The 281,964-nt window shown below is 43.6% G+C and overlaps 1 protein-coding gene and 1 long non-coding RNA gene across 2 annotated transcripts; one reads left to right on the forward strand and one right to left on the reverse strand.

Moving 5' to 3' along the window:
- Positions 1-93,602: 93,602 nt before the first annotated feature.
- On the reverse strand, positions 93,603-220,041 carry LOC103531539 (transcription factor RFX3). Its single transcript, XM_030468367.1, has 16 exons — positions 219,925-220,041; positions 211,293-211,390; positions 174,810-175,065; positions 148,115-148,189; positions 139,065-139,246; positions 138,194-138,313; positions 120,054-120,175; positions 118,695-118,807; positions 117,761-117,876; positions 117,112-117,266; positions 101,500-101,597; positions 101,034-101,183; positions 99,243-99,451; positions 98,150-98,303; positions 94,676-94,718; positions 93,603-93,844 (listed from the first exon to the last, which is right to left on the reverse strand). Exons 1-16 carry the CDS (start codon positions 220,039-220,041, stop codon positions 93,603-93,605), a joined length of 2,250 nt encoding a protein of 749 aa, XP_030324227.1.
- LOC115600137 lies at positions 120,845-127,324 on the forward strand. The gene is made up of 3 exons (XR_003988821.1): positions 120,845-120,876; positions 121,034-121,215; positions 127,223-127,324. It is a non-coding gene; the product is annotated as an uncharacterized LOC115600137 (long non-coding RNA).
- Positions 220,042-281,964: the final 61,923 nt, after the last annotated feature.

Consider the following 281,964-nt stretch of genomic DNA (forward strand, 5'->3'; position numbering starts at 1 on the left):
GGCCCAAACCAGGACAGTCGACAAAGAGGCAGAGTCAGGAGACGAGGTAGAGTTAATGGAAGAGGTAGACGTAGAGGTAGAGGAAGAGGAAGAGGTAGAAGTAGAGTCAGGTGACAAGGTAGAGAAAGAGAAAGAGGTAGAGTTAGAGGTAGTGGTAGAGATAGAGGCAGAGATAGAGTCAGGTGAAAAAGGTAGAGGTAGAGGTAGTGACAGAAGATGAGGTAGAGGTAGAGGAATAGGTAGAGGAAGAAGTAGTGGTAGAGGAAGAGGTAGAGGTAGAGATAGAGGAAGAGGTAGATGTAGAGTCAGGAGACAAGGTAGAGTAAGAGAAAGACGTAGAGGTAGAGGAAGACGAAGAGGTAGAGTAAGAGCTAGAGTCAGGAGAAAAGGTAGAGATAGAGGTACAGTCAGGAGACGAGGAAGACGTAGACGCAGAGGTGAAGGTAGAGGTAAAAGTACAGGTAGAGGAAGAGGTAGAGGAAGATGTAAAGTCAGGAGACGAGGTAGAGCTAGAGGTAGAGGGAGAGGTAGAGGTAGAGTCAGGAGACAAGTTAGAGGTAGAGGCAGAGTCAGGAGACGAGGTAGAGGTAGTGGAAGAGGTAGAGGTAGAGGAAGAGGAAGAGGTAGAGTCAGGTGACAAGGTAGAGAAAGAGGTAGAGTTAGAGGTAGAGGTTGAGATAGAGTTAGAGGGAGAAATAGAGGTAGAGGTAGAGGAAGAGATAGAGGCAGAGGTAGAGGAAGAGGTAGCGGAAGAGGAAGAGGTATAGATAGAGGTACAGTCAGGAGACGAGGTAGATTCAGGAGACAAGGTAGAGGTAGATGTAGATGTAGAGGTAGAGGTAGAGTCAGGAGATGAGGAAGAGGTAGAGGTATAGGCAGAGGTAGAGGTACAAGTAGAGGCAGAGTCAGAAGACGAGGTAGAGGTAGAAGTAGAAGTAGACGTAGAGGTAGAGGCAGAGGTTGAGGTAGAGTCAGGAGACGAGCAAGAGGTAGAGATAGAGTCAAGAGGAATGGTAAAGGTAGAGGTAGAGGTCGAGGAATAGGTAGAGTCAAGAGACAAATTAGAGGAAGAGGAAGAGGAAGAGGTAGAGGTAGAGTGAGAAGACGAAGTAGAGGTAGAGGTAGAGTCAGGAGACAAGGTATGGTCAAAAGACAAGGTAGAGGTAGAGGAATGGTTAAAGGTAGAGCCAGGACACAAGGTAAAGGTAGAGGAAGAGTCAGGAGATGAGGAAGAGGTAGAAGAAGAGGTAGAGAGAGGTAGAGGTAGAGTCAGGAGACGAGGCAGATGTAGAGGTAGAGGTTGAGGAAGATCTAGAAGAAGAGGTAAAGTCAGAAGATGAGATATAGTTAGAGGGAGAGTCAGGAGATGAGGTAGAGGTAGAAGAAGAGGTAGAGGTAGAGTCAGGAAACAAGGAAGAGGAAGAGTCAGGAGATGAGGTAGAAGTAGAGGAAGAGACAGCAGACAAGGTAGAGGTAGAGTCAGGAGACGAGGTAAAGGTAGAGGCAGAGTAAGGAGATGAGGTAGTGGTAGAGGAAGGGGTAGAGGTAGAGGTAGAGGTAGAGTCAGGAGATGACGTAGAGGTAGAGTCAGGAGACGAGGAAGAGGTAGAAGAAGAGGTAGAGAGAGGTAGAGGTAGAGGTAGAGTCAGGAGACGAGGAAGAGGTAGAAGAAGAGGTAGAGAGAGGTAGAGGTAGAGGTAGAGGTAGAGTCAGGAGACGAGGCAGACAGAGGTACAGGTTGAGGAAGATCTAGAAGCAGAGGTAGAGTCAGGAGATGATGCAGAGTTAGTGGGAGAGTCAGGAGACGAGGTAGAGGTAGAAAAAGAGGTAGAGGTAGAGTCAGGAGACGAGTTAGAGGTAGAGGAAGAGGTAGAGGTAGACGCAGGGTCAGGAGACGAGGTAGAAGAAGAGGTAGAGGTAGATGTAGAGGTAGAGGAAAAGGTAGAAGTAGAGGTAGAGTCAGGAGACGAGGTAGAGGTAGAGTCAGGAGACGAGTTAGAGGTAGAGGAAGAGGTAGAGGTAGACGCAGGGTCAGGAGACGAGGTAGAAGAAGAGGTAGAGGTAGAGGAAAAGGCAGAAGTAGAGGTAGAGTCAGGAGACGAGGTAAAGGTAGAGGGAGGGTCAGGAGACGAGGTAGAGATAGAAGAATAGGTATAGGTAGAGGTAGAGTCAGGAGACGAGGAAGAGGAAGAAGAAGAGGAAGAGGTAGATGTAGAGTCAAGCAAAAAGGTAGGGACAGAGGTAGAGGTAGATATAGAGGCAGAAGCAGATCTAGAGGTAGAGAGAGAGGTAGAGGTAGAGTTAGGTGAAAGAGGTAGTGGTAGAGGTAGAGTCAGGAGACGAGGTAGAAGTAGACATAGAGGTAGAGGTAGAGGAAGAGGAAGAGTCAGGAGACAAGGTAGAGGTAGAGAAAGAGGTAGAGGACAAGGAAGAGGAACAGGTAGAGGTACAGTCAGGAGACGAGTTATCAGTAAAGGTAGAGGTAGAGGTAGAGGTAGAGTCAGGAGACGAGGTAGAGTCAGGAGGTGAGGTAGAGTCAGGAGACGAGGAACGGGTAGAAGAAGAGGTAGAGAGAGGCAGAGGTAGACGTAGAGTCAGGAGACGAGGCAGAGGTAAAGGTAGAGGCTGAGGAAGATGTAGAAGCAGAGGTAGAGTCAGGAGATGAGGTAGAGGTAGAGGAAGAGACAGGAGACGAGGTAGAGGTAGAAGAAGAGGTAGAGGTAGAGTCAGGAGTCAAGGTAGAGGAAGAGGCAGAGTCAGCAGATGAGGTAGAGGAAGAGGTAGAGGTAGATAGAGGTAGAGGTAGTGGTAGAGGAAGAGGAAGAGGAAGAGATAGAGGTACAGTCAAGAGATGAAGTAGATTCAGGAGACAAGGTAGAGGTAGATGTAGAGATAGAGGTAGAGGTAGAGTCAGGAGATGAGGAAGAGGAAGAGGTAGAGGTATAGGCAGAGGTAGAGGTACAAGGAGAGGTAGAGTCAGAAGACGAGGTAGAGGTAGAAGTAGACATAGAGGTAGAGGCAGAGGTTGAGGTAGAGTCAGGAGACGAGCAAGAGGTAGAGATAGAGTCAAGAGGAATGGTAGAGGTAGAGGTCGAGGAATAGGTAGAGTCAGGAGACGAATTAAAGGTAGAGGTAGAGGTAGAGGTAGAGGTAGAGGTAGAGGAAGAGGAAGAGTCAGAGGTAGAGGTAGAGGTAGAGGAAGAGGTAGAAGTAGAGGTAGAGTGAGGAGACGAAGTAGAAGTAGAGGTAGAGTCAGGAGACAAGGTATGGTCAAAAGAGGAGGTAGAGGTAGAGGAATAGGTTAAGGTAGAGCTAGGAGACGAGGTAAAGGTAGAGGTAGAGTCAGGAGATGAGGTAGTGGTAGAGGAAGGGGTAGAGAGAGGTAGAGGTAGAGGTAGAGTCAGGAGACGAGGCAGAGGTAGAGGTAGAGGTTGAGGAAGATCTAGAAGCAGAGGTAGAGTCAGGAGATGAGGTAGAGGTAGAAGAAGAGGTAGAGTTAGGAAACAAGGTAGAGGAAGAGGCAGAGTCAGGAGACGAGGTAGAAGTAGAGGTAGAGACAGGAGACGAGGTAGAGGTAGAAGAAGAGGTAGAGGTAGAGTTAGGAAACAAGGTAGAGGAAGAGGCAGAGTCAGGAGACGAGGTAGAAGTAGAGGTAGAGACAGGAGACGAGGTAGAGGTAGAGTCAGGAGACGAGTTAGAGGAAGAGGAAGAGGTAGAGGTAGACGCAGGGTCAGGAGACAAGGTAGAAGAAGAGGTAGAGGTAGATGTAGAGGTAGAGATAGAGGAAAAGGTAGAAGTAGAGGTAGAGTCAGGAGACGAGGTAAAGGTAGAGGGAGAATCAGGAGACGAGGTAGAGATAGAAGAATAGGTATAGGTAGAGGTAGCGTCAGGAGACGAGGTAGAGGAAGAGGAAGAGTTAGATGTAGAGTCAAGCGAAAAGGTAGGGACAGAGGTAGCGGTAGATATAGAGGCAGAAACAGATCGAGAGTTAGAGGGAGAGGTAGAGGTAGAGTTAGGTGAAAGAGGGAGAGGTAGAGGTAGAGTCAGGAGACGACGTAGAGTAAGAGGTATAGGCAGAGGTAGAGGAAGAGTCAGGAGATGAGGTAGAAGTAGACATAGAGGTAGAGGTAGAGTCAGGAGACAAGGTAGAGGTAGAGGAAGAGGTAGAGGTAGAGAAAGAGGTAGAGGACAAGGAAGAGGAACAGGCACAGGTAGAGGTACAGTCAGGAGACGAGTTATCAGTAAAGGTAGAGGTAGAGGTAGAGGAAGAGGTAGAGGTAGAGTCAGGAGACGAGTTAAAGGTAGAGGATTAGGTAGAGGTAGAGTCAGGAGACGAGGTAGCAGTAGAGGTAGAGGTAGAGTCAGGAGACGAGGTAGAGTGAGGAGACGAGGTAGATGTAGAGGTAGAGGTAGAGTCAGGAGACGAGGTAGAGTCAGGAGACAAGGCAGATGTAGAAGGAGAGGTAGAGTCAGGAGACGAGGTAGATATACAGGTAGAGTTAGAGTCAGGATACGAGGTAGAGTCAGGAGACGAGCTAGAGTCAGGAGACGATGTAGATGTAGAGGTAGAGGTAGAGTCAGGAGACGAGGTAGTCAGGAGACGAGGTAGAGCCAGGAGACAAGGCAGATGTAGAGGTAGAGGTAGAGTCAGGAGACAAGGTAAATGTAAAGGTAGAAGAAGAGCCAGGAGACGAGGTAGATGTAGAGGTAGAGGTAGAGTCAGGAGACGAGGTAGAGTCAGGAGACGAGGTATAGTCAGGAGACGAGGTAGAGGTAGAGGTAGAGGTAGAGTCAGGAGACGAGGTAGAGTCAGGAGACGAGGTAGATGTAGGGGTAGAGGTAGAGTAAGGAGACGAGGTAGATGTAAAGGTAGAGGTAGAGTCAGGAAACGAGGTAGATGTAGAGGTAGAGGTAGAGTCAGGAGACGAGGTAGAGTCAGGAGACGAGGTAGATGTAGAGGTAGAGGTAGAGTCAGGAGACGAGGTAGAGTCAGGAGACGAGGTAGATGTAGAGGTAGAGGTAGAGTCAGGAGACGAGGTAGAGTCAGGAGACGAGGAACGGGTAGAAGAAGATGTAGAGAGAGGCAGAGGTAGACGTAGAGCCAGGAGACGAGGTAGAGGTAGAAGAAGAGGTAGAGGTAGAGTCAGAAACAAGGTAGAGGAAGAGGCAGAGTCAGGAGACGAGGTAGAAGTAGAGGTAGAGACAGGAGACGAGGTAGAGGTAGAGTCAGGAGACGAGTTAGAGGTAGAGGAAGAGGTAGAGGTAGATGTAGAGGTAGAGGTAGAGGAAAAGGTAGAAGTAGAGGTAGAGTCAGGAGACGAGGTAAAGGTAGAGGGAGAGTCAGGAGACGAGGTATAGATAGAAGAATAGGTATAGGTAGAGGTAGCGTTAGGAGACGAGTTAGAGGAAGAGGAAGAGTTAGATGTAGAGTCAAGCGAAAAGGTAGGGACAGAGGTAGCGGTAGATATAGAGGCAGAAACAGATCGAGAGTTAGAGGGAGAGGTAGAGGTAGAGTTAGGTGAAAGAGGGAGAGGTAGAGGTAGAGGTAGAGTCAGGAGACGACGTAGAGTAAGAGGTATAGGCAGAGGTAGAGGAAGAGTCAGGAGATGAGGTAGAAGTAGACATAGAGGTAGAGGTAGAGTCAGGAGACAAGGTAGAGGTAGAGGAAGAGGTAGAGGTAGAGGACAAGGAAGAGGAACAGGCACAGGTAGAGGTACAGTCAGGAGACGAGTTATCAGTAAAGGTAGAGGTAGAGGTAGAGGTAGAGGTAGAGGTAGAGTCAGGAGACGAGTTAAAGGTAGAGGATTAGGTAGAGGTAGAGTCAGGAGACGAGGTAGCAGTAGAGGTCGAGGTAGAGTCAGGAGACGAGGTAGAGTCAGGAGACGAGGAACGGGTAGAAGAAGAGGTAGAGAGAGGTAGAGGTAGACGTAGAGTCAGGAGACGAGGCAGAGGTAAAGGTAGAGGCTGAGGAAGATGTAGAAGCAGAGGTAGAGTCAGGAGATGAGGTAGAGGTAGAGGGAGAGCCAGGAGACGTGGTAGAGGTAGAAGAAGAGGTAGAGAGAGGTAGAGGTAGACGTAGAGTCAGGAGACGAGGCAGAGGTAAAGGTAGAGGCTGAGGAAGATGTAGAAGCAGAGGTAGAGTCAGGAGATGAGGTAGAGGTAGAGGGAGAGCCAGGAGACGTGGTAGAGGTAGAAGAAGAGGTAGAGGTAGAGTCAGGAGACGAGGTAGAGGAAGAGGTAGAGGTAGGTAGAGGTAGAGGTAGAGGTAGAGGAAGAGGAAGAGGAAGAGGAAGAGGTAGAGGTAGAGTCAAGTGAAAAGGTAGGGAGAGAGGTAGAGGTAGAGACAGAGGTAGAAGTTGAACTAGAGGGAGAGGGAGAGGTAGAGTCAGGTGAAAGAGGTAGCGGTAGAGGTAGATTCAGAAGATGACGTAGAATACTAGAGGCAGAGGGAGAGGTAGAGGTAGAGTTAGGTGAAAGAGGTAATAGAGGTAGAGTCAGGAGACGACGTAGAGTAAGAGGTATAGGCAGAGGTAGAGGTAGAGTCAGGAGACAAGGTAGAGGTAGAGGTACAGGTAGAGGTAGAGAAAGAGGTAGAGTACAAGGAAGAGGAACAGGTAGAGGTAGAGGTACAGTCAGGAGACGAGTTAGCAGTAAAGGTAGAGGTATAGGTAGAGGTAGAGTCAGGAGACGAGTTAGAGGTAGTGGAAGAGGTAGAGGTAGAGTCAGGAGACAAGGTAGAGGTAAGGAAGAGGTAGATGTTGAGGTAGAGGAAAAGGTAGAGGTAGCGGAAAAGGTGGAGGGAGAGTCAGGAGACGAGGTAGCAGTAGAGGTACTGGTAGAGGTAGAGTCAGGAGACAAGGCAGAGGTAGAGGTAGAGGTAGAGGTAGAGGTAGAGTCAGGAGATGCGGTAGTGGTTGAGTGTTTCGATCCGAGTCATTATATATATTTTGATTGCGAGGACAATTCAGCTACTACTTATATATGACGCGTGAATTTTACAAAAATGACAAGACTTTAGGATTTAAACGAGTTACAAAAATTTATTTTAAACAGGGAAAACCAGTTTCCAGGCTAGCAGAAAGCCTTTGGATAAATTATTCACCTTTGGAAAGAGAGTCGTTAAGGTACAACGGAAAAACAAAGAGATTTTTTTCACCATCCGCCTCGGGCTGGAATTGCTTCTGGGTTCTCCGCCTTTCGGTCCTCTTCTGTGTCTGCCTCGTGGATGGAAACCGAAGTGCCGCGAGAAGGGGCGTCTAGGAAAAACTGTTGCCTTTTTCCTTTTTTCCTAGGGTTTTTTATACCCAAAAAGAAAGAGGGGTCCCTTTTTTGCATAAGTCCTTATACATACAGATTTCCAGACTTCCTGGAGATGAGTCATCCTTATCTTTTTGTCTTTTAGTGTTTTGCTACTTTCATTGTTTTTGGTCTCCACCATGTACCAGGACGCGACCTGATAAGTAATCTTATCTTTTAGGTGTCTGTCAGGCATACAGTGAGGTAAACATATGTTAATTGCAAGCAGGAAGAGAGAGAAAAAAAAAAGTGATTCAAGAGACATATTTTGTATTTTCAATTCCACGTGTATATATAATTTCACCCCGTGGCTCTTGAGTCAGTATTTTTTTTTATATATATAATAATTTTTTATATGTCTATATATATATACACACATCCCATTTGGCTCAGGTATGTCGAGTGGCTGTTTTTATTGTCTGTGCCGTTATAGCAGGCAAATTCCATCTCCGAGGTTTCCACTAAGGAGCAACCAAGAATTTCACCTTGCCTGACACAGTTCTTCCCACCGCACGTTCACCTAGCTCAAAAGCCAGAATATTGTTAACGTGTGTTTGTGGGGGAGGGGAATTGTGGTAAACTGTCTGTAGTACCACACATTTTCCACATCATACATACCTCACCATATCACGTCACCTCACCCCGTGGGATTTGAGGCTAGGGGAGTGTGTTTTCAGGATAAACACATTGATATATATATATATATATATATATTTTAATAGCAGAGAGCATACATTAAAGGTTACAAAAAATCAACTTAATACAAGTAAGGTATGTGCGTGTACAAAGCAATAGTGTCAGGTAGGGACATGTACAAAATGTATAGAAAAAAAGGTATAATGTTGACGGTTACAGGATCTTAGCAATTAAATGAGAAGTAGAAGATGTTGATAATATATGAGATCTAATAAATACCAATAGCAATGTTGGGAAACGGCGAGGAAAACTCGTGCAACCAATATGGTTGATAAACAAGCTGCTTCTTTATTGCGCAGTAACTTTTTCTTATATAGTGTTTCTGTGACCACACCCCCGTCACCAAACATCAAGATAGCGTTTTATTGGACACCCGGTGTGATTGCCTGTAGTACAGTGAATCCCTGGTACAGGTAGCACAGGATTGTGGGCCTATAGAATTGGCCCCTCAAACATGGGGTTGGGCATGGCAAAGGGTTCACACCCCCTACCTTTCGGGAACATTCGAGAGCATTCTACGACATATCCCCCCTTTTCTTTTTGCACAAGCCCATGTTTGGTTAAAAACTTTTGCAGTGCTAATTCTCAAACAAACATAATGCAAACAACAAAACGTGCAGAACCTAAGAATACACTCAATATCATAATGCCCTTTTGAAACAGTCTAAAACTACTCGGTTAACGAATCAGAACAAATTGGTTAACAGGTTATCAATCGGATTTTGTTTCCCATAATCAAGTGTAAACCGACTTCGCATTCATGGCATGCCTCCGTTTCACATAACCACTCATACACACACACTCTCAAACAGAGCTCTGTTTAATATTGGGAAGGTCTGGCATCCACTAGTGCAGAGAGCCAAAGGAGGGATAGGAGAGGCTTATCTGACTGAATCTTGTCGGGGTGCCCCTATAATCGTCTCCAAGTCCCAACTCATAGCACGATTTTTTTTGTTTTGTTTTTTTTTGGTGATATATCTCAGAGTCTCTGTGGGTCTCATGACTTCTTAATATACTTCTTGTGTAACCGTTCACAATCTTTGATGCTTAGTATAGGACCATGTCCTTGCTACTCAAGCCATTTTCCAACAAACCCTTTATCTTTTTGTACAATCATGATATTAGCAACTTTGGCAAATAGCTTCTTAAGTATTACTAACATACAGCTAAGGCACACAAAAATTATCAATATAATACAAAGTACAAGCACACCAGTCTTACATAAACTTTGAAGCCATCCAGTGAGGCCAAACCAATAGACTAATTCATCTATACCAAAGAATCCTGCATCTTGCTTGATATTTTGAGTATGTTCTAATAACTGCTGTATCTCCTTATGTATTGATTTAGAATGATCACTCAAATTCATACAGCACATACCGCCGAAATCTTCACAACCATGGCCATGAACTAAAAGCAGAAAATCAATGGCAGCTCTATTTTCTAATACTGCATGTTGTACAGAAGATAAATCATCAGCTAGTTCAGATAGTACCTTGCTGGTATCACTAGCATGCTTTACCACCCAACAACTCAGTTTCTCCAAGTTTCGATGTGCACGAGCAGCAGCTGCTCCTGGCAAGAAGGCAGAAGTAACAATCACCTGCCATTTGGACCAGAGGTTAACATCATCATCACATTCTTGGGTTAATGTTTGAGCCAGGCTTCACTTCCACCGCACATGATGTGTACTGTTCGGATGTGCGTGAGGCATGGCTAAACTCAATTGACCAATGGTGCAAGGCCCTCCAATGGGATGGGAATGTATACCTGACCATGCCCAATATCCACAAATTAAAAAATACCCTGCTGGTAATTTCCTGGGGAGCTGCGTCCCAGGCAATGGGTTAGTAGCACCACGGAGGGTGCAGTTGCACCATTGACTAAAATTGCCAATTGGGAAAACGTTGGTAGTAGTACATTGTCTTCCTGTACCTCCTGCGCAATCAACGGATGAGCTACTCATCCAGAAACAATAAGTGGCATTTAGAGAGTCTATAAGGTTTAATTCTTGGGGATTGGGCCCAACAGGCAAAAGATCATCCCAAGTGTCATAATCACTTAAACACGCAACTAAACTGGTCTTGGTAGGACATAAACTGTTAGTGTGAAATTGCGCTTGTGTGCAATTCATAGCTGCTTGAAAAGTTGGCCAAGTTTCTTCAGAGGTTGGTACACCAACTAAACACGTAATAAAAGGCGATTGGGGGGTCGCTAGACTGGCACAAAAGGAAGTAGTGTTAAGCTGATGCGCAAGGGTAACCCAGACATTCTGTCGAGGGTCGAAGTTTGGGAAAGCAAAGCAATCAAAACTTAAAAGGACAGTTAAACCTATGATGAAGCCAACACGGCAGTTTTTGTTTTCAAACATGTTGAGCACTTAATATGGCCGTCTTTGCTCTTGAGCTTATGCTTTCGAATTGGGCGGGGTGGGTGCCGGCCAAGTCCACTTGCTGGGAACCCACAAGGTACCTGTAGAGGTAGAAACACACATGTGACCTCTGCCTAAATATTAAAGATAATTCAAAACAGATAGAGTCTTTGCTATTCGCTCCTGCGGGTCTTGCAAATCTGTAAATTTCATCAGATAATCCTTTAATGTTTGATTTGCCCTCTCTACTATATCTTGACCTGTTGGCGAATGGGGAATGCCTGTGATATGCTTAATTCCCCACTGTTGAAAAAACTGAGCTAGCTTGCCACTAATATATGACGGTTCATTATCTGTCTTTATCTGCTCCAGGACACCCATGGCAGCGAAAAAAAGGGTTAGATGCCGTATCACTTGTCATAGGGTTGATCTCTGTTGGATGGCAGCCCGCAACTGGAGAAATAAGTCATTTAGTCGCCGGTTTGCAACGTCTTTGAGATGAGCATCTTCAATTCGCTGTACAACTCCTACAGCATATAAGGAATCTGAGACAACATTGAGACGTAAATTCATTCAGCTTGAGAAGGTGTAAATGATGGCTGCCAACTCTAGAGTCTGTAGTGTATCACCCTCTTAAGCAGACAGGAGTTCATGGCACCATTGCTCTTTGTCTTGCCACGTCACTGCGGCTCGTTGTGAGCATTTTCCTGCATTGGTAAAGACCGTTAGTGCATCTTGAAGGGATTCCTCAGATCGTTTTGGAACAGGAATCCATTCACGCAAGGACATCCACTTTAACGCAGTAGACCACAACGGGGAAAGATCAATGGTTTGTGCAGCTTCTAGGAGGCTTGACTGTAGGGCTGGAGAGTGCAGCAAATACCAGTCCAACTCTCCTTGTTTCATTGGGAGGTAGGTTGTGCTAGGTTCATCTCAAATAATTTGTATAATACAGGTTCGGCCTTTATAAATTAGAAGGGCCAATACCTCAATCTTTGTCTGGATTGTAGTTTTTGGCTGTAGTGGTCCGAAGATCCATTCTAACACACGAATATCAGCAGGCCCAGTCTCCCCCTTTTTCTTTTTGGACTGCATGAGAGCTTCAAGTAAATGTTGCTTACCCGTAAGAACAGTTAAGTCTATGGATAAGTTCACGTCACGGCGATCCACGGATCGCTGAAGAATTGCCAGGCCAATTTCAGGTACTATAACGTCAGGATTTGTCACATTCTCTTCCAAAAAACCTTATTGTTTTTGAACAATCCAGACTTGCTTCATCACGCGAGATAATATGCTAATGATACATTGACATAAACAGCATAGTAATAATACAAAAGCAATAATAACATACTAATAATCAAAACCAATACTAACAAATATAATTGATAAACCTTGTCTGATTAAATCTCTAAATTATCCCCATATCCTTAAGCGATTTAAGCATTTATTTAACCCAGTATATATGACATTTAATTTTTTCATGTTATCTTAAACAATTGCTTTTGGTTGTGAATTGACTCTAAATGATCAGATAAATTAATGTAATACACATCATCAAAATCTTCACAAACATATCCTAAAAGCTAACAATAAAAAGTCAGTGGCAACACGATATTTCAAAGCTGCATGTCTGATACTATCAACATCTTTTTAGCATCTGTGTTAAAATACCAGAAGTTAAGTTCATCTGCTTAGCAATACAACAAAATAGCACAATCAACAATCAACATATAGACAAGGGATCCCATAATCAACATATAAACGATCACATGAATTACAACATTAACAAAAGCCTGTTATCAATACAATACAATACAATACGAAAGGAAAGGCATCATAAAACTGTTTAGAGACACAATTCCAAGCCTATAAACAGCAAAGGCACCGGACACAATTGAGGTAGCAGGCTAGTGACGAGGCCACAGTTGCTCGTCCACAATAGTGATGTCCGCTCCTGTGTCCAGTAATGCTGTAAGGCGACACTGGTCCTGTTGATGCTCTAATAAAATCGGTGCTTTGGGACGTTGATCCATTGGGAGGCATAGTAAAGCCATTTCTCCTGTAGAGCCAAACCCTGTTGTTCAGTGGGGAACTGTCGAAGATGCGGCTGCTGCATCAGTTAATTGTTGTGTTGGAACTAATTGGGCAATTCGAGTTCCTTTTGGGATCATCATAGGAGGTGTCCAAGTCATAGTACAATACAAATTTCTCCAGTATAGTCAGTGTCTATTACTCCTGGCAAGACAAACAAACCCTTAAGTCCGGCAGACGAGCGTTCTAATAAGAGAGTTCCACATGGTTTTCCCTCATATTTCACTGGGCCGGTGATACCTGTAGGGATCTTTTGAGGCTTGCTGTCAATAAAAGTCAAATCTACTGCGCTTGTCAGGTCCAGCCCAAGGCTTCCACTGGTTGCTGGTTGGAGGGGCGTGGCTGGTTGGAGTTCTGTCCTGCTTTGGGCCAGGATAAAGGTGATTCTCTGTCTTGTACTTTTGCTTTCAGCTGAGCCTCTTTAAGTAGTTGCTGAAATTAACAGCAAGTCCCTCAGACAGTGTCTGCTTTTAGAACTGATAACACTTGATGTTTATAGGTATTGCCAGGGACTGGTATGCAGAGCCAAGGACACTGCTCAGCTCTGAGGAAAGCATTTTACCATCCAGGAGCCCTCCTTTGGGGAGGAACAGACAAGATAGATGCTAGAATTGACCAAACAGAGTATTCCATCCCATATACGTCACACTCAGTATAAATTTGAGGGATTTTCCAGATTTCCCTCTCTTCCTGCTTCTCTTCCTGCCTCTCTTCCTGCTTCTCTTCCTGCCTCCCTAGCTGCCTCTCTTCCTGTTTCTCTTCCTTCACCCAGCATCCTGGAAGGCTTCCATCTGTTCCTCTGCCTGTGCTCCTGATCTGTGCCAGCCCATATCCGTGTGTTCCTGCCTCCAGCTCCCGACTGCTACCAACTCCAGGAGTCCAGCCTGGACTTTCCCAGGGCTGCCCTGCAGCCTCGGCTGACGTGAGAGTTATTGGGGGAAAAGGGGGAAGGAATGTGGTTCTCATTTTCCTGTATATCTGTATATATTTACTAATTTGTCTTATCATTACTGTTTCATTAAAGTTCTGTAGTTTAGTCTCCAACCTATAAGTCTCTCCCCCTTATTCTCTCTCCTTTCTTCATCAAGGAGGAGAGAGAGAGAGATTAATAGAGACCGTCTGTTTCGGTTTAATTGCTGGGCCAGTGTTATACCGTGACAGATTTATTGGCGCCCAACGTGGGGCCCGAGCTACTTGGCTCGAGTCCAGTTTAACTTTTGACTAATTGTCCTGAATAGTTTGAATTCCAACTCCAGTGAAAGAATGGCTTTCCTGAACTGGAATCAGACCTTGTTCTTTGGAAATTTCATAGGGTTGGAGATTAAACCAATCATGCCGTACCTTTGGTATTTAGGGTATGTGATGTGTATTTTTGCAGCTGGAATGAGTGCTACTATGTGGGTTTTCTTACGTAAGAGCTGCTTAAGAACAATCATTGCAATATGGTCCTCAATACTGATGTTTATCATGGTGCATGGTGCAGTAGTGTTTCATACAGAGATAAGAAACTTGGTTGGTAATTACACTCCCAGTTTTAATTTGGGAAATTATACCGTTCCATCGTATTTTGGGCTGACTCCACCAGATTTTGGTGGCAATAGCATTTCATTTCTCAATCTTCTGGTAGGTGTTGGTAATTTTTCTCATATATTGGTGAGGAGTAACACAAAAACAACAGTAATGAGACTGAGTATGCCTTCTCGGAGGCCAAGAGTTGCTGTTCGGAGAGTGAGAGCTGCTCCTTGTACAGAGAGCACCCCCACTCCTGCCTCCACAGATGCTTCTCGCCCGCCCTCAAGCAAGGGCACAACTCAGATAAGGCCGGCCAGCATCGCCAGTGTTTCTGCTACAGCTCCAGTTGCTGTCTCTACTCCCACAGACACTGCTCCTGCTCAGAAAGCAAGCCCTGCTGCTGCTACAGCTGCAGACGCCTCAGCCTCTCCCCCTCAGCCCACACAGTTACTTGTTAACCCTGTAACTAGGAAAAAAGGAAAACAATGGAAATCAGAAACGAGCCTTAACCCTTCCAAGTCTGAATGAGATGACCAGGTGATAGAGGAAACAGAGGATACTGCCTCTCCTCATAGAGCATACTCTAGAGCAGAGCCAGATGAGGACTCAGACTCAGAATCTGCTCAGTCCTATTCCATGAGAGACTTGCGTACTCTGAGAAAAGTCTACAGCCGTTTTGCAGGTGAACCACACCTCTCTTGGTTACTCCGATGCTGGAATGATGGGGCTACTACCATAACATTAACTCAGAAGGAAGCCAGGCAGTTGGGATCCCTGGCCAAAGATGCAGGTATTGATCGGGCATTTGGGGAAAAGGCTGGAACTACCAGTCTATGGAAACGACTCTTGTCAGCTGTAAGGGAGAGATATCCCTATAAAGAGAAAATAGACTGCCCACAGATCAAAGCAGCCAAACTTGGAAAAGCTATCAGGTATCTGGAAGAATTGGCTGTACGAGAAGTGATCTATAATGATGATGACATTGAAGATCCTTATGATGTACCGTGCCCTAAGCCTATGATGCAAATGTTTGTGCATGCTGCACCACCACCTTTTAACCATACACTATCAGTAATGCTATGGGTTCCTGCAGACGTGGATGCAACTGTGGGTGAAGTGATTAAAACTGTACGAGAGTGTGAAGATGCTGTCATAGCCCTTTGTCGGGCCTGGGTTTCAGCTATCAAGAGAGCATCTGAGAAACTGCATTCACCCTTTTCTCCTCAGACAGAAGGAGGACACCCCATTGCAGCCACTAAGAGGAGACGCCCTCCTATGAGACAGAATCGAGAGAAACAGAATTCAGCAAGAGGAATCCTATGGGCACTCCTGTGTGAGTATGGAGACGACATGAAAAAAGTGGGATCAGAAACCTACTGCTGCCCTAGAGGACCGAGTGTTTGAGTTGATGAGTAAGTCGAAGGCAAAAGGAGGTCCTTCGAAAAAGATGGCTGCTCAAGTCTCCAGTGTGGAGTTACCCAATCCAAATATGCTGGTGACTCAAGATCCCTGTACATCAGGTGTGCGTACTGGGGATGCAAACTCCAGGAATGCACATGCTGACAATGCTGTATGTGCTTAAGCTTAGAGGTGCCCTGCCTCCAGGCAGGTAGAGGAGAGGGACAACCGAATCTATTGTATTGTGTGGATTCGATGGCCTGGCACACTAGAGCCACAAAAGTATAAAGCCTTGGTGGACACCGGTGCACAGTGCACCCTAATGCCATCGAATCAGAAAGGGACAGACTCCGTCACTATTTCTGGAGTGACGGGGGGATCTAAAGAACTGACTATTGTGAAGGCTGATGTGAGCCTCACTGGAATAAAGTGGCATAAACACTTGATAGTGACTGGTCCAGATGCTCCGTGCATCCTTGGCATAGACTACCTCAAGGGAGGCGATTTCGAGGACCCGAAAGGGTACCGGTGGTCCTTTGGTACTGCAGCTATTAAGACTGACAATGCAGAGTGGCTGCATGCTTTGTTTGGCCTTTCAGATAAATCTTTTTTAGTGGGATTGCTGAGGACTATAAACCAGCGGCTGCCAACTGCTACTTCAGTAGTGGATCGAAAACAATATCGCATCAACAGAGATGCTGTGATCCCCATTCACAAGCTGATCTGGTAACTAGAGAGCCAGGGAGTGATCAGCAAGACTCACTCACCCTTCAACAGTCCTGTATGGCCAGTGAAAAAGCCTAACGGAGAGTGGAGGCTGACAGTGGACTATTGTGCCTTGAATGAGGTTACACCACCACTAAGTGCTGCTGTGCCGGACATACTAGAACTTCAGTATGAGCTGGAGTCAAAGGCAGCCAGGTGGTATGCGACTATTGACATTGCTAATGTATTTTTTTGCTATTCCTATAGCACCAGAATGCAGAGCACAGTTTGCCTTCACCTGGAGAGGTGTCCAATACACTTGGAATCGACTGCCCCAGGGGTGGAAACATAGTCCTACCATCTGCCATGGACTGATCCATGATGCCTTGGAAAGGGGTGGAGCTCCAGAGCACCTGCAGTACATCGATGGCATCATTGTGTGGGGTGACACAGCAAAGGAAGTCTACGAGAAAGGTAAGAAGATAATTGAAATCGTTCTAGAGGCTGGTTTTTCTATTAAAAGGAGCAAGGTCAAGGGACCTGCACAAGACATACAGTTTCTGCGAGTTAAGTGGCAAGATGGACGTCGCCACAGCCCAATGGACGTGATTAACAAAATAACAGCTATGGCCCCACCAACTACCAAAAAGGAAAGTCAGTCCTTCTTAGGAACTGTTGGTTTCTGGAGGATGCATATTCCTTTTTATAATCAGATTGTGAAACCTCTCTACGAGGTTACCCGGAAGAAGAAGGACTTTAAATGGGGCTCAGAACAACAAGCTGCTTTTGAGGGTATTAAACAGGAGATTGTGCACGCAATGGCCCTTGGACCAATTCGAACAGGGCCAGACATCAAAAATGTTCTTTACACCGGAGATGGAGGTGATGGTCCTACATGGAGCCTCTGGCAGAAAGCTCCAGGAGAGACTCAAGGCCGATCTCTAGGATTTTGAGGTCGAAACTACAAAGGCTCCGAAGCCAACTACACAGCCACTGAAAAAGAGATACTGGCCGCATACGAAGGAGTTAGAGCTGCTTCAGAAGTGATTGGTACTGAAGCACAGCTCCTCATAGTGCCACGATTACCTGTACTGGGTTTTATGTATACAGGTAGAGAATCTTCCCATCATGCTACCGATGCTACCTGGAGTAAATGGATTACTTTAATCTCACAGAGAGCTAGGATAGGAAGACTCAATCGTCCAGGAATTGTAGAAGCAATAACACATTGGCCAGAAGGCAAACACTTTGGAATGCCACCAGGAAAATTGGTGAAACGGGCTGAAGAAGCCCCACCGTACGACCAACTACCAGAGAGTGAGAAACAATATGGTCTTTTCACTGATGGATCCTGTCGTCTGGTAGGAGGCCATCGAAGGTGGAAAGCTGCCGTATGGAATCCTACACGACTAGTTGCAAAAACAGATGAAGGAGATGGTGAATCAAGTCAATTTGCAGAGGTAAAAGCCATCCAATTGGCTTTGGACATTGCTGAACAAGAAAAGTGGCCGAGACTTTATCTCTATACTGACTCATGGATGGTAGCAAATGCCTTATGGGGTTGGTTAAAGCAGTGGAAACAAAACAACTGGCAACGTAGAGATAAACCTATCTGGGCTGCTGAACTGTGGAAAGACATTGCTGCTAAGTTAGAGAAACTTGATGTAAAAGTGCGTCACGTAGATGCCCATGTACCTTTGTATCGAGCTACTGAGGAACATCAAAACAACCAACGAGCAGATGAGGCTGCTCAAGTGTTCCAAATAGATCTGGACTGGGACCATAAAGGTGAACTGTTTTTGGCCAAATGGGCTCACAATGCTTCAGGTCATCAAGGCAGGGATGGTACATATCGATGGGCTCATGACTGAGGGGTGGATTTATCTTTGGACTCTATTGCGCAGGTTATCCATGACTGTGACATATGTGCTGCAATTAAGCAAGCTAAAAGGTTGAAACCTCTGTGGTATGAGGGGAGGTGGTCAAAATATAGGTATGGGGAGGCCTGGCAAGTCGACTACATCACACTGCCTCAAACCCGCCAGGGTAAGCGCTATGTGCTTACAATGGTGGAGGCAAGTACAGGATGGCTGGAAACATATCCTGTGCCTCATGCCACAGCCCGGAACACTATCCTGGGCCTAGAGAAACAAGTCTTGTGGAGACATGGTACACCAGAAAGAATTGAGTCAGATAATGGAACTCATTTCAAAAATAGTCTTATAAATAACTGGGCCAAGGAACATGGCATTGAGTGGATATACCATATCCCCTATCATGCACCAGCCTCAGGTAAAATTGAAAGGTACAATGGACTGTTAAAAACTACCTTAAAGGCAATGGGTGGTGGAACCTTTAAAAACTGGGACAAGCACTTGGCAAAAGCTACCTGGTTAGTTAATACCAGGGGTTCCATCAATTGAGCTGGTCTTGCTCAGTCAGATCTTCTACACACAGTAGATGGGGACAAAGTGCCTGTGGTGCATGAAAAGAATCTGCTAGGGAAAACAGTTTGGGTTTATCCTGCCTCGGGCACAGGCAAACCCATTCGTGGGGTTGGTTTCGCTCAAGGGCCTGGACACACTTGGTGGGTGATGATGAAAGATGGAGAAGTACAATGTGTACCACAAGGGAATCTAACACTAAGTGAGAATTCCTAATTTCTGCTTGTCCAGCTTAATCAGTAATGCATGGACTCTTTGGGAGTGATGAACTTGTATCCCACCTTAACTACTGTTATGTGAATTGCATAAACTAACAGTGTTCCATAAGTGTTTTTCAGGATGATTTTGTGATGATGAAGATTGTTCAGATGGCAGTGATGAAAGTGCTTGTGTGAAGAAAACATGTGCTGAATCTGATTTTGTGTGCCTCAGCGGCCAATTTGTGCCTAACAGATGGCAGTGTGAAGGGAACCCAGACTGCAAGGATGGAAGTGATGAAACTAGCTGCCCTTTCCGGACCTGCAGACCAGACCAGTTCAGACGTGAAGATGGGAACTGCATCCATGGGAGTAGGCAGTGTAATGTTGTGAGAGACTGTTTGGATGGCACTGATGAAGCAAATTGTAACAATGTAATCCAGTGCTTTGGACCTGGCAAATTCAACTGCAGGAGTGGTGAATGCATAGATATCAATAAAGTGTGTAACCAGCAGAGAGATAGCAATAATTTGTGTATAGATATGTTTAAGGATAAGAGATAGTAATGATTGGAGTGTGACGCAAATGGTATGGAATAAGGGGTGGAATGTCCTGGTTTGGGCCAGGATAAAGGTGATTCTCTGTCTTGTACTTCTGCTTTCAGCTGAGCTTCTTTAAGTAGTTGCTGAAATTAACAGCAAGTCCCTCAGACAGTGTCTGCTTTTAGAACTGATAACACTTGATGTTTATACCTGGTATGCAGAGCCAAGGACACTGCTCAGCTCTGAGGAAAGCATTTTACCATCCAGGAGCCCTCCTTTGGGGAGGAACAGACAAGATAGATGCTAGAATTGACCAAACAGAGTATTCCATCCCATATACGTCACACTCAGTATAAATTTGAGGGATTTTCCGGATTTCCCTCTCTTCCTGCTTCTCTTCCTGCCTCTCTAGCTGCCTCTCTTCCTGCTTCTCTTCCTTCACCCAGCATCCTGGAAGGCTTCCATCTGTTCCTCTGCCTGTGCTCCTGATCTGTGCCAGCCCATATCCGTGTGTTCCTGCCTCCAGCTCCTGACTGCTACCGACTCCAGGAGTCCAGCCTGGACTTTCCCAGGGCTGCCCTGCAGCCTCGGCTGACGTGAGAGTTATTGGGGGAAAAGGGGGAAGGAATGTGGTTCTCATTTTCCTGTATATCTGTATATATTTACTAATTTGTCCTATCATTACTGTTTCATTAAAGTTCTGTAGTTTAGTCTCCAACCTATAAGTCTCTCTCCCTTATTCTCTCTCCTTTCTTCATCAAGGAGGAGAGAGAGAGAGATTAATAGAGACCGTCTGTTTCGGTTTAATTGCCGGGCCAGTGTTAAACCGTGACAAGTTGTTTGGAAGGGACCATACTGGAGCCACAGTTGGGGTCTTTGCACCGTGGCTTCTCGCCTTCCTCAGTTCGTTTCCCTGGTGTCTGCAGGCTTCAGTAGCATGACCATCCATATTGCAATGCTGACACCAGACTCTGGATTTACGACACTGGCTTCGAAAGTGTCCATTGTGTCCACAGCGAAAACATTTGCTGGTTGATCGTTGCAGCTGATTGGTGTCGGTAGGACGTAGCGGGACTAGGGCCGACAAGGCTTGCTGCTGGATTGCAAAAACTTGCTGTTGGGCTGCAAGAGCTTGCTGGTGGGCGTGCTGTTGAGCTATAAAAGCTTGCTGCTGGGCTTGCACCATACCTTTCCCTACATCCTGTATTGCCTCAGTTAACATTGCCTGAGTCCCTACTGGCATTTGAGCTAACCGTTCCAGCATGTCCTCAATTGATGCTTCCGATGGCATAGAGGAAATTACATTTTTTGTGGAAGTGTTGCTGTTCTCTAAGATACACTGATGGAACAATGTAGCTTTCATCTGCTCTGGTACACAAGCCTGGTTAGTAGCATCAGTGAGTTTATCTACAAACTGTGAGAATGGCTCATCTCTGCCTTGTTTAATTGACATATAAGATGGAACAGCTGGTGTGGTTCTAACTTTATTCATAGCTTCCCTCGCAAATCTCATGGACTCTCTTATTATATGTGGGCCTAATCTTGCTTGTGCCTCAAAATTAGCATACTGTCCACAACCCATAACCTGATTCACTGTTACCCCATACAGGGGGTCATTTTGTTCTCTAGGAATGTCTGCAAATCTGTGACATAATGTTTGCCAATGGGCTTGCCATAACAGTAAGGCTGATTGAGTCATAATCATTCTCATAATTCCCTTTATATCCTCTGGAAGCAACAATCCTGACCCCCAGATATAATTTATCATTTGCTTGACTGGTTCACCATGCAACCCGCATTCATTTACGGTGGCTCTTAGTTGTGTTAGCAATTTCCAATTTAAAGAGTGATACTCTGCCTCCACATTTCCCGATTATCTGTTGTATGTATGATCGGGAAGGCTTGGAGGAGGGTATCTATTAGTGAGGATAAATCATAATCTTTATTATCAAGAGCCTCCTCATGCATTTGCGACCAATTAATCCTTAAGATGCGGCAAAGCCGTGCAACAGGCTTTTGTTTCTGAGAAGCAGCTGCTTGCGGTGGTAGGGGGGGAGCCGGCTGGTCGGAGGAGGGGGGGGGGGAGAGGAGGGGTGCTGCGGGCTGGGAACGTCCCCGTCGGATGACGTAGGTCGTTGGGCTGGGGCCGTCCCCGGCGGAAGACGCGTGACGTAGCGTTTCCGGATTCTGGTTCAGTTCGCTTCCGGCGCTCGAAGCGGTTACTTCCGTCCCGTCCTCAGCTCCCGAAACGCGTGGCTCAAGATGGCCGGCGCAAGCCACATCAGAAAGAGGTGGGGGGGAGGGCAGCGGGTTGCATCGGAACTTCACTGGAATTTTGAGCAAGCTGTACAATTATCTTTTCTCCCGTGGGGGGGGCACGGATCGTAATCAATCCCTAACTGATATAAACCTAGTAGCGGTTGGCCTTCTAAGTTTACAGTGGCTACCGCAGCAATTTTTTTCTCTGCCTAGTAATGCTGCAAGCAAGTAATTACTGTAAGCCATGGCTTTGCTAACTTACGAGCTGTTTTATCCTCATTTATTACCTTATGCCATAAAATATCCTCGAAATTTTTCAATTCTTTCTCATCAAACAACTTAGCAGGGTCAGTAAAAGACTGGTATGTGCGGGCATATTCTACAAGCGTCGCCGGGTCTTTTTTAAGGTCTAAGTCTTTTACGGCACATTTCTTTAAGAAGCTAATTAATTGGTCTAGGCCTACTTTGTTCTCCGTTTTTGCGTACTAAACTATCCTTTTATTATTTTGGTGCAGCCTTAATCCGAGCTTTTTACGAGCTTTTTGTACGAGCCTTTTGCGGGCTTTTTTCCGAGCCTTTCCCGGGCTTTTGCAACTTTTTACGACTGAAAACCGGCAGCCCTTCTCCAGCGGCAAACGAAACTCGTTAGTTTTTTGCTCAGGCACGATTCGCCTCCCTACGTGTGCGCCGAGATGAATTTATTGCCCTCCATTCCCAGCCAAATTATTTGGTCTCAGTGGTTTTACCTGCCAAACTGTGCTTGCCACTTATCGACGGTTTGGTCCTCCACAAGGCTTCCCTGGCAAAAATCGGTCTTCTGCGGTGTGTGTGTCGATTTCCGAACTTTTCAAACTATTTTTCAAAACTCTTCTTGTTCAGGGCCTTTTCACCTTTCGGGCTCCACTTGTTGGAAAACAGTGAGGGAAAACTAATGCAACCAATATGGTTGATAAACAAGCTTGAACTTTATTGTGCAGTAACTTTTACTTATATAGTGTTTCTGTGACCACACCCCCGCCACCAAACATCAACATAACGTTTTATTGGACACCCGGTGTGTTTACCTGTAGCACAGCGAATCCCTGGTGCAGGTAGCACAGGATTGTGGGCCGATCTAATTGGCCCCTCAAACATGGGGTTGGGCACGGCAAAGGGGTTACACCCCCTACCTTTTGGGAACATTCGAGAGCATTCTACGACAAGAAATTACCACCCTGATGGCATGAGCAGAAGCATCTGCCTCCAACACAAAAGGATGACTGGTATCCAGGTGGGCCTAAACCAGGATGGTTGTAAACGCCTGTGTTTTGGGTTAGCGTGGCAGGGTTTTGGCAGGGTTCAGGGGATGCACAAGGGTGGCTCCTGTGAGAAGCTACTGGAAGCTCCCCTGGCTCCAATTCTGGCCCTGCCTCTGGCCAAGGCTGAGGAGATTAGGGAAGCTGGAGGCACCTCTGAAAGTAACATATTCAAGAAAGGTGAAACGAACCTGCAAAATAAAGACCCGCAAAGCAGAGGAGTGGAGAAGGTGGGAGTGATGCTGGAGCAGAGATACTAAGGTTGATGAGAAAGGAGGGGAAGAGGTGTCTGAGCAGAGATTTCCCCACAGCCCATGGTGAAATGGCAGGCTGTCCCCCTGCAGCCGATAGAGGAGCATGATGGAGCAGTCCATGAAGGATCATAGTGGGGCAGATGGGAATCTGCAGCCATGGAGGACCATGTTGGGGCAGACATGGATCTTCAGCCATGGAGGACCCCATACCAGGGAAGATGACTAATCCTGAAGCAGGCCATGACTGTTGGCAGCCCATACTGGAGCAGTCTGTTCTTGGGGGACTGCACCTCGTGGGAGGGACTCATGTCAGAGGAGTTTGTGAAGGACTCTCTCCCATGAGAGGGACCCTGTATTGGAATGGGGTAAGGCTGTGAGGAGCCTTTCCCCTGAGGAGGAAGGAGCAGCAGAATCAACGTGTTGAACTGATCTTAAACCCCCACCCCTCATCCACCTGTGTCACTGAGGGAGAGGCAGGAATGAATCACAGAATTGTAGGGACCTCTGGAGATCATCTAGTCCAATCCCACTGCTAGAGCAGGATCTCCTAGAGTAGATTACACAGGAACATGTCCAGGCAGGTTTTGAATGTCTCCAGGGATGAACACTCCACAACATCCCTGGGCAATTTGTTCCAGTGCTCTGTTACCCTCACAGTAAAAAAGTATTTTCTCATAGTGAGGTTGAATCTCCAGAGTGAAGTAATTTGGGCCTGATAAGAAGGGAAGAATGGGGGAAAGCTATTTTAAGATTTGGTTCTGGTTTTTTCTTTCTCCTGTTATGATAGATTAAATTATTTTTTTCTCCCCAATTCTGTTTTCCCCGTTCCATAATTGGGGAGTGAAAATCTCCCTGTCCTTGTCTTGATTAATGAGCCTTTAGGTGGATTTTCTCCTCCTTGTCCCACAGTGGGGCATGGGAGGTTGAATGAGTTGAGGTCTGGTTGTTACTGTCTGGGCCTAAACCATGACAGCTTGTTTCAAGTCATCAAAGGATCCCTGAACATCATGTGTCCACTGAAAAGGGACACCCTTATGAATAAGTGCTGTGAGAAGAGTAAGTAAACCTTATGAGAAAAATTCCAAATAAAATGCTAATAAAAATTAGAAAAGGCAAAAAAAGCACTATGCACCACACACCATCAAGAGAGTCTACCAACAAAGAAAGGCATCAATCTTTTTCATGCCCATGTTCATGCTCTTGGGGACAATCGAGTAACTCAGGAATGCTATACACTGTTGGAGGAAGGCATACTTCTCTAGCTCTGCATAAAGGCAATGATGCCAAAGGCGGGAGAGAACCTCTCAAGCACGAACAACAAGTTCCTCCCACATCCTCAAGTAAACTAAAATGTCATCTATAGGAGAAGAGCAGAGGAGCAGGCCTGCGTGGGATAGAAGAGTGTTGTGAATTCCCTGGCACGCACTGACTCTGAGAAGAACAAAGGTAGAAAATCCGCGGAGGCTTAAGGACAACACATAGTCACCAATATGGTTAAAGTGAAGTTGTCTATTAACAATTCACACTCGCTTTATATAGAGCCCTTGTTTATATAACGATATCTTGCAGGTGGCTATATCTTGGCCACAAATCCTGTTCTCACAGAACTTCTGCTGGCTACATCATTATCCTGTTATTCTTCTTTTCTGCTGCCAGCTCCCTTATCTTTTGCCCATAGCTCATCTTTCAGTAACCTCGCAACTGGACCTCAAGGCCCTTAGCTCACTCTAGCTAAAGCTAAATAGTCAGGAATGCTCACATGTCTGTTTTCTTCCAGACAGTTTCCCAACATATCCCCCTTTTTGTTTTTGAGCAATCCTGACTTACTTCATTATGCGAGATAACATGCTAATGATACATTGCCATAAACAACATACTAATAATACAAAAGCAATAATAACATACTAATAACCAAAACCAATAATAACAAATATAATTGATAAACCTTGCCTAATTAAATCTCTAAGCTATCCCCATATCCTTAAGCGATTTAACCATTCATTTAACCCAGTATATACAACAGTTAATTTTTTCATGTTATCTTAATCGCTTTTGGTTGTGAATTGACTCTGAATGATCAGATAAATTCATGCAAATACACTCCATCCAAGTCTTCACAAACATAATCTAAAAGATAACAATAAAAAGTCAGTGGCAGCATGATATTGTAAAACTGCATGTCTGACACTATCAACATCTTTTAGCATCTGTGTCAAAATACCAAAAGTTAAGTTCATCTGCTTAGCAGTGCAACAAAATAGCACAATCAACAATCAACATATAGACAAGGGATCCCATAATCAACATATAAATGATCACATGAATTACAGCATTAACAAAAGCCTGTTATCAATGCAACACAATACAAAAAGCACATTTCACACTGCAGTGGAAGGACTTTAATACCTTTTTATTATGAGGAAGGTCTGGTGTCCACCAGTGCGTAGAGCCAAGGGGGTAGAGGAGGCTTATCAGACAAAAATTCATCGTGGGGCCCCAAAAGCATCCCCAGACCCCTCCCGGGTCACGGAACAGTGGAGTCCTAGTTTCCTCCATGATCCCAAATTGAAGCTCAAAAAAGCCTGATAAAATTGTTTAGAGACAAAATTTTAAGCCTATAAACAGCAAAGGCACACCCACACCCCCCCCTTTTTGTTGTTTTTGGTTTTGTTTTTTCTCTGCTGTGGTGTCTGCAGCAGGGCTCATTTTCTGAGCAACAGCAGTGTCTGTGGGGGTAGAGACAGCAGCTGCAGCTGTAACAGATACGCTGGCAATGCTCACCGGCCGTATCTGAGTTGTGCCCTTGTGTGCGGGGGGGCGAGAAGCGGCTGCGGAGGCAGGAGTGGGGGTGCTCTCTGTATCAGGAGCAGCTCCCACTCTCCACAGCAATCAAGTCTTGGCCTCCAAAAAGGCATACTCATTTTCATAACTGTGGGGGTTTTTTTGTTTGGTTTTTTTTTTGTTTTTTTTTTTTGTCTTACTCCTCACCAATATATGAGAAAAATTAACAACAACCACTAGAAGATTCAAAAATGAAATGACATTGCTACTAAAACCTGGTGGCATCAGCCCGAAATAAGATGGAGTGGTACAATCTCCCAAACCAAAACTGCAAGTATAATTACCAACCAAGTTGTTTTTTTTTTTATCTCTGTATGAAACACCAGTGCACCATGCACCACAATATACATCAGTATTGAGAACCATATTGCAATGATGGTCCTTAAGCAGCTTTATCTGCTTCCAGCATTCGCTCAGAAACTTCTAACAATTGGGCTGCTGTAGCACCTTTTGGGAGTAGTCCTAATGCACGTTTAGTTTTTTCATTAGCATTGTCATATGCTGACATATCAAAAAAATTTTTTTTTCATCTCTTCTGACAAATCCAGGTGTGATGTTATCGCTGAACATAAGCAATCCACAAATTTTGAATATGGCTCTGCTCCCCCCTGTTTAATATTTGTAAAAGAGGGGGTTGCTTGTGCAGGATCATGCACAGTTTGCAAAGCTTTATACACCAATTCTTGTGAAAGTTGTAACACTTCAGTTTGAAACCATGCCTGCAAATCTGCACATACAAAAGGAGCAGCACCGAGTAACATTTGTGCTTGCACTCCGTGTAATGCATCGGTGTTCTGTCTAGGAATCACAGCTGCATTTTCACACAGCATTTGCCATTTATGATGAAATTGCAATTGTTGAGAAGTAGTTAACAGAGTATCAATGAGCATTTTTGTGTCATATGGCATCAACTATTGAGCAGTAAAAAGATTTTGCAAAAGAGATTGAGTAAATGACGATTTCAAACCATACTGCGCAATGGCAGCTTTGGCTTCTTTTATCATTTTCCAATCTAATGCAACCCATTGACCTCCTCCTCCTGGTCGCACAATCACTGTAAAAGCCATCGGACCCATATTGGGAACCATTTGTCCTTCAACTATAGCATTTTGAATAATTCCCTTCCATCTAGTTACCGGATCCATACTCCCACCCCCCCTGCCACCCTTCCCACCACCCTCAGCTGGGCCTCAAGGCCCTTAGCTTACTCTAGCTAAAGCTAAATAGTCAGGATTGCTCACATCTGTTTTCTTCCAGACAGTTTCCCAACAAAGGAAGACCTGTAAATAACTTAAGGAATTTGCCATCTGGACAATGTTATGTCCTGGTACCAGGTGCCTCCACCAGGAACAGTTAGATAAGGTTTTATGTTACTAGAAAGAGCACTTTGAGGCGCAAATTGTAGATCAATCAATAGATATTGGGATACTATATAAGTGTAGTGATCCACACAATAAATGATTCTGATTGTGCAGCAATCATTATCCTTGCCTTCATGTCTTCTGTCATATGGTGCTCGGTATGAGGCTTTCAAGAGGAAAGTGAAGGACTTAGAAGAATTCTATTCAATTCCGGGAAGACACCCCCCAGTGAGCCAAATGGGAAGGTGAGCAAAGATGCAGTCATCCAGATATGTGATCACATAATCGTCCAAAACCACAGAAAAGATCATTGACTAAGTTAAGGTCACTGCTCACTTTTGCTCAAAAATGTACAAAAAAATCCCTAAAAGAAACCCCAACAGGCCAGCAGGTGGCTCAGGGGAGTTGGTGCCAGCAAAGGGCACCCCTCAGGTACTAGGGCCTGCTGAGAACCCTGGCAAGTGACAGCCACCAGTCCTGGGAGAGAGCACTGTAAACCCGCAGACTGCAACTGGAGGGGGGAAGCAGAAACTCCTCCCCCATTTATCCCGTAGGAAGGTAAATTAGTCTCTGTGTCAAATGGACCACTGGATCATTGCTAGAGTAACCAAGGCGTGCCTAGGATTATTTGAAAAAAAAGGCATAGAGAGGACAGAAAAAGAAATAAGCTGCCAAAATCTTGGTGTGACAAAGAGCTTCATGAGGGGAATTTGGGACCACTGCTGGCAGGTTTCTCTTCATTGGCAAAAATACAGCAAGGGACACACTGTCACTTTATTGGCTCACAAGCCTTTTTTTACAGACTCGACATAAATCATGTTCCTACAAGAGCCAGAGTCCACCAGGGCCTCAGCACCAACTGCTCTGCTGTCCAGGAGTGGAAGTGAGAGAAACATTGTGAGGAGAGGGGCACTTGGACTCACATCATCTATTGCCAGCAGCAGACCTCCCTTCCCGAACTAGCTGGAGCCATTTCTTGACCTCACAGTACCAGGCACTGAAAGGTATAATTCAGAAAACTGGAAAATCCCAACTGTTTCCAAAGGCAGACACATCAACATCTCCTCAGAGTCCTCAGCAGGAGGGCAGGGGAACTAGACAACCCCTATCCCGATCTGCAATTGGTTCCACCCCTCCTGAGCATCAGGGTGGAGTCGGGCAGGGTGGACTTAGGGAGGAGCCACCTCAGTCCGAACTCTGGTCCCTGCCATTCAGGCCCCACCCTCAGCACTGCTATCATGGCACCAAGTCAAGCAGGGAGGATGCTGGGAGATAGAGGAGCCCCAAACTGGAGCAGAACCAGGAAAGTGCAAAAGCTGCTGCCATTCAGAAGCACGTTTAGTGGCAACCTGCAAAATCTGCCAGTGCCAGCCTTCGGGCTACCTCTGTACCAACATCACTGGCCAGGACATAACTATAGAGGGGTAACAAAGGACTCCTCCCCAATTCAACTCCAACAACATGCACGGGAAATCTGCAGCATACTCTGCTACATACTGCCCCCTCTGGCGCAGGCTGAGCAGGGGGTTAAACCTGAAGGAACAAAAGAAAACTGGCCTACCATTGATCATCAGGAAAAGCACTATCCCAACCCTCAATGAAAACTTCCATAAGAAATGCAAAAACAGAGGGATCCATATCCCCAGTAAAAGGAGGAGAGAGGGAAAAAGCAGACACAGGGGAACCCCCCCACCACATGAAAGAATAGTAGTAGGAGAGGAACGGAGAGGTGAAGCAGAGCCTACCCTTTCTGGAACCTCCACACTTCAGAACTGCTCTATCAAGGCTTGAGTCTTCTCCCATATCTCACCCAGTAATGATCCCAGTTCCTGTGAATATTGTGACTTGAGCTGTTGTATCTACTCCATACACTGCAAAGCTTCCACACCATCCTTTGCAGATGCACCTGCAGAAGCTTGGGACCAGACATCTTCACCCAGTATTCCTGGTGAGGAATATCTCTCCAAGCTAGCTGTCAGGGCAGGCCCAAGACTAGAGTCAAAAGAATAAGATTCAAAGGCTTTAGTAGACAACAGCTCTTCTCAGTTCTGGTGGGGAATGCCTCCGGCCAGCCTGAAAAGGTATCTGTCATCACTAATAAATGTTTATAGCCTCCTTTCTTTGGCAATCCTGTGAAATCAATCTGCCACTGTTGTCCAGGTCCATTTCCCCTCCCAATTTTGACCTGGCCGGAGAGGTTTTTCAAATTTTGTTGAGCTGTCAATTGGTGGTTGTGATATTGATGCAAATGCTTATTTATCTCTTATTAGGAGCATTGTCAAGTACACCAATATTAGTAATTGTTGAGTATGTGGGCAGGCTGCTGATTTTGGCATCTTGTTTCGGTGTTTTAATAGAGCAATGAATGACTATGAGCAGTGGAAGAAACATCAACTCCATCAAAAGGTAGAATCAGGCAAATATTTCAAAATGAAGAGCAAAGCCTAAACAGAGAAAGTATTCTTCGGGTTTAGTAAAATAATTTACTAACTGAAGAGAGGGGGGAATTGATGTAAGGATTAATATAAAATGCTTGCTAGTAATTGTCTAGGGGTCACATTGACCTGATAAAAGCTAACAAAAAATGCTTGTTTAATAGAAGCGAAGAAATTGTTTAGGTAGTCATCACCTTATAAGGGAAATTTATGTGCTAAACTGATAACTATAGCAACCTTGAGATAAGAAACAGAACATGTTGTCGTCTTGGCTGAAGACTGAAGAAATGCACATTCCTGGAGAAGAAGAGGTGAAAAGTTTACCCAGTGAAAGACCTTTGCTTCTTTTTTACTTCATCCCCACAACCCCCACGACCACCACCAGGAGACACTACACAAACGCAGGAGGGAGGAGATAATGAAAATGACCTCTTGGGACTAATTTTAATACGAAGTGGGAGTAGGTGATGCATATTGTCACGGTTTAACACTGGCCCGGCGATTAAACCGAATAACAGACGCTCTCTATTAATCTCTCTCTCTCCTTGATAGAGAAAGGAGAGAGAATAAGGGAGAGAGACTTATGGGTTGGAAACTAAACTACACAACTTTAATGAAACAGTAATGATAAATAGGTAAAATTACTAAATATATACAAATATACAGGAAAATGGAAACCACATTCCTCCCCCCTCTCCCCCAATAACTCTCACGTCACCACCGAGGCTGTAGGGCAGCCCTGGGAAAGTCCAGGCTGGACTCCTGGAGTCGGCAGCAGTCGGGAACCGGAGGCAGGAACACACAGATATGGGCTGGCACGGATCAGGACCAACAGGCAGACGAACGGACAGGATCCTTCCAGGATGCCGGGTGAAGGAAGGGAAGCAGGAAATCAGGAAAAGATCTGGCTCGGCCCTCGTGATGCCTCAAATTTATACTGAGTGTGACGTATATGGGATGGAATACTCTGTTTGGTCAATTCTGGCATCTATCTTGTCTGTTCCTCCCCAAAAGAGGGCTCAGGTGGGACTTCTGTATCCTCCTGGATGGTAAAATGTTTTCCTCAGAGCTGAGCAGTGTCCTTGGCTCTGCATACCAGTCTCTAGCAGTAACTATAAACATCAAGTGTTATCAATCCTAGAAGCACACACTGTCTGAGAAACTTACTGTTAATTTCAGCAAGTGCAACTACTTACAAGAGACTTAGCTAAAAGCAAAAGTACAAGACAGAAAATCACCTTTATCCTGGCCCAAACCAGGACACATATGTATTGGCGTATTGCAAAATCTAATGAATATGTAAAACTTCAGTGTATATAACAAAAGCCTAATTGAGAGATTGGTGTGTTGGGGAAACAGTTCAGAAATATACAGGTTGTGAGCAATCCTGAAAATAATTATGTGAAAAGAATCTTTCCGTGAGAATGGAATGTGTAATTGGAATACAAAGCCACCTGCATGATATGATGGTGTAAACAAGGCTTCTCTATATAAGTGAGTGCAAGTTGTTAATAAACGATTTCACACAATCATATTGATGTGTACATGGAATCCTTAAGCCTCCGCAGACTGTTTTCCCACAAATGGTGCCCGAACAGGGACTAAGGATGGCCCAGACCAGGGACGAAGGGTGGCCCGGACTAGGGACTCTCATGCTGTTGCTTCCAGGAGCAATGAAGACAGCTGGAATGAGAGAGGAGCGGAGAAGCCAGTCGAAAGGAGATTGCTGCCCTGGCAGTCTATGTAGCTGGTGCCCGGCTACGGAATAAATGAGCTCGGAATTGAAGAATCTTGCCCTGATCAGGTGAGCAGCTGGGGAGGAGATGGGGTCTACACTCTCTAAAGAAGAAGAGGCAGTAGTTAAGCTCCTCCAATCTATTCTCTCTAAGAGAGGTTTATCATACAAAGGCAGGACCTTACGTGAATTGCTGAAATGGGCACGGGATAGAGACTTGATCCCCTTGATGGGTACTGTTTTTGAGTTACCTACTTGGGAAGCCATAGGTATTGCCCTATGGGATAAAAGTAGCAATGGAGATAAGGAGGCACAACGCTTAGCGTTACTTTGGAAGTTGATTAAAGAAACCTTAAAAGAAATGAAAAGTGAGAGGGCAGCAGCAGCCTCAGCGTTTGCTGACTTAACGCTTGATCTGCCAGTACCGATTAATGGTCAAAATATGGGCTTGACCTCTAAACAGTTATTTGAGACACCTAAAATACCCTTACCAGCACCTGAAGGGACTGTACTGATTCAAGCTCAGCCAACTGTGCCATTTGACCCTGGGGGTCGGATGAAAAGTAAAAATGGGACCGAGAAGCAAAACCAAAAGCAACCAAAAACACTACCAGAATCATCGGAGGACCCAGAGGGATAGAAGCCGGAGAACACAGGCGAGGAATCTTGGAATGCAGACTCCCTCCCTCGCGCCTGCCTACCACGGCTCCCGGCTGCTCTGCCACCTTTCCACCTCCGAAGCTTGATTTATCTTCTTGACCACAGTTGCCATCAATTAATCCTCTGCTTCACCTGTCAACACCATCAGTGCCTGCTATAGAGCAACAACCAAGGAAAGAACTGGGACTCGGAGATGAGCAACTAAGGAAACTGTTGAAGAAACTGACAGAACTGGAGACCAAGGATGAGTATACCCCTGAAAAAACCCCTAGTTTTCGCTCCGGGGAATATCCCGAACAGTGGGGCACTAATCCATTTTTAATCCCTGATCCATTCCCTATTCTTGCTCATATTTCCCTTAACCCTTTAACACCCGCTGCTCTACCTCTTCCAGATCCGACATGGGGAGGGGAGGGTAGTGGGGTGGTGGTAATGTGTATCCAGTAACTAGATGGAAGGGAATTATTCAAAATGCTATAGTTGAACGAGAAATGGTTCCCAATATGGGTTTGATGGCTTTTCCAGTGATTGTGGGACCAGGAGGAGGAGGTCAATGGGTTGCATTAGATTGGAAAATGATAAAAGAAGCCAAAGATGCCATTGCGCAGTACGGTTTGAAATCGGTTTGAGTCATTTACTCAATCTCTTTTGCAAAATCTTTTTACTGCTCAATAGTTGATGCCATACGACACAAAAATGCTCATTAATACTCTGTTAACTCCTTCTCAACAATTGCAATTTCATCATAAATAGTAAATGCTACGTGAAAATGCAGCTGTGATTCCTAGACAGAACACCAATGCATTGCACGGAGTGCAAGCACACATGTTACTGGGTGCTTGTCCTTTTGTACGTGCAGATTTCCAGGCATGGTTTTAAACTGAAGTGTTACAACTTTCACAAGAATTGGCGTATAAAGCTTTGCAAACTGTTCATGATCCTGCGCAAGCAACCCCTTCCTTTACAAACATTAAACAGGAGTAAGTAGAGCCATATTCAAAGCTTGTGGATCACTTATATTCAGTGGTAATGTCACATCTGGATTTGTCAGAAGAGATGAAAAAAAAAAAAATTTTTTTATATATGTCGGCATATGACAATGCTAATGAAAAAGATAAACCTGCATTAGGACTACTCCCAAAAAGGTGCTACAGCAGCCCAATTCTTAGAAGCTGCTTGAGGTAAAGATGCTTAAGATAAAGATGCTTAAGAACCATCATTGCAATACAGTTCTCAATATTGATGTATATTGTGGTGCATGGCACACTGGTGTTTCATAAAGAGATAAAAAACTTGGTTGGTAATTATACTTGCAGTTTTGGTTTGAGAGATTGTACCACTTCATTTTGTTTCAGGGTGACTTTACGAGATTTTAGTAGCAATATCATTTCATTTTTGAATTTTCTAGTGGTTGTTGTTAGTTTTTCTTGTATATTGGTGAGGAGTAAGAAAAGGAAAAGAAACAAACAAACAAACAAAGCAGGGAACACAGTTATGAGAATGAGTATGCCTTTTCGGAGGCTGAGAGTTGCTGCGGAGAGCAAGAGTTGCTCCTGGTACGAAGCGCACCCCCACTCCTGCCTCTGCAGCCACTTCTCGCCCCCCCCGCACACACTGCTGTTGCTCAGAAATGATCCCTGCTGCAGACACCACAGCAGAGAAAAAAAAAGTGTGTGTGTGTGTGCCTTTGCTGTTTACAGGCTTAAAATTTTGTCTCTAAACAATTTTATCAGGCTTTTTTGAGCTTCAATTTGGGACCATGGAGGAAACTAGGACTCCACCGTTCCGTGACCCGGGAGGGGTCTGGGGACGCTTTTGGGGCCCCCCGACGAATTTTTGTCGGATAAGCCTCCTCTACCCCCTTGGCTCTATGTGCCAGTGGACACCTAACCTTCCTCATACTAAAAAGTTGTTTAAGTCCTTCCACTGCAGTGTGAAATGTGCTTTTTGTATTGTGTTGTATTGATAACAGGCTTTTGTTAATGTTGTAATTCATGTGATCGTTTATATGTTGATTATGGGATCTCTTGTCTATATGTTGATTGTTGATTGTGCTATTTTGTTGCACTGCTAAGCAGATGAACTTAATTTCTGGTATTTTAACACAGATGCTAAAAGATGTTGATAGTGTCAGACATGCAGTTTTACAATATCATGCTGCCACTGACTTTTTATTGTTAGCTTTTAGGTTATGTTTGTGAAGACTTGGATAGAGTGTATTTGCATAAATTTAGCTGATCATTCAGAGTCAATTCACAACCAAAAACGATTGATTAAGATAACATGAAAAAATTAACTGTTGCATATACTGGATTAAATGAATGGTTAAATTGTTTAAGGATATGGGGATATCTTAGAGATTTAATTAGACAAGGTTTATCAATTATATTTGTTAGTATTGGTTTTGATAAAAAAAAAAAAAAAAAAGGCATAGCGCAATGTCAAGACATCGCTGGAGTGGACCCGAGACAGATCATTTTGCCTCTTATGCATACTGCCCCTATTTGGTTTGGCTACTGCGAACTTCAACGGACCTGCAAATAGCCTTAGCATGGTTTAGCGGGGAAATAACGGATTCTTACCCCTCATATCGCTTGTTACCACTTTTATCTAACATGCAGTGGGAGTCATGTAGGTTTTTTTGTCTGACAGTCCAGTGGATGGCATAACGGTCTTTATGGATGCTGGAAAAAAATTCTGTAAAGCTTTTGTTACCTGGAAGGAGACGCTTGGGCAATAGAAAGAACATTTAATTCAAGGGAAGTCATTTGACTCTTTGCAAACCCTTGAACTTACCGTGGTTATTTGGGTTTTTGAAACATGGAATAATACTGCTGTAAATATAGTCTCTGATTCACTTTATGTAGTAGGTATTGTTTTGAGAATGTATCATGCCATTTTGAAGGAAATTTCGAATAAGCATTTGTATTTCTTATTGCAGAAGTTAGAAAGACTCTTAGCAGAAAGAGAACATCCTTATTTTATCACTCATATCCAGAGTCATCTTAGTGACCAAGGTTTGGCTATCGGTAATAACCAAGCTGACTATTGAGTTTCACCAGCGTGGACTGGTCCTTCTGTTGATGTTTTTTTCACAAGCTCAACAATCTCATGCATTTTTTCCTCAATCTGCTGAAGTGCTAGCGAAGCAATTTCATTTACCTCTGGGGGATGCCCAGGGAATTGTGAAAACTTGTCCTGATTGCCAAAAGGTTGATCTTGGTATTGGAAGTAAATCCTAAAGGTTTAACATCCTTGGAACTGTGGCAAATGGATGTCACTCATGTACAACAGTTTGGACGCTTAAAATATGTGTATGTTGTTATAGATACTTTTTCTAGGGCCGTTTGGGCCTCTGCTCAGACTGGTGAGGCAAGGAAACGTTATCAGACATCTATATGTATCCTTTGCTGTTCTTGGAGTACCTCAGTCTATTAAGACAGATAATGGCCCCGCTTATTCTTCTGCTCATTTTTGGCAGTTTTGTGGACAATGGGGTATTCGGCATGTTACTGGTATTCCTCATAACCCTGCGAGTCAAGCAATAGTGGAACATTGCCATTCGGTACTAAAGACACTCCTTGAAAGACAAAAAAGGGAGGAGGAAGGGAGTCCTCCTCAGGACCGGTTAAGTAAGGCTGTATATGTCATGAACTATTTACGCCTTACAGGAGAACGTACAGAACCTCCGATACTGATTCACCAAAAAGCTTTAGCAGACTTTGCTTTGTGTAGAGAAACAAGATAAATAGGTGCCTCAAGTTGCCAAAGAGTGGGTGTGAGTCCACCTGTGCCTGGTTAGGGCAGGCCCCCTATTACCAGGGGGCCAATAAAGGTGGGACACACACCCACAGAGGCAGCTCACTCTGGTGTGAGGCATGGAGAGGTCAGCAGCTTGTCGAGCCTCTGGAGCAAGAAGGGCTCTTCCCGCTACACTTCTACCCTGGAAGCGCTGTGTGGTGGCTGGAGTCCTGGAAGAGACCAGCAGCTCGTTGAGCTTCAGGAGCAAAAATGGCTCCTCCCGCTACAGCTTTGAAACCTTCCCACAAAATTTTGGTGGAATTCAAGAATTCCACCACTGAACAATTGGAAGGGCCGGCAGAGATGAAACTGACTGGTCGGGGTTATATGTGCTTACTTACAGGTACTGGAGTGCGCTGGGTACCGAGCAGATGGGTTCGACCATGGAGATAAATGCCTTTAAATGTGGATTCACAGTGATAATATTTCTGATACAAGTATTTGGTTTGGGAGATTGTACTGATTTATTTTATTTCAGGCTGATTCCACCAGATTTTAGTAGTAATAGTGTTTTGGTTTTTAAAGTTTTTGGTAGGTGTTGTTAAATTTTTCTCATATATTGGTAAGGAGTACGATAAAGTCATGAGAATGTTTTTTCAGAGGCCGAGAATTGCTGTGGAGAGAAAGAAACTTTCCCCCCCCGCCTCTTTCCCCCGCGTCTGCTTTTCAACCCCCCTTCGTGTGGCTGGTGATGCTGCCAGCAAGCTTGCTACAGCTGCAGGTGCTGCCTCTGCCCCCGCAGATACCGTAGCTGTGAGCCCTGCTGGGAGGGGGGGAAAGGACACCACATAGCCTCATTTAAAAAAAAAAGTTTCTTTAATGCCTTCTGAAAGGTATGAAGCAGAAGTGGGAAATATTTTTACATAGTTCTGGGCATCAAATGTCCAGGCCTGAATCTTGGTAGGTAATAACTTGAGGGTTACCTGCTACTCATGAAAGATAGTGATATTTTCTTTTCTTTGAAAGGAGATTTTAGCTATCCATGAAATAGAATCTTTTTGGTGTGTTAAGCCATATGAAAAGATGAAGACATTTACATATAAAAAAAATAATTTGACTTTAATTTGGTAGTGTCACTACTCTGCTTTTATGCAAACTCCAGTTTTTAAAACAACCTACTTTGATGGGCACATTGATTATAATTTTATCTAATATTTAAAAGAAGAGTTTTAAAGATGCTCAAAGCTGCACTGCAAAATACTGGATACTGTGCAGAGGAGTGGTGTGATAGAAATTTCTTCAAGTTTAGTTTGAAACCATTAGAAAATGTGATTCGATAATAAAGCTTTTTTCATTTAATAAAAAAAAAAAAAAAAGAGGGAAAAGACAAGGGAAGGACATATACCCTCATGAGAAGAAAAAAGAGCATGACCTCCTGAGAGCACTAATGAGTTATCAATAACATTTGCGATCAAACTGGTCAATGCAACAATTGGGCCTAGAATATAAGGGAGAATTTGAAGTTTGGGTTTCTTGCTGTTTCATTTGTATCACACATAGCAAGAGGAAAAGCCTTTGGTAAGAATTGATAAAAATCATAAAATATACCAGTTAGCTTGTTGGCTTACAGATTTAATTAGGCAAGGCTTATCAGTTATTTATGTTATTATTGCTTTTATATTACTAGTATGTTATTATTGCTTTTGCATCAGTATATATGTTGTTATTGCTTTTGCATTATTAGTATGGTGTTTATGACAATATATCATTAGCATGTTATCTTACGTAATGAAATAAGTCAGAATTGCTCAAAAAACAAAAAGGGGAATATGTTGGGGAAATAGTTCAGAAATATACAGGTTGTGAGCAATCCTGACTTACTTCAATTTAGGCCACATTGGGTTAATGGTTATTGAGGCCTAGTTAGAGGCTTTCTAAAAATGAGCTAATGGGAAAGAGATAACTTAATTGGCAACAGAAGAAGAAAATAATTATGTGAGAACAGTGTTTCCATGAGAATGGAATGTGTAATTGGAATACAAAGCCACCTGCATGATATGATGGTGTAAACAAGGCTTCTCTATGTAAGTGAGTGCAAGCGACTGTTTTCCCACATTGGTGCGCGTGGATTCCAGAGAAATTATTCCCTCGTGCGCCCAGTGCTGAATAAACATACCCCTCTATAACTTTAAAAGTTGTTGAGTTGTTTTCTGCAAGTCAATGTATTGTTTCTGCTTTCTAAAATCCAAAATATGGTTAGTTATGGTTGCTCATTAATTGTGTTTTGTCTTCTGAATGAGTATAACTCAAAATGATGGAATTATAGACTGGCTTGGGTTGAAAGGGACCTTTAAAGGTCATCTAGTCGAACCCTCCTGCAATTATCATGGACACGATTAATCTAATTTAGAAGAAATTCTTTGCTTTGAGGGTGGTGAGACCCTGGAAGAGGTTGCCCAGGGAAGTTGTGGCTGCGCCCGCCCTGAAGTGTTCAAGGCCAGATTAGATGTGGCTTTGTGCAACCTGGTCTAGTGAAAGGTGTCTTTGCTGTATTGGTTTTGGCCTGGATGGAGATAATTTTCTGTCTTGTAATTTTGCTTTCATCTAAGTCTCTTGTAAGTAGCTGTACTTACTAAAATTAACAGCAAGTTTCTCAGTCAGTGTCTGTTTCTAGGACTGATAATGCTCGATGTTTATAGTTATGGTTAGAGAATGGTATGCAGAACCAAGGCCACTGCTCAGGTCCAAGGAACATCTTGTGCTCCAGAAAGAGAAAAGGAGTAAGGAGGTCACACCTGCAACCCTCCTTTATTGGAGGAACAGAAGAGACAAATGACCAAAATTGATCAGAGTATTCCATCCCATATATGTCATTTGCCCATTGTAGCAGCTGTTTCAGACTGTCACCCTTATTAAGTATCTCTCTCTTGGAGAGGATATGTTGGAGGACCTTAACTACTGCCTCTTCTTCTTTACTGAGTGTAGATCCCATCTCCTCCCTGACCGCTCACCTGATCAGGATGAGATTCCTCCAGCAAGCACGCTTTTTTGATGATCTAGATGAGGAGATTGAGTCTATCATCAGCAAATTCGCAGATGACACTAAGCTGGGGGGAAGTGTCGATCAACTGGAAGGCAGGAGGGCTCTGCAGAGGGACCTGGAAAGACTGGAGAGTTGGGCTGATTCCAATGGGATGAGGTTTAACACGGCCAAGTGCCGGGTCCTGCACTTTGGCCACAACAACCCCATGCAGCGCTACAGGCTGGGGACAGAATGGCTGGAGAGCAGCCAGGCAGAAAGGGACCTGGGAGTCTGGATTGACAGGAAGCTGAACATGAGCCAGCAGTGTGCCCAGGTGGCCAAGAAGGCCAATGGCATCCTGGCTTGTATCCGGAACAACGTCGCCAGCAGGTCCAAGGAAGTGATTCTGCCCCTGTACTCAGCACTGGTGAGGCCACACCTCGAGTACTGTGTCCAGTTCTGGGCCCCCCAGTTCAGGAAGGATATTGCGGTCCTGGAGCAGGTCCAAAGGAGGGCAACCAGGCTGGTGAAGGGACTCGAGCACAGACCCTATGAGGAGAGGCTGAGAGAGCTGGGGTTGTTCAGCCTGGAGAAGAGGAGGCTCAGGGGAGACCTCATCGCTGTCTACAACTACCTGAAAGGAGGTTTTAACTGGGTGGATGTTGGTCTCTTTTGCCAGGCAACTTTCAACAAGACAAGAGGGCATGGTCTTAAGTTGTGCCAGGGGAAATTTAGGTTAGATATTAGAAAGAATTTCTTTACGGAGAGAGTGATCCGGCATTGGAATGGACTGCCCAGGGAAGTAGTGGATTCTCCATCCCTGGAGCTATTTAAAAAGAGACTGGATGTGGCACTCAGTACCATAGTCTAGCAACCGCAACAGTGGTAAAAGGGTTGGACTCGATGATCTCTGAGGTCCCTTCCAACCCAGCCAATTCTATGATTCTACCAGCCGTCAGGGCAATGAGCTGTTCAGTCAGCTCTCCTTCCAGCTGTCTTCATTGATCCTGGGAAGCAACAGCAAGAGGGTTCCTGTTCCGGGTGCCAGTTGTGGGATATCAGTGGACAACACACAGATTAATATAATCGAAGTATTGCTGTTTGTTGAGAGTAGTGGTAGCCTTTTTATACACAGTCAGGCTGATAACATAATATAAGCATATTGCTGATTGGTACAAGACATTTTTCATATGCCACAGGGCGCTATCTAACTGGTTAAATACAACTGTTTATGCACTGTCTATGTGATGCTTTCCCAGCCTGTTATTCTTCTTTTCTGCTGCCAACTTCCTTATCTTTTACATGTAGCTGATCTTTTAATAACCTTGCAGCTGAGCCTCAAAGCCCTTAGCTCACTCTGGCTAATGCTAAGTTGTCAGGATTGCTCTCATGTCCATTTTCTTCCAAAAATTGCTCCACAGCCAATCACTTTATTCTATAAAAGGGTAGTCCCATCTTGTGATCAGAGAGAATCCTGTACACTTTCCTTCGAAGGTGTGCTGGACCATCTCCCTCCAGTGGGGACACCTGCTCAAGAAATTGCTTCTGATGAGGAGGAAAAGGGATGCCTGGCCATAGCCATTGAAGGGTAAGAAGTATCAAATCCCCACATACAAATACTTTAAGTCTTTAGGTTCCTTACAAAACTGCAGTAATGGTATTATCATATTCCCTATAGGTATTATTTTAATCATCATGCTGGAATTAGTATAAGACCTACTGATAAGTAATTTACTAGCACTCAAACAATTAGTTTTGTGTAACAGTTATCCAGATATTTGATTACTTGCATATTTTATTCTTAAGGTATCTTCTTGTTTGTTATCCTAACACCTTATTCTGCTACCCTAATATCCTAACACCCATATAATCCAATTTATAGTTTTTTAGTCTAGCTTTTAAGATCCTTTGTTATTTACAGTAAAATTCTGCTTTAGACAAATGCATCTCATCTGCTATCTTGTCCCATTTGGGACAATTGAAGCAGTCGGCTGGATGACTCCAGATCCTGTCAGGATCATGATAGTTTTGAAACACAAATAAGTTTAATAGAATATCTGAAAAGGCATCATGCACACCTTGAACCTGATGATTTTTGGTCAGGAGCCAATTGGTATAATTGGAAAAAAATTTAAGATAAACTAGATACAAACAGAGGAACGTTAAAAGATAAAAAAGAAAAAGGCATAATTTGTCATGTGTTAGGACTGTGTTAAAAGCTGTGTGGCAATGGGAAAAACAAGCTCCGCAAATGACACAAATCAGAGAGAAATGACTAATTTTGCAAAATGAGCAATTAAAATGAGAACTGAAAGAATGCAAAGCAAAAACTGTATGATTAGAGGAGAATACGAAATTTAGATGACTGTCTCCTGTGGGGCAGACCCCATGCTGGAGCAAGGGAAGATGTCGTGATCCGAGTTATGATTTTAATATTTTGATTATGAGGAAAATGCAGCCACTACTCAGAGAAAACCATGGAAATTGCACACTAACGCGTTTTGAAACTTAAGCAAGTTACAAGGATTTATTTTAGGAAAGGGGAAACAAAATATCACTGTTAATAAAAGGTAAACACAATTTGTTACTTTGGAGAGAAGAGTTGTTAAGAAAAGAAAACTAGGGAGCAATTAAGATTTTATCACCGTCCCGTCTCCGATCCTGGTCTCTGGCTGGAGTGGGGGGGGGGTTGATGTTCTCCGCTTTTCCTTTCCTCTGCTGTTGCTGTCCCGTAGCCGAAGTGTCGAGAGAAGGGGGGGGGGGGAAGAAGACCCGCCGCTTCTCCTTTTTCTCTTGGAGTTTTATACAGCAGAAGAGGTTCTGTCTTTTCATAAATCACTGGCACACAGACTTGCTAAAGATAACACAGATTTTGCCATCCCAAGAACTTCTTTTTTATTTATTACTATTTTTCAGTCCTTGTTACCTTGCTAAATTTATTATCTTTGTCTGGGCCATGTACCAGGAGGCGACCTGATAAGCAGTCTTATCTTTAGGTGCCTGTCAAGCATGATATAAAACAGAAGCTAGTTAAGTTTGGGGAAGAAATCTGTTAATTGGGAATGTTTGGTATATTTTAAAAAGAGCAGAAAAAATACTGATTCGAGAGACATACTTTGTATTTTCAAAGTGTTTACATCAGAATGTTACAGTTTATAGTAGAAATAAAATAATATTGGTTGTAAAATTTTAAAAGTGGACAAATTAAGAGTTAGAAGGGGCTCGGGTAGACTAAAACTCTGGAAATAAGTAACTAGTTAAGAGTGAGCTCACCCTTACAAGAACAATGATCAAAGGAGAATAAGGAGTGTGTTGACCCCATCAGCAAAAACATTAATCAAAAGGAGAATAGTTAAGCAAACTGATACCATATACCAAAGATCAAGATAAAATATTGTATCCAGGTGGTGGGCGAGGTGGTAATGACAGCTGAAACGGTAAACCGTGGATTTACAGTTTAAGAGATGACTATCTATTGTTATTTGTAAGATCTATGTGACTGTTTGTCTATTGTTATCTGCATGATCTATGTGACAGTTTGTGACTAAAATTTATGTAACTCTGTACGTGGCCTGTAATGAAAAAAGTATAAAAGCTGAACCAAAAATGAGGGTCTTCGGAACCCTGACTTTGGACGCTAGTCCTCAGGCTTCCCGGGCCCTGAATAAAGCACCGCATAAACTGACTCTGTTGGTTTGTGTTTTGGTTACGGGCAACAGTTTTCTGGCGACCCAGATGGGACTCCGGAGGCGGCTGGGGCGGTTCACGTGCTGATCCACTCCAAAAGCCAGCACCAGGTGATTCCTGGAGGAGGCATCAACCCGTGCCCGACCCCGCGCCTGACGGACGACCATGAGGTAAGCCCGAAGGTGCTTTATTCCTTATAGAAATAAGTTAGTATTAAGTTAGTATTAGGATTGGTTGGTTGGAAGCCTAGGCGCTGGTCGTAAGACACAGCAAGTAGAAAGCTGTGCGGATCCAGCACTTGCCACTCGCGGCGACGAGTATAGGCAAGTTTGGTATTTGGTATTGGGAGCTGGTCGTAAGACACGGCAAGTAGAAAGCTGTGCAGATCCAGCACTTGCCACTCGCGGCGACGAGTATAGGCAAGTTTGGTATTTGGTACTGGTAATCGGCCGAATATTGGTTTTGTGTGTGTGTGTAAAGAGCGCGCAAATATAAGTGTCAGCATGCTGCCTTTTAAAACCTTTAGAGCTCTGTCTTGTAATAGCAAGGATATCCTTGAGGATTCATCTCTCGGTTGTCTGTTAAAACATTGGAAAGAGGGTAATTTTGGGTAGGAATTGCGGAGGAAAACCTTGGTTGATTACTGTAATCATGTGTGGCCTGAATATGAAACGGGGGGAATGCAGTGGCCATGAAATGGTACATTAACCCCTGAAATATTAAGCCCTATGATGAGTTTCTTGTGGGAAACTGAGAAATGGGATGAAATTCAGTATTTGGATTTGTTTTAATATCTAAAAGAAAAACCTGACTGAAAAAAAAAAAAAAAAAAGAGAAAAAAGAAAAAAAAAACCAAAGAAAAACAAGAAAAAAAAACAAAAGAAAAAGCATGTGGATTGTTGGTATTAAAAACCATGGAAGTAGAATGTGATAAATGCCCTGGTTGTAAAGAGCGTAAGATACGATTCTCGGAGGAAGAGGAGGATGTGTCTTTGTTGGTCTCCCCAAGCGCGCCGCCGCTCCCACCTCCTGAGGCTCCCCCGGTAAATACGGCTAGGGTCCCTCTTCCTTCCTCATCCGAGGAGGGGATAGAGCAGGAAGGATTGGGTTAATCAGCCGAGAACGCCGCTTGCGGAGCGGACTCGGAGAGGGAGGCTGGAGAAAGGAGGCGGTTTTTCGCAGCCTCAGTTGATGGCTCCGCTGCAAGAGGCTGTGGGAGTGGATGGAGGGAAGGCGATGATAAAGGTTCCTTTTTCACCGAATGATTTAATAATATGGAAACAATCGGCGGGGGCGTACAGGGAAAATCCTGAGGAAGTGTCTCGGGTTGTGAAAATGGTAATAAAAACTCAGAATCTTGATTGGAATGATTTGCAGATGTTGCTGGACACTATAGAAAAGGAGAAAGGGCATCGGGGGGGGGGGGGGGGAGGCGCGGGCCTCTCCCCCGGCCACCCCGCACGGGCGGGCGGCTGTCTGCGTCGGGCGGAGCTCGTTCCACTCGGGTTGACGTCGGGGCCGGTGGGGCCCGGCGCGGCAGCCAGGGAGGTCCCTGAAGGAGAGGTGGCACTGGATTGGGGAAAGGCTTCGGGGGCTTTGGGAAACAGGGACCCCAGGTAAATCAAAAGCGGCAGTACCAGTGGTAGTGGAATTAAAAGAAGGGGCCCAACCGGTGAGGGTACGGCAGTACCCCATTAGTCTGGAAGCTAGGAAAGGAATAGCCCCCATGATAACTCAATTCTTAAGTTTAGGAATTTTGCAGGAGTGTGAATCTGAATTCAACACTCCCATCTTCCCGGTTAAAAAGCCTAATGGTAATTACAGGTTAGTGCAGGACTTAAGGGCAATTAATTTAGTCTCCAAAGGTATACATCCTGTAGTGGCAAATCCGTACACATTGTTAACATCTGTTTCTGAGAAATTTCAATGGTTTACAGTAATTGATTTAAAGGATGCCTTCTTCTGCATACCCCTGGCACCTGAAAGCAGAAATATTTTTGCATTTGAATGGGAGAACCCCGACACAGGACGGAAGCACCAACTCACATGGACCAGGCTTCCCCAAGGATTTAAATCCTCGCCCACCATATTCGGTAACCAGCTGGCCAAGGAACTGGAGGAATGGAAGATTACCCAGGTAAAAGACTCGCCTTTCTCTTATGTGGTGTTGCAGTATGTGGATGATATTTTCCTGGGTACCACAGAACAGGGTCTCTGCCTCAAATTAACCATTGGACTATTAAATATGCTGGGACAGGCTGGATACCGGGTATCCAGAGAAAAGGCACAGCTGGTCAAACAAAAGGTCATCTATTTAGGATGTGAAATTTCGCAGGGAGTTCGTCGTTTGGGAGTAAATCGCATACAAGCCATATGTGCAATTCCAGTACCCCGCAATAATCAGGAATGATTGGCTGGTGTCGACTGTGGAGCCCCGACTTTGGGCTGACAGCCAAACCACTGTATGAGGTTGTGAAGGAACCGAGATTTAAGTGGGGACCCACGGAAGATAAAGCATTTCGGGAGTTAAAACAGGCCCTCAAGGAAGCACCTGCCCTGGGTCTACCGGATCTAACCAAGGACTTTCAATTGTATGTACATGAAAGGCAAAAGTTAGCCTTGGGGGTGCTCACTCAGAAACTGGGGTCTTGGAAAAGACCGGTTGGGTACTTTTCTAAACAATTGGACTCAGTAAGTGGGGGATGGCCAGGATGCCTAAGAGCAGTGGCAGCCACAGTAATCCTGATCCAAGAAGCACGTAAGCTAACATTGGGCAAGCACATGACAGTTTATGTGCCTCATATGGTCATCACAGTATTGGAACAAAAGGGGGGCCATTGGCTCTAGTCGAGCAGGATGCTCCAATACCAGGCCCAATTGAGAGAACAGGATGATGTGGAGCTGAAAATAACAAATCACCTTAACCCAGCAGAATTCCTCAGGTCCACCCAGGAAGAAGGAGAGCTGGAACATGACTGTGTGGAGGTAATCGAACAAGTGTACGCCAGCTGGGAGGACCTGAAGGATGAGCCACTGCCGGACCCTGATTGGGAACTGTTTACGGACGGGTCCAGCTTTGTGGAACGAGAAGCTGGCTCGGATGTTGCAGGCACGAAAGAACATCAAGGGTTGGTATGTGACCCCAACAGGACAGGTGATCCTGCCATTAAGGATCATGAAGATAGTACTGGAAACAGAACACAATAAGTGTCACTGGGGTGCGGAGGCAATGGTAAAATTTTTGAAAAATGAAATATTCTCTAACCAGATGTTAACATTGGCAAAAAGAGTAAATGCAATGTGTCCGGTGTGTATCAAAAACAAACCAGTGGTAAGAAGGCAGGTACAGATGGGTAAGTTACAGGTAGGTCCCCAACCAGGAGATTATTGGCAAATAGACTTCTCTGAGTTACCAAAAGCCCAAGCATACAAACATCTGTTGGTGTATGTGTGCACATTTTCGGGATGGCCAGAAGCTTTCCCTTGCAGGACCAATCAGGCAAAGGAAGTAGTAAAAACACTCTTGAAAGAGATCATCCCTAGATTTGGGGTGCCGTTGGGGCTATCATCTGATAGGGGTCCTCATTTCACTGCAGGGATTGTACAGGAGATTTCTGTAATACTAGGGATAACTTGGAATCTGCACACACCCTGGAGACCCCAATCAAGTGGTAAGGTAGAGCGGATGAATCAAACATTGAAAAACCAAATTAAGAAAATTTGTCAAGAAGCAAAAATACAGTGGCCACAGGCATTGCCTTTAGCTCTGTTAAGAGTTAGGATTAAACCAAGGGAAAAGATAGGGGTAAGTCCGTACGAAATTTTGTACGGCAAACCATACCATGCTGTTACTTACCAAGGGGACCCTCATCTGGAAGGGGACCAGGTGATATTAAATTATGTGTTGTTTTTGAATAAGACCCTTACAGCACTTAGAGGAGCGTTGCAGTGGAACCGACCGTTACCCCTGGAAAATCTGGTCCACGACATCCTTCCAGGAGACCAAGTCTACATCAGGAACTGGTCAGTGGAACCACTGAAGGAGACATGGGACGGTCCTCACCAGACAATCATGACCACCTACACGGCCATCAAGGTCGATGAAATCGACAATTGGATTCACTACACCAGGGTCAAGAAGGTCCCCACACAATGGTCGGTAGAGCCTTTGTCTCCAACAAGGATGGTGTTCAGAAGCAGATCTTAGGGATACTGATTTTCCTAAGCTTGTTTGTGTTAACAGAAACCTTAGTAAAGATCAATGTACCTGAACCTTACCTGTTGATGCCTGAGGGATCTGATGTTAATCTGACCTGTTTGTTTACGGATGACCAGGGAGCTGGATCCACCGAAATTATCGTAAAATGGAGCTGGGATACGAAGGATGAATTAATTAGAATCATAGAATAGAATCATAGAATTAGCCGGGTTGGAAGGGACCTCAGATCATCTAGTCCAACCCTTGACCCACCGGAGCAGTTGCTAGACCATGGCACTGAGTGCCACATCCAGTCTTTTTTTAAATGTCTCCAGGGACGGAGAATCTACCACCTCACCGGGCAGTCCATTCCAATGCCTGATCACCCTCTCCGTGAAGAAATTCTTTCTAATATCTAACCTAAACCTCCCCTGGCACAACTTAAGACTGTGTCCTCTTGTCTTGTTGAAGGTCGTCTGTGAAAAGAGTCCAGTTCCCACCTCGCTACAGCCTCCTTTCAGGTAGTTGTAGACAGCAATGAGGTCTCCCCTGAGCCTCCTCTTCTTCAGGCTGAACAGCCCCAGCTCTCTCAGCCTCTCCTCATAGGGCCTGTGCTCGAGTCCCTTCACCAGCCTGGTTGCCCTCCTTTGGACCTGTTCCAGAACCTCTACATCCTTCTTAAACTGAGGGGCCCAGAACTGAACACAGTACTCAAGGTGTGGCCTAACCAGTGCTGAGTACAGGGGAAGAATCACCTCCCTGGACCTGCTGGTGACGCTGTTTTTGATACAGGCCAGAATGCCATTGGCCTTCTTGGCCACCTGGGCACACTGCTGGCTCATGTTCAGTTTCTTGTCAATGCAGACTCCCAGGTCCCTTTCTGCCTGGCTGCTCTCCAGCCACTCTGTCCCCAGCCTGTAGCGCTGCATGGGGTTGTTGTGGCCAAAGTGCAGGACCCGGCACTTGGCCTTGTTGAACCTCATCCCGTTGGAATCGGCCCAGCTCTCTAGTCTGTCCAGGTCCCTCTGCAGAGCCCTCCTGCCTTCGAGTTGGTCCACACTTCCTCCCAGCTTGGTGTCATCTGCGAATTTGCTTATGATGGACTCAATCCCTTCGTCTAAGTCGTCGATAAAGATATTAAACAGAACTGGGCCCAATACTGATCCCTGGGGGACACCACTAGTGACCGGCCGCCAACTGGATGCAGCCCCGTTCACCACCACTCTCTGGGCCCGGCCCTCCAGCCAGTTCCTAACCCAGCACAGGGTGCTCCTGCCCAAGCTGTGGGCTGACAGCTTCTTCAGGAGAATGCTATGGGGGACGGTGTCAAAGGCTTTGCTGAAATCCAGGTAGACCACATCCACTGCCTTCCCCTCATCCACCAGATGGGTCACCTGATCATAAAAGGAGATCAGGTTGGTCAGGCAGGACGTGCCCTTCCTAAAACCGTGCTGGCTGGGTCTGATCCCTTGCCCATCCTGCAGGTGCTGTGTGATTGCACTGAGGATGATCTGCTCCATAACCCTGCCAGGCACTGAGGTCAGGCTGACGGGCCTGTAGTTTCCCGGGTCCTCCTTCCGGCCCTTTTTGTGGATTGGCGTGACATTCGCCAACTTCCAATCGTCTGGGATGTCCCCAGTGAGCCAGGACTGTTGGTAGATGATAGAGAGAGGCTTGGCGAGCTCTTCTGCCAGCTCCCTCATCACTCTTGGGTGGATCCCATCCGGTCCCATAGACTTGTGGGGGTCCAAGCAGCTCAAGAGGTCACTGACTGTGTCCTTCAATATTACAGGGGGGCTGTTTAGATTTTTATCACCTTCTATAGGCTCCAGAAGCCTGCTGTCAACAGGATAACCTGTCTTTCTGTTGAAAACTGAGGTAAAGAAGGTGTTAAATACCTCAGCCTTTTCCTCATCTTTGATAACTATATTCCCACCCATGTCCAGTACAGAATGAATGTTTTCCTTGTCTCTTCTTTTGCTATTAATATATCTGTAGAAGCATTTCTTATTGTCCTTCACAGATGTAGCAAGATTCAGTTCATGTTGTGCTTTTGTCTCTCTGATTTTCTTTCTACATGATCTGACTATATTCCTAAATTCCTCTTGAGAAGTTAGCCCTTTTTTCCATAATTGATAGGCCCTCTTCTTAATCCTAATTTCTTTCAGAGTCTCCCAGTTCAGCCAGACTGGTTGCCTTCCCCGCCGGCTCGCCTTCCGGGACTCTGGGACAGCCTGTTCCTGTGCTTTCAGAATATGCTCTTTGAAGTATGTCCATCCCTCCTGGACCCCTCTGTTTTCAAGGGCTGTTTCCCAGGGTATACTCTGAACTAGTCTTTTGAATAGTCCAAAATCTGCTCTCCGGAAGTCCAACACAGAGGTTTTACTGACAACCCTCCTTGTATCCCTGAGTATTGAAAACTCTATTATTTCATGGTCACTAAGTCCCAGTCGTCCATCAACCACCACATCTCCCACCAGCCCCTCTCTGTTTGTGAAAAGAAGGTCAAGTGGGGCTCCGTCCCTGGTGGGCTCATTTACTAGTTGGAGCAGGAAATTGTCTTCAATACACTCTAGGAATCTCCTAGACTGCCTCCTCTCTGCGGTGTGGAGTTCCCAGCAGATGTCTGGCAAGTTGAAGTCACCTACGAGAATAAGGGATGATGATTTTGAAACATCCTCCAGTTGCTTGTAGAATATTTCGTCGACCTCATCATCCTGATTGGGCGGTCTGTAACAGACTCCCATCACGATATTGGCCTTGATGACCTTCCCACTGATTCTAACCCACAGGCATTCTGCCCTATTATTGGTGGTCTCAACTTCTACAGTGTTGAGAGATTCTCTAACATATAGGGCTACCCCTCCACCTCTCCTACCCTGCCTGTCCCTTCTGAAGAGCCTGTATCCACCCATGGCAGCACTCCAGTCATGGGAGTCATCCTACCACGTTTCCGTGATAGCGACTACATCATAGCTTTCCTGCCGCACGATGGCTTCCAGCTCCTCCTGTTTGTTGCCCATGCTGCGTGCATTGGTATACATGCACTTCAGCTGGGCTGCTGATTTGTCATTTATCTCGGGTAGTCCACCTTTAGGTTCCTCTCTGGAGAGCTCAGTTTCAACCCTCTCCCCCTTCAAACCTAGTTTAAAGCCCTCCTTATCAGCCCCTTCAACCTATGACCTAGAGTCCTTTTCCCCCTGTTAGTTAGATGAAGTCCATCAGATCTAATGACACAAGGCAGTTTGGGATTTGCCCCATGGTCGAAGAACCCGAAGTTCCGCCAGTGGCACCAGTCCCTTAGCCACCTATTAATGAGATGGGTTTTCCTAGTCCTCTCCTCATTCAAGCCTTCTACTGCAGGAACTGAGGCGAAGACTACCTGTGCTCCTGACCCATCGACTAACCGACCCAGGGCCTTGAAGTCCTTTTTAATCCCTCTTGTACTTCTTCCAATAATGTCGTCACTGCCAGCCTGAACTACCAACAGTGGGTAATAGTCCGAGGACTGAATTAGCTGAGGGAGTCTCTTACTAATATCCCTCACCCAGGCGCCAGGAAGGCAGCAGACCTCTCTATGGGATGGGTCAGGTCGACATATAGGGCCCTCAGTTCCCCTCAGAAGAGAGTCACCAACTACGACTACCCTTCTTCTTTTCTTTGTAGGTGAAGTTTTAATCCGTCTGCTAGACAGGGGGTGAACGGGAGGCCTTATGGACAGATCGTCCTCTTGTCTGTCCTCTTCTTGATTCTCTGAGCCCAGGGCCTCATATCTGTTCTCTATGGGCACCTGGGGGAGTGGTGGGGGTTGGGAGAGAATTCTTTTGCCTTTTCGGTGGGGGACCTGTTTCCATTTTCCCCTATCCACCTGGTCTGCATCAGCTGCCTGATAGGAGGAGGGGCAGGGCTTCACCGTCTCCTGTTGGATTTCAATTGTAGTTGAAAGGGTGTGACTCCACCAGTCAATTTCCTTTTCAATTTCCCTAATACTTCTTAGTCGCTCCACCTCCTCCTTAAGCTCTGCCACCATGCTCAGCAGGTCGTTGACCTGCTCGCATCTCACACAGACCTTATTTTCACTGTCCGCCGGTGCCAGGACAAGGCTTAAACATTCTTCACAGCCAGAGACTTGAACAGCTACGTCCATTTTACTGTTCCTCTTAAGGGATTCTGTCTGTACGGACATACCCTTTTTCTCAACAGCAGCAGTTTTTGCTTTTTTTGAAACCATTGTTATCTGTGCCCTTCCTGCTTGCTCTGTCTGCACAAACTGCCTCGTTAACTGCCGCTTCTAATTCCTGTTTGCCTGCTCCTGTTTGCCGCGCTCCGGGTCGCTGGCGCTCCCAGCAGGCACTTCAAATCCCTCGTGGTCCGGGTGGGTGCCGCCCCCTTACAGCTGATTGGTCTCGGTAGAAACCCTCCAACAGCAAGGTTACGCAGCACGCTGCCGGTAGCCGTTTGAATCCTCCGCTCGAATCAGGCGCTTTAAATCCCTCGTGGTCCGGGTGGGTGCCGCCCCCTTACAGCTGATTGGTCTCGGTAGAAACCCTCCAACAGCAAGGTTACGCAGCACGCTGCCGGTAGCCGTTTGAATCCTCCGTTCGAATCAGGCGCTTTAAATCCCTCGTGGTCTGGGTCGGTGCCGCCCCCTTACAGCTGATTGGTCTCGGTAGAAACCCTCCAACAGCAAGGTTACGCAGCACGCTGCCGGTAGCCGTTAGTCAAATTAGTGAAATTTGGGTGGGTGCTGGAATCTTTGTTTACACCAATTTCCACTTATTGGAATTGGGAAATGCTGTACAAATTATTAGGACAAACTGAACGGTTAGCTGCAGTAACTAAGAAAGGATTTAGGGATTTAAACCTGCAACTTCAGGCTACTACAAGAATGACCATACAAAACAGGATGGCCTTAGATATGATGTTGCTCAAAGAGCATGGTGTTTGTGGGTATCTGAATAATAAAAATGAACATTGTTGTGTGCATATCCCAAACGTTACCCAGGAAGTAGAGAAAGATATTAGCCAATTCGAACAAATTGAGGACAAGGTCCACGATGTTCAAAAAGAGGCAGAACACAATTGGGTTGGAGCAGTATTCAGCTCCTTAGGGATCCAGGTCTCTGGTTGGATATCATCAATTATACAATATGGAATTATGATAATTATCATTGTTGTGATTGCTTTAGTAATGTACAAGGGTTTATTGGGAATGATTATTAAAGAAACTCAAAATACACGAAGGGTCATGAAGGCTATAACCCGGAAGGAGGTAATATCTCCAGAAGAAGGGACGCCTCCACCTGCTTATCAAGAGGCTTAAAGGTTGAGCATCCTTGCGAAGGAATAATCGAAGGATGCTCAAAAGGGGGGAATTGTTACAGTTTATAGTAGAAATAAAATAATATTGGTTGTAAAATTTTAAAAGTGGACAAATTAAGAGTTAGAAGGGGCTCGGGTAGACTAAAACTCTGGAAATAAGTAACTAGTTAAGAATGAGCTAACCCTTACAAGAACAATGATCAAAGGAGAATAAGGAGTGTGTTGACCCCATCAGCAAAAACATTAATCAAAAGGAGAATAGTTAAGCAAACTGATACCATATACCAAAGATCAAGATAAAATATTGTATCCAGGTGGTGGGCCAGGTGGTAATGACAGCTGAAACGGTAAACCGTGGATTTACAGTTTAAGAGATGACTATCTATTGTTATTTGTAAGATCTATGTGACTGTTTGTCTATTGTTATCTGCATGATCTATGTGACAGTTTGTGACTAAAATTTATGTAACTCTGTACGTGGCCTGTAATGAAAAAAGTATAAAAGCTGAACCAAAAATGAGGGTCTTCGGAACCCTGACTTTGGACGCTAGTCCTCAGGCTTCCCGGGCCCTGAATAAAGCACTGCATAAACTGACTCTGTTGGTTTGTGTTTTGGTTACGGGCAACAAGAAGAGTATGAGGAGACAGAGACAACATGTGATGAACTGACCGCAACCCCCCATTCTCTGTCTCCCTGTGCTGCTCAAGAGGAGATGGTAGAGAAATTGGGAGTGAAGCTGAGCCCAGTAATAAAGGAGGGGTCGGGGGAAAGGTATTTTAAGATTTGGGGTTTATTTCTCACTATCCTACTCTGATTTGATTGGCAATGAATTAAACTAATTTCCCCAAGTTGAGTCTGTTTTGCCCGTGACATTAATTAGTGGGTGATCTCAGTGCTTGACAAACCTAATTGCCTTCTACAAAAAAGTAACCCAATCAGATGATGCAGGGTGAGCAGTGGACATTGTCTACCTGGACTTTTCCAAGGCTTTTGATACAGTCCCTTCCAACCCAAACCATTCTATGATTCAGTGATGCTATGATTTCAACTACATCAGGTTACTCTGATCCCCATCTGTTGTATACACGTGGAATTGAAAATATAAAATATGTCTCTTGAATAATTTTTTTTCTCTCTTTACTTCTTCCTGCTTGCAATTAACATATGTTTACCTCAATGTATGCCTGACAGACACCTAAAAGATAAGATTACTTATCAGGTCGCCTCCTGGTGCAGGGTGGAGACCAAAACAATGAACTAGCAGGGCACCAGAAGACAAAAAGATAAGGATGACTCATCTCCGGGAAGTCTGGAAATCTGTATGTATCAGGGACTTATGCAATAAAGAGACCCCTCTTTCTTTGGGGGTATAAAAAACCCTAGGAAAAAAGGAAAAAGCAGCAGCTTCTTCCAGACGCCCCCTCCTCTCGGCACTTCGGTTTCCAGCTACGGAAAAGACACAGCAGAGGATTGAACAGCAGATAACCCAGAAGCTATTCCAGCCCGAGGCCAGGTCCCGGGGGGATGGTGATAAATCCTCTTTTGTTCTTTCCTTTTTTACTTTAATGACTCTCGCATCAAGGTGATTAACTTATGCAAAGGCTTTTTTGCCAGTAAAACCAGCTTTCCCTGTTTTTAAAATAAACCCTTGTAACTCATTTTAAATCCGACAGCCTTGTTATTTTTGTAAAAATCACGCGTCGTCTATAAGTAGTGGCTGATTTATCCTCATAATCAATATATGAAATAAGTGGATCACGACACCATCCAACCAGGTACTGAAGGTTGCTATAAAGTGTAGCAGGAAGAGCCTTTCTTGCTCCCGAGGCTCGACGAGCTGCTGGCTTCTGCTGCCTTGCACAAGAGTGAGCTTCTCTCTGTGGGTATGTGTCCCACCTTTATTGGCCCCCTGGTTTTGCTCATGCCCAATAGGGGGCCTGTCCTAACCAGGCACAGGTGGACTCACACCCACTCTTTGGCAACTCGAGGCACCTGGTTTGTCTTGTTTCTCTACAATAAAGTCTCTGTGTCAAAGGCCTTACAGAAGTCCAGATAGATGATGTCTGTAGCTCTTCCCTTATCCACTGATGTAGTCACTTCATGATCAAAGGCCACTAAGTCATGAAAGTCCCAATCTGAATTCTCATGGCAAGTGAGATTTACAGTTGTGTGGGGGCATATGTATGTTTTCTTGCGGACTGACTGGAAGCAAATGTCGGCAATTTAGTTCTCTCAAAATTAATGGGAACTTTCACCTTAAGGAAAAACTCATTAGAATCTGAACCGATATTGACATAAATTCTCTATCAGTATTTTCCCAGCTCTACTCATAAGAATGAGACTAAAGAGTTTCCACCTTAGAGCAGTCTTATTAGAGTAAATTAATTAATACATGATTACAGATATGCCATATTCTGCACTGTTATAGAATTTTGAAATACTGGCAGTAAAGCATTGGCAGTCTGATTTTTATTTGTTACTTTTGAGACATCTGAGATTTTTTAGACAAACTAGGAGAGTAGTTTTCAAATAGAAAAGTTTTGGTTAAGACAACCACAATATTGTGCACTGTTATATGCAAAAAAATAATATTCATATTCACTTGATGAAATCTGGATCAATATTTGGTAGTTTAGATTAATAACTAGCTGCCTTTAAACATGATGATACACTTAGAATCAAATATAGTCACAATATACCTATTAGGAAAAATCCCTCTTCCATAGAAGCTGTAATTGTTCATATTACTTATAATTGGCTACAACACATTGCACTAGACAGAGGATGCATGATAAATAGCTTTCATCCTTTTGCAAGGTTTAAAAAATGTAAGTCTGAGTATCTTCAGTGTGAGCTGCAAGAAAGTATTCTAGGAGATGCCAAATGCTCCCCTTGATTTTTCCCTGGAATGGGTCACATGGCAGAAGAAACGAAGCAGGAAAGAGGTCTGGGCAGGCTCGATTCTCGGCACCACTGTCTCGCTTCTTTTGGAGCAGAGCTCTGATGTTCACACTGTGACCCGGGGCTCCTCAGAGACCCCTCTCTTCCCCTTCAGGCCAGGAAAATTATCAGAAAGGGGAAGAAGAGGAAAGAAGAAGGGGAGGCAACTTATCACCACGTACTGTGGTTTTGACCATGGGAGGAAGAAATGGGACAACAGCAGCTAAAGCAAATAGGAGTGACTTTTTCAACCTGTAGTCATAGTCATACTACTCTGAAGCCATATACCATGGACTGTGATTTTTCTGGTCCATTTGGATAAAATAGTTCCCCTGGTTCCAGTCCTGGCCCCGTCTCTGCCCAAAGCCGAGCAGATATGGGAAGATGGATGTGCCTCTGCGAGTAACATATTCAAGAAAGGTGAAACTTTAAAAAATATAAAAAACAGACCTGGAGAGGAGAGGAGAGGAGAGGAGAGGAGAGGAGAGGAGAGGAGAGGAGAGGAGAGGAGAGGAGAGGAGAGGAGAGGAGGAGGTGGGAGAGCAGTGCCAGAGAAGATACCAAGGTCAGTGAAGGAGGGGGAAAGGTGCCTGAGCAGAGATTTCCCTGCAGCCTGTGGTGAGATGGTAGGCTGTACCCCTGCAACCTATGGAGAGGCATGGTGGAGCAGTCCATGAAGAAGTGCGCTGGAGCAGTCTTTGAAGGACCACAATGGAGTAAATGTGGATTTGAGCCCCTGAAGTGTCAAAGGTGGGCAGATGTGAAGCAGCAGCCTGTGGAAGACTGCAGAGAGGGGCAGATGTGGATACACGACTGTGGAGGACCGCATGCCAGAGGAGGTGACTGTTCCCGAAGTAGACCATGACTCTGTGGGGGTAATGGACACAAGTTGCTCCTGGGGAGATTCCAATTGGACACAAGAGGAAAATTTTTCATCATGAGGACAGTCAAACACTGGAATGGTCTCCCAGGGGAAGTGGTAGATTCCCCCACTTTGGAAAGTTTTAAGTCTCAATTTGACAGGGTGCTGAGACATCTCATATAAATTATAGTATTAATAGGGTTGGATCAGATGATCCTTGAGGATCATGTCAACCTGACATTCCATGATCTCTCCGTGTCCTTATCTTGGCCCAGGAGCTTTTAATTGAATTTCCTCTCCTCTGTCCAGCTGAGGAGAGGGAGTGAGAGTGGCTTTGTGAGCACCTGGCATCCAGCCAAGGCTAAACTACCACATTCATAGATTTCCTCGAGTTATTTAAAGACACTTTCTCACTCTGATTAGGTCATTTGTAACAATTTACCAGCACAACATCATCCTTATTGTCATCTCCTCTGATTTTTACCCACAAACTCAACTAGATTTTCATCCATCACATAAAAGAGCTCCATACATCTGAGCTAATCCTTTGTAGATGGCAAGTCCCCCTCCACATTTCCCTTGCCAGCTTTTCCTGAAGGACTTGTACCCATCCATTGCAGCACTCCAATTGTTCAAGCTGTTTCACCATGTCTGTTATTCCAACAACGTCACATCTTTGTGACCACATACAGTGCTCTAGTTCTAGGACAGGTAGGCCCCCCTACCTAGTCACTTTAGTCACTTCCTAACTCCCCCTCCCCCCCAGCAGAATGGGGAGAGAATCAGAAGGGTAAAAGTGAGAAGAAAAAACCCTACACTTGTGGATCAAGATAAAGACAGATTAATAAGTGAAGGGGGAAAAAAAGAAAGAAAAGAAAAAGAAACAAGCAATACAAAAAAGCATGTAGTCACCATCCAATGTCTATCCAGTCTCTGAGCAAGATCTACCTTGGAAAAAATCCCCCCCTCTTTTTTATTGCTGAGCATGACATCGTATGGTATAGAATAAGCCAACTCCCCGAGGTGGGCAGAGTGATAAACAGAGAAGACCTTGATGTTATGCAATCACTGTTCAACAATAGATAAAACAGTCTGTTATCACAAATTCAAAACACAGCATATACAGGCTGCTATGAAGAAAATTAACTCCATCCCAATCAGACCAAATACATCCATTTCTGTACCTACACTTGAGGTGAAACCCCATTCTGCCCTGTTTTATTGTTCCCAAGGTCTTTCTTGTACGCATCACACTGCACACATGCCAACATGATCTGCTACTTCCTCACTTGGCAGTGGGTCATCATCCCCTCGCCCCATCATTCATAATTTAAATTTCTCACCAGGTTGTCCAGACTGTTGGCAAAAATGCTCTTGTCCCACTTTCTCAGATGGATCATATCTTTCCCCAGCAGTCCTTGATCCTCAAAGGAACTCCCATGGTTGTAGAACACAAACCCTGTTGACTACACCAGCTGCACAAACAGGTGCTAATCCACAGGATCCATCTATTCTTCAGGATCTTTTCCTTCACTGACAGGATGGAAGAGAAAACCACCTGGGCCCCCATGCCCTTGACCCTGTCTCACAGAGCCATCTCATCACTCTTGCTACATTCCAGGTCTCCCCTGGAAGTATTATTGTGTGTTGTTATTAAGTGTCCATGTGGATAAGCAACAGGTGATAATAGATTGCTGAGAGCCAAACAAGCCTTGGCAGTCTCTCCACAGTGTCCCAGATCCAAGCCTCTGTCAAGCAATGAACATCCCTAGACAGCAGGTGGAGGTCTCCATCACTCACAGGAGGGACTTTCTAGATACTATCATCTGCTGCTTCCTCTTGGTGCCAACACATGGTTAAAGCTTGCCTGGCTCTGCTATTTCTTCAGACATGGCTTTCTTTCCATTGCCTCCTACCAGGGCACTGACCCTATTCTTCCATTGCAGATCTGCAGGTTGAGAAGGAGCCTTCCTCCTGTTGACAGAAATCATTGGCCTCCAGCCTTCTATACCCTGGGAATCTCCATTTGTCACTCAAAGAATCTCTGATTTCTCCAACTTCTGGGCAGTTAGGGATTCAGACTTTCATCTCTTCAAGGTCTCTGTGAAGAGCCTGTGTAGGGCTTTAAAGTGTCCCAGTCAAGTTATATGTTTGGGATACGGTAAGAGACAGCAGATCAAGTTTTAGATTTACCGTTATTTCAGAGTAACAGCACAGTAAAAAGTTAAATCATCAGTACAATTAACCATGACAAAATGACAGAAAGTCCAGTAATTCACTTATACTGGGTTAAACTTAATATCAAGATGTACAAAGACTTATATAAGCATGGTTATCAGGAAGGCTGGCAGGAGGCAGGGTGTGGCTTTTTCAGATGAGTGAGTCTGATCTAGCCAATGGCTTGGGGAATTCCAAAATCTCTGAACAAACTGTCCTCCTTGGTTGAGTCATAAAAGCACTATCTCAACTTGTTAACCAATCGATACATTACACCTCTGCTCCCCCCCTGTGCCAGTTCTGCCCTTGGTGTGCACAGGCCTGGAAATATATAAGCAATACTAGTTCCACATTTCCACCCTTTGCTTGTATGACTCAGTAGGGGTGGTCATCTTGTCATGGTGGCATAAGGCCAACACTGATGTCAGTGACTCCCACCTCCCCAGGCATATCAGGCACAGAGGGGAGTTTGGTCATAGAGTTATGAAGGGTTAAAATCAGTCAAGGCAGTCAGTAAGGTGGTGTGTTGAGAAACCATCAGAATAGTACAGGCCAAAACAAATACTTAACACGATGATTAGAAGAAATAAGAATGTCACGGTTTAACTTCAGGACAGCAATTAAATGAATGACAGATACATTCTGTTAACCCCTCTTCCTTCCCAGAAAGGGAAAGGAAAGAGAATAAGGGAGAGAGACTTACAGGTTGGAAACCAAGCTACACAGCTTTAATGAAACAGTAATGATGAAAAAGGAATATATATTTATATATATATAAATATATATAAATCCACTATTGCACTCTCCCCTGATAACAAACGTTCACATTACCACTGAGGCTGCAGGGCAGGCCCTGGAAAAATCCCAGACTGGGCTCCTGGAGTCAGTGACAGATGGGAACTGGAGGCAGGAATGCACAGATTGGTGTCAAAGGCAGATGAACAGAGCTCTGTCAGAATGCCAGCCATAGATGAAGAGAGGCTGACTCTCCTGATCCCTCAGATTTATACTGAGTATGATGCATATGGGATGGAATACTTCGTTTGATCAATTTTGGTCACCTGTCTGGTCCACTCTTCCCTGAAAAGGGTCACAGGTGTGACCCCTTTACTCCCTTTCTCTTTCTGGAGCATAAGATGTTTTGCAGAACCAAGCAGTGGCCTCTGTTCTGCATACCATTCTCTAGCAATAACTAGAGCGTTATCAGTCTGAGAAGCAGATACTGGCTAGAAAACATGCTGCTAATTTCAGCAAGTGCATCTACTTAGAAGAGGCTTAGCTGAAAGTAAAATTGCAAGAAAGAAAATTGGTTCTATCCTGACTCAAACCAGGACAAAGAAACCGCTCAAAAATAGGGATCACAACCAGAGGGTTGAAGCGAGACATTCAAAATCCCTGTAGCAGAGGAGACCATCCTAAAAGGGACTCCCACCAGTGTGGTATACATGTGGAACCGAAAATATAAAATATGTCTCTTGAATCAGTTTTTTTTTCCTTTTTCATTCATCCGGCTTGTAATTACCATATGTTTACCTCAATGTATGCCTGACAGACACCTAGAGATAAGGTTATTTATCAGGTCGCCCAAACCTAGCAGGACTCCAGGAAACAAAGATAAGAAATGATTCATCCCAGGAAGCCTGGAGATTTGTATGTATCAGGGCCATCTTCAATGAAGGGAACCCTCTTTCTTTTTGGGGTATAAAAAACCCTAGGAAAGAGGGAAAAGCAGGGCTTCTTCGTCCAGACGCTCCCCCCCCTCTTGGTACCTCGGCTTCCAGCTACGAAAAGACAGAGCAGCGGCTCTAACGACGGAGAACCAGGAGCAGCCCCCAGCCCGAGGCCAGGCCCCGCGCGTATGGTGATAATTTCTCTCTTTTGTTTCTCCCTTTTTTACTCTTAACGACTCTCGAGTTAAGGTGATTACTTTATACAAAGGCCTTGTTACCAGTAAACTGGCTTTCCCTGTTTTTAGAAATAAACCCTTGTAACTAATTTTAAATCCAACAGTCTGGTTTATTTTGTAATTCAAGCGTTGTCTCTGGGTAGTGGCTGATTTATCCTCATAATCAATATATAAATAATAAGTGGATCCCGACACACCAGCTATGTCTGCCTTTTTTTGAACACATTCCAGGATTTGTTTGAACTCTGTCTGACCCTTGAACTCTCTGCCCCTGGCATGTACTGGGAGGAAGAGAAAGATTCCAGTGTTCTTTGAATTCTGAAATTAAGAGGGTCATATCTTGTGCAACAGATTCACGTGTAGGTCTGCCCAGAAGAATGTCATCCATATACCGATGGTGAGAAACATTAGTAGTGGGAGAAACTTCAGCTAAGGTTGAAGCCTTTCCTGATGGTCTCTTAGATAGTGAGCAATGGTGGCATTATGGTGATAGCCTCAAGCTAAACAAGTAAAGGTGTACTGAATGTCATTTGAAATAAAAGCAAAGTGAGCTTGGTCATGGGAATGGATAGATCACTGGAAGAACCTATCTTTAACATCCAAACCCACTGCCCATACATGAGAAGGGGAATGGTGTAAAGTACTTTGGCAGCTATTGGGACTGCTGAATGAAGCAGAGAGGAGACAGAATGTATGCTTTGGTAGTCAGTGGTCAAATGCCAACACCCTGTGGGTTTTCACACTGGCCATGCAGGGATGTTAAAAGGGGAGTGAATGTTAACAACTACTCCTTGTTCTTCCAGTTCTGTTAGAAGGGAGGTGGGGGGTTGGGGGTTCAAAAGATATTGTCATAACTTAACAACAGAGGAAATAGAAGAAAGGGGAGGTGCTTCTTGAAGTCCTTTGGGAGGAATTTGATGTCCATGTTGATGGCTTTGACACCATCCCTTATAGAATCCATTTGGGGTAATTTTTATGTTTGTTAACATGCTTTTACACCTTTCTTTTTCTTCATTGGTCTGCAGATACAGGTTACATCTGAATGTAGTATCTATGGTGCCTTTTAAGTACATTAGATAGGATTTCTTTGTTCTCTTTCTCACCCTTAACAGTTTTATCCAGCTCCAAATCTGTATTTCTTACAGTGGTTGAGTTGTTCATATCCATGGGGTCTCCTATGCGAAGTCTGTGTCTCATATCTTGTCACCCCATACCTGCAGTCCAATGGTCCAAGGTGACCATGCCAGCGTATGCATGACCCATTGCTACTGATTAAGATAGTTGTTTTGTACATAGCTTAAGTATGTGAGGTGGATTGACCTTGGCTGGCTGCCAGGTGCCCACCAAGCCACTCTATCCCTCCCCCTTCTCAGCAGGACAGGGAAAGAAAATAAGATGCAAAACAGCTCATGGGTAAATTAGGGTCAAATTAGCTCAAGGGTAAATTAGGGCAAAACAGACTTGACTTGAGGAAAATTAATTTATCGACAATTAGAGTAGAAATCCAGGAGACTTCTGGAGCATATAGAAGACTATTTCTTGATGCTGGTGATCATTGAACTGACAACGGAAAATGCACTGTTGGACCCACTTCTCACAAAAAAAAAACCCAAAAAAAAAAAGAACTTGCTCATGGTGTGAAAGTCCAGGGCAGCCTTGGCTGCAGCAACCATGAGACTGTGGAGGCGCAATCAAGAAAAATAACAGAATTACAACCCTGGACTTGAGAAGGGTAAATTTTGGCCTGTTCAGAGACCAGCTTGGCAGAATCCCATGAGAATTTGCCTTGGAGGGCAAGGGTGCCTGATGTAAACACCTTGAATTGAAAATACAAAATATGTCTCTTGAATCACTTTTTTTTCTTCTCTGGTTGCAACATTATGTCAATTAACATATGTTTACCTCACCATATGCCTGACAGACACCTAAAAGAAAAGATTACTTATCAGGTCGCCTCCTGGTGCCTGGTGAAGACAAAAGACAATAACAGTAGCAGGACACCCAAAAAGACTTAAAGATAAGGGTGACTCATCTCCGGGAAGTCGGTATATCTGTGTCTTACTTTTTGCTATAAAAACCCCAGGAGAAAAGGAAAAGGTAGCAGCTTTCTTCTAGACTCCCCTTTCTCTCGGCTTCAGCTACGGGACACCAACAACGGAGAACCCAAAAACAAGCAGGAGCTACGGATCCTAGGCACCTGACTACAGCCTGAGGCCAGGGCCGGTGGACGGTGATAACATCTTGATTAACCCCTTGTCTCTTTTCTCTTCTTAACGACCCTTCTCTCCAAAGTAGCTAATTGTATAAATCCTAAAATAAATCCTTGTAACTTGTTTAAATCCTAACGCCTTGTTATTTTTGTAAATTCACGCGTCTATAAGTAGTGGCTGAATTGTCCTCGCAATCAATATATAAATAATAACTCGGATCGTAACATTTTAATTGGCGTCACAGACAGGATAAAATTGAGGAACAATATCAGAGCTTGCTTTTAGTCTGACGCCTGAATTGCAAAACTAACTCTTAAAGAAATTTAAAATGATTTAAAGCCAAAGTAAAAACAAATGGAGGCCATAGCTTGTTCTGCTAAGTCCAGTGGAGGTAAAAAACAGACTGTTTCCCTCTATAAGGAGGAAGAATTCCGTGAATATGCTCTGGTTCGCCCCTTCTGGGACCACCTAACAACTCATAACTATATCCCGAAAGATACTCTTTACGATTTAATTTACACAAATTATAAGAATGGTGACTTTACCGCCCTTGCTAAATCTCTAAAAATTTTGGACAATCCTTCTGCTCTTGACAAAGATTAAAAAAAACGAGTGCAAAAACACGGGGTAGACTTTTTCAACGCTTGTGCCTTTTTTATCTTGGCTGCTATAATTTGGCAGGAGAAAGAAGAAATGTGCCAAAGATTGGAAAATCTTGAAAGTGGCATGTTTGTAGAATTTGGGGACCTCCTAAAAAAAATTGACAAAGCTGAGGACTCCAGGGAGCCAAATTCTGAAATCAGTGCTGACCTTGGTCCAATGCTGGAAGGCACTACATCTGCGTCTGAATATACAACAGACGATAGGGAATATATCTCTCCTGAAAGACCCCGTAAAAAAATGGTGCGTTTTGCATGCAAAAGGGGGAAAAGCAGACCATCCATTTTAAAATCAAAGCCTCAGCCAAAAGTTGCCAACACGCAAACATGAACTCCCCCTCAGGCTGTTAACCTGCCCAAGGGAGAAATGGCTGAATTATGCAAATGGGTCAGCACATTTATAAAAACTGGGGCTAAAAGATTTGATAAATTGGAGGAAAAGGTCCAGCAGCTCGCTGTAATGAGCGAGAAGGCCTCTACTCAATCTTCCTCCTGTCATGAGACTTCTGATAGTTCAGAGGAGGAAAGCATGCCTGTAACACATAAGCGTCTGCGTCCTGTAATTAGAGCAGAACATACACGTGAATTAGATACAGGATGAGAACTAATTACTCATAAAGAGTTTCCATATTCTCCTCTGGAACTGAGCCAATTAAAGAGGCAATTTGGCAGATTACCTATGGAAACTGATATAGACTATGTGGTAAGGGTTTCATCTTCGGGTGGAGACCACATATTATTATCAGAGAAAGAAGCGTCAGGCCACTGGGGTCCTGGAGTTATGTTGATTACTGGTAACTCCAGAGCTCCATGGTCCCTGACCCAACGAGCTGCTTATAATGTGGGCTTCACTGACCCCATAGCTAGGGGAGAACCCCATGTATTGCGAGGGGGTCTCACCCAGCTACTGGACAATGTTCATAAAGCCAGTGTGATCCAAATGATTTATGACCATGCTCTGGTGATTAACCAGGAGGACCCACTTATGCTAAAGGTAAAACCTGAGAGAATGGATATTCTCATCAGAAGGCTACCTACGCAACTGCAAAATCTAGCCCTACAGATCAAGGCTAGAATCGAAAATTCAAATAGAAACTCACTATTAGGCACGGACTATACTTGGTCCAATCTGCTTACTGAATTGACAGAGTTTGGACGTAAATATGTGGCACCCGAAGCTGATTCTACATCTGTAAGAATTCTTCAAACCCCAGAAAATTATAATGGTAATCAAAAATTGATGTATGCTGCTGCGGCTGCCAGGCCTCCCCAAATTCCTCCTCACCAGCAGGAGGAATCATGGGGTGACTGGACAGTTGTAAATAGGGGAAGCAGACGGAGAAATAATCATAATAATAATCATCAAAATAGACCCTCCCGAGACAGAAATAATTTACCACAAGGTGAACTGGGACCTTTTGCAAAGCTTAAAGAGGAAGCTAAGCGAAAAGGCATCCCTCTTTCAATCTGAAGTCACAACTTTACTTATGGACATCTAAAAGCCTTAGTAGAGGGATGGCCCGCCAGGTCAAATTCAGGGGAAAGATCTGGAAATTCCCATAATTCGGGAAACTAAAAGGCCCTCTCTCTGCTACTAAAAAGAAAGCAAAAAGATGGCAGAGAGAGGAGACAGGTCCTGATCCCAGTTCAGTAAATTCTACTGACCCCCTGAATGAACCTTGGGAAACCCTCCCTACAAATCAAAATGATTGGTTCGAAAATAATGAAGACTCAAATCCTAAAATATCAAGTCCTCCAAAAGACTGGCAAAATGTGCTAAGATTGGTCTTGAATAAAAATGGGGATTTAGAACTTAGGTGCGCTGTTGGGCCAAAATGCTACCCTGTAACATTTGTGGTAGACACTGGGGCACAGATCTCCTCCCTAAAATCTGATGTGGCAAAGAAATGTGGCATCAATTCTTCTCTGAAACCAACATTCTTGAGTGGTGCTTTGGGAAAGCCTGTTTTACAGAAAACCGCTAAAGTTTCCCTCAAGCTACCGGGAGACAAAGAGTTAATTCAAACCCAAATGATAGTAGACGACATTCCTTACAATTTGTTAGGAATGGACGTATTGATTGGTCGGTCCTGGAGAGATGAAAACGGTCGCTTTTGGAATTGTGGCACTCCCACTCTCAAAGTTAGACAGTTAACTGCAGCTGTCCCAAACATTGCAGATCTGGTATTAGAAATCCAGGAGGCAGCACACCCAGTGCTTGCCTCTCTCGATGTGAAAGATATGTTTTTCCAAATTCCTATTGATTCCGAGGATCAAAAATATTTTGCTTTTACTTGGGATGGAGTACAATATACTTTCACTAGGTTACCTCAGGGCTACAAACATTCTCCCACGCTTGCCCACCATTCTCTGGCACATGAGCTGGAAAATATTCCAGAAATAAAAAACCACCCAAATGTAAAAATCTATCAATACATTGATGATGTGCTGATAGGTGGTCAAAATGAGCAAGCCGTGAGAGCAGCTTATGATGCCATAATTGGGCACTTAACAAGCTTACAAATAGAAATTCCTGAGGCTAAAAGACAACCTCCCTCCCAAGAAATAAAATTTCTAGGAATCAAATGGAAAGGTGGGATATGGAATATCCCTACTGATACTCTCTCTCACCTGGGAGAAATAAAGGCACCCACAAATAAAAAGGAACTACAGGAAATTATGGGAACTTTGCAATATTGGCGAAAACACATACCTGACCTGTCAATCATTGCTAGGCCATTGTATGACTTGTTAAAGAAAAAACGACACTGGCAGTGGAATCAAAATCATGACTTTGGCAAATAAATTATATAGGACCCTTCCAGAGGTCAGGAAATAAACAGTATGTTATTGCAATTGTCAAAGTTATCTCTGGGTTAACATGTGCAGAAGCCTATGCAAAAGCAAATGGAGAAAATACGGTCTCTTTCTTGAGAAAAGTTTTTGGAATTTTGCCTAAATCTACCCGTATTTAATCTGATAATGGTACTCATTTTACTTCCCACCTGGTCCAGCAATGGGCAAAAAGTGAAAATATTAACTGGGCATTTCATATTCCTTATCATCCCCAGGCAAACGGCATTGTTGAAAGAACTAATGGGTTACTTAAAAAACTCATTAGGCCTCACGAGAGTAAATGGGATGAAAGACTCAATTATGCTATTGCCATGGTTAATAATAGGTGGGGTGTAAAGGGGTGTCCCAGAATGACAGCATTCTTTCCCCTGTCGCCTAATCAAGATAACAACACTGAGAAGCAGCCTCCCAGGAACTTCAAAGGAACCTTGCAGCCAGGCGAAGCTGTTTGTGTCATTTTACCTAACATAGGTACAATTAAACTCATTTTGCAAAATCCACTGAATTCAAACACGTGGGTGGCAACTGACATGAATGATAAACAGCATAAAATTAGCACAAACTGGATAATCTGTGTGGAATAAGGTTTATGATATCTTTTACCCTGTGTACTGTAAACCAATGTTTTCTTTTTGGTCCTTTGTGTAATTAGGTTTTGTGTATTGGGACAGAAGGAGGATGAATTGATGTGATTACAGGCTTCAGCATATCTCGGAAACAAGGAACCCCTCGAGTTCAGTTTCAGAACTGGCTACTCTGCTATTGGACACCGAAGACGGTTACTAAGTGACAGCCGAGAGCCTAGCCACCTTTTGGCTTAAGCGAAGTGACTTGTAAGATCATGGTTCCGTTAATGATTGTTCCGAAATTGCTGTTGCTTGTAACATATTTTATTGGTTGTGCAAAACCTGATTTAATTGGTATGCCAAGGAATACACTGGTTCACAAGCCATGGGACAAAAATTCTTTCCTTAATTTGGGACAAAATATAAGTACAGTCCTGTATTTACAGAATTGTTGGGTTTGTGGATCACATCAGGGGTTCACAAAATGGCCATGGATGGCACACCCTGTCCATCCTAAATGGATGCTGCACCCCACCTATAAAGTGTGTATGAGCAAAAGTCCTGTTCTATGGGAAAACGATTCACCTGCCTGGGACCTTCATCACATCCCAGAGGGGGAATTTTGTCTTCAATGAAAGCTATCTGATAAAGAAATTAAAACAGGTACTTGTAGTGAAATGAGGCAACCAGGTGCCACTAATTCCCAGGGAGTGGCATGAGCTTGTGTTAAGCCCACCTGTGCCTAATTAGGTTGGGCCCCCACTGCACATGGGCAGGATTAGGGAGCCAATAAAAGGTAAGGCCTGATACACAAACTCAGCTCACACTGGAACTCACAATCTTGGCATGCTTGGCTTTAACTGCTTCTTTCAGCACTGCACTACCTTCATTGCTCCACTAGAGCTCATCGCTGTCAGGGTGAGGCTTGAGTGGTGCAGCCAGTTAGCACGCTGTTATACAGACAACCCGAGCAATGCTGAGGGTGAGGCTTGAGTGGCGCAGCCGGCTAGCACGCAATACCACAAACCCGAGCAATGCTGAGGCCATGGGTTGGAGACTCAGAAGCCTCACCCTGACGGTGAGGCTTCTCCTTGCAGTAACTTCCCCCACTTGCCAGAGTGAGACATATTATTATGATAATCGTTTCCTTCATGGAGAACTATTTGCAATTAAAGGTCACTATTTCATTTGTGGACATAAAGCCTATCGTAAACTTCCACAGAAATGGGCAGGAACATGCTATGTGGGGGTAATCAGGCCTTATTTTAAAGTATTACCTAATGAAATTACACCGCACCTAAAACTGACCAGAGCAAAAAGGTCCTTCATAAATATTGATGTGGCAAAATCTGGTTCACAAAAGTGGAAAGGAGATGAATGGACCCCTGAAAGAATAATTAAGTATTATGGCCCTGCAACATGGAATCCCTATGAAATTATTAATGGAGCACGTGACCCAATTTATAACCTAAATAGAATTATCAGGCTACAAGCGGTTGTGGAATTGGTTGCTAACAACACCAGCCAAGCTCTGTCCTTGTTAGCAGATGAAGTTACGCAGTTACGAGATACTGTATACCAACATAGGCTGGCCCTGGATTATCTTTTAGCTTCTGAGGGAGGAGTGTGTGCTAAATTAAATCTGACCAATTGCTGTCTCAAAATAGATGATAATAGTAAAGTGGTGAAAAACCTTGCTAAAGAATTAACCACAATAGCAAAAACTCTAGTCCAAACATGGCAATCTCCCAAATGGACTTCTTTCTTTTCCTTCATAAATAATATAGGAGAATGGATTTATGTTCTGCTTGTGTTTGGCTTATTCCTTTTCTTTTCACTGTATGTAACCAGAATTTGTTCTTCCTGGCTGAATGGCGTCCGGGTGAGACGAATTCAGCAAACATTATCCCCTGACCAGGTTGACTCAGATACAGATAAGAAATGCCCCAGGGTCATGACCCAGGTTTGAGGGAAATTGATCCTGTAAAACTTCAACGTTTTACCTTTCTTTGATTTGTATGTATTTGTGATTATTGCATTGTATCTTATTTTATAATTATTTTAATTCTTATAATTTTTATTACTATTGCTATTGTTATTATTAGCTCTCATATATAATTGACCTCTTTCTCATTTAATTGCTAAGATTCTGTAACCGTCAATAGTTTACCTTTCTTTCTATACATGTTGTACGTGTCACTACCTGACACAATTGCTTTGTACATGCACATACCTTACTTGTATTAAGTTGATTCTTTGTAACCTTTCATATATGCTCTCTGCTACCTTTTAGCTGTTCAATGTCTGTAATATCTCTGGATACCTAGTTGCAAAACTTCCCAATGCTGGTGGAAAAAAAAAATTATATATATATATATATATATATCAATGTGTTTATCCTGAAAACACACTCCCCTAGCCTCAAAACCCACGGGGTGAGGTGACGTGATATGGTGAGGTATGTATGATGTGGCAAAAGTGTGGTACAATAGCCAGTTTACCACCACCCCCACAAACACACGTAAAAAATATTCTGGCTTTTGAGCTAGGTAAAATGTGCAGTGGGAAGAACTGTGCTAGGCAGGGTGTGATTCCCGGTTGCCCGTTAATGGAAACCTTGGAGATGGAATCGGCCTGCTAAAATGGCACAGATTACAAAAAAGAGCCACACGACACAACCACACCCAAATGGGATGTGTATATATATAGGGATGTGTGTGTGTATATATATATATACATATAAAAAAAATTAATAAATAAAAATACTGACTCAAGAGTCACGGGGTGAAATGATGTAAACACTTTAAAAATACAAAATATGTCTCTTAAATCAATTTTTTTTCTTCTCTCTTCCTGCTCGGTTGCAACATTCTGTCAATTTACATATGTTTACCTCACCATATGCCTGACAGACACCTAAAAGATAAGAATGCTTATCAGGTCGCCTCCTGGTGCATGGTGGAGACAAAGACAACGAAAGTAGCAGGACACCCAAAAAGACTGAAAGATAAGGATGACTCATCTCCGGGAAGTCTGTGTTCATCTGGGACTTATGCAAAAAAGAGACCCCTCTTCTTTTTGCTGTATAAAAAACCCTAGGAAAAAAGGAGAAGAAGTGGCTTTTCCTCTAGACCCCCCTTCTCTCGGCACTTCGGTTTCCAGCTACGGGGCACCACCAGCAGACGAACGGAGAAGCGGCAGGAGCGACGGATCCTACACACCCGACTACAGCCAGAGGCCAGGGCCGGCGGACGGTGATAACATCTTAATTACCCCCCTTCTTTTCTCTTCTTAATGACTCTTCTCTCCAAAGTAGCTAATTGTATAAATCCTAAAATAAATCCTTGTAACTTGTTTAAATCATAAAGCTTGTTATTTTTGTAAATTCATGCACTGTCTATGAGTAGTGGCTGAATTTTCCTTACAACCGAAATATAAAATAATAACTCGGATCGTAACAAAGGGCCTAGTCAAGAGGTGGTAGACAAACAACTAACCCACACTATAACTGCTTTGAAGGCAGATGGACGGGCAATAAATTATCAGAAAATCCAAGGACCTGCCAAAAGTGTAAAATACCTTGGCATCATGTGGACTGAAGGTAAACAGGAGATTCCGGAGCAGGTGAGAATCTCTGTTTGAGACTGGCCAACACCAGAGACAAGTGCAACAGTTTTTGGAAACAGTGGGGTTTTGATGGGCATATTTACCAGGACTAGCTGCAGTTCTAAAGCCTTTATATAAATGCACATGGAAAAAAGCGCATTTTGAGTGGGGAAAGGCCCAGCAGGGGGCTTTTGAAAAGGCAGACATTAATTCAGGAGTATATGCAATTACATCCTACCATGCCAGGTCCTGTTGAAATACATGTGTCTCAAGAAGCTGATGTGGCTTTGTGGAGTCTATGGCAATTACAAGAAGGTTGTCGTCAACCTTTGGGGTTCTGGTCCTGAAGACTCACTAACGCTGAGGAGAGATATACTACATTTGAAAAGCAACTTTTAAGTGTGAATTAGGCTTTGCTTGGTACAGAAGCTTGAACATTGGGTCATGAAGTGAATATTTGATCTCCTTCACCTGTAGTATCATGGGCTATTGCACCAGTTAGTACTGGTACCAGTTCGACAGGACATGCACAGGAAGCTACTATACTGAAGATGAGGTGGTATACACAGGAGCATGCAAAGCCAGGGCCGCATTCTGTACATACATTGCACAAACAAGTGTTGAATGGGGTGGAAGGAGCCCCTGGCACTCAACAAGAGGTACAGGAAAATTTTCAAATGGGAAAATGGGGTGTGCCATATGAACAATTAACTACAAAACAATGTAAAATGGCATGGTTCACCAATGGCAGCCATAGTGTTCAAGGAAAATGGAAGGCTGCAGCATATAATCCTGTCACTTGAACCCAACTGGTAACAACTGGAGAAAAGGGGAGCAGACAATTAGCAGAATTGGTGGCTGTGTGGCAAGCTATTGATGTAATCCCCATAAATCATATCTGTCATATTTACACGGATTCCTGGGCAGTGTCTCAGGTACTAGTGCATTGGCTTCCAAAGTGGAAAAGAGATGATTGGAGGATAGGTACAAAGGATGTTTGGGGAAGAGAAATCTGGGAAAAAATTGCTTTACAGGATAGGGATGTGTGGGTGTTTCATGTTGATGCACACACAACCCAATAAATGGAAACAGCCCTTGGAAATGCATGAGCAGATGCAAAAATACCTAATGCTAATAAAGAGACAGAAGATCAGGCTATGGCGTGGTGGGTCCATGAAAATGTGGTCACGGGGGTTGAGAAGCTACCATAACATGGGCACAACAAAGAGGTATTCAGATGCCATAGATGGTTGCCCAAGCATTTGTGACTACCTGCGAGACCTGTACACTTTTCAAACAGCGGGAGGTGGTCTCCCAACCATTAGGCCAAATCAAGCGGGGAATGGTAGGGGGAGAAGTGTGGCAATTAGACTATATAGTTGCAGCCAGATGTGCTAATCCATGTAACCCACAATACCAACGTGATTTGTTTGTTATACTTGTCCCTGCTTCTATTGCTAAACAGCTATGTATTTTAAATCCTTTACAGAGCACAGAGAAAGAACTAATCTTAGGGACTGAGAATCTCCCACCAACAGGTTACTTTATCTCCTGGGCCACTGGTCACAATAGTTCATGTGTGGCACATTGTCCCACAAGAACAATTTGTCCACAGGTTTCCTGGTGATCGGGCATGGTACATACAAACTGACACTCAAGTGCCCATAACAGTGGAAGTTATAGCAGCCGATGATTCACATGGCGTTACCATTGCACTGCCTGGAGAACCAGAGTGGAAGCATGTCACAATGAAACACCTGAAGCAGAGACAGGTGTGTGTGTGGGGGTACTCTGTCACGTTTTGTATATCCACAGAGCCATTGTTTACATGGTGCCCCAACCAAGGAATATGTTTGTATCACTCTGGATAATGCAACAGGACAGGAACATATCTGCCACAGTGTTATCACACTGAGCAACCTTTTCCCGACATACTTGACAGGAATGCCTCTCACAGAAAATGAATCAGGCCACTTTTGCAAATGATTCCAGTATCCTGGATGATTGAGTTTTTCTGTTTGAGCTCTCTGCGATAGTAAGGCAATCCATTTATTCCATGTAGCATCAGTAGAATGAGGAAGGGAAGATTCTCTGCCTGTGTACATAAAACCCAGTACAGGTAATTGGGGCACCAGGCAGAGATGTGCTTCAGTAGTAATCACTTCTGAAGCAGCTCTAACTCCTTTGTATGCAGCAAGTATCTCTTTTTCAGTGTCTGTGAAGTTTGTAGTGAAATGAGGCAACCAGGTGCCACTAATTACCAGGTAGTGGGCATGAGCTTGTGTTAAGCCCACTTGTGCCTGATTAAGGCGGGCCCCAACTGCGCATGAGCAGGACTGGGGGGCCAATAAAAGGTGAGCTTCCAAACACAGGCTCAGCTCACTCCTGAGCATGCCAGCAGAGGGGTTAGTTGAATCTGGAGCAGTAGCACCGAGCCAGGCTAACCAATCCTAAGGGCAGCTAACTCAGGGCACTGTCTGTGTACTTCTGCTGGAACGCCTGTTGGACCTTGGAGCGCCGTGCCTTAAGAGAGGTTTGTCTTGCAACAGTAGGTGGCATCATAGCCTTTGTAATTCCGACCCCAAAATCCTAGAGGTCGACCCCGAGTCTCTCCTGGAGCTTTCTGCCAGAGGCTCCGTGTAGGACCATCACTCCTGGCTACGATGTAGAGAATATTTTCAATGTCTGGCCCTGTTCAAATTGGTCCAGGGCCAGTGCCTGCACAATCTCCTGTTTAATACTTTCAAAAGCAGCTTGTTGTTCTGAGCCCCATTTAAAGTTTCTCTTCTATCAGGTAATGTCATAGAGAGGTTTCACAATCTGATTATAAGAAAGAATATGCATCCTCCAGAAACCAACAGTTCCTAAGAAGGACTGAGTTTCCTTTTTGGTAGTTGGTGAGGCCTTAGCTGTTATTTTGTTAATCACATCCATTGGGTTTTGGCAACATCCATCTTGCCACTTAACTCCCAGAAACTGTATCTCTTGCACAGGTCCCTTGACCTTGCTTCTTTTTATGATAAAACCAGCCTTTGGAAGAATTTTGATTATCTTCTTACCTTTCTTGAAGACTTCTTTTGGTGTGTCACCTCACACAATGATGTCATCAATGTACTATAGATGTTCTGGAGCTCCACCCTTTTCCAGGGTATTTTGGATCAGTCCATGGTGTAGTGTAATGAGGCAACCAGGTGCCACTAATTGCCAGGGAGTGAGCATGAGCTTGTGTCAAGCCCACCTGTGCCCAATTAGGGTGGGCCCCCACTGCACATGAGCAGGACCAGGGGGCCAATAAAAGGTGAGGCCTGAGACACAGGCGGGGCTCAGTCCTGAGCTAGCCAGCAGAGAGATCAGTCGCTCTCAGAGTGACAGCACCGATCCAGGCTAGTCAGCCCTGTGGCCTATAGGCTCGGAGTACTGTTCGTGAGTCTCTGCTGGAACACCTGGTTGGACCTTGAAGCGCCGTACCCTAAAAGAGGTTCGTCTTGCTACATCTGGTGGAGAATGCAGGCATAGACCTCGGTCTAGCCTGTGCTCAGACAAATCAGAAAAAAGGGATCCAGTCCGGCGCAAACTAGCATTAACAGAAAACCCAAGGAGCCAAGTAAGAAGATCCACTACCGTTCCTTCCCTACCACTGATTGACCAAGGAAAAGATGGGATTGTCAGCAAGTACCCCTGTCAATGAGAAACTGGTGACACTGGCGAAGGAGCAAGAGCTCTCCTCCTCCCCGTCCTCTGCGGCCGCGTGGGAACTCTGGCAGAAGGTCAGTAACCTATTGGGAGACCTCCATACTCAAGAAATTAACAAAAACATAACTGGATTAGACAGTACCTGGGGAGTGGTGATCAATGCCCTAAAAGAAATAAAAGCCGAGGCGGAAGCTGCCATCACCGCCATTGCAGCACTCCCACTGAAAGCCAGCATTGACACTAGAGCACCACCACCAGAAGCAGGATCCGGTGTTGTCCCCACAGCACCTCCACTACCCCCCCCCTCCTCCAGAGGATGGAAAAACCCGGAAGGCGTTCCTAGGACTAAGGGACAACAGCCTTGCCATCAAGGGCGTGAGAGGGCAGCTGCACCATTCCATAGCCGAGTTTCTATCGGATATCGGGCCGGAGGAAGAAAAAGAAGCACCTGTTCCGAACACCGAAAGAAACGAACAAAAGAATGTGAAGATGCCAACAGCCCATACCCTTGAGATGGGCAGCCCCAGCTGCTGCCTGAAACCATCCATACTGCCACCTCCCAGCTCAGAAAAGAGTATGGGAAAGAAGCAGCCACCCCACCAGCTGCACCCATGGGCCTGGAGGACAAAATAAAAGCCCTCCTGGAACAAACAAATCAGGCCATGAAATCCTTAGAAAAAAGGATGACGGACATAGAACAATGCTCATCTTTCCATAAATATCGAGACCCACCCACCCTCCCTGATGATGATGATGATGAGGACATTCCAACCCCGCTGTTATCAAGACAGAACAACCAAGGCATCAAAGGTGCTGATAAACCCCGACCCGGAAGATGGTCTGGCTTCATCCGTGATGCCATTCTCGAAGGGGATTGGGAGGCCAGCACTGTTGCTTGCCCTGTTCTGCACGATAGCAATGGGCCACCTCAATTTGAACAGCACAGTTGGAAAAACTTACAGCAAGCCAAGAAGACGCTGAGAGAGGGAGGATTAAACTCAGAGAGTGGTCAGGCCGTCCTGGATTGGCTCTTCACTGCTGACACCAATTGCCCCCACGACTGCCGCAATCTGGCCAGGTACCTGCTCACCCCCTCCCAGCAGATTGTCTGGGCCAAGGAATGGGAACGCCTGGCCCAAGCAGAGGCAAACTGCCCTTGAGCACCCGGGGATCCACTATCAGGGATAACCGCTGATATGCTCATGGGCTCGGTACACTATGCAGATGTCCAAGTCCAGCTGCAGTTCCTGACTGTGCTCCACCACATTGCTGCGCACCTAGCCCGCCGAGCCTTTTACGTGGTTCCAGAGCCTACTCCAGTCCCTTCATTTACTGCCGTTAAGCAAGGGATGAATGAGCCTTTTCAACATTTTGTTGATAGACTCTGGCAGTCCATCATGGCTCAATCTGAGCTGGGAGCAGAGCAGAAGGAATCCATGTTTAAGCTGCTGGCATTTGAAAACGCGAATCCGAGAATGAAGTCGCTGTTCTCTACTTTACCAAAAACGGCTGACGTCTCGGAGATGCTAGAGGTGGCTTCCAGGGCCACTCAAACACAACAAAACCAAGGCAGGGCCAGTGCCTTTGCTGCCGCCCTGGAACCCACCCAAAAACTCCTCGCGGCAGTGGCGCAAAAACTAGACAGAAGGGAAAATTGATACAGAAGGAGAAATCGATCAAGAAAATCCACCCCTGTCTGTTTCCGATGTGGAGCCACAGGCCACTCAGCAAGAGCCTGCTCAGCTACAGTATGGTGTGACCGATGCCAGAGAGACAACCACAACAACCTGGCATGTAGGTCTACAAAAAACGGAAGGCTCAGCGCGCCAGGCCCCCGCGCCATGACACAAGTAGCTGGGCCAGCGCTCTACACCAGCTGCCCGCCCCAGCCACAAGGGGAAGCCTGGGCATCGATGTACCCTCAGCAATAGATGTCACGCTGATGACAACACAGGTTTACCAGATACCGATGGGAATTCATGGACCGATATACCAAGAAAACAGCACGCTTGGAGCCTTACTAATGGGCCGTTCTTCCACTGGAGTTGCAGGACTTATTGTGCTCCCAGGAGTTATAGATGCGGATTATACAGGGGAGATAATGATTACTTGCTTTACATTAACGCCGCCCCTGATAATCAAAGCAGGAACCCGGCTAGCACAACTGGTCCTCCTCCCAAAAATGAATCTGGGAAAGAACGCCCCCGTGGCACGAGGCAGTCAGGGCTTTGGATCTTCTGGAAGCACTCTGGTAACCTTAGTGCAACAGATGAAGACAAGGCCCATCATTATTGTAAAGCTGACGGCTGGAAAAGAGGTCAAGACCCTTTCCGTGATGATGGACACCGGGGCTGATGTTACAATAATCAACCTTAATGTGTGGCCTCGTCATTGGAAACTTATCACTGCCCACGATGCCGTCCAGGGAATAGGTGGTGGTTCCACCCCCCTTCAGGCCCTTAAACCCGTGCAATTACAGTTTCCTGAAGGACAAATGGTAACCGTACGTCCCTATGTATTGCCGTTACCAGGGCAACTTGGAGGGTTGATCGGCAGGGAAGTGATGAGCCAACTAGGGGCTGTTCTCTCCATCCCTGAACCCATCCAACCCCCTCAACATTTTTAATAAGGGCCACTGCAGAAGTGCCGCCAACTCCCAGACTGCAGTGGAAAACAGACACCCCTGTCTGGGTGGAGCAGTGGCCCCTATCCAAAGAGCGGCTAGAAATCGCCAACCATCTGGTAAAGGAGCAGCTGGATGCAGGACACATCCAGCCGTCTGTCAGTCCTTGGAACACGCCCATCTTCGTAGTTCCAAAAAAGACAGGAAAATGGCAACTACTACATGACTTGCGGAAGGTTAACAACCAGATGTGGCCAATGGGCGCCCTCCAACCTGGGCTGCCCCTCCTTACAATGTTACGTAGAGGCTGGCACCTTCTGGTAATCAATCTCAAGGATTGCTTCTTCAACGTTCCCCTACATCCTGAAGACACAGCTCGCTTCGCCTTCACCATCCCATCGATCAACAAAAGTGAACCTGTGAAGCGATACAAATGGGTAGTGTTGCCCCAAGGGATGAGAAATTCCCCAACGATATGCCAAATGTATGTGGCATGGGCACTCTCGCCGATCCGAAAAGAAATGCCGGACACACTAAGATACCACTATATGGATGACATACTACTTTGCCAGGAAGCCCCGTTCCCTGACAACTTCAGCCAAATATTGACCAACCAGCTGAAGACAAAAGGACTAATAGTAGCTCCTGAAAAAGTGCAAACACAATCGCCCTGGAGCTACTTAGGGTGGCAAGTCACTCATGCCATGGTGAGACCGCAAAAACTAGAAGTAATAAGCTCGATTAAAACATTGAATGACGCCCAAAAGCTAGTGGGCGAGCTTCAATGGATTCGACTCATTATAGGTCTCACCAACGTGGACATCCACCCCTTCTTGTCTCTATTGCAGGGCACGCAACCAGATGTGTTAGTGGACTGGACCGAAAACCATACCAATGCATTAAAACGGGTCGTCCACAAACTGGCAACCGGCTTTGCAGATCATCGAGATGCCACCCAAGCCATCGGAGTCTGGGTATGTAATCACCCCTCATTCCCATTCGCACTGCTGTTACAGGATTTTAATTGGCAAAAGGAAAATGGGGAACACCACCATGACAACCGTGACAAAAACCACAGTCAGAGCTCTCAGAAATCAGATTCAATAGCCATCTTGGAACGGCTATTTCCACCACACACGGCCCAGAAACGTATCTGGCAACAAACTGAGATAACGGCATTCCTGATACGAAAGGGACGACAGCGTTGCCTTGAAGTAGATGGTCAAGAGCCAGGATGGATCAGCATCCCTATCAAAACAATTGATTTTGATTGGTTGCTGCAACGCTCTACACCTCGACAACTCGTCTTGTTCGAATGCTCTGGGGAAATCCGTCATGGAGGCCCAAAACACAGGTGGCTACAGGCCATCAGCCAGTTCCATTGGATAGAGCGACCGATTGTTTCAGAGCGCCCAGTGCCTGGTATCACAGTATTCACTGATGCCGGAAAAAGGTCGAAAACAGCTGCCTGCATATGGCAGGATAAGGGACAGTGGAAGCAACATTTGATTCCGGGCACCGACAAGGACCACCTGCAGACTCTGGAACTAGTGGCTATCATTTGGGCCTTAACACAATGGCGACGTGTCCCCCTTAACATCGTCTCCGACTCACAATATGCGGTAGGAGTGGCGAACTGTATCGAGGATGCTCTTGTCAAGCCAGTACAAAACCAGCGGCTGTTGGAGCTCTTTCTTACATTACAGCATGTGCTGAAAATTCGCACACAACCGTGCTGCATCTTGCACATCCGCAGCCATAAAACGTCCTTGGGCCTAGGTGGAGGAAATGCAAGGGCTGACTCCCTGGTCAGCCTAGGATTACAGGGTCCCGTAAGTCAGTTCGCAAAGCCTCAAAACAGCCATTCCTTATTCCATCAAAATGCCAGGGCGTTGAAGCGCATGTTTGCAATTCCATGGGAAGATGCAAAAGGTATTGTTAAAGCATGCCCTCAGCGCGCACAATTTGGCCCTGCCCTAGGAGTGGGAGTCAATCCACGCGGGCTGCAGGCGGGAGAGATCTGGCAGATGGACGTCACCCACATCCCAGAATTTGGACGACTCAAATACGTCCACGTAACGATAGACACCTTTTTGGGCATGCTCTGGGCGACAGCTCAGACAGGGGAGAAGGGTTTACGTGTGGTCCGTCACCTGACCAATTGCTTTGCTGTTATGGGGGTCCCTCAAGTAGTAAAAACCGACAATGCGCCTGCTTATACAGGTAGAAAAGTCAAGCAGTTTCTTGCTACTTGGGGAGTAAAACACATTACAGGAATCCCTCATTCGTCTACAGGCCAGGCGATAGTGGAAAGAGCTAATCGCACCCTGAAGACATATCTACAAAAACAAAAGGACAGCAAAGACATGGACCCACAGATGCGGCTTAGCAAAGTGCTTTTTACACTAAATTTCCTTAGTATAAACCACGATTCCCAACAACTCCCTGTGTTACTCCACTACTCGTCCCAGAAAATCAACCGCATGCCAGAAGTCCAAATCAACTACAAGGACCCATCTACAGGTTAGTGGGTAGGGCCAGAGCCGCTACTGTTTACCAGAAGAGGTTATAGCTGTGTCTCCACAGACTCCGGACCTCTTTGGGTACCCAGTAAATGGACACGCCCTGCCGCCACTAGATCTCTAATGGACAATGGTGCATCATCCAGCACCTCAAACTGAATGACCTTGCCAAACCTGCACATTTGGACATCGTATAATTTTTCTTAATTGTTGCTTGTGTTCTTATAACTAAAAAAACCCAAAAAAACCCCCCAAAAAACCAACAACAACAAAAAACCCCCACAAAAACAAAAAAAAAAAACAAAAAAAGAGAGAGCAAGAAATTGTCACTTTTGTTGTATTTGTAGTGTAACGAGGCAACCAGGTGCCACTAATTGCCAGGGAGTGAGCATGAGCTTGTGTCAAGCCCACCTGTGCCCAATTAGGGTGGGCCCCCACTGCGCATGAGCAGGACCAGGGGGCCAATAAAAGGTGAGGCCTGAGACACAGGCGGGGCTCACTCCTGAGCTACCCAGCAGAGAGATCAGTTGCTCTCAGAGCAACAGCACCGATCCAGGCTAGTCAGCCCTGTGGCCTATAGGCTCGGAGCACTGTTCGTGAGTCTCTGCTGGAACACCTGGTTGGACCTTGAAGCGCCGTACCCTAAAAGAGGTTCGTCTTGCTATACCATGGCAGACGGTAGGGCTGTGTTTCCACCCCTGGGGTAGTTGATTCCAAGTGTACTGCACACTGCTCCAGGAGAAAGCAAACTGTGCTCTGCATTCTAGTGCTATAGGAATAGCAAAAAATGCATTAGCAATGTCAATAGTAGTATACCACCTGGCTGCCTTTTGACTCCATCTCATACTGAGGTTCTAGCATATCCAGCACAGCAGCAATTAGTGGTGGTGTAACCTCGTTTAGGGCACGATAGACCACTGTCAGCCTTCACTCTCTGTTAGGCTTTTTCACTGGCCATATAGGACTACTGAAGGGTGAGTGAGTCCTGCTGATCACTCCTTGGCTCTCTAGTTGCCGGATCAGCTTGTGAATGGGGATCACAGCATCTCTGTTGGTGTAATATTGTCGTTGATGCACTACTGAAGTAGCAATTGGCACCCGCTGGTTTATAGTTTTCAGCAACCCCACTACAAAAGATTTATCTGAAAGGCCAAACAAAGCATGCAGCCATCCTGCATTGTCAGTCTTAATATCTGCAATACCAAAGGACCACTGGTACCCTTTCGGGTCCTCGAAATCACCTCCCTTGAGGTAGTCTATGCCAAGGATGCACGGAGCATCTGGACCAGTCACTATCAAGTGTTTATGCCACTTTATTCCAGTGAGGCTCACATCAGCCTTCACAATAGTCAGTTCTTTAGATCCCCCCGTCACTCCAGAAATAGTGACGGAGTCTGTGCCTTTCTGATTCGATGGCATTAGGGTGCACTGTGCACCAGTGTCCACCAAGGCTTTATACTTTTGTGGCTCTAGTGTGCCAGGCCATCAAATCCACACAGTCAAATAAGTTCGGTTGTCCCTGTCCTCCACCTGGCTGGAGGCAGGGCACCTCTAAGCTTGAGCGCATACAACATTGTCAGCATGTGCATTCCTGGAGTTTGCATCCCCTGTACTCACACCTGATGTGCAGGTATCTTGAGTCACCAGCATATTTGAATTGGGTAACTCCACACTGGAGATTTGAGCAGCCCTATTCTTAGAAGGACCTCCTTTTGCATTTGCCTTACTCAGCAACTTACATACTCGTTCCTGTAGGACAGCAGTAGGTTTCTGATCCCACTTTTTCATGTCCTCTCCACACTCACTCGGGAGTGTCTATAGGATTCCTCTTATTAATTTCTGTTTCTCTCAATTCAGTCTCATAGGAGGGCGTTTCCTCTTAATGGCTGCAATGTGGGGCGTCCTCCTCCTAGCTGAGGAAAAAAGGGTAAACGCGGTTTCACGGCTGTTCCCTTTACAGATGAGACCTCGGCTCAATGAGGAGCTGTGACAGCATCTTCATATCCTCGTGCTGTTTTAATCACACCACCCACAATTCCATCCAATTCTTCAGGAATCCATAACATTACTGATAATGTATGGTTTAAAGGTGGTGGTGCAGCATGCACAAACCTTTGCATCATAGGCTTAGGACATGGCACATGATAAGGATCTTCAATGTTTTCATCAGTATAGATCACATCTTGTACAGCCAATTCTTCCAGATACCTGATAGCTTTTTCAAGTGTGGGTGCTTTGACCTGTGGGCAGTCTATTTCCTCTTTATAGGGATATCTCTCCCTTATAGCTGACAAGAGTCATCTCCATAGGCTGGTGGTTCTATCCTTTTTCCCAAATGCCTGATAAATACCTGCATCTTTGGCCAGGGATCCCAACTGCCTGGCTTCTCTATGAGTTAATGTTATGGTAGCATCCCCGTCATTCCAGCATTGGAGTAACCAAGAGAGGAGTGGTTCACCTGCAAAACGGCTGTAGTCTTTTCTCAGAGTACACAAGTCTTTCATGGAATAGGACTGAGCATATTCTTCTGCGTCATCCTCAGCTGTCTCTGCTTTAGCTGCTCTACAAGGAGAGACAGTATCCTCTGTTTCCTCTATCACTTGGTCATCTTGTTTAGACTTGGAAGGGTTAAGGCTCATTTCTGATTTCCATTGTTTTGCTTTTCGCCTAGTTACAGGGTCAACAAGTAACTGTGTGGGCTGAGGGGGAGAGGCTGTGGTGTCTGCAGCAGTAGCAGCAGCAGCAGCAGGGCTCACTTTCTGAACAGCAGCACTGTTTGTAGGGCTAGAGGCAGCAGCTGCAACTGTAGCAGATACACTGGCGATGCTCGCCGTCCGTGTCTGAGTTGTGCCCTTGCTTGAGGGCGGGCGAGAAGCATCTGTGGAGGCAGGAGTGGGGTTGCTCTCTGTACGACGGGCAGCTCTCACTCTCCGAACAGCAACTCTCAACCTCCAAAAAGGTATGCTCATTCTCATGACTGTTGTTTTTGTGTTACTCCTCACCAATATATGAGAAAAATTAACAACACCTACCAGAAGATTCAGAAATGAAATGCTATTGCCACCAAAATCTGGTGGAGTCAGCACAAAATACGATGGAATGGTATAATTTCCCAAATTAAAACTGAAAGTGTAATTACCAACCAAGGTTTTATCTCTGTATGAAACACCACTGCACCATGCACAATATACATCAGTATTGAGGACCATATTGCAACAATGGTTCTTGCAAGAACAAAAAGCAGCTCTTGCAAGAAATAAACCACATAGTAACACTAATCCCAGCTGCAAAAGCAGATATCACATACCCTGAATAACAAAGGTGTGGCACGATTGGTTTAATCTCTAATCCTGTGAAATTTTCAAAGGAAGAGGTCTGATTCCCACTCAGCAAAGCCATATCGGTGTCCTCCCAGTCAAGTTGGAATTCAAACTAATCAGGTAAATTAGTCAAAATTTGAACTGGGCTCGAGCTATTATAGCTCGGGACCCATGTTTGGTGCCATTAAATCTGTCACGGTTTAACACTGTCCTGGCAATTAAACCGAATGACAGATGCTCTCTATTAATCCCCCTCCCAGATAAAGGAAGGAGACAATAAGGAAGAGAGACTTATGGGTTGGAAACTAAACTACACAGCTTCAATGAAACAGTAATAATAAAAGGAAAAAAGTACTAAATATATACAAATATACAGGAAAATTGATACCACGTTCCTCCCCCCCTTTCCTCCAACAACTCTTACGTCACTACCAAGGCTGCCGGGCAGCCCTGGGAAAGTCCCAGCCTGGACTCCTGGAGTCAGGAGCAGTCGGGATCTGGAGGCAGGAACACAAAGCTTCAGGCTGGCACAGATCAGGACTACAGGCAGACGAACAGACCGAATCCTCCCAGGATGCCGAAGCAAACAGGGACAGGCGAAGAAGGGGAAGCAGGAAGGGGTTTTTGACCCTCATGATCCCTCAAATTTGTACTGAGTATGACGTATATGGGATGGAATACTCTTTTTGGTCAATTCTGGCCATCTGTCTTGTCCGTTCCTCCCTAAAGGAGGGCTGCAGGTATGACCTTTTTACTCCTTCTCTCCTTCTGGAGGGGAAAATGTTCCTCAGAACTGAGCAGTGTCTTTGGTTCTGCATACCAGTCTCTAGCAGTAACTATAAACATCGAGCGTTATCAGTCCTAGAAGCTAGAAACTTGCTGTTAATTTCAGCAAGTGCAACTACTTACAAGAAACTTAGCTGAAAGCAAAAGTACAAGACAGAAAATTTCCTTTATCCTGGCCCAAACTAGGACACACTGCTTCACACAATGCCAATTTAATGGTGGCTGCTTTGCAATCAGTCAAAAAGGCAAAATGCTTTAATTGTGGTAAAGAGGGACATCTATCGAGAGATTGTAGGACAATTATTTGCATTTATCCTTGGTTTTGAGGATTTCCCTCAGCCTATCTTGACTATATCTTGACTGATAGCTGCTATGCAGCATATGTCTGTCAAAATATTGAAACAGCTTGGATAAAGTATACTTCTAACCGTGATCTTTTGCAGCTCTTTTATCATTTACAGATGTTTGTACGCACGTGCTGTGCACCTTTTTTTATTACTCATATTCATGCACATTCCTCTCTACCAGGACCTCTGTCAGCAGGAAATGCTACAGCAGATAGTCAGGTACGAGCCTTTTTAGCAGATTCTGATACTCCCTTACCCATTCACCGTGCCATGGAAAGTCACTGTTTATTCCATCAGAATGCTGTGAGCCTGTGCAGGTATTTCCGCATTACTAGAGAGCAAGTTCGACACATTGTGAGTACTTGTTCTGCCTGTGCTCCCTACCTTGCTGTACCTCACCCTGCAGTTAACCCTAGGGGTCTACTACCTAATGATTTGTGGAAGATGGATGTCACGCAGGTTTCCTCATTTGGCCATCAATCTTATGTCCATGTTTCTGTTGATGTCTATTCAGGTTTTCTTTTTGCTTCTGCCTTAAGAGAAGAGGCTGTTCGTCATGTTATAACACACCTATTGACTGCTTTTTCTGTAATGGGCTTGCAGCGTGCCGTTAAAACTGATAATGCCTCAGCGTATACCATTGTCTCTTTTGCTTGGTTTTTTCACTCTCTTAATATTACCCTGATTACAGGTATTCCTTATAACTGTACAGGACAGACGCTTGTTGCATGCTGCCATCGGGACTTAAAGAATACGCTGCAAAAACAAAAAGGGGGACATTGGCTGGATTTCTCAGACAGGAAATTAGTAAGGACACTTTATTAAATTAAATTTATTTAAATTTAAATTTTTTAAACGTTGATACAGAAGGCCGTACAGCAGCTGAATGTCAACTTCAAACAACCTGTTTGCCACAGGCGCGAGTCAATTGGAAGAATCCTTTAACAGGGCAATGGAAAGGTCCTGATCCAATAAAGGTTTTGCTTGTGTCTTTCCAGAAACTGCAGATAAACCCATTTTGGTTCCAGAAAAGAATGTCTGAACCTGTGATGACAGGAGCCTTACAACATGTCACCAAATACTCCCTTCACCTGACCCTTCAGCCCAACAAACGATGGAGACGTCCGAGATCTCCAAGCCAGAATACATGGAAGAAAGAACTGCCAACGTGGGGAAATGTGGGAAAACAATCTGCGGAGGCTTAAGGATTCCATGTACGCATCAATATGATTGTATGAAATCGTTTATTAGCAACTTGCACTCACTTTATATAGAGAAGCCTTGTTTACACCATCTTATCAAGCAGGTGGCCTTGTACTCCAACCACACATACCATTCTCACGGAAAGATTCTTCTCACATAATTATTTTCCTCTTCTGTTGCCAATTAAGTTATCTCTTTCCCAGTAGCTCATTCTTAGAAAGCCTCTAACTAGGCCTCAATAACCATTAACCCAATGTGGCCTAAATTGAAGTAAGTCAGGATTGCTCACAACCTGTATATTTCTGAACTGTTTCCCCAACAGGGAAACATCAAAGCACTGATGGGTCGTGCAGTCAAAATGGTGAAAAATCAAGGTCATCCAGTGAAACCTGATTTGGTGCCTTTAGCAATGAAATGTTTCTCAAATGTATATGTATGGAAATCAAATTATAGTTAATCTTACATTATTGCATTCACTTATGAATTGTACCTTGCATCCTTTTATATTTCTATTGTCTACTGATCTTATTATTATCAATTGTAAGTAAGCTTTCTGTGTAACTATCCAAAATACTATATACTCTAGTTTTATTAATCATCAAAAACATCATTTATAAAAAATAATTGTCTTCATGTTTAGAAAGACAGCATGTTAAAGAAATCCTTCCAGCCACGCGCTGGACTCTGTCCCAGTCCCAGTCATCGCTGGTCAGGAGATGAAACAGATGTTTCCACATAAGGTAATAAGCAAGTCATCTTGACTTGCTGGTTGTTTAGTATATAAAGCTGTACCCCCTTGCAGACTTTGGATGCCTCACATACAGGTGGATGAACTGTGTAGGAATTTCCCACTTGCCGGGAAGGGTTTTCCAAATCCTCTCTGCAGCTGGGGCTCCCCAGAGACTGTGGATCTGGATGACGGTAAGGTATGCAAGTGATGATGTATAATAGAGGTTAGATGTTTAATGTTAAATTAAGAACTTAACATCAGGCTTGAAACCCCCTCACCCCCCAGTGTTCACGTGCATGCACACCAGGGGTTAACAACGTATTGGCCCCACACGACAAGATGCTGGCCAAGCGTCTCCTACCACAATAAAGGGCAAGACTGGGTTGTCCTCTGTGTTTGCCACCAAGAAGAACTTAGAGCTCTGCTGCTGGCTGCAGTCCAGTAGGCGTTGAGCAGTGGGGACACATGCCATACCAGACCTTGATGTGAGGAATAGCTTCCTCTGTTATAAGAGGGCCATCTAGGAGGGGAGGACAGGCCTAAGTAGCTGGCACAAATGATGGAGGTTGAAAGGACCTCTTGAGTTTACCCAGTCCACGAGTTCACAGGGAAATATGAGGCCTTTTTATCTGCTTTAAATCCCTTTCACGGTGGACTAGCCACATCATGTTTTTCCTATGTAGTAATAGGAGTTTTAATGGGCATTTTTGTTTGGTTTTTTAGAATCGTGACTCAGACCACGATTAACCTGGACTGGGGTTCATAGAATACAATTATCCCTTTAAAAAAAAAAAATAAAAAGGGGGGATATGTGGAGGGCCGCCTCAATAATTTGAGAGACCTGAGAGCTAGTGTAAAGGCAAGGTCCCATGCTGCAAAGCAAGGCCGACCAAAGATAGCAATGAGGCAAGGTTAATCACCAGAAAAGATAGTAAGGAATTTTGAGAACAACTTATCTGAATGATGTGATTATGTATTCTATTAACTTTTGGCCTTAACCAGGATGTTTCATTGTGGGAGAGTGCTGCATCTTGTAAGCAATGTCTGTAGCTAGCAAAACCATTATCTTTGTTCATTTTATATTGCTTATCTACCTTATTGTGATGCCATGTTTTCTCTGCACTATAAAAGAGCACTGCTGATGAATGAAATCAGACATTACCACTAAGTAGATGTCTTGCCCACCCTCAAACTTTTTTCTCTAATTTTTTCTTCACGGCATTCACAAGAATTGGGGTGTTATATCAGCTGCTTGTGCAGACTCACAACATCCATGAAATGCAATATAACCTCAAATTGCAGTTTCTTCAGGGAACCAGTTCATCAACCCCTCTTCTACAGTGTGTACAATGTTCAGCTCTCCCCAGTCAAATAACCCAAGGGTTACAAAAATGCCTCTGCCACCAGCACTTCCTGAAAGGAGATAAGGAATACATCACTCTTCTACTTTCACTAGAGATAATTTATATTTTATAGGTAAGTGCTTGGAAATGTTGGGTACAACCTATTAGCAGATCTAGATTCTGCCTAGAGAACACATTCTAATAGAGGAGGCCCAAATGCTTATGGACTACGCACACAATTTAATTTTAAGCAGATGAGGCAGATATGAACAGTGAAAGCAAAGACTGGATTCCCAGGAGAAACATAGATATATTGCCCAAGCATGCAGGAATGGAGTTAGGAAAACCAAAGCTCAACTGGAGTTGGAACTAGCAAGGAATCAGTGGGGCAGAAGATGTAGTGACCAATGTCATGGAAAAGGCTGAGGTATTCAATGCCTGGTTTTTACTTCAGTTTTCACCATTAAGTACAAAAAAAATTTCAAGCTCTAGAAGGTAGCTTTCCTTTTTTCTAAGCTTTATATGAAATACCCATTTCAATCCTGGTATTCCAAGCTCACTTAAAAGTTCTAGCATTCTGTTACTCAGTGGGTCTTCTCCAATTAAAATAGCATTCTACATTTTTAGATGCAAAACAGTCTGGAACAAACATTAGAGATCCATGAGAAACATGGCTTGATACAATAGAGACTTTATTGGGTTTTTTTCAGATTAAATATGCTGAAATAAGTTAATGCTGCAAATATTTTCACAATTTTACTAAAACAAAACTTTCAGTAGTAGGCTTTGGTGGGAATATATTAACAGCAATGAAGTCCAGATGCCAAAGTCTTCTTGCGCCTAACAATCCAATTTTAGATAGTAAAATTTATAATGGAAAATTATTCTTTATATTTTAATTAACATATTAAATTCTGCAGTTATTGGAAGAATGAACAGCTATTTAATCAAGTTGACACCTCAAATAAAAATCTCTTTTGCAGTCTGAGAAACACCGTTAGTTTTTTACTCCTAATACTGCTACATAAATATTAACTGTCTTATATAAAAGGCAGAAATTGAAATAATTTTTCTTTCAAAATTAATAGTATTACAGTTTTAAATATTTAATTCTGTAAACCCCAAAACAATTCAAATGTCGAATGTCTGCAACAGGAAAACAGATTTATTTCTTTCAGAAGACAATACACAATTTTGTTTTGAAAAACACAAGAAAACTAGCCTGAGTTCATGTCTGAAATATTCAGAAAAATCCTACTGTCTTTAGCATGTTCCAGTCATAATTTTTAAACAACACACTAAAAGTTAATATATATTTTTATAATTATAAAAGTTTTCTAGTTATTGTACAGTACACAATACAAATTGCCCACAAACTATTATTTATCTCCTTCCAATTTTGAGAGGACATGAGATACTAAAAGATTTAGCATTTTTCACACACACAAAAAAAATCACATCGGGAAATAGATATTTACAAAATCAAATACATTGTACAAAATACTGCCAGATTATTCTATAAAGATGCTTTCCTTAATTGTGTCTAACTAATTTAAAACCAGAAAAACATTACATTATGTCACATGTACAGTCTATGAAAAAGTTGCTTTCTTAATTTATATAATGTATGCAGTAAATAGGAAAACAAAACAAAAGAACAAAAATTCTATTTCTCCTAGTGTTATTACGTTTCTGTGCCTGTGGGACCAAATAATGTAATCTGCCACTTACTAAGTGAAATTTAAATGATGGCACTTTAAAAAAATATAGTAGAAAGTAAATGGAACCAAGTAAGTTTCCTAGAAGGTAAGAAAGCCCTGAGAGATGACAGAATTATTGATTGGCAAGCTCTAGTACTAACCTAATTACAGTTTACCACCTAAGGCAAAATTTCCCAAGTATATGAAAGGCACTCAAAGTTTATTCAATAGACTCATTACTTATTTCCTCTAATTCCAAATTTCCATTGAAGTTGAAAAACTTACTTTGGTACAAAATTATATTTTTCTGACACTTAAAATTTTTTTATTGGGTTGTTTAAGTATGATATTTATTGTTTCAATACAAAACAATCACTTTAACAATGTATTTGGGAAGTCTTATTATTTGTTTTAAAAAAAAAAAGAAAAAAATTTTGTAGGTATCAGTAAGTCAAAAGATGCTGGATTAGGTCCCTGGTAGACACCTATCAAGGTGAGGTCATCCCTCCACAGTCTTAATTTTTTAAAAATATGGTTTATTTTAGAGTAGTGTTTACCCAGTGCTGAAAGTTCTTGCAAGGAAGCACTTACGAACATAAGAGCATTCCCCCAATTCAGATTTCAGTGACGGTCATTTTGATGCTTGAAGTCTTCTTATGGACTTTTTTCTCTACAATGAATTTCAGCCTTAATGATTAATGGCTGCTCATGGCTTTTTGGCTGCTCATTGCCTGGACAAGCGTACACTTTGCTGGGTAAAAAAATGACTGGATGGCCAGGCCCAAAGAATTGTGGTGAATGGAGCTCAATACAGTTGGTGGCTAGTCACAAATGGAGTTCCCCAGGGCTCCATATTGAGGCCAGTTCTCTTTAATATCTTTATCAATGCTCTGGATGAGGGGATCAAGTGCGCTCTCAGTAATTTTGCAAATGACACCAAGTTGGGTGGGAGTGTTCATCTGTTTGAGAGTAGGTAGGCTCTGCAGAGGGGTATGAACAGGCCGGGTCGATGGGCTGAGGCCAATTTTATGAGATTCAATGAAGCTTAGTGGCAGGTCTTGCACTTGGGTCACAACCCCATGAAATGATAAAGGTTTGGAGAAGACCAGTTCGAAAGCTGCCCAGAGGAAAAGAACCTGGGGGTATTGGTCGATTGCTGGCTCAATACAAGCCAGCAGTGTTTACAGGGGCAAGAAAGCCAACAGCATCCTGACTTCTATGAGAAATAGTGTGGCCAGCAGGAGAAGGGAAGTGATTGTTCCTTTGTACTTGGCACTGGCAAGGCCACACCTTGAATGCTGTGTTCAGTTTTGGGCTCCTCACTATAAGAAGGACATTGAGGTGCTGGAGTGAGTCCAAAGAAGGGCAACAAAGCTGGTGAAGGGTTTAAGAGGACAAGTCTTAACCCACGGCTAAGGGGTTGTTTAGTTTGGAGGAGTCTGAGGGGAGACCTTATCACTCTCTATAACTATCTGAAAGGAGGTTGTACTTAAGTGAGTGTTAGTCTTTTCTCCAAAGTGACAAGTGATAGGATGAGAGGAAATTGCCTGTAGTTGTGCCAGAGGCGGTTTAGATAGGTAAAAATTTTTCACTGAAGGGGTTGTCAAGCATGGGAATAGGCTTCCCAGGTAATTGGTTGAGTCACCATCTCTGGAGTTATTTGAAAGACTAAATGTGGCACTTAGGGACATGGTTTAGTGATGGACTTGGCAATGCTAGGTTAATGGTTTGACTTGAGCTTAAAGGTCTTTTCCAATCCAAACCACTCTATGATTCTATTAGTTACAAGACTATTTTTACCAAATGTTTAATTACTCAGGGCTTCCAACCCCAACATTTTATATGCTGGGTTTCTTTTTTTTATAATAAAAAAAAATTCATAATAAACTAAAAGAGTTTAAATGATCAAACTATGACATATTTTCCTCAAACAAAAGCTAGGCAGTCACTTTGTAAGTGGCTTATGGTAAAATTGGTAAATTCAGGTCTGCTGGCATATAAAATCACTAGCAGAAATGTTCAAGGCATGCAAACTGGGCATTTATAATAAATTATGAATAAAATATTGTTACATTAAAACTCTGAGTATTGTATTTTTATTAACTGACTAAAAATCTTTACAACTTACTTGCACTATACTATTGATGTAATTCCACTAAACAATATAATGAGACTTTTTTTTCATTCAGCTAGATTTGAATAAATACATCTGCACCTAGTGCTGCTGTTGGTACTGGAAGGAACCAGTAGAAAAGTTCAGAAAGGTGGTATTTCTATAATTTTCAACAACTCTCGACTCATTTCTGAACTTTTTCCTTTGTTCTGGTAAGTACTACTCGTAAGAAAAAAGGACTTTTTTAAACACAGCAGAAGGCAGGTGTAGTTTCTAGGTGTTTGTGTTTTTCTTTCTAAATTCTGATATTCAATAATCCAAACTGCCTCCTGTTAGAGGAAACTGAATCTAGTGCCTCTGTTTTTCCATTAGTTCACATCACAGTGACTGAATGTTAAAAGTAAAATGAATACAAGTGTCCTTTTTGTCTATTTATCAGGTAGACTGCAGAAAAATTTGATTGAAAACATACCAAGGGTTCTGTAAAATTAGTTCTCTTATTAACTAAGTAGTTTTGATTTTATTTTTATAGTTCTTAATTTACAGTATTAGAATGTTTAAATATTACCCTATAGTTTTTCAAAATAGTAATTTTTTTTTAAACCTCCATCTTGTAAAGGTATCCTAAAGTAAACAACTTATGTTTGTAAAGTCAAATATTTGATTTCTCCAGGTATTTATGCAATTATGGAAACAAAATAGCAGAAGTAGTGTTCTGCAGCAAACAGCATGTTGAGGGCAGTGAATAATTTAGCCTAAATCTACTGAGACTTCTGTGAAAAAGGATGTTTCTGTCTAGTATGTAAATATTTAATCTAAGAATAAATATATATATATATATATATATATAGTGGGGGTTTTGTACTACAGGAACAATGATCTCCTGTTCAAAATATCAGTCAAAGGATATTCAAGTCTCACCTCTCAACAACAAATCCAACATTCTACCAATAAATGACAATGATAAAAAAAGATTTAAGGTTTGTCAACACAAAATTTGAAACCAGGCAATACATGCCAACAGGACAGCATAGACCACTCTATTTTAAAAATGGAAAATGCTGAGTGTCTCATGTTATTTTACTTGTTAAAATCTTATAATTCAAAATAAAATGATGTAAATATTTATCATAGGTTTGTATTTAGGATTTTTTGTGAAGGGTGCTGATTTCTAAGGAAAAATCTCAAGATGCAGTGATATTTGGTATTAAAAAATCTATGAGGATTCAGTGCGCAGGTGAATTAGAATGGAGCAGTTGGTCTCCTAATTCTGCTTATCCATTTACAAATAATTTTGTACACTGAAAAATGTTAGGACATCTTAGTTGATCTGTAACCATTCTTGGAGCACATGAAAGCTCTAGCAATAAATTTCTTTGCTAAAACATACTGTTCATTTCACATGCTATTCACCCATTTGGTATATATGATTTTTTAAAAATCAAGCAAAAGTCACACTAAATAAAACAAGAGACTCCCTAATTTTTTTATAGTCCTTTCTATAAAACTGATTTTTTATTCTCTGTGTGAATTTATTACTTTTATTTATTTTCACTGTTATAGCTTAGCAAATCCACGTCTGCTTTAAAAATAATGAAAATGCTTAAAATAATCCGAAAAAACCCAGAGATGTTTGATGTCAATTCATTCAGATTATATAAACTATAAGTTGTAATCATTAAAAAATAGCATCAGGCTGGCACCCTACCACATATACAAATTTAAAATATGCGCTTCATTATGTACCTGCTCATTTATTTAGTCTGACTTTTAAAAATTAAAATCTGACAAGGGTTTAAAAATATATAACCATGCTCATGACTAGTGTCCATTTACTTTATTAACAGCATTTGAAGTTCTTATTAAAGCTAGTTTTTCTTTTCAACTTCCCAAGCAAATTTTATTTGTAATAAAGTGAAATTCATCTAGCAACAAGAGAAAATATTTTTATTATCAATTTTAAGAGGGATATTACAGTCACTTAATAAGAAACCCCCATTTTTTTTTTTTGAAGACTATGTAACCTGCCCATAATATTAGGACATTTGAAAGTGACAGGCACACCTAGTGAAATAAATTTTAAGAGTTATTAAGAATACCAAAAAAACCTGAATCTTAGTGTCAGTTCTGTTTAAGGCACCATGTAATAGCCGAGGTACAAAGATCCCTGATGTACATTCTTAAATGGCAATGGTCCATCTAGCCACCTATTAAAAATCAATGCAATCGGGAATAAGTACAAGTAAAGTGTGCCAGTTATACTACATTATTAAATTTTTGTAAAAATTTAAACTCATTTTAATAATCAGGAAATATATTTTGAAAAGAAAATTATGCAGGTTGCTACATTCCTTACATTCTATAAATTTTCATTTCTGAAAGCAGCAGATTGAAGTAGTAGTAGGAAAAGTCCTGTAATAGAAATAATCCAAAAGTAATGTTTTCCTGTCTGTGTAGTTCAGCATAAGTAGCATGTACACTGAAAAAAAAAATTAGGTTACTTCTTTTCTGGTTCAATTTCTATCAACTGAAGTACTACTCAACAATGAAAAGCATTTGTTCAGTGGTCGCATATATATAATCAGTAGTCTCCAAAACCAGAGGATCTGGCATGCAAATAAAATCTGGAGTTGTTGATTTTAAAGGAAGCTTGTTTGGTTTACATGATGACCAGATAATTGGGCATGTCTACAGTGTTCACATTACCACATTGTTACAATTCTATCATTCTGCATTTGCAAATGCAGCAAAACCACTTCTTCCTTACAGAAAGAAAGCAGTAGATCCTCCCAGTCCTCTAGCATAATGAAAAAAATAACCCCTCAGTACTTACAATTTTAGCAAAATAGTGTCTTCGGTTCAATGAAAAGCACCTTTTATAACAAATTTGATGCATCTGCTGTTAAATGAGTATGCCTCTGGTATAAGTCAAAGAAAGCATGTCTTTTAATATTACACATAAGTGCATCTAATTAAAACCTTATGTATATGAAATCATTATGACAAATAATTAACATTAAAATATTTAAAACTATTAAAAAGATAAATTACTTTAAGAGGACAAAAGCATTAACATTAAAAGCATGGCAAAAATCTTCCCTTGACACTTGAAACTAGGAAAACTCATAATATCAAGTAATCAAAGTAAAATTATTTTGCTTACAAATATTTTTGAACATCTGGAAAAATGCATACACCCATTTCATTTCACAACTCCAATGAAAGGTAACGTTCAGCACAGCTAAAATTTGATAAGTCAAATTTCAGGCCTATTCTTGCCCCCTTCTGTCAAGTCCAGCATCAACAGGGCTATTGTAGTTGGGGGGACACTTCAATATTAGACTGCAGTATATGTATTTCCAGTAGCACTGCACTGTCTGACAGTCTGAGTATTTGTAGCTATGTGCTCATTCTGAAGTGGGTTCAGGAGGCTCTGCTCTACTCCACTCTCAAGCACTGGCTGCTGCATGCAGCCCACCTGAAATGGCTGGTTTAGTTCTGTTTTCTCCCTCTTGGCTTGTGGCTCTCCATTTTCATCCAGCTCTTCTTCTGTTTCACTCTCAACTTCACTGTCCTCATCTGCACAAAAAAAAAAAAAAGAAAAGAAAAAACAAAACAAAACCAACCAACCAACCAACCAAAAAAAAAAAAAAAAACCAAGAAAAAGTAGCACAAAGGGAAAAAATCTAAATCCAAGGGCCTTTATTTTGCAAATAACACGAAATATGAAAACACAGGGAAGTGTAACAACCTGTTAAAGTAGAAAATGAAAGCTCAACATTTTATTGGGAAAAGTCAATAATTACTACAGATAAACAGGGTAATGAACTTTAATGTTATTTTATTTTACTGATGAGGAAACTGAACTGAAGAGGTTGACTTGCTCCAAATCATAAAAACAGTGTAAGAGTGGAGAACAAATTTAGCCTTCAATCTACAAAGAGGACATAAACTAATTTCTTAATATATCCTTCAGTAACAATTAGCAAATTATTTGGCAAATGCTTAGATCCAATTTTGCCATCTTCACTTAACAAACCCATCATTTAATGCAAATGTAGATATATTTACATGCTTTTATCTTCCTTTTTCCAACTGTCCATCCCTTTCAACTCTCTCACCAAGATATACATCAAATTCTGGGTGAAATGTTGAAAATTTCTTGTGTAAATAATAAAAATTTTTAAAATGTTTTCCTATTGAGAACCTAGAGTATTCTAGTCATTAGTGTATACTATATATCCTGTATAGCATATTGTACTCATATAATTGTAATATACACATAATTTAAATTAAGATACAGCTTTAGATTCTGCTTTACTATATTTTCAAAAAATAAGGACTTGTTTTGCTCCAAGAGGCACATTAGTTAAATTTAAAATTAAACATTTGAGACATTTGACTGCTTACCTTTATCCATATTTCCAGGGGATACAGCATTTAAATCACCAAACTGCAAAATAAATAATAAAAAGTGTGGACACAGTCTTCCTTCCTCCCTTTCCTTGTCTGAGTCATCTACCCCTTTTATGCAGAGCATAATTTGATGAGTGAAACCACAGAACCACATGAAAGAACTGAGTATCTAGCATCTCTCTGGACAACCTGTTCCAGTGTTTCACCACTCCCATTGTAAAAAAATGTATTCCTTATATCTAGTCTAAATCTAGCCTCTTTTAGTTTAAAATCATTACTCCTTGTCCTATTGATACAGGCCCTACTAAAATGTTTGATCCCATCTTTCTTTTTCAGCCCTCCTCCATTTTTGTGGTCCTCCTCTGTACCTGTTCCAACAGGCCCCATGACTTTTTCCCTTGTCCCCAGAACTCTGTAGACACTCTTAATGCATTCAAGGTCATCCCTTGCAGTATCACTGCTATCCACATCGATGAGCAGCAGAAGATAATAGTCTGTCTTCATAGGAGAGGTACTCCAGCCCTTTGATCTTCATGGCCCTCTTCTGGACTTGCTCCAGGAGCTCCATGTCCTTCTTAAGTTGGAGGCCCAAGAACTGGACACAGTACTCCAGGTGGAGCCTCACAAGAGCAGAGTAGAGGGGAAGAATCACCTCCATCAACCTGACAGACACAATTCTTCTGATGTAGCCCAGGATATGGTTGGCTTTCTGAACTGCAAGCACACATTGCCGGCTCATATCCAGCTTCTCATCTACCAGTACCCTCAAGTCATTCTCCATAGAGCTGCTCTCAATACCTTCATCCCTCAGCCTATATTGATACTGGGAGTTGCGCTGACCCATGTGCAGGACCTTGCACTTGGCCTTGTTGAACATCATGAGGTTCACATGGGCCCACTTCTCAAGCTTGTCCAGGTCCCTCTGAATGACATCCCATCCCTTATGCATGCCAACAGAACCCCTCAGTTTGGTGTCATCCTTACACTTGCTGAGAGTGCACTTGATCCCACTGTCTATGTCATTGATAAAGATATTTAACAGAACTGGTCCCAATACAAACCCCTGAGGGACACCACTTGTCGCGGCTCTTCATCTGGACATCAAACCATTGATCACTACCCTCTGGGTGCAATCATCCAACCAGTTCTTCATCCACTGAACAGTCCATCCATCAAATACCTCTGTCTTCAATTTAGAGAGATGAATGTTGTGGGCAACTGTATCAAAAGTCTTACAGAAGTCCAAATAGATGACATCTGTAGCTCTTCCCTTGTCCACTGATGCAGTCACTCCATCAAAGAAAGCCATTAGGTTGGTGATTCAGGACTTGGCCTTGGTAAAGCCATGCTGGCAGTCTTGAATCACCTTCCTGTCCTCCATCCATATGTCTTGGCATAGGTTCTAGGAGCATCTGTTCCATGATCTTCCCAGGCACAAAGCTGAGTCTGACAGGTCAGTAGTTCCCAGGGTCCTCCTTTCAACCCTTTTTAAAATTGGGTGCACTCTTTCCCTTTTTCCAGTTAAATAACATGGAGAGTGGCTTGGCAACTACATCAACCAATTCCCTCAGGACTCTGGTATGCATCTTATCAGGTCTCATAGACTTATACCTATTTATGTTCCTCAGGTGGCTACGAACCTGATCTCTTAAAGTGGGAGGTACTTTTTTCCTCCAGTCCCTAACTTGTGGTTGTAGAATTGTCACAATAGGAAAAGACTTCTAAGATCACTCTGTCCAACTGTCAATACAGAAAACAAACAAAAAAACCAAACAAAAATCACGATGCCACTAGTGCATGTCCTTTAAGTGTCATATACACAGTTTTTAAATACTTCCAGGGATGGTGACTTCACCACCTCCCTGGGCAGCTTGTTCCAGCACTTGAATATTTTTAGTAAAGAAGTTCTTCCTAATATCTAGTCTAAACCTCCCCTGGTGCAACTTCATGCCATTTCCTCTAGTCCTATGATTATTTACTTGAGAGAAGAGGTCAACACCCACCTCACTTCAACCTCCTTTCAGGTAGTTGTAGAGAGCAATTAGGTCTCCTCTCAGCCTCCTTTTCTCCAAACTAAACATTCCCAATGCCCTTAGCCTCTCCTCATAGGACTTGATCTCCAGACCCTTTACCAGCTTGGTTGCCCTTCTCTGAACTCGCTCTAGCAGCAAAATGTCTTGTAGCGACAGGCCCAGAACTCAAGGTGCAGCCTCACCAGTTCCCAGTATTGGGGCATGATCACTTCCCTTCTCCTGCTGTCTACACTATTCCTGATGAAAGCCAGGATGCTGTTGGCCTTCTTGGCCACCTATGCACACTGCTGGCTCATATTCAGATGGCTGTCAAACAACACCCCCACATCCTTTTCTGCACAGCAGCTTTCCAGCCACTCCTCCTCAAGCCTGTAGCGTTGAATGGGGTTGTTGTGACCAAAGTGCAGGACCTGGCACTTGGCCTTGTTGAACATCATAAAACAAGTTACACTCAGTCCCTTCAGTAAGACAATAGACTGTGAAGGGGGAGCTTGTGGTCAATACATAGAATTTTTTTCTCTGCCATTCCTTCCTTCTCACACTTTTCCTCTGGTCTGGTGTGGGTTCTCCACAGGCTGCAGTTCCTTTGGGAATATCCCACTGTTCTGGAGGTTCTCTACAGGCTGCAGGGAATACCTGCTCCACCATGGAAGATGTTCTACTTGTCTGACCTTGGTGTTCCCTCTGCTGTTTCTCACTCTTCTGTTTCCTCCTCCTGTGCCTGTCTAACGTTTTCAACCTTTTCTTATATATGTTTTCACAGAGGCACCCAAAACTTTGCTGATTGGCTCAGCTTTGGCCTGGGGAAGTTCTTTTGACAAGCCAGCTAGAACTGACTGTGTCTGGCATAGGGCAGTCCTTTGCCTTGTCCCACAGAGGCCACCCGTGCAGCCCTTCCTTTCCCCTCATAAAGCTTGCCTGAAGAAGAGTGGCTCATGTGCAGAGGTTAGTTTTGCTTCACATGAGCCACTCTTCTAAAGTTAATGGGACTACTCATTTATGCAAATATTTGTAACGGAATTTTAAGTATGTGTAAATATGTGTAAAAGGATCCCTGAAAACAATTTCATATTATTCTGTTCCTTTATTATTTTCATATAAAATATTTAGCTTTACAGAACTCAAAAAAGTAAGTTTCTACCTAGTAGGTTGATCTGCTTTTTTTTTTTTTTTTTTTTTTTTGAGCAAACTCATTTGCAGAGAATCAGTGCTATAAGTCATTGTGTTTTTAGAACTCCGAAAAACAATTGGGCAAGGAAACATGGATTAAGGTATATAAACCAAATTTGAAGATGCCAATGTATTTGCAACTCAAGCTGCAGTAGTTATATTACAAAATATTCAACAGCTCCATGTAAAGTTTAATAAAAATCATAGATGCATATAAAAACCGATCACTAAATTCACCAATCCGCTGTCTTGCATATTAACTTACCTCTCCCATAACTGCGATAGGTGTCTCTCCCGTTGCCTGAGCAACACGATGTTCTACTAAGTAAAACATGTACTCATCATAAAGCAAGCGGATCAGATGAAAAGAACCAAAGCTAGCAGCACTGCGTAAGGTTAAATCTCGAATCACCATTGAGCTATTAAAACATGGGGGGGGGGGAAAATCACAATACTTTAATAATTTATTCATATGAAACATGCACTTCAAGATTAATATTTTTAAATGTAATACTGTCCACAAACAGCTGATTTATAGTGTTTTCAGAAAGAAATGTCTGGGAAAGACAATTATTTATCTCTTACCTTTTTCTGAAAGCAAGATTGGAGACAACATTATACAAATAGAAGCTCAATTTTCAAAAAGACAGGAAGGTTTTTGGTTTGGTATATGCAAAATTGCCAATATGTGGGCATATATAAATACTGACCTTAGTGGAAGTTCTTAAGTAAAAATATAAATACTAAAATTGCATTATATTTATTTATTTTTAAACAAAGTAAACTAAAATATTGTGTCTCTTGTGCTAACATTCCTAGTTCAAAGATTTTAATTTATATGATTTTTACACTTGTAAAATTTAAATAAGTTTGTGTATCTGTTATAACCTAAAAGGAAGTTTGTGGATGAAAACATTCATATGATACCCTCAGAAAACAGATGCTACTATGTACCATAATGAAAAAAACCCTAGCTTTAGTATGACAATTGATACAGCAGCAGATGTCATGGAATATTTGTCTTGATGCTCCTTTTACCCATTTAATATATTTTGTTTTTCCGAAACTATAAAAATAGAAGAAACGGTACTTTAATAGTAATAAGATTGGTTTCAAAATTGTATAGCTAATCAATTCCAAATAACCTCATTACACTTGCACAAGGCCTTTAAATTAATATACAAAGATCATTTTATCCACTGCCAAGTTGTACATAGCCCTGTGTTTAATGTTAACACAATTTTTTTTTAGAGGTGTCTCTTAATTTCTTGGGAAATATTCTGTTATTAATTATTACAGCATACAGTTCAGCAAATAATAACACAGCTAAAATAATTTAGAAGACTATTAAGAACTACCTGTAGAAAGACCATTTTAAAAGAAATTGCCGTGCTGCTTTAGGAAAACTGGGTCTTCCTTCATATGGTTTCAATGCTTGCATCATTACATTATCAAGCCAGGCAGCCCATTGCTCCAGAGTGCTTTGCTGCTGAAGAGTCATCTTGAAATCTGTTTCTAGTCTTTGAACCATACTGTCATCACACTGACATACCCAGGAAGCCTGTTCCTGTTATAACACATAGCAAATACGAAAGCAAAACACAAAATGTAAATTATTCTTAAAGAGTTATTTTTAAATGAAAAAGATGAAATACAATTATTAGGCAATCTAATGAGTATTTTTATTTCCATGTCTTCTTCAATTTTGTTGGAAGAAAATGAGAGTAAGGAACCCAAAGTATTAGAATAGGCATCAAATAAAGCACACACACAAATACAATGGAAAAAACCCACAAATACATTGCATTGCTCCATATTAATTTTCATGAAAGAATTTTCAACTTCTCTCATTCATAATTTTTCTCGTAGAAATTTCAGGAATTTTCAGGCTTGGGGTACAGGAACAAGGAGTGGAAAGGGCAGTCAAATGGAAGTTGAGAGAGTAAGAAATAAAGAGGAATCAAGAAGCCAAGGTACCATGGTTCCTATTTCTTTAAATGAGTTAAGACAAGACAATTTCTGTTACTTTTTAGTCATCTTACTTAAAAAAACCAAACCAAAACAAAACAAAAAGCACACAAACAACAGTTTGTTTTATAGACAATAAGGGTTGTTGTGTTTATCCATAGTCTGCAATATGTTGCATATTGCTTAGTGAGTAATGTAAACAGCACACAATTGGACCAACACAGTCAATGTATGATCACGAGCAATTCACAGTATTATCATGGAATGTGATGATATTACATTTTAAAGTTTCAATAAGACCCATAAGACACTTCTGTTAAATGAAACTAATCTCTAATCTCTAATATCGGTTTAATGTAGGCCATATTCTTAAACTCTAGCTATCACATGCCAAGTTAACATGTCAAGATTTGTAGACCCTATATCTAGCCACAGAACAATATTTAATATATCATATATTCGGTCACATAATAAATCTTAGGTAGTTTACTCACCATTATGCAATATAACTATATCTGTGTCAAATTTTATTTATTCAAAGGTCTTTGCAACAAGCAAAATGAATTTATCTGTCACTGGTGAACTGCTGAACTTCTGGTAAGATAAAACATGTTAAAATGTTTGTCTGGGCCACATCAGTTAGTTGAGCAACAGGAGAAAAAAAAAAGTAATTTCTTCTAAGGAGAAGAAAGAGGTAAAAGGGAAAGCTTTTTCTAAACCAAATGGAAAATAATAAATTGCTGTTTTACGGATAACTGGAAACTAGTTCTAACCAGTTGCTTTGGAAAGGTTGGAAATGCAAATGCAAATAAAGAAAGTACACTGGTGATATTGTCTTTGAAATAAAAATGAATGTAATGAAACAATCTGTACTAGAAATAGTGCTAGTTCACGCTGTTCATCATACGAACACACGTGCTCTACACTTTCATCTGCGCTAAATAAAAATTGGCAGAACACGTGGTCTGAAAGATAAGAAGCCTTCAGAGAAAATGGAAATAGACAGTGATTCTGAGGTCTTATTCTCCTTAGGGCCAAAGTGTAAGCTGGAAAGTTTCAACTGAATCACTGCATGTATAAAAATCAGCAAAATGTTCCCGCTTTTCTTTCTTAATCGAATAATAAGAACTAACAATAAAAATCAAAAAAATTAGGGGGGGGAATAACAAGCCACAGTTTACCTGTACATTGCCAAAATCAACACGGTTGAGATCACTAAGCATCTGGTTGATCTGAGAAGTGTTCTGAAGCACAGCCCGAGCTGCCTGAGCCAGGTGGTTAAGAGATGTATATCTTCTCAAGGTCTGGGCAAAGGCACTTACAGCGGCAACCTATGAAGAAATTCATTTATCTTAACACATTGTACTTATAAATGGTTCTTCTGTTTTGTCTATTTTAATTTTAAAATTGCTGTATTAATTTATGATCCCTCAGATATTGCAATTCACATATAATATAACAAATATGGCTTTTCCAATTAATTTTTTTTTGCGAAACAGTCATTTCCAATCCCATGCTTTATGTTTGAAGTTCAACCAAAATATAACATTTAGCATAAAAACTTAAAATACTGCTAATTTTATATCTTAAATGACATCTATCATACAGTTGCATGAAGTGAAGAAAACTGCAGTAAAATTTAAGTACCTTGGTTTGTATCATTCTCTGTGGAATATTGTTCATGGCACTGGAAAGCCAACCTTCAAGGCTTTTTGCAAAATTGCGAATGGCTTGGGTCAAGGCACCTAAATGTTAAAGAGTAAAAATAAAATGAAAAAGATGACAAGGAGCTGGCAGAAGAGATTGCCAAGCCTCTCTCTATCATCTACCAACAGTCCTGGCTCACTGGGGACATCCCAGATGATTGGAAGTTGCCGAATGTCATGCCAATACACAAAAAGGGCTGGAAGGAGGACCCGGGAAACTACAGGCCTGTCAGCCTGACCTCAGTGCCTGGCAGGGTTATGTAGCAGATCATCCTCAGTGCAATCACACAGAACCTACAGGATGGACAAGGGATTAGACCCAGCCAGCATGGGTTTAGGAAGGGCACGTCCTGTCTGACCAACCTCATCTCCTTTTATGATCAGGTGACCCGCCTGGTGAATGAGGCGAAGGCTGTGGATGTGGTATACCTGGACTTCAGCAAGGCCTTTGACACCGTCTCCTACAGCATCCTCCTGAAAAAGCTGTCAGCCCACAGCTTGGACAGGGGCAGTCTGTGCTGGATTAGGACCTGGCTGGAGGGCTGGGCCCAGAGAGTGGTGGTGAACGGTGCTGCATCCAGTTAGCAGACGGTCACTAGTGGTGTCCCCCAGGGATCAGTGTTGGGCCCAGTTCTGTTTAATATCTTTATTGATGATTTAGATAAGGGGATTGAGTCCATCATCAGCAAATTTGCAGATGACACTAAGCTGGGGGGGAGTGTTGATCAACTGGAAGGCAGGAGGGCTCTGCAGAGGGACCTGGACAGACTGGAGAGTTGGGCTGATGCCAACGGGATGAGGTTTAACACGGCCGAGTGCCGGGTCCTGAACTTTGGCCACAACAACCCCATGCAGCGCTACAGGCTGGGGACAGAGTGGCTGGAGAGCAGCCAGACAGAAAGGGACCTGGGAGTGTGGATTGACAGGAAGCTGAACATGAGCCAGCAGTGTGCCCAGGTGGCCAAGAAGGCCAATGGCATCCTGGCCTGTATCCGGAACAGCGTCGCCAGCAGGTCCAAGGAAGTGATTCTGCCCCTGTACTCAGCCCCGGTGAGGCCACACCTTGAGTACTGTGTCCAGTTCTGGGCCCTTCAGTTCAGGAAGGATATTGAGATCCTGAAGTGGGTCCAAAGGAGGGCAACTAGGCTGGTGAAGGGACTCCAGCACAAGTCCTATGAGGTGAGGCTGAGGGAACTGGGGCTGTTCAGCCTGGAGAAGAGGAGGCTCAGGGGAGACCTCATTACTCTCTACAACTCCCTGAAAGGAGGTTGTAGCCAGGTGGGGGTTGGTCTCTTTTGCCAGGCAACTATCAGCAAGACAAGAGGGCATGGTCTCAAGTTGTGCCAGGGGAGGTTTAGGTTGTATATTAGAAAGAATTTCTTTACGGAGAGGGTGATCAGACATTGGAATGGGCTGCCCCGGGAAGTAGTGCATTCTCCGTCCCTGGAGATATTTAAAAAGAGACTGGATGTGGCACTCAGAGCCATGGTCTAGTAACCGCAGCGGTAGTGGATCAAGGGTTGGATTTGATGATCTCAGAGGTCCCTTCCAACCCAGTCGATTCTATGATTCTGTCTTATAACCCTCCTTTAAATATTGAAAGGCTGCAATAAGGACTCCATTAAACATTCTCTTCTCCAGTCTGAACAACCCCAACTCTCTCATCCTGTTCATAGGAGAGGTGCTCCAACCCTCTGATCATGTTCATGGGCCTCCTCTGGACCTGCTCCAACATTTCCATGTCCTTCTGTGTTGGGGACTCCAGAGAAGGGGGGTTGAATCAAATCCCTCAACATGCTCTCCATACTTTTTTTGATACAGACCAGGATGCAATTGGCTTTCTGTGCTGCAAGTGCACATTGCCAGATCATGTACACTTTTTTCTTCCACCAGTACCCCCAAGTCCTTTACTTCAAGGCTACTCTCAATCCATTCATCCCCAGTCAGTACTGATACTAGGGATAGCCCTGACTCAGGTGCAGGACCTTGCACTTGGCCTTGTTCAACTGAGGTTTGCACAGTCCCACTCCTCAAGCTTGTCAAGGTTCCGCTGGATGAAAGGATGTAAGGGAATTAATTGCATCGCTCAGCTTGGCATCATCTGCAAACTTTTTGCAAAATTGCAAATGGCTTGGGTCAAGGCACCTAAACGTTAAAGAGTAAAAATAAAATGAAAAAGATGACAAGGTGTCTCTCTTGAAACCTTTTGCATCCTCAGTATTTAAATATTCCACATTGAGATCTAATGCATTTATAGGCTCAGAGACTTATCCAGTCTAGGTTTGGATCCCTGCCAATACAAGAAGGATGTTGATAAACTGGAGCAAGTTCACTAGAGGGCCACTGTCATGGTCAGGGGGCTAGAGCACATACCCTATGAGGAGAGGCTGAGGGAACTAGATTTGATCAGCCTGAAAAAGAGAAAGTTTAGAGGGGACCAAATAGCAGCCTTTCAAGAAGGTATCAAGAAGAAGGAGTCAGATCCTTCACAGTGATGCATTGCAGAAGAGTGATAGGCACTGGGCATAAACTGAAAAAAGAAGAGGTCCTGACTTGATATGAGAATTTTCTTTTCACCTTGAGGACAGTTAAGCAGTGCCAATTCATGGCCCTTCATTGGACTCTCTCCAGTCTCTCTTGTACTGGGGAGCCCAGGACTGGACACAGCACTCAACTGAATAAAGGGGAAAGATCACCTACCTGGACCTACTGGCAATACTTTGCCTAATGCAGCCCAGGATACCATTAGCCCTCTTTGCGGCAGGGGCACACTGCTGGCTCATCTTCAACTTGGTATCCACCAGTGCGCACAGGTCCGTTTCCGTAAAGCTGCTTTCCAGCTGGCCGTCTCCCCTGGCACGTACTGGTACGTGGGGTTGTTCCTCCCCAGGGGCAGGACATTGCACTTCCCCTTGCTGAACCGCATGAGATTCCTGTCAGCCCATTTCTCCATCTTGTCAAAATTACTCTGGATGACAGCACAACCTTTTGATGTATCAGCTACTCTTCCCAGTTTTGTCTCATCTGCCCACGTGCTGAGGGTACGCCATGTTCCATCATCCAGATCACTAACGAAGACTTTGAACAGTATTGGACCCAGTATTGACCCCTGGGGTACACCACTATTTACTGGCTTCCAAATAGACTTTGTGCCACTAGGACCATGGGATCCTCTTTGAGGACGAAGGACTGCTAGGAAGAAACAGGATCCACATGACCAAGTGGGGCACAAACAACTTTACCAACAGGCTGGCCAATCTGGTAAGAAGAGCTTTACACTAGGAATGATGGGGAAGGAGTGACCAACAGTCAAGCGAGGAAGTCATGGAGTAGATGGGAAAGCAAAGGATGTGGGGCAAACAGGAGGGACCTCATAATCATCAAAACCATGTTGAAAGCGGACCACTTCAAGCACACGCACGTAACTAAGAAAGTGTCAGGAGATCAGAATTATGAGAAAGCTTTCATGACCTTTTGGGGAAACTGGTATGACTGGGTGCCTCTCTGAAGTGCCTGCACACTTATGCACGCAACATGGGGGAAAATAGGAGGAATTAGATGTCTGTGAGCAACTGCGGGGCTATGATTTCAGGGATCACAGAGATATTGTGGGATGGTTCACACAACTGGAGTGCTGCAATGGATCGATACAGAATCTTTAGGGAAAACAAGCCAAGAAGGTGCTGTATGAAAGGGAAGCTGGAATGCATAGACTTTTGCCTAGAGATGGATAATACGCCAGTTGAGAGCTCAAGGGTCCGGGTTAGATGGCATACCAATGTGGGTGATGTTGTGGGTATCTGATAGAGACTGCCTGATCAGGAAGAAGTAGATGAAGTCTTGTGGTGGGTTGACCTTGGCTGGCCAACAGGTGCCCACCCAGCTGCTCTTATCATTCCCCCTTCTCAATGGAACAGGGGAGAAATATGCACTGAAAAGCTCATGGGTCAAGATAAGGACAGGGACATCATTCAGCAAGCACCGTCACAGGCAAAACAGAGTCATCTTGGGCAAGATAGTGCAGTTCTTACAAACAAGGAAGCTTTTCTTAGAGTTCTTACAAACTGGTTGAGATGGTGGAGTTGTGAATCCTGAGAGGAGGGAACAAGGCAAATGGAAGGATCATAACTCCAAATTTTGGGAACGCAGACTTTGGACTGTGCAGGGACCTGCTTGAAAGAATCCCACGGAAGACGGTCCTAGAGAGTAGAGGGGCTCTAGGAGACCTGTTTGATATTTCAGGATCACCTCCTCCAAGCTCAAGAATGGTCCATTGCAATGAGCAGGAAATCAAGCAAAGGTGACAGGTCTGCGCAGACAAACAAGGAGCTCCCGACTAAACTCAAACGTGAAAAGGAAGCATAAAGGAGCTGAAAAAAGGGGCAAATGACCCAGGAGGAATGCAAAGACACTGCCCAGGTGTGCAGAGATGGGGTTACCAAAGTTGAAACTGGTGAGGGATGTGAAGGGGAACATTAAGGGTTTCTACAGGTCCATCAACAGCAAAATGAAGACTAGGGAAAATGTAGGCCTGCTGATGAATGGGACAGAGAACCTGATGACAAAGAACATGGGAAAAGCCTAGGTACTGAATGCCTTCTACACCTGAGTCTTTACTGGTAAGGATTGCCTTCAGGAATCCCAGGTCTCTGAGACTAGAGGGGAAGTCTGCAGCAAGGAAGAATTCTCCTCAATAGAGGAGGACCCAGTTAGGGAAATATTTAAATAAATTGAAGATGCCCAAGTCCATAGAACCTGATGAGATGCACCCATGAGTACTGAGGGAGCTGGCTGGTGTCATTGTGAGGCTACTCTCAATTATCTTTGAATGTTCATGGTGATCAGACGAGGTTCCTGAGGAGTGGAAGAAAGCAAATGACACTGCAGTCTTCAAGGAGGGAAAGAAGGTGGATCTGGGGAACTACAGGCTGGTCAGCCTCACTTCTCTTCCTTAGAAGGTGATGGAGAAAATCATCCTGGAAGCCATTTCCAAAGAAGGTGCTTGGTAGGAATCAGCATGTACTTAAGAATGGGAAATCATGCCTGATAAGCCTTCTACAATGAGTCAACTATCTTGGTGGAGGAGGGGAGAGCAGCAGACGCTGTTTACCTGGACTTTAGCAAGGCTTTCAACACTGTCTCCCATAACATCCTCAAAGACAAGCTGACAAATACAGGTTAGATACGCGGACAGTGAGGTGGACTGAAAACAGGCTGAAGGGGGGAATAACACAATGCACCAGTATGGGCTAGGGACTGACTAGTGGGAAAGCAGCTTTGCAGAAAAGGACATGGAGGTCCTGGTGGACAACGAGCTGAATGTGAGCCAGTAATGTGCCCTTGCAGCAAGGGAGGCCAATGGTATCCTGGGCTGCATTAGGAACAGTGTTAACAGGAGGCTGAGGGAGGTGATCCTTTCTCTCCACTCAGCACTGGTGAGGCCACACCTGGAGTAATATGTTCAGTACAAGAATATGCTCCCCAGTACAAGAAAAGGTATGGACGTACTTTAGCAAGTTCAGCAAAGAGCCACTGTAGTGATGAAGGGATTGAAGCATCTCCCATAGGAGATGATGCTGAGAGAGTTGGGATTGTTTAGCCTGGAGAACAGAAGGCTCAGGGGGGAATCTTATCAATGTATATAAATATCCAGTAGAGGAAGGGTGTATTGAAAGTGTGTATTTTTGTGGGTGTATTTGAACCAAACTCTTCTCAGTGGTGCCCAGCGACAGGACAAGAGGGAATGGGCACAAACTGAAACATAGAAAATAGACTGAAGAAAATGGTTCTTTTTTTTTTTTTTTTTTACTCTAAGGGTGGTCAAACACTAGACCAGATTGCCCAGAGTCATTGTGGAGTCTCCATCCCTGGACATATTCAAAACCTGTCCGGGCAATGCCCTGAGCAACTTGCTCTGTTTGATCCTGCTTTGAGCATGGAATAGGAGGGGGTTTGGACTAGACAATCTCCAGAGATCCCTCCTAACCTCAACTACTCAACTATTCTATGGTTCTGTGATTCACTTGAAGTCACCATGGCAGAAGGTGCCATTTACAGTATCAAGAAGAGCTTTGCTAGATACAAGGATAGTTGAGGCTCCTTTAGTACTCTGGGATGAATCCCATCAGGCCCCATGGACTTGTGAACATTCAGCTGATACAGCTGATCCCTTACAATTTCAGTGTCCACAAATGGAAAGATACTGTTCCCACACTTGTGCTCCTCTGACTCAGGGCACTAGGCAGCCCAAGGTCTATCTGTATTATTAAAGAATGAGGGGGGAAAAAAAAAAAATCCAAAACATTGCATGCCTCTGCTTTGTCTTCATCTCTATTGGTCAGGTGACCATCTTCAACAAGTATCAGTCCAATCTTTTCCCTTTTTTTCAATTGCATCACTCAGCTTGGCATCATCTGCAAACTTGATGAGGGTGCACTCCATCCCTCTGTCTGTGTCGTTGATGAAGATATTAAACGGTACGGGTCCTAGTATGGACCCCTGAGGGACACCACTCATCACTGGTTTCTACTTGGACACTGAGTCATTGACTGTAACTCTTTGGATGTGGCCAACCAGCCAGTTTCTTATCCATCTAGCAGTCCATCCATCAAACCATCTCTCTCCAATTTAGCAGCCAGACTGTTGGGGGGGGCTGTACCAAAGGTCTTACAGAAGTCCAAGTAGATGACATCTGTATGTCTTCCCTTGTCTACTAATGCAATTGCTCCATCATAGAAGGCCACTAGATTAGTCAGGCATGATCTGTCCTTGATGAAGTCATGCTGGCTGTCTCTAATCACCTTCCTCTCTTCCATGTGTTTTGGCATGTCTTCCAGGAGGATCTGCTCCGTGATCTTATAAGGCATGGAATTGATGCTGACTGGTCTGTAATTTCCAGGGTCCTCCTTGTTACCCTTTTTCCAGTCACCAGGGACGTAGTCTGATTGCCATGACTTCTCAAATATGACGGAGAATGGCTTAGCAACTACATCAGCCCTCTGGACCTACAATTCCCTCAGGATCGTGGCATGCATTTTGTCGGGTCCCATGGATTTGTGTATGCTCAGGTTCCTCAGATGGTTTCTGAGCTGATCCTCTCCTATGATGACGGGAACTTCTTTCCCCCCAGTCCCTTTCCCTGCCTTGAGGTCCATCCACTCAAGAGATGTGGGAAGAGAGATTGACAGTGTCAGGGTGACTGAAGTCCCTCAGGAAGATTGGAGCTTGCAAGCGTGATGCTTCCTGTTGTTGGAACAAGAATGCTTCATCGACATTCTGCCCTTGATCAGGTTGCCTGTAGTAAAATACCAGCCATAAGGTTTCCTTTGTTGGCTTTTCCCTTATTTTCAACACATAAGCTCTCAGCCTGTTCATTGCTGTTTTTCAGAAACAGCTCTGTGCACTCAATTATGTAATATATATGTAATATGTAATTTTTTACATAGAGGGCAACCCCCTTGCCTGTGTTTTCTGAACAGTTTATAGCCATCGATTGCAGCACTCTAGTCGTGCAGTTTGCCCCACTGCATTTCAGTGATGGTGTTTAGATCATAGCTTTCAAGCTGCACAGTGGATTCCATCTTTTCCTGTTTGTTACCCATGCTGTGTGATTTGCTGCAGAGGCACTTCAGTGGGCCTATCAACCTTGTCACTGTTTTAGAGGAACACACCCTAATTCCTTTAGGTGTTTTCGTGGTACTTCCTAATACATAGAATCATAGAATGGTTTTGGTTGGAAAAGACTTTAAAGATCATGAAGTACAACTGTTAATCCAGCACACTGCCAAGTCCGCCAATAAACCATGTCCCTAAGCACCACATCTACACGTCTTTTAAATACCTCCAGGGATTTAGGGATTTGGTTTTTTATCTTTTAAATATTCCACCACTTGTCTGTGCAGCTTGTTCCAGTGCCTGACAACCCTCTTAGTGAAGAATTTTTCTTAATATCTAATCTAAATCTTCCCTGGCAAAACTTAAGTCCATTTCCTCTTGTTCTGTCACTTGTAACTTGGGAATAGAGACCTTTTGGGCAGTTGTAGAGAGCAATAAGGTCTCCCCTCAGCCTCCTTTTCTCCAGGCTAAACAACCCAAGGTCCTTCCTCATAAGACATGTTCTTCTGACACTTCACCAGCTGTGTTGGCCTACTCTGGACACACTCCAGCACCTCAAAATCCCTCTTGTAGTGAGGGGCCCAAAACTGAACAAAGTACTTGAGGTGCGGCCTCACTAGTGCTGAGTACAGGGGGATGATCACTTCCCTGCACCTGCTGGCCATGCTATTTCTGATACAAGCCAGGATGCTGTTGCCCTTCTTGGCCACCTGGGCACACTGCTGGCTCATATTGAGACGGCTATCGACCAATACCTCCAGGTCCTTTCCTCTGGGCAGCTTTCCAGCCACTCTTCTCCAAGCCTGTAGCAAAGCATGGGGTTGTTGTGACCCAAGTGCAGGGCTCAACACTTGGCCTTGTTGAATCTCATACATTGGGCCGTGCCCCGTTGACCTGGTTTGTCCAGGTCCCTCTGTAGAGCCTTCCGACCCTCAAGCAGATCAACGCTCCCACCCAACTTGGTGTTATCTGCACATTTTCTGAGGGTCCACTTGGATCCCCCCATTGATAAAGATATTAAAGAGAACTGGCCCCAATACTGAGCCCTGGAGAACACCACTTTTCACTGTCCGCCAACTGGATTGAAATGCATTCACCACAACTCTTTGAGCACAGCCATCCAGCCAGAGTTTTATTCCCAACAAAGCATACAATTGTCCAAGCCGTGAGCAGTCAGTTTCTCCAGGACGATACTGTAGGAAACCATGTCAAAGGCTTTACTAAAGTCTAGGTAGACAGTATCCACAGCCTTTCCCTCATCCAATATGCGTGTCACCTAGTCCTTCCAATATGCGTGTCACCTTGTCCTAGAAGGGGATCAGGTTAGTCAAGCAGGACCTGCCTTTTATAAACTCGTGCTGACTGGGCCTGGTTGCTTTGTTTTCCTGTGTTGCTTGATGGTACTCATGATATTCTTTTCCATAACCTTTCCCGGCACTGAGGTCAGACTGACAGGCCTGTAATTCCCTGGATCCTCCTTCCAGCCCTTCTTGTAGATGGGCATCACAGTTGCTGAGCTCCAGTCAACTGGGACCTCCCTTGTTTGCCAGAACTGCTAACAGGTGATGGAAAGTGGCTTGGTGGGCACTTCTGCCAGCTCCCTCACTACCCTTGGGTGGATTCCATCTTGCCCCATAGACTTGTGTGTGTCTAAGTTGTGTAGCAGGTTGCAAACCATTGTAGGGACTGCATTCTGCTCTCCATCTCTGTCTTTCAGCTCAGGAGCTATTTACCCAGATACTCAGTATATCATCAGCTCCTGACTCATTTATCTCTTTGTCAAATGGATGCTTCAGTGCCTCTCAGTAAGGAAACTTGAAGATTCACAAGAATATCCTCTGTTCCATAAATAAGTATAATACCCACACAGATATTCTTCCACTCACTTTGAGCCAGGGGGCATTGGAGAGGGGGGTGCGTGGAATAGAAATCGCCTATATGTATATACAATATCTTCATGTTTTTCCAGGTAGTCTGTCCTTGCTTCCACCTTCTGTGTGCTTCCTATACGTGTTTGATTTCAGTCAGGATCTCCATTTGTTTTTGTGGTGTTGGCTGTTCCCCAGCCAATTCAATTCATGGAAAGCCTACAGAAGTAGCGGCAGTAGTGTCCGCAGCAATATTTGGTGTATGCTGAGAAGAGTCCAAAGCTTGTGAGGTCCTGGAGGGTGTTTATGGGCCCCTAACACCCTTGGGCTGGGTATGTGGAGAGACTGGCCAGCAAGCGACAGGTCTTACAAGAGGGAAGGGTGAGAGTTGGGTGGTACCAGCTATTGCTGCTGACAGTTCAAACCACATGATGCTGCATATGACCGGCCCCTAGGGAGTGCCATAGACCAGGGATTATTGCTGTAGGGAGCAGTGCCTGAGAGGAATGGTGCAGCAGTTTGAGCAGAAGGGTGCGCAAGAATGGTCGTGCATCCTACCTGTAGTCAGGCTGCTGCAAGCTCTGCTCACCCACAGTCTTATGCTGCAGCCTTGATGGTCACCCCAGCTAGCTTTTGGCTGTGCAAGCCTACCCAGCAGCTTGAGGTCTCCAGGAAGTTAGAAGGGCTTATTATGCAGTTCTTTGGGTTTGTCGGAAGCATGGCGGTAGACACCAGGTGAGGGCTGCTCACTACAGCAGACGGGAATCGTCTATTTATACAAACTAGCCTAGGAAAAGTGGAGGCGGCCACCCAGACAGAGCTTCAGGGAAGCTGTTGTCCAAGTTAGGGATGTGAAGTCTGTATCCCACACTCCTGGATGGAGGAGGGTGCAAGCTCCACCTGTTCAAAATATGCTCTGGTGCAGTCACTTCAGGCAGCGAGTGGAGGAGCTGCAGGAGGAAGTCAGCAAGTTACCCTGTGTTAGGGAGAGGGAACAAGAAATAAAGTATTTGTAAGAAGAAACACTAGGGCTTCATGGAACTGACCTCTAAGGATGACCAAACAAAGAACATCAAGCACCATGGTCTCTGGTGACTCATGGGAATAGGATATTGCTTCATTCCCCTTTCTTGTATGTACCAACCAGCAACAGATATGAAGTCTTGGCAGCAGACAAAACCAATGAGCAAGATTCACAGGGAGAAAACACACCAGCAGCACATACTAAAAGCTGCAAAAGTAAGCAGTGAGTGCTAGCAGTGGGTGAGAGGCACCAAGGCACCCATCTGCTGGCCTGATATACAGTCAAGGGGAGCCAAGATCCGTGATGTCACAGAGAGACTTTCATAACTGGTAACAAGTACAGGCTACTATCTCTACTTTTCCATGTGGGCACCAATGACATGATAAAGCATAACCTGGGCAAGATCAAGCAGGACTTGAGAGCCCTGGGCTCCCAAGAGAAAGGTACAGGTGCCCAAGTGATCTTCTCTGTCTTGTGAGTCAGGGATAGAGGTGTGGGCAGAAGTTGACACATCATGAAGATCAATACTTGGCTTCATGGTTGGTGTCATCACCAGGGCTTTGGTTTCTATGGTCACGGGACACTCTTCAATGAATACAGCCTATTGGGGAGAGATGGGATCCACCAATCTAGAAGAGACAGGAGCATCTTCACTGGCAGATTGGGTGACTTAGTGAATTGTGCTTTAAACTAACAAACTTAAGGGGTGAAGTCCACAGCTGTCACAACCGTATATCCATAAGCAACAGGGTAGATGAGCACACCTACTGGAGTAGTGAGGAATGTTTCCCAACCCTTTCCAAAGGCAAGAACCCCAAGTCCAGCCACCTCAAGTGCATAACATAAACACTCATAATCTGGGCAACAAGCAGGAGGAAGTAGAGCTTCATGCCCAATATGAGAGTTATGATGTCATTGGTGGAAAACCTCACACAACCAGAAGACCACAGTGGATGGGTACAAATCCTTTCAGAAAGACAGGTAGGATGCTCAGAACCCAGCTATGAGGGATTCCATGGAAAGCATCCATGGAGGGCAAAGGAGCTAGGAGTTATTCAGTAATAGCCTCCTGGAAGCACAAGAACCCTACAAAGGCAAAGAAAGAAGGCAGAACAAGAGACCACCCTGGCTTAAACAAAGAGCTTTTGGGTGTTCTTAAAAGCAAGTAAGAAGCATAACGGCTACGGAAAGGCAGCCAAACAGACATTGAGGACTACAAGAACCTTGATAGGGTATGCAGATATGCATCCAAGTGGGCTAAAGGTCAGCTAGAATGGAAATTAGGGAACAACAAGAAATGGTTCTTCAGGTATGTGAGCAGTAAGCAGAAGCACAAGAAAGACCGAGGTCCATTGCTAAACAAGGCAGGGAAACTAGACATTAATAATGCTGACAAGACAGAGGTTCTCAATAGCTTCTTTTGCCTCTGTCTTTGCTAGTGCAGCTGGACCCCAGATCACAGAATCAAGTAGCTATGACAACACATGACAACATTCCTCTGGCAGTAGAGGAAGTGCTGGTCTGCAGTCTTCTGTAAGAGCTCAACACACATAAATCTATGGGCCCGACTGGAATCCACCCCAGGGTGTTAAAGAGAAGAGGCTGACATTGTTCCAAGGCCACTTTGAAAAGTAATGGAGATCAGGGGATATCCCTGATGACTGTAAGAGGGAAAATATCACGTCCATCTATAAGAAGGGACCAAAAGAGAACCCAGGAAACTACAGGTCTATTTGTTTTACTTCAGTTACTGGGAAAGTAATGGAACAAGTTTTTCTAGAAACTATCATAAACCAAATGTTTGGTAATTGGGAAAAGCCAGCACAGATTTGTCAAAGGCAAATCTTGCCAGACTAACCTGATCACCTTTTACAACAAATTAACACTTTCTGTTGAAGCGCGGAGAGCAGTGGATGTTGTTTATCTGGACCTCAGCAAAGCATTCAATACTGTTTCCACAGCCTTCTCCTGGACAAACTGGCAAGATAAAGTTTTGATGGGTGGTCTGCGAGATGGATAGGAAATTGGCTAACAGGTCACACTCAGAGGGTGGTGATCAATGTTTTTTACTCAGACTGACAGCCTATCACATGTGGGGTCCCCCAGGGATCAATACTGGGCCACACACTTCAAAATTTTCATAAATTATCTGGACAATGTGACTGAAAGCACCTTCACCAAGTTTGCCGACTACCTCAAACTGGGTGGTGAGGTGTAAACTCCAGAAAGGAGAGTCATCTTACAGAAAGACCCGGCTGGAAGAGTGGGCCAGAAAGAACTGCATCATAGAATCATAGAAACATAGAATGATTGGGGTTGGAAGGAACCTTTAAAGGTTATCTACTCCAAGCCCCCTGCAGTGAGCAGGGACATCCTCAACTAGACCCGATTGCTTAGAGCCCCATCCAACCTGACCTTCAATGTTTCCAGAAAGGGCATCTACCATCTCTCTGGGCAATGTGTTCCAGTGTTTCACCACCCTCATTGTAAAGAGCTTCCTTCCTAATATCTAGTCTCAATCTACTCTCTTTCAGCTTAAAACCATTATCCCTTGCCCTGTCACTACAGGCCTCGATAAAAAGTCTGTCCCCATCTTTCTTATAAGCTCCCTTTAAGAACTGAAAGGCTGCAATAAGGTCTTGTCAAAACTTTCTCTTCTCCAGGATGAACAACCCCAACTCTCTCTGACTTTCTTCATAGGGGAGGTGTTCCATCCCATTGATCATTTTTGGACATGTCTGTCTTGTGCTGAGGACTCCAGAACTGGATGCAGTACTCCAGGTAGGGTCCCATGAGAGCAAAGAGAATCACGTCCCTCAACCTATTGGTCACATTTTTGATGCAGCTCAGGATATGGTTGTCTTCCTGAACTGCAAGCACACATCGCCAGATCATGTCCAGCTTCTCGTACATCAGCATCCCAAACCCTTCTCTTCAGGGCTGCTCTCAATCCCTTCAGCCCCCAGCCTGTATTGATACTGGGACTTGCCCCTACCCAGGTGCAGGACCTTGTACTCGGCCTTGTTAAACCTCATGAGGTTCACATGGGCCCACTCCTCAAGCCTGTCAAGGTCCCTCTAGATGCCATCTCTTCCCTCTGTCAAATTAACTGCACCGCTTAGCTTAGTGTCATCTGCAAAATTGCTGAGAGTGCACTTCATCCCATTTTTCCATGCCATTGATGATGATACTTAACAGTACCAATCTTAATATGGACCCCTGAGAGTCACCACCCATCACTGATCTCCATCTGAACATCGAACTTTTAACCACTACTCTCTGGATGTGACCATACAGCCAATTCCTTATTCACTTAATAGTCCATCCATCAAACCCATATTTCTCCAATTTAGCAGCCAGAATGTTGTGAAGAACCATATCAAAGGCCTTACAGAAGTCCAGATAGATGACATCCTTAGCTCTCCACTTGTCCCTTTATATAGTCACTCCATCATAGAAGGTGACTAAATTAGTCATGCACAATTTGCCCTTGCTGAAGCCATGTTGGTTATCTCTAATCACCTCCCTGTCATCCGTTTGCCTAGACATATTTTCCCAGAGCATTTGTTCCATCATCTTCCCAGGCACAAAGGTGAGGCTGACTGGTCAGTAGTTCCTGTAATCCTCCTTTTTACCCTTTTCAGAAATTGATGCAATTATTCAATTTTTCCAGTCATCAGGGACTTCTCCTGACTGCCATGACTTTTCAAATATCATGGAGAATGTCTGGGTAACTACGTCAACCAATTCCCTTCGGCCCCTGGCACGCATCTCATTGGCTCCCATGGACTTCTGCATGCTCAAGTTACTCAGATGGTCACAAACACACATCGCCAGATCATGTCCAGCTTCTCGTACATCAGCATCCCAAACCCTTCTCTTCAGGGCTGCTCTCAATCTCTTCAGCCCCCAGCCTGTATTGATACTGTGTTGCTTGATGGTACTCATGATATTCTATTCCATAACCTTTCCTGGCACTGAGGTCAGACTGACAGGCCTGTAATTCCCTGGATCCTCCTTCCAGCCCTTCTTGTAGATGGGCATCACGTTTGCTGAGCTCCAGTGAACTGGGAGCTCCCTTGTTTGCCAGGACTGCTAATAGATGATAGAAACACAGCCTAACTCTTTTGAAGTATTTTACAGGTGTGCCCCTTTTGGTTCCTAATATTTCTTTTTTAAGTTATAAATATTATTTATATATATATATGTGATTATTATTTCTTTTTACTATTTAAAACAACATACAAAACATGCAATGAATGTTTTAAGAAGGAATTTAACCTTCCTTGAAACCAGTTTAACATTTTTAATGGATACTATAAAGTCATCCTTTAAAAGAAAGCCCTATTCCTGATAATAGTCAGTTGGCCATAATACTAGGATCGACTGATGAATTCTTCTTAATGGAAATAGAACAGATAGTATACTGGAATAATAATCAAGACTTAAAATGTTCGGTAATGTTTTGTTGGTTTGATTGGTAACAAAATGGATGAGGTTTTTAGTAGCCACTGATAATACATAAACATTTATTTTTCAAAAAATGATATGACAAACATATACATATTGGTTTTTAACCAATAGAACTTTTACATATAAAACATAAACTGAAGCCTACTGAAGTCAGTGGAAAGACTGTCTGATATTAATGGACTCAGGCTCATGGCTATAGTGCATTCACAGCTGTCAGCTTTCAGGTAGATTACAGCCAGTATGTAAAGGAACCCGCTTGTGCTTGTATAATTAATTATTAAAAGCTTTGAATTTGCAGTGGCAAAAGCATATGCCATAGGGAAATATTTTCTTAAAACTTCTAGAGAGTTTCCTAAATGCAGTGAAACATCCATTTTTCTTTTCTTTAAATACAATCCTTACATCAATTCCAGTCCACCTTCCTACTCAACTAAGATGACACACACTAGGTTTACATTGTTCCAAATAATTCCCAGAAGTTTCACGAGGCACAAAAAAACCCACCACATGAAACAAAACTAACCAAAACACAACAAAACACAGTCTTATAAGATGTTATCTGTGTTTAACTTACTAGGAATAGGTCTAAGGACATCAGGAATGAGAATCTCCACCAAAGCCTGGTACATCACATGGTCACAATTACCCATCCATTTCAGAATAGACTCATTTTTGCACAGAGTAATCAGTTTTCCTTTTGGAAGTCGGCTTTCTATTTCACTCAGATTGCTGGTGTGAATACGTGTAACAAATGAAAATGCATTTACATACATATTAGAAAGTAAAACGGACATTGATTTGATTATTTTATAAAAACTTCATAGATGTGTCTGTTATATGAAACTGGATGTCTTTAACTCTTTCATATGAAGCTGAGGAAAAATGGCCTCCAACGTTCTGCTCCAGCCCATAAGTTATGCAGAGGTATGATAAAAGTGGTCCTTGCAATTTAAACAAGCCAGACACTATATTTTGAAAAATATCTTTAACTTTAGTCATCCAAACAAAGGAAAAAATAGAAGATGTATGCAATCATTTAAAGGCTGTAGTTTGACATATACCAACAGCCTGTATGTCATCAAATAGCAGTCATCACAGATTTTACCTGAAAATTTAATGGTATCAGAAGAGGTTCTTAGCCTATATGCTAAGACTTTCTTTGATTTGACTCCTGCTGTTATATTACGATGGTGAACAGTAAACGAGAAGAGACATTTACTGACCTCAGTTCAATAATAGCTGTGTCGTCAGCTGGAGCAGAGGGAGAATAGCGCCAGAAAGTTTGCCACAATTTTTCTATCAGGCTAAACTGAAGATTCACAACAACATCCACTATTGCCTAAAAAAATATAAAACAAGTGCAGCTAGTCTAACCTCACCACCACCATCCTGCCTCAACTTCTCCCAGGGGTATAGCTCTCACATGGTCATTTTGCAAAAAAAAAAAAAAAAAAAAAACTAATGAAAAAAGCATTTTTAAAAATAAACATCATATCCTTTAAAATAACTTTTCAGGAACAAATTTTCCAACCGTCCATACTAAATATAGACAGAGGCTCAGATCAGGCTAAGTACAAGAAAGCCTCCAGAAAATAGTCTAAGCACATATATCAGGTGAATTCACCTAAATAGAACTTTTAACACTATTACAAACATAAAAGGAAACCTGCTATTTCATGAATTTTGTTACTTTGTTACATGTTTTAAAGCGCAATAATTTCAAAATACATTATTCAATATAAAATGTGATCTTAAGTTCTTAAAGATCCTGTTTCTTTAGAACTTGAAGAAAAAAGTGAGCTTGTTTAATCATAAACATTAGAAATAATAATTTAATCTTATTTCAACTCCTAGAAACAAAAGAAAAACTCTGTATATATATTATCTAAAGTTCAGTTTATCTAAAATTCTCAAAACCAATAAATGGTTACATTCCAGTATCAGTATTCTATTAATGTTATTTTCTTCTCCTGTAAAGAGGGAAATTCCAGATGTCTTTTTGCAAATGTATTTTCTGATGGAATAAGCAAAATATTTGAGGAGCACATCAGATACAAGTAGGCTGGCTGCAATATTTTTTTTTATGTGTTTTACTGATTCTCATTAGAAGACATTAATTTTACAAAGAATGATGATTTGTGTGATATCCTCTCTTACCTCACAGTGCTCTCGATAAAGACTTTGCAGTGATTTTATGTCCTCAAGGGTAGTACCATCTGGCAGAGAAGATATTTCAACTTCTCCAAATTCTGGAAGTACTCGAGATGCATCTGTTTCCATGATAAAATAACAGAAGAAAGCTATCATGAATGGTCCCAACTACAGTTCGATTAGAAAACATTTAAAGATGGTGTAAGGAAGTAAAGTCTAGAAGGTCATAATGCCAAAAGAGGAATGTATTTCTTATTTAATGTATTTTAAAATTGTGATAAAATTGCAAACAAACCAGCTAGCTATTTTTAAAGCAAAAGATATTAAATTATTCTTGACAAATAGCAGATTAAAATTATTCTACATACATATTGCACCTGTATATAAAAGGAGCTAAGACACATTTTCTGAATATGACGGGATGAAGCAGAATATTCATGTCAGTACATATGAGACTAACGTAATTTAATAGGTTTTGTTTTGATCAGTTGAATTATTTTTGTATCTTGCATGTTACAGTTTAGTAGACTCAGCAGGATATATTTATTTGAAATTTACAAGACTGTCAACTGTAGTCAACATGTGCTTTTATGTGTTTCCAAGAGATACAGTGGTATGATGGGAAAAATGCACTGTTAACCAGAGGCAGTGAAGGGAAAATTCAAAAACATGCGAGCTATAGCCTAAGGTTCCCAATTATTTCAGTAACAGCAAGGTTAGTATTTGGCCTCAAATACTGTGGTGTTTCAAAATCCCAATATATGAACTCAAAACTAAGTGTACAATTATTTCAATAAAACATTTAATAAGCTTTAACGTTTACTTCCACAGCTTAAAAATCAATATGCTTTGCTATACCAATGAACGCACAAAATGCACATTTTAAACACGAACCTTGAGTTTCTGGTTTTAACTATTTGGCTCTTTCCATTTATAATGTTGCAGAACAAACTCAGTGCACCTTCTTTTCAATGGTCAACACAACTGCAGTGCAAAAATATAGTCCAAATTCATGTGCATATTCAAAAATTTGGAATCCAATGGAAATTCATGAGCTTTTAGGGCAAAACTTTCAGCATTCATTTTTGTATGAAATGCTTCATCACTATTGCACCGCAACATATTTTAAATCTACTATACACATAGATTTTGCACATTTTTTCTTTTATATCTGCATGATGCAATTAAATGTTGTATGTCTTATGATATAGAACATATAGCTTCTATGAGTATCTTTTTGTTCTGTTATCAGTGAGAGTTTTAAACAGGGCAACATAACTAAAATAATTACTGTATTTGAACTTGATGTTCATGGCTATAACAGGGTTTATTTAATTTATACAACAGTGTAACACATTTTCATACCTAAAAACTGTTGATGATGTTGACTTTGGGCAATTATAGTTTGTTCAGCAGATGTGCCTGTCTGTTGACCACTTCCTGTGAAACCATCTGCAGCTCCATCCACTTTCTGCACAGGCTTGTACCTACAAAATTATCAAATGCAAAAATATTCTTTATGTTCATGTCCTGGTCTCACATGAAAGGAAACATAGACCAGCTATGGAGAGCAGGCCATTAGTAGCCCCAAATCAGCTGGAAGCTTAAGTCAGGGCAGCTGACCCAAGCTGACTAATAGGTGCATCACATGCCACTTACATCATGCTCATTGTAAACAGAGGAAGTTTGCTGAAGTTAGAGTTTCTCTTTTTCTGGGGTGAAGAAGAGAGTGGATCAGGCCAAACTGTTTGTGTGAATTTACTTTATGTAGAATTAGAACTTGTAATATATGTTAATGAATTTGTGTTCATAACCAGTAGAATTCAGGGATAAACTAAGAAAGAAGTGACCAAAAGCAGATGAGACATGTCAAGACCCTAGCAGGATTAACTTCTGTCTTGGAGATAATTAGAAGTGTAAGTCCTGGCACCACTGAGACAGCTGGGCACTGGGGGAGTGTAAACACTGGCATGAAAGGCAGGATGAGGCTGCCAGAACTAGCAGATAAGGGGAAGTTTTATTGCAAGGGTCCAATTATCCTCTATAACAAGGGGATGAAGTCAAGAGCAAGAAAGGTAAAAAGTTCAATCCTGAGGAAGACTTCGTTACTTCATCTGAAGACCCCCAAAGACCCCCGAACACATCCCCAAAAAGACAACTCCGCCCAGACTCCACCTGTTATGAATATGTATGTAAGGATGATGTAACCTACCCTTTTACTGTATAAATATCCTAATCCTTTCCTTTAACCCTTGGAACTCCTTGTCCAGCGCTAGCTGGGGGTTCCCCGGATCCGAAAATAAATACCTTTTCAGTTTAAAGACTCAAACTCTGTCTCTAAACAGTTTTGCTTGGCCTTTTTCGGCTTCATTTTGGCGACCGCGGCAGGACTGGACTCCGTCGTGCCGTGATCCAGGGGGGCCCGGGGACGCTTTTGGGGCCCCCCGACGAATTCTGTCGGATAAGCCTCCCCTACTCCCTTGGCTCCACGCGCGGACGGACACCAGACCTACCTCATACTGAAAAGGTATTTATATATATTTGTTTGGGTTTCGAGGCCTCTAGGAAAGAGGGGGTTAGAGTCCCCCAGGGGGTTAGAGTCCCCCAGAAGGTTTGAGCTCTTAGGATTCACAGGGACGCGGGGGACGCCCCCAGGCTGACGGATTGGAGTCCTGTCTAGCGCTGAGTTCGTCCCTCTCCGGGGTGCAATTCCCCAGGAGAACTGAAGATCACAGCAGTGGGAAAATACACTCGGTGTTGTATTGTGTTGGTAAAGGGTTTTTGGTAAGGCTGTGGTTCATATGATTATATGGTGATTGATGATCATGTTGTATTACTTGCGAGTAATATAGGTGTTTTGAGTGTTTGGTGTTAATTCTCTCTTTAAGAGAATTAAGTGTGTTGGGTAATTACGCGTCCCCATCAAAGAAAAGTTTTATAGCTTTATCTTTGGGGGGGGGTCGTGGGGGCAGCCGCAACACCAGCAGGTATTCGAGGTTTATAGCGGCATTTTGTGACCGTAGGTGGTAAAGCAACGTGTAAGGTTTTGGTGTAAAAGTTTACCCGTGCAGAGTTCTGACTGAAAGTATGTGTGTGTGCATGAAAGTGAGTGACTGAGATGCAATTTAATTGCGAAGCGAGTGCGGAGTCCCGATCTGCGTTTCCGCGCCACCCGTGAGGGGGCCGGCCAGAGACGGACGAAGCGACTGGTGTGAATGTGGATTGTGGAAACAAAAATAAGAAGTGCGCTTGAATGCTAGAATAAGTTGAGTAAGGTGTTGAAATTGTAAATTGCTGAAATCTGAATAGAATTTGGTAATCCAGAAAGGGTTCTAATAGTTGTAACCTCGTGATTAGGCATAATGGGGACTGAACAGAGTAAGGAAATTGATGCTAAAACCCCCTTGGGATGCATTTTAAAACATTGGAAAGAACTTGGTGGAATCCCGGGGGGAAATATAAGGAAAAAGACACTTGTGAAATATTGTCAAGATTGGTGGCCGCTGTATAAACTAAATGAGGGGGAAAGGTGGCCACCGGAGGGAAATTTAAATATAATAGCATCCAACAACTTATGGTGTTTCTCCATAGAAGAGGAAAGTGGGATGAAGTGGTATATGCAGACATGCTTTTCACTTTAAGGGATAAGCCAGAATGGCAAAAGGATTGTGGAATAAATGTATCACCCCAAGATCCCTTGGTTTTAGCCCTGGAACGGGATCAGAAGAACAGCAAAGTTAAGGAACGCTGTGGTGATGCTTGTAGTACAGGGAAACGATGCCTTAAGTCAAAAGAAAAAAAGCAGTGATGCAGAAAGTACCATTAGCCTCCAAGAATATCAGCCTCTTGTACTAGGATGTGGAGTACTGCTGCCAAAGTCACAACAAGAAAGCAGCAGTAGCTTTGCAGAATTGGAAAGCGAGAAAAGAAAGGAGTTGGAAAGTGAGGAGAGAGAGGAATTGGAATGTGTTCCACAAAAATTGGCAGGGGAAGACAAAGACGAGGAGAAAGCCCCGAAGGAGACAGGGAAAAAAAAGGTGAAGAAAAGGAAAAAGGTGAAGAAGAAAGAGAATAGAGCAGACACCGAAAACCTGAGAGATGATCCCGGAGAAGGAACTAGCCATTCATATTACACAAGGGCGACCGAGTGAAAGGAAAAGGAAAGGGAGGCAGAAATGGCAAAGATAGAAGAAAGAGCAAAATTGGAATTAGAGAAAGCAAGACTAGAAGCAGAGAAAGCTAGGATAGAGGCTAAAGCTGAGGCAGACAGGGTAACACTAGAAGCAGAGAAAGCAAGACTGGAGGCAGAAAAAGCTGAAGCAGAAAGGGTAAAAGCTCAGACCGGAGAGACAGCGAGATTAGAAACAGAGAAAGCTAAGGCTGAGGCAGAGAGGGCGAAACTAGAAGCAGAGAAAGCTAGTATAGAGGCTAAAGCTGAAGCAGATAGGGCAAAAATAGAAGCAGAGAAAGCGAGACTGAAGGCAGAAAAAAAAAGCTGAAGCAGAAAGAGCAAAAGCTCAGACCAGAGACAGTGAAGGAGAGGGAGAAAAAGAAATCCCAGAGGGCTATACAATAGCCCCTCTTCGGCAAGTAATGCCCAAATTAGGAGAACAAGCACGGATAAAAGTACCATTTACCACAAGCGACCTTAATAATTGGAGAGAGGATGTGAAAAATTTAAGGAGAGACCCAGAAGGAGTCACTAGGAGGTTTGAATTAACTGCAAAGAATTTAGACGTTGACTGGGGAGATATCGATCTAATGCTATCTGAATTATCAGAGACAGAAAAGGAACTTGTTTTAAAAACTGGAAGGGAACGGGCTGAACTGCTACAGGAGCCTGTGGATGTCGTATTTACGACCAGTAATCCAAACTGGGATCCAAACAACCCACGCCAATATGATTTATTGCTGCAATACAGAAGGTTAGTTGCACAGGGCTTGCGAAGAGCAATACCGAAAGCAGTAAACTGGGCAGCCCTGTTTGAAGTGAGACAAGGACAGAATGAAACACCAACAGACTTTTTAGAAAGGCTTAGAGCAGCAATGAGACAATATACCCCTTAGACCCTGGGTCAGATGTAGGTAAACAACAACTGCTGGGATTGGTAATGGGGTAATGGGGCAGTGTTGTGCAGATATCAGAAAGAAATTGCAAAAACTTGAATATCCTGCAAATAGAGATCTGAAAATGTTAATGAATGAGGCTTGGAAAGTGTATAACAAAAGGGAACAAGAAAGAGACAAGAAAGAGGGTAAGAAACTTGCTAGAATTATAGCAGCAGTAAACGCATGCCCAAAGCCTCCAAGTGCTAGAGGTAGAGGGCGTGGTTATTCTATGAGAGGAAGAGGAAGGTTTCAGCAAAATAAGGTGGACCCGAATAAATGCTTTTATTGCCACCAAATGGGACACTGGCAACGAGAATGCCCTAAACTAAAAAGAGAACTTGGAGGGGCATCTGTTGTTCCAGTTGCTCATGACACTGATAACTGAAGAGGACCAGTGAGTCATTCCCTAGCAGACCCACTGGTTAAAATAAAGCTAGGGGAAGATAAAGAGAAACTGGATTTTTAATTGACACTGGAGCTACCTATTCAGTCTTAAATCAGGAATTAATACCAAAATCTGATGGATTTGTACATGTTGTGGGGGCGACAGGCCAAGCAGAAAAGGCTTTCTTCCTGAAACCTCTTAAATACAAAATTGGGAAACAGATGGGGATTCATCAATTCTTATACTTACCTGATTCTCCAAAACCTCTGCTAGGGAGAGATAGAGAGGTTTTTAGAATTAGGGCTATTGATAGAATGTGAATCAGATTTCAATACACCAATATTACCAGTCAAGAAACCAAATGGGACTTACAGACTGGTACAGGATTTAAATGATATTACAAAGACTCTACATCCAGTGGTAGCCAATCCTTATACACTTTTGACCAAACTCAAAGATAATCTGATCTGGTTTACAGTGGTAGATTTGAAAGATGCATTTTTCTGCCTTACCTTAGCCCCAGAAAGCCAAAAGATTTTTGCCTTTGAATGGGAATCTGTTGGTAAAGGGAGGAAAACACAACTAACCTGGACGGTGTTACCTCAAGGTTATAAAAATAGCCCTACAATATTTGGAAATCAATTGGCCAAAGAATTGGAACAGTGGGAGCGGCCACAGGGAGAAGGCACCCTTCTGCAATATGTGGATGATTTACTGATAGCAACTGAAACAGAAGAACAATGTGTTGAGTGGACAATCTCGTTGTTAAATTTCTTGGGTTTAAATGGTTATCGAGTCTCCCAACAGAAAGCACAGCTGGTGCAAGAAAAAGTGGTCTACCTTGGATACGAGATCTCTAGAGGACAGAGATCCCTAGGAACAGCGAGGAAAGAAGCCATCTGCCAGATGCCCAGGCCTGAAACGGTGAGAGACCTGTCAGCCTTCCTGGGAGTGACAGGTTGGTGTCGCCTGTGGATATACCAGTACGGCATACTTGCTAAACCCCTCTATGGTTTGCTGAAAGAGTCTAAAAATATTCTGGTCTGGACTCCTGAGGCAGAAACAGCCTTTAAAAGACTGAAACAAGAACTAATGAAAGCCCCGGCATTAGGCCTACCTGATGTAACAAAACCATTTTGGCTGTTCTCACATGAATGCCAGGGAATGGCCCTGGGAGTCCTAGCTCAACAATTGGGACCATACAAAAGGGCTGTGGCTTACTTCTCTAAGCAACTAGACGAAGTAAGTAAAGGATGGCCCACATGCTTGAAGGCAGTGGCTGCAGTAATCATAAACATAGAAGAGGCCAGAAAATTCACTATGGGCCGGAAAATGACTGTATTGGTGTCCCACACTGTATCAGTGGTGCTGGAGCAGAAAGGTGGCCATTGGCTGTCACCTTCTCGGTTCCTGAAGTACCAGGCAATTTTAGTTGAATCAGATGACATAACCATTCAAGTCACTAATGTTGTCAACCCAGCATCATTCCTAGAAGGAAGAGTGTCAGCAGAGCTAATTGAGCATGACTGTCTAGAAACCATCGAGGCTGTGTACTCCAGTCATCCGGATCTCAAGGAGGAGCCACTTGAAGGAGCAGATGACTGGTTCTCGGATGGCAGTAGCTTCGTAAAGCAGGGAGTAAGGATGGCTGGCTACGAAGTAACTACAACAGAGCAGGTAATCGAATCAAATCCCTTGCCTGTGGGAACTTCAGCACAGAAGGCCGAACTAATAGCTCTTACCCGAGCCCTCGAGCTGGCAAAAGGGAAAAGAATTAATATATGGACGGACTCTAAGTATGCTTTCTCCGTCGTACATGCCCATGGGGCAATCTGGAAGGAGCGAGGACTGCTGACTGCCCAGGGAAGACCCATAAAATATGCAACAGAAATCCTACAGTTGCTGGAGGCTGTTCAGCTCCCAACCCAAGTGGCCATAATGCATTGCAAGGGGCACCTGAAAGGTAACACCGTTCCAGAAATAGGTAATAGAGCAGCAGATGCAGAAGCTAAATTAGCTGCTGCAAGAGCCAATGATTTAGTATTGGCCCTGGTACCAGAAGAATTAGACACTAATTTTCAACCAGAGTACCAGGAATCAGACCATAAGTGGATACAAAGAAACAAAGGTAAAATGTTAGATAGTGGATGGGGTCAGCTAGAAACAGGACAACTAGTGCTGCCAGAGAAATTAGTATGGCAATTTGTAAAGACAGAACACGACAAGGCCCATTGGGGATCTAATCCCCTTTATCAGCATTTAAAAGTTAGAATAGCAGGGCCAAAGCTGTTTACAGCAGTGAAACAGGTCACATCCCAATGTGAACGCTGTTTGAAAAACAATCCAAACACGGGAACAAAGGTACACCAGGGAGTAATTGGTAGAGGAAAATTCCCAGGGGAAGTGTGGCAGATTGATTTCTCTGAACTCCCAAGGAAAGGGGGGGTATAAGTACCTCTTGGTTTTGACTGATACATTTTCTGGGTGGCCTGAAGCGTTCCCATGCAGGACAAACAAAGAAAGAGAAGTAACTAAAGTCTTGTTTAATGATATTATTCCGAGGTTCGGGGTGCCTAGGAGCATCTCCTCGGACAGAGGCTCACACTTTTGTGCTAAAATTGTGCGAGCAATAAGTAAGGCACTGCAAATCAAATGGCAATTGCATACGCCCTATAGACCACAAGCTAGTGGGCAAGTGGAAAAGATGAATCATCTTATAAAACAACAAATTGCAAAAATATGCCAGGAAACTAATTTGCACTGGTACCAAGCCTTACCTATTGCTCTGATCAGACTAAGGGTGAAGCCCCGCTCAAAAGAAAAATTGAGCCCGTTTGAAATTTTATATGGGAGACCTTATGCCATGCAGACTGTAAATAGTGAGGCTGTAGATCAAATAGGTAATCAATACGTATATGATTATGTTATAGCTGTGGGGAAACACTTTGATAAAAATGCCACGGTGGTGGTGGATCACCAACCTAAGCAACCAGATTGTAAACTGCATCCTTTTAATCCTGGTGATTGGGTATATGTTCAGAATCTTTTAGGGAAACCTCTGCAAGAGAAATGGGAAGGACCCTTTCGAGTGTTGCTCACCACCTTCACTGCAGTCCGAATTAAGGAGCGACCCACCTGGATCCACTACTCCCAAGTCAAGAGGACCCCTGAACAATGCCAAGAACATTCCTGATCATCCGAGTACTGTGGACAATGGTTCAAAGGCATGAGAACCTTCCCTTGGAACTTGACGAAGGATTTCGTAAGTTCTAAGGAAAGGGGGGAATGAAGAAGAGAGTGGATCAGGCCAAACTGTTTGTGTGAATTTACTTTATGTAGAATTAGAACTTGTAATATATGTTAATGAATTTGTGTTCATAACCAGTAGAATTCAGGGATAAACTAAGAAAGAAGTGACCAAAAGCAGATGAGAGATGTCAAGACCCTAGCAGGATTAACTTCTGTCTTGGAGATAATTAGAAGTGTAAGTCCTGGCACCACTGAGACAGCTGGGCACTGGGGGAGTGTAAACACCGGCACGAAAGGCAGGATGAGGCTGCCAGAACTAGCAGATAAGGGGAAGTTTTATTGCAAGGGTCCAATTATCCTCTATAACAAGGGGATGAAGTCATCAAGAGCAAGAAAGGTAAAAAGTTCAATCCTGAGGAAGACTTCGTTACTTCATCTGAAGACCCCCAAAGACCCCCGAACACATCCCCAAAAAGACAACTCCGCCCAGACTCCACCTGTTATGAATATGTATGTAAGGATGATGTAACCTACCCTTTTACTGTATAAATATCCTAATCCTTTCCTTTAACCCTTGGAACTCCTTGTCCAGCGCTAGCTGGGGGTTCCCCGGATCCGAAAATAAATACCTTTGCTGTTTAAAGACTCAAACTCTGTCTCTAAACAGTTTTGCTTGGCCTTTTTCGGCTTCAGGGGCTTCTTACTATCATTTTTCTGCTTCTTTTCTTGTTTCTGAGCACTAGGGTGAATATAAGCTTCTATGCTTTTTGTTGATATTTGTATTTCATTAAATCTGGTTTTATTTCAACTTGTGGAGTGTCTCTCTTTTGTAATTCCCCTTCTCAGCTGGGGAGGGAATATCAGTTGATAGTAACTGCTACAGTTTAGCCCTGTCTATAGGCTAAACATAGCTTGCTTTTTTTGTAAATGCAATATCACACACTGTTCTGCCTTATTTCTAAGTCTCAATATGCAATATACACTCTCAATATACAGTTTTGCTAGTTCATGCACAAGAAAAAAGTACCATCAGAATAACTGTAGTAAGGAAAGGTAGAACACTGGCAATGCATTGTAAAATTCATAAAGCTGATACCACAACACAACTACCAAAATTTTGTGGAATTTAGTTTAAAAAGCATGCCATTAAGACCTCAAGTTAATTTATACTGAACAGAAATGCAGTTTTTCCTTTTCCAAAGATCTTGCCTTCCCAGAAATCAAGTAGCTAAAAATTAAGGTTTAAACACCTTAAAAAGGGCCATGTAGCTGTTTGGAGACAAAGGAATTTAAATAATTTTAAAATGGAACAAGCTTCTTATGAGCTCAGAAGGTCTGAGAAAGCTACTTTAAACTAAGTAGCTGAACCAGGAGAGGTTCAAAATTGATATCAGACAGCATTTCTTTACCAAGAACACTGGAACAGGCTTTCAAGAGAGGTGGTCAATGCTCCGTGCCTGTCAATGTCCCTGTTTTCATTTAGAAGAAAGACATGCTGTTCTGGCTTGCTGAAAAACTGTAAGAGCTTTATAAATGGAAACCAAACTGAGCTCTAATAATGTATTAGCATTTTTTCTTTCACTTTTATTCACCCCAATATTTTTTTTTGTATTACCTTATTTTATTATTAATCATCTCTGTTTGTGAGATATATTTACTATTAAACGTCACATCTGTGTTTGACCTAGAACTGATAGGTGATTTCAGGGAACTACAGGCTGGTCAGCCTCACCTCAATCCTGAGAAGGTGATGGAGCAACTAATCCTGGGAACCATTTCCAAACACATGAAGGACCAGAGGGTGATTGGGAGTAGTCAGCATGGATTCAACAAAGGGAAGTCACATTTGATCAACTTGATAAACTCCTACAATGAAATGACTGGCCTGGTAGATGAGAGGAGAAGCTGATGAAATATGGGCTGAATGAGCAGTGAGGTTCATTGAGAACTAGCTGAATGGCTGTATTGGGTTTATGTGGCAAGGTTTTGGTAGCAGGAGGACTGCGGGGGTGGCTTCTGAGAGCAGACACCAGAAGCTGCCCCCATGTCAGACAGAGCCAGTTCCATCCAGCTCCAAGATGCTGCTGGCCAAAGCTGAGACAATAGTGACATTCATGTCACCTCTGTGATAACATATTTAAGAAAGGGTAAAAAAACAGCTGTGCAACAGGAGCCAGGAGAGAGGAGTGAGAATATGTGAGACAAACAGCTCTGCAGACACCAAGGTCAGTGAAGAAGCAGGGGGAAGAGGTTCTCTAGGCACCGGAAAAGAGATTCCCCTGAAGCCTGTGGTGGACCACAGTGAGGCAAGTTGTCCCCCTAAAGCCCATGGAGGACTACGGTGGAGCAGGTATCCACCTGCAGCCCGTGGAGAACCCCACATTGGAGCAGGTGGATGTGCCCTGAAGAAAACTGCAGCTCTTGGAGAGCCCATTTGAACAGGTTCCTGGCAGGAACTGTGGCACATAGAAAGAAGATGACAGAGTAGGTTTTCTGGTATCTTTGGCTGAATTAGGCGAAGTATCACCAACAGGTGGAGAGACATAGTCCTTCCCCTGTACTCATCACTGGTGAGGCCACACCTGGTGTACTGTGTCCAGTTCTGGGCTACCCAGTATAAGAGACACATAGACATACTGGAGAGAATCCAGCAAAGGGCAACAAAGATGATAAAGGGACTGGAGCATCTCTCTTATGAGGAAAGGCTGAGAGAGCTGGCACTGTTTAGCACAGAGAAGAGAAGGCTCAGGGGGGATCTTATCAATGTATATAAATACCTGAAGGGAAGGTTAAAAGAAGATGGAGCCAGGATCTCCTTTTTAGTGGTGCCCAGAGAAAGCAGAAGAGGCAATGGGTATGAGCTGAAACACAGGAAGTTCTCTCTGAACATAAGGAAACACTTTTTCATTGTGAGGGTGGCAGCACTGGAGCAGGTTGCCCAAAGAGGTTGTGGAGTCTCTGTCCTTGGAGATATTTAAAATTTGTCTGGACATGATCCTGGTCAACCGGCTCTAGGGAGTTCTGCTTGAGCAGAAGTGGTTGGACAAGACTGACTTCGAGAAGTCACTTCCAACTTCAGCCATTCTGTGATTTTGTGATTTTGTGAATTCAATTATTTAAACATCTTGGCAATTCCTGGCTATTACTTATATAGCTGAGGCAAGTCCCTACTTGTGCATTTCTTCTATTCCGGTACAAAGGTGCTTTAAATTTCTTGATCTGTGTCTGTTGCATCCAAGCTACTGTCTCCACTGGGAGATGGGACTGTAGTTTACTGGTTTTTTTATTTCTTAGTAGAACAGAGAAGTAGCACTCCCATAACTCATGTTGACCACAACTGGGACTAAGTAACTGGCAGCACCACCTTCAAATTAGATCTGTTATTGTTGCCACTCAACTGAAATTCATGCCTGAAATCTCAGACCCTGAATTCAGGCCCATATCAAACATTAAATACAAGCATACCTCTAGACCTTGACAGGTTTGAGAGGTGGGCCCATGCCAACCTCATGAAGCTCAACAAGGCTGAGTGCAAGGTCCTGCACCTGGGTCAGCAAAATCCCAAGCACAAATACAGGTTGGGCGGAGAATGGATTGACAACAGCCTTGAGAAGAAGGACTTGGGGGAGTCAGTTGATGAAGAGCTCAATATGAGCCGGAAATGAGTGCTTGCAGCCCAGAAAGCCAACCGTATTCTGGGCTGCATCAAAAAAAGTGTGGCTACCAGGACGAGGGAGGTGATTCTTCCCTTCTACTCTGCTCTCATGAGACCCCACCTGGAGTATTGTGTCCAGTTCTGGAGTCCCCAATACAGGAAGGACATGGAGCTCTTGGAGCGAGTCCAGAGGAGGACCACAAAGATGATCAGAGAGCTGGAGCACCTCTCATATGAGGATGGGCTGAAAAAGTTGGGGTTGTTCAGCCTGGAGAAGAGAAGGCTTCAAGGAGACCTTATATTGACCTTCCAGTACCTGAAGGGGGCCTGCAAGAAAGACTTTACACAAGCATGTGTAGTGATAGGACAAGGGGTAATGGTTTTAAGCTGGAAGAGGGTAGATTTAGGTTAGAAATAAGGAAGAAATTCTTTAATGTGAGTGTGGTGAAACACTGGAAAATGTTGCCCAGAAAGGTTGTGGATGTCCCCTCTCTACAAGTGTTGAAGGACAGGTTAGATGGGACTTTGAGAAACCTGGTCTACTGGGAGGTGTCCCTGCCCATGCAGGGGGTTGGAACTAGGAGATCTTTAAGGACCTTTCCAAACAAAACCATTCTATGATTCCAGCAGGTCTTTGGATATATTCATGTTTGTGGTGGGTTAGCCTTTGCTAACAGTGAAACTCCCACTCAGATACTCACACTCCTCTGCCACAGTGTGTCAGGTGGACAAAAAAGGAAGAACAGGAGCAAGAAAGCATTGCTTACCAATTAGCATTGTGGCAAAACAGACTCAACTTGGGTAAAATTATGCTAATGCATTTCCAATGAAAATAATGTAATTAGTAATATAGGTAGCAGGAAATAAACAAATATTAAAACATCCTCCCTCCTTTCCCAGCCTCAGTGTCATGCCTTCATTCCAGACTCCTCCCCCCCTTGTTATTGTCTCAGGTTACATGCAGTTCCTTCAGTGAGGCAATGAAAAACTCAAGGAGGTGGGTGGGAAGGTGTTATGGTAAGTACATACAGTTTCTTTCTGCCACTCCTTCTTTCTCACACTTCTCTGCTCTGGCATGGGTTCTCTATGGGCTGCAGGTCCTTCACAAAATATCCAATTGCTCCAGCATGGTCTGTTCCACAAAGTATGTGAATACCAGTTCTGGTGCCATGGAGAACCTCCTCCCCCTCTTTCTCTAACCTTGGTGTTTGTACTACTGTTTCTCACTATTCTTTTTGCCCTCCTCCTCTACATGTCTGGTGTTTTTTACCTGGTCTAAAGTATGTTTTCACAGAGGCATCACCAATTAAGTTAATTTGCTCAGCTTTGACCTGCACTGGGTCTCTTGCCAAGCCAGCTGGAACCAAATATGTCCTTTACAGGGCAGCCACTTAAGCCCCTTAGCATCCTAAGTACCACATCTACATGTCTTTTAAATACCTCCAGGAATGGTGACTCCGCCACCTCCCTGGACAGCCCATAATAGTGCCTGACAACCATTTTGGTGAAGAAATTTTTCCCAGTATTCAATCTAAACCTCCCCTGGTACAACTTTAGGCCATTTCCTCTCATCCAATTACTTGTTACTTGGGAGAAGGTACCAACACCCACCTTACTACAACCTCCTTTCCAATAAGATCTTCCCTCAGTCTCCTTTTCTCCAGACTAAACAACCCCAGTTCCCTCAGCTGATCCTCATAAGACTTGTCCTCTAGACCCTTCACTAGCTTTGATGCTCTTCTCTGGACATGCTCCAGCACCTCAATGTCTTTCTTGTAGAGAGGGGCCCAAAACTGAATACAGTATTCAAGGTGCAGCCTCACCAGTGCCAAGGTTCCATTAGTTTTGTTTTTTTTCTAGCAAGCATTAGAACTGATCTGCAATCACTACTATTCATCAGTCATCACTAACCATACAATCAGAAATCTATCCTATTTCAGTAATGCTTGTTCAGATTAAAAGGAACATGGAAAGAGAATCATAGAATCATCATGGTTGGAAAGGACCTTCATGATCATCAAGTCCGACCGTCAGTCCTACACCACCGTAACCACTAAATCATCTCCCGAAGCCCCACGTCTCCCTGTTTTTAGAATATTCCCAGGGACAGTGACTCCACCACCTCCCTGGGCAACCTGTTCCAATACTTCACCACTCTTTCGGTGAAGAAATTTTTCCTAATATCCAATATGAACCTCCACTGGCACAAATCGAACAAATTCTTCTTGTCCTATTGCTAGTCACTAGGGAGAAGAGGCCAACACCCACCTCATTACAGCCTCCTTTCAGGTAGTTGTAGAGAGCAATGAGGTCTCCACTCAGCCTCCTATTCTCCAGGCTGAACAGCCCCAGCTCCTTCAGCCACTCCTCATAAAGCCTTTTCTCCAGACCCCTAATCAGCCTAATAACCCTTCCCTGAACCCTCTCCAGCACCTTGATGTCCTTCCTATACTGTGGCACCATAAACTGCACACAGTACACAAGGTGTGGCCTTAAGAAGGCTGAGTATAAGGGTAAGATCACCTCCCTGGTCCTCCTAGTCACACTGTTCCTGATACAGGCCAGGATGCCGTTTTTTGAAGAAATTTCTCCTAATATCCAGACTCAACCTCCAATGGCACAGTCTGAGGCCATTTCCACATATTCTATCACCTCTTACTTGGGAAAAGAGACCAACCCCCACCTCACTACAACCTCCTTTCAGACAGTTGTAGAGAGCAAAAAGGTCTCCCCTCAGCCTCCTTTTCTCCAGGCTAAACAACCCAAGGTCCTTCCTCATAAGACATGTTCTTCTGACACTTCACCAGCTGTGTTGGCCTACTTTGGACTCACTCCAGCACCTCAATGTCCTTCTTGTAGTGAGGGGCCCAAAACTGAACACAGTACTCGAGGTGCGGCCTCACCAGTGCCAAGTACAAAGGGATGATCACTTCCCTTCTCCTGCTGGCCACGCTGTTCCTCATAGAAGCCAGGATGCTGTTGCCCTTCTTGGCCACCTGGGCACACTGCTGGCTCATATTGAGACGGCTATCGACCAATACCTCCAGGTCCTTTTCCTCTGGGCAGCTTTCCAGCCACTCTTCTCCAAGCCTGTAGCAAAGCATGGGGTTGTTGTGACCCAAGTGCAGGGCTCAACACTTGGCCTTGTTGAATCTCATACATTGGGCCGTGCCCCGTTGACCTGGTTTGTCCAGGTCCCTCTGTAGAGCCTTCCGACCCTCAAGCAGATCAACGCTCCCACCCAACTTGGTGTTATCTGCACATTTTCTGAGGGTCCACTTGGATCCCCCCATTGATAAAGATATTAAAGAGAACTGGCCCCAATACTGAGCCCTGGAGAACACCACTTTTCACTGTCCGCCAACTGGATTGAAATGCATTCACCACAACTCTTTGAGCACAGCCATCCAGCCAGAGTTTTATTCCCAACAAAGCATACAATTGTCCAAGCCGTGAGCAGTCAGTTTCTCCAGGACGATACTGTAGGAAACCATGTCAAAGGCTTTACTAAAGTCTAGGTAGACAGTATCCACAGCCTTTCCCTCATCCAATATGCGTGTCACCTAGTCCTTCCAATATGCGTGTCACCTTGTCCTAGAAGGGGATCAGGTTAACCAGGCTCTTAAACAGTCTAAAGTCTGCCCTCCGGAAGTCCATGGTGGAGGTTTTGCTGACCTACCTCCTTACTTCTCCAAGAATAGAGAACTCTATCATTTCATGAATAATTCTATGCCCAAGGCAGCCTTCAGCCTTCTCATCACCCACATGTCCTTCTCTGTTGGCAAACAAGTCCAGTGGGGTGCCTTCTCTAGTTGGCTCCCTTACCATCTATGTAAGGAAGTTATCCTCTACGCACTTCAGGAACCTCTGGGACTGTTCCCTCTCTGCTGTGTTGTATGTCCAGAAGACATCTGGTACGTTGAAGTCCCCCACAAGAACAAGGACTAGAGATTGTGAGACTTCCCACAGATGCTTATAGAATATTTCATCTGCCTCTTCACCCTGGTTGTGTGTTTTATAACAGACTCCCACCATGATATCTGCCTTATTGGCCTTCCTCCTGATTCTTACCCATAAACACTCAACCCTATTGACGCCTTTGTTACGCTCTAGGTAATGAAAATACTCCCTTACATATAGGGCTACCCCACTGCCTCTCCTTCCTTGCCTGTCTCTTCTCAAGAGTTAGTAGTCATCCATTGCAGCACTCCAGTCGTACGAGTCATCCCACCATGTTTCCATGATGGCAACTATATCAGTCACCGAGGCAAGCAGCTCCGGTGCCAGCACAATCTGCAGCGGAGCACTCTAGCTCAGTGCTAGAGTTCTGAATACTGTAAGACAAAGTTTATACAAATATAAAGATATCTACAAAAACTTAAAAATATATACTGAGCATGCTTCAGAACTGTGGCAGAAATCTTAGTTTGGAAATTCACATTGTTTTAAAAAATGCAATGCAGCTTAATGTCTGCTTTTGTTTGGTTTGTTTTTCTTACATGTGGCTTTTATATCCTTCCCCCCACCCCCATACCCTAGCTTCTGAGGTCTAATATATACATAAGTATCTTGATTTGCATCCCAAATGTGTAGATATTTTCAAGCTTCCCCCTCCTACACATTTCAGGGGAAAATTTGACAAAACTGTCCCCTAAAAACTGCAAGCTAAGCTTATCAACAGCAATAAAGAGTAAAAGTAAAGAAATCATTGCACACATGAACTGATTCAGGGGACGAACAAAGATCTTCAAAACTACTTTATATAGTTACTGTTGGGATCGAATAAATAAAGCAGATCCACACTATTTTCATTAGTATCCAGTGAAAGGACAAAAGGCAATGGGCACAAATTGAAATACAGGAATGTTCTGGTTTGGGCCAGGATAGAATTAATTTTTTGTATTGTAATTTTGCTTTCAGCTAAGTCTCTTCTAAATAGCTGTACTTGCTGAAATTAACAGCACGTTTCTCAGTCTGTGTCTGCTTCTAGGACTGATAATGCTCAATGTTTATGGTCACTGATGGAAAATAGTATGCGTAACTAAGGCCACTGCTTGGTTCTGAGGAATATCTTATGCTTCGGAAAGAGAAAGGGAAAAAAGGGGTCACACCTGCAACCCTCCTTTAGGGAGGAGTGGACAAGACAGGAGACCAACATTGACTAAACGTAGTATTTCATTCCATACATGTAATACTTGGTATAAATGTGAGGGATCACGAGGGTCGAGCCCCTTCCCTTTGGTCCTTCTTCGCTTGTCCCTGCTTGCTTTGGCATCCTGGGAGGATTTTGTCGGTTTGTCTGCCTGTGGTCCTCACTCATACCAGCCTGAATCTGTGTTTTCCTGCCTCCAGCTCCCGACTGCTGCTGACTCCAGGAGTCCAGCCTGGAATTTTCCAGAGCTGCCCTGCAGCCTCGGTGGTGATGTGAGCATTACTGGGGGGAAAGGGAGGAGGAATGTGGTATCATTTTTCTGTATGTTTGTATATATTTAGTAATTTTTCCTTTTATTATTACTGTTTCATTAAAGCTGTGTAGTTTAGTTTCCAAGTCTCTCTCTTATTCTCTCTCCTGTCTTTATTAGGGAGGGGAGGGGGATTAATAGAGAGCATCTGTCATTTGGTTAATTGCTAGCCTAGCATTAAAGTTAATAACCAAATCTTCAATAAAGATGTTAAACAGTAGCAGCCCCAGCACTGAGCCCAGGGGAACACCACTCTCTATCAGGGAGGGGGATTAATAGAGAGCATCTGTCATTTAGTTAATTGCTGGCCTGGAGTTTAACTGTGACATGGAAATTCCAGTTAAATATAAGAAAATCATAGAATGCCAGGTTGGGAGGGACTTCAAGTATCATCTTGTCTAACCTTTATAGGTAGGAACATGGTTGAGATGATATGGCCCAGCACCCTGTCAATTTGAGCCTTAAAGGTGTGTAGTGTTGGGGAATCCACCACTTCCCTGGTGAGATTATTTCTATATCCAACTATTCTCATTGTGAAAAAATTTATTCTGATGTCTAATTGGGATCTCCCCAGGAATTACTTGCAGCCATTACCCTCATCTTTTCAATGAGACTGCATGTAAAAAGAAGTCTCCATCTTGGTAGCCACCCGTTAAGTACTGCAACATGGCTATATGGTCTCCCCTAAGCCTTCTTTTCTCCAGGCTGGACAAACCCAGTTCTCTCAGCCTTTCCTCATACAACAGGCTTCCCAGTCCTTTCATAATCTATGTGGCCCTTCTCTGGACCCTCTCCAGCCTGTCCGCATCTTTTTTTGTATATCAAGGACCAGAACAGAACACAGTCTTACAGGTTTAATTTTGCCACTGTCACTATTTAATGCTGGGCCAGCAATTAACTGAATTACAAATGCTTTCTCTGAATCCCTTTCCCTTATAGAGAAATGAGAGAATAAGGGAGAAACACTTATGGGTTGGAAACTAAACTACACAGCTTTAATTAAACAGTGATGATGAAAAAGAAAAATATCACATTCCTCCCCCCTTTCACCCAGTAACATTCACATTATCACCAAGGCTGCAGAGCAGGCACTGGAAAAGTCCCGTGCTGGGCTCCTTGAGTCAGCAGCAGATGGGACCTGGATACAGAAACACACGGATTCAGGAGGGCATGGATCAGGATCAAAGGCAGACAAATGGACGAAACCCTCCCAGGATGCTGGCCATGGACACTTGACCCTAATGATCCCTCAAATTTATGCCAAATATGATGCATATGAGATGGAATACTCTGGTCAGTTTTGGTCACCTGTCATCTCTGATTGCAGGTGTGACCCCTTACTACCTTTTTCTTTCTGGAGCATAAGGTGTTCTTCAGAACCAAGCAGTGGCTTTGGTTCTGCATATCATTCTCTAGCCATAACTATAAACATTGAGCATTATCAGTCCTAGAAGCAGACACTGACTGAGAAACTTACTGTTAATTTCAGCAAATACAACTATTTAGAAGAGACTTAGCTGAAAGTAAAATTACAGGACAGAAGATTAGTTCTACCCTGGCCCAAACCAGGACAGTCACATAAATGAAGACAGGTAAGTCTCCAAGAACTAGAAATATGAAAACGTAATTTCATTTAACACTGTACCTCTGTTTTTGCTGCATGGGTTGCTGTCTCATAGCCATATATTGCATGTCGTCTTGTAGCCGATTAAGGGGAGAATCTGGTTTGACACGAATCCCATAATAATGGTATTTGGAGTTCCCCCTTTATGAAAGAACAAAAATAACATTAGTTTTATGCATATATGTCATACTCACTTCACAATTTGCCTTGACTGGAAAGCAGTACATACAAGTTAGTCTTGACTTTCACTCTAGTATAAAACTGGTATAACTCCAACGTCTGGAAATCATCAATTCACTTAAACTGTATTTTCTAGCACTTTACTGTTGGACTTCATTGTAATAGAATGAGAAAAGTAAAAACCAAATAAATAACTTATGCAGTCATGGTGAATAAAACAATTCCATAAATGGTGTGTGCTTGTGAATGAGTGAGAGTCTGTGTATGTTTCACTAGTCAACTTCAGTCCTGATCATCTGGAGAAGAACAGAGCTGGGCTATCTTCCTTCATGTTTATGAGTTCTATTGGTGTCTATGTGGGTGCTGGTAAAGGCATTGGTCTGTATTAGCTTGTGTGGTTAGCTGTATTAGTGTCACGTGTGTTCTTATCTGCATCTTTGGAACACACATTCAGTCTCACTACTAGCTAGACCTGCAAATAGGAACAACAGTAACTGCATCCCTTGGACTGAGCTGGATGATTTCTGGTTCTTGAGAGTACACAGAATCTGTCTACAGGAGACTGAGTCCCCTGGGTCCAGAATTCCACTGGATTTGGCAACTCCCTTGACAGTAAGGTTTTAAATATTTTTCATGTTTGTTTGCTTGCTTGTTTTTACCATACGAGCTTCATATTCACTATTATTATTGATATTTTATATTGTACACAAACCTGGTTCCTAGTCTTCTGGTACGTAATCCCATGAAGATTGACCGTATGAGTTTTCCAAAGGAGGCAGCATTGACTGGCTCTAGCTTGTGCTCCTGACAATGGCGTAAGTAATGGTTGTAAAGGGTACTTCTAGGGAGACTCACTCCTTCTGCGGTTTCATAGTTGTCTAAAAGCCATTGGAGCTATATCAAATATGAAAGAATGAACATATATGTAAATTCAGTATTACTCTACTAAAAGAAATCTTAATTGTACAACACAGACCTCTGATATTTTTTAGACCACTCTTAAGGCCTGTTTAATACAGTGATGTTCTTCAAATAAATATAATATCTTTCAATCTCTTTGAATGCTAGGCATACCATTATGTCTTAATATCTTCTAGAATTACAAGAAAATAACAAAACTCATTGCACTTCTGACCTCATATAGCTCCACATCTAAAAATATTTCAGATTTAGTACCATATATTAACATTTTATGAAGTTATTTGTTCTTTGGACAAAAATTGTTGGAACTCCAAGGAAATAAAATAATTGATGTAATTTATATTCATTGCAGGAAAAAGCTAAAAGGAGTAAGTTAATACATTTTTAATTTTTGAATCTTATTATATTTATCTTCATCTAAAAAAATGAAAAAAAAAAAGAGTATTTAATTTAACTGAATAGGGTTTATTTTCTTCCAAATTCAAAGAAATATCTACCTCATATAAGGTAGAAAGTGATCTAGATGACATGAAAAATAACTGGTACATCTACAAAATATTATGGGCCAAACTACTCTGTTGTAGTTTGTTTGCCTTTCACTTCAAAGAGGAACAGAATTAGTTTTGAGGTTCTTTACTGTGTAATTTAATACAGAATTTTGCTGAGCAATTTTGGAAGCATGTAGGCAAAGAGTTTCTAACGCATTATTGTACATTTTTACATAACAAATAGTAACTAACATATGCACAAAGCATAACTAAAATGGTCATTTTAATGTCATTTAACAGTATAGGAGAATAAAATGGAAATATTTTTACAGTAGTCATATGTAAACTCTGTGGTTTCATTTTTTTGGAAATGCTAACATTTTACCTAGTTTACACTCCCCTCCCCCATGGTTTCATATAACTGATATTTCCTTTACATTTCATCTTAAATAATTCCCAAATTTTGTTTTATACCTGCATTTACTACTTAATTGCTTAAAGAAGTAATTATATGAAAATGAGTCATCACGAACATCCACATTTTCTGGGTTCACTAATCTTACCAAAAAAGATTAACCAACAATAAAAAAAAAAAAAGAGCATCCAATAAATCCCCAAGCCATGGATTTGATTTTGGCATTTGGAACAAAACTTTATTCCAACATGCTGGTTCATTTGAATTTAGTCCACCAAAGTAATTCATATGACCAAAATATGTGTTTAAAGTATAGTAAAAGATATAAAAAGTTTCTGTGATATTTAATATACTACTCTACAGGGTTATTTACTAATAGATCACTGAACAAATTCTGTTCTACTCATGTTTGATATAATTTGTTGTTCAAAGAGCATGAATATCAATATTTTAATGGCCATTAATAATTAAATAGGTTTTCACTCTGATCCATCTTTATTGCAGAACTACTAGTAAAATTTAGATTATAATGAATACATTGGAAATACAGTTCTGTTTAAGTCAGTTGTGAGCAGTTTTCCAAGCACAATACATTAATAATAATAAAAAAAAATATTAGGAAATTATCTAATCCAGACCTTTCAAAATCCATCTTCATGTTTACTTTCATACAGAAATCACCAGAACTATCATGCTTATGTTTCTTATAAAAGGGCTCTACGTAAAGATGCAGAAGCAAGATCTAACTGGTTCCAAGACGGATACAGATAATGTTGTACTTTAAATAAACATAACAAAAAATATAGTTCATCATCCTTATATTATCTTGTAGATAGAAGCACATTATTAATAAAGTCTCAACATTCAGAAATTTATTTTATCTTGAGCATTTACAATTCTGAAATAAAGCCTAGGAAAAGTATTGTAAAGTTTTGCCTTTACTTGAGTTTATTAACAAAACTATTTCACTAATCATCTAAGTATATCTTAATTATGTCTTTCAAACTTTCCATTTAATCTATACTAATTAGATTATGGAATATTAGCTATTTCTGTTTTACCTCACAAAGAAAAAAAATGATTGACAAACAAATAAAATTATTTCCCAATTAACCGCTAAATATAACATTAGAGCTTTTATTCCAGGTGAATTAGAATTAGCATTAATATGTGCATTTTGCTAATGATTTGTATTTGACAGATACTCTTTCAACCACAGCTTGCCATTAGCCAACAATGGGAAAGCAAAACCCAAGGTAAGTACAAAATAAGGATTTTTGCTCTATGGTAAAGATATTTCAATAACAAAAACTTGATTACTTGGTAGATTATAGCCTGGAAGTAGAGTGCAAATAGCTGAATACTATTAAAGGAAAAGAGTCAATTGACAACTTCAATGAAATGTTAATATTAAGAAAATATTAGATTATAAATTAGTTGAGTCAATCTCATGCAGAAAGAAATCAGGAAAGGAAATATAATACAGAAAAATGAAAAAAAGATCATTAAAATGAACCGGTATTAACTTAGGCAACAAAATGCCAGCTTATGGAAGAAGACAAGACTAAAACCATATTTACTGTCCTTATTTGAGTTGTAATTCAATAAGCATTTTTTAAAATAGGGAAAATAACCAGTAAGCTTGATCTGGGTCCATTAATTTCTTTGAAAATGACAGAGTAGGAAAGAACAGCTATTACAGCAAGATGCATGAAGTTTTTTTTTTTTTCACAGAATCAATGATCCCTCTATTTGTCTTTCAGTAGTTTTTAAAATACCTCAAAATATAGAATCCTAGAAGTGTTTTGGTTGGAAAAGACCTTTAAAATCATCAAGTTCAACCATTAACCTAGCACACTGCCAAGCCCACCACTAAACCATGTCCTAAGCACCACATCTACATGTCTTTTAAATACTTCCAGGGATGGTGACTCAACCACTTCCCTGGGCAGCCTGTTGCAGTGACTGGCAAACCTTTTGGTGAAGAAATTTCTCTTAATATCGAATCTAAACCTCCCTGGCACACCTTGAGGCCATTTCCTCTCATCCTATCACTTGCTACTTGGGAAAAGAGACTGACACCCACCTCACTACAACCTCCTTTCAGGTAGTTGTAGAGAGCAATAAAGTATCCCCTCAATCTCCTCTTCTCCAAACTAAACAACCCCAATTCCCTCAGCCACTCTTCATAAGACCTTTCTTCCTTATGTCCATTTTATATCTACCCTCTTCCATTTTTAAACCACTGACCCTTGTCCTGTCACTTCAGGCCATGGTAAAGAGTCTCTCTCCATCTTTCTCATAAGCCCCCTTTAATTATTGAAAGGCAACAATATCATGTCCCTGGAGCTTTCTCTTCTTCAGAGTCAGTAATTTCCACCATCTTCATAGGAGAGGTGTTCCAGCCCTCTGATCTTGTTTGTGGCCCCCCTTGTACCTACTCTGTTCCATTACCTGTGTCATTAAGATATTAAAATAGTATTGGTTTCAGTATGGATCCCTGAGGGACATCACTCATCACTGGTTTCCACTTGGACACTGAGTCACTGATGTGGCCATACACCAGTTCCTTATCCATCTAAAAGTCCATCCATCAAATTCATATCTCTCCAAATTAGCAGCCAAAATGTTGTGGGAGACTTTATCAAAGGCCTTATAGAAATCAATGTGGATGATATCCATAGCTCTTCCCTTGTCAGCTGATGAAGCCACTCTATTGCAGAAGGCCACTAGATTAGTCAGGCACATTTTGTCTTTGCTGAAGCCATGTTGGCTGTTTCTAATCACCTCCCTCTCTTCCATATGTTTTGACATGTCTTCCAGGAGGATCTGCTCCATGATCTTTAACTAGTGCATGACAGACGAAAGAGGGGAGTACAGTTTTCTGATGTAGAATAGCTTGTCCTTTATTTCTTATTGTTTTCAGTGTAAAGATTCTGGACTTCCTTGTTAGATTCAGGACAGGCTTCTTTGTATATCTAAGTTTTAAGACAGATTTTTGGCATTTTGGAAAAAAATTATCTTCCATGTAATTATATTAAAATAATTTCAGCATATTTCTAGTTTGTCTTAAAATCAAAACAATTATTTTAAAACCATCCAAAATGATCTAAAACTTCACATTTTGCATTTCTGTTTTTCCCTCACCCAGTTTTAGCATTTTCTAAGGAAAGTAAATTATCTTACAAGAAATTGTACTGACTCCTGCTGTCTTCTTCTACCATGATGATAAACACCTCCATATTACCACATTATTAGAGGGGGGGATGTAAACAAATCAAATAAGTGTATAGCCTTGAACCAATATACTCGTACATTCATTTCTCAATCAATATGTCTTGGGTTAGTTCAGTGGTGTTTTGGAAGCAGGAGGGGACCACAGGGGTGGCTCCTCCGAGAAGCTGCTGGAAGCTCCCCTGGTTCCAATCTCTGCCCTGCCTCTGCCCAAGGCCAAGTAGATATGGGAAGCTGGATGAGCCTCTTCAAGTAACATACTCAAGAAAAGGTGAAACGGAACTGCAAAACAATAATAAAAAAGGACCTGCAGAGCAGAGTAGAGGATGAGGTGAGAAAGAGCAATGCCAGAGAAAAGACACAAAGGTCAGTGAAGAAAGAGGGGCAAAGGTGCCCAAGCAGAGATTTCCCCGCTGCCCATGGTGAGATAGCAGCTGTCCCCCTGCAGCCTATGGAGGAGCACAGTTGAGCAGTCCCTGAAGAAGCACAGTGGAGCAGTCCTCAAAGGACCACGGTGGAGTAAATGTGGATTTGTAGCCTCTGAAGTGTCACAGGTGGGCAGATGTGAAACAGCAGCCTGTGCAGAATCATGGAGAGGGGCAGATGTGGATCTGCAGCCGTGGAGGACCCCATGCCAGAGGAGATGACTGTTCCTGAAGCAGACTGTGACTCTGTGGGTAGCCCACGCTGGAGCAGTCTGTACCTGAGGGACTGCACCTGGTGAGAGGGAGTTATGTCAGAGGGGTTTGTGAAGGACTCTCTCCCATGAGAGGGACCCCGAATTGGAGCAAGGGAAGAATGTGAGGAATCCTCCCCCTGAGGAGGAAAGCAGCAGAAACACCGTGTGGTGAACTGACCCTAAACCTCCTCTCCTCATCCTCCTGTGCTGCTGAGGGGGATGCAGGAGTGAAGTAATACAGGCTCAGGAAGACAGTAGTGGTGGGAGGGAAGTTGTTAAGATTAAATTAGGTTTTTTATCTTTCCAAGTTGAACTTGTCTGTTTTTTTGCTTTTTGCCATAACTGGGGAATGCAAACCTCCCTATCCTTGTCTCGATTCATGAGCCTTAAGGTGGTTTTCTCCTCCCTGTCCCACAGCGGCGGTGGGGGGTGAGCGAGCAGAGGCCTGGTTGATATTATCTGGGCTTAAATTGTGACATAATATTTACATTTTCTGATAAAGGAATAAAAGAATGTGAAAAAAATATGCAAGTTTATCACAGAATCACAGAATGGTAAGGGGTTGGAAAGGACCTCTGAGGATCATCTAGTCCAACCCACCTGCTAGAGCAGAATCCCTTAGAGCTGGCTTGAGAGGAATACATCCAGGCAAGTCTTGAACGTCTCCAGGGATAGAGACTCCACAACCTCCCTGCACAATCTATTCCAGTGCAGTTACCCTAAGAGTGAAGAAGTATTTTCTCACATTTAATTTAAATCTCTTGTGTGCCAGTTTGTGACCATTACACTTTGTTCTGTCTCTGGACACCACGGAGAAGAGTCCAGACACATCCTCCTGACACCCACCCTTTAGATATTTATAAAAATTGATGATACCCCCTCAGCCTTCTTTTGTCTATGCTAAACAACCCAAGCTCTCTTAGCCTTTCCTCACAGGGCAGATGCTCCAGTCCCTTAATCATCTTACTGGCCCTGTGCTGGACTCTCTCGAGTAGTTCCTTGTCCTTCTTGAACTGGGGAGCCCAGAGCTGCACTGCACACAATAGTCCAGGTGAAGCCTTACTAGAGCAGAGTAGAGAAGGATAACTTCCCTCGACCTGTTGGCCACGCACTTCTTCATGTACCCCAGGATGACATTGGCCCTCTTGGCTGCCAGGGCACATTGTTGGCTCATGGTGAGCCTGTTGTCCACAACTCCCAGGTCTTTCTTTTTCCCCAGAGCTGTTTTCCAGCAGGTCAACACCTAACCTGTACTGGTGCATGGGGTTGTTCCTCCCCAGATGGAGTACCCTACACTTGCCCTTATTGAACTTCATTTGGTTTCTCCCCACCCAGCTCTACAACCTGTCCAGGTCATGCTGGAGAGCAGCACAGCACTCTGGTGTATCAGCCACCCCTCCCAGTTTTGTATCATCAGTGTACTTGCTGGTGATACACTCTATCCCCTTGTACATGTCATTGGCATATATATTGAATAAGACTGGACTCAGCACCGACCCCTGAGGGACACCACTGGTCACCCATGTCCAGCCTGACTCAGCCCCACTGACTACAACTCTCTGAGCTCTGTCCTTCAACCAGTTTCTAATCCATTTTACTACCCAATTGTCCAATCCACATTTCTCAAGTTTTCTTGTGAGGATATCGTGAGGGACAGTGTCGAAAGCCTTGCTGAGGTCAAGGTAGACGACATCAACTGCCCTCCCCTCATCTAATCATCTGGCTATGCCACCATAAAAGGCTATCAGATTAAGATTAAGAATGATTATCAGATTGATTAAGAATGACTTTCCCTTAATAAATCCATGCTGACTACTCCTTATAACATCTCTTTCATCTAAGTGGTTAGAGATGGCCTCCAGAATAAGTTGCTCCATCACCTTTCCAGGGATGGAGGTGAGGCTGACTGATCTGTAGTTGCCTGGGTCTTCCTTCTTACCCTCTTTGAAGATTTATCTTGATTGGTAAGGCTGAGAAAGAAAAAGGATGCAGTATGTATAGAAATTTAGTAGCATTAAAAACCACAAAACTATACCAACATGTTTACACAAGACAAGCACTGTTTAAAAACAAACTGAATATTAAACTATGTTGGGTCAGTGTGGCAGGGTTTTGGTAGTAGGTGAGGGGCTACAGGGGTAAGAAGCTGCTGGAAGCTCCTCCCCATCTCCAAAGTCTGGACCCTCCTCTGGCCACGACCAAGCCCATCAGAAACAGTGGATGCAACTCTGCAATTAACATATTTAAGAAGTGGAAAATAAAACTGCTATAAGACCTGCAGGGCAGAGGAGAGGGGGAGATGAGAGCAATACCTGAGCAGAAATACCAGGGTCAGTGAAGAAGGAGGAGGAGGTGCCCAAGCCGAGGTTTCCTTGCAGCCTGTGGGGAGACAGCAGGCTGTCTCCCTGCAGCCCATGGAGGAGCATGGTGGAGCAGCCCATGAAGGATCACAGTGGTGCAGATGTGGACCTACAGCCATTGAGGACCACCTCCTGAAGCAAACTGTTACTGTGGGATGCCTGTGCTGGAGCAGCAGGGAGCTGGGTGTTGGCCTCTTCTCTCAAGTAAATAACGATAGGACTAGAGGAAATGGCCTGAAGTTGTACTAGGGGAGGTTTAGACTAGATATTGGGAAGAGTTTATTTACTGAAAGAATAGTCAGGCACTGGAATGAGATGCCCCAGGAGGTGGTGGAGTCACCATCCCTGGATATATTAAAAAATAACATGTAGATAAGGCTACTAGAGGGATGGTGATATTTTATTTTTATTTGGGGGGGGCAGGATTGATGGTTGGACCTGGTGATCTTAGAGGTCCTTTCTAACCATTCCAATTATGTGAGTCTGTGACTGCATCTCATGGGAGGGACTCATGTCAGAGGAGTTTGTGAAGGACTGTCCCATGGGAGGGCCCCCACTAGAGAAGGAACAGACTTTGAGTCCTTTTACCCCTGAGGAGGAAGGAGCAGCAGAAAACAACCTTTGATGAACTAACTGTAAACCCCATTCCTTGTCCCTCTGTGCCTCTTTGGGGGAGGAGAAGGTGGAGAAATTGGGAGCAAAGTAATTTGGGCCTGGGAAGAAGGGAAGGGTGGGGTAAGGTATTTAAGATCTGTTTTTTCTCTTTGTCTTGCTTTGGTTAGATTGGTGATAAATTATATTGATTTTTTTCCCAAGCTGAGTCTGTTTTACCTGCAACCATAATAGGTGAGTGAACCCTCCCTCTCCTTGCTATGACCCATGAGCTTTTAATGGATTTTCTCCTCCCCATCCCACAGTGAGGGGAGGACTGAGTGATTTGATGCATAGTTCTTTGTTGCTGGCTGGGCCTAAATCATTACATAAACTTTGAGCCTTTCTCCTTTACTTAAAAGTTATATTTAATGGCTTTATCACTATATTTGCAACCATATTTTTTATGCAAACATCTTCAGCTTTCTCTTATGGAAAATTCCCAGCTAACTACAAGATTTGTAAAAACAGAACAAAGCAAGAGACAGAAGAATAAAACATATTAGAGACTAACAGATTGGTTTAATTTTTTTTTTTATCTTATCAAATAGATCTTTGAAATTCTTGTATTATAGTAAACTTATTCAGAATAATAGAAATATTTTAAAAGAAATCGAAAAAATATTTTTTTATTAAAAATGTCAGCTGCTACTTTCCCCCTTCACCTGCTTCTAAATTATTATTATCAGGTACAGAAATTGTAGAAAATTATTTTTAAATGTCAAATCCAGATTATTTAAGAATAATTTGATTATTATTTTTCTTTTACATTAGGACCTGCAGATGAAGCAAATACGTTAAGCTGTGCTAACACAATACAGAACCTAGAAAAGAAATACACTTTATATATCATGACACTTAACAAAATATAGTGACAGAAAATGTAGATTACAAGCAACTAAAATGGAAAGATTAAAAGCAAAAATAGCAGTAAATTAAACCAAACATTTAGAGGCAGGCTAAGCATGCAGAATAAGCTAGAGATTAGATTTCATGAAAGAAGAGACAACTTACATGGCTGTTGAGAAGAGAGCTTCTGTGAGTAGAAAGACCATCAGACTTTTGCAGTGTCTCAATTGCCATTTCAATCTGATAATAGATGTCATTAAAACATGACTCAAGACAAGATAGTAAAAAAGGCTGATCAGAAAAATTCTGATAGATTGCATTAAGTTCAACAGAAATATCCAGTTCAATCTGCTAAGGGATATTTTCACAGAATCATAGAATAGCTAGGGTTGGAAGGGACCTTTAAGATCATCTAGTTCCAACCCCCCTGCATGAGCAGTGTCACCTCCCACTGGATTAGGTTGCTCAAGGCCCCATCCAACCTGGCCTTGAACACTTCCAGGGAGGGGGCAGCCACAACTTTCCTGGGCAACCCCTTCCAGCATCTCACCACCCTCACAGGAAAGAACTTTTTCCTAATGTCTAGCCTAGCATTTTCAAATTCCCATTAAGACAAGCATCCCCCATGAAGTCAGGGAGGCATTTTGCTTGCATATATACTGCAGGATCCCAGTTTCCAAGTCCAATTTACCTTCTTCCCTGATCATGAAATAAGAGAAGTGGTTTTACCAGTAAGCTACATTGCAAACAGTAAAAACTACTGAACAATAAATGTTTTTAATAAAAGAAAAAAAAAAAACTAGAATAAAATCCTAAGAAAGGCCTCAACGTTTCTTCCTCCAGGTATTTGAGAAAGACCTGTTCATACTTTGAATGTGTATTAGAAACAAAATTTCTGCTCTCTGCAACCATGGAGTAATATCTCAGTCATTCAGTAGGTTTTCTGTCATTATTTTCATTGGACAGGATATCATAGAATCATAGAATCATAGAATCCTTGGGGTTGGAAGGGACCTCGAAAGATCATCTAGTCCAACCCCCCCTGCCAGAGCAGGGCCACCTAGAGCACTTCGCATAGGAACGTGTCCAGGCGGGTTTTGAATGTCTCTAGTGAAGGAGACTCCACGACCCCCCTGGGCAGCCTGTTCCAGGGCTCTGTCACCCTTACAGTAAAAAAATTTTTTCGAATATTCAACTTGAACCTCCTATGCTCCAATTTACACCCATTACCCCTTGTCCTATCACTGGTCACCACTGAGAAAAGCCTAACTCCATCTCCCTGACACTCACCCCTTACATATTTGAAAACATTGATGAGGTCACCCCTCAGTCTCCTTTTCTCCAAACTAAAGAGACCCAGCTCCCTCAGCCTTTCCTCATAAGGGAGATGTTCCACTCCCTTAATCATCTTAGTAGCTCTGCGCTGGACTCTTTCAAGCACTTCCCTGTCCTTCTTGAACTGAGGGGCCCAGAACTGGACACAATACTCCAGGTGCGGCCTCACCAATGCAGAATAGAGGGGGAGGAGAACCTCTCTTGACCTACTAACCACACCCTTTCTAATGCACCCCAGGATGCCATTGGCCTTCTTGGCCACAAGGGCACATTGCTGGCTCATGATCATCCTCTTGTCTACCAGGACCCCCAGGTCTCTTTCACCTACACTGCTCTCCAGCAGGTCAGCCCCCAACCTATACTGGGACATCGTGTTGTTCTTCCCCAAATGCAAAACTCTACACTTCCCCTTGTTGAATTTCATCATGTTTCTCTCTGCCCAACTCTCCAGCCTGTCTAAGTCTCTCTGAATGGCAGCACGGCCTTCCGGTGTGTCAGCCACTCCTCCCAGCTTAGTGTCATCAGCAAACTTGCTGAGGGTACATTCTATACCCTCATCCAAGTCGTTGATGAAGATATTGAACAACACCAGTCCCAGTACCGACCCCTGAGGGACTCCACTAGTCACACACCTCCAACCAGATTCTGCCCCATTGACTACAACTCTCTGACTCCTTCCTTTCAACCAGTTCCTGATCCACCTCACTACCTGATCACCAAACCCATACTTGATCAACTTATCTACAAGGATGCTGTGAGAGACGGTGTCAAATGCTTTACTGAAATCAAGATAAACCACATCTACCGCTCTTCCATCATCTATCCACCTAGTAATTTCCTCATAGAAGGCTATGAGGTTAGTCAAACATGATTTACCCTTGATAAAACCATGCTGACTGCTCTTGATGACCCCTATGTCCTTGATATGCCTGGAGATAGTGACAAGAACAAGTTGTTCCATCACCTTTCCAGGGATGGAGGTGAGGCTGACCGGTCTATAGTTACCCGGGTCTTCCTTCTTGCCCTTCTTGTAGACTGGAGTGACATTTGCTATCCTCCAGTCCTCAGGCACCTCTCCTGTTACCCATGACTTACTGAAGATGATGGAGAGTGGCCTAGCAATGACCTCCGCCAGCTCCCTCAGCACCCTTGGATGCATTCCATCTGGACCCATCGACTTATGGATGTCCAGATTACTCAGCTGATCCCTAACCCAATCCTCATCTACCATGTCAAACTCCTCATCTATCTTGACTACTTCTGGGGCTAAATGAATCTGGGGCACATGCGGAAACCCTGCAGGAGTAAAGACAGAGGCAAAGAAGGCGTTCAGCACCTCTGCCTTCTTTATATCCTCTGTCACCAGGGCTCCCAGCTCATTCCTTAGTGGGCCAATATTGCCTCTAGTGTTAGTTTTGCTAGCTATGTATTTGAAAAAGCCCTTTCTATTATCCTTAACCTGACTTGCAAGGTTAAGTTCCAAGGAGGCCTTAGCTTTCCTAATTGCCTCCCTACATCCTCTGACAACAGTCCTATATTCCTCCCAAGTGACCAGCCCCCCCTTCCATGATCTGTAGATTTTCCTTTTCCACTTAAGTTTTCCCAGCAGTTCCTTTTTTAACCATGCTGGTCTCCTAGCTCCCTTACTAGATTTCCTAACCATAGGGACGCTCTGATCCTGTGCTTGCAAATAGTGGTCCTTGAATATTGACCAGCTATCTTGAGCCCCTTTATCTCTTAACGCCCTGTCCCATGGGATTTCTCTTAACAGTTGATTGAGGAGGCCAAAGTTTGCCCTGTGGAAGTCCAGGGTTCTGGTCCTACTATCACCCTATCACTACTAGATATCACCCCTAAAGCCTGTCAGAGCATTCTTTGAATATCCAAAGCTCTTGAAGTAAACAAAAATTGGATATATACACAGACAGTAAGACCCATGCTTAAAAAAAATCAGATGGGTTCAGAATAATACTTTTAAAAGACAAAGTATTATATATGGCTAATTATACAGTAGTGTTACTCCTAATACAAATGTGTGAAGATAAACATATCCATTCCCATTCTTCTCCACATATTAATGCATCTTTTGAATAATTATATATCTGCATCACGAATGAATTTACAATATAATTTTAGAATAGATGCATAGCTAGAATAGCAAAAACATTTAAAGTGATGGAGACAATGGTATGTACAGTAAAAGAAGGTACATGATTAGCCACAGTAAATGAAAAATCAAGGGAAAATAATCTGTACATTTAAAACCACTTATTCTCTCTCTAATTATTGTTATGATCAACTTGTCTTATTTTTTGAATAATGTAGTGAAAGAAGTGTTCACTACCACTAAAATTAACCATTATTTATTTCAATCTCATGAAGTATTACTGAACTAGAACAGGCCTTTTTATCTATATTTGAATGTATAGGTATTCAACATAATCTAGTGTAATCTGTTCCAATAGTAATTATTTTCATTATTAAACATTTTGTACATTATTCCTTGTCTAAATTTTGATGAATTGCATTTTGAGCTTTATCTCCTACGGAAATATATCTTTACTATGGGAAAACTTTTACCCATGCAATCACCTAACCGTAGGCAAAGCATCTCTTAACCTTCTCTAGCATGTAAATAAAATAGACTTAACTTGAAGGCAGATTTTCCAGACGGTGAATCATTTGTTTTGCTCATTTTGAAAACTTCCAGCTACTTCTGGGTTCTCTTTCATTCTAGTGTATTTTATTTTAAAAAATCTCAAGCTTTCAGTAGGCTTGAGTTCTCAGGCTTTCAAAATGTTCTATCTAAAACATGCCCCTGTGTGTGTGGCAAGAGGCAGTTACTTTGATGGCAATTTATTCATGTTCAGAATCTGTTCCTTCAAATTTTTAAATTCAAAGTTACAGACAGGAAATTAGAATTTGATTCTGGAAAAAAAATTATAATGAACTTAAATTCACCTATATTCAGAGTAGCATTAAAGCATATATCCCAATTTAAATAGTGATTATCCTGAATAGTGTTGTGGTTTTGTAAATTGTAGCCTTGACATTTTGGGACAAAATGTTAAAATTAATGTAAAATTTTAAATTATATTTTATACATAGAGAGATCAATTAATTGCATACCTGACATTTCTAAGGACAAGCAGTCAAAAGTTACAGGCATATTTGCAACTGGAGTGCTAAATGACAAAAGAGTAACATATCCACCTGTTTGAATGTGTCTAGTCATACATTTCTTCTTTTTGAAAGACTAATTCAATATGGAAAGACATAATTTATTAAAAAGATTTGACTGATAACTGAAGAAATTTATCATTCCCACAGCAACATCAACCAAACCAGGCTAAAAATATCTGTGTTGCTAAATACTAATGCATATAACTATCAGTGTGCATATTAATATAAATATGAGAGGGTAATTAATGCATTATAATTATGGGAATTGTGGTTTCAGACTTCTCCATCAGTTCACTCAGTTCGCCGCCTAAAATGCTAATCTGCCAAAGTCATTAATGGTTAAGAGGGTATAACTTTTCTGTGGATAATAAATTCAAAACATGTCAACTATTTACTGTTCCTGTTAGTTTAAGATTTATTGTTCACTATCATTTTATCCAATGAATATATACATTAATGATTTAGATGCCTTTATAGCATATACATAAAACAACACTTAACAATCCCAAATTCATTTTGAGAAACTGCCTTCCAATGGCAAAGAAATACTACTTTCTTCATGATTCAGGTAATTGACACGAAATATTTGAGCTGTTCTGAGGAGATCAGGACGTAAGGAAAAAAATTCCTCAGAAGTTTGAACTCTGAGGTGCTGAAATTAACATGGACATCCTCCATGATGTCATATATAGTTGTCTCTGCAACTGTATCACTTTTCATAAAGTTTTATTTCTGTTTATCTTCCAAAATAAAATACTGTAATTAATATAATTATTATAAATAAAGAGGAGGCAGAAAAGTTCAAGAAAATAATGGCCTCCAAAACACTTTTCCCAGCTGTAATGCTTAATTAAGCTGAAGACTTATTTTCCTAATCAGGTAGGAAAGCTGGGAGAAATTAACAGGGGCCTTAATTATTTTGTTTCTGATGCCGATGTGAGAGTATTTTGGATATGATTAACATCTGTTACATTTCATTATAAAATAAACACATCACAGTTGCCTCCAGTAGTCTGTATGTACATAGAGTGTCCATATTGACTATATATTAATATGAATATAAATATTTCTTATTATCAGAAAACAAAATATGGGTCCAATAAATGAAGCAGAAGCATACATAATGTTCATGACTTGGCAAAAATTAAAAATGTTTGGAGTTTATATCAGATATTTTCCTCCTTATTTGTTCTTAAATTCACTAACCGTTTTTTTCTTCTCAGTGGATGTTTGAAGTGGTTGGTCAAATTATCAATTCCACTCTTTCTCTTGTATTCAACCCCTTTTTATAAATCAAGCAGTAGTTTGCATACATCGTTTTTCATACTCTTGAGATTCTAAACCACTGAGCTGTCCTGTAGTTGATCTGCCAGATATGTTAAAGACTAAAAAAATGTCCCCGAAACCTTGTCAAGTTTACTTAGGACTTCTAAAACAGGCACACTCTACTGAATTCCTAAAAAACACATAGCAAGATCCATACACTTCCACAAGAGTTAGTCCCATCATGAAATCAGGATTGAGAAACAAAACAGACAGTTCATATAATTATTTTTAAAAATTCAGAAAAAATATGACAAGACAGAGTTGGCAAGAGATGAACTGTCAGTTTTAGAACAAACTGTCTATTTAATTAGACACAGAGTATTACACTGAGAATTAGACTGTATGATAGCAGTCAGCAGCTAGTCACGTTTGATCTACTTTACACATTTTCTCATAAAAAAAAGGATCAGACAGAAATTCGCCTCAGGAATTCAGAGGCATCTCAAATATTAAATTTTGAATACCTAAGAAATGAAAAAAAGTAATTTTGTTCCTCTGGCCAATTTTTAATAATGAGAACAATACACTCAAATACATTTTAATTCCAACAACATTCCAACTTGATTTCTGTTATATTTCTCTACTGAAAATTATTAAATCAATTTTATCAGATAATTTCATAACAGTCTATTGGGTTTACATAGCAAGGTTTTGGTAGAGGTGGGAGGTGCAGGGATAGCTTCAGACAGATAACACCAGAAGCTGACCCCATGTGAGACAGAGTCAGTTCCAGATGGCTCCAAGGCAGACCCACCACTGCCCAAAGCTGAGCTAATCAGCAACACTGGTAATGACTCTGTGATAGCATATTTAAGAAAGGGTAAAACATGCTGTACAACAGCAGATGGAAGAGAGGAGTCAGAATATGTGAAACAGACCTGCAGACACCAAGGTCAGTGAAGAGGAAGGAGGAGGAGGTGCTCTAGGCACCAGAGCAGATTCCCTTGCAGCCCATGGAGGTCCATGGTGGAACACCATGGAGAGAAGCCCACGCTAGAGCAGGTTTTCTGACAGGACCTGTGATCCAGTGGGAAGACCCACACTAGAACAGTCAATTCTTGTAGGACTTCACCCTGTGGAAAAGACCTGTACTGGAGCACTTTGTGAAGAATTGCAGGCTGTGGGAAGGACCCACATTGGAGAATATTGTGAAGGACTGTCTGCCATGGGACAGACCTCCCAGTGGAGTAGGGGAAGAGAGTGAGGAGGAAGAAGCAGAAAGTGTTATGAACTGACAGTAACTCCCATTCCTCGTCCCCCTGGGCCACTCAGGGGGAGGACGTAAAGAGTGGGAAGTGAAGTTGAGCCTGGGAAGAAGGGAGGGGTGGGGGGAAGGTGTTTTTATATTTTCTAGTTCTAATTATTCTACCCTGTTTAATTGGCAATAATTTACAATAATTTCCCCAAATCAAGTATTTTTGCCTGTGAAAGTGTGGTGTGTTGACCTTGGTTGCCCACCAAACTACTCTAACACTCCCATTCCATCAAAAAGACAGGAAGAGAAAAAGACGATGAAAAGCTCAAGGGTTGAGATAAGGATGGGGAGATCACTCATCAACTACCATCACAGGCAAAACAGACTGTTGAGGAGTGGGAGTGAGAGTGACTTGGTAAACACCTTATGGCTAGATAAACCCATCACAAAGAGTTTTCAGAAACAATTTGTTTGTGATTAATACACTAAATATAACATGCTGATATTTAATATAGGTATGTTATCTACTGAATACATACACTGAGGAAAAGCTAGAATTTAATTTTTTTAACACAATTAATTTTTTTAAGACAACAAAAACTAATGGCTGAAAGTTAGTGAAAAATAAGCAACAAAAGCAGATAAGATCAGAACATAAATGGTGGAAGTGTGACCGATCTTAGTCTCATGGGAAGTTTCTGTTTAGACAGAGGGGGGGGCTCACAGAGGCAGAGTAGGGCATATATGTACTTCTATCTACTGTGCAACACTGAAACTTATCTCTCTTTCTGGAAGGGCTAGAGAGAAGCCATGATGCTTCACTGCTGTGGAGCAGAAAGAAGCAGGAGGAAGTCTTAGGGGACAGAGGTTAATGAGAGTACAAGACGCACAAATCTAAACAACCCACTAATTAATCCATAACTGACCAACATCTTTAGCAGTAGTAGTAAATGACCACTTGAATAACTGATTAAACAGAATGTTCATGGTCTTGTGTTTAGAAAACTAGCCTGAATGCATCTTTTTCACCAAACAAGTCACTGTGCTCAGAAGATTTGAATAAAAATGTCAGGCCTGTATGATTAAAAGGTCAGACTAGATGATTTAATATTCCAATATAACATAAAGATCCATGAATTTCTGATTTTTTAGTCTGAAGCAATTTGTTAATCCTAGGACAAATCCAGCTGCATAAAAATGGTGCTGCCAATTATCAGAGTGGTAAGGGAATAGAAAAGGAAAAAAAATACCTTTACCTGGAAGAGACTGACTATTAAAATAAATAAAATGCCACCTCAAAATGTTTTCCAAATCACAACCATTCCAGCTTAAAAAAAGGCTACGGAAGTTTACATATATATACATATTTGCTCTTAAAATGACTATCGTACTTCCACCAAAACTATATTATCATGATATGACATTATGTCAAGGTTTAACTCTGGGTCGGCAATTAAATGAATGATAGATGCTCTCTATTAACCCCTCTTCCTTCCCTGAAAGGGAAAGAGAGTAAGGCAGAGGGGCTTACAGGTTGGAAACTAAACTATACCGCTTGAATGAAAACAAAAATGATGAAAAAGAAAATAATTAAATATCTACCAATATATGCATATATATACAAACCAAATATTGCGCTCTTCCTCAAATAATGCTCCCTTCACCACCAAGGCTGCAGGGCAGGCCCTGGGAAAGTCCCAGACTTGGGTCCTGGGCTCAGTGGCAGATAGGAGCTGTATACAGGAACACATGGATTCAGGGATACATGGATCAGGATCAAAGGCAGATGAACAGACAGAATCCTCCCAGGATGCTTGCCATGGACAAAGAGCTTGACCCTCATGTTCAGTTTTATACTGAATGTGATGCATAAGGATGGAATTCTTAGTTTGATAAATTTTGGGTCACCTATACAGTCCGCTCTTCCCCACAAGAGGGTTGCAGGTGTGACACTTTTTCTTCCTTTTCATTTCCGGTGCATAAGAAGTCTGGCAGAACCAAGCAGTGGCCTTAGTTCCGCATACCATTTTCCATCAGTGACTATTATCAGTCCTAGAAGCAGACACTGACTGAAAAACATGCTGTTAATTTCAGAAAGTGCAATTAGAACAGACTTACCTGAAAAAAAAGAATTGCTAAAAGAAAATTGGTTCTATCCTTGCTCAAACCAGGACACATTGCTACTGGATTTCTTTATTTGTGTCTGTCATTCTTTTTTTCTACTCTATTATTGGACGGTTTATTTTAGGAAGGTTCAATGCTTTCTTTTATATCAGGAGAATGCTTAGCACATTGTACTTAGTACCAGAAGTATTATTAAGTCATTAATAAGTATTTATTATTATTTAATTAATTTTTTAAAGCATTTATTTTCATATATATATATATTTACATCGCTAGATTCCAAGGGGGAAGGCGATAAAACTAGGTCTGCTAGGAATAAGTCTGGGGGAAGCATGCCAGGCTTCGTAGGATGGTGTGCTTGCTCTGCCATCTCAGTTGAAATGGGGGACAGAGAAACAATGGGAAACAAACAGGCAAGGGTTATTGATGGTTTAGAAATGATAGGAACACCTGAGAAGGGTCAGGCAGGAATTAGGGCCCATACCCATAAAAAGATGTTGGGATCATTATCCCATCTGAAGTGCATCTATACCAATGGACACAGCATGGGCAACAAACAGTGAGAGCTGGAAGCCATGATGCAACAGGAAAATTATGACATAGTGGCTATCACAGAAACATGGTGGGATACCTCACATGACTGAAGTGCCACAACTGATTGCTACAAGCTCTTCAGGAGGGATAGAGGCAGTGGGGTGGCCCTGTATATTAAGAATTGTTATGAATGTCTAAAACTTGAATTTAGTGATGACAAGGTTGCATGTATTTGGATCAGGATTAGGGGTAAGGCCGACAAGGCTGATATCACTGTGGGAGTCTGCTATAGATCTCCCAATCAGGGCAATAAGGTGTACAAAAAGTTCAATAAACACCTGGGTGAAATCTCATGGTTGTTTGCCCTTGTTCTTGCGGGGGATTTCAACTTGCCTGATGTCTGCTGGAATTACAACATAGCAGAGCGGGAAGAGTCCCAGAGGTTCCTGGAGTATGTATAGGATAATTTCCTGACAAAGCTGGTGAGTCAACCAACCAGGGTGCCCTGCTGGACCTGCTCTTTGTAAACAGGAAAGGGCTGGTAGGATATATGATGGTTGGAGGCTACCTTGGACTCAGCAACCCTGAAATGAAAGAGTTCTTTATTCTTAGAGATACTGAGGGGGGGAGCAAAACTGTCACCCTAGACTTCTGAAGGGCAAACTTTAACTTGTTTAGTAGCCTGATGGCCAGAATCTCTTTGGAATCATTTCTGAAGGGTATAGGAGTCCGGGAAGGCTGGACGCTCTTCAATAAGTAAGTCTTGAAAGCACAGGAGCAGGCCATTCCCATGTTCTGTAAGGCAAGCCAGAGGCATAGAAGACCAGCCTGGCTAAACAGGGAGCTTTGGCTAGCATTCAGAGAGAAAAAGAGAATTTATGGTCTTTGGAGGAAGGGACAGGCCATTCACAACAACTACAAAACTGTTGTGCGGCTATGCAGGGAGGGAATTAGAAGGTCCAAAGCCCAGCTGGAAATAATTCTGTCCTCTATAGTAAAGGATAACAAGAAGGATTTCTACAAATATATTAACAATAAAAGAATGAACAGGGAGACCCTCCATACCCTGTTGGATGCAGAAGGAAACATGGTGACGGAGGATGAGGAAGAAGATGAGGTGCTTAATGAATTATTTGCCTCAGTCTTTAGTAACAGAACCAGTTATTAGAAGGAATATAACTCCTCAAGCAAGGAGACAGGGACCAGGAGCAGAATGACCTCCCCACAATTAAGGAGGGGATGATAAGTGATCTGCTACACCATACAGATGTGCACAAATCTATGGGGCTTGATGGGACACACCCAAGAGTGCTGAAAGAGCTGGTGGGATGCTCACCAAGCCACTTTCCATCATTTATCAGCAGTCCTGGCTGACTAGAGAGGTATCAGCAGATTGGAAAACTGCCAGCATAACCCCTGTATATAAGAAGGAATGGAAGGATGATCCAGAAAACTACAGGCTTGTCAGTTTGACAGGGGAAGTTGATGGAGCAGATCATCCTAAGTACCATTATGGGGTAAATACAGAGCAATCAGGTTATATGGCCCAGTCAGCATGGGTTCATGAAAGGCAGGTCGTATCTGACTACCAGATCTCATTCTATGAGAGTGATTCGATTATTGGATGAGGGAAGGGTGGTGGATGTGGTCTACCTTGACTTGAGCAAAGCCTTTGACACAGCTTCCCACAGCATTCGCCTGAAAAAGCTGGCTGCTCATGGCTTGGATGAGAACACCCTTCAATGGATAGCCAAATCCAAAGAGTTGTGTTAAATGGAGTTAAATCCACCTGGCGGACAGTCACCAGTGGTGTTCCCCTGGGCTCAGTGCTGGGGCTGCTACTGTTTAACATCTTTATTGAAGATTTGGTTATTAACTTTAATGCTAGGCTAGCAATTAACCAAATGACAGATGCTCTCTATTAATCCCCCTCCCCTCCCTAATAAAGACAGGAGAGAGAATAAGAGAGAGACTTGGAAACTAAACTACACAGCTTTAATGAAACAGTAATAATAAAAGGAAAAATTACTAAATATATACAAACATACAGAAAAATGATACCACATTCCTCCTCCCTTTCCCCCCAGTAATGCTCACATCACCACCGAGGCTGCAGGGCAGCTCTGGAAAATTCCAGGCTGGACTCCTGGAGTCAGCAGCAGTCGGGAGCTGGAGGCAGGAAAACACAGATTCAGGCTGGTATGAGTGAGGACCACAGGCAGACAAACCGACAAAATCCTCCCAGGATGCCAAAGCAAGCAGGGACAAGCGAAGAAGGACCAAAGGGAAGGGGCTCGACCCTCGTGATCCCTCACATTTATACCAAGTATTACATGTATGGAATGAAATACTACGTTTAGTCAATGTTGGTCTCCTGTCTTGTCCACTCCTCCCTAAAGGAGGGTTGCAGGTGTGACCCCTTTTTTCCCTTTCTCTTTCCGAAGCATAAGATATTCCTCAGAACCAAGCAGTGGCCTTAGTTACGCATACTATTTTCCATCAGTGACCATAAACATTGAGCATTATCAGTCCTAGAAGCAGACACAGACTGAGAAACGTGCTGTTAATTTCAGCAAGTACAGCTATTTAGAAGAGACTTAGCTGAAAGCAAAATTACAATACAAAAATTAATTCTATCCTGGCCCAAACCAGAACATTCCTGTATTTCAATTTGTGCCCATTGCCTTTTGTCCTTTCACTGGATACTAATGAAAATAGTGTGGATCTGCTTTATTTATTCGATCCCAACAGTAACTATATAAAGTAGTTTTGAAGATCTTTGTTCGTCCCCTGAATCAGTTCATGTGTGCAATGATTTCTTTACTTTTACTCTTTATTGCTGTTGATAAGCTTAGCTTGCAGTTTTTAGGGGACAGTTTTGTCAAATTTTCCCCTGAAATGTGTAGGAGGGGAAGCTTGAAAATATCTACACATTTGGGATGCAAATCAAGATACTTATGTATATATTAGACCTCAGAAGCTAGGGTATGGGGGTGGGGGGAAGGATATAAAAGCCACATGTAAGAAAAACAAACCAAACAAAAGCAGACATTAAGCTGCATTGCATTTTTTAAAACAATGTGAATTTCCAAACTAAGATTTCTGCCACAGTTCTGAAGCATGCTCAGTATATATTTTTAAGTTTTTGTAGATATCTTTATATTTGTATAAACTTTGTCTTACAGTATTCAGAACTCTAGCACTGAGCTAGAGTGCTCCGCTGCAGATTGTGCTGGCACCGGAGCTGCTTGCCTCGGTGACTGATATAGTTGCCATCATGGAAACATGGTGGGATGACTCGTACGACTGGAGTGCTGCAATGGATGACTACTAACTCTTGAGAAGAGACAGGCAAGGAAGGAGAGGCAGTGGGGTAGCCCTATATGTAAGGGAGTATTTTCATTACCTAGAGCGTAACAAAGGCGTCAATAGGGTTGAGTGTTTATGGGTAAGAATCAGGAGGAAGGCCAATAAGGCAGATATCATGGTGGGAGTCTGTTATAAAACACACAACCAGGGTGAAGAGGCAGATGAAATATTCTATAAGCATCTGTGGGAAGTCTCACAATCTCTAGTCCTTGTTCTTGTGGGGGACTTCAACGTACCAGATGTCTTCTGGACATACAACACAGCAGAGAGGGAACAGTCCCAGAGGTTCCTGAAGTGCATAGAGGATAACTTCCTTACATAGATGGTAAGGGAGCCAACTAGAGAAGGCACCCCACTGGACTTGTTTGCCAACAGAGAAGGACATGTGGGTGATGAGAAGGCTGAAGGCTGCCTTGGGCATAGAATTATTCATGAAATGATAGAGTTCTCTATTCTTGGAGAAGTAAGGAGGTAGGTCAGCAAAACCTCCACCATGGACTTCCGGAGGGCAGACTTTAGACTGTTTAAGAGCCTGGTTAACCTGATCCCCTTCTAGGACAAGGTGACACGCATATTGGAAGGACTAGGTGACACGCATATTGGATGAGGGAAAGGCTGTGGATACTGTCTACCTAGACTTTAGTAAAGCCTTTGACATGGTTTCCTACAGTATCGTCCTGGAGAAACTGACTGCTCACGGCTTGGACAATTGTATGCTTTGTTGGGAATAAAACTCTGGCTGGATGGCTGTGCTCAAAGAGTTGTGGTGAATGCATTTCAATCCAGTTGGCGGACAGTGAAAAGTGGTGTTCTCCAGGGCTCAGTATTGGGGCCAGTTCTCTTTAATATCTTTATCAATGGGGGGATCCAAGTGGACCCTCAGAAAATGTGCAGATAACACCAAGTTGGGTGGGAGCGTTGATCTGCTTGAGGGTCGGAAGGCTCTACAGAGGGACCTGGACAAACCAGGTCAACGGGGCACGGCCCAATGTATGAGATTCAACAAGGCCAAGTGTTGAGCCCTGCACTTGGGTCACAACAACCCCATGCTTTGCTACAGGCTTGGAGAAGAGTGGCTGGAAAGCTGCCCAGAGGAAAAGGACCTGGAGGTATTGGTCGATAGCCGTCTCAATATGAGCCAGCAGTGTGCCCAGGTGGCCAAGAAGGGCAACAGCATCCTGGCTTCTATGAGGAACAGCGTGGCCAGCAGGAGAAGGGAAGTGATCATCCCTTTGTACTTGGCACTGGTGAGGCCGCACCTCGAGTACTGTGTTCAGTTTTGGGCCCCTCACTACAAGAAGGACATTGAGGTGCTGGAGTGAGTCCAAAGTAGGCCAACACAGCTGGTGAAGTGTCAGAAGAACATGTCTTATGAGGAAGGACCTTGGGTTGTTTAGCCTGGAGAAAAGGAGGCTGAGGGGAGACCTTATTGCTCTCTACAACTGCCCAAAAGGTCTCTATTCCCAAGTTACAAGTGACAGAACAAGAGGAAATGGACTTAAGTTTTGCCAGGGAAGATTTAGATTAGATATTAAGAAAAATTCTTCACTAAGAGGGTTGTCAGGCACTGGAACAAGCTGCACAGACAAGTGGTGGAATATTTAAAAGATAAAAAACCAAATCCCTAAATCCCTGGAGGTATTTAAAAGACGTGTAGATGTGGTGCTTAGGGACATGGTTTATTGGCGGACTTGGCAGTGTGCTGGATTAACAGTTGTACTTCATGATCTTTAAAGTCTTTTCCAACCAAAACCATTCTATGATTCTATGTATTAGGAAGTACCACGAAAACACCTAAAGGAATTAGGGTGTGTTCCTCTAAAACAGTGACAAGGTTGATAGGCCCACTGAAGTGCCTCTGCAGCAAATCACACAGCATGGGTAACAAACAGGAAAAGATGGAATCCACTGTGCAGCTTGAAAGCTATGATCTAAACACCATCACTGAAATGCAGTGGGGCAAACTGCACGACTAGAGTGCTGCAATCGATGGCTATAAACTGTTCAGAAAACACAGGCAAGGGGGTTGCCCTCTATGTAAAAAAATTACATATTACATATATATTACATAATTGAGTGCACAGAGCTGTTTCTGAAAAACAGCAATGAACAGGCTGAGAGCTTATGTGTTGAAAATAAGGGAAAAGCCAACAAAGGAAACCTTATGGCTGGTATTTACTACAGGCAACCTGATCAAGGGCAGAATGTCGATGAAGCATTCTTGTTCCAACAACAGGAAGCATCACGCTTGCAAGCTCCAATCTTCCTGAGGGACTTCAGTCACCCTGACACTGTCAATCTCTCTTCCCACATCTCTTGAGTGGATGGACCTCAAGGCAGGGAAAGGGACTGGGGGGAAAGAAGTTCCCATCATCATAGGAGAGGATCAGCTCAGAAACCATCTGAGGAACCTGAGCATACACAAATCCATGGGACCCGACAAAATGCATGCCACGATCCTGAGGGAATTGTAGGTCCAGAGGGCTGATGTAGTTGCTAAGCCATTCTCCGTCATATTTGAGAAGTCATGGCAATCAGACTACGTCCCTGGTGACTGGAAAAAGGGTAACAAGGAGGACCCTGGAAATTACAGACCAGTCAGCATCAATTCCATGCCTTATAAGATCACGGAGCAGATCCTCCTGGAAGACATGCCAAAACACATGGAAGAGAGGAAGGTGATTAGAGACAGCCAGCATGACTTCATCAAGGACAGATCATGCCTGACTAATCTAGTGGCCTTCTATGATGGAGCAATTGCATTAGTAGACAAGGGAAGACATACAGATGTCATCTACTTGGACTTCTGTAAGACCTTTGGTACAGCCCCCCCCAACAGTCTGGCTGCTAAATTGGAGAGAGATGGGTTTGATGGATGGACTGCTAGATGGATAAGAAACTGGCTGGTTGGCCACATCCAAAGAGTTACAGTCAATGACTCAGTGTCCAAGTAGAAACCAGTGATGAGTGGTGTCCCTCAGGGGTCCATACTAGGACCCGTACCGTTTAATATCTTCATCAACGACACAGACAGAGGGATGGAGTGCACCCTCATCAAGTTTGCAGATGATGCCAAGCTGAGTGATGCAATTGAAAAAAAGGGAAAAGATTGGACTGATACTTGTTGAAGATGGTCACCTGACCAATAGAGATGAAGACAAAGCAGAGGCATGCAATGTTTTGGATTTTTTTTTTTTCCCCCCTCATTCTTTAATAATACAGATAGACCTTGGGCTGCCTAGTGCCCTGAGTCAGAGGAGCACAAGTGTGGGAACAGTATCTTTCCATTTGTGGACACTGAAATTGTAAGGGATCAGCTGTATCAGCTGAATGTTCACAAGTCCATGGGGCCTGATGGGATTCATCCCAGAGTACTAAAGGAGCCTCAACTATCCTTGTATCTAGCAAAGCTCTTCTTGATACTGTAAATGGCACCTTCTGCCATGGTGACTTCAAGTGAATCACAGAACCATAGAATAGTTGAGTAGTTGAGGTTAGGAGGGATCTCTGGAGATTGTCTAGTCCAAACCCCCTCCTATTCCATGCTCAAAGCAGGATCAAACAGAGCAAGTTGCTCAGGGCATTGCCCGGACAGGTTTTGAATATGTCCAGGGATGGAGACTCCACAATGACTCTGGGCAATCTGGTCTAGTGTTTGACCACCCTTAGAGTAAAAAAAAAAAAAAAAAGAACCATTTTCTTCAGTCTATTTTCTATGTTTCAGTTTGTGCCCATTCCCTCTTGTCCTGTCGCTGGGCACCACTGAGAAGAGTTTGGTTCAAATACACCCACAAAAATACACACTTTCAATACACCCTTCCTCTACTGGATATTTATATACATTGATAAGATTCCCCCCTGAGCCTTCTGTTCTCCAGGCTAAACAATCCCAACTCTCTCAGCATCATCTCCTATGGGAGATGCTTCAATCCCTTCATCACTACAGTGGCTCTTTGCTGAACTTGCTAAAGTACGTCCATACCTTTTCTTGTACTGGGGAGCATATTCTTGTACTGAACATATTACTCCAGGTGTGGCCTCACCAGTGCTGAGTGGAGAGAAAGGATCACCTCCCTCAGCCTCCTGTTAACACTGTTCCTAATGCAGCCCAGGATACCATTGGCCTCCCTTGCTGCAAGGGCACATTACTGGCTCACATTCAGCTCGTTGTCCACCAGGACCTCCATGTCCTTTTCTGCAAAGCTGCTTTCCCACTAGTCAGTCCCTAGCCCATACTGGTGCATTGTGTTATTCCCCCCTTCAGCCTGTTTTCAGTCCACCTCACTGTCCGCGTATCTAACCTGTATTTGTCAGCTTGTCTTTGAGGATGTTATGGGAGACAGTGTTGAAAGCCTTGCTAAAGTCCAGGTAAACAGCGTCTGCTGCTCTCCCCTCCTCCACCAAGATAGTTGACTCATTGTAGAAGGCTTATCAGGCATGATTTCCCATTCTTAAGTACATGCTGATTCCTACCAAGCACCTTCTTTGGAAATGGCTTCCAGGATGATTTTCTCCATCACCTTCTAAGGAAGAGAAGTGAGGCTGACCAGCCTGTAGTTCCCCAGATCCACCTTCTTTCCCTCCTTGAAGACTGCAGTGTCATTTGCTTTCTTCCACTCCTCAGGAACCTCGTCTGATCACCATGAACATTCAAAGATAATTGAGAGTAGCCTCACAATGACACCAGCCAGCTCCCTCAGTACTCATGGGTGCATCTCATCAGGTTCTATGGACTTGGGCATCTTCAATTTATTTAAATATTTCCCTAACTGGGTCCTCCTCTATTGAGGAGAATTCTTCCTTGCTGCAGACTTCCCCTCTAGTCTCAGAGACCTGGGATTCCTGAAGGCAATCCTTACCAGTAAAGACTCAGGTGTAGAAGGCATTCAGTACCTAGGCTTTTCCCATGTTCTTTGTCATCAGGTTCTCTGTCCCATTCATCAGCAGGCCTACATTTTCCCTAGTCTTCATTTTGCTGTTGATGGACCTGTAGAAACCCTTAATGTTCCCCTTCACATCCCTCACCAGTTTCAACTTTGGTAACCCCATCTCTGCACACCTGGGCAGTGTCTTTGCATTCCTCCTGGGTCATTTGCCCCTTTTTTCAGCTCCTTTATGCTTCCTTTTCACGTTTGAGTTTAGTCGGGAGCTCCTTGTTTGTCTGCGCAGACCTGTCACCTTTGCTTGATTTCCTGCTCATTGCAATGGACCATTCTTGAGCTTGGAGGAGGTGATCCTGAAATATCAAACAGGTCTCCTAGAGCCCCTCTACTCTCTAGGACCGTCTTCCGTGGGATTCTTTCAAGCAGGTCCCTGCACAGTCCAAAGTCTGCGTTCCCAAAATTTGGAGTTATGATCCTTCCATTTGCCTTGTTCCCTCCTCTCAGGATTCACAACTCCACCATCTCAACCAGTTTGTAAGAACTCTAAGAAAAGCTTCCTTGTTTGTAAGAACTGCACTATCTTGCCCAAGATGACTCTGTTTTGCCTGTGACGGTGCTTGCTGAATGATGTCCCTGTCCTTATCTTGACCCATGAGCTTTTCAGTGCATATTTCTCCCCTGTTCCATTGAGAAGGGGGAATGATAAGAGCAGCTGGGTGGGCACCTGTTGGCCAGCCAAGGTCAACCCACCACAAGACTTCATCTACTTCTTCCTGATCAGGCAGTCTCTATCAGATACCCACAACATCACCCACATTGGTATGCCATCTAACCCGGACCCTTGAGCTCTCAACTGGCGTATTATCCATCTCTAGGCAAAAGTCTATGCATTCCAGCTTCCCTTTCATACAGCACCTTCTTGGCTTGTTTTCCCTAAAGATTCTGTATCGATCCATTGCAGCACTCCAGTTGTGTGAACCATCCCACAATATCTCTGTGATCCCTGAAATCATAGCCCCGCAGTTGCTCACAGACATCTAATTCCTCCTATTTTCCCCCATGTTGCGTGCATAAGTGTGCAGGCACTTCAGAGAGGCACCCAGTCATACCAGTTTCCCCAAAAGGTCATGAAAGCTTTCTCATAATTCTGATCTCCTGACACTTTCTTAGTTACGTGCGTGTGCTTGAAGTGGTCCGCTTTCAACATGGTTTTGATGATTATGAGGTCCCTCCTGTTTGCCCCACATCCTTTGCTTTCCCATCTACTCCATGACTTCCTCGCTTGACTGTTGGTCACTCCTTCCCCATCATTCCTAGTGTAAAGCTCTTCTTACCAGATTGGCCAGCCTGTTGGTAAAGTTGTTTGTGCCCCACTTGGTCATGTGGATCCTGTTTCTTCCTAGCAGTCCTTCGTCCTCAAAGAGGATCCCATGGTCCTAGTGGCACAAAGTCTATTTGGAAGCCAGTAAATAGTGGTGTACCCCAGGGGTCAATACTGGGTCCAATACTGTTCAAAGTCTTCGTTAGTGATCTGGATGATGGAACATGGCGTACCCTCAGCACGTGGGCAGATGAGACAAAACTGGGAAGAGTAGCTGATACATCAAAAGGTTGTGCTGTCATCCAGAGTAATTTTGACAAGATGGAGAAATGGGCTGACAGGAATCTCATGCGGTTCAACAAGGGGAAGTGCAATGTCCTGCCCCTGGGGAGGAACAACCCCACGTACCAGTACGTGCCAGGGGAGACGGCCAGCTGGAAAGCAGCTTTACGGAAACGGACCTGTGCGCACTGGTGGATACCAAGTTGAAGATGAGCCAGCAGTGTGCCCCTGCCGCAAAGAGGGCTAATGGTATCCTGGGCTGCATTAGGCAAAGTATTGCCAGTAGGTCCAGGTAGGTGATCTTTCCCCTTTATTCAGTTGAGTGCTGTGTCCAGTCCTGGGCTCCCCAGTACAAGAGAGACTGGAGAGAGTCCAATGAAGGGCCATGAATTGGCACTGCTTAACTGTCCTCAAGGTGAAAAGAAAATTCTCATATCAAGTCAGGACCTCTTCTTTTTTCAGTTTATGCCCAGTGCCTATCACTCTTCTGCAATGCATCACTGTGAAGGATCTGACTCCTTCTTCTTGATACCTTCTTGAAAGGCTGCTATTTGGTCCCCTCTAAACTTTCTCTTTTTCAGGCTGATCAAATCTAGTTCCCTCAGCCTCTCCTCATAGGGTATGTGCTCTAGCCCCTGACCATGACAGTGGCCCTCTAGTGAACTTGCTCCAGTTTATCAACATCCTTCTTGTATTGGCAGGGATCCAAACCTAGACTGGATAAGTCTCTGAGCCTATAAATGCATTAGATCTCAATGTGGAATATTTAAATACTGAGGATGCAAAAGGTTTCAAGAGAGACACCTTGTCATCTTTTTCATTTTATTTTTACTCTTTAACGTTTAGGTGCCTTGACCCAAGCCATTTGCAATTTTGCAAAAAGTTTGCAGATGATGCCAAGCTGAGCGATGCAATTAATTCCCTTACATCCTTTCATCCAGCGGAACCTTGACAAGCTTGAGGAGTGGGACTGTGCAAACCTCGGTTGAACAAGGCCAAGTGCAAGGTCCTGCACCTGAGTCAGGGCTATCCCTAGTATCAGTACTGACTGGGGATGAATGGATTGAGAGTAGCCTTGAAGTAAAGGACTTGGGGGTACTGGTGGAAGAAAAAAGTGTACATGATCTGGCAATGTGCACTTGCAGCACAGAAAGCCGATTGCATCCTGGTCTGTATCAAAAAAAGTATGGAGAGCATGTTGAGGGATTTGATTCAACCCCCCTTCTCTGGAGTCCCCAACACAGAAGGACATGGAAATGTTGGAGCAGGTCCAGAGGAGGCCCATGAACATGATCAGAGGGCTGGAGCACCTCTCCTATGAACAGGATGAGAGAGTTGGGGTTGTTCAGCCTGGAGAAGAGAATGTTTAATGGAGTCCTTATTGCAGCCTTTCAATATTTAAAGGAGGGTTATAAGACAGAATCATAGAATCATAGAATCGACTGGGTTGGAAGGGACCTCTGAGATCATCAAATCCAACCCTTGATCCACTACCGCTGCGGTTACTAGACCATGGCTCTGAGTGCCACATCCAGTCTCTTTTTAAATATCTCCAGGGACGGAGAATGCACTACTTCCCGGGGCAGCCCATTCCAATGTCTGATCACCCTCTCCGTAAAGAAATTCTTTCTAATATACAACCTAAACCTCCCCTGGCACAACTTGAGACCATGCCCTCTTGTCTTGCTGATAGTTGCCTGGCAAAAGAGACCAACCCCCACCTGGCTACAACCTCCTTTCAGGGAGTTGTAGAGAGTAATGAGGTCTCCCCTGAGCCTCCTCTTCTCCAGGCTGAACAGCCCCAGCTCTGTCAGCCTCTCCTCATAGGGTCTGTGCTCGAGTCCCTTCACCAGCCTGGTTGCCCTCCTTTGGACCTGCTCCAGGACCGCAATATCCTTCCTGAACTGGGGGGCCCAGAACTGGACACAGTACTGGAGGTGTGGCCTCACCAGTGCTGAGTACAGGGGCAGAATCACTTCCTTGGACCTGCTGGCGACGTTGTTCCGGATACAAGCCAGGATGCCATTGGCCTTCTTGGCCAACTGGGCACACTGCTGGCTCATGTTCAGCTTCCTGTCAATCCACACTCCCAGGTCCCTTTCTGCCTGGCTGCTCTCCAGCCATTCTGTCCCCAGCCTGTAGCGCTGCATGGGGTTGTTGTGGCCAAAGTTCAGGACCCGGCACTCGGCCGTGTTAAACCTCATCCCGTTGGCATCAGCCCAACTCTCCAGTCTGTCCAGGTCCCTCTGCAGAGCCCTCCTGCCTTCCAGTTGATCGACACTCCCCCCCAGCTTAGTGTCATCTGCAAATTTGCTGATGATGGACTCAATCCCCTTATCTAAATCATCAATAAAGATATTAAACAGAACTGGGCCCAACACTGATCCCTGGGGGACACCACTAGTGACCGGCCGCTAACTGGATGCAGCACCGTTCACCACCACTCTCTGGGCCCAGCCCTCCAGCCAGGTCCTAATCCAGCACAGACTGCCCCTATCCAAGCTGTGGGCTGACAGCTTTTTTCAGGAGGATGCTGTAGGAGACGGTGTCAAAGGCCTTGCTGAAGTCCAGGTATACCACATCCACAGCCTTCGCCTCATTCACCAGGCGGGTCACCTGATCATAAAAGGAGATCAGGTTGGTCAGACAGGACGTGCCCTTCCTAAACCCGTGCTGGCTGCGTCTAATCCCTTGTCCATCCTGTAGGTGCTGTGTGATTGCACTGAGGATGATCTGCTCCATAACCTTGCCAGGCACTGAGGTCAGGCTGACAGGCCTGTAGTTTCCCGGGTCCTCCTTCCAGCCCTTTTTGTGTATTGGCGTGACATTCGGCAACTTCCAATCATCTGGGATGTCCCCAGTGAGCCAGGACTGTTGGTAGATGATAGAGAGAGGCTTGGCAAGCTCTTCTGCCAGCTCCCTCATCACCCTTGGGTGGATCCCATCTGGTCCCATAGATTTGTGGGGATCCAAGCAGCTCAGTAGGTCACTGACTGTTTCTTTCTGGATTACAGGGGTGCTGTTCAGATTCTTGTTTCTTTCTACAAGCTCCAGAAGCCAGATGTCCTCAGGACAACCTGTCTTACTGTTGAAAACTGAGGCAAAGAAGGTGTTAAATACCTCAGCCTTTTTTCATCTTTGATACCTATATTCCCGTCCATGTCCAGTAGAGAATGGAGGTTTTCCCTGAGCCTCCTTTTGCTATTGATGTATCTGTGGAAGGACTTTTTGTTATCCTTCACAGAGGTGGCGAGATTCAGTTCAAGTTGTGCCTTTGTCTCTCTAATTTTCTTTCTACACAACCTAACTATATTCCTAAATTCTTCCTGAGTAGTTAGCCCTTTTTTCCAAAATCAGTAGGCTCTCTTCTTTACCCTAATTTCTTTCAAAATCTCCCTGTTCAGCCAGACCAGTCGTCTTCCCCTCCGGCTCGCCTTTCGGCACACTCAGCCTGCTCCTGTGCTTTCAAAACTTGCTTCTTGAAGTACGTCCATCCCTCCTGGACCCCTTTGTTTTCAAGGGCTGTTTCCCAGGGTACACTCTGAACTAGTCTTCTGAATAGGCCAAAATCTGCCCTCTGGAAGTCCAACGTAGAGGTTTTATTGACGGCCCTCCTTGCATCCCTGAGTATTGAAAACTATTATTTTGTGATCACTGTGTCCCAGGCGTCCACCAACCACCACATCTCCCACCAGCCCCTCTCTGTTTGTGAACAGGAGGTCTAGCGGGGCTCCATCCCTGGTAGGCTCATTTACCAGCTGGAGCAGGAAATTATCCTCTATACACTCTATGAATTTCCTAGACTGCCTCCTCTCTGCTGTGTGGAGTTCCCAGCAGACGTCCGGCAGGTTAAAGTCACCCACGAGAACAAGGGCTGACAATTTTGAAACAACCACCAGCTGCTTGTAGAATAATTCCTCACCCTCATCATCCTGATTGGGTGGTCTGTAACAGACTCCCACCAGGATATCAGCCTTGTTGGCCTTCCCCCTGATTCTGATCCACAGGCACTCCACCTTATTGTTACTGACTTCAACTTCTACAGAGTCAAGAGACTCTCTAACATACAGGGCTACCCCTCCACATCTCCTACCCTGCCTGTCCCTTCTGAAGAGCCTGTAGCCATCCATGGCAGCACTCCAGTCATGGGAGTCATCCCACCACATTTCTGTGATAGCTACTACATCATAGCTTTCCTGCTGGACGATGGCTTCCAGCTCCTCCTGTTTGTTGCCCATGCTGCGTGCATTGGTGTACAAGCACTTCAGCTGGGCTGCTGATTTGGCTCTTAACTTGGGCTGTCCACCCTTGGGCTTCTTTCTGGAGAGCCCGGTTTCAACCCCATCCCCCTTCAAATCTAGTTTAAAGCCCTCCTTATCAGCCCTGCCAACTTATAGGCTAGAGTCCTTTTGCCCTTGCTAGATAGATGAAGCCCTTCTGGTTTGAAGAGACTAGGTTTGATGAAATTCGGTCCATGATCAAAAAACCCAAAGTTCCGCCGGTAGCACCAATCCCTTAGCCACCTATTGATATGATAGGTTTTCCTACTCCTCTCCTCATTCATCTGTGCTTCTGCAGGAATTGAGGTGAACACCACCTGTGCTCCTGACCCATCAACTAAATGACCCAGTGCCTTGAAGTCCTTTTTAATTGTCTTAGTACTTCTTCCATTAATGTCATCACTGCCAGCCTGGACTACCAACAGTGGATAATAATCAGAGGGCCGAATTATCTGGGGGAGTCTCCTACTAATATCCCTCACCCGGGCCCCAGGAAGGCAGCAGACCTCCCTGTGGGATGGGTCCGGTAGACATATAGGGCCCTCAGTTCCCCTCACAAGGGAATCACCAACTACAACTACCCTTCTTTTTTTCTTTGTAGCTATAGTTGTAACCCGCCTGGTAGACAGGGGGGTGAATAGGAGACCTTCCAGACAGATCTTCCTCTTGTCTTTCCTCTGCCTGATTCTCTGAGTCCAGGGCCTTATATCTGCTCTCTAAAGGCACCTGGGGAGATGGTGGGGGTTTGGAGGGGATTCTTTTGCCTCTCCGATGAAGGACCTGTTTCCATTCCCTCCCATCCACCTTCTGGACTTCTGGAGAGACTTCTTACCAAGGCCTATAGCGACAGGACAAGGGGCAACAGTCTTAAACGGAAAGAGCATAGATTTAGATTGGATATAAGTAAGAAAATCTTTACAGAGAGGGTGGTATGAAACTGGAACACATTCCCTAGGGATATTGTGGGTGCCCCCTCCCTATAAATGTTCAAGGCCAGTTTGGATGGGGCTTTGAGAAACTTGGTTTAATGGAAGGTGTTCCTGCCCATGCAGGGGGGTTGGAATTAGATTATTATTTGGGTCCGTTCCGACCCAAATCATTCTGTGGTTCCATTAAAAAATAATTATGAAAGTAATTTTGCATTTCCCAGTTTATAAGCATGAAATGCACTTTAATGTATTGTAATGACTCATTTATATAACTATGCACTATATATAATACCTCAAAAATACCTCAAAAATGGTAGGAAAGCTATATAATGGTTGAAACACATTTTTGTAACTTTATTTTATTTTTATCTGTATTCATTAAAAACTAGATATAGACAAATAAAATAATTCAAAACATCCTAATTAACAGTTTTTATTTAACACATGAAGCAAGTGCAGATAGTGAAAGATATGTACCTTAAATTTCATTTGCATGACATTGCTTTTAGAATGAGCATAAAATGGGCTTTACTTACTGTCCTGGTTTGCTGGGACAGAATTATAAAATAATTTTTCTGTTTAGAGAAACTGTAGTTTAGAGATACTGCAGAGTCCAATTCTGTGAGAACCAAAGAGATAAGATGCTCTGGTATGCAAGTTTCCGTAATGGTGAAGGTCAGAAGTAATTTTGAAACATGCGCGTGCAGTGGTCTAGGAGGGGCAAAGCCCAGGGCAGATGACCTGAACTGTCCATCCAAAGTATTCCATACCATAAATATTATCCTCACTTTAAATGGGGAAGTTTGCTGGGATGTTTGGGGGGCTTCTACCATGGCTGCCTCCCTGAGAGGGTCCTGTCCATCTCGTCAATTATCCTGTGCCTGAGGCGTACTCCTCTTGCTGTGACCACTGCATTCTTGCTGGAGCTGTTGTGCCTACAGTGTTGGGCATTCAGCCTTCACTGCTAGAAGCATGCAGCTCATGACTACTATCTGGAGCTGAGTATAATTTATATCTTATATTAGCACTGGGGCCAATATTAGTTCATTATTATTATCCTATTAAATGTTTTCATTTTAACCCATGGGTGTCCTTTCTTTTCACCAATTCTCCCTCCCGGCTGCAGTCAGGTTATAGACCAACTGTCCAAACCACGACAGTTATTTGGCACCCAATGTGGATTTGCAGTTATTTGGGGCCCAGCTTATCTGTGAGAACCATATAACTTTACTCTGGGAGTCTTGATGGGTTGAAGTTTTAAACATATTTGAGCAGCTTTTTTGTGAGCAATCATTGTGTTAGAGAGGCTGGAACTGTTGTCAGGAGTTCTCTAGTATTTCTTTAAAGAACTGTTCAGAGTTGTAGATGTTACTGCAGTTTGTTAGGAGTGTTGCAGGGTTTATTGCTTCTGGGCATGGGGTTATGGGACAACTATGTGTTGGTGTGAGGTAAAAATAATTACTTTGTTTAATTTCAGAGTATATATTATAATACAATTCGTTATAAATATTGAAATATTTAATTTTGGAAAAATAAATTCTAGTTTCTAATTTTAGCTGAAAATGTTAATCATCTTTTAATTTGCAAAAAATTGATATGGAGTTTCAATACCAGTGAAATAATTCTAGGATATCAAAGCTCAAAGTCTACCACTGTTTCTGCATTACTTGAAATTTGCTTATGTCTTCCGATTGCATGTCATCTACACTTTGATCCTACACTAAATTGCTTCACTTATTGAATTATATAATCAGTTTATAAAACTAAACTTATGACATGATAAGTTGTTGTTATTTCTTTTTTAAATTATTAAACTGTTTTTGTCTTAACCCATGAGTTTTCTCACTTTTACTCTACCAGTTCTCTCTCCTATCCCACCAGGGGAGAACGGTGCTTAGATGCTCGCTGGGGTTAAACCATAACAGCATGCACTTAATTCTATTCAAATGCACAAAGTTAAAATAATTGTCAATATTTGCGGAACAAATCCATGTATTACTGAATCTGTCACCATAATACGCAAACATGTCAGCATTCAGGAACATCATGGTGACTAAGAAACTATCCCCAAAGATTTAACATAGTTCTGAAGTACTTACTGTAGCTGGAGTAGCCCGTGTTGTATGAGTCACAGAATGACCAGAATTTTCCATTGAATTGCCAATCACATAGGTCCCTCCTGAGCTGCTAATGAGCTGTCCTCCTGCAACACCCATCTGAATCCCTCCGGTGCCCACCATACTATGAGAAGAGACCACTGTTGATGCCTGTCCAGAACTTCCTTGAGTATCGAAGTAATTTCCCCCAGAGTTTTGGCTATACATCTGGGTTTCCGTGTAAGGATAAGTTGTTCGACTTCAGGAAAAGAAAACAAAAGAAATAGCAGTTATTTATTTGAACTGTTTAAGTGAGGGAAACATCATTGTAGAAAAGAGTGTACAGTTGCTATAAATAAACTAAATAGGGTGGGCAAACAATCCCTGTCTCGGCACAAAAAAACATTTCATTTTGTCAAAGTACTGAGTAATTAACTTGAACTCACTGTTAAAATAAGTATTCATTAAACTTCATAGAAAGTGCTCTAAGTCCCATCTGAAGAGGGCTGGAGAAAAGTATGACAAGAATTTAAGACACGTGTGGAAAAACAGTCTGCGGAGGCTTAAGGATTCCATGTACACATCAATATGATTGTATGAAATCGTTTATTAACAACTTGCACTCACTTATATAGAGAAGCCTTGTTTACAACATCATATCATGCAGGTGGCTTTGTATTCCAATTACACATTCCATTCTCACGGAACCATTCTTCTCACATAATTATTTTCCTCTTCTGCTGCCAATTAAGTTATCTCTTTCCCATTAGCTCATGTTTAGAAAACCTCTAACTAGGCCTCAATAACCATTAACCCAATGTGGCCTAAATTGAAGTAAGTCAGGATTGCTCACAACCTGTGTATTTCTGAACTGTTTCCCCAACATATTCCCCCTTTTTGGTTTTTGAGCAATTCTGACTTATTTCGTTACGTAAGATAACATGCTAATGATATATTGTCTTAAACAGCATACTAATAATGCAAAAGCAATAACATACCAATAATGCAAAAGCAATAATAACATATATACTGATGCAAAAGCAATAATAACATATTGCAATAATAACATATATAACTGATAAGCCTTGCCTAATTAAATCTGTAAGCCAACAAGATAACTGGTATATTTTATGATTTTTATCAATTCTTACCAAAGGCTTTTCCTCTTTCTATGTGTGATACAAATGAAACAGCAAGAAACCCAAATTTCAAATTTTCCCTTATATTCTAGGCCCAATTGTTGCATTGACCAGTTTGATCACAAATGTTATTAATAACTCATTAGTGTTCTCATGAGGTCACGCTCTTTTTTCTTCTCATGAGGGTATAGGCTCTTCCCTTCTCTTTTCCCCTTTTTTTTTTTTTATGAATTAAATGAAAAAAGTTTTATTATCAAATCATGTATTCTAATGGTTTCAAACTACACTTGAAGAAATTTCTTTCTATCACACCACTCCCCTGCACAGTATCCAGTATTTTGCAGTGCAGCTTTGAGCATCTTTTAAACTCTTCTCTTAAATAATAGATAAAATTATAATCAATGTGCCCATCAAAGTAGGTTGTTTTAAAAACTGGAGTTTGCATAAAAGCAGAGTAGTGACACTACCTAATTGAAGATAAATTATTTTTTTTCTACGTAAATGTCTTCATCTTTTTATATGGCTTAACACATTAAAAAAAAATCTATTTCATGGATAGCTAAAATCTCCTTTCAAAGAAAAGAAAATATCACTATCTTTCATGAGTAGCAGGTAACCCTCAAGTTATTACCTACCAAGATTCAAGCCTGGACATTTGATGCCAAAAACAATGTAAAAATATTTCCCACTTCTGCTTCATACCTTTCAGAAGGCATTAGAGCAACTTCTTTTTTTTCTTTTCTTTTTTTTTTTTTTATCTTTTTAATGAGGCTATGTGGTGTCCTTTCCCCCTCTCCCAGTAGGGCTCACAGCTACACTATCTGCGGGGGCAGAGGCAGCAACTGCAGATGGCAGCAATCACCAGCCACACGAAGGGGGGTTGAAAAGCAGCCGTGGGGAAAGAGGCGGGGGGGGAAGTTTCTTTCTCTCCGCAGCAATTCTCGGCCTCTGAAAAAACATTCTCATGACTTTATCGTACTCCTTACCAATATATGAGAAAAATTTAACAACACCTACCAAAAACTTTAAAAACCAAAACACTATTACTACTAAAATCTGGTGGAATCAGCCTAAAATAAAATAAATCAGTACAATCTCCCAAACCAAATACTTGTATCAGAAATATTATCACTGTGAATCCACATTTAAAGGCATTTGTTTCCATGGCCGAACCCATCTGCTTGGTACCCAACACACTCCAGTACCTGTCAGTAAGCACATATAACCCCGACCAGTCAGTTTCACCTCTGCCGGCCCTTCCCATTGTCCAGTGGTGGAATTCTTGAATTCCACCAAAATTTTGTGGGAAGGTTCCGAAACAAAGTCTGCTAAAGCTTTTTGGTGAATCAATATCGGAGGTTCTGTACGTTCTCCTGTAAGGCGTAAATAGTTCATGACATATATAGCCTTACTTAACCGGTCCTGAGGAGGACTCCCCTCCCCTTTTTGTTTTTCAAGGAGTGTCTTTAGTACCAAATGGCAATGTTCCACTATTGCTTGACTCGCAGGGTTATGAGGAATACCAATAACATGTCGAATACCCCATTGTCCACAAAACTGCCAAAAATGAGCAGAAGAATAAGCGGGGCCATTATCCGTCTTAATAGACTGAGGTACTCCAAGAACAGCAAAGGATGCATATAGATGTCAGATAACATGTTTCGTTGCCTCACCAGTCTGAGCAGAGGCCCAAACGGCCATAGAAAAAGTATTCATAACAACATGCACATATTTTAAGTGTCCAAACTGTTGTACATGAGTGACATCCATTTGCCACAGTTCCAAGGATTTTAAACCTTTAGGATTGACTTACAATACCAAGATCAACCTTTTGACAATCAGGACAAGGTTTCACCATTCCCTGAGCATCCCCCAGAGGTAAATGAAATTGCTTCGCTAGCACTTTAGCAGATTGATGAAAAAATGCATGAGATTGTCGAGCTTGTGAAAAAAACATCAACAGAAGGACCAGTCCACGCTGGTGAAACTCAATAGTCAGCTCGGTTAATACCAATAGCCAAGCCTCGGTCACTAAGATGACTCTGGTTATGAGTGATAAAATAAGGATGTTCTCTTTCTGCTAAGAGTCTTAATAACTTCTGCAATAAGAAATACAAATGCTTATTCGAAATTTCCTTCAAAATGGCATGATACATTCTCAAAACAATGCCTACTACATAAAGTGAATCAGAAACTATATTTACAGCAGTATTATTCCACATATCAAAGACCCAAATAACTGCGGTAAGTTCAAGGGTTTGCAAAGAGTCAAATGACTTCCCTTGAATTAAATGTTCTTTCCATTGCCCAGGCGTCTCCTCCCAGGTAACAACAGCTTTACGGGATTTTTTTCCAGCATCCGTAAAGACCATTATGCCATCCACTGGACTGTCAGAGAAAAAACTACATGACTCCCACTGCATGTTAGATAAAAGCAGTAACAAGCGATATAAGGGGTAAGAATTCGTTATTTCCCCACCAAACTATGCCAAGGCTATTTGCAGGTCCGTTGAAGTTCGCAGTAGCCAAACCAAATAGTCCTGCATAAGGGGCAAAATGATCTGTCTCGGGTCCACTCCAGCAATGCCTTGACATCGCGCTCTTTTTTTTTTTTTCTTTTTTTTTAATAATCAAAACCAATAATAACAAATATAATTGATAAACCTTGTCTAATTAAATCTCTAAGCTATCCCCATATCCTTAAACGATTTAATCATTCATTTAACCCAGTATATGCAACAGTTAATTTTTTCATGTTATCTTAATCAATCGTTTTTGGTTGTGAATTGACTCTGAATGATCAGATAAATTTATGCAAATACACTCTGTCCAAGTCTTCACAAACATAAATGCTAACAATAAAAAGTCAGTGGCAGCACGACTTTGTAAAACTGCATGTCTAACACTATGAACATCTCTCAGCATCTGTGTTAAAATACCAGAAGTTAAGTTCATCTGCTTAGCAGTGCAACAGAATAGCATAACCAACAATCAACATATAGAGGAGGGATCCCATAATCAACATATAAACAATCACATGAATTACAACATTAATAAAAGCCTGTTACCAATACAACACAATACGAAAAGCACATTTCACACTGCAGTGGAAGGACTTAAATACCTTTTTAGTATGAGGAAGGTCAGGTGTCCACTGGCGCGTAGAGCCAAGGGGGTAGAGGAGGCTTATCCGACAAAAATTCATCGGGGGGCCCCGAAAGCGTCCCCAGACACCTCCCGGATCACGGCATGGTGGAGTCCCAGTTTCTTCCATGGTTGCCAAACTGAGGCCCAAAAAGGCCTAATAAAATTTTTTAGAGACAAAATTCCAAGCCTATAAACAGCAAAGGCACACACACACACACACGAACACTTTTTTTTCTGATGTGGTGTCTGCAGCAGGGCTCATTTTCTGAGCAGCAGCAGTGTGTGCGGGGGGGCAAGAAGCTGCTGCAGAGGCAGGAGTGGGGGTGCTCTCCACACCAGGAGCAGCTCTCATTCTCCGCAGCAACTTTCAGCCTCCAAAAAGGCATACTCATTCTCATAACTGTGTTTTTGGTTTTGTTTTTGTCCTACGCTTCACCAATATATAAGAAAAACTAACAACAAGCACTAGAGGATTCGAAAATGAAATGATATTGCTACTAAAATCTCGTAAAGTCACCCTGAAACAAAATGAAGTGGTACAATCTCTCAAACCAAAACTGCAAGTATAATTACCAACCAAGTTTTTTACCTCTATATGAAACACCAGTGTACCATGCACCACAATATACATCAATATTAAGAACTGTATTGCAATGATGGTCCTTAAGCAGCTTTAGCTTAAGCATTTTTACCTTAAGCAGCTTCTAACAATTGGGCTGCTGTAGCACCTTTTTGGGAGTACATTTAGTTTTTTCATTAGCATTGTCATATGCTGACATGTATAAAAAATTTTTCTTTTTTTTTTTTTTTTTTTTTTTTAAATCGAGATGTGATATTACCACTGAATATAAGCAATCCACAAATTTTGAATATGGCTCTGCTCCCTCTGTTTAATATTTGTAAAGGAAAGGGGTTGCTTGTGAAGGATCATGAACAATTTGCAAAGCATTAAACTCCAATTCTTGTGAAAGCTGTAACACTTCAGTTTGAAACCATGCCTGCAAATCTGCACGTACAAAAAAACCAGCACCCAGTAACATTTGTGCTTGCACTCCGTGTAATGCATCGGTGTTCTGTCTAGGAATCACAGCTGCATTTTCACATAGCATTTACCATTTATGATGAAATTGCAATTGTTGAGAAGGAGTTAACAGAGTATCAATGAGCGTTTTTGTGTCATATGGCATCAACAACTGAGCAGTAAAAAGATGTTGCAAAAGAGACTGAGTAAATGACTCAAACCAATTTCAAACCGTACTGCGCAATGGCAACTTTGGCTTCTCTTATCATTTTCCAATCTAATGCAACCCATTGACCTCCTCCTCCTGGTCCCACAATCACTGGAAAAAGATACCGGACTCATACTGGGAACCATTTCTCCTTCAACTATAGCATTTTGAATAATTCCCTTCCATCTAGTTACTGGATACACACTATCACCTCCCCCACAAACCTCCCCCTCCCCCTGTCAGATCTGGAAGAGGTAGAGCAGTGGTTGTTAAAGGGTTAAGAGAAATAGGAGCAGGAACAGGGAATGGATTAGGGGGTAAACAGGGATTAGTGCCCCATTGTTCGGGATGTTCCCCGGAGCAAAAAAACTAGGTATTTTTGAGGGGTATATGTAGCAGGAGGAGCCTTTCTTGCTCCTGAGGCTCGACGAGCTGCTGGTCTCTCCATTGCCTCACACAAGAGTGAGCTTCTCTCTGTGGGTGTGTGTCCCACCTTTATTGGCCCCTTGGTCTTGCTCATGACCAATAGGGGGCCTGTCCTAACCAGGCACAGGTGGACTCACACCCACTCTTTGGCAACTCGAGGCACCTGGTTTACCTTGTTTCTCTATATTTCCCCCCCCCCCGTTTTTTTTTTCTTACCCCAGTTTGCCCTAGCTTACAAACATTTTAACACTGATTACAGGATATAAACATTTTAACACTGCTTACAGGATACACTTACAGCTTACGGGATTTAACCCTAGCTTACAAACGTACAAACATACAACACTGATTACAGGATTTTTACAAACATTTAAACATTTTACACTTATAGCTTACGGGATTTAACCTTAGCTTGGACTGACACAAACATACACTGCTGCAGCCTAAGCAAACCGTTCAATGTCAGCCCAGGCACTTTTCACAAAGTCTCTGCCTTTCCGACTTGAGTTGTTCTTCTCCCTCCTGTATCTGCTCTTCTCTTGGCTTCCCTCTGCTCAGGGGTTTCCAAAGAGAGAATCCTTATCTTGGCTTCCCTCTGCTCAGGGGTTTCCAAAGAGCTTGCTGGTTCCTCATGGGATTATGGGTTTTAACCCTTCCTCATGGGATTCCATCCTCCTGGCTTCCCTCTGCTCAGGGGTTTCCAAAGAGAGAATCCTTATCTTGGCTTCCCTCTGCTCACGGGCTTCCAATCCAAAGAGCTTGCTGGTCATTCAGGGAGAGTGTTAGCCCAGGCACTTTTTCAAATCAGGGAGAATGTTCCTGTTGCCAGCTCCTCACACTGCTGCTTCTTTAGACGTCTGTATGTTGCCCGCATTCTCCACCAAATGTAGCAGGAGGAGCCTTTCTTGCTCCTGAGGCTCGACAAGCTGCTGGTCTCTCCATTACCTCACCCAAAAGTGAGCTTCTCTCTGTGGGTGTGTGTCCCACCTTTATTGGCCCCTTGGTCTTGCTCATGACCAATAGGGGGCCTGTCCTAACCAGGCACAGGTGGACTCACACCCACTCTTTGGCAACTCGAGGCACCTGGTTTATCTTGTTTCTCTACAGGTATACTCATCCTTGGTCTCCAGTTCTGTCAGTTTCTTCAGCAGTTTCCTTAGTTGCTTGTCTCCGAGTCCCAGTTCTTTCCTTGGTTGTTGCTCTATAGCAGGCACTGATGGTGTTGACAGGTGAAGCAGAGGATTAATTGAAGGCAACTGTGGTCAAGAAGATAAATCAGGCTTCCAAGGTGGAAAGGTGGCAGAGCAGTCGGGAGGTGCGGCAGGTGGGTACAGGGGAGGGAGTCTGCATACCAAGATTCCTTGCCTGTGTTCTCCGGCTTGTCTCCCTCTGGGTCCTCCAATGATTCTGGTGGTTTTTTCGGTTGCTTTTGGTTTTGCTTGCCAGTCCCATTTTTACTTTTCATCCGACCCCCAGGGTCAAATGGCACAGTTGGCTGAGCTTGAATCAGTACAGTCCCTTCAGGTGCTGGTAAGGGTATTTTAGGTGTCTCAAATAACTGTTTAGAGGTCAAGTTCATATTTTGAGCATTCATCGGTACTGGTAGATCAGGCGTTAAGACAGCAAATGCTGAGGCTGCTGCTGTCCTCTCACTTTTCATTTCTTTTAATGTTTCTCTGATCAATTTCCAGAGTGTCGCTAAGCGTCGTGCCTCCTTATCTCCATTGCTACTTTTATCCCATGGGGCAATACCTATGGCTTCCCAAGTAGGTAACTCAAAAACGGTGCCCATCGAGGGGATCAAGTCTCTATCCCGTGCCCATTTCAATAATTCACGTAAGGTCCTGCCTTCGTGTGATAAACCTCTCTTAGAGAGAATACATTGGAGGAGCTTAACTACTGCCTCTTCTTCTTTAGAGAGTGTAGACCCCATCTCCTCCCCAGCCGCTCACCTGATCAGGGCAAGATTCTTCAATTCCGAGCTCATTTATTCCGTAGCCGGGCACCAGCTACATAGACTGCCGGGGCAGCAGTCTCCTTTCGACTGGCTTCTCCGCTACCCTCTCATTCCAGCCTTCTTCATCGCTCCTGGAAGCAACAGCATGAGAGTCCCTGGTCCGGGCCACCCTTAGTCCCTGTTCGGGCGCCATTTGTGGGAAAACAGTCTGCGGAGGCTTAAGGATTCCATGGGCACATCAATATGATTGTATGAAATCATTTATTAACAGCTTGCACTCACTTATATAGAGAAGCCTTGTTTACAACATCATATCATGCAGGTGGCTTTGTATTCTAGTTCCACATTCCATTCTCACGGAAAGATTCTTCTCACATAATTATTTTCCTCTTCTGTTGCCAATTAGTTATCTCTTTCCCATTAGCTCATTCTCAGAAAGCCTCTAACTAGGCCTCAATAACCATTAACCCAATGTGGCCTAAATTGAAGTAAGTCAGGATTGCTCACAACCTGTGTATTTATGAACTGTTTCCCAACAGACATGAAAGGAAGATCTCATTCAAGTATTAATACATTATACAGTAATTTCTAAAATTGTTGTAACTTTTAAAATCTTACACTCAAAGATGGAGTTTTGTTTAGGTGCCATATATTTTGTATACTTTGTTTCAAATTATAAATATGATGAAAAAACCTGTCTGCCAAGATGGTCCTATATATAAGAGTCCTATAAATGTTTTGTGTTGATTTTAAATTCACTGAAACTCTCTTGCTGAACCAGTTAGTCTTAGGCTTTTCACTTAACTCATGAACCTTATGTTCTTTATTTCATGTTCATATGACTTAGGTCATTACCCTTTAACGAGTTATAATGTTTTATTAGCTATTTAACATAGTGTATGTTTGGTCCTGTATACTAACTTGGACTTTCAAATTGGTATAGCTCAAAATACGCAAGTAAATTCATAAGGTTTTTTTAAAATGAAGAATTTGGATTTTGCAGTAATTTAAAAATTTTAGCCAGCGTTTCAAGACCAACAAGATTTATATCATGGCATGTGTTACAATAAAATAGTCAAATGATAAAAATTAGTTTGTTTACCCAGATGATAATTTTGGCATTTAATCATAAAATGCTTCCTAAAATCAACTGGCACCAACATTTTGAACCCATGACAACAACCAAGTCAGAACTTCTATGGTAATAACTGTGGCCATCATGGATTCTGCCTTGTTCTTCAGAGACATCAAAAACCTCTAACATTTAATTTTAATATCCTAAAAATTTTTCAAGTTATGTAATATATTGCTTGTTTTTACAGTTACTTAAGCTGACTTTAATGTTTTTGTTTTATTCTTGGTATTTCAAAAGTTTTCAGAGCAGCTGTGAGAAATTCACAGCTCATCTACAGTGCGATCTAATGAAAACAAATCACTTTTTTAAAAAGGAAGGATTGGATGAGGAGAGAGGAGAAAGGCTCCAGAACTTGTATGGTCATCTAGTAACACCTTCTTTTCAAAGATTAAATCATGTAATCTTTTACATTGCAATAATGTGTACAGGCAAGATGCTTTGGAGAAATATCCTTGAGTATACTTGACTGATTTTATTAACCCAGGGCATCACTGAATGCCTCCAATGGGTGGGAAGTCAGGCATCTGTGATCAGATGTTATATCTTTCTTAGAACCAGGCAATTTAATAAACAGCCCTATTTAATCGAGGGTAGTTAAAGAGAACGCAATGATGTTCAACAACCATCTGCCAGAGAGGTGGAACACTGGAATTACCTCCAAAACAGAAAAGAAAAAAACAAATATTGGTAAATAAGGAAAAGAACAAAGGCATGACATAATTGTTGACAGTAAAAATAGCCCTGTCCAGAGGAAATAGTACAAATGATGTCTGCAAGATAAATTTCACTTGAAGAAGTCCAAGAGGTGGGTCTTAGAAGCCCTAAAGATTGATGCAAATCCTAGAGACTGTCCTCATTTTTTTCAGTTAATTTATCCCTCTCTGCAACTAACAATGCCTGAAAGATTACTCTGTAAAACTGACAGGCAGTGAAGACTCTACTTAGATTCCTAAGTTTTCAAAAAATAGTTTTAAGTTTTATTTGTTTCCAGATGTCATGATTTATTCTTCAAAACATATTTGTGTTTGCTAAAACAGATTAGATGCCAAATTATCCTTTGTCTGAGGATAATATGTAGGAAAGATAAAATCTTAGAACTTCATAACTTTTTTTTTTTTTTTTAATGCCTATGTAAAATTTTAGCTAACCAAACCTTTGCTAATTGGTTAATGAAAAACTGAAATTGTATAACTTTTGAAAATTAAACCAGTATAATTACAACCATGGGCTTGAGAAGATCATATTCCGGCTTGTTCAGGGCCCTGCTTCATAGGATCTCATGGGAAACTGCCTTGGAGGGAAAAGGGGCCCAAGAGAGCTAGCTGATCTTCAAGAACAGCCTCTTCAGAAAACAAGAACGGTCCATTCCAATGATTAGAAAGGGAAGCATAGAATAATAGAATAATAGACCAGCCCAGGTTGGAATGGACCTCAGAAAATAATCTGCTCCAAAATATCTTTTCTGCGTTGGGCCAGGATAGAACCAATTTTCTTTCTTGTAATTTTGCTTTCACCTAAGTCTCTTCTAAGAAGCTTCACTTACTGAAATTAACAGCAAGTTTCTCAGTCAGTGTCTGCTTCTAGGACTGATAACGCTTAATGTTTATAGTTACGGCTAGAGAACAGTATGCAGAACCAAGGCCACTGCTTGGTTCTGTAAAACATCTGATGCTCCAGAAAGGAAAAGGGAGTAAGGGGTCACACCTGAAAACCTCCTTTAGGGAAGAGCAGAACAGACAGGTGACCAAAATTGACCAAACAGAGTATTCCATCCCATATGCATAATACTTGCTATAAATTTGAGGGATCGTTAGGGTTAAGTTTTTTCTTTGTCCATGGCTGGTCGGCATCCTGTGAGGATTCCATCCGTTCATCTGCCTTTGATCCCAGTCCTGAATCTGTGTCTTCCTGCCTCCAGCGCCCGACTGCTGCTGACCCCAGGAGCCCAACCTGGGACTTTTCCAGGGCCTGCCCTACAGCCTCAGTGGTGATGTAAGCATTATTGTTGGGAAAGGGGGGAGGAACATGGTATCACTTTTTTGTATATTTGTATATATTTAATAATTTTCCTTTTCATCACTACTGTTTCATTAAAGCTGTGTAGTTTAGTTTCCAACCCCTAAGTTTCTCTCCCTTATTCTTTCTCCTTTCTCTATCAGGGAGGGGAAGGGGATTACTAGAGAGCATGTCATTAGTTTAATTGCCAGCCCAGCATTAAACTGTGACAATATGATGGGAAAAGGAGCCTAGATGAGATTATCTAGCACCCTGTCCAATCACATATTGAAAACCTCCAGTGATGGAGATTCTACCATGTCCCTGGGTAAGTTGTCCCAGTGCTTGATTGTTCTCACTGTAAAAAATTCCTTTCCTATGCTGAGATAAAACTTTTCCTTGTGCAACTTTTACCCATTCCACCTTGTCTTCTCCATGTGGCTCCTTGTGAAGAGAGAGCTTTCATCCTCTTTGTAGCTGCTCTTTCAGTACTGCAAAACTGTGATAAGGTTCCCCGTGAGCCGCCTTTTCTCTGTGGAAAAAATATCTAACTCCTTCACTCTTTCCTCATAGGGCAGGTTTTCAGACCTTTGATCATCTTTATGGCCCTCCTTCAGACCCCCTTCAGCCTGTGTGCATCTTTCTTGAATTATGGAGACCAGAACTGGACACAGTACTAAAGGTGAGGCCTGACAAGGGCTCAGTAGAGTGACATGATCATGTCTCTATCTCTTCTAGTAATGACCCTGTGAGTGCAGCACAAGGTCTGATATGCCTTTGTTGCTGCACTGGTGCAAGCTGACTCACGTTCAGCTTGTTGTCCACTGGCATCCCCAGGTCCCTTTCAGCAAGACTGCCCTCCAGCCACACAGATCCTAGGCTGTACTAGGCTCTTTGTTTATGTTTTCCCAGGGCAGGAATCTGTACATCTTTTAAGTTTCAAACTGGCGATCTCTCTTCCCACATGTCTTGAGTGGATAGACCTCAAGGTAGGGAGTGGAGGACCAAAGTCCCTCCCACTATAAGAGAAGATCAAGTTTGTGACCATCTGAGTAACTTGAGCATGCAGAAGTCCATGGGAGCCAATGAGATGCGTGCCAGGGGCCGAAGGGAATTGGTTGACGTAGTTACCCAGACATTCTCCATGATATTTGAAAAGTCATGGCAGTCAGGAGAAGTCCCTGATGACTGGAAAAATTGAATAATTGCATCAATTTCTGAAAAGGGTAAAAAGGAGGATTACAGGAACTACTGACCAGTCAGCCTCACCTTTGTGCCTGGGAAGATGATGGAACAAATGCTCTGGGAAAATATGTCTAGGCAAACGGATGACAGGGAGGTGATTAGAGATAACCAACATGGCTTCAGCAAGGGCAAATTGTGCATGACTAATTTAGTCACCTTCTATGATGGAGTGACTATATAAAGGGACAAGTGGAGAGCTAAGGATGTCATCTATCTGGACTTCTGTAAGGCCTTTGATATGGTTCTTCACAACATTCTGGCTGCTAAATTGGAGAAATATGGGTTTGATGGATGGACTATTAAGTGAATAAGGAATTGGCTGTATGGTCACATCCAGAGAGTAGTGGTTAAAAGTTCGATGTTCAGATGGAGATCAGTGATGGGTGGTGACTCTCAGGGGTCCATATTAAGATTGGTACTGTTAAGTATCATCATCAATGGCATGGAAAAATGGGATGAAGTGCACTCTCAGCAATTTTGCAGATGACACTAAGCTAAGCGGTGCAGTTAATTTGACAGAGGGAAGAGATGGCATCTAGAGGGACCTTGACAGGCTTGAGGAGTGGGCCCATGTGAACCTCATGAGGTTTAACAAGGCCGAGTACAAGGTCCTGCACCTGGGTAGGGGCAAGTCCCAGTATCAATACAGGCTGGGGGCTGAAGGGATTGAGAGCAGCCCTGAAGAGAAGGGTTTGGGATGCTGATGTACGAGAAGCTGGACATGATCTGGCGATGTGTGCTTGCAGTTCAGGAAGACAACCATATCCTGAGCTGCATCAAAAATGTGACCAATAGGTTGAGGGACGTGATTCTCTTTGCTCTCATGGGACCCTACCTGGAGTACTGCATCCAGTTCTGGAGTCCTCAGCACAAGACAGACATGTCCAAAAATGATCAATGGGATGGAACACCTCCCCTATGAAGAAAGTCAGAGAGAGTTGGGGTTGTTCATCCTGGAGAAGAGAAAGTTTTGACAAGACCTTATTGCAGCCTTTCAGTTCTTAAAGGGAGCTTATAAGAAAGATGGGGACAGACTTTTTATCGAGGCCTGTAGTGACAGGGCAAGGGATAATGGTTTTAAGCTGAAAGAGAGTAGATTGAGACTAGATATTAGGAAGGAAGCTCTTTACAATGAGGGTGGTGAAACACTGGAACACATTGCCCAGAGAGATGGTAGATGCCCTTTCTGGAAACATTGAAGGTCAGGTTGGATGGGGCTCTAAGCAATCGGGTCTAGTTGAGGATGTCCCTGCTCACTGCAGGGGGCTTGGAGTAGATAACCTTTAAAGGTTCCTTCCAACCCCAATCATTCTATGTTTCTATGATTCTATGATGCAGTTCTTTCTGGCCCACTCTTCCAGCCGGGTCTTTCTGTAAGATGACTCTCCTTTCTGGAGTTTACACCTCACCACCCAGTTTGAGGTAGTCGGCAAACTTGGTGAAGGTGCTTTCAGTCACATTGTCCAGATAATTTATGAAAATTTTGAAGTGTGTGGCCCAGTATTGATCCCTGGGGGACCCCACATGTGATAGGCTGTCAGTCTGAGTAAAAAACATTGATCACCACCCTCTGAGTGTGACCTGTTAGCCAATTTCCTATCCATCTCGCAGACCACCCATCAAAACTTTATCTTGCCAGTTTGTCCAGGAGAAGGCTGTGGAAACAGTATTGAATGCTTTGCTGAGGTCCAGATAAACAACATCCACTGCTCTCCGCGCTTCAACAGAAAGTGTTAATTTGTTGTAAAAGGTGATCAGGTTAGTCTGGCAAGATTTGCCTTTGACAAATCTGTGCTGGCTTTTCCCAATTACCAAACATTTGGTTTATGATAGTTTCTAGAAAAACTTGTTCCATTACTTTCCCAGTAACTGAAGTAAAACAAATAGACCTGTAGTTTCCTGGGTTCTCTTTTGGTCCCTTCTTATAGATGGACGTGATATTTTCCCTCTTACAGTCATCAGGGATATCCCCTGATCTCCATTACTTTTCAAAGTGGCCTTGGAACAATGTCAGCCTCTTCTCTTTAACACCCTGGGGTGGATTCCAGTCGGGCCCATAGATTTATGTGTGTTGAGCTCTTACAGAAGACTGCAGACCAGCACTTCCTCTACTGCCAGAGGAATGTTGTCATGTGTTGTCATAGCTACTTGATTCTGTGATCTGGGGTCCAGCTGCACTAGCAAAGACAGAGGCAAAAGAAGCTATTGAGAACCTCTGTCTTGTCAGCATTATTAATGTCTAGTTTCCCTGCCTTGTTTAGCAATGGACCTCGGTCTTTCTTGTGCTTCTGCTTACTGCTCACATACCTGAAGAACCATTTCTTGTTGTTCCCTAATTTCCATTCTAGCTGACCTTTAGCCCACTTGGATGCATATCTGCATACCCTATCAAGGTTCTTGTAGTCCTCAATGTCTGTTTGGCTGCCTTTCCGTAGCCGTTATGCTTCTTACTTGCTTTTAAGAACACCCAAAAGCTCTTTGTTAAGCCAGGGTGGTCTCTTGTTCTGCCTTCTTTCTTTGCCTTTGTAGGGTTCTTGTGCTTCCAGGAGGCTATTACTGAATAACTCCTAGCTCCTTTGCCCTCCATGGATGCTTTCCATGGAATCCCTCATAGCTGGGTTCTGAGCATCCTACCTGTCTTTCTGAAAGGATTTGTACCCATCCACTGTGGTCTTCTGGTTGTGTGAGGTTTTCCACCAATGACATCATAACTCTCATATTGGGCATGAAGCTCTACTTCCTCCTGCTTGTTGCCCAGATTATGAGTGTTTATGTTATGCACTTGAGGTGGCTGGACTTGGGGTTCTTGCCTTTGGAAAGGGTTGGGAAACATTCCTCACTACTCCAGTAGGTGTGCTCATCTACCCTGTTGCTTATGGATATACGGTTGTGACAGCTGTGGACTTCACCCCTTAAGTTTGTTAGTTTAAAGCACAATTCACTAAGTCACCCAATCTGCCAGTGAAGATGCTCCTGTCTCTTCTAGATTGGTGGATCCCATCTCTCCCCAATAGGCTGTATTCATTGAAGAGTGTCCCGTGACCATAGAAACCAAAGCCCTGGTGATGACACCAACCATGAAGCCAAGTATTGATCTTCATGATGTGTCAACTTCTGCCCACACCTCTATCCCTGACTCACAAGACAGAGAAGATCACTTGGGCACCTGTACCTTTCTCTTGGGAGCCCAGGGCTCTCAAGTCCTGCTTGATCTTGCCCAGGTTATGCTTTATCATGTCATTGGTGCCCACATGGAAAAGTAGAGATAGTAGCCTGTACTTGTTACCAGTTATGAAAGTCTCTCTGTGACATCACGGATCTTGGCTCCCCTTGACTGTATATCAGGCCAGCAGATGGGTGCCTTGGTGCCTCTCACCCACTGCTAGCACTCACTGCTTACTTTTGCAGCTTTTAGTATGTGCTGCTGGTGTGTTTTCTCCCTGTGAATCTTGCTCATTGGTTTTGTCTGCTGCCAAGACTTCATATCTGTTGCTGGTTGGTACATACAAGAAAGGGGAATGAAGCAATATCCTATTCCCATGAGTCACCAGAGACCATGGTGCTTGATGTTCTTTGTTTGGTCATCCTTAGAGGTCAGTTCCATGAAGCCCTAGTGTTTCTTCTTACAAATACTTTATTTCTTGTTCCCTCTCCCTAACACAGGGTAACTTGCTGACTTCCTCCTGCAGCTCCTCCACTCGCTGCCTGAAGTGACTGCACCAGAGCATATTTTGAACAGGTGGAGCTTGCACCCTCCTCCATCCAGGAGTGTGGGATACAGACTTCACATCCCTAACTTGGACAACAGCTTCCCTGAAGCTCTGTCTGGGTGGCCGCCTCCACTTTTCCTAGGCTAGTTTGTATAAATAGACGATTCCCGTCTGCTGTAGTGAGCAGCCCTCACCTGGTGTCTACCGCCATGCTTCCGACAAACCCAAAGAACTGCATAATAAGCCCTTCTAACTTCCTGGAGACCTCAAGCTGCTGGGTAGGCTTGCACAGCCAAAAGCTAGCTGGGGTGACCATCAAGGCTGCAGCATAAGACTGTGGGTGAGCAGAGCTTGCAGCAGCCTGACTACAGGTAGGATGCACGACCATTCTTGCGCACCCTTCTGCTCAAACTGCTGCACCATTCCTCTCAGGCACTGCTCCCTACAGCAATAATCCCTGGTCTATGGCACTCCCTAGGGGCCGGTCATATGCAGCATCATGTGGTTTGAACTGTCAGCAGCAATAGCTGGTACCACCCAACTCTCACCCTTCCCTCTTGTAAGACCTGTCGCTTGCTGGCCAGTCTCTCCACATACCCAGCCCAAGGGTGTTAGGGGCCCATAAACACCCTCCAGGACCTCACAAGCTTTGGACTCTTCTCAGCATACACCAAATATTGCTGCGGACACTACTGCCGCTACTTCTGTAGGCTTTCCATGAATTGAATTGGCTGGGGAACAGCCAACACCACAAAAACAAATGGAGATCCTGACTGAAATCAAACACGTATAGGAAGCACACAGAAGGTGGAAGCAAGGACAGACTACCTGGAAAAACATGAAGATATTGTATATACATATAGGCGATTTCTATTCCACGCACCCCCCTCTCCAATGCCCCCTGGCTCAAAGTGAGTGGAAGAATATCTGTGTGGGTATTATACTTATTTATGGAACAGAGGATATTCTTGTGAATCTTCAAGTTTCCTTACTGAGAGGCACTGAAGCATCCATTTGACAAAGAGATAAATGAGTCAGGAGCTGATGATATACTGAGTATCTGGGTAAATAGCTCCTGAGCTGAAAGACAGAGATGGAGAGCAGAATGCAGTCCCTACAATGGTTTGCAACCTGCTACACAACTTAGACACACACAAGTCTATGGGGCAAGATGGAATCCACCCAAGGGTAGTGAGGGAGCTGGCAGAAGTGCCCACCAAGCCACTTTCCATCACCTGTTAGCAGTTCTGGCAAACAAGGGAGGTCCCAGTTGACTGGAGCTCAGCAACTGTGATGCCCATCTACAAGAAGGGCTGGAAGGAGGATCCAGGGAATTACAGGCCTGTCAGTCTGACCTCAGTGCCGGGAAAGGTTATGGAAAAGAATATCATGAGTACCATCAAGCAACACAGGAAAACAAAGCAACCAGGCCCAGTCAGCACGAGTTTATAAAAGGCAGGTCCTGCTTGACTAACCTGATCCCCTTCTAGGACAAGGTGACACGCATATTGGAAGGACTAGGTGACACGCATATTGGATGAGGGAAAGGCTGTGGATACTGTCTACCTAGACTTTAGTAAAGCCTTTGACATGGTTTCCTACAGTATCGTCCTGGAGAAACTGACTGCTCACGGCTTGGACAATTGTATGCTTTGTTGGGAATAAAACTCTGGCTGGATGGCTGTGCTCAAAGAGTTGTGGTGAATGCATTTCAATCCAGTTGGCGGACAGTGAAAAGTGGTGTTCTCCAGGGCTCAGTATTGGGGCCAGTTCTCTTTAATATCTTTATCAATGGGGGGATCCAAGTGGACCCTCAGAAAATGTGCAGATAACACCAAGTTGGGTGGGAGCGTTGATCTGCTTGAGGGTCGGAAGGCTCTACAGAGGGACCTGGACAAACCAGGTCAACGGGGCACGGCCCAATGTATGAGATTCAACAAGGCCAAGTGTTGAGCCCTGCACTTGGGTCACAACAACCCCATGCTTTGCTACAGGCTTGGAGAAGAGTGGCTGGAAAGCTGCCCAGAGGAAAAGGACCTGGAGGTATTGGTCGATAGCCGTCTCAATATGAGCCAGCAGTGTGCCCAGGTGGCCAAGAAGGGCAACAGCATCCTGGCTTCTATGAGGAACAGCGTGGCCAGCAGGAGAAGGGAAGTGATCATCCCTTTGTACTTGGCACTGGTGAGGCCGCACCTCGAGTACTGTGTTCAGTTTTGGGCCCCTCACTACAAGAAGGACATTGAGGTGCTGGAGTGAGTCCAAAGTAGGCCAACACAGCTGGTGAAGTGTCAGAAGAACATGTCTTATGAGGAAGGACCTTGGGTTGTTTAGCCTGGAGAAAAGGAGGCTGAGGGGAGACCTTATTGCTCTCTACAACTGCCCAAAAGGTCTCTATTCCCAAGTTACAAGTGACAGAACAAGAGGAAATGGACTTAAGTTTTGCCAGGGAAGATTTAGATTAGATATTAAGAAAAATTCTTCACTAAGAGGGTTGTCAGGCACTGGAACAAGCTGCACAGACAAGTGGTGGAATATTTAAAAGATAAAAAACCAAATCCCTAAATCCCTGGAGGTATTTAAAAGACGTGTAGATGTGGTGCTTAGGGACATGGTTTATTGGCGGACTTGGCAGTGTGCTGGATTAACAGTTGTACTTCATGATCTTTAAAGTCTTTTCCAACCAAAACCATTCTATGATTCTATGTATTAGGAAGTACCACGAAAACACCTAAAGGAATTAGGGTGTGTTCCTCTAAAACAGTGACAAGGTTGATAGGCCCACTGAAGTGCCTCTGCAGCAAATCACACAGCATGGGTAACAAACAGGAAAAGATGGAATCCACTGTGCAGCTTGAAAGCTATGATCTAAACACCATCACTGAAATGCAGTGGGGCAAACTGCACGACTAGAGTGCTGCAATCGATGGCTATAAACTGTTCAGAAAACACAGGCAAGGGGGTTGCCCTCTATGTAAAAAATTACATATTACATATATATTACATAATTGAGTGCACAGAGCTGTTTCTGAAAAACAGCAATGAACAGGCTGAGAGCTTATGTGTTGAAAATAAGGGAAAAGCCAACAAAGGAAACCTTATGGCTGGTATTTACTACAGGCAACCTGATCAAGGGCAGAATGTCGATGAAGCATTCTTGTTCCAACAACAGGAAGCATCACGCTTGCAAGCTCCAATCTTCCTGAGGGACTTCAGTCACCCTGACATTGTCAATCTCTCTTCCCACATCTCTTGAGTGGATGGACCTCAAGGCAGGGAAAGGGACTGGGGGGAAAGAAGTTCCCGTCATCATAGGAGAGGATCAGCTCAGAAACCATCTGAGGAACCTGAGCATACACAAATCCATGGGACCCGACAAAATGCATGCCACGATCCTGAGGGAATTGTAGGTCCAGAGGGCTGATGTAGTTGCTAAGCCATTCTCCGTCATATTTGAGAAGTCATGGCAATCAGACTACGTCCCTGGTGACTGGAAAAAGGGTAACAAGGAGGACCCTGGAAATTACAGACCAGTCAGCATCAATTCCATGCCTTATAAGATCACGGAGCAGATCCTCCTGGAAGACATGCCAAAACACATGGAAGAGAGGAAGGTGATTAGAGACAGCCAGCATGACTTCATCAAGGACAGATCATGCCTGACTAATCTAGTGGCCTTCTATGATGGAGCAATTGCATTAGTAGACAAGGGAAGACATACAGATGTCATCTACTTGGACTTCTGTAAGACCTTTGGTACAGCCCCCCCCAACAGTCTGGCTGCTAAATTGGAGAGAGATGGGTTTGATGGATGGACTGCTAGATGGATAAGAAACTGGCTGGTTGGCCACATCCAAAGAGTTACAGTCAATGACTCAGTGTCCAAGTAGAAACCAGTGATGAGTGGTGTCCCTCAGGGGTCCATACTAGGACCCGTACCGTTTAATATCTTCATCAACGACACAGACAGAGGGATGGAGTGCACCCTCATCAAGTTTGCAGATGATGCCAAGCTGAGTGATGCAATTGAAAAAAAGGGAAAAGATTGGACTGATACTTGTTGAAGATGGTCACCTGACCAATAGAGATGAAGACAAAGCAGAGGCATGCAATGTTTTGGATTTTTTTTTTTTCCCCCCTCATTCTTTAATAATACAGATAGACCTTGGGCTGCCTAGTGCCCTGAGTCAGAGGAGCACAAGTGTGGGAACAATATCTTTCCATTTGTGGACACTGAAATTGTAAGGGATCAGCTGTATCAGCTGAATGTTCACAAGTCCATGGGGCCTGATGGGATTCATCTCAGAGTACTAAAGGAGCCTCAACTATCCTTGTATCTAGCAAAGCTCTTCTTGATACTGTAAATGGCACCTTCTGCCATGGTGACTTCAAGTGAATCACAGAACCATAGAATAGTTGAGTAGTTGAGGTTAGGAGGGATCTCTGGAGATTGTCTAGTCCAAACCCCCTCCTATTCCATGCTCAAAGCAGGATCAAACAGAGCAAGTTGCTCAGGGCATTGCCCGGACAGGTTTTGAATATGTCCAGGGATGGAGACTCCACAATGACTCTGGGCAATCTGGTCTAGTGTTTGACCACCCTTAGAGTAAAAAAAAAAAAAAAAAAAAGAACCATTTTCTTCAGTCTATTTTCTATGTTTCAGTTTGTGCCCATTCCCTCTTGTCCTGTCGCTGGGCACCACTGAGAAGAGTTTGGTTCAAATACACCCACAAAAATACACACTTTCAATACACCCTTCCTCTACTGGATATTTATATACATTGATAAGATTCCCCCCTGAGCCTTCTGTTCTCCAGGCTAAACAATCCCAACTCTCTCAGCATCATCTCCTATGGGAGATGCTTCAATCCCTTCATCACTACAGTGGCTCTTTGCTGAACTTGCTAAAGTACGTCCATACCTTTTCTTGTACTGGGGAGCATATTCTTGTACTGAACATATTACTCCAGGTGTGGCCTCACCAGTGCTGAGTGGAGAGAAAGGATCACCTCCCTCAGCCTCCTGTTAACACTGTTCCTAATGCAGCCCAGGATACCATTGGCCTCCCTTGCTGCAAGGGCACATTACTGGCTCACATTCAGCTCGTTGTCCACCAGGACCTCCATGTCCTTTTCTGCAAAGCTGCTTTCCCACTAGTCAGTCCCTAGCCCATACTGGTGCATTGTGTTATTCCCCCCTTCAGCCTGTTTTCAGTCCACCTCACTGTCCGCGTATCTAACCTGTATTTGTCAGCTTGTCTTTGAGGATGTTATGGGAGACAGTGTTGAAAGCCTTGCTAAAGTCCAGGTAAACAGCGTCTGCTGCTCTCCCCTCCTCCACCAAGATAGTTGACTCATTGTAGAAGGCTTATCAGGCATGATTTCCCATTCTTAAGTACATGCTGATTCCTACCAAGCACCTTCTTTGGAAATGGCTTCCAGGATGATTTTCTCCATCACCTTCTAAGGAAGAGAAGTGAGGCTGACCAGCCTGTAGTTCCCCAGATCCACCTTCTTTCCCTCCTTGAAGACTGCAGTGTCATTTGCTTTCTTCCACTCCTCAGGAACCTCGTCTGATCACCATGAACATTCAAAGATAATTGAGAGTAGCCTCACAATGACACCAGCCAGCTCCCTCAGTACTCATGGGTGCATCTCATCAGGTTCTATGGACTTGGGCATCTTCAATTTATTTAAATATTTCCCTAACTGGGTCCTCCTCTATTGAGGAGAATTCTTCCTTGCTGCAGACTTCCCCTCTAGTCTCAGAGACCTGGGATTCCTGAAGGCAATCCTTACCAGTAAAGACTCAGGTGTAGAAGGCATTCAGTACCTAGGCTTTTCCCATGTTCTTTGTCATCAGGTTCTCTGTCCCATTCATCAGCAGGCCTACATTTTCCCTAGTCTTCATTTTGCTGTTGATGGACCTGTAGAAACCCTTAATGTTCCCCTTCACATCCCTCACCAGTTTCAACTTTGGTAACCCCATCTCTGCACACCTGGGCAGTGTCTTTGCATTCCTCCTGGGTCATTTGCCCCTTTTTTCAGCTCCTTTATGCTTCCTTTTCACGTTTGAGTTTAGTCGGGAGCTCCTTGTTTGTCTGCGCAGACCTGTCACCTTTGCTTGATTTCCTGCTCATTGCAATGGACCATTCTTGAGCTTGGAGGAGGTGATCCTGAAATATCAAACAGGTCTCCTAGAGCCCCTCTACTCTCTAGGACCGTCTTCCGTGGGATTCTTTCAAGCAGGTCCCTGCACAGTCCAAAGTCTGCGTTCCCAAAATTTGGAGTTATGATCCTTCCATTTGCCTTGTTCCCTCCTCTCAGGATTCACAACTCCACCATCTCAACCAGTTTGTAAGAACTCTAAGAAAAGCTTCCTTGTTTGTAAGAACTGCACTATCTTGCCCAAGATGACTCTGTTTTGCCTGTGACGGTGCTTGCTGAATGATGTCCCTGTCCTTATCTTGACCCATGAGCTTTTCAGTGCATATTTCTCCCCTGTTCCATTGAGAAGGGGGAATGATAAGAGCAGCTGGGTGGGCACCTGTTGGCCAGCCAAGGTCAACCCACCACAAGACTTCATCTACTTCTTCCTGATCAGGCAGTCTCTATCAGATACCCACAACATCACCCACATTGGTATGCCATCTAACCCGGACCCTTGAGCTCTCAACTGGCGTATTATCCATCTCTAGGCAAAAGTCTATGCATTCCAGCTTCCCTTTCATACAGCACCTTCTTGGCTTGTTTTCCCTAAAGATTCTGTATCGATCCATTGCAGCACTCCAGTTGTGTGAACCATCCCACAATATCTCTGTGATCCCTGAAATCATAGCCCCGCAGTTGCTCACAGACATCTAATTCCTCCTATTTTCCCCCATGTTGCGTGCATAAGTGTGCAGGCACTTCAGAGAGGCACCCAGTCATACCAGTTTCCCCAAAAGGTCATGAAAGCTTTCTCATAATTCTGATCTCCTGACACTTTCTTAGTTACGTGCGTGTGCTTGAAGTGGTCCGCTTTCAACATGGTTTTGATGATTATGAGGTCCCTCCTGTTTGCCCCACATCCTTTGCTTTCCCATCTACTCCATGACTTCCTCGCTTGACTGTTGGTCACTCCTTCCCCATCATTCCTAGTGTAAAGCTCTTCTTACCAGATTGGCCAGCCTGTTGGTAAAGTTGTTTGTGCCCCACTTGGTCATGTGGATCCTGTTTCTTCCTAGCAGTCCTTCGTCCTCAAAGAGGATCCCATGGTCCTAGTGGCACAAAGTCTATTTGGAAGCCAGTAAATAGTGGTGTACCCCAGGGGTCAATACTGGGTCCAATACTGTTCAAAGTCTTCGTTAGTGATCTGGATGATGGAACATGGCGTACCCTCAGCACGTGGGCAGATGAGACAAAACTGGGAAGAGTAGCTGATACATCAAAAGGTTGTGCTGTCATCCAGAGTAATTTTGACAAGATGGAGAAATGGGCTGACAGGAATCTCATGCGGTTCAACAAGGGGAAGTGCAATGTCCTGCCCCTGGGGAGGAACAACCCCACGTACCAGTACGTGCCAGGGGAGACGGCCAGCTGGAAAGCAGCTTTACGGAAACGGACCTGTGCGCACTGGTGGATACCAAGTTGAAGATGAGCCAGCAGTGTGCCCCTGCCGCAAAGAGGGCTAATGGTATCCTGGGCTGCATTAGGCAAAGTATTGCCAGTAGGTCCAGGTAGGTGATCTTTCCCCTTTATTCAGTTGAGTGCTGTGTCCAGTCCTGGGCTCCCCAGTACAAGAGAGACTGGAGAGAGTCCAATGAAGGGCCATGAATTGGCACTGCTTAACTGTCCTCAAGGTGAAAAGAAAATTCTCATATCAAGTCAGGACCTCTTCTTTTTTCAGTTTATGCCCAGTGCCTATCACTCTTCTGCAATGCATCACTGTGAAGGATCTGACTCCTTCTTCTTGATACCTTCTTGAAAGGCTGCTATTTGGTCCCCTCTAAACTTTCTCTTTTTCAGGCTGATCAAATCTAGTTCCCTCAGCCTCTCCTCATAGGGTATGTGCTCTAGCCCCCTGACCATGACAGTGGCCCTCTAGTGAACTTGCTCCAGTTTATCAACATCCTTCTTGTATTGGCAGGGATCCAAACCTAGACTGGATAAGTCTCTGAGCCTATAAATGCATTAGATCTCAATGTGGAATATTTAAATACTGAGGATGCAAAAGGTTTCAAGAGAGACACCTTGTCATCTTTTTCATTTTATTTTTACTCTTTAACGTTTAGGTGCCTTGACCCAAGCCATTTGCAATTTTGCAAAAAGTTTGCAGATGATGCCAAGCTGAGCGATGCAATTAATTCCCTTACATCCTTTCATCCAGCGGAACCTTGACAAGCTTGAGGAGTGGGACTGTGCAAACCTCGGTTGAACAAGGCCAAGTGCAAGGTCCTGCACCTGAGTCAGGGCTATCCCTAGTATCAGTACTGACTGGGGATGAATGGATTGAGAGTAGCCTTGAAGTAAAGGACTTGGGGGTACTGGTGGAAGAAAAAAGTGTACATGATCTGGCAATGTGCACTTGCAGCACAGAAAGCCGATTGCATCCTGGTCTGTATCAAAAAAAGTATGGAGAGCATGTTGAGGGATTTGATTCAACCCCCCTTCTCTGGAGTCCCCAACACAGAAGGACATGGAAATGTTGGAGCAGGTCCAGAGGAGGCCCATGAACATGATCAGAGGGCTGGAGCACCTCTCCTATGAACAGGATGAGAGAGTTGGGGTTGTTCAGCCTGGAGAAGAGAATGTTTAATGGAGTCCTTATTGCAGCCTTTCAATATTTAAAGGAGGGTTATAAGACAGAATCATAGAATCGACTGGGTTGGAAGGGACCTCTGAGATCATCAAATCCAACCCTTGATCCACTACCGCTGCGGTTACTAGACCATGGCTCTGAGTGCCACATCCAGTCTCTTTTTAAATATCTCCAGGGACGGAGAATGCACTACTTCCCGGGGCAGCCCATTCCAATGTCTGATCACCCTCTCCGTAAAGAAATTCTTTCTAATATACAACCTAAACCTCCCCTGGCACAACTTGAGACCATGCCCTCTTGTCTTGCTGATAGTTGCCTGGCAAAAGAGACCAACCCCCACCTGGCTACAACCTCCTTTCAGGGAGTTGTAGAGAGTAATGAGGTCTCCCCTGAGCCTCCTCTTCTCCAGGCTGAACAGCCCCAGTTCCCTCAGCCTCACCTCATAGGACTTGTGCTGGAGTCCCTTCACCAGCCTAGTTGCCCTCCTTTGGACCCACTTCAGGACCTCAATATCCTTCCTGAACTGAGGGGCCCAGAACTGGACACAGTACTCAAGGTGTGGCCTCACCGGGGCTGAGTACAGGGGCAGAATCACTTCCTTGGACCTGCTGGCGACGCTGTTCCGGATACAGGCCAGGATGCCATTGGCCTTCTTGGCCACCTGGGCACACTGCTGGCTCATGTTCAGCTTCCTGTCAATCCACACTCCCAGGTCCCTTTCTGTCTGGCTGCTCTCCAGCCACTCTGTCCCCAGCCTGTAGCGCTGCATGGGGTTGTTGTGGCCAAAGTTCAGGACCCGGCACTTGGCCGTGTTAAACCTCATCCCGTTGGCATCAGCCCAACTCTCCAGTCTGTCCAGGTCCCTCTGCAGAGCCCTCCTGCCTTCCAGTTGATCGACACTCCCCCCCAGCTTAGTGTCATCTGCAAATTTGCTGATGATGGACTCAATCCCCTTATCTAAATCATCAATAAAGATATTAAACAGAACTGGGCCCAACACTGATCCCTGGGGGACACCACTAGTGACCGGCCGCTAACTGGATGCAGCACCGTTCACCACCACTCTCTGGGCCCAGCCCTCCAGCCAGGTCCTAATCCAGCACAGACTGCCCCTATCCAAGCTGTGGGCTGACAGCTTTTTTCAGGAGGATGCTGTAGGAGACGGTGTCAAAGGCCTTGCTGAAGTCCAGGTATACCACATCCACAGCCTTCGCCTCATTCACCAGGCGGGTCACCTGATCATAAAAGGAGATCAGGTTGGTCAGACAGGACGTGCCCTTCCTAAACCCGTGCTGGCTGGGTCTAATCCCTTGTCCATCCTGTAGGTTCTGTGTGATTGCACTGAGGATGATCTGCTACATAACCCTGCCAGGCACTGAGGTCAGGCTGACAGGCCTGTAGTTTCCCGGGTCCTCCTTCCAGCCCTTTTTGTGTATTGGCGTGACATTCGGCAACTTCCAATCATCTGGGATGTCCCCAGTGAGCCAGGACTGTTGGTAGATGATAGAGAGAGGCTTGGCAAGCTCTTCTGCCAGCTCCCTCATCACCCTTGGGTGGATCCCATCTGGTCCCATAGATTTGTGGGGATCCAAGCAGCTCAGTAGGTCACTGACTGTTTCTTTCTGGATTACAGGGGTGCTGTTCAGATTCTTGTTTCTTTCTACAAGCTCCAGAAGCCAGATGTCCTCAGGACAACCTGTCTTACTGTTGAAAACTGAGGCAAAGAAGGTGTTAAATACCTCAGCCTTTTTTTCATATTTGATACCTATATTCCCGTCCATGTCCAGTAGAGAATGGAGGTTTTCCCTGAGCCTCCTTTTGCTATTGATGTATCTGTGGAAGGACTTTTTGTTATCCTTCACAGAGGTGGCGAGATTCAGTTCAAGTTGTGCCTTTGTCTCTCTAATTTTCTTTCTACACAACCTAACTATATTCCTAAATTCTTCCTGAGTAGTTAGCCCTTTTTTCCAAAATCAGTAGGCTCTCTTCTTTACCCTAATTTCTTTCAAAATCTCCCTGTTCAGCCAGACCAGTCGTCTTCCCCTCCGGCTCGCCTTTCGGCACACTCAGCCTGCTCCTGTGCTTTCAAAACTTGCTTCTTGAAGTACGTCCATCCCTCCTGGACCCCTTTGTTTTCAAGGGCTGTTTCCCAGGGTACACTCTGAACTAGTCTTCTGAATAGGCAAAAATCTGCCCTCCGGAAGTCCAACGTAGAGGTTTTATTGACGGCCCTCCTTGCATCCCTGAGTATTGAAAACTATTATTTTGTGATCACTGTGTCCCAGGCGTCCACCGACCACCACATCTCCCACCAGCCCCTCTCTGTTTGTGAACAGGAGGTCTAGCGGGGCTCCATCCCTGGTGGGCTCATTTACCAGCTGGAGCAGGAAATTATCCTCTATACACTCTATGAATTTCCTAGACTGCCTCCTCTCTGCTGTGTGGAGTTCCCAGCAGACATCCGGCAGGTTAAAGTCACCCACGAGAACAAGGGCTGACAATTTTGAAACAACCACCAGCTGCTTGTAGAATAATTCCTCACCCTCATCATCCTGATTGGGTGGTCTGTAACAGATTCCCACCAGGATATCAGCCTTGTTGGCCTTCCCCCTGATTCTGATCCACAGGCACTCAACCTTATCGTTACTGACTTCAACTTCTACAGAGTCAAGAGACTCTCTAACATACAGAGCTACCCCTCCACCTCTCCTACCCTGCCTGTCCCTTCTGAAGAGCCTGTAGTCACCCATGGCAGCACTCCAGTCATGGGAGTCATCCCACCACATTTCCGTGATAGCGACTACATCATAGCTTACCTGCTGCACGATGGCTTCCAGCTCCTCCTGTTTGTTGCCCATGCTGCGTGCATTGGTGTACATGCACTTCAGCTGGGCTGCTGATTTGGCTCTTAACTTGGGCTGTCCACCCTTGGGCTCCTTTCTGGAGAGCCCGGTTTCAACCCCATCCCCCTTCAAGTCTAGTTTAAAGCCCTCCTTATCAGCCCTGCCAACTTATAGGCTAGAGTCCTTTTGCCCTTGCTAGATAGATGAAGCCCTTCTGGTTTGAAGAGACTAGGTTTGATGAAATTCGGTCCATGATCAAAAAACCCAAAGTTCCGCCGGTAGCACCAATCCCTTAGCCACCTATTGATATGATAGGTTTTCCTACTCCTCTCCTCATTCATCTGTGCTTCTGCAGGAATTGAGGTGAACACCACCTGTGCTCCTGACCCATCAACTAAATGACCCAGTGCCTTGAAGTCCTTTTTAATTGTCTTAGTACTTCTTCCATTAATGTCATCACTGCCAGCCTGGACTACCAACAGTGGATAATAATCAGAGGGCCGAATTATCTGGGGGAGTCTCCTACTAATATCCCTCACCCGGGCCCCAGGAAGGCAGCAGACCTCCCTGTGGGATGGGTCCGGTAGACATATAGGGCCCTCAGTTCCCCTCACAAGGGAATCACCAACTACAACTACCCTTCTTTTTTTCTTTGTAGCTATAGTTGTAACCCGCCTGGTAGACAGGGGGGTGAATAGGAGACCTTCCAGACAGATCTTCCTCTTGTCTTTCCTCTGCCTGATTCTCTGAGTCCAGGGCCTTATATCTGCTCTCTAAAGGCACCTGGGGAGATGGTGGGGGTTTGGAGGGGATTCTTTTGCCTCTCCGATGAAGGACCTGTTTCCATTCCCTCCCATCCACCTTCTGGACTTCTGGAGAGACTTCTTACCAAGGCCTATAGCGACAGGACAAGGGGCAACAGTCTTAAACGGAAAGAGCATAGATTTAGATTGGATATAAGTAAGAAAATCTTTACAGAGAGGGTGGTATGAAACTGGAACACATTCCCTAGGGATATTGTGGGTGCCCCCTCCCTACAAATGTTGGCTGTGATATGATATGATATCATAGCTATTGATATGATAGCTTCTTCTTGATACCTTCTTGAAAGGCTGCTATTTGCTAAATGTCAAAATTTGGTTGAACTTCAAACATAAAACATGGGATTGGAAATGACTTTGTTTTGCAAAAAAAAAATAATTGGAAAAGCCATATTTTTTCCATTATATGTGAATTGCAATATCTAAAGGGATCATAAATTAATACAGCAATTTTAAAATTAACATAGGCAAAACAGAAGACGCATTTATAAGTACAATGTGTTATTATAAATGAATTTCTTCACAGGTTGCCGCTGTAAGTGCCTTTGCCCAGACCTTGAGAAGATATACATCTCTTAACCACCTGGCTCAGGCAGCTCGGGCTGTGCTTCAGAACACTTCTCAGATCAACCAGATGCTCAGTGATCTCAACCGTGTTGATTTTGGCAATGTACAGGTAAACTGTGGCTTGTTATTCCCCCCCAATTTTTAATTTTTATTGTTAGTTCTTATTATTCGATTAAGAAAGAAAAGCGGGAACATTTTGCTGATTTTTATACATGCAGTGATTCAGTTGAAACTTTCCAGCTTACACTTTTGCCCTAAGGAGAATAAGACCTCAGAATCACTGTCTATTTCCATTTTCTCTGAAGGCTTCTTATCTTTCAGACTACACATTCTGCCAATTTTTATTTAGCGCAGATGAAAGTGTAGAGCACGTGTATTCGTATGATGAACAGCGTGAACTAGCACTATTTCTAGTACAGATTGTTTCATTACATTCATTTTTATTTCAAAGACAATATCACCAGTGTACTTTCTTTATTTGCATTTACATTTCCAACCTTTCCAAAGCAACTGGTTAGAACTAGTTTCCAGTTATCCGTAAAACAGCAATTTATTATTTTCCATTTGGTTTAGAAAAAGCTTTCCCTTTTACCTCTTTCTTCTCCTTAGAAGAAATTACTTTTTTTTTTTCTCCTGTTGCTCAACTAACTGATGTGGCCCAGACAAACATTTTAACATGTTTTATCTTACCAGAAGTTCAGCAGTTCACTAGTGACAGGTAAATTCATTTTACTTGTTGCAAAGACCTTTGAATAAATAAAATTTGACACAGATATAGTTATATTGCATAATGGTGAGTAAGCTACCTAAGATTTATTATGTGACCGAATATATGATATATTAAATATTGTTCTGTGGCTAGATATAGGGTCTACGAATCTTGACATGTTAACTTGGCATGTGATCGCTAGAGTTTAAGAATATGGCCTACATTAAACCGATATTAGAGATTAGTTTCATTTAACAGAAGTGTCTTATGGGTCTTATTGAAACTTTAAAATGTAATATCATCACATTCCATGATAATACTGTGAATTGCTCGTGATCATACATGGACTGTGTTGGTCCAATTGTGTGCTGTTTACATTACTCACTAAGCAATATGCAACATATTGCAGACTATGGATAAACACAACAACCCTTATTGTCTATAAAACAAACTGTTGTTTGTGTGTTTTTTGTTTTGTTTTGGTTTGGTTTTTTTAAGTAAGATGACTAAAAAGTAACAGAAATTGTCTTGTCTTAACTCATTTAAAGAAATAGGAACCATGGTACCTTGGCTTCTTGATTCCTCTTTATTTCTTACTCTCTCAACTTCCATTTCACTGCCCTTTCCACTCCTTGTTCCTGTACCCCAAGCCTGAAAATTCCTGAAATTTCTACGAGAAAAATTATGAATGAGAGAAGTTGAAAATTCTTTCATGAAAATTAATATGGAGCAATGCAATGTATTTGTGGGTTTTTTCCATTGTATTTGTGTGTGTGCTTTATTTGATGCCTATTCTAATACTTTGGGTTCCTTACTCTCATTTTCTTCCAACAAAATTGAAGAAGACATGGAAATAAAAATACTCATTAGATTGCCTAATAATTGTATTTCATCTTTTTCATTTAAAAATAATTCTTTAAGAATAATTTACATTTTGTGTTTTGCTTTCATATTTGCCATGTCTTGTAAAAGTAGGTCCAGGTAGGTGATCCTTCCCCTTTATTCAGCATCACTTGAGCACTGTGTACCTGGAGTTCTGCGTCCAGTTCTGGACTCCCAGCTGAGAGAGCTCGGACTGTTTAGCCTAGAGAAGAGAAGGCTTTGGGAGGGGAGGATCTTGTCAATGTTTTTAAGATCCTGAAGGGAGGGTGCATAGAAGATGAAGCCAGGCTCTATTCAGTGGTGTCTAGTGACACGGGCACAAACGGAAACACAGGAGGTTCTCTCTGGACATCAGAAAACACTTTTTTACTGTGGCAGTGACTGGGTACTGGAGCAGGTTGTCCAGAGAGGTTGCAGAGTCTCCCTCGCTGGAGATATTCAAAAGCTATCTGGACATGTTCCTAGGGAACCGGCTCTAGGTGGCCCTGCTTGAACAGAGGGTTGGACAAGATGACCTCCAGAGGTCCCTTCCAATTTCAACCATTCTGTAATTCTGTAAAAAATTAAAACCTTGCTGCCAACACTATCCACACACTGAACTTTTGACCTGCAGGATCCATCCCCTCATCCTCAAGGTCTTTCCCCTAACCAGCAAGATTGAGAAGAATACCACTAAAGCCCCCATGTCCTTGACCATTGTCCCCTAAGTCATATAGCCACACTTGACACTTTTCAGATACGTCTCCCTTGGCAGTATCAATTGTGCCCTCATGGAAGAGCCGTAGAGATGAATAGCCTAAGGGACAGAGAAGACTTGACAGGCTTTCAGTGGTGTCCCACATCCAAGCCCCCAGCAAGCAAACCTCCCTAAACAACTGGTCAGTTTAACACATGGGACACTCCACCCCCCCACCCCCATCAATGAGTTGTTCACTACTGCATTACTCAGGTTCCACCAGCATGGATGCTTTGTTTGACAGACCTCCTCATCTGCTATGAAGGCACTGATTCTATTTTGTAGTGGCAAATCTTTGGCTGGATAAGGAGCCTTCCTCCTGGCGCCAGAAGTCATAAACTTCCACTCTCCCCCATCATGGGAGTCTACACTATCCAATCCAATAAGCACAAACTGCTCCTGCTCCTCCTTCAGCACAGTTGGGAGTTCAAGTTCTTGAAGCGGCAGGGTTTCACAGGAGAACCGGTTGATCTCTCCCTCATCATCTCTCACGCTGTGCAGTCTGCTGATCTCCTCCCATAGCTCCTTTACTTGGCAACACAGATTCTCAACAACCACACACCACCTGCAGACTATAAAACTATCTTCTGCTGCCCTAGCATCAGCAAAACCCCAGGCACATCCTACAGCCTGAGACCTGCAGAACTATATGCTCCTTCTGGAGCTCCATCTAGGTCAAGTCCTCTCACATTCCAAGGACATTTGCTCTAACAGCTGCTGAGGACCATGTCCTGTAACAGGTCCCCAACACTTTTGAGGATTCAGACACTGTCCTGAGTAGTTACTAGACCCCACTCACTACAAACTGCTGACTCTGTTCATTGTGCTCTAGGCTGGCACTTATATAGGCCACTCCCTAGTATTTGCTGAAAGGGTGTTTGACTGTTCCTAATCAGGAGTCAGCTGGAACAGAAGCTTAATGCCCTCTTTAATGAAGAACCACTCACAGAGCCTTTTAAAACTGCTAGAGATTGCTAGAAATCACAGTCTCCTATAGCTAGAAAGATGCAGTTAAGGAGCAGGAAGGTAATTGGGAGCAGCCAACAGGGTTTTACCGAGGGTAAATCACGCCTGACCAAACTCATTCCTTTCTATGACAAGGTGACTGGCACTGTGGACAAGGCTAAGCAGTGGATATTGTATACCTTGACTGAAGAAAGGCCTTTGACACAGTCTCCCATAATCTCCTTATCACCAAATTGTTGAGATATGGGATGGAGAAGTGAATGATAAACTGGGTGGAAAATCGTCTAGACTGCTGGGCTCAAGGAGTTGTGATCTGAGGTGCAAAGTCCAGAGAAATGGACTGATGGAATCCTCATGAAGTTTAACATTGATAAATGCCACCTCTTGCATCTGAGATGGAATAACCCCATGCAACAATATAGACTGGGGGGCTGACTGTCTACAAAACAACCTTGCAGAGAAGAACCTGGGGGTTCTGATGGAAGGCAAGTTGAATGAGCCCACAGTATTTTGGTTCTTTGTTAGATTTGTGTGTCCACAACTGTACTTTCTTCTTTCCATCCACTGGTCTTTGCAGCAAAGAAGAACTAATGAATTCTCCTGGGCTATATTACCAAGAGTGCAGCCAGCAGGTTGGGGGGAGTGATCCTTACCCTCTGTTTAGCACAGGTGAGACTGTATCTGGAGTCCCGTGTTCAGTTTCAGGCTCCTCGATACAAGAGAGACATGGACATACTGGAGTGAGTCACATACTGAGGACCACCAAGATGGTCAGGGCCTTGAGAATATGACATATGAGGAGAGGCTGAGAGAATTAGGCCTGTTCATCTCGGAGAAGAGAAGGTTCAGGGGATACCTTTTTGCTCTCTACAACTACCTGATGGGAAGGTAGAGAAGATAGAGACATGCACTTCTCAGAGGCGCACAGCAAGAGGACAGGAGGCAATGAAAACAAGTTGTAATATGAGACGTTCTGATTAGATACTAGGAAAATACTTTTTTCCATGAGGGTGGTCAAATACAGAAAAAAGTTTCCCAGAAAGGGAGCGAAACCTCTGTCCTTGGAGATGTACGCGACTCGCTGGGACAAATCCCTGAGCAACCTGATCTACTTAGACCTTCTTTGAGCAGAGGGCTGGACTAGATTGCCTCTGGAGGTCACTTACAACCTATTTTTTTCTTTGGTAAAATATCAACCATACTAAAATACAGTTTACTATCGCTACAATTTTTGTTGTGTCAGCCAGGTCCTTCCATCTCCTTTTAAGGTACTATCTACAAATGAAATCATTAGCAGTTATATCAGGAAAATCATGTAGGCATCATCTCCTCTATGGAGACTTTTCTGGGCTGTTTCTGCAGTAAGTGTGTTTATTTTTGTGTTGTTTTGGTTTTAAAGTCCTTTTTCCCAGACAACCATGCATTCTGGCTCTTTGTTAGATTTATATGTCTGCCACCATACTTTCTTGTTTCTTGCCTTTCCTGTCACTTCTATCAGCTCTTGATCTAGGACTGGAACCCTTCCCTGCTTACTGGATCACAGTCCCAGTCTTATTAACCAGACAACTCATGCTAAACTTTCCTCCTCACTGACTGTCTCTAGTTGCTGTTTTCAGGTTTAAAAGACCTCTTGGGAGGGCTGAGGGTTGTGTTAGAATCAGGCTAGCACATGGCCATAAAAGGAGAATGAAAGAATATGCATAGTCATAGAACATTTTCCATTCCCGTCACAGGTTTAGTACTTGCTCTTTTCTATGTTTTAATAGAATAGCTTCCTTGAACCATATATCCTAGTGTCACGGTTTAACACTGGCCCGGCAATTAAACCGAATAACAGATGCTCTCTATTAATCTCTCTCTCCTTGATAAAGAAAGGAGAGAGAATAAGGGAGAGAGACTTATGGGTTGGAAACTAAACTACACAACTTTCATGAAACAGTAATGATAAATAGGAAAAATTACTAAATATATACAAATATACAGGAAAATGGAAGCCACATTCCTCCCCCCTTTTTCCCCAATAACTCTCACGTCACCCCCGAGGCTGCAGGGCAGCCCTGGGAAAGTCCAGGCTGGACTCCTGGAGTCGGCAGCAGTCGGGAACCGGAGGCAGGAACACACAGATATGGGCTGGCACGGATCAGGAGCATAGGCAGAGGAAAGGACGGAATCCTTCCAGGATGCCGGGTGAAGGAAGGGAAGCAGGAAATCCGGAAATCCGGAAATCTGGCTCGGCCCTCGTGATGCCTCAAATTTATACTGAGTATGATGTATATGGGATGGAATACTCTGTTTGGTCAATTCTGGCATCTATCCTGTCTGTTCCTCCTCAAAGGAGGTTCAGGTGGGACCTCTTTACTCCTTCTGGAGGGTAAAAGTTTTCCTCAGAGCTGATCACTGTCCTTGGCTCTGCATACCAGTCTCTAGCAGTAACTATAAACATCAAGTGTTATCAGTCCTAGAAGCAGACACTATCTGAGAAACTTGCTGTTAATTTCAGCAAGTGCAACTACTTAAAGAGACTTAGCTGAAAGCAAAAAGTACAAGACAGAAAATCACCTTTATCCTGGCCCAAACCAGGACACCTAGGCCCTGCATATGGAATAGAATAGACTCTTTGTTCATAGATCAGGTACTAGAACCCAGAGTTGATGTAATTAATAGCAGAAGCAGCATCTGAAAGGAGATGCTCCGTTTAGGACTACCTGGAGCACATCCATTGGTCTTTGGAGCATTTAACATATAAATAAGGTGAAACATACATAATCCTCATCTTAATATAATTGAGCTATAAACTCATGCAAAATTTCATGAACTGCAATAAACCACATGGTCCCAACATCACTGCTCAGTTTCAAGTCCATAATTGAAAGAGTAGAAGTACTAGAGATTTTAGAAGAAAAACAAGCGTGGATGAAAAAATATGTTTTATTTTGTCTCAAGAGTTCAGTGTCTTTGGCTGACATTTTTCAAAACCAAGTTAGTCTGATAAAGCATTCTGCATGGAAATTTTCAGTCTCTGATTACAGTTTAACTATGTCTCAGTAAGTCTCAGTTTTTACAGCATCTTAAACATGGACACATTAATAATTCTTAATAATAAGCAGGTCTTAAACATACCCATTTAGGAGAGAAGATTTGTTAGATATTATAAGAGCAAAGATAATCAGGCAACAAGAACAAGTGTGGGAAAAAGTTAAATGAAGAATGAGTTTGGCAAAATATGCCAGTGGAGAGGATGCTGCAAGTGTTAACATCAGTCTCTGAACCCAATAGTGTTGTTGACTTTTTGTGTCAATGCCAGATTATCATCAATAAATATATTTGCTGGCACCAAACAAGTTTCCTACATGCCTTTTGCTTCTTACTTAACCTTATAACAAATCAGAAGTGTCAAGGGGATAGATTTACAGGCAACTGGAAAAAGAAGGAGGGAAGGTCCCTCCTGAGCAACTTCAAAGATAGCCCTACTCTGAGTGCATGTAGGGGTTGTAGCATATAATCTCCAGGTCTCTTTTGACCTAAATTATTCTATGATTTTAATTTTGTACATGGTAGAAAGGAACATGATAGCAGAAAAGCATGTTCACTGAAGCAAGAAAAGAACAGGAAATAAAAGAATCTAAGAAAGAAGCAAAAGGACATGTTCTCATTCCTCTCCCTTTCTTCCTTCCTTTGGAAAAAAAGTAAATATGCATCTCATTACAATAAACACAGTAAATAAATTATAAAACTATTTTCTATAAGTAATGATTCAGCAATTTAGGAAATTGCCAGTAGTTCAACTAGAAGAATAGGAGGCCCACATGAAGACTTCTTTATTACACAGATGATCATATTATGAAAAATTTAGGTAATCCTTCCTATCAGCATAACTTAAAACTTGTCCATAAACTTAAGGTTTTTTCCCCAAACAACAAAATGCTGTATATATAGATTCTCGCTATGTCCAGCTGTAACAATTACCTGAATTATTTTTAGATGAATACAAGTGATGTGAATTCAACTTCTTTTCACCCAAATAAAGATTTAAAATTAGGGAAAAAAAAAAAAAAAAAAGGTTTTGTTCAAACATTTTTCTTTGCTACTTAAAATACAGTAGGCCATATGATGTCATTAAAAGAATGTGCATTTAACTTCATATTTTAGTAAACATTCTAATTTTGATCAATAATCAACTTACATAGTTCCATTGGTGTAGACTGTGTCACTTCCTTCCACATACTGAACCTGGGCTGGGTAGACATGCTGCACCTGTTGCACTGTCTGTACTTGCTGTACCTGAAAACAAGAACGCCAGAAATATAGGATAGTTTACCTTATAAAAAGAATGACCAGTGCTTTAGTGCATGTAAGCGTTTCTAAACAATGCTCTCAGTCATGGGACGTTCATGTCCTCACAATTACTAAATAACACAGAATGTAACATTGTGCTGCAAGTTTGTAATATGCTGAGTACTAACATTGGAGATGCATACCCTTGAGAGTATGGGTATTTTCAATGACAAAGACAGAACCATTCAGAAAGAACAAGAACTATAGACTTCACACCAAGATTAGGAACTATATTTAGTAATAAAGAAAACTTCGCCTGGTCATCTATATGACGTTTTGCCACTCGTCTGTTTTGTTCTGTTTTTTTTCCACTCCAATTTAACTCTATACAATACAAGCCTCTAAATCACAGCTTACATGTGCTATTAACAGGTAACCTTTGACCTATCACAGTAGGTTCTAAAAAAATTCAGTGTAATCCAAGAAGAGCCTCGTCCTCATGCATGTGATGCATCATCTACAAGCTGGATCCAAGAGGGATCTGCACAGGATGGATTGATGGGCTGAGGCCAATTGTAATGAGATTCAACAAGGCTAGCTGCTGAGTCCTGCACTTGGGTCACAACAACCCCATGCAACGCTCCAGGCTTGAGGAAGAGTGGCTGGAAAGCTGCCCAGAGGAAAAGGACCTGGAGGTATTGGTCGATAGCTGGCTCAATATGAGCCAGCAGTGTGCCCAGGTGGCCAAGAAGGCCAACAGCATCCTGGTTTCTATGAGGAATGGCATGGCCATCAAGAGAAGGGAAGTGATCATCCCTCTGTACTAGGCACTGGTGAGGCCGCACCTCGAGTACTGTGTTCAGTTTTGTGCCCCTCACTACAAGAAGGACATTGAGGTGCTGGAGTGAGCCCAGAGAAGGGTAACAAAACTGGTGAAGGATCTAGAGCGCAAGTCTTACAAGGAGCAGCTGAGAGAAATGCGGTTGTTTAGCCTGGACAAAAGGAGGATGAGGGGAGACCTTATTGCTCTCTACAACTGTCTGAAAGGAGGTTGTAGCAAGGTGGGGCTTGGTCTCTTCACCCAAGTAACAAGTAAAAAGATGAGAGGAAATGGCCAGAAGTTGTGGCACAGGAGGTTTAGATTAGATATTAGGAGAAATTTCTTCACCAAAAGGGTTGTCAGGCACTGGAACAGACTGCCCAGGGAAGTGGTGGAGTCACCATCCCTGGAGGTATTTAAGAGACCTGTAGATGTGGTGCTTAGGAAAATGGTTTAGCATGGACTTGGCAGTGTGCTAGGTTAACAGTTGGACTTGATGATCATAAAGGTCTGTTTCGTCCAAAAAGATTCTATGATTCTGTAACTGCATTCTATAAAATTGCTACTTCTTTTCTGTCCTTAACTCATATACTTTGAAACGAGATTCTAAATTTAATTGTTAACATAATGCACTGGTTTTGGCTGGGATAGAGTTGAATTTCTTCATAGTAGATAGTATGGGGATAGGGTTTGGATTTGTGCTGGAAACAGTGTTGATAATACAGCGATGTTTTAGTGCTGAGCAGTGCTTACTGTGTTTCAATTCAAGGCCTTTTCTCCTTCTCACACCACCCCACCAGCGAGTAGGCTGGGGCTGCACAAGAAGTCGGTCGGGAAGGGACACAGCCAGGACGACTGATTCCAACTGATCAAAGGAGAGGCAGCAGAGTGGGAGATTTAAACGCAGTAACAACAAACGATCTGTCGGTCAGTGAGGCACCAGTGGCGGCAGCAGCAACAGCAACTGAGGTAAGCCTGAGGAGAGGGTTCAATCCAGTTGTGCTGAGGGGTTTCTAAGCCCAGGGACATCCCCCACTCACAGCCCGAGCCCCAGCAGGACCAGGGAGTCAGCGGCAGCCAATCAGGCACAGAAGAGGTGTGGCCAGGAGCCACGTGGGAGATTTAAACATCCCTGAGGAGCGTGAGAGACCTATTACAAGAAAGACATGGACGTGCTGGAGCATGTCCAGAGAAGGGCCACGAGGATGATCAGAGGGCTGGAGCACCTCTCCTATGAAGACAGACTGAGACAGTTGTGGTTATTCAGTCTGGAGAGGAGAAGGCTCCAAGGAGACCTTATTGTAGCCTTCCGCTATCTGAAGGGGGCCTACAAGAAAGCCCGTGAGGGACTTTTTAGGATGTCAGGGAGTGATAGGACTAGGGGGAATGGATTCAAACAAGAGGAGGGTAGATTTAGATTGGAAGTTAGGAAGAAGTTCTTCACCATGAGAGTGGTGAGACACTGGAACAGGTTGCCCAGAGAGGTGGTGGAAGCCCCATCCCTGGAATTTTTTAAGGCCAGGCTGGACGGGGCACTGAGCAACCTGATCTAGTGGGAGGTGTCCCTGCCCATGGCAGGGGGGTTGGAACTAGATGATCTTAAAGGTCCCTTCCAATGCTGAAAATTCTATGATTCTATGAATATTTCATACCATATGATGCCATGCACAGCATTAAAACTAGGGGGAAGTCTGGCACGGGGGGGCACTGCTCAAGAACTGGCTAGGCATCGGTCTATTGGTGGTGAGCAATTGTCTGCATTTGCATCAGTCATCTTTCTTGGGTTTTATTTTTCTCTCTCTTTGTTATTTTTTGGTCTTTCCCTTACATTTATTTCTAAAATAATAGTTATTATTATTATCATTGCTGTTCTTGTTGATTATATTGTTGTTGCTATCATCATCATCATCATTATTACTACTTTTTAATTATTAAACTGTCCTAATCTCAGCCCACAAATTTACTCACTTTTACCCTTCCAATTCTCTTCCCCCATCCCTCTGGGGTAGAGTGAGTGAGTGGCCATGTGGTGCTTAGCTGTTGGCTGGGGTTGAACCAAAACACCTAAGGAAAAATTTGTATGAAAACCTTAGTTCTGAAAAAGCCCACATTACTTTGAATAAGACTGTTCAAGTGTGACAGAGAGATATTTCTATCAGTCAGCAGTAATGACATGTACTCTTTTTGAAGGTCAAATAGAAAAATCAGCAGTTTCCTGAATTCCTATGGGAACCATTACGTAAATTGACATTGGCCTGCCATCCGTTAAACAGTGTTCCTGTGCTATAATTTCCCAAATTCAAAAAATGTATCTCTTCTCTCTTATCATTAAGGCAAGATAAAACTGCACAGAATTTTGCTTTTACATAAAAGTGTTTGCATTAAAAGTATTAATAAAGTTAAGAGAAAAATACCAGGGATAAATAAGTAAGGATTTATAAATCTCATTTAAAATAAAGAAATATAATCAAATCCAGTGCCTAAAAAGAAAAAAAAAAAGGAAAGCTTTCTGTTCTCAGAGAAAAATAAAAAATCTTTATACATTAATTAGTCTGAAATTCTTTTGGAAAACAGCACATGCTGTAATGTTGCTATTTAGATAAATGGCCGATATAAGCTCTTGATCATGTTTTTCATATGTTAAAACATAAGTGGTTTTGTCCAGTTTAATGATACTATTATTTCTCAATGCTATGCTCACAGTCTATGCTGAATAGGAAGATTTGTTTTGTGTAACTTTTGATGCATGGATACACCTTCTAAAATTGCTTAGACACTTGTTTCTAAGTTTACTTTTTGAATTCTTCTGTGTTGCACGACATAAGCCACAAGGTCAGTGAGATGAGTTTAAAATCCTTATGTTTGTTAAAACAGGGATGATACATGAATGGAAAATCATATTTGAGGAAATGAAAGACTAAGAAAAATTTTGCAGAATGTTAAACAGCATTTAATTATGCTCCTCATTTTTTAGCCTTACTTTTGCTGTTTTTTACTTGCACATTGTCCTTTTTTGAGCTGGAATAAAGTTCATTTTCTTCCTAGTAGCTGGTATAGTTATGTGCTTTGAATTTAGGATGAGAATAATGTTAATAACAAACTGATGTTTTATTTGTTGCTAAGCAGTGTTTATACTAAGTCAAGGACTTCATGGCTTCTAATACTGTCCTGCCAGAGGGCAGTCTCACTTGTTATTGTTATTGTTATTGCTATTGTTATTGCTATTATTATTGTTATTGTTTCCCTCCCTTTTTCTGTCATATTAAACTGTCTATATCTCAACCCACAAGTTTTTACTTTTTCTAAAAAAGATCTTTTTTTTTCCCAATTCTCTCCCCCATCCCACTGGGAGGAGGGTTGCAAGTAATCAGCTGTGTGGTGTTTAATTGCCATCTGGGTTTAAGCCTTGTGGTTTCTCCCTTCACCATTCAAGGTGCCAAAAATGACAACTGCTGAGTTGCTTGAAAACAGCAGTGAAACCACTAGCTACTACACTCAGAAGGGTTTTAGTTTTAGTTTTTCATCAAGTACTTTTTTCCCCCCCTTCATTTGACACACCATATCAGACTATGAAAGCCATAGTTATATTGTTAGTGAGCAACGAAAAGATTTATTTTAGCAGAAAATAAAATTGTCTCAGTCACTGCAGAATCACCTGCATTGGCTTTCACAACATATGCATCACCTCTTCAGTCTACACAAAATGTTGCATATACAAAATATTGCAGCAAACTCCTCTTCCTTGGCCAGGCTGATCTCCCAACTTTCCTCAACTGAAAAAATACAATCCAATATAATCACAAAATAGTCAAAATACAGATGAAATATTCAGTGGGATGGAATTACTGGAAATAGTAACACTGAAAGGTAAGTAATAACTTATTGAAAATATATGCTGATATAAACCATATCTACTTTTGAAAAGTTTTAAGCAAAGCTTAAAAAACACGCTAAGCCTCCTAGAAAACTTAACTAAGTCCAAGAATCACAGAAGCTTCATTTACAAAGTTAGTATACTATTAGAAAGACCTTATTCTAACGTGCCCTGATAGGATGAACCCACAAGTGCTGAGGGAGCAGTCTGATGTCATTTTGAGGCCACTCTCAATAATCTTTGAATGATCATGGCAATTAGGAGAGGTGTCTGAAGGCTGGAGGAAAGCAAAAGTCACTCCTGCCTTCAAGGAGGATCCAGGGAAGTACTGGCCAGACAGCTTCACCTCAATCCCTGGGAAGGTGATAGAACAACTAATCCTAGGAACCATGTCCTGGCACATGACAAGAAAATAATCAGGAGTAGTCAGCATGGATTCACCAAAGGAAAGTCATTCTTGACAAACTTAATAACCTTCTACAGTGAAATAAATGACCTGGTAGATCAGGGAAGAGCAGTAGTTATAGTCTATCTAGACTTCAGGAAGGCCTTTGACACTGTCTCCCATAAGATCCTCATAGAAAAGATGCTGAAATACGGGCTGGATGAGCAAACAGTGAGGTGGATTGAAAACTGGCTGAATGGCCGGGCCCAGAGGGTGGTGATCAGTGCCACAAAGTCTAGTTGGCCAAGAGAGCTGGGGCTGTTTAGCCCAGAAGCTCAGGGGGGAATTTCATCATGTGTACAAATATGTGAAGGGAAGGTGCATAGAAGATGGAGCCAGGCTCTTTTCAGTGGTGCCCAGTGAAAGCAGAAGAGGCAATAGGCACAAACTAAAACAAAGAGTTTCTGAATATCAGGAAACACTTTTTCACTGTGAGGGTGACTGGGCACTGGAACGGGTTTCCCAGGGAGGTTGTAGACTTCCCCCCGCTGCCCTGAGATATTCAAAAGCCCTCTTGACATGTTCTTAGGCGACCAGCTCTAGGTGACCCTGCTTGAGCAGGAGAGATTACCTCCAGTGGTGCCTTCCAACCTCAACCATTTTGTGATTATGTAATAAAGATTTAAGTTAAAGACACAGCAAAATTCTTTTAGTGGCACAAAGTCTAGTTAGAGGCCAGAAACCAGCAGCGTACCTCAGGGGTCAATACCAGGTCCAGTCTGCTAACCATCTTCATTAATGATCTGGATGATGGGACCTCAAAAGGCTGTAGAAATGAGCTGAATGGAACCTCATGAAGTTCAAAAAGGGGAAGCACCATGTCTTGCACCTAGGGAAGAATAACCCTATGCACCAGTACAGGCTAGGGGCCAACTAGCTGGAAAGCAGCTTTGCAGAAAGGGACCTGGGGGTTCCTGATACCTGCAGTCTGGAGGAAAGTGCCATTTAAAGGTAGAGGCATCACTCTAAATGCAACAGAGCAAAAATAAATTCTGAGGCACTGAAGGATCTTGCATCAAAAATCCAGACATTGATGACCCTAAAAAGACAGAGCAGAGCTCTATCATCAGGAATAAGCAGAAATGAGCAATAGAAATCAGGCCCCTCCAGAAGATGCAGATGGTGGTTCACAACAAAAGGGTACTGACTAAAAATTTTAACAGCCTCCCCTATGGCTTTTGATCATGGGCATGTGCTAGAAGCACATCTTTTCTACTATTCTGGCAGGGCCTGGCAACTTCAGGAAAAAAAAATTATAAAAACTCTTTTGGAGAATGCCATTAAGAGAGCTCAAAAGGCTGTAGAAATGAGCTGACAGGAACTTCATGTACTTTAACAAGGAGGAGTGCCAAGTTCTGACCCTGGGGAGCAACAACCCCATGCACCGGTACATGCTGAGGGAGACAGACAGCTGGAAAGCGGTTTTTCGGGAAAGGACCTGTGAGTCCCTGTGGACACCAAGTTGAAGATGAGCCAGCAGTGTGGCCTTGATGAAGAGGGCCAATGTTATCCTGGGCTCCATCAGACAAAGGATTGCCAGAAGGTCTAGGTAGGTGATCCTTCCCCTTTATTCAGCATCAGTTGAGTACTGTGTACCTGGAGTTCTGTGTCCAGTTCTGGACTCCCAGCTGAGAGAGCTCAGACTGTTTAGCCTAGAGAAGAGAAGGCATTGGGCAGGGAGGATCTTGTCAATGTTTTTAAGCACCTGAAGGAAAGGTGCATAGAAGATGGAGCCAAGCTCTATTCAGTGGTGTCTAGTGACAAGGCAAGAGGCAACGGGCACAAACAGAAACACAGGAGGTTCTCTCTGGACATCAGAAAACACTTTTTTACTGTGACAGCGACTGGGTACTGGAGCAGGTTGCCCAGAGAGGTTGCAGAGTCTCCCTCACTGGAGATATTCAAAAGCTATCTGGACATGTTCCTAGGGAACTGTCTCTAGGTGGCCCTGCTTGCCCAGAGGGTTGGACAAGATGACCTCCAGAGGTCCCTTCCAATTTCAACCCTTCTGTGATTTTGGGGTTATGTGATTTCAGCTAATTATTAACTCATTAGGGACGAACTATGACCTAGTTCACAAAGATAAGCATTTTAATTCATGTTAAGTGCCAAATGCTTAAATGTTTTGCTGAAATGTTGGGGTTTGTTTTTTTGGTTTTTGGTTGTTTTCTTTTGGGGAGGGGGGGGGGAGAGTTAAAAAAAGAAGAAAGAGGAAATGTATTCTGAGGCACATTATAAGTAGAAGCTATATTAATGGAATTATGAGACATTATGAATTGAGTCTGTATACCAGGAAAAATACCAGTGAAATGCATGAGGCAGCTAAACAGCATTGCAAAGAACATGCAGAAAAATTCATCATCTTAAATTTTAAAACTAAAGTTAACAAAATGCCAGAAAATTTAATTTAGACAGTGATTCACTAGCACAGAAAGAGACTACAGAATTTAAAAAGTTATTCTCAGTTTTAATATTGTTGACTTTGAATCTGTAAAGCAAATTTATGTTGGAAAAGAACTTCAGATTTCGCCCAAAGTATCTGAAACACTGACAACTGAATGGAGGGGAAGGACAGAGAGAGGTGCTTCTCCCTGGTATCATGTTACAGGACACGTGGGAATAGTTCAAGGCTGCATCAGAGGAGGTTCAGACTACATATTAGGAAACATTTCTTTAATGAGAGGGTGGTCAAACACTGGAACAGGCTTCCTAGAGAAGTGGTCGATGGCCCACACCTGTCAGTGTTTATCAGGTATTTGGACAATTCAGTTCCTGTTTTCCAACTCCACTTCCCTCCTTTATCTCCCTGTGCACCACTCCCTCTAATGTTGGTGGGGCTGCATAGGTGATTAATCATGTCACAGAAGTGTGTGCTGAGCTGGCTGCTTCCAAAGCCCCTTTAATTCTTTGGGAAATCCAAATTATGCATTACATATGGTTTTACTTCAAATACCTTTCTGCAGTTGTGCAAGAACCTGCAGGGAGTCCAGCTTTGAAGTACAAAATAACATTCCTTTTGTATTTTACATTTATATTGTATTTATTTAAAAATTCCATATTCCTTGCCAACTTTTCAAAGGAATAAATGTGACTACTCCATAACTTAAATGGATGTAATTTTTAATGAGATATTGCACATATTTCATAGTAATCTAATTTTTAAAACATGCATATGTATTTCTGGTGGCTGCCACATATTTTACTTCAAGAAATAAACTCTGAAAACTCAGTGTCTGCTTATGTAGCTATTTTAGTTCCAGCAAAATAAAATTTAATAAAACAGTGAAAAAGAGTTGCTTTTGAAGCCTTGTACAAAAGCAGTTCTTCACTACACCTGTTGAAATGCATCATTCTGTCTTGTCAGACGGAATTTTGTTTTCCCAAAATTAACAGACACCTACCTGTTGCTGAACCGGTACCTGCTGTACTACCTGTGTGGGCACTGCTGCCTGGCCAGCCACAGATGCCTGTAAAGTCACAGTCGAACCTGTGTCCGACCCAGTCTCTGATGTCTGCATCGTGGTCTCTGAATAAAATTAAAATGTAAAATTAAAAGTTCAGCACAAACTTCTTTGCTTTTTGTCACTTATCCTTATTCAGATCTTAAAAGAAGAATATTCAACCAAAATCAACTCTGGGGATTAGCTAAAGATTGTCTCACAGACTATTACATGAATACATGGAGATACTTCATTTATTTTTCCCTTTTTAAAGTGCTGCTTTGGCCTAAAATATTAGACAATTCATATTATATATTATTGCTTTGCCTAATCTAAAGCCTGATTAGAGCTTGCAGCATATCAAGAAGAGAATATTTTAAGCTTTGGGCTTCATGAATTTTTTTTCTAACAGTTTACAGTCTGCTTTGTAAAAGCAAATATATTTATCAAGTCAGAAGCAAGGTTCGCACGAACCTACTTACTGTTTTGAGGTAAAGAAATGATAGAAAAAAATCCATTCACAGGCCTGACTTTTCTCTGATGACACTTGTATACGTTAGCTGCAACTATTATCAAATTTTGAGACGAGACTCAAAACCTTATACCATATTAAGACAACACTACCTATATGCACAAACATAATTAATTCTAGAAGCTGCTCATATAAATGTTTGCTTCTTACTTAAGTATGCCTTCACAAAAGGACTTGCAATAATCAATGCAAATAAACTGAACACTGGAAATGTTTCATACCAACTCATCACAATTCTAAAGAACTAAGAGTAATTTCTGTAGTCATCCCAATACAAGTAAATTACAGTACCTCCAATATCGTCAGCTTTCAGAAAGAACTAACATACGCTGAATAAAATGTATGTTAAGAACACAATGGGTAAAATATACAATACCAGAAATTTCTATCCATTTTCTTTCTTGAAATGGTTCAAATCCTTTTGCACCAAAGTACTCAAAGTTTTCTCTTACCTTACTTGCACTCAAAATATATTATTTAATAATGTAAATTAATAGAAAATTTTCTCACTTATTTATGTGACTTCAAGGAACAACTCATAAAAGTCAGAAATAAGTCAAAGTCCTCCCATCAGCTTGTAAATGAATACCCATTCTTCAAAGCTGTCCTTCCTCTGGTTTAATGAGTTGCACTATAAATTCTTCATATTCAATGCTAAGTTTAAGCTTCTAGCGGGTGATAGAATGAGGGACTGCAACCTGAAAAGAAGACCCTGAAAAGCATTTTAAAGGTCATAGTGAAAAGGTGACTCAGGTAAGCTTGCTTTAGCAGAAAGTATTAATGTAATCACTGGAGTTATAAGCAGGGATTTTATCTTTATTAAAATGGTGAGGCACACATCAGAAAAGTACACGAGGTTGTGGCACTAACATTTTAAAGAGGAATACTCAAAATCTGGATAGAGCACGGAAATGGTCTAACAATGAAGGAAAATGCCTTACAAAGAAAAACTATTTAGAGGATTAGAAAGATGACTTGAGGATGACTTGTACATACTAGGAATTAGAGAATTCCCCAGTTTTGCACAGAATCATTTAGGTTGGAAGGGACCTTTTGAGATCATCTAGTCCACCCCCCCTGCTCAAAACAAGGTCACCAAGAACAAGTTGCACAAGGTCATGACCAGTTGGGATCTTTAATATCTCCAAGGATAGAGACTCCACAACATCTTTGGACAACCTGGTACAATCCTTGACTAACCTCACAGCAAAAAGTGTCTTTGAGCATTCAGATGGAATTTCCTGAGCTTTTTTACATTTGTGCCCATTTCCTCTTGTCCTGTCAATAAGCACCACTGACAAGAGTCTTGTTCCCTCATCTTCACTCCCTCTCATCAGGTATTTATACACAATTATAAGATCCTCTCTCTTCTCCATACTGAATAGTCCTAGCTCTCTCAGCCTCTCCTCATATGGCAGATGCTCCAGTCCCTTAATCATCTTTTTGGCCCTTTGCTGGACTTGTTCCAGTAAGTCCATACCTTTCTTGTACTGGGGAGCCCAGAACTGAACACAGTACTCCAGATGTGGCCTCACTAGCACTGAGATAGATAGAGATCTATCTCGTCCTCTTAGCAATGCTCTTCTTAATGCAGCCAAGGATACTGTTGGCCTTTTTTGCCACGAGGGTGCATTGCTGACTCACATTCCACTTCTTGCACCCCAGGACATCCATTTCCTTCTCTGAAAAACTACTTTCTAGTTAGTCAGCCTGCAACCTGTACTGGCGCCTGGGGTAAGTCCTCCCCAGATGCAGGACTTTGCATTTCCACTTGTTGGACTTCATGAGATTCTTCTCTGCCCAGTTCTCCAGACTGTCAAGGTCTCTCTGAATGGCAGCACAACCATCTGGCATATCAACCACTCCTTCCAGATTTGTATCATCTGTAAACTTGCTGAGGGTGCACTCTGTCCTATTTTCCAGGTCATTAATGAAGACAGCAAAAAGTATTGGCTTCAGTGTAGACTCCTGGGGGACATCACTTGTGACTTGCTTCCAAATGAAATTTGTGCCACTGATCACAACCTTCTGGGCCCAGACATTCAGCCAGTTTCAGTCCACCTCACTGTCCATTAAACAACGTCCACTGCTCTCCCCTCATCCACCAAGCTAGTTGCCTCATTGTAGAGAGCTTATCATGTTGTTTAGGCATGATTTCCCATTCATAGATCCATAGAGACTCCTATCAAGCATCTTCATGATCTTCAGTTTCCAGGATTATTTTCTCTATCATTTTCCCAGGTATACAGGTGAGGGTGACAAGCCTTTTAGTTCCCCAGATCTTCCTTCTTTCCTTTCTCAAAGACTCAGGTACTCTCTTCCACTTGTCAGGAACCTCTTCCAATCACTATGACCACAGAATCATAGAAAGTTAGGGGTTGGAAGAGACCTCGAAAGATCATCTAGTCCACCCACCTGCCAAAGCAGGGTCACCTATAGCAGGTCACACAGTAAAGTGTCCAGGTGGGCTTTGAATGTCTCCAGGGAAGGAGACTCCACAACCTCCCTGGGCAGCCTGTTCCAGTGCCCTGTCACCCTCACAGTGAAAAAATTCTTCCTAACATTTATACGGAACTGCCTATGCTCCAGTTTATAAGCGTTGACCCTTGTCCTATTATTAGTCACCCTTGAGAAAAGCTTGACTCCATCCTCCTGGCACTCGCCCCTTACATATTTATAAACATTCACAAGGTTATCCCTCATTATCCTCTTCTGCAAGCTGAAGAGACCCAGATCCCTCAGTCTTTCATCATAAGGGAGATGTTCCACTCCCTTAATCATCTTGGTCGCTCTGTGCTGGACTCTTTCAAGCAGTTCATGGTCCTTCTGAAACTGAGGGGCACAGAACTGGACACAATATACCAGATGCGGCCTCACCAGGGCAGAGTAGAGGGGGAGGAGAACCTCTCTCGACCTACTAGCCAAATCCCTTCTAATGCACCCCAGGATGCCATTGGCTTTCTTGGCTTCAAGGGCACATTGTTGGCTCATGGTCATCCTTTCATCCACCAGCACCCCCAGGTCCCTTTCACCTATGCTGCTCTCCAACAGCTCAATCCCCAACCTATACTGGTACCTGGGGTTGTTCTTTCCCAGATGCAAGACTTTACACTTGGCCTTGTTGTAATACATTAAATTTCTCCCTGCCCAACTCTCCAGGCTGTCTAGGTCCCTCTGAATGGCAGCACAGCCTTCTGGGGTATCAGCCACTCCTCCCAGTTTTGTGTCATCAGCAAACTTGCTGATAGTACACTCTACTCCCTCATCCAGGTCATCAATAAATATATTGAATAGTATTGGTCCCAGTACTGACCCTTGAGGGACTCCGCTAGAAACAGACTTCCAACTACACTCCATCCCATTGACTGCAACTCTCTGGCTTCTGTCCTTCAACCAGCTCTCGATCCACCTCACTACCCAATCATCCAGGCCACACTTCTTCAGTTTAGCTCCAAGGATGCAGCAGGAGATGGAGTCAAATGCACTTCCTGAAATCAAGATAAACTATGTCTACTGCTCTGCCCCTTAATAAAGCCATGTTGACTGCTCCTGATAAGCTTCTTGCCCTTGATGTGCCTGGAGACAGCATCAAGAATGAGTTGTTCCATTAACATTGACCATTCAAAGATAATCAACAGTGGCCTTGCAATGACATCAGACAACTCCCTCAGGACTTGTGGGTGCAACACATCAGGCCCCATGGACTCATGCATGTTCAGATTGCATAAGTGCTCTTATACACAGTCCTCCTCCATGGAGGAATCTTCTTTGCTCCAGACTTTCCCTCTTGTTTCAAGAGCCTGGGAATCCTCAAAGCTGGTCTCACCAGTAAAGACTGAGGCGAAGAAGACATTGAGTACCTTGACCTTATCCATGGCATTTGTCACCAGTTCCCCTGCCCCATTCAGCAGCAGGCAACATTTTCCCTAGTTGTCTTCGTGATGTTTCTGTAATTGTAGAATCCTTTCTTGTTGCCAATGTATCTATCAACCAGCATTACATTTTGTACTGGGCCTGTCTGGGATAGAGGTAAATCTTCCAGTGGCATCCTGGGGTGCATCAAGAAGAGTGTGACCAGCAGGCCAAGGGAGGCTATCCTCCCCTTCTACTCTGCCCTAGTGAGGCCACATATGGAGTACAGCATCCAGTTCTGGGCTCCCCAGCACAAAAAAGATAGGGAACTACTAGGGAGAGAGTCCAGCAGAGGACTGCAAAGATGATTAGGGGACTGGAGCATCTCTCTTATGAGGAAAGGCTGAGAGACCTGGGTCTGTTTAACATGGGGAACAGAAGACTGAGAGGGGATCTTGACAGTGCTTATATATAGAATCATAGAATTGGCTGGGTTGGAAGGGACCTCAGAGATCATCGAGTTCAACCCTTGAACCACCGTTGCGGTTGCTAGACTATGGCACTGAGTGCCACATCCAGTCTCTTTTTAAATATCTCCAGGGACGGAGAATCCACTACTTCAGCGGGCAGCCCATTCCAATGCTTGATCACTCTCTCCGTAAAGAAATCCTTTCTAATATCTAACCTAAACTTCCCCTGGCACAACTTAAGACCATGCCCTCTTGTCTTGTTGAAAGTCATCTGGCAAAAGAGACCAACCCCCACCTGGCTACAACCTCCTTTCAGGGAGTTGTAGAGAGCGATGAGGTCTCCCCTGAGCCGCCTCTTCTTCAGGCTGAACAGCCCCAGCTCCCTCAGCCTCTCCTCATAGGGTCTGTGCTCGAGTCCCTTCACCAGCCTAGTTGCCCTCCTTTGGACCTGCTCCAGGACCTCAATATCCTTCCTGAACTGAGGGGCCCAGAACTGGACACAGTACTCGAGGTGTGGCCTCACCAGGGCTGAGTACAGGGGCAGAATCACTTCCTTGGACCTGCTGGCGACGCTGTTCCTGATACAGGCCAGGATGCCATTGGCCTTCTTGGCCACCTGGGCACACTGCTGGCTCATGTTCAGCTTCCTGTCAATCCAGACTCCCAGGTCCCTTTCTGCCTGGCTGCTCTCTAGCCACTCTGTCCCCAGCCTGTAGCGCTGCATGGGGTTGTTGTGGCCAAAGTGCAGGACCTGGCACTTGGCCGTGTTAAACCTCATCCCGTTGGCATCAGCCCAACTCTCCAGTCTGTCCAGGTCCCTCTGCAGAGCCCTCCTGCCTTCCAGCTGATCGACACTCCCCCCCAGCTTAGTGTCATCTGCGAATTTGCTGATGATGGACTCAATCTCCTCATCTAAATCATCAATGAAGATATTGAACAGAACTGGGCCCAACACTGATCCCTGGGGGATGCCACTAGTGACCGGCTGCCAACTGGATGCAGCCCCGTTCAGCACCACTCTCTGGGCCCGGCTCTCCAGCCAGTTCTTAACCCAGCACAGGGTGCTCCTGTCGAAGATGCGCGCTGACAGCTTTTTCAGGAGGATGCTGTGGGAGACGGTGTCAAATGCTTTGCTGAAGTCCAGGTAGACCACATCCACAGCCTTCCCCTCATCCACCAGTCGGGTCACCTGATCATAAAAGGAGATCAGGTTGGTCAGGCATGACCTGCCTTTTCTAAGCCCGTGCTGGCTGGGTCTAATCCCTTGCCCATCCTGCAGGTGCTGTGTGATTGCACTGAGGATGATCTGTTCCATGACCCTGCCAGGCACTGAGGTCAGGCTGACGGGCCTCTAGTTTCCTGTGTCCTCTTGCCGGCCCTTTTTGTGGATTGGCCTGACATTCGCCAATTTTCAATCATCTGGGATGTCCCTGGTGAGCCAGGACTGTTGGTAGATGATAGAGGCTTGGCGAGCTCTTCTGCCAGCTCCCTCATCACCCTTGGATGGATCCCATCTGGTCCCATAGACTTGTGGGGATCCAAGCATCTCAGTAGGTCACTGACTGTGTCCTTCAGGATTAAAGGGGGGCTGTTTAGATTCTTGTCACCTTCTATAAGCTCCAGAAGCCAGCTGTCTTCAGGGTAACCTGTCTTTCTGTTGAAAACTGAGGTAAAGAAGGTGTTAAATACCTCAGCCTTTTCTTTATCTTTGACAACTATATTCCCACCCGTGTCCAGTAAAGAATGGATGTTTTCCTTGCCCCTTCTTTTGCTGCTGATGTATCTATAGAAGGACTTCTTGTTATCCTTCACAGAGGTGGCCGGTGTCAAAGGGATGGGGATAGACTCTTTTCAGTGTTGCCCGGTGACAGGACAAGAGGCAATGGGCACACACTGGAATAGAGGAAGTTCCATCTGAACATGAGGAAAAACTTCTTTGCTTTGAAGGTGACAGAGCACTGGAACAGGCTGCCCAGAGAGGTCTCAGATTCTCCTCTGGAAATATTAAAAAATCGCCTGGTTATGATCCTGTGCAACCTGCTCTAGGTGATCCTGCTTTAGAAGGGGGGCTGGACCAAACAGTCTCCAGAGGTGACTGGCCAATGGGGAGCAGTGAATGAATTGCCCTTTTTGCTTTGTTTGCACACACAGATTTTGTTTTTCTTCTTAAACTGCCATTGTCTTGATCCACAAGTCTTTTCACCTTCCTTGTTTTCCCCCCATCCCATGGGATAAGGGAGTGAACAAGAAGGAGGGTGGATGTTTGGCTGCTGCTCAGGGCCAACCCATGACATATTTAATCAAGTATAATTGAGAGGTAGACACTAACCATGCCAAAACTAGAAAAATCCTATTTGTTATTTCTGGAAGAAAGCAACACTTTTGTTCTTTGTTGGTGTCGGGGGCTATGCTAAAAGTTTATACTGACAAAAAAACTTTAAAAAAAGAAGAAAAAAGAAGTCCCAACTGACTGGAGAAAAGAGGTGAAGCATAAACAAAATAGAGAGTGAAAAAGAGAGAGAATACTGAGGAGTGGGAGAGATGATAGCATGACAAGAGCAATGAGTTGCGAGACATGACAAAGCTGATTACGAAATTCAAGACAGTCAAGACCAAGAGACAAGAGTGAAGGCTGAGAAATCCAAGATAGATATGTGAGACCCAAGAGGGCTGAGAGTGAGCGAGCGCCAAGAGACAAGAGAGGATAGACAAGAGATGGGGAAGATCGGAGAGACAAGACAAATGAGACTGAAGATAAAGTTACCTGAGACGGGGAACCTCAATCCATCCCACTTCGAACAATTTGATTCAAGTGCCAGCAATAGATACCCAAAACCTGGAGAAGGATCACAGGTCAGCAGGAGGGCACCTGAATTGCAGCACAAAGGAATTCGATCCACTCCAGCCAGTAAGTCAGCTTCGGCAGAGGCCCGACTTAAATGACTCTATGCAAATGCACACAGCATGGGGAATAAACAAGAGGAGTTAGAGATATGAGCATGCCTGCAGGGCTATGATGTTATTGGCATCATGGAGACATGGTGGGAAGAGTCCTACGACTGGAGTGTTGGAATGGAAGGATACGGGTTCTTCAAGTACAACAGGCAGGAGAGAAGACGAAGGGGCATCACCATCTAGGTCAATGAACAGCTGGAGTGCATGGAGCTACACCTGGAGATGAATGAGGAGCTGACTGAGAGCTTATGGGTCAAGATTAAAGGGAGGGAAAGGGCAGGAGAGATTATAGTGGGGATCTGCTACAGGCCACCTGGCCAGGAAGACCGAGAGGGTGAGGCCCTCTATAGACAAATAGGAGTAGTCTCACGTTCACAAGCCCTGGTCGTCATGGGGGAATTCAACCACCCCAATATCTCTGTTGGAGGGACAACACAGAAAGGCATCAGCAATCCAGGAGGTTGATGGAATGTATTGATGATAGCTTCCTGTTCCAAGAGGAGACAATGAGGAGAGGTGCTATTCTGGACCTTGTTCTCACCAACAAGGAGGGACTGGTGGTGAATGTGAAGCTGAAGGGCAGCCTTGGCTGCAGTGACCATGAATGATGGACTTCAAGATCCTTAGGGAAGCGAGGAGGCCACACAGCAAGCTCACTATCCTGGACCTCTGAAGAGCAGATTTTGGCTTCTTCAGGGACCTGCTTGGTAGGGTACTATGGGATAAAGCCCTGGAGGGAAGAGGAGCCCAAGAGAGCTGGTCAATATTCAAGGACCACCTCCTCCAAACTCAGGAGCGATGCATCCCAATGAAGAGGAAGTCAGGCAAAACCACCAGGAGGCCTGCATGAGTGAACAAGGAGCTCCTGGACAAACTCAGACATAAAAGGGAAGCCTACAGAGGGTGAAAGCAAGGACAGCTGGCCTGGGAAGAATACAAAAATATTGTCTGTGCAGCCAGGGATCAGGTTAGAAAAGCTAAGGCCCTGGTAGAATTAAATCGGGCCAGGGAGGTCAAGGGTAAAAAGAAAAGCTTCTGTAGGCATGTCAGTGATTAAAGGAAGACTAGGGAAAATGTGGGCCCTCTCCAAAAGGAAACGGGGGCCCTGGTTACCCAGGATACGGAGAAGGCTGATGTACTCAATGACTTTTTTGCCTCATTCTTCACCGGCGAGTGCTCAAGCCCCACCGCCCAAGTCACAGAAGGCAAAAGCAGGGACTGGGAGAAGGAAGAATCACACAAGGTATGGTCAGATCAGGTTCGAGACCATGTAATGAACCTGAAGGTGAACAAGTCCATGGGACCTGATGAGATCCATCTGTGGGTCCTGAGGGAACTGGCTGATGAAGTTGCAAAGCTGCTTTCCATCCTATTTGAGAAATCATGGCAAACTGGTGAAGTTCCCTTTGACTGGAAAAGGGGAAACAGAACCCTCATTTTCAAAAAGAGAAAAAACAGGAAGACCCAGGAACCACAGGTCAGTCAGTCTCACCTCTGTTCCCAGCAAGATCATGGAGCAGATCCTCCTGGAAACTATGCTAAGGCACATGGAAAACAAGGAGGTGATTGGTGACAGCCAACATGGCTTCACTAAGTGTAGAAAATCCGCGGAGGCTTAAGGACAACACATAGTCACCAATATGCTTAAAGTGAAGTCAATTATTAACAATTCACACTCGCTTTACAATTTGAACTTTCAAATTTGTGAAGTTAGAAAAGTGAAATGCACAGTTGTAAAGGAATAGTTTCAACTTAGAGAAATTTAAACCTGATAGAGCCGAGTAGTAGAACTGAGCACTGCAGAAGAAATTGGTGAACTATAGGGGAACAAACAACTCAATGTACCTAGTAGAAATGTAAACCTCTTATTGATCCTATCATTAGACAATTGCATAACATCCTACTTGTAAACAAGAGGTAGCTTGACAGGACAACCCAGTGTCAGCCAGTATGATTATCAGTGGCACAAGGGGTCCTTGTGTCAAAAGGATGCTCAGGTAAGTCCCTGATCCAAGGAGATATATGATTTTTTTACTTTTCTTCCCTAGAGGAGCTGGAACCCTCATAGGGATCCTTAAAACATCCTGCCCTTATCAATGACAATACAGGCACAGGGGATGGGTTAGGTTACAGTTTCAGTTTCAGTGCAGTCCTACATGATTCCCCACCCCCACCAGAATTTCAGAGTTAAAGGCAGGAGTACTTAGTAGTGAAGGGTGGCAGTCACTGCAGGGGACAGAGTTGAGATAACATTCAGACCCTCCCCTTCACCACAGGGCCAGATGCCAAGCTCATTCACCAAAAAAGCAGGAACTTTGCTATAAATATTTTAGTTTGTGGCAAATAATACTCTCTAACTACTCAACCACCACTAATTGATATTAGATATTTAAGGACTAAGAAGGTGGGGTCAACCAACAGAAACTGATACACACCCAAAAAACCATATAGCTGCTTGGGAGGTGGGGCTGTTCAACTCCTTCAATGTGCCCAGAGATTTCTCACTGGGAGATATTCCTGAGAAGATAGTAAAGGAGATGTAGGAAGACTCTCCTACTGATGGAAAAAAGTTCTCTCCCAGCCTGGTTTCAGGCTATAGTTCACCTGATCACACTAATTGCACTATGGCTACCCAGGAGACAAGAAGCACCTGCAGTGAACCTAGCCAGGAGTAATTTACTCAGCTCCCTGCAAACTGCAGGTAAAAATGGTTTTGGGAGTACAGGAAGAAGAATAATAAATATACCTGCCCTTGCTCATGTGACCCCTACAAATTGATGGGCCCAGGTGATATCCACCTGGGGATGTTAACAGAACTGGCTGATGCCATTGCAAGATTGATCTCCATAATATTTGAGAAGTCATGGAGATCAGGAGGCTTAAAGGAGAATCCAGAAAATTACGGACCCATCAGCCTTACTTCAGCCCCTGGGAAAGTTATGGAATTAATGCTCCTGGAAGCTATCACAAGTCAAATGAAGCATATGATTGGGAAAAGCCAGAACGGATTCACCAAGGGCAAGTCATACTTGACAAAACTGATCGCCTTCTATGACGAAGTAACAAGCTCAACTGATGTGGAGCGAGCAGTGGACATTTTCTACCTGTATTCTCCAGTGCTTTTGATACAGTTCCCCACATCCTTCTCCTAGAGAACCTGATGCTGGAGGGAAGGGATGCCCTCCAGAGAGACCTTAACAGGCTGGAGAGGTGGGCCCATGCCAAGCTCATGAATTTCAACAAGACCAAGTGCAAGGTCCTGCATCTGGGTCGAGGCAATCCAAGCACCGATAAAGGCTGGGCAGTGACTGGCTTGAGAGCAACCCTGAAGAAAAGGACATGGGAGTGCTGATGGATGAGAAGTTCAACATGAGCCATCAGTGTACACTTGCAGCCCAGAAAGCCAACCGGATCCTTGGCTGCCTCAAGCGAAGCGTGGCAGCAGGTCTAGGGAGGTGATTCTCCCCCTCTACTCTGCTGTCGTGAGACCTCACCTGGAGTACTGTGTCCAGTTCTGGATTGCTCACATGTCTGTCTTCTTCCAGACAGTTTCCCAACAACTAAGGGCAAATCTTGCCTCACAAATTTGGTGGCCTTCTATTATGGGATAACAGCATTGGTGGATAAGGGAAGAGCAACTTATGTCCTCTACCTGGACTTGTGCAAAGCATTTGACACTGTCCCACGTGACATCCTTCTCTCTAAATTGGAAAGATATGGATTCAATGGATGGACCACTCGGTGGATAAGGAATTATCTGGATGATTGCACTCAAAGAGTTACAGTCAACAGCTTGATGTCCAAGTGGAGATCAGTGACGAGTGGCATTCCTCAGGGGTCGGTATTAAGAACTGGCGCTGTTTAACATCTTTGTCAGCCACATGGATGGTGGGGTTGAGCGTACCCTCAGCAAGTTTGCTGATGACACCAAGTTATGTGATGCAGTCAAACACACTGGAGGGAAGGGATGCCATCCAGAAGGACCTTGACAGGCTTGAGAGGTGGGCTCGTGCCAACCTCATCAAGTTTAATTTAGGCCAAGTGCCAGGTCCTGCACATGGGTTGGGGAAATCCGTTGATGAAAAGCTGGATGTGAGCCTGCAATGTATGCTTGCAGCCCAGAAAGCCAACCGTATCCTGGGCTGCATCAAAAGAAACGTCGCCAGCAGGTCAAGGGGATGATTCTCCCCTTCTACTCCACTCTCGTGGGACCCTACCTGGAGTACTGCATCCAGTTCTGGGGCCCCCAGCATAAAAACAGCATGGAGCTGTTGGAGTGAGTCCAGAGAAGGGCCACAAAGATGATCAGAGGGTTGGAATGCCTCTCCTAGGAAGACAGGCTGAGAGACTTGGGGTTGTTCAGACTGGAGAAGAGAAGACTCCAGGGAGACCTTATAGTGGCCTTCCAGTGCCTGAAGGGGGCCTACAAGAAAGATGGGGACAAACTTTTTAGGAGGGCCTGCTGTGATAGGACAAAGGGTAATGGTTTTAAACATAAAGAGGGTAGATTTAGACTAGACATTAGGAAGACATTTTTTACAATGAGGGTGGCGAAACAGTGGAACAAGTTGCCCAGAGAGGTGGTATAAGCCCTATCCCTGAAAGCATTCAAGGTCAGACTGGATGGGGGACTGAGCAGCCTTACCTAGTTGAAGATGCCCCTGCTCACTGCAGAGGGTTGGATTAGATGACCTATAAAGGCCCCTTCCAACCCAAACCATTCTATGATTCATTCTATGAGAAATGAGATGTGACAAAAGATGACACAAGACATGAGAGATGAGATGAGAGACAGGAGAGAGAAGAGTAAAAGGGGGAGGCAATAAAAGGTAAACAAGAAAGTGAAGACAAGTGACGAGAGGCAAAGAGACTAGAGGCTAGAGATGGCAGATGAGAGAGATGCGATGGGAAACAAGATGAGACAAGCAGACAGAGAGAAAAGAGGAGGAGAGTGAGACCAGATGAGATAACAGAGGTGAGATGAGTGACAAGAGATATCTGACAAGATGAGAGTGAGTGAGCAGCTGTGTGGTGTTAAGCTGCCTACTGGGGCACAACCACAACAGCTAGTGGTGCTTTTGTGATAACATGTTTAAGAAAGGATTAAAAAATGCTGCACAGCATCTGTGAGACATGAGGAAAAACGGGAAAAGGGGAAAAGGTGAGACGAGTGACACAAGGGGAAAAATGAGAAGAGTGATGAGAGGAGACACAAAATGAGAGAGATGAGACACAACACGAGAGAGGCAAGCCAGCAGAGACAAGACGAGCCAGGAGATGAGGCCAGGCAAGATAAGAATGGCCAGATGAGACACATAACAGACAAGGTGAGAGACCAGATGAGATGAGACGAGACGAGAGAGACAAGAAGAAAGAGATAAGAGAGAGGAGGGATGAGAGAGAGGGAGTCAGCAAAAACTCCACCCTGGACTTCCAGAGGGCAGACAGGGCAGTCCTGTTTAGGACACTGATTGAGAGAATCCCATGGAAGACAGTCCTGAAGGACAACGGGGTCCAGGAAGGCTGGATGCTCTTCAAGAAGGAAATCTTAAAAGCACAAGAGTGGGCTGTCCCCAGGTGTCATAAGACGAAATGGCGGGGAAGATGACCGGCCTCACTTATCAGGGAGCTCTTAGTGGGACTCAGGAAAAAAGGAGAGTTTACCTCCTTTGGAGGAAGGGACAGACAAATCAAGATGAGGACAGGGAGCTCGTGGAGTCATAGAGAGAGAAAATTAAGAGAGGCAACAGCCCAGCTGGAACTCAATCTGGCCACTGTCATAAGGCACAAGAAAAAAGTTTATACAAATATATTAACAATGAAAAGAGAGACGGGGAGAATTGAGACAGCACAGTCTCGCACTGATAGCAGTGAATAATTAAGCTTGGGCTATCAGTAAGAACAGGGCTACTTAATGCATACTTTGTAACCGCAGGAACAAAGCCTTGGGACATCAAAGGTTAAGGAGTAAACAAGGCGATTGGATTAGGGGACCTGGTTAAGAAGCATGGCCTGTTACAAACATCCGCGAAGATGCTTGAATGTGATAAACAAGCTTTGTACGTTAACTGTTTTGTAGCCAATCAAGTTAAAACTCGTGTAACAAGATGTAGAGACTTCTGGTATAAATATAGCCTTCTGATTCAATAAAGTCAGACAATTCGTTTGTATCAAACTGTGTCTCCGTCTCGCACTGCGACAAATGGTGACCCCGACGTGATTCGGGTTGAAAATTTTCCGGTCGCAGGTCTCCAAGAACTTTGTTTGAAGAAGAAAGGCTGGGAAGAAGCCGGTTATTGGTGCGCACCACTCATCACCTCCTCGCGATTGGCAGGTGAGCTTGGAGAAACTACTTTTTTTGTTATGGGTTCAAACATTTCAAAAGAAGAACGAGACGTTTATGTTACTTTAAAGACTTTACTTAATAAGGATAAAAAAGTTATATCGGGCCATGATTTAAAGCTGGTTTTAAAATGGGCCCGTGAGCATTTTCCCGACATCGATTCAGTCTCTACTTATGACCCTTCATTTTGGGACGAGGTCGGAATTAAATTATGGGATGCCGCTACACGGGGCAATAACGAAACCGCCAAACTCTTAGCTCCTTGGTGAATACTCTTTGAAACTTTAAAAGGAAAAGAACCTACTACTCCATCTGCCCCTCCGCTGCCAATCACCGCCACTATGGTGAATGCGGGCTCGGACCCAGACCCCTTTGACCCAGGTCCTGTCGATCCTGAATCGGAACCCGATTTATACCCTGATGATTATGATGATCCGCGAAGTGTGTGGGCGGCGATTAGGGTTGAAGCACAGAAAGCGGGGGAAATGGACATTGCCTGCTTAATTGAAATCCCTCCAAAGCCAAAACCCCGTAAAAAAGACAGAGGATCTGTGATAGTTGCGCCTGTAATATATAGTGGGCAAGGGCAACCACGATGGGCCGCGCTGAATTTCTCTATTGTAAAAGAACTTCGCCGCACTGCAGCAGAAAACGGCTTAAGCTCTCATTATTTTCAAGGCTTGTTTGCAAACGTTTGCGAGGCGCATGTACTTACTCCTTATGATTTAAAATCTATTGCTGCCCTCCTTCTCAATCCCGCGCAACAATCATTATGGGAATCGCGTTGGAGAACGGCGGCAGAAAAGCTGCTGCGGGAGTATGCAGCCGGAGATAACCAGCAGTTGCAAACCCTTACAATTGACCATCTCATGGGTACGGGTGAGTTCGGCGACCCCGCGAAACAGGCCCGACATATTCCGGGAAAGGCACTGAAAGACAATATGCATATAGCAAAGAGAGCCTTCTTACAAATCCCTGATGCAAATAGGCCTGAAAAAGCCTTTACGACAATTTCTCAAGGGCCAAAGGAACCTTATATGGACTTTATTTCAAAGTTTGCAGGACGCCCTAGGAAAAACAAGTTGATAATACCGAAGCCCGTGATATTCTCCTTCTTAAATTGGCTGTTGAAAACGCTAATCCTGATTGTAAAAAACTCCTGAAAACTTTACCTAATCCTAACCCAACTTTAGTTGAAATGATGGAAGCATGTAATAGGTTTGGATCTTCCGAACATAAATACGAAGTTATGGCAACGGCATTTAGAAATATCCAGCTTACTTCGGCACAACCTAGGATCCTCGGGGTCCGCTCCTATTTGTTACGGCTGCGGGAAAATGGGACATTTGCAGAAGCAGTGTCGAATTAAAACATTAATTCCCATTTGTACCGGTGTCGAAAGGTCGGCACTATAATAACCAATGCCGTTCTAGGCTTGATATTGATGGGAACGTGATACCTCAGTGGCAGAATGCTCCCCAGGGAAACGGGAGGCAGAGCGCGGGCCGGCGCCGCGCTCCGACATCACATTACATGCCGAACCAGCAGATGTACAACCCTCCGCTACCACAAACGCCAGCGGTAATGCCGACACAAACACCATTCGGGCCACAGGTGGCAGCGCAGGCTTGGACCTCTTCACAGAATATGCTGTTACATTAACTGATGCCACTGTTCACCTCATATCGACAACAATGAAAGGACCTTTGCCATCAAAGACTGTAGGACTTATTATCGGAAGATCGTCTACTACATTTTCTGGTCTTTTTGTTTTGCCAGGGGTCATTGATAAGGACGCCATCGAGATTTCCGTCATGGCTTGGACCCCAACACCACCTTGTAATATTCCAAAACATAGCCGCATCGCGCAAATTGTGTTGATATACGGTGCAGCTGATTTAGTTGCTCATTCATCCAATCAGAGAACAGGAGCCTTTGGCTCAACGGGAGCTCCACAAATTTTTTTGTCTCATCTTATTGGCGAAGATAGACCACTTATTACGTGTCATGTTTCTTATAATTCTCAACAAATTACTATCACAGGTTTAATAGATACGGGAGCAGATGTTACGGTTCTTTCCAAATCTAAATGGCCACCAAATTGGTCCTTAGTGCCTACTCCGTCAGCACTGGCGGGAATAGGTGGCACGGGTACCAGTTTTTCAAAGTCAATTTCATGTTCAAATCAAAAATCCCCAAGGGCAAACAGCGACAGTTAAACCGTTTGTCTGTCTGGTCCCAATTAACCTTTGGGGTCGGGATGTTTTATCACAATGGGGAATGCGACTAGAGACTCCTTTTCAGTAATGGCCACTGATGTAAGGCACAGAGTACCCAAAATTACATGGAAAACAGAAGACCCTGTGTGGGTCAATCAGTGGCCATTGCCAGAGGAGAAACTCTGTGCTTTGAAAACTTTAGTTCAAGAACAGCTCCAGAAAGGGCACATAGTGCCTACTTTCAGTCCCTGGAATACTCCTATTTTTGTTATACAGAAAAAGAATGGCACTTGGCGTCTGTTACATGATCTTAGGCGGGTAAATGCTGTTATGGAACCGATGGGTGCATTACAACCAGGTTTACCTTCACCAACCATGATACCTCGAGAGTGGTCAATGATTGTTATTGATCTTAAGGATTGCTTTTTTTAACATCCCGCTGCATCCGTCAGATGCTCCTAAATTTGCTTTCTCGGTACCTGCTATTAATATGACAGAACCTCTCTCTAGGTATCATTGGACGGTTCTCCCACAAGGAATGAAAAATAGCCCTACCATATGTCAATGGTATGTTGCTCAGGTATTAGCTCCAGTACGGAACAATTTCCCCGAGCCTTGATTTATCCACTATATGGATGATATTTTACTCGCTGCTGAAAAAGAGGGGGAATTATCATTATTATTCGAAGAAATGACAACTACTTTAAACCAGGCAGGCCTAAAAATATCCCCAGAGAAAGTTCAAAACAGGAGCCATGGAAATACCTAGGCTGGGCGAATTTCCAGACAGAAATCTCCCTCAGCAGATCACTATCGCTGCTAAAGTAACTACTCTTAATGATCTTCAAAAACTATTAGGCACCATAAATTGGCTGCGTCTTTGTTAGGGATATCGAATTCGGAATCTAGCTCCTTTGTTTGACTTGTTAAAAGGTGATACTGATCTCAATGCCCCGCGAGTCTTGAACCACCGAGCAGTGGCAGCCCTAGAAAAGTCGCTCAGACTTTAATGGCTAAACAAGCAGCAAGATGGGACCCACAACTCCCCCTTGCATTAGCTATAATTCCAGATGGGAAAAAATTTATGGGACTACTTTTCCAATGGGATGAATCACTTTCTGATCCACTTCTTATATTAGAATGGATTTTTCTTCCTTATCAATCTACAAAGACAATCCTTCGTCAAGTAGAAATGATCTCTGAAATCATTATTAAGGCTAGAAATAGAGGAATTACGTTAACAGGCAGAGATCTTACTCATGTTTATGTCCCCTTTACTGAATTTTACCTTGATTTTATAATTCAACATGAGGTATTGTTTCAAATTGCAATTCTTGATTTCCCAGGAAAAATTTCAAACCATTTTCCTCCTTCCAAACTGTTGCATGCTTCTCTACCGCTTGTTGAATGCCCAAAAATATCTGCAGTGCCCCTTTCCGCTTTAACGTTTTTACTGATGGTTCTGCAGCCACCCACAAGGCTGTGGTGACTTGGCTTAATGATTCACAGGAGTGGGTTTCCGATATCACGTTTCACCCAGGATCTTCGCAAATTGTCGAACTTGCCGCGGTCGTTAGAGCATTCCAATTGTTTTCAGACCAAGCAATTAATTTGGTTACTGACTCTGCTTATGTTGCAGGAATTGTACAAAGGGCTGAACATTCTGCGCTGAAAAATTTAACACATCCCCTTCTATACCTTTGTTGTTACAGCTAATTTCGCTACTTGATGCTAGGAAATATCCGTATTTCGTTTTGCATATACGCTCTCATACCTCATTACCAGGTTTTCTTACACAAGGTAATCGTCAAGCAGATCTCCTCACACTTAATGTTAATGTCCTTCCAAACATTTTTGAACAGGCTCGTATACACCATTCCTTTTTTCATACGAATTTGATTGGTCTAAAGAGACAATTTAATCTCAGTACCCAGCAGGCGGCTGATATAATTTCTGCCTGTCCTGATTATCAGCAATCCTCCTTATCTTCTAACTCCTTGGGCACTCTTCCTAGGGGACTACAAAGTTTAGAACTTTGGCAAACGGATGTTACACACTTTCCTGAATTCGGTCGACAAAAGTTTATCCATGTTTCCATTGATACCTTTTCAGGTGCTATTTATGCATCTTGTCATACGGGGGAGAAAGCAAAAGACGTTCAGCGTCACTTTTTAAAGGCATTTTGCCTCGTTAGGAATTCCTAAGCAGATAAAAACAGATAATGGCCTGCATATACTTCACGTTCTCTACAATCTTTTTTTACTGACTGGGGAATTACACATATTACGGGTATCCCTTACTCTCCTACTGGTCAAGCAATTGTGGAACGAGCCCACCATACCTTAAAAACTATATTACAGAAACAGAAAGGAGGAGTTGGAGCATTGTCAATACCTGAAGAAAGACTGCTCAAGGCTATATATACTTTTAATTTTTTAAATTGTTATACTTCAGATGTGCCTCCCATTGCTAAACACTTTACTAGTAATAATCTTTTTCAATTCCAGGAAAAACCTCCAGTCCTTATTAAAGATATGGAAACGGGACAAATTAAAGGCCATATTCACTCATAACATGGGGGAGGGGTTATGCTTGTGTTTCCACAGATCAAGGACCTAGATGGATTCCAGCGAAAAATGTTCGACCCTACAGGCTACGAGCGTGCAGGACTAATAATTCCTGTTATTACTGTTTCACCTGTAGTAACTTTTACGCTACCTAAAGAAAATATGTGGCTCACTTTATTATAATTGTACCTCTAAAAATGTATCTAAATCCACTAACAAACTTTTATTCCTTCCCCCGGGCTTGTTTTTTTTTTATAGACCATGGCCTGAAAGTTGCTGAGGAGAGTGAGAACTGCTCCTCGTACAGAGAACACAGAGTCAAAAAAAAAAAAAAAAAAAAAAAAAAAAAGTGTGTGTGCCTTTGTTGTTTATAGGCTTGGAATTTTGTCTGGCTTTTTAGGCTTAATTTGGCAACCATGGAGGAAACTAGGACTCCACCCGTGCTGTGATCCGGGAGGGGTCTGGCTACGCTTTTGGGGTCCCCAGATGAATTTTTGTCGGATAAGCTTCCTCTACTCCCTTGGTTCTATGCGCCAGTGGACACCTGAACTTCCTCATACTAAAAAGTTGTTTAAGTCCTTCCACTGCAGTGTGAAATGTGCTTTTCGTATTGTATTGTTACCAGGCATTTTTAATGTTGTAATTCATGTGATCGTTTATATGTTGACTAAGGGATCCCTCGTCTATATGTTGATTGTTGATTGTGCTATTCTGTTGTACTGCTCTTTTATTGTTAGCTTTTAGGTCATGTTTGTGAAGATTTTAATGGAATGTGTGTATGAATCTTTCTGATCACTCTCAATCTATACATGCTGCAACACAATCACTTAAAGAAGGGATTACAACATTTGCAGTCACGGCATAACTGGGACTGGTTTGATCATCTTTTCTCAGGATGGGGTTTAACAGGATGGTTGCAAAGTTTAGTTAAGACTGTTTGTTATGCTTTATTTGCTTTTTTGCTTTTTTTTTATTCTTGCTGCTCTGCATTTTACAATGCTTTCAGCGGATGTTCGATCGTGCTATGAACCGGGTTTATCTTGTTCAATCGGAAGGGGGAATTGAGACAGCACAGTCTCGCACTGATAGCAGTGAACAATTAAGCCTTGGGCTATCAGTAAGAACAGGGCTACTTAATGCATACTTTGTAATCGAAGGAACAAAGCCTTGGGACATCCAAAGGTTAAGGAGTAAACACAGGCGATTGGATTAGGGGACCTGGTTAAGGAGCATGGCCCTGTTACAAACCATCCGCGAAGATGCTTGAATGTGATAAACAAGCTTTGTACGTTAACTGTTTTGTAGCCAATCAAGTTAAAACTCGTGTAACAAGATGTAGAGACTTCTGGTATAAATATAGCCTTCTGATTCAATAAAGTCAGACAATTCGTTTGTATCAAACTGTGTCTCCGTCTCGCACTGCAACAGAGAATCTCCACTTCTTACTGGATGCAGAGGGGAAACATTGTGACCAAGGATGAGGAAAAAACTGAGGTGCTTAATTTTTGGCAGGGTTCATTGATAGGGCTTTAAACTAGATTTGAAGGAGGAAGGGGTTAATAATCTCATGCTTGCCTGTAACAAAAAGTGGGGCAGCACACCAGGGGCAGAGGGATGGAGTGCTAGTAAGGGCTCTCAACTTGTTGCCCTGAGGCAAGCCAGGAAGGACACAGAGACACCCCAAAGGAATCAAGGGGGATTCGCCTAAGAGGGTGACATGGCCAGCCCAGCTGAAGTGCCACTATGCGAATGCATGCAGCTTGGGAAACAAACAGGATGAATTAACGGCCACTGTGCTGCTGGAAAGATATGACACAGTGGGCTATTACTGAAACTTGGTGGGATGATTCCCATGACTGGATTGTAGGGATAGATGGGGTTCAAGCTCTTTAGGAAGGACAGGCAGGGTAGGAGAGGAGGAGGTGTTGCCCTCTACAGAAGTGACCAAACTGGAATCAATTGGAGCTCCCAACCCGGGGAAGGGACGAACAAACTGATAGAGTACCATAATGGGTTAAGATGAACAAGGAAAGAAGGGAGAAGGTGAATGTTACAGTAGGGTCTGCTAACAGGACCACCTGATCCAGCAGAGCCAAAGCAGAGGAGGCTCTCGCATCTAGGCAGATGGAAAAAGTTCACAGTCCCTGGTCCTCGTGGGTGATTTCAACCCACTGTGACATCTGCTGGGAAGGACAACACAGCAAGGCATCAGCAATCCAGGATGTTTCCTGGAATGCATAGATGATAAACTTCCTCCTCCAAATGGTAGAGGAACCAACAAGAAAAGGTGTATGCTGGACCTTGTTCTCACCAACAGGAAGGGCTGGTGGCCAACGTGAGGCTCAGGGACATCCTTGGCTGCAGAGATCACGAAGCACTTGAATTTAAGATCCTCAGGGCATCTAGGAAGATGTATTCCAAGCTTACTACCCTGGACTTTAGGCGTGCAGACTTTGATCTCTTCAGGGATCTGCTGGCCAAAGTACCTAGAGGCAAAGCCCTAGAGGCAAGGGGGACCCAGGACAGCTGGTCGGCGTTGAAGGATCACATTCTCCATGTCAAGAGCAAAGTATACCGACAAAGAGGAAGGCAGGAAAGAATGCTAGGAGACCTGCCTGGATGAACAAGGAGGTCCTGGACACACTATCACACAAAAGAAACTCTACGAGGAATGGAAGAAAGGACATCTAGAATGGAGAGCATATAAGGAAAGCTGTCCGAGCAGCAAAAGACCTGGTTGGAAAAGCTAAAGCTCAGTTAGAACTAAATCTAGCCAGGGAGATGAAGGGGAATACCAAACATTTCTATAGGTATATTAATGGCAAAAGGAAGACTAGGGAAGCTGTGGGGCCCCTCAGAAAGGAAACAGGAGAACTAGTGACAAGTGATATGGAGAAGGCTGAGGTTCTCAACAACTTCTTTACCACAGTCTTCACTGGCAAGGGCTCCAGCCACACTCCCAAAGTCACAATAGAGAATGGAAAGTGTTGGAAGGAAGAAGTGCCCATTGCAAGCGAAGATCAGGTTCGTGACCATCTGAAGAACCTGAAAGTGTACAAGTCCATGGGACCCAACGGGATACACCAACGGGTACTGAGGGAACCAGCGGATGTGATTGCTAAACCACTGTCTATTATATTCCAAAAGTCATGGCAATCCAGTGAAGTCCCACTGACTGGGAAAAGAGGAAAGATAACCCCCGATATCAAAAAGGGAAAGAAGAAGTATCCAGGGAACTATAGGCCAGTCAGTCTCACCTCTCTGCCCACTAAGATCATAGAGCAGATCCTCCTGGAGGCACTGCTGAAGCAGAAGATAATGAAGAGGTGATTGGGTATAATCAACACGGCTTCACCAAGAGCAAATCCTGACTGAAAAATCTTGTGATCTTCTATGATATGGTCACAACATGAATAGACAAGGGAAGAGCAATCAATATCAATTACCTGGACCTGAGTAAAGCATTTGACACTGTCCCGCATGACATCCTGGTCTCCAAGCTGGTAAAACATGGGTTTGAAAGATGGACCACTCGGTGGATTAAGAACTGGCTTGACGGCCGCACCCAGAGTGGCTGTCAACGGGTCCATGCCCAAGTGGAGGCCAGTGACAAGTGGAGACCCTCAAGGATCAGTTTTGGGACCAATCTTGTTTAACATCTTTGTCGGTGACATAGATAGTGGCATTGAGTGCACCCTCAGCAAGTTTGCTGATGACACCAAGCTATGTGGTGTGGCTGACACGCTGGAGGGAAGGGATGCCATCCAGAGGGACCTTGACAGGCTAGAGATGTGGGCCCATGCCAACCTCGTGAATTTCAACAAGACCAAGTGCAAGGTCCTGCATCTGGGTCGAGGCAATCCCAAGCACCGATAAAGGCTGGGCAGTGACTGGCTTGAGAGCAACCCTGAAGAAAAGGACATGGGAGTGCTGATGGATGAGAAGTTCAACATGAGCCATCAGTGTACACTTGCAGCCTAGAAAGCCAACCGGATCCTTGGCTGCCTCAAGCGAAGCGTGGCCAGCAGGTCTAGGGAGGTGATTCTCCCCCTCTACTCTGCTGTCGTGAGACCTCACCTGGAGTACTGTGTCCAGTTCTGGAGCCCCTTTTACAGGAGGATATGGACATGATGGAGCGTGTCCAGAGAAGGGCCACGAAGATGATCAGAGGGCTGGAGCACCTCTCCTATGAAGACAGACTGAGAGAGTTGTGGTCTGGAGAGGAGAAGGCTCCAAGGAGACCTTATTGTAGCCTTCCGCTATCTGAAGGGGGCCTACAAGAAAGCCCGTGAGGGACTTTTTAGGATGTCAGGGAGTGATAGGACTAGGGGGAATGGATTCAAACAAGAGGAGGGTAGATTTAGATTGGAAGTTAGGAAGAAGTTCTTCACCATGAGGATGGTGAGACACTGGAACAGGTTGCCCAGAGAGGTGGGGAAGCCCCATCCCTGGAGTTTTTTAAGGCCAGGCTCGATGGGGCTCTGAGCAACCTGATGTAGTGGGAGGTGTCCCTGCCCATGGCAGGGGGGTTGGAACTAGATGATCTTAAAGGTCCCTTCCAACACTGAAAATTCTATGAGTGTATGAACACGCTGGAGCTAGTGGTAGGGATGGAAGTACCTCATGAGGAAAAGGATTTCCTTTTTCCATTTATGTTGGGCCCGGTTAAAGCTGTCTTAGTGGCTGGGATTACATTCTCCCGCATTTCAGGTGTTCTCCTGTTGGCCTGTGATCCTTCTTCTGGCCTTAATTAGTCTGACTGAATCTGGACCAATGATTTAAGATAGAGATAATCATGATCATGTGAAAGTGTTTTTAAGGTTTGAACCAAAAGGAAAAATGATGGTATTCTAAATCCATTGTGAAAACTCTTACTTGTTGTTATTCTTTATATACTACTTTAAATTGGTCTCAATTATACAAGAATTTCATGTGTCTCAGTAGATTGGTGGCTATAAAATTTGTGCTGACAAATATTCTTTTTTGCTCAGAGATAATTTTTCACATAATCAGTGTGCTATATATTGATGAGTAAACCTACTTTGTTTTAAAGGGTTTATTTTAAGCTAAAAGTCACTTAAGTAATAGGGGTCAGCTGCATTTATAGAAATATGACTTTATATATCCTTTGATTCCCTAACCCCAATGTGTTCAGTGAGGTAAATGCTCAATGGTTCTCTTGTGGATTAACTCCATCTGGCAACTAAGCACCACACAGCCGCTCACTCACTACGTCCATGCCCTGACCCCCTTGGTGGGATGGGGGAGAATGAGAAGGGTAAAGGTGAGAAAATGCATGGGTTGAGATAAAAACAGTTTAATAATTGAAAAAACAAAACAAAACAAACATTAAAAAGTTGTAAGGAAAATAAAAATAAAAGAGAGAAAGAAATAGAACCCAAGAAAGACAAGTGATGCAAATTAAAGCAATTGTTCACAGCCAACCAAAAGATGCTCAGCAAGTCCCCAAGCAGCGTCTCTCCCGCCAACCTTTCCCCTTGTTTTATTGATGAACATGACATCATATTTCTCCAGACACTTTCTGCCAGAGGTTCCCTGGCTGCAGTATAAAGCATGGTTTTCATACCTTGTCCTGTCCGAACTGGACCAAATGCTACTACATGAACTATGTCCCATTCAAAGTCATTCTGGGTCACTCAATACAGAGGGCTTATGATCAGACTGTAACCTGGAATATGCATTCTCCAGAAACCCAAAACACCTAAGAGAGCTTGTGGGGTTTTTTTGTTAGCTTGTGGAGACATAGTTGTTATTTTATTGATCAAATCCATTGGGTATGATGATACCCATCTTGTGATTTTATTCCTAAAAACTGGATTTCCTGTGAAAGTCCTTTTAAGTAGGCACTGTGGAGTAGATAGCTAAAGGCAACAGACGAATGCATTGTATCCTCAAATGATCAAAGACTGGCAGGCTTGCCTTTTTTCTCCTTCACAGAGTACTCTGAGGAAGAGGGGCCACAGAGGCAGTATCATGTCCACCTCCATTCCTCTGGGCACCTTTTATTGCTTTCCTGCAAGTAGGATGCACCACAACACAAAAGGCCATTGTCACAGTTTAACACTGGTCTGGCAATTAAACCGAATAACAGATGCTCTCTATTAATCCCCCTCTCCTCAATGATAAAGGAGAGGGAATAAGGGAGAGAGACTTATGGGTTAGAAACTAAACTACACAACTTTCATGAAACAGTAATGATAAAATTAAAAAATTACTACATATATATAAATATACAGGAAGAGTGATACCACGTTCCTCCCCCCTTTCCCCCAGTAACTCTCACGTCACCACTGAGGCTGCAGGGCAGCCCTGGGAAATTCCAGGCTGGACTCCTGGAGTAAGCAGCAGTCGGGAACTGGAGGCAGGAACACACAGATATGGGATGGCATGGATCAGGACCACAGGCAGACGAACAGACGGAATCCTTCCAGGATGCCGGGTGAAGGAAGGGAAGCAGGAAAGGCAGGAAGGGCAGGCAGCCGGAAGCTGGAAGAAGGAAATCATGACTTGGCCCTCGTGATCCCTCAAATTATACTGAGTATGATGTATATGGGATGGAATACTCTGGTCAATTTTGGCCATCTATCTTGTCCATTCCTCCCCAAGGGAGGGTTGCAGGTGTGACCTTTTCACTCCTTTTTTTCCTTCTGTAGGGCAAAATGTTCCTCAGAACTGAGCAGTGGCATTGGTTCTGCATACAATTCTCCAGCAGTAATTATAAATTTTGAGCGTTATCAGTCCTAGAAGCAGACATTGACTGAGAAACTTGCTGTTAATTTCAGCAAGTGCAGCTACTTGTAAGAGACTTAGCTGAAAGCAAAAGTACAAGACAGAAAATTACCTTTATCCTGGCCCAAACCAGTACAGTCATCCTGAAGGATATGCTGCAATACCTGAAGTCCAAGGTGGTATTCATGACGAAACAGAGAGATGCCCTGCATAGCCATTTTCTAAGACGTTTTCCAGGATGCACAGTAGGCCCAACTCTGTTGAACTATTGTCAGAAGCTTGGGAGCAAAAGGATCCAGAGAGGTGGTAGGATGAGTAGCTTCCAAAGAAGACTTTCCATCTCCAACCAATGCCCCTACACCATGCTCCTGAGCAGCAATAAAACAGCTGAAGAAGGAACTAAAAAGATAGCGGAATCACCTCCCTAGACCTGCTGGCCACGCTTCGCTTGAGGCAGCCAAGGATCCGGTTGGCTTTCTGGGCTGCAAGTGTACACTGATGGCTCATGTTGAACTTCTCATCCATCAGCACTCCCATGTCCTTTTCTTCAGGGTTGCTCTCAAGCCAGTCACTGCCCAGCCTTTATCGGTGCTTGGGATTGCCTCGACCCAGATGCAGGACCTTGCACTTGGTCTTGTTGAAATTCACGAGGTTGGCATGGGCCCACATCTCTAGCCTGTCAAGGTCCCTCTGGATGGCATCCCTTCCCTCCAGCGTGTCAGCCACACCACATAGCTTGGTGTCATCAGCAAACTTGCTGAGGGTGCACTCAATGCCACTATCTATGTCACCGACAAAGATGTTAAACAAGATTGGTCCCAAAACTGATCCTTGAGGGTCTCCACTTGTCACTGGCCTCCACTTGGGCATGGACCCGTTGACAGCCACTCTGGGTGCGGCCGTCAAGCCAGTTCTTAATCCACCGAGTGGTCCATCTTTCAAACCCATGTTTTACCAGCTTGGAGACCAGGATGTCATGCGGGACAGTGTCAAAGGCTTTTCTCAGGTCCAGGTAAATGATGTAGATTGCTCTTCCCTTGTCTATTGATGTTGTGACCTTTTCATAGAAGGTCACAAGGTTTGTCAGGCATGATTTGCCCTTGGTGAAGCCGTGCTGATTATACCAAATCAGCTCTTCATTATCTTCTGCTTCAGCAGTGCCTCCAGGAGGATCTGCTCTATGATCTTAGTGGGCAGAGAGGTGAGACTGACTGGCCTATAGTTCCCTGGATACTTCTTCTTTCCCTTTTTGATATCGGGGGTTATCTTTCCTCTTTTCCAGTCAGTGGGGACTTCACTGGATTGCCATGACTTTTGGAATATAATAGACAGTGGTTTAGCAATCACATCCGCTGGTTCCCTCAGTACCCGTTGGTGTATCCCGTTGGGTCCCATGGACTTGTACACTTTCAGGTTCTTCAGATGGTCACGAACCTGATCTTCGCTTGCAATGGGCACTTCTTCCTTCCAACACTTTCCATTCTCTATTGTGACTTTGGGAGTGTGGCTGGAGCCCTTGCCAGTGAAGACTGTGGTAAAGAAGTTGTTGAGAACCTCAGCCTTCTCCATATCACTTGTCACTAGTTCTCCTGTTTCCTTTCTGAGGGGCCCCACAGCTTCCCTAGTCTTCCTTTTGCCATTAATATACCTATAGAAATGTTTGGTATTCCCCTTCATCTCCCTGGCTAGATTTAGTTCTAACTGAGCTTTAGCTTTTCCAACCAGGTCTTTTGCTGCTCGGACAGCTTTCTTATATGCTCTCCATTCTAGATGTCCTTTCTTCCATTCCTCGTAGAGTTTCTTTTTGTGTGATAGTGTGTCCAGGACCTCCTTGTTCATCCAGGCAGGTCTCCTAGCATTCTTTCCTGCCTTCCTCTTTGTCGGTATACTTTGCTCTTGACATGGAGAATGTGATCCTTCAACGCCGACCAGCTGTCCTGGGTCCCCCTTGCCTCTAGGGCTTTGCCTCTAGGTACTTTGGCCAGCAGATCCCTGAAGAGATCAAAGTCTGCACACCTAAAGTCCAGGGTAGTAAGCTTGGAATACATCTTCCTAGATGCCCTGAGGATCTTAAATTCAAGTGCTTCGTGATCTCTGCAGCCAAGGATGTCCCTGAGCCTCACGTTGGCCACCAGCCCTTCCCTGTTGGTGAGAACAAGGTCCAGCATAGCACCTTTTCTTGTTGGTTCCTCTACCATTTGGAGGAGGAAGTTATCATCTATGCATTCCAGGAACATCCTGGATTGCTGATGCCTTGCTGTGTTGTCCTTCCAGCAGATGTCACAGTGGTTGAAATCACCCACGAGGACCAGGGACTGTGAACTTTTTCCATCTGCCTATGGAGAGCCTCATCTGCTTGGCTCTGCTGGTCAGGTGGCCTGTAGCAGACCCCTACTGTAACATCACCTTCTCCCTTCTTCCCTTTAATCTTAACCCATATGTACTCTATCAGTTTGTCGTCCTTCCCCGGGTGGAGCTCCATTGATTCCAGTTGGTCACTTCTGTAGAGGGCAACACCTCCTCCTCTCCTACCCTGCCTGTCCTTCCTAAAGAGCTTGAACCCATCTATCCCTACAATCCAGTCATGGGAATCATCCCACCAAGTTTCAGTAATAGCCACTGTGTCGTATCTTTCCAGCAGCACAGTGGCCGTTAATTCATCCTGTTTGTTTCCCAAGCTGCATGCATTCGCATAGTGGCACTTCAGCTGGGCTGGCCATGTCACCCTCTTAGGCGAATCCCCCTTGATTCCTTTGGGGTGTCTCTGTGTCCTTCCTGGCTTGCCTCAGGGCAACAAGTTGAGAGCCCTTACTAGCACTCCATCCCTCTGACCCTGGTGTGCTGCCCCACTTTTTGTTACAGACAAGCATGAGATTATTAACCCCTTCCTCCTTCAAATCTAGTTTAAAGCCCTATCAATGAACCCTGCCAAAAATTAAGCACCTCAGTTTTTTCCTCATCCTTGGTCACAATGTTTCCCCTCTGCATCCAGTAAGAAGTGGAGATTCTCTGTTGCAGTGCGAGACGGAGACACAGTTTGATACAAACGAATTGTCTGACTTTATTGAATCAGAAGGCTATATTTATACCAGAAGTCTCTACATCTTGTTACACGAGTTTTAACTTGATTGGCTACAAAACAGTTAACGTACAAAGCTTGTTTATCACATTCAAGCATCTTCGAGGATGTTTGTAACAGGCCATGCTCCTTAACCAGGTCCCCTAATCCAATCGCCTTGTTTACTCCTTAACCTTTGATGTCCCAAGGCTTTGTTCCTTCGATTACAAAGTATGCATTAAGTAGCCCTGTTCTTACTGATAGCCCAAGGCTTAATTGTTCACTGCTATCAGTGCGAGACTGTGCTGTCTCAATTCCCCCTTCCGATTGAACAAGATAAACCCGGTTCATAGCACGATCGAACATCTGCTGAAAGCATTGTAAAATGCAGAGCAGCAAGAATAAAAAAAAGCAAAAAAGCAAATAAAGCATAACAAACAGTCTTAACTAAACTTTGCAACCATCCTGTTAAACCCCATCCTGAGAAAAGATGATCAAACCAGTCCCAGTTATGCCGTGACTGCAAATGTGTAATCCCTTCTTTAAGTGATTGTGTTGCAGCATGTATAGATTGAGAGTGATCAGAAAGATTCATACAACACATTCCATTAAAATCTTCACAAACATGACCTAAAAGCTAACAATAAAAGAGCAGTACAACAGAATAGCACAATCAACAATCAACATATAGACGAGGGATCCCTTAGTCAACATATAAACGATCACATGAATTACAACATTAACAAATGCCTGGTATCAATACAATACGAAAAGCACATTTCACACTGCAGTGGAAGGACTTAAACAACTTTTTAGTATGAGGAAGTTCAGATGTCCACTGGCGCATAGAACCAAGGGGGTAGAGGAGGCTTATCCGACAAAAATTGGTCGGGGGGCCCCAAAAGCGTCCCCAGACCCCTCCCGGATCACAGCACGGTGGAGTCCTAGTTTCCTCCATGGTTGCCAAATTAAAGCCTAAAAAGCCAGACAAAATTCCAAGCCTATAAACAACAAAGGCACACACACTTTTTTTTTTTTTTTTTTTTTTTTTTTGACTCTGTGTTCTCTGTACGAGGAGCAGTTCTCACTCTCCTCAGCAACTTTCAGGCCATGGTCTATAAAAAAAAAACAAGCCCGGGGGAAGGAATAAAAGTTTGTTAGTGGATTTAGATACATTTTTAGAGGTACAATTATAATAAAGTGAGCCACATATTTTCTTTAGGTAGCGTAAAAGTTACTACAGGTGAAACAGTAATAACAGGAATTATTAGTCCTGCACGGCTCGTAGCCTGTAGGGTCGAACATTTTTCGCTGGAATCCATCTAGGTCCTTGATCTGTGGAAACACAAGCATAACCCCTCCCCCATGTTATGAGTGAATATGGGCCTTTAATTTGTCCCGTTTCCATATCTTTAATAAGGACTGGAGGTTTTTCCTGGAATTGAAAAAGATTATTACTAGTAAAGTGTTTAGCAATGGGAGGCACATCTGAAGTATAACAATTTAAAAAATTAAAAGTATATATAGCCTTGAGCAGTCTTTCTTCAGGTATTGACAATGCTCCAACTCCTCCTTTCTGTTTCTGTAATATAGTTTTTAAGGTATGGTGGGCTCGTTCCACAATTGCTTGACCAGTAGGAGAGTAAGGGATACCCGTAATATGTGTAATTCCCCAGTCAGTAAAAAAAGATTGTAGAGAACGTGAAGTATATGCAGGGCCATTATCTGTTTTTATCTGCTTAGGAATTCCTAACGAGGCAAATGCCTTTAAAAAGTGACGCTGAACGTCTTTTGCTTTCTCCCCCGTATGACAAGATGCATAAATAGCACCTGAAAAGGTATCAATGGAAACATGGATAAACTTTTGTCGACCGAATTCAGGAAAGTGTGTAACATCCGTTTGCCAAAGTTCTAAACTTTGTAGTCCCCTAGGAAGAGTGCCCAAGGAGTTAGAAGATAAGGAGGATTGCTGATAATCAGGACAGGCAGAAATTATATCAGCCGCCTGCTGGGTACTGAGATTAAATTGTCTCTTTAGACCAATCAAATTCGTATGAAAAAAGGAATGGTGTATACGAGCCTGTTCAAAAATGTTTGGAAGGACATTAACATTAAGTGTGAGGAGATCTGCTTGACGATTACCTTGTGTAAGAAAACCTGGTAATGAGGTATGAGAGCGTATATGCAAAACGAAATACGGATATTTCCTAGCATCAAGTAGCGAAATTAGCTGTAACAACAAAGGGTATAGAAGGGGATGTGTTAAATTTTTCAGCGCAGAATGTTCAGCCCTTTGTACAATTCCTGCAACATAAGCAGAGTCAGTAACCAAATTAATTGCTTGATCTGAAAACAATTGGAATGCTCTAACGACCGCGGCAAGTTCGACAATTTGCGAAGATCCTGGGTGAAACGTGATATCGGAAACCCACTCCTGTGAATCATTAAGCCAAGTCACCACAGCCTTGTGGGTGGCTGCAGAACCATCAGTAAAAACCGTTAAAGCGGAAAGGGGCACTGCAGATATTTTTGGGCATTCAACAAGCGGTAGAGAAGCATGCAACAGTTTGGAAGGAGGAAAATGGTTTGAAATTTTTCCTGGGAAATCAAGAATTGCAATTTGAAACAATACCTCATGTTGAATTATAAAATCAAGGTAAAATTCAGTAAAGGGGACATAAACATGAGTAAGATCTCTGCCTGTTAACGTAATTCCTCTATTTCTAGCCTTAATAATGATTTCAGAGATCATTTCTACTTGACGAAGGATTGTCTTTGTAGATTGATAAGGAAGAAAAATCCATTCTAATATAAGAAGTGGATCAGAAAGTGATTCATCCCATTGGAAAAGTAGTCCCATAAATTTTTTCCCATCTGGAATTATAGCTAATGCAAGGGGGAGTTGTGGGTCCCATCTTGCTGCTTGTTTAGCCATTAAAGTCTGAGCGACTTTTTCTAGGGCTGCCACTGCCTCGGTGGTCAAGACTCGCGGGGCATTGAGATCAGTATCACCTTTTAACAAGTCAAACAAAGGAGCTAGATCCGAATTCGATATCCCTAACAAAGGACGCAGCCAATTTATGGTGCCTAATAGTTTTTGAAGATCATTAAGAGTAGTTACTTTAGCAGCGATAGTGATCTGCTGAGGTGAGATTTTCTGTCTGGAAATTCGCCAGCCTAGGTATTTCCATGGCTCCTGTTTTTGAACTTTCTCTGGGGATATTTTTAGGCCTGCCTGGTTTAAAGTAGTTGTCATTTCTTCGAATAATAATGATAATTCCCCCTCTTTTTCAGCAGCGAGTAAAATATCATCCATATAGTGATAAATCAAGGCTCGGGGAAATTGTTCCCGTACTGGAGCTAATACCTGAGCAACATACCATTGACATATGGTAGGGCTATTTTTCATTCCTTGTGGGAGAACCGTCCAATGATACCTAGAGAGAGGTTCTGTCATATTAATAGCAGGTACCGAGAAAGCAAATTTAGGAGCATCTGACGGATGCAGCGGGATGTTAAAAAAGCAATCCTTAAGATCAATAACAATCATTGACCACTCTCGAGGTATCATGGTTGGTGAAGGTAAACCTGGTTGTAATGCACCCATCGGTTCCATAACAGCATTTACCCGCCTAAGATCATGTAACAGACGCCAAGTGCCATTCTTTTTCTGTATAACAAAAATAGGAGTATTCCAGGGACTGAAAGTAGGCACTATGTGCCCTTTCTGGAGCTGTTCTTGAACTAAAGTTTTCAAAGCACAGAGTTTCTCCTCTGGCAATGGCCACTGATTGACCCACACAGGGTCTTCTGTTTTCCATGTAATTTTGGGTACTCTGTGCCTTACATCAGTGGCCATTACTGAAAAGGAGTCTCTAGTCGCATTCCCCATTGTGATAAAACATCCCGACCCCAAAGGTTAATTGGGACCAGACAGACAAACGGTTTAACTGTCGCTGTTTGCCCTTGGGGATTTTTGATTTGAACATGAAATTGACTTTGAAAACTGGTACCCGTGCCACCTATTCCCGCCAGTGCTGACGGAGTAGGCACTAAGGACCAATTTGGTGGCCATTTAGATTTGGAAAGAACCGTAACATCTGCTCCCGTATCTATTAAACCTGTGATAGTAATTTGTTGAGAATTATAAGAAACATGACACGTAATAAGTGGTCTATCTTCGCCAATAAGATGAGACAAAAAAATTTGTGGAGCTCCCGTTGAGCCAAAGGCTCCTGTTCTCTGATTGGATGAATGAGCAACTAAATCAGCTGCACCGTATATCAACACAATTTGCGCGATGCGGCTATGTTTTGGAATATTACAAGGTGGTGTTGGGGTCCAAGCCATGACGGAAATCTCGATGGCGTCCTTATCAATGACCCCTGGCAAAACAAAAAGACCAGAAAATGTAGTAGACGATCTTCCGATAATAAGTCCTACAGTCTTTGATGGCAAAGGTCCTTTCATTGTTGTCGATATGAGGTGAACAGTGGCATCAGTTAATGTAACAGCATATTCTGTGAAGAGGTCCAAGCCTGCGCTGCCACCTGTGGCCCGAATGGTGTTTGTGTCGGCATTACCGCTGGCGTTTGTGGTAGCGGAGGGTTGTACATCTGCTGGTTCGGCATGTAATGTGATGTCGGAGCGCGGCGCCGGCCCGCGCTCTGCCTCCCGTTTCCCTGGGGAGCATTCTGCCACTGAGGTATCACGTTCCCATCAATATCAAGCCTAGAACGGCATTGGTTATTATAGTGCCGACCTTTTCGACACCGGGTACAAATGGGAATTAATGTTTTAATTCGACACTGCTTCTGCAAATGTCCCATTTTCCCGCAGCCGTAACAAATAGGAGCGGACCCCGAGGATCTAGGTTGTGCCGAAGTAAGCTGGATATTTCTAAATGCCGTTGCCATAACTTCGTATTTATGTTCGGAAGATCCAAACCTATTACATGCTTCCATCATTTCAACTAAAGTTGGGTTAGGATTAGGTAAAGTTTTCAGGAGTTTTTTACAATCAGGATTAGCGTTTTCAACAGCCAATTTAAGAAGGAGAATATCACGGGCTTCGGTATTATCAACTTGTTTTTCTAGGGCGTCCTGCAACTTTGAAATAAAGTCCATATAAGGTTCCTTTGGCCCTTGAGAAATTGTCGTAAAGGCTTTTTCAGGCCTATTTGCATCAGGGATTTGTAAGAAGGCTCTCTTTGCTATATGCATATTGTCTTTCAGTGCCTTTCCCGGAATATGTCGGGCCTGTTTCGCGGGGTCGCCGAACTCACCCGTACCCATGAGATGGTCAATTGTAAGGGTTTGCAACTGCTGGTTATCTCCGGCTGCATACTCCCGCAGCAGCTTTTCTGCCGCCGTTCTCCAACGCGATTCCCATAATGATTGTTGCGCGGGATTGAGAAGGAGGGCAGCAATAGATTTTAAATCATAAGGAGTAAGTACATGCGCCTCGCAAACGTTTGCAAACAAGCCTTGAAAATAATGAGAGCTTAAGCCGTTTTCTGCTGCAGTGCGGCGAAGTTCTTTTACAATAGAGAAATTCAGCGCGGCCCATCGTGGTTGCCCTTGCCCACTATATATTACAGGCGCAACTATCACAGATCCTCTGTCTTTTTTACGGGGTTTTGGCTTTGGAGGGATTTCAATTAAGCAGGCAATGTCCATTTCCCCCGCTTTCTGTGCTTCAACCCTAATCGCCGCCCACACACTTCGCGGATCATCATAATCATCAGGGTATAAATCGGGTTCCGATTCAGGATCGACAGGACCTGGGTCAAAGGGGTCTGGGTCCGAGCCCGCATTCACCATAGTGGCGGTGATTGGCAGCGGAGGGGCAGATGGAGTAGTAGGTTCTTTTCCTTTTAAAGTTTCAAAGAGTATTCACCAAGGAGCTAAGAGTTTGGCGGTTTCGTTATTGCCCCGTGTAGCGGCATCCCATAATTTAATTCCGACCTCGTCCCAAAATGAAGGGTCATAAGTAGAGACTGAATCGATGTCGGGAAAATGCTCACGGGCCCATTTTAAAACCAGTTTTAAATCATGGCCCGATATAACTTTTTTATCCTTATTAAGTAAAGTCTTTAAAGTAACATAAACGTCTCGTTCTTCTTTTGAAATGTTTGAACCCATAACAAAAAAAGTAGTTTCTCCAAGCTCACCTGCCAATCGCGAGGAGGTGATGAGTGGTGCGCACCAATAACCGGCTTCTTCCCAGCCTTTCTTCTTCAAACAAAGTTCTTGGAGACCTGCGACCGGAAAATTTTCAACCCGAATCACGTCGGGGTCACCATTTGTCGCAGTGCGAGACGGAGACACAGTTTGATACAAACGAATTGTCTGACTTTATTGAATCAGAAGGCTATATTTATACCAGAAGTCTCTACATCTTGTTACACGAGTTTTAACTTGATTGGCTACAAAACAGTTAACGTACAAAGCTTGTTTATCACATTCAAGCATCTTCGCGGATGTTTGTAACAGGCCATGCTCCTTAACCAGGTCCCCTAATCCAATCGCCTTGTTTACTCCTTAACCTTTGATGTCCCAAGGCTTTGTTCCTGCGGTTACAAAGTATGCATTAAGTAGCCCTGTTCTTACTGATAGCCCAAGGCTTAATTATTCACTGCTATCAGTGCGAGACTGTGCTGTCTCAATTCTCCCCGTCTCTCTTTTCATTGTTAATATATTTGTATAAACTTTTTTTCTTGTGCCTTATGACAGTGGCCAGATTGAGTTCCAGCTGGGCTGTTGCCTCTCTTAATTTTCTCTCTCTATGACTCCACGAGCTCCCTGTCCTCATCTTGATTTGTCTGTCCCTTCCTCCAAAGGAGGTAAACTCTCCTTTTTTCCTGAGTCCCACTAAGAGCTCCCTGATAAGTGAGGCCGGTCATCTTCCCCGCCATTTCGTCTTATGACACCTGGGGACAGCCCACTCTTGTGCTTTTAAGATTTCCTTCTTGAAGAGCATCCAGCCTTCCTGGACCCCGTTGTCCTTCAGGACTGTCTTCCATGGGATTCTCTCAATCAGTGTCCTAAACAGGACTGCCCTGTCTGCCCTCTGGAAGTCCAGGGTGGAGTTTTTGCTGACTCCCTCTCTCTCATCCCTCCTCTCTCTTATCTCTTTCTTCTTGTCTCTCTCGTCTCGTCTCATCTCATCTGGTCTCTCACCTTGTCTGTTATGTGTCTCATCTGGCCATTCTTATCTTGCCTGGCCTCATCTCCTGGCTCGTCTTGTCTCTGCTGGCTTGCCTCTCTCGTGTTGTGTCTCATCTCTCTCATTTTGTGTCTCCTCTCATCACTCTTCTCATTTTTCCCCTTGTGTCACTCGTCTCACCTTTTCCCCTTTTCCCGTTTTTCCTCATGTCTCACAGATGCTGTGCAGCATTTTTAATCCTTTCTTAAACATGTTATCACAAAAGCACCACTAGCTGTTGTGGTTGTGCCCCAGTAGGCAGCTTAACACCACACAGCTGCTCACTCACTCTCATCTTGTCAGATATCTCTTGTCACTCATCTCACCTCTGTTATCTCATCTGGTCTCACTCTCCTCCTCTTTTCTCTCTGTCTGCTTGTCTCATCTTGTTTCCCATCGCATCTCTCTCATCTGCCATCTCTAGCCTCTAGTCTCTTTGCCTCTCGTCACTTGTCTTCACTTTCTTGTTTACCTTTTATTGCCTCCCCCTTTTACTCTTCTCTCTCCTGTCTCTCATCTCATCTCTCATGTCTTGTGTCATCTTTTGTCACATCTCATTTCTCATAGAATGAATCATAGAATGGTTTGGGTTGGAAGGGGCCTTTATAGGTCATCTAATCCAACCCCTCTGCAGTGAGCAGGGGCATCTTCAACTAGGTAAGGCTGCTCAGTCCCCCATCCAGTCTGACCTTGAATGCTTTCAGGGATAGGGCTTATACCACCTCTCTGGGCAACTTGTTCCACTGTTTCGCCACCCTCATTGTAAAAAATGTCTTCCTAATGTCTAGTCTAAATCTACCCTCTTTATGTTTAAAACCATTACCCTTTGTCCTATCACAGCAGGCCCTCCTAAAAAGTTTGTCCCCATCTTTCTTGTAGGCCCCCTTCAGGCACTGGAAGGCCACTATAAGGTCTCCCTGGAGTCTTCTCTTCTCCAGTCTGAACAACCCCAAGTCTCTCAGCCTGTCTTCCTAGGAGAGGCATTCCAACCCTCTGATCATCTTTGTGGCCCTTCTCTGGACTCACTCCAACAGCTCCATGCTGTTTTTATGCTGGGGGCCCCAGAACTGGATGCAGTACTCCAGGTAGGGTCCCACGAGAGTGGAGTAGAAGGGGAGAATCATCCCCTTGACCTGCTGGCGACGTTTCTTTTGATGCAGCCCAGGATACGGTTGGCTTTCTGGGCTGCAAGCATACATTGCAGGCTCACATCCAGCTTTTCATCAACGGATTTCCCCAACCCATGTGCAGGACCTGGCACTTGGCCTAATTAAACTTGATGAGGTTGGCACGAGCCCACCTCTCAAGCCTGTCAAGGTCCTTCTGGATGGCATCCCTTCCCTCCAGTGTGTTGACTGCATCACATAACTTGGTGTCATCAGCAAACTTGCTGAGGGTACGCTCAACCCCACCATCCATGTGGCTGACAAAGATGTTAAACAGCGCCAGTTCTTAATACCGACCCCTGAGGAATGCCACTCGTCACTGATCTCCACTTGGACATCAAGCTGTTGACTGTAACTCTTTGAGTGCAATCATCCAGATAATTCCTTATCCACCGAGTGGTCCATCCATTGAATCCATATCTTTCCAATTTAGAGAGAAGGATGTCACGTGGGACAGTGTCAAATGTTTTGCACAAGTCCAAGTAGAGGACATCAGTTGCTCTTCCCTTATCCACCAACGCTGTTATTCCATCATAGAAGGCCACCAAATATGTGAGGCACGATTTGCCCTTAGTTGTTGGGAAACTGTCTGGAAGAAGACAGACATGTGAGCAATCCAGAACTGGACACAGTACTCCAGGTGAGGTCTCACGACAGCAGAGTAGAGGGGGAGAATCACCTCCCTAGACCTGCTGGCCACGCTTCGCTTGAGGCAGCCAAGGATCCGGTTGGCTTTCTGGGCTGCAAGTGTACACTGATGGCTCATGTTGAACTTCTCATCCATCAGCACTCCCATGTCCTTTTCTTCAGGGTTGCTCTCAAGCCAGTCACTGCCCAGCCTTTATCGGTGCTTGGGATTGCCTCGACCCAGATGCAGGACCTTGCACTTGGTCTTGTTGAAATTCATGAGCTTGGCATGGGCCCACCTCTCCAGCCTGTTAAGGTCTCTCTGGAGGGCATCCCTTCCCTCCAGCATCAGGTTCTCTAGGAGAAGGATGTGGGGAACTGTATCAAAAGCACTGGAGAAATACAGGTAGAAAATGTCCACTGCTCGCTCCACATCAGTTGAGCTTGTTACTTCGTCATAGAAGGCGATCAGTTTTGTCAAGTATGACTTGCCCTTGGTGAATCCGTTCTGGCTTTTCCCAATCATATGCTTCATTTGACTTGTGATAGCTTCCAGGAGCATTAATTCCATAACTTTCCCAGGGGCTGAAGTAAGGCTGATGGGTCCGTAATTTTCTGGATTCTCCTTTAAGCCTCCTGATCTCCATGACTTCTCAAATATTATGGAGATCAATCTTGCAATGGCATCAGCCAGTTCTGTTAACATCCCCAGGTGGATATCACCTGGGCCCATCAATTTGTAGGGGTCACATGAGCAAGGGCAGGTATATTTATTATTCTTCTTCCTGTACTCCCAAAACCATTTTACCTGCAGTTTGCAGGGAGCTGAGTAAATTACTCTGGCTAGGTTCACTGCAGGGTGCTTCTTGTCTCCTGGGTAGCCATAGTGCAATTAGTGTGATCAGGTGAACTATAGCCTGAAACCAGGCTGGGAGAGAACTTTTTTCCATCAGTAGGAGAGTCTTCCTACATCTCCTTTACTATCTTCTCAGGAATATCTCCCAGTGAGAAATCTCTGGGCACATTGAAGGAGTTGAACAGCCCCACCTCCCAAGCAGCTATATGGTTTTTTGGGTGTGTATCAGTTTCTGTTGGTTGACCCCACCTTCTTAGTCCTTAAATATCTAATATCAATTAGTGGTGGTTGAGTAGTTAGAGAGTATTATTTGCCACAAACTAAAATATTTATAGCAAAGTTCCTGCTTTTTTGGTGAATGAGCTTGGCATCTGGCCCTGTGGTGAAGGGGAGGGTCTGAATGTTATCTCAACTCTGTCCCCTGCAGTGACTGCCACCCTTCACTACTAAGTACTCCTGCCTTTAACTCTGAAATTCTGGTGGGGTGGGGAATCATGTAGGACTGCACTGAAACTGAAACTGTAACCTAACCCATCCCCTGTGCCTGTATTGTCATTGATAAGGGCAGGATGTTTTAAGGATCCCTATGAGGGTTCCAGCTCCTTAGGGGAAGAAAAAGTAAAAAAATCATATATCTCCTTGGATCAGGGACTTACCTGAGCATCCTTTGACACAAGGACCCCTTGTGCCACTGATAATCATACTGGCTGACACTGGGTTGTCCTGTCAAGCTACCTCTTGTTTACAAGTAGGATGTTATGCAATTGTCTAATGATAGGATCAATAAGAGGTTTACATTTCTACTAGGTACATTGAGTTGTTTGTTCCCCTATAGTTCACCAATTTCTTCTGCAGTGCTCAGTTCTACTACTCGGCTCTATCAGGTTTAAATTTCTCTAAGTTGAAACTATTCCTTTACAACTGTGCATTTCACTTTTCTAACTTCACAAATTTGAAAGTTCAAATTGTAAAGAGTTCAGCCTTAGACTGATTCTCTCAGATTTCCTCCTGCTTTATAGACAATATCATTATAGATAATATCATTATAGATGAGTATAGATTTGTGTCCTGGTTTGTGCCAGGATAAAGGTGATTTTCTGTCTTGTACTTTTGCTTTCAGCTAAGTCTCTTGTAAGTAGTTGCACTTGCTGAAATTAACAGCAAGTTTCTCAGACAGTGTCTGCTTCTAGGACTGATAACACTTGATGTTTATAGTTACTGCTAGAGACTGGTATGCAGAGCCAAGGACACTGCTCAGCTCTGAGGAATGTTTTACCCTCCAGAAGGAATAAAGAGGCCCCACCTGAAACTCTCCTTTGGGGAGGAACGGACAAGATAGATGCCAGAATTGACCAGCATATTCCATCCCATACACGTCATACTCAGTATAAATTTGAGGGGTCACAAGGGTCAAGCCAGCTTCCAGCTTCCTGCTTCCAGCTTCCTGACCTTCCTGACCTTCCTGCCTTTCCTGCTTCAGTTTCTTCACCCGGTCCCTGTTTCCTTTGGCATCCTGGGAGGATTCCGTCCGTTCGTCTGCCTGTGGTCCTGATCCATGCTAGCCCATATCTGTGTGTTCCTGCCTCCAGTTCCCGACTGCTGCCAACTCCAGGAGTCCAGCCTGGAATTTCCCAGGGTTGCCCTGCAGCCTCGGTGGTGATGTGAGAGCTATTAGGGGAAAAGGGGGGAAGGAACATGGTATCAATTTTCCTGTGTATTTGTATATATTTAGTAATTTTTCCTATTTATCATTACTGTTTCATGAAAGTTGTTGTCCTGGTTTGGGCCAGGATAAAGGTGATTTTCTGTCTTGTACTTTTGCTTTTAGCTAAGTCTCTTGTAAGTAGTTGCACTTGCTGAAATTAACAGCAAGTTTCTCAGACACTGTGTGCTTCTAGGATTGATAACACTTGATGTTTATAGTTACTGCTAGAGACTGGTATGCAGAGCCAAGGACACTGCTCAGCTCTGAGGAAAACATTTTACCGTCCAGGAGGATAAAGAGGTCCCACCTGAGCCCTCCTTTGGGGAGGAACAGACAAGATAGATGCCAGAATTGACCAAACAGAGTATTCCATCCTGTACACGTCATACTCAGTATAAATTTGAGGGATCACAAGGGCCAAGCCGGATTTCCAGATTTCCGGATTTCCTGATTTCCTGCTTTCCCTTCCTTCACCCGGCATCCTGGAAGGATCCCGTCCGTTCGTCTGCCTGTGGTCCTGATCCATGCCAGCCCATATCTGTGTGTTCCTGCCTCCAGTTCCTGACTGCTGCCAACTCCAGTAGTCCAGCCTGGACTTTCCAGGGCTGCCCTGCAGCCTTGGTGGTGACATGAGAGTTATTGGGGAAAAGGGGGGACGAATGTGGTATCCATTTTCCTGTATATTTGTATATATTTAGTAATTTTTCCTATTTATCATTACTGTTTCATGAAAGTTGTGTAGTTTAGTTTCCAACCCATAAGTCTCTCTCCCTTATTCTCTCTCCTTTCTTTATCAAGGAGAAGAGAGAGATTAATAGAGAGCATCTGTTACTCGGTTTAATTGCCAGGCCAGTGTTAAACCGTGACAATTTGATAGGTGGAAGTGATTTATTACTTTAAGGAAGTCTTGTACATACTCTGGTAAGCATCTTTCTTCATCCCGCAAACTACAAATTTGGGCCATTAGGCCCTGCAGTTTGCACCATTTACAACTTCTAATGTTCAGTAAACATCTTTTTTTTCCCAATCCAGTTTTTCCAGTAGATACCCCAAGAATTTGAATCTAAGTGGTGTCAGAAAACAATGCTCAGCTCTCAAGAATCACCATTCACACAGGTTCATTTATACATACCATATTAATACCAGAAACCAACCAAGAGATTTCCTGACTTACCTCTCCTAGATTTTACCAGAACCAGAATTACAGATTTCTTCTCTCTTTTAGCCAGCAATTTGGGTCTGAACTGACCTTTATCAGAAGTTCGGATGTGGCAGTCTCAGTATGCCACAGGAGCCTACCAATGACCATTACCCAGTGTCATGGTTTAGGCCCAGCTGGTACCAACCAGACCTCCACTCACTCACCCCCCACTCCCACCATGGGACAGAGAGGAGAAAATCCACCTTAAGGCTCATTAATTGAGACAAGGATAGGGAGGTTTGCATTCCCCAATTACAGTAACAGGCAAAATCAGACAGGTTCAACTTGGAAAAGAAAAAAAAAATTTAATCTGCAAGGAGATAATGGCCAGATCTCAGTACCTTCTCCCCCCACTCCTCCCTTCTTCCCAGGCCCAGATTAATTCACTCCTGCCTCCTCCTCAGTGGCACAGGGGAACGAGGAGTGGGGGTTCAGGGTCAGTTCACCACATGTTGTTTCAGCTGCTTTTCCTCCTCAGGGGGAGGACTCCTCATGTTCTTCCCCTGCTCCAACACAGGATCTCTCTCATGGGAGAGAGTCTTTCATGAAACCTTCTGACATGAGTCCCTCTCACCAGGCGCAGTCTCTCAGAACAGACTGCTCCAGAGTGGGCTACCCACAGAGTCATGGTCTGCTTTGGTAACAGTCACCTCTTTTGGCACGAAGTGCTCCACAGCTGTAAATCCACATCTGCCCCTCTCTGCAATCCTGCACAGGCTGCTTCTTCACATCGGCCCACCTGTGACACTTCAGAGGCTACAAATTCACATTTACTCCACCATGGTCCTTCAAGGACTGTTCCACCGTGCTTCTTCAGGGACTGCTCCACCTCCTCCGTAGGCTGCAGGGGGACAGCTGCCATCTCTGCAGGGAAATCTCTGCTCGGCACCTTTCCCCCTCCTTCTCCACTGACCTTGATCCCTTTTCTCTGGCATTTATCTCTCAGTTCTCTACTCCGCTATGCAGGTCCTTTTCTTATATTTCTGCACATTACTTTTCCCTTTCTTGAATATGTTACTGGCAGAGGTTCATCCAGCCTCCCATATCTGCTTGGCCTTGGGCAGAGGTGGGGCAAGGTTTGGAACCGGGGGAGCTTCCAGCAGCTTCTCACAGAAGCCCCCATTATGGCCCCCCCTGCTTCCAAAACACCCCTGCACTAATCCAAGATACACAAAGTCCAAGTAAGTAAGTTCACAAGGTCCTGTACCTTTCTGAGTGTTGCCAAGAAGTTTTGGTGGGGAGCAGTCTGTGATCCTCCCAGGTGAAGCAGGATGTGCAAATCTGACACAGCCCCAAATTTGTCATGGAAAAAATGAAATACAATTTACATCAGGTCAGAACAGAAGCTATTGGAGAGAGCATAGAGCAGTAGAGAAACAGTCTCTGTTTATGTGAACTCTGTCTCTGTGAAGTGGATACAAGTTTTAGACACTCGGAGATGCCATGAAAAAGATAAGAAGATGTGAGTTATTCATATCTGTTACATACACAAGATCACAGAAATGTTCAAGGCTGCTCTGTGGTCTGCTTTTGTTAGCAAAGGGATTGATTTATCATGAAGGTTACAAAGAAATTATTTTTTCAGGAGACAAGGTGAGAGTTTGATCAAGAGGCCCATGAGACAGGATGAGAGGTCCACTCAGGCATTAGCATTTCTACTTTGACAATAGCAATGAGTAATTGTTGTAAACTTCAGAAAAAGGATGATCCCTTAAAAATTAAGAAGATACATACCTTCTTTGAGAATGATTTAAGTTTAAAAAGTTTATTTTGAGAGAAAAAAATATATATTTGGAATTATTTGAAGTAGAATTTCCTATTCTAATTTCTATTAGCCCTATTAGGCCCTGATGGATCTAAGCTGATATATTTGCAAATTAACTACATCCAGTGTTCAGTCACCCTCAAAGTAATTCCTGATGTCAACACTGTATTAATCAAGTCCACTGAAACTGCTACAGCCTGATTTTGAGAATGTCTGCTATGTGAGAGAACACATGCAGCACATTCAGTCATCAGCCATAACGAAGATCATTCCATGCTACTTGACATAAGGACCATTGAGTCCTACTCCCTGCTCCTTGCAGGACTAACACTAAACCACATGACTAAGAGCATCGTCAAGACATTCCTTCAACTCTGACAGACTTGGTGCCATGACTACTTCCCTGGAGAGCCTGTCCCAGTAACTGAGCATCCTCTCAGTGAAGAACCTTTTCCTAATGTGCAATCTGAACTTCCCCCGACACAGCTTCATTCCCATTCCAGTTTCAGTTCCTCCTGTCCTATTGCAGGTCACCAGAGATAGGAGATTAGCACCTCCCCCACTGCTGCCCCTCTTGAGGAACTTGTAGACTTCAATGAGGTCACCCCTCAGCCTTCTCTTCTAGCTGAACAAACTAAGCCCCACCTCAATACAACCACCTTTTGTTAGGGAAACAGTTCAGAAATATACAGGTTGTGAGCAATCCTGACTTACTTCAATTTAGGCCACATTGGGTTAATGGTTATTGAGGCCTAGTTAGAGGCTTTCTGAGAATGAGCTAATGGGAAAGAGATAACTTAATTGGCAACAGAAGAGGAAAATAATTATGTGAGAAGAATCTTTCCGTGAGAATGGTATGTGTGATTGGAATACAAAGCCACCTGCATGATAAGATGGTGTAAACAAGACTTCTCTATATAAGTGAGTGCAAGTTGTTAATAAACGATTTCATACAATCATATTGGTGTGCACATGGAATCCTTAAGCCTCCACAGACTGTTTTCCCACAAATGGCGCCCGAACAGGGACTAAGGATAGCCCGGACCAGGGACTAAGGATGGCCCGGACCAGGGACTCTCAGGCTGTTGCTTCCAGGAGTGATGAAAACAGCTGGAATGAGAGAGGAGTGGAGAAGCCAGTCGAAAGAAGACTGCTGCCCCAGCAGTCTATGTAGCTGGTGCCCGGCTATGGAATAAATGAGCTCGGAATTGAAGAATCTTGCCCTGATCAGGTGAGCGGCTGGGGAGGAGATGGGGTCTACACTCTCTAAAGAAGAAGAGGCAGTAGTTAAGCTCCTCCAATGTATTCTCTCTAAGAGAAGTTTATTACACGAAGGCAGAACCTTACGTGAATTGCTGAAATGGGCACGGGATAGAGACTTGATCCCCTCGATGGGTACTGTTTTTGAGTTACCTACTTGGGAAGCCATAGATATTGCCCTATGGGATAAAATTAGCGATGGAGATAAGGAGGCAGAACGCTTAGCGACTCTTTGGAAAGTGATTAAAGAAACCTTAAAAGAAATGAAAAGTGAGAGGTCAGCAGCAGCCTCAGTGTTTGCTGTCTTAACGCTTGATTTACCAGTACCGATGAATGCTCAAAATATGAACTTGACCTCTAAACAGTTATTTGAGACACCTAAAATATCCTTACCAGCACCTGAAGGGACTGTACTGATTCAAGCTCAGCCAGCTGTGCCATTTGACCCTGGGGGTCAGATGAAAAGCAAAAATGGGACCGAGAAGCAAAACCAAAAGCGACTGAAAACACCACCAGAATCGTCAGAGGACCCAGAGGGAGAGAAGCCGGAGAACACAGGTGAGGAATCTTGGAATGCAGACTCCCGACCTTGCGCCCGCCTGCCGTGGCTCCCGACTGCTCTGCCACCTTTCCACCTCGGAAGTTTGATTTATCTTCTTGACCACAGTTGCCTACAATTAATCCTCTGCTTCACCTGTCAACACCATCAGTGCCTGCTATAGAGCAACAACCAAGGAAAGAACTGGGACTCGGAGACAAGCAACGAAGGGAGCTGCTGAAGAAACTGACAGAACTGGAGACCAAGGATGAGTATACCCCTGAAAAAACCCTATTTTTTTCTCCGGGGAACATCCCAAACAATGGGGCACTAATCCATTTTTAACCCCCTGATCCGTTCCCTATTCCTGCTTCTATTTCCCTTAACCCTTTTGCACCCACTGCTCTACCTCTTCCAGCATGGGGAGGGGAGGGCAGTGGGAGGGGTGGTAGTGTGTATCCAGTAACTAGATGGAAGGGAATTATTCAAAATGCTATAGTTGAAGGAGAAATGGTTCCCAATATGAGTCCGGTATCTTTTTCCAGTGATTGTGGGACCAGTAGGAGGACGTCAATGGGTTGCATTAGATTGGAAAATGATAAAAGAAGCCAAAGTTGCCATTGCGCAGTACGGTTTGAAATTGGTTTGAGTCATTTACTCAATCTCTTTTGCAACATCTTTTTACTGCTCAGTTGTTGATGCCATATGACACAAAAATGCTCATTGATCCTCTGTTAACTCCTTCTCAACAACTGCAATTTCATCATAAATGGTAAATGCTATGTGAAAATGCAGCTGTGATTCCTAGGCAGAACACCGATGCATTACACAGAGCGCAAGCACAAATGTTACTGGGTGCTTGTCCTTTTGTACATTCAGATTTGCAGGCATGGTTTCAAACTGTAGTGTTACAACTTTCACAAGAATTGGCATATAAAGCTTTGCAAATTGTTCATGATCCTGCACAAGCAACCCTCTTCTTTAACAAATATTAAACAGGGGGGAGCAGAGCCATATTCAAAATTTGTGGATCGTTTATATTCAGCGATCACATCACATCTGGATTTGTCAGAAGAGATAAAAAAAAAAAATTTTTTTTTTATATGTCAGCATCTGACAATGCTAATGAAAAAACTAAACGTGCATTAGGACTACTCCCAAAAAGGTGCTACAGCAGCCCAATTGTTAGAAGCTGCTTAAGGTAAAGCTGCTTACGGATCATCATTGCAATACAGTTCTCAATATTGATGTATATTGTGGTGCATGGTACACTGGTGTTTCATAAAGAGATAAAAAACTTGGTTGGTAATTATACTTGCAGTTTTGGTTTGAGAGATTGTGCCACTTCATTTTGTTTCAGAGTGACTTTACAAGATTTTAGTAGCAATATCATTTCATTTTCATTGTATCTTCTAGTGGTTGTTGTTAGTTTTTCTTGTATATTAGTGAGGAGTAAGAAAAGGAAAAGAAAGAAAAAAAGAAAGAAAGCAGGAAACACAGTTATGAGAATGAGTATGCCTTTTTGGAGGCTGAAAGTTGCTGTGGAGAGCAAGAGTTGCTCCTGGTACGGAGAGCACCCCCACTCCTGCTTCCGCAGCCGCTTCTCGCCCCCCCGCACACACTGCTGCTGCTCAGAAAATGAGCCCTGCTGCAGACACCACAGCAGAGAAAAAGTGTGTGTGTGTGTGCCTTTGCTGTTTATAGGCTTAAAATTTTGTCTCTAGGCAATTTTATTAGGCCTTTTTGGGCTTCAATTTGGCAACCATGGAAGAAACTAGGACTCCACCGTGCCGTGATCCGGGAGGGGTCTGGGGACGCTTTTGGGGCCCCCCGACAAATTTTTGTCGGATAAGCTTTCTCTACCCATTTGGCTCTGTGTGGCAGTGGACACCTAACCTTCCTCATACTAAAAGATATTTAAGTCCTTCCACTGCAGTGTGAAATGTGCTTTTAGTATTGTGTTGTTTCGATAACAGGCTTTTGTTAATGTTGTAATTCATGTGATCAGTTATATGTTGATTATGGGATCCATCGTCTATCTGTTGATTGTTGGTTATGCTATTCTGTTGCACTGCTAAGCAGATGAACTTAACTTTTGGTATTTTAAAACAGATGCTAAAAGATGTTGATAGTGTCAGACATGCAGTTTTACAATATCATGCTGCCACTGACTTTTTATTGTTAGCTTTTAGGTTATGCTTGTGAAGACTTGGATAGGGTGTATTTGCATAAATTTAGCTGATCATTCAGAGTCAATTCACAACCAAAAACGATTGCTTAAGACAATATGAAAAAATTAACTGTTGCATATACTGGGTTAAATGAATGGTTAAATCATTTAAGGATATGGGGATAGCTTAGAGATTTAATTAGACAAGGTTTATCAATTATATTTGTTATTATTGGTTTTGGTTATTAAAAAAAAAGAAAAAAAAAAAAAAGGCAGAGCGTGATGTCAAGACATCGCTGGAGTGGACCCGAGACAGATCATTTTGCCCCTTATGTAGGACTATTTGGTTTGGCTACTGCAAACTTCAATGGACCTGCAAATGGCCTTGACACAGTTTGGCGGGGAAATAACGAATTCTTACCCCTCATATCACTTGTTACCACTTTTATCTAACATGCAGTGGGAGTCATGTAGGTTTTTTTGTCTGACAGTCCAGTGGACGGCATAACGGTCTTTATGGATGCTGGAAGAAAATCCCGTAAAGCTGCTGTTACTTGGGAGGAGACACCTGGGCAATGGAAAGAACATTTAATTCAAGGGAAGTCATTTGACTCTTTGAAAACCCTTGAACTTACCGCAGTTATTTGGGTTTTTGAAACGTGGAATAATACTGCTGTAAATATAGTCTCTGATTCACTTTATGTAGTAGGTATTGTTTTGAGAATGTACCATGCCATTTTGAAGGAAATTTCGAATAAGCATTTGTATTTCTTATTGCAGAAGTTATTAAGACTCTTAGCAGAAAGAGAACATCCTTATTTTATCACTCATATCCGGAGTCATCTTAGTGACCGAGGTTTGGCTATCGGTAATAACGGAGCTGACTATTTAGTTGCACCAGCGTGGACTGGTCCTTCTGTTGATGTTTTTTCACAGGCTCGACAATCTCATGCATTTTTTCCTCAATCTGCTAAAGTGCTAGCGAAGCAATTTCATTTACCTCTGGGGGATGCACAGGGAATTGTAAAATTTTGTCCTGATTGCCAAAAGGTTGATCTTGGTATTGGGATGGGAGTCAATCCTAAAGGTTTAAAATCCTTGGAACTGTGGCAAATGGATGTCACTCATGTACAACAGTGTGGACGCTTAAAATATGTGCATGTACCTGCTTAACCCCTCCCAGCAGATTGTCTGGGTCAAAGAATGGGAGCGCCTGGCCCAAGTAGAGGCAAACCGCCCTCGAGCACCCGGGGATCCACTATCAGGGATAACGGCCAAGATGCTCACGGGCTCGGGACAATATGCACATGTCCAAGTCCAGATGCAGTTCCCGACTGTGCTCCACCACATTGATGCGCACCTAGCCCGCCGAGACTTCTACGTGGTTCCAGAGCCTACTCCAGTCCCTTCATTTACTGCCGTTAAGCAAGGGATGAATGAGCCTTTTCAACATTTTGTTGATAGACTCTGGCAGTCTATCATGGCTCAATCCGAGCTGGGAGCAGAGCAGAAGGAATCCATGTTTAAGCTGCTGGCATTTGAAAATGCGAATCCGAGAATGAAGTCTGTTCTCTACTTTACCAAAAACGGCTGACATCTCGGAAATGCTAGAGGTGGCTTCCAGGGCCACCCAAACACAACAAAACCAAGGCAGGGCCAGTGCCTTTGCCTCTGCCCTGGAACCCACCCAAAAGCTCCTCGCGGCAGTTGCGCAAAAACTAGACAGAAGGGAAAATCAATACAGAAGGAGAAATCGATCAAGAAAATCCACCCTTGTCTGTTTCCGATGTGGAGCCACAGGCCACTCAGCAAGAGCCTGCTCAACTACAGTGTGGTCTGACCGATGCCAGAGAGACAACCACAACAACCTGGCATGTAGGTCTGCAAAAAACGGAAGACGCAGAGCGCAAGGCCCCCACGCCATGACACAAGTAGCTGGGCCAGCACTCTACACCAGCTCCCAGCCACAAGGGGAAGCCTGGGCATCGATGTGCCCTCAGCAATAGATGTAACGCTGACGACAACACAGGTGTACCGGATACCGACGGGAATTTTTGGACCAATATACCAAGAAGATAGCACAGTTGGAGCCTTACTAATGGGCCGTTCTTCCACTGGAGTTGCAGGACTTGTTGTGCTCCCAGGAGTTATAGATGCGGATTATACAGGGGAGATAATGATTACTTGCTTTACATTAACGCCGCCCCTGATAATCAAAGCAGGAACCGGGCTAGCACAACTGGTCCTCCTCCCAAAAATGAATCTGGGAAAGAACGCCCCCGTGGCACGAGGCAGTCAGGGCTTTGGATCTTCTGGAAGCACTCTGGTAACCTTAGTGCAACAGATGAAGACAAGGCCCATCATAATTGTAAAGCTGACTGCTGGAAAAGAGGTCAAGACCCTTTCCATGATGATGGACACTGGGGCTGATGTTACAATAATCAACCTTAATGTGTGGCCTCGTCATTGGAAACTTATCACTGCCCACGATGCCGTCCAGGGAATAGGTGGTGGTTCCACCCCCCTTCAGGCCCTTAAACCCGTGCAATTACAGTTTCCCGAAGGACAAGCGGTAACTGTACGTCCCTATGTGTTGCCGCTACCTGGACAGCTTGGAGGGTTGGTTAGCAGGGAAGTGATGAGCCAGCTAGAGGCCATTCTCTCCATCCCCGAACCCATCCAACCCCCTCAACATTTTCAATAAGGGCCACTGCAGAAGTGCCGCCAACTCCCAGACTGCAGTGGAAAACAGACACCCCTGTCTGGGTGGAGCAGTGGCCCCTATCCAAAGAGCGGCTAGAAATCGCCAGCCGTCTGTTAAAGGAGCAGCTGGATGCAGGACACATCCAGCCATCTGTCAGTCCTTGGAACACGCCCATCTTCGTAGTTCCAAAAAAGACAGGAAAATGGCGACTATTGCACGATTTGCAACCCGGTCTGCCCCTACGTACAATGTTACCGAGAGGCTGGCACCTTCTGGTAATCGACCTTAAGGATTGCTTCTTCAACGTTCCCCTACATCCTGAAGACACAGCTCGCTTCACCTTCACCATCCCATCGATCAACAAAAGTGAACCTGTGAAGCGATACAAATGGGTAGTGTTGCCCCAAGGGATGAGAAATTCCCCAACGATATGCCAAATGTATGTGGCATGGGCACTCTCGACGATCTGAAAAGAAATGCCGGACACGCTAATATACCACTATATGGATGACATACTGCCTTGCCAGGAAGCCCTGTTCCCTGACAACTTTAGTCAAATATTGACCAACTGAAGACAAAAGGACTAATAGTAGCTCCTGAGAAAGTGCAAACACAATCGCCCTGGAGCTACTTAGGGTGGCAAGTTAGTCATGCCGTGGTGAGACCGCAAAAACTAGAAGTGATAAGCTCAATTAAAACATTGAACGATGCCCAAAAGCTAGTGGGCAAGCTTCAATGGGTTCGACCCATTATTGGTCTCACCAATGCGGACATCCACCCCTTTTTGTCTATATTACGGGGCACGCAACCAGGTGTGTTAGTGGACTGGACCGATAACCATACCAATGCGTTAAAACGGGTCGTCCACAAACTGGCAACCGGCTTTGCAGATCATCGAGATGCCACCGAAGCCACTGGAGTCTGGGTATGCAATCACCCGTCATTCCCATTCGCACTGCTGTTACAGGATTGTAATTGTCAAAAGGAAAATGGGGAACACCACCATGACAACCATGACCAAAAGCACAATCAGAGCTCGCAAAAATCAGATTCAATAGCCATCTTGGAATGGTTATTTCCACCACACACGGCCCAGAAACGTATCTGGCAACAAACTGAGATAACAGCATTCCTGATATGAAAGGGATGACAGCGTTGCCTTGAAGTAGATGGTGGAGAGCCAGGATGGATCAGCATCCCTATCAAAACAATTGATTTTGATTGGCTGCTGCAGCGCTCTACGCCACTACAACTCGCCTTGTTCGAATACTCTGGGGAAATCCGTCATGGAGGCCCAAAACACAAGCACCTACAGGCCATCAGCCAGTTCCATTGGATAGAACGACCGATTGTTTCAGAGCGCCCAGTGCCTGGTATCACAGTATTCACTGATGCCGGAAAAAGGTCGAAAACGGCCGCCTGCGTATGGCAGGATAAGGGACAGTGGAAGCAACACTTGATTCCGGGCACCGACAAAGACAACCTGCAGACTCTGGAACTACTGGCTATCATTTGGGCCTTAAAACAATGGCGACGTGTCCCCCTTAACATCGTCTCTGACTCGCAATATGCGGTGGGAGTAGCGAACTGTATCGAGGATGCTCTTGTCAAGCCAGTGCAAAACCAGCGGCTATTAGAGCTCTTTCTTGCATTACAGCGTGTGCTGAAAATTTGCACACAACCATGCTGCATCTTGCACATCCGCAGCCATAAAATGTCTTTGGGCCTAGGTGAAGGAAATGCAAGGGCTGACTCCCTGGTCAGCCTAGGATTACAGGGTCCCGTAAGTCAGTTCGCGAAGGCAAAACAGCCATTCCTTATTCCACCGAAATGCCAGGGTGTTGAAGCGCATGTTTGCAATTCCATGGGAAGATGCAAAAGGGATTGTTAAAGCATGCCCTCAGTGTGCACAGTCTGGCCCTGCCCTAGGAATGGGAGTCAATCCACGCGGGCTGCAGGCGGGAGAAATCTGGCAGATGGATGTCACCCACATTCCAGAATTTGGATGACTCAAATACGTCCATGTAACTATAGACACCTTTTTGGGCATGCTCTGGGCGACAGCTCAGGGGAGAAGGGTTTACGTGTGGTCCGTCACCTGACCAATTGCTTTGCTGTTATGGGGGTCCCTCAAGTAGTAAAAACCGACAATGCGCCTGCTTATACAGGCGGAAAAGTCAAGCAGTTTCTTGCTTCTTAGGGAGTAAAACACATTACAGAAATCCCTCATTCATCTACAGGCCAGGCGATAGTGGAAAGAGCTAATCACACCCTGAAGGCATATCTACAAAAACAAAAAGACAGCAAAGACATGGACCCGCAGATGCGGCTTAGCAAAGTGCTTTTTACACTGAATTTTCTTAGTCTAAGCCGCAATTCCCAGCAACCCCCTGTGTTACTCCACTACTCGTCCCAGAAAATCAACTGCATGCCAGAAGTCCAAATCAACTACAAGGACCCATCTACAAGTCAGTGGGTAGGGCCCAAGCCGCTACTGTTTACTGAAAGAGGTTATAGCTGTGTCTCCACAGACTCCGAACCTCTTTGGGTACCCAGTAAATGGACACGCCCTGCCGCCACCAGATCTCTAATGGACAAGGATGTGTCATCCAGCACGTCAAATTGAATAACTTTGCCAAATTCGCATGTTTGGACATCGTATGATTTCTCTTACTTGTTGTTTGTGTTCTTTTAACAAAACAAAACAAAACAAAAGCAAAAAACAAAAAAGCAAAAAAAACCAAAACCCCAAAAAAAAAACCCCACAAAAAAACCCCAAAAAACTTTAAAAACTTTAAAAAAAAAAAGAGGAATTGTCATTTTTGTTGTATTTGTTTTTATTATGTACTTATTACAATTGTCACCGTAGTTCTTCACATCAAAAAAAAAAAAAAAATGGGTTAAATGTAGTGTAACAAGGCAACCAGGTGCCCCTAATTGCCAGGGAGTGGGCATGAGCTTGTATTAAGCCCACCTGTGCCTAATTAGGGCGGGTCCCCACTGCGCATGAGCAGGACCAGGGGGCCAATAAAAGGTGAGGCCTGAGGCACAAGCTCTGCTCTGACCTGGGCTAGCCAGCAGAGAGGCCAGTTGCTCTTGGAGTAGTGGTGCCGATCTGGGCTTGTCAATCTGGGCTAGTTGCACTTGCTGAAATTAACAGCAAGTTTCTCAGACAGTGTCTGCTTCTAGGACTGATAACACTTGATGTTTATAGTTACTGCTAGAGACTGGTATGCAGAGCCAAGGACACTGCTCAGCTCTGAGGAATGTTTTACCCTCCAGAAGGAATAAAGAGGCCCCACCTGAAACTCTCCTTTGGGGAGGAACAGACAAGATAGATGCCAGAATTGACCAGCATATTCCATCCCATACACGTCATACTCAGTATAAATTTGAGGGGTCACAAGGGTCAAGCCAGCTTCCAGCTTCCAGCTTCCTGACCTTCCTGACCTTCCTGCCTTTCCTGCTTCAGTTTCTTCACCCGGTCCCTGTTTCCTTTGGCATCCTGGGAGGATTCCGTCCGTTCGTCTGCCTGTGGTCCTGATCCATGCTAGCCCATATCTGTGTGTTCCTGCCTCCAGTTCCCGACTGCTGCCAACTCCAGGAGTCCAGCCTGGAATTTCCCAGGGTTGCCCTGCAGCCTCGGTGGTGATGTGAGAGCTATTAGGGGAAAAGGGGGGAAGGAACATGGTATCAATTTTCCTGTGTATTTGTATATATTTAGTAATTTTTCCTATTTATCATTACTGTTTCATGAAAGTTGTTGTCCTGGTTTGGGCCAGGATAAAGGTGATTTTCTGTCTTGTACTTTTGCTTTTAGCTAAGTCTCTTGTAAGTAGTTGCACTTGCTGAAATTAACAGCAAGTTTCTCAGACACTGTGTGCTTCTAGGATTGATAACACTTGATGTTTATAGTTACTGCTAGAGACTGGTATGCAGAGCCAAGGACACTGCTCAGCTCTGAGGAAAACATTTTACCGTCCAGGAGGATAAAGAGGTCCCACCTGAGCCCTCCTTTAGGGAGGAATAGACAAGATAGATGCCAGAATTGACCAAACAGAGTATTCCATCCCATATACGTCACACTCAGTATAAATTTGAGGTATTATGAGGGCCAAGCCAGACTTCCGGATTTCCTGCTTTTCCTTCCTTCACCCGGCATCCTGGAAGGATCCTGTCCGTTTGCCTGCCTGTGGTCCTGATCCGTGCCAGCCCATATCTGTGTGTTCCTGCCTCCAGTTCCCGACTGCTGCCGACTCCAGGAGTCCAGCCTGGACTTTCCCAGGGCTGCCCTGCAGCCTCGGTGGTGACATGAGAGTTATTGGGGAAAAGGGGGAAGGAACGTGGTATCCATTTTCCTGTATATTTGTATATATTTAGTAATTTTTCCTGTTTATCATTACTGTTTCATGAAAGTTGTGTAGTTTAGTTTCCAACCCATAAGTCTCTCTCCTTTCTTTATCAAGGAGAGAGAGATAATAGAGAGCGTCTGTTATTCGGTTTACTTGCCGGGCCAGTGTTAAACCGTGACAAATTTATTGGCGCCCAATGTGGGGCCTGAGCTCGTTGGCTCGAGTCCAGTTCAAATTCTGACTACTTTGCCTGAATAGTTTGAATTCCAGCTCCAGTGAAAGAATGGCTTTGCTGAGCTGGAATCAGACCTTGTTCTTTGGAAATTTCACGCCATTAGAGATTAAACCAATCATGCCGTACCTCTGGTATTTAGGGTATGCGATCTGTCTTTTTGCAGCTGGAATTGCTGTTACTTTGTGGTTTGTCTTTCATAAGAGCTCCTTAAGAACCATTGTTACAATAGGGTCCTCGATATTGATGTACATCATGGTGCATGGTGCAGTGGTGTTTCATACAGAGATAAAAAACTTGGTTGGTAATTACACTCCCAGTTTTAATTTGGGAAATTATACCATTCCATTGTATTTTGGGCTGACTCCACCAGATTTTGGTGCCAATAGCATTTCATTTCTCAATCTTCTGGTGGGTGTTGTTAATTTTTCTCCTATTTTATTGAGGAGTAACACAAAAACCTCAGAAATGAGACTGAGTATGCCTTTTCGGAGGCTGAGAGTTGCTGTTCGGAGAGTGAGAGCTGCTCCTCCTCGTACAGAGAGCACCCCCACTCCTGCCTCCACAGCCGCTTCTCGCCCCCCCCCCCTCACGCAAGGGCACAACTCAGATAAGGCCGGCCAGCATCGCCAGTGTTTCTGCTACAGCTCCAGTTGCTGTCTCTACTCCCACAGACACTGTTGCTGCTCAGAAAACAAGCCCTGCTGCTGCTACAGCTGCAGACACCACAGCCTCTCCCCCTCAGCCCACACAGCTACTTGTTGACCCTGTAACTAGGAGAAAAGGAAAACAATAGAAATCAGAAACGAGCCTTAACCCTTCCAAGTCTGGACGAGATGACCAGGTGATAGAGGAAATAGAGGATACTGCCTCTCCTCCTAGAGCAGCTAGAGCATACTCTAAAGCAGAGTCAGCTGAGGACTCAGACTCAGAATCTGCTCTGTCCTATTCCATGAGAGACTTGCGTACTCTGAGAAAAGACTACAGCTGTTTTCCAGGTGAACCACTTCTCTCTTAGTTACTCCGATACTGGAATTGTTATAGTTTATAGTAGAAATAAAATAATATTGGTTGTAAAATTTTAAAATGGACGAATTAAGAGTTAGAAGGGGCTCGGGTAGACTAAAACTCTGGAAATAAGTAACTAGTTAAGAGTGAGCTCACCCTTACAAGAACAATGATCAAAGGAGAATAAGGAGTGTGTTGACCCCATCAGCAAAAACATTAATCAAAAGGAGAATAGTTAAGCAAACTGATACCATATACCAAAGATCAAGATAAAATATTGTATCCAGGTGGTGGGCCAGGTGCAAATGACAGCTGAAACGGTAAACTGTGGATTTACAGTTTAAGAGATGACTATCTATTGTTATTTGTAAGATCTATGTGACTGTTTGTCTATTGTTATCTGCATGATCTATGTGACAGTTTGTGACTAAAATTTATGTAACTCTGTACGTGGCCTGTAATGAAAAAAGTATAAAAGCTGAACCAAAAATGAGGGTCTTCGGAACCCTGACTTGGGACGCTAGTCCACAGGCTTCCCGGGCCCTGAATAAAGCACCGCATAAACTGACTCTGTTGGTTTGTGTTTTGGTTACGGGCAACAGTTTTCTGGCGACCCAGATGGGACTCCGGAGGCGGCTGGGGCGGTTCACATGCTGATCCACTCCAAAAGCCGGCACCAGGTGATTCCTGGAGGAGACATCAACCCGTGCCCGACCCCGCGCCTGACGGACGACCATGAGGTAAGCCCGAAGGTGCTTTATTCCTTATAGAAATAAGTTAGTATTAAGTTAGTATTAGGATTGGTTGGTTGGAAGCCTAGGCGCTGGTCGTAAGACACAGCAAGTAGAAAGCTGTGCGGATCCAGCACTTGCCACTCGCGGCGACGAGTATAGGCAAGTTTGGTATTTGGTATTGGGCGCTGGTCGTAAGACACGGCAAGTAGAAAGCTGTGCAGATCCAGCACTTGCCACTCGCGGCGACGAGTATAGGCAAGTTTGGTATTTGGTATTGGTAATCGGCCAAATATTGGTTTTATGTGTGTGTATGTGTGTGTAAGAGCGCGCAAATATAAGTGTCAGCATGCTGCCTTTTAAAACCTTTAGAGCTCTGTCTTGTAATAGCAAGGATATCCCTGAGGATTCATCTTGGTTATCTGTTAAAACATTGGAAAGAGGGTAATTTTGGGCAGGAATTGCGGAAGAAAACCTTGGTTGATTACTGTAATCATGTGTGGCCTGAATATGAAACAGGGGGTATGCAGTGGCCACGAAATGGTACAATAACTCCTGAAATATTAAGCCCTATGATGAGTTTCTTGCGGGAAACTGAGAAATAGGATGAAATTCAGTATTTGGATTTGTTTTAATATCTAAAAAAAAAAACCTGACTGAAAAAAAAAAGAGAAAAAAAAGAGAAAAAAAAAAAAAAAAAAAAAAAAAAAGAGAAAGAAAAAAAGCATGTGGATTGTTGGTATTAAAAACCATGAAAGTAGAAGGTGATAAATGCCCTGGTTGTAAAGAGCGTAAGATACGATTCTCGGAGGAAGAGGAGGATGTGTCTTTGTTGGTCTCCCCGAGCGCGCCGCCGCTCCCACCTCCTGAGGCTCCCCCGGTAAATACGGCTAGGGTCCCTCTTCCTTCCTCATCCGAGGAGGGGATAGAGCAGGAGGATTGGGTTAATCAACCGAGAACGCCGCTTGCGGAGCGGACTCGGAGAGGGAGGCTGGAGAAAGGAGGCGGTTTTTCGCAGCCTCAGTTGATGGCTCCGCTGCGAGAGGCAGTGGGAGCGGATGGAGGGAAGGCGATGATAAAGGTTCCTTTTTCACCGAATGATTTAATAATATGGAAACAATCGGCGGGGGCGTACAGGGAAAATCCTGAGAAAGTGGCTCGGGTTGTGAAAATGGTAATAAAAGCTTAGAATCTTGATTGGAATGATTTGCAGATGTTGCTGGACACTATAGAAAAGGAGAAAAGGCGCTGGCGGCGTCGGGGGGGGGGAGGCGCGGGCCTCTCCCCCGGCCACCCCCCCGCGGGCGGGCGGCTGTCTGCGTCGGGCGGAGCTCGTCCCGCTCGGGTCGCCAGGGTTGACGTCGGGGCCGGAGGGGCCCGGCGTGGCGGCCAGGGAGGTCCCTGAAGGAGAGGTGGCGCTGGATTGGGGAAAGGCTTCGGGGGCTTTGGGAAACAGGGACCCCAGGTAAATCAAAGGCGGCAGTACCAGTGGTAGTGGAATTAAAAGAAGGGGCTCAGCCGGTGAGGGTACGGCAATACCCCATCAGTCTGGAAGCTAGGAAGGGAATAGCACCCATGATAACTCAATTCTTAAGTTTAGGAATTTTGCAGGAGTGTGAATCTGAATTCAACACTCCTATCTTCCCGGTCAAAAAGCCTAATGGTAATTACAGGTTAGTGCAGGACTTAAGGGCAATTAATTCTATCACCAAAGATATACATCCCGTAGTGGCAAATCCGTACACATTGTTAACATCTGTTTCTGAGAAATTTCAATGGTTTACAGTAATTGATTTAAAAGATGTCTTCTTCTGCATACCCCTGGCACCTGAAAGTAGGAACATTTTTGCATTTGAATGGGAGAACCCCGACACGGGACGAAAGCGCCAACTCACATGGACCAGGCTTCCCCAAGGATTTAAATCCTCGCCCACCATATTTGGTAACCAGCTGGCCAAGGAACTTGAGAAATGGAAGATTACCCAGGTAAAAGATTTGCCTTTTTCGTATGTGGTATTGCAATATGTGGATGATATTTTCCTGGGTACCACAGAACAGGGTCTCTGCCTCAAATTAACCATTGGACTATTAAATATGCTGGGACAGGCTGGATACCGGGTATCCAGAGAAAAGGCACAGCTGGTCAAACAAAAGGTCATCTATTTAGGATGTGAAATTTCGCAGGGAGTTCGTCGTTTGGGAGTAAATCGCATACAAGCCATATTTGCAATTCCAGTACCCCACAATAATCAGGAACTAAGATCTTTTCTAGGAATGATTGGCTGGTGTCGACTGTGGAGCCCCGACTTTGGGCTGACAGCCAAACCACTGTATGAGGTTGTGAAGGAACCGAGATTTAAGTGGGGACCCACGGAAGATAAAGCATTTCAGGAATTAAAACAGGCCCTCAAGGAAGCACCTGCCCTGGGCCTGCCTGATCTAACCAAGGACTTTCAACTGTATGTACATGAAAGGCAAAAGTTAGCCTTGGGGGTGCTCACTCAGAAACTGGGGTCTTGGAAAAGACTGGTTGGGTACTTTTCTAAACAATTGGACTCAGTAAGTGGGGGATGGCCAGGATGTCTAAGAGCAGTGGCAGCCACAGTAATCCTGATCCAAGAAGCACGTAAGCTAACATTGGGCAAGCACATGACAGTTTATGTGCCTCATATGGTCATCACAGTATTGGAACAAAAGGGGGGCCATTGGCTCTTGTCGAGCAGGATGCTCCAATACCAGGCCCAATTGAGGGAACAGGATGATGTGGAGCTGAAAATAACAAATCACCTTAACCCAGCAGAATTCCTCAGGTCCACCCAGGAAGAAGGAGAGCTGGAACATGACTGTGTGGAGGTAATCGAACAAGTGTACGCCAGCCGGGAGGACCTGAAGGATGAGCCACTGCCGGACCCTGATTGGGAATTGTTCACGGACGGGTCCAGCTTTGTGGAAAAAGGTACCAGGTATGCAGTGGTCACCTTGCAGCAGATAGTGGAAGCAAAAGCATTGCCCCCGGGCACGTCAGCGCAGAAAGCAGAAATTTGGGCTCTGGTAAGAGCCCTGGTACTGAGCCAAGGGAAGAGAGTCAACATATGGACTGATTCCAAATATGCATTTGGAATAGTACATGTACATGGGGCTCTGTGGAAGGAGCGGGGTCTTCTTAATTCGCAGGGGTCATCAATCAAGCACAAGGAAGAAATAATCATGTTACTGGAAGCGATTTACAAACCATCGGCAGTTGCGGTGATGCACGTCAAAGGACATTGGAACAATCCAGGAAAAGAGTTCCAGGGAAATCGACAAGCGGACTAAGTGGCAAAGCAGGTTGCCAGAGAGGTATGGACTCAATTAGCTTTGGTACCGGCTCGGGGTAACCCTGCCGCTGCATACATGGAAGACAAACCACATTACTCGCCAGAGGACGAGAAGCTGGCTTGGATGTTGCAGGCACGAAAGAACATCAAGGGTTGGTATGTGACCCCAACAGGACAGGTGATCCTGCCGGTGAGAATCATGAGGACAGTACTGGAAACAGAACACAATAAGTGTCACTGGGGTGCGGAGGCAATGGTAAAATTTTTGAAAAATGAAATATTCTCAAACCAGATGTTAACATTGGCAAAAAGAGTAAATGCAATGTGTCCGGTGAGTATCAAAAACAATCCAGTGGTAAGAAGGCAGGTACAAATGGGTAAGTTACAGGTAGGTCCCCAACCAGGAGATTATTGGCAAATAGACATCTCTGAGTTACTAAAAGCCCAAGCATATAAATATCTGTTGGTGTATGTGTGCACATTTTCGGGATGGCCAGAAGCTTTCCCTTGCAGGACCAATCAGGCAAAGGAAGTAGTAAAAACACTTTTGAAAGAAATCATCCCTAGATTTGGGGTGCCATTAGGGCTATCATCAGATAGAGGTCCTCATTTCACTGCAGGCATTGTGCAGGAGATTTCTGTAATACTAGGGATAACTTGGAATCTGCACACGCCCTGGAGACCCCAATCAAGTGGTAAGGTAGAGCGGATGAATCAAACATTGAAAAACCAAATTAAGAAAATTTGTCAAGAAGCAAAAATACAGTGGCCACAGGCATTGCCTTTAGCTCTGTTAAGAGTTAGGATTAAACCAAGGGAAAAGATAGGGGTAAGTCCGTACGAAATTTTGTACGGCAAACCATACCATACTGCTACTTACCAAGGGGACCCTCATCTGGTAGGGGACCAGGTGATATTAAATTATGTGTTGTTTTTGAATAAGACCCTTACAGCACTTAGAGGAGCGTTGCAGTGGAACCGACCGTTACCCCTGGAAAATCTGGTCCACGACATCCTTCCAGGAGACCAAGTCTACATCATGAACTGGTCAGTGGAGTCACTGAAGGAGACATGGGACGGTCCTCACCAGGTGATCATGACCACCTACACAGCTGTCAAGGTCGACAGAATCGACAACTGGATTCACTACACCAGGGTCAAGAAGGTCCCCACGCAATGGTCGGTAGAGCTTTTGTCTCCAACAAGGATCGTGTTCAGAAGCAAGTCATGAGGACATTGATCTTTTGTAGTCTAATCATGACCGTGGAAACGGTAGTAAAGGTCAATGTACCTGAACCTTATCTGACAGTAGAGGAGGGATCCGAAGTTAATTTGACTTGTTGGTTTACTGATGAACAGGGAGCTGGATCCGCTGAAGTAAAAACAGGATGGAAATTGGTGACAGGAGGTAAAGTGATCATAAGAGGAGTACAAACAGTTTGGGATAGGCAACACCAGACAGGAATAACCATTTTGCAGATACCTAGAGTGACCGAGGAAGATAAAGGGGAATATACCTGTATAGTATTAATTCGAGAAAGCTTTGGATATGGAGATCTGAAAGTGAGAATTAGACCCAAAACAAAACAAGAAGGGACGCCTCCACCTGCTTACCAAGAGGCTTAAAGGTTGAGCATCCTTGCGAAGGAATAATCGAAGGATGCTCAAAAGGGGGGAATTGTTACAGTTTATAGTAGAAATAAAATAATATTGGTTGTAAAATTTTAAAAGTGGACAAATTAAGTTTTAGAAGGGGCTCGGGTAGACTAAAACTCTGGGAATAAGTAACTAGTTAAGAATGAGCTAACCCTTACAAGAACAATGATCAAAGGAGAATAAGGAGTGTGTTGACCCCATCAGCAAAAACATTAATCAAAAGGAGAATAGTTAAGCAAACTGATACCATATACCAAAGATCAAGATGAAAAATTGTATCCAGGTGGTGGGCCAGGTGGTAATGACAGCTGAAATGGTAAACCGTGGATTTACAGTTTAAGAGATGGCTATCTATTGTTATTTGTAAGATCTATGTGACTGTTTGTCTATTGTTATCTGCATGATCTATGTGACAGTTTGTGACTAAAATTTATGTAACTCTGTACGTGGCCTGTAATGAGAAAAAGTATAAAAGCTGAACCAAAAATGAGGGTCTTCGGAACCCTGACTTGGGACGCTAGTCCACAGGCTTCCCGGGCCCTGAATAAAGCACCGCATAAACTGACTCTGTTGGTTTGTGTTTTGGTTACGGGCAGCAGAATGATGGGGCTGCTACCATAGCATTAACTCAGAAGGAAGCCAGGCAGTTGGGATCCCTGGCCAAAGATGCAGGTATTGATCTGGCATTTGGGGAAAAGGCTGGAACTACCCAGCCCTATGGAAACGACTCTTGTCAGCTGTAAGGGAGAGATATCCCTATA

This window comes from Calypte anna, chromosome W, assembly GCF_003957555.1.
Source record: "Calypte anna isolate BGI_N300 chromosome W, bCalAnn1_v1.p, whole genome shotgun sequence".
In the NCBI taxonomy this organism is placed as follows: Eukaryota; Metazoa; Chordata; class Aves; order Apodiformes; family Trochilidae; genus Calypte; species Calypte anna.

What these genes read in the sequence shown, in the direction of transcription:
- LOC103531539 (XM_030468367.1), bottom strand. Translation starts at nt 220,041, where the DNA reads ATGCAGACATCAGAGACTGGGTCGGACACAGGTTCGACTGTGACTTTA. An exon ending in ACCAGAAGACTAGGAACCAG is followed by an intron (nt 138,314 to 139,064) that starts GTTTGTGTACAA and finishes TCTTTCATAAAG; the next exon opens with GGGGAACTCCAAATACCATT. An exon ending in TTAAAATGGTCTTTCTACAG is followed by an intron (nt 98,304 to 99,242) that starts GTAGTTCTTAAT and finishes ATGTTTTAATAG; the next exon opens with CTCAATGGTGATTCGAGATT.